Source organism: Anomaloglossus baeobatrachus, chromosome 8 (genome assembly GCF_048569485.1).
Source record: "Anomaloglossus baeobatrachus isolate aAnoBae1 chromosome 8, aAnoBae1.hap1, whole genome shotgun sequence".
Taxonomy (NCBI): domain Eukaryota; kingdom Metazoa; phylum Chordata; class Amphibia; order Anura; family Aromobatidae; genus Anomaloglossus; species Anomaloglossus baeobatrachus.
In genome coordinates this window covers 151,899,012-152,187,369 of record NC_134360.1, presented here as the reverse complement: position 1 = coordinate 152,187,369, position 288,358 = coordinate 151,899,012, and the positions used below count along the sequence as shown (strand labels likewise).

The window sequence follows — 288,358 nt, the reverse complement described above, 5'->3', positions numbered from 1 at the left end:
GGAATCGAAGATTTTTAGCCAGACCCTCACTGGTGGCTTCAGATGATACAATTTCCTTCGGATGGCATAAAAGGTTTTGCAGGCCTTGTTTTTCAGGGTCTCTATGGCTTGTTTGAAGCTCCCTGACTGGTGAATTTCCATGCCCAAGTAGGTGTATTTGTCTAATCCTGTTAGAGTGCAGCCGTTTAGGACAAATGAAGGATGCTGGTCAAATCTTCTTTTTCTCTTCTGGAACACCATGATGTTGATTTTCTTTAGATTGATCGGTAGTGCCCATGTGGAGCTGAATTTCTCCAAAATTTGTAGGTTGTCTTGGAGACCTTTCTCGGTTGGTGACACCAGCAGTAGGTCATCTGCATAGAGCAAGAATTTCACCTGGGCGTCATGAAGTGTGAGACCTGGAGCAGTTGAAGATTCTAGAGCAGTAGCCAGCTCATTGATGTAAATATTGAAGAGTGTTGGACTTAGGCTGCAGCCCTGTCTGACTCCTCGGCTCTGCTGGAAATAAGCCATTCTTCTACCGTTAACACTCATGCTGCAGAGGTTCTCGGTGTAGGAGCGTTTGATGACATTGTCGGTCTTTCCTCCTATTCCGCTTTCCAGCAGTTTCAAGAACAAGCCCGGGTGGCACACTGAGTCAAAGGCCTTTTTAAAGTCTACAAAGCAGGCGTATATCTTCCCATGCTTTGTATTGTGGACGTGGCTCGGAATGAGACTGTGCAGGGTGTAGATGTGGTCCATGGTGCGGTGGTTTGGCACGAACCCTGCTTGGCTTTTGCTCAGGACATTGTGCTCGATAAGGAAACTGAGGATCCTTTTGTTTAGGATGCTGTTGAACAGTTTTCCCAAGTTACTGCTGACACATATGCCTCTGTAGTTGGCAGGGTCATACCTTGGTTCCAGGTACGAGGGAAGTAGCCAGCACTCAGCACAATGTTGAACAGTTTAACCATTGCAGCTTGAATTTCTGGTGGGCTGTACTTCAACATCTCTGGGGGGATTCCATCCAGACCACTAGATTTTTTACACTTTATGGAAGTGATTTTCTCTGCAACTTCCTGTAATGTAATTGGTGTGTCCGTGGGTTTTGGAAGTTTTTGATTTTCTCTTCCATTGCCTTTAGTTTTGATGTTATGTTTTCCTGCTCTTGGCTTAGTCCTTCTTTTGGGATGTCTTTGTAGAGGTCTCTGAAGTACTGGAGCCAGATGTTGCCATTTTGGATATGGGTGTCATTCTTTTTCTTGCTCTTTGTGTCCATGTGGTTCCATATTTCCCAGAAGGAGTTGTCTTGGAGGGCGTCTTGGAGTTGGCTAAGTTTGGTAGAGATGTAGCTCTGCTTCTTCCTCCTGAGGATGGTTTTGTACTGCTTTTGTATGGTGTCATAGGCTTCCCTCAGGTCTGTGTTGTTGGGGTCTCTGTGTTTATTGTTTGAGGCTGTTCTCAGGGTCTTTCGAACGGCTTTACACTCTTTGTCAAACCAACCATTGATCTGCTTTTCTTTTGGCCTCTTGTAGTTGACTTGTTTGAGGTCGGACAATTTGGCCATGGTGTGGAATATTTATCTATCTATCTATCTAGGATTCTATCTATCTTTCTATCTGTCTAGGATTTTATTTATCTATCTATCCCTCTATCTATCTATCCCTCTATCTATCTATGATTCTATCTATCTATCATGTGTCGCGGGCGGAGGAGGTGACGCTGCGCTCTCCCACTGCTCGGGTCCGGCTGCTGCGGCTGCTCGGTGGTGGCTCGAGCGGTGGGCCGGATCCCGGGGACTCGAGCGGCGTTCCTCGCCCGTGAGTGAAAAGGGAATTGATTGTGGGGATTGGATATATTGTCCGTGACGCCACCCACGGTTGTGGTGATTTTGTGGACACCACCGCTGCTCTGAACGGGGATCCCGGGAGCGGTGACAGGGAGTAGTTTGGTTGGAAGTTCTCCCCTCTGTGGGTAGGGGGGTTGGTTGTCCCGGGGCCCGGTGATGGGGTAGAGATGGATGATGGCAGGCGGGCTGCGGGGCCTGGCGAGGTGCAGGGTCGCAGGGGCAGCGCTGTGCCGCATGGCACGGGGTACTCACTCAGCCAGAAACCAGGACACAGTTCTCGGTAAACACTCGGCTGGATGGACGGGTTCCCCCAGACGGCTGTGGTTGTTTCTTCCCAGTAGGTTAGTGATGACTGTCTCTCCCTGCACCTAAGTTCAGTGTTGGTTGCGATGGGTTCCCACCGGTAACCCACTCCCCGACTTGGATATGGGCCGGAGGAGCCCCTTTTGCCCGCATGTGCTGGCCCTGGGAAACGGTTGCCCTTGGCGGTGGCGGTGTCTCCCCTTCACGGTTGGACGGTTGCCTTCTGTCGGGACTTGGTTGTTTGGAAACCCAGGAGGTCCCCTTCACTGACGGATTCGGCAAATTCACGGCGACTCCACCCTTGCCGGGGTCCGAAAAGCCCCTGCCACTGGTGCTGGCTTCTCTTTGTATACCGGTCCGGTACTGCCAGGTCACCACCCGTCCACGGTCCTTACGGTAGACTCCAATCGGCCTCCACTGCAGACGGTCACCACCGTCTGCCAACCTTGCTGTTCTGTCCGGGCCACACACCCGGACTCCGTCAGTCAGTTGCTTGTTACTTTGCTCCTCACACTTACTCCTCTACCACTCAACTCCTCTCACTTCCTCCTCCAAACTGTAACTGCTTCTTTTCCCTCCTCCAGGACTGGGAACTCCTTGGTAGGTGGAGACCAACCGCCTGGCTCCACCCCCTGGTGTGGACATCAGCCCCTGGGGAAGGCAACAAGGATTTTGGTGTCTGGCTTCGGTGTGCCTAACTAGGGTGTAGGGTGTGGTGGTGTAGTTAGCTGTGGCCCCTGGCTTTTCCAGGGCGCCACATTCCCCCTTAGCAAAATGCAGACCGTCCTCGGGCTGCCTGTCCATCACCGGTTTTATTTTTCTTTTTAAACTGGAAAAGATAAGGAAAAACAATACAAGCATATTAACATCATCCCACAACGGCAGGCACTTTTACTTAAACGTTACGGTAAACGGTCACGGCTTCCGCTCTCTCCCACCCAAGCAACCTGGCCCTGATGCTGCCCCTAAGAAAACAGGCAGCATCCCTTGACCCCAGTCCTGCACCAAGTTACCCGAGCGGGATCTGTCCTTCCCCTAAAGAGGATCTCCGCCGGTTCCGGTGGCGGCTGGGCCCCAGCCTGCTCCACTGCGGGCCCATCCTCCAATCTGCCTCTCCGGAGGCGGTAACGGTGAAGCCAAAACAACATTTTTATTTACATCCCACTAGTTTGTGGTTGCCCTGAAAGTTCACGGGCTTGTCCATAAGGAGTTCCTTATGCAACTTTAGACGGTCCCCACGGGGACAATGGTGCTGGCAACGACCGGTTTCAATCAGCAGTCAATCAGATAAATCTTCGGTACTCATTTACTTATCATTTTCAAACTTTCAAACTTTTAAACTGCACACTGGTGGTCCCAACGGGGACGGTGACAACGGTGCTCCGCTGCCTACTCAGAGTCCTCTGCATCACTTTGGGGAAGGGGCGCGGTGCTCACACGGGCCTCCTGGCTGCCCCTCAGCTTCGCATCCAGCGCGAACCACCCCCTCTCCCCGCAGTGCCGGGTGTACTGCACCAGGTCTCCTGGCATCAGGTTGCGGCCTGGGTGCTCCTCTGGCAAGTGAGCATTAACATCCCACCGGGCTATGAAAACTTCGGCCTCCAGGCCCGGTTCATATATGAAACCAAAGCCCCGGCGGACATCAAATCGCCTCACCTGCCCTTCATACAGGGGGCCCCGGACTCGAAAGGTCGCCTGCCTCAGGTTCTCCTTTTCTCTGATTGTGCGGGCCACCAGCTCCGCCTTCTTCCTCTCCCTCTCCGCGATCTCCGAGCCCAACGGTGTAGGCTCCCTGTCCCAATATGGTGCTGCTGCGAGCTCCGGCGCACGGGTCGGGCCCCGCGAGACCTTCTGGACAATGCCCACTGCTGGTGATCTGGGCGGAAGGTCCCGCGGTGACTTGGCCTGGGACGCCGCCTTGCAGCGACAACCCGGCGCAACCTCAGCCGAGGTGTGGGGGATGGGCACAGGGGCTTTCCTCTGCTGGGCCTTCGGCACGGAGCGGGCTGTTGGCTCCGGCTCGGGGAATCTCTCGGGGGGTGCCTCCGGTTCAGGCTTCGGGGCTTTCCACGGCAGCACCTCCGGTCGACTACGGGCTCTGGCCACAGGTCGGTCCGCCGGGGCGGACATGTTGGGTATCGCTACCGGTTGCGGTGGTAGCGGGCCTAGTGGTGGGGTCACGGCATCCGAAACAGGTGGCGAGGGAGGTAGCTGGGCGAACGGGTTTGGACCGGGCCCCGCAGCCTCGATGACCGACCCACTAAGGGTACCGGGGTGTGGATCACTCACCCTCCCTGCCGCTACTTCCTCCTCGTGTCTCCGCACGGTCGCTATGACTTCTGCCATGTCGATCTCCCACTCCTCCATGAGGAGCTGCATCTTGACCTGCAGCCTTTGGTAGAGCTGCGCGGTCCGGATCTCCACCCACGCCACGGTTCCAGGCTCAGGGGCTACGGTGCTTCGGGACGGCATGTACATCTTGCTGGCGGCCACTCAGAGGAACAAGATGGCCGCAGGGTCCTGGCGTCCCTGCTTTTAAAGCCACGCTCACATGCGGCCAGCCGCCATTCCGTCTCTCTTAGCCTCTTTCCGGCTCCTCCTCTATAGGGGCGGGGTTTTGGCCTTGGCGCCTCCACTACTCGAGGAGACGCTCGAGCGGGAATTCTTCGCGCCCAAGATGGCGGCTTTTCGAAATTTTAGGCCGGACACCTCCGGCGGTTACAAGGCGCACCTCTACCAGACGGCAGAGCAGTAAGATCCTGTTCGTGACGCCAAGTTGTCGCGGGCGGAGAAGGTGACGCTGCGCTCTCCCACTGCTCGGGTCCGGCTGCTGCGGCTGCTCGGTGGTGGCTCGAGCGGTGGGCCGGATCCCGGGGACTCGAGTGGCGTTCCTCGTCCGTGAGTGAAAAGGGAATTGATTGTGGGGATTGGATATATTGTCCGTGACGCCACCCACGGTTGTGGTGATTTTGTGGACACCACCGCTGCTCTGAACGGGTATCCCGGGAGCGGTGACAGGGAGCAGCTTGGTTGGTAGTTCTCCCCTCCGTGGGTAGGGGGGTTGGTTGTCCCGGGGCCCGGTGATGGGGTAGGGATGGATGATGGCAGGCGGGCTGCGGGGCCTGGCGAGGTGCAGGGTCGCAGGGGCAGCGCTGTGCCGCACGGCACGGGGTACTCACTTAGCCAGAAACCAGGACACAGTTCTCGGTAAACACTCGGCTGGATGGACGGGTTCCCCCAGACGGCTGCGGTTGTTTCTTCCCGGTAGGTTAGTGATGACTGTCTCTACTTGCACCTAAGTTCAGTGTTGGTTGCGATGGGTTCCCACCGGTAACCCGCTCCCCGACTTGGATATGGGCCGGAGGAGCCCCTTTTGCCCGCAGGCGCTAGCCCTGGGAAACGGTTGCCCTTGGCGGTGGCGGTGTCTCCCCTTCACGGTTGGACGGTTGCCTTCTGTCGGGACTTGGTTGTTTGGAAACCCAGGAGGTCCCCTACACTGACGGATTCGGCAAATCCACGGCGACTCCAAGCCTTGCTGGGGTCCGAAAAGCCCCTGCCACTGGTGCTGGCTTCTCTTTGTATACCAGTCCGGTACCGCCGGGTCACCACCCGTCCACGATCCTTACGGTAGACTCCAATCGGCCTCCACTGCAGACGGTCACCACCGTCTGCCAACCTTGCTGTTCTGTCCGGGCCACACACCCGGACTCCGTCAGTCAGTTGCTTGCTACTTTGCTCCTCACACTTGCTCCTCTACCACTCAACTCCTCTCACTTCCCTAGCTTAACTGCCTGTTTTCCCTCCTCCAGGACTGGGAACTCCTTGGTAGGTGGAGACCAACCGCCTGGCTCCACCCCCTGGTGTGGACATCAGCCCCTGGGGAAGGCAACAAGGATTTTGGTGTCTGGCTTTGGTGTGCCTAATCAGGGTGTAGGGTGTGGTGGTGTAGTTACCTGTGGCCCCTGGCTTGTCCAGGGCACCACACATGCATGTATCTATTATCTGTCATGTACCTATATATCCCTCTATCATCCATCCCTCTATCATCCATCCATCCCACTATCATCCATTCATCCCTCTATCATACATCCATCCCTCCCTCTATCCATCCATTCATCCCTCCATCATCCATCCATCCCTCCCTCTATCCCTCCCTCTATCCCTCCATTCACCCTTCCATTCATCCCTCTATCATCCATCCATCCATCCCTCCCTCTATCCCTCCATTCATCCCTTCATTCATCCCTCTATCATCCATCCATCCCTCCCTCTATCCCTCCATTCATCCCTCCATTCATCCATCCATCCCTCCATCCATCTTTGCAGCTGAATAATCTGCCTCTGGTGTCTCACCTGCAGTATAGAGGTCAAGATAACAAAATCTTCCTATGGATTTCAATACAGGCAGTAGTGGTAGAGCTGCTGCCTTTGAAACCATAAACTCACAGTTCCACAGGTTCGAGTCCCGGCTGCCCCGAAAATCCAGCGCTTCTGATAATTTAATTTATTCACTGCACTGAGCGGAGGAGCCGGGACATCAGCTGTGAGTCGCGGGGCTGCGGGACACACCTCTAAAATCATGGCATCCCGCAGAATCCGGGACGGTTGGGAGGTATGCGACTGGTAGGGCATGTTCGCACACAAACAATTACTCCTGCTTTCCAGAGGGATTACCAGGTATTAGGCAACTGTTTAGACCATGGGTCCCCAATTCCAGTCCTCAAGGGCCGCCAACAGTGCAGGTTTTCAGGATTTCCTTAGTATTGCACAGGTGATAATTTAATCACCTGCACAGTTGATGATTCCAACACCCATGCAATGCTAAGGAAATCCTGAAAACATGCACTGTTGGCGGCCCTCGAGGACTGGAGTTGGGGAACCCTGGTTTAGACCATGGGTGGGCAATTAATTTTCTCTTGGGCCGCATGAGAAATTGGGATGGTTTTAGAGGGCCGGACTAATATAATTAACTCAGTTCTACCCAATATTGTATGTAGTATATTTACTATCCCTTCATAAACAAACAGTAAGTTAAACAATACAAAAATGCAATGAAAATCACTCATGAAGATCATTCGCCACAATTGATTAATAACTACAACTACTACTTTTTTTAACGTAATGTTCAAAGTGTTGCTGACACTGTGCTTATCCTGCAGAAGATGGCCTCTGGCTTGAAGTGTTGTAGAGAGAATGTAGGTGAAGCTGGGTCCCACCCTGACGTATGTACATGGACTGCACTTAGTGGGGTTATGGCAGCATTGGAGGAGGCAGCAATAGCAATACCCAGAGATATGTAGTAGCAGCTGGTGTATATGTACAGCTGAGTGGCTTCTTGAAGCCAGCAGAGGTGCCTGGCAAGCACTGGAACCCACCACAGATCTTCCGATGGGAGTCCCGATTCTCTGCCCAAGTGTCACAAGCACAGACCGCTAGTAGCTGCTGTGATCCCTTCCCTGGAGTCAGGCAATAGACGGGAGCAGGACAACGTATGACGCGCCGCCGGTCTCTGTAAAAGCGGACAGGGGCAATGATTCAGGGGCGGACACTGAAAACATGGGGCCCCTGTGTAAGAAATTGTACCTGGGCCCCCCATTCTATGGTGATAAAGCTGCATATACTCATATAGCTATCACTAAATCCCCATATACTACATCACTACATCCCCCATATATTACACCTGTAATATACTACATCCCCATATACTACATCACTGCACCACCCATATATTACACCTGTAATTTACTACATCACTACATCCCCTTATACTACACCTGTAATATAATACATCCCCATATACTACATCACTGCAGCCCCCATATACTATACCTGTAACATACTACATCACTACATCTCCATATACTACACTTGTAATAAACTACATCACTACATCTCCATACAGTACACTTATCATAAGCTAAATTACTGCACCCCCCATTTACTACACCTGTAATATACTACATCTCCATATACTACATCATTTCTCCCCCAAAATCTACACCTGTAATATACTACATCTCCATATATTACATCATTACATCCCCATATACTACACCTGTAAAATTACATCACTAGAACCCTATATACTACACCTGTAATATACTACATCACTACACCCCCCATATACTACACCTGTAACAAACTACACCACTATACCCCCATATACACCACTATACTCCTATATACTACATCACTACACCCCTGTATACTACATCCCTATATACTACACCACTATATACTACACCTGTAATATACTACATAACTTCACCCCCATATACTATACCTGTAATAAACTACATCACTACACCCCCATATACTACACCTGTAATAAACTACACCACTACACCCCATATGCTACACCACTATATACTACGCTACTACACCAATATATATTACATCACTACACCCCCCATATACTACACCACTACACCCCGATATGCTACATCACTACACCACCCATATACTGCACCTGTCATAAACTACATTACTACACCCCAATATACTACACCACTATATACTACACCTCCATATAAAACACCACTATATACTACACCTGTAATAAACTACATCACTACACCCCCGTGTACTACTCAACTAAATACTACATCACTATATACTACATCCCATATAGTACACCACTATTTACTACACCTCCATATATTACACCACTATATATTACACCACTAAATACCAAACCCCCATATACTACACCCCTATATACTACATCTGTAAATAACTACATCACTACACCCCCATGTACACTACACCCCCCATATACTACATCACTATAAACTACACCCCCATATACTACACAGCTATATACTACACCTTAAATAAACTATACCATTACACCAGTATATACTACACCTGTAAAACTACATCACTACACCCCCATACACTACCTCACTATACCCCCAATACTAGTCACCAGTTACCCCCCATTGTCCCCTTCTCAGGTTATTAGTCATCACTCACCTCTCCCTCCTTATTGTCCCCTCCTCAGGCACTTCCGTACGGGCCCCCTGCTGATGCTGAGCTGCTTCTTCTCTTGTATGGGCCCGGGCTGCGTCACTGCTGTTCTTTTAGGAGCCCCTGCTTCTCTTCATAAAGGCCCCAGCTGGGTCCGCATTTTATCCTGCCGGGAGGGAACTTTTCAAATGACTCATGATCACACCGTACTGATGACATCAGGGCACGTGGGTGTGTCACAGAGAAAGTTGCTGCGCAGGGAACAGAGGACAGATTCCTGCGTTCCACTGCCTGCATTGTGCAGAGCTGCAGGATAGCTCCCTGCCCAACACGCAGCATGTGATGAGGGCGAGCTGGCCAGGGTTCTCCGAAGCCTGGAGCTCTGGACAGAAGGTCAGATTGCCCTCATTACTGACTGGTGAGCAATGGCCCCCTGAACCTTTGGGCCCCTGTGCAACTGCATCAGCCGAAGACAGACGGGCCGGTCACGGACAGTAGGCGGGCTGGATGCGGCCCACAGGCTGCCCCTTGCGCAGGTCTGGTTTAGACAGTCCCTTGGGTAGGCAAAGGTTGGTGAGAAGGAGAATATATATACCAGGGAGAGGACAAAAACCAGGCTGGAGAGATATATTTCAGAATGTGCCTAGGAGGAGAATATATATTCAATATATTCACCAGGAGGGACCCAGGAAGGGGACATATACAAGAAGGAGGAAATATATGCCAGGAAGGGGATAAAAACCTGGATGGGGACATTATGCCAGAATGTGCCCAGGAGAGGGAGATATATATATATATATATACATATATATATATATATATATATATATATATATATATATATATATATATATATATATATATATATATATATATATATACACTAGGAGGGGGGACATATATACCAGGAAAGGGAAAGAAACCGTGATGAGGGCATAGATAACAGAATGTGCCCAGGAGAGGGGATATACATACCAGGAGGGGCCCAGGATAGGATATACCAAGACAGGGACAAGTAAACCAAGAGGGGGACAGATGGGGATATATATACCAGGAAGAGGACGTATATACTAGGAAGAGGACAATAAATGAAGATGGGGCATACATTCCAGGAATGGCCCAGGATGGGGACATACATTCCAGGAAAGGGACACATATACCCTGGGAGGGGACACCTATACTAGGAGAAGGACATACCGTACAGACCAAAAGTTTGGACACACCTTCTCATTTCTAGATTAACTGTTAAGAGGAGACTTTGTGCTGCAGGCCTTCATGGTAAAATAGCTGCTAGGAAACCACTGCTAAGGACAGGCAACAAGCAGAAAAGACTTGTTTGGGCTAAAGAACACAAGGAATGGACATTAGACCAGTGGAAATCTGTGCTTTGGTCTGATGAGTTCAAATTTGAGATCTTTGGATCCAACCACCGTGTCTTTGTAGAAAAGGTAAACGGATGGACTCTACATGTCTGGTTCCCACCGTGAAGCATGAAAGAGGAGGTATGATGGTGTGGGGGTGCTTTGCTGGTGACACTGTTGGGGATTTATTCAAAATTGAAGGCATACAGAACCAGCATGCCTACCACAGCATCTTGCAGCGGCATGCTATTCCATCCGGTTTGCCTTTAGTTGGACTATCATTTATTTTTCAATAGGACATTGACACCCAAACACACCCCCAGGCTGTGTAAGGGCTATTTGACTAAGAAGGAGAGTGATGGGGTGCAACACCAGATGACCTGGTCTCTACAGTCACCAGACCTGAACCCAATCAAGATGGTTTGGGGTGAGCTGGACCGCAGAGTGAAGGCAAAAGGGCCAACAAGTGTTAAGCATCTCTGGGAACTCCTTCAAGACTGTTGGAAAACCATTTCCGGTGACTACCTCTTGAGGCTCATCAAGAGAATGCCAAGAGTATACAAAGCAGTAATCAAAGCAAAAGGTGGCTACTTTGAAGAACCTAGAATATAAGACATATTTGCAGTTGTTTTACGCTTTTTTAAGTATTTGATTCCACATGTTTTAATTCATAGTTTTGATGCCTTCAATGTGAATCTACAATTTTTAGAGCCCTGAAAATAAAGAAAACTCTTTGAATGAGTAGGTGTGTCCAAACTTTTGGTCTGTACTGTATATGCTAGGAAGATATTATACTGAGGGGTAATGTGTGTAGGGGGATAGTATACAGAGGGGCAGTGTGTGAGGATATAGATAAAGAGGGGAAGCTTGTGTGGGAGATAGTATACAAAAGGGAAGCGTACTTGAAGGATAGTATACAAAGGGGCAGTGTGTGAAGGGGACAGAGTAACAGTGTGGGGGATATTATACAGAGACGCAGTGTGTGTGGGGTGATATAATACAAAAGAACAGTGTGTGAAGGGGATATTATATAGTAATACTGTATCTTTTAATATGCATTATAACAATCAAAAAGAGAAAGTACTTTTTCCTCTATTTTAAGTACTTTGTCATTCTGAATTTATTTATATATTTTCTATAATAGTACTCTGTGCTCATTTCCATGCTTTCTTACCTCACCTTTCTTATTCCAAAGAACTATGAATAAGATGGTATGGATATCTCTGAGATCCTCCTAATCTTGCCTCCTATATTGGACACTGCATTGTGAAACCTCGCATTTTGATGGACTTAACTTCTTTGGGTCAATAAACAGATTTTTGTGTACTCACCGTAAAATCGTTTTCTCTTAGCCATCATTGGGGGACACAGGACCATGGGTGTTATGCTGCCTATCCATAGGAGGACACTAAGTAGATGCAAAAGCATAGCTCTTCCTCTGCAGTATACACCCCCTGGCCGGGTCAGGCAAGCTCAGTTTTAGTACACAAGCAGTAGGAGAAAAAAAAAATCAGTAAAAACTTCTCAACAGAGGAACATGAGAAAAAAGAGTCATAACCAAATAAGGTACTGAGAGAACCAAGGCCCAACAGGGCAACAGGGTGGGTGCTGTGTCCCCCAATGATGGCTAAGAGAAAACGATTTTATGGTGAGTACACAAAAATCCATTTTTCTCTGACGCCTCATTGGGGGACACAGGACCATGGGAAGTCCTAAAGCAGTCCATGGGTGGGAAACATAAAAGAAGACAACACAACCCAAGGACTAGGAACCAGTCCCGGACAGCCTGGAGCGCCTACTGAGAGAGGTGCTCTACTGCCATTTGCAGAATTTTCCTACCCAGATTTGCCTCAGTTGAAGCCTGGGTATGGACTCTGTAATGCATTGAAAACGTATGTAGGCTAGACCAGGTCGCAGCCTTACACACCTGTTCCACTGAAGTCTGATGCCGAATGGCCCACGAAGCGCCAACTGCTAGCGTGGAATGAGCCCGCAACCCACTAGGAATGGGCTTGAGTTGCAAGCGGTAGACTTCCTGGATCGCAGAGCGAATCCAGCGATCCAGCGTCGCCTTTGAAGCTGCCTGTCCCTTCTTAGGCCCCTCAGGAATGACGAACAAAGAGTCCGTTTTCCTAAAGGGGGCTGTCCTGGATATGTAATATCTGAGAGCTCTGACGAGGTCTAACGAATGCAGAGACCTTTCCACCCTATGAACTGGGTGTGGACAAAAGGAAGGCAGGACAATGTCCTCGTTCAAATGAAACGGGGTAAGAACCTTTGGAAGGAAATCAGGGAGAGGGTGCAGAACCAATTTGTCCTTGTGAAAGATCAGAAAAGTCTCGCGGCAAGAGAGTGCTGCCAGCTCCGAAACCCGTCTGATGGACGTAATTGCCACTAAGAATGTTACCTTCCAGGACAGAAGAGCAAGGGAGGATTCCTTGAGAGGTTCAAAGAGAGACCTCTGGAGACCGTCCAGAATGAGGTTGAGGTCCCATGGTTCCAGCGGCCGTTTGTACGGGGGAACTAGATGGGAAACGCCCTGGAGGAAGGTCTTGACTTGTGGTTTTTGAGCCAGGCAGCATTGGTAGAAGATTGAGAGCGCTGAGACCTGCCCTTTAAGTGAACTGAGAGCCAACCCCGCTTGCAAGCCAGACTGTAGAAAATCGAGAATTCTGGGGATGGCCAGAGGCATAGGCTGGACGTTAGTTTCCCTGCACCATGAAAGAAAGATATTGCACGTACGGTGGTAAATGCGGGATGAAGCAGGTTTCGGGCGCTGATCATGGTAGCAATAACCGCGGGGGAGAATCCCGCTCTTGTTAAAAAGCCAGGTCTCAATGGCCATGCCGTCAGCTTCAGGGCTCTGGAGTTCTGATGGGAAATGGGCCCTTGGGTCAGCAAGTCTGGGATGTCTGGAAGGCGCCACGGTGCGTCTGTGAGCATTTGCACTAATTTGGCGTACCAGGCACGCCTGGGCCAGTCCGGTGCTATCAGTATTACCGGGACTCCCTCTGCCTTGATCTTCCTGATTACCCGCGGCAGCAGGGGTAGAGGTGGAAATATGTAAGGCAGGCGGAAGTGGTGCCAGGAGCAGACTAGAGCATCCGCGCGAATGGACTGCGGGTCGCGTGACCTGGCTATGAACGCGGGTACCTTTGCACAACACAAACCCATGGGAAAGTGACAAGGACATATACTCATGCGAAAACAAAAGAGCTGGACAAGGAAAAAGAGGAGGAGACACAGATATATGAGTATGTGCAAGGAAACATCGATGCCATTACTGTGCAACTTGAGCCCTGCTCATTTTAGGCTTCCTATCTGGATAAATTGCCTGAGCTTGCCACGTACGCCTTGGGGATCTTGTCGTGTCCTGCAGCCAGCATTCTCTCGGAACCTGTCTTCAGTGCTGCTGGGGGTCTGCTGGCAGATAAGCACACGTGTCTGTCCACTGACAATGTGGACATGGCTCTCAGAGGACTTTTCTTCCCCTGAGTCATCCAGGGGACGGGAAAGGCACGCGTATTTTTGAGAGTGCTTCATGCCAAGCATCTTTTTCTTTTTCAAAAGGGGGGTCAACTGATGCCAGTCAAGTGGGGTGTGTGTGGCCCAATTAGTGGCAACGAGGGAAACTGTGGTTGGAGTCCCCTCGCTTTTGAAAAAAGAACCAAGATGAACAAGTCATGGCTCTCAGAGGACTTTTCTTCCCCTGGGTCATCCAGGGGACGGGAAAGGCACACGTATTTTTGAGAGTGCTTCATGCCAAGCATCTTTTTCTTTTTCAAAAGGGGGGTCAACTGATGCCAGTCAAGTGGGGTGTGTGTGGCCCAATTAGTGGCAACGAGGGAGACTGTGGTTGGAGTCCCCTCGCTGTGTTTCTAAAAGAACCAAGATGAACAAGTCATGGCTCTCAGAGGACTTTTCTTCCCCTGGGTCATCCAGGGGACGGGAAAGGCACGCATATTTCTGAGAGTGCTTCATGCCAAGCATCTTTTTCTTTTTCAAAAGGGGGGCCAACTGATGCCAGTCAAGTGGGGTGTGTGTGGCCCAATTAGTGGCAACGAGGGAGACTGTTGTTGGAGTCCCCTCCCTGTGTTTCTAAAAGAACCTCTCAGAGGACTTTTCTTCCCCTGGGTCATCCAGGGGACGGGAAAGGCACGCGTATTTTTGAGAGTGCTTCATGCCAAGCATCTTTTTCTTTTTCAAAAGGGGGGTCAACTGATGCCAGTCAAGTGGGGTGTGTGTGGCCCAATTAGTGGCAACGAGGGAAACTGTGGTTGGAGTCCCCTCGCTTTTGAAAAAAGAACCAAGATGAACAAGTCATGGCTCTCAGAGGACTTTTCTTCCCCTGGGTCATCCAGGGGACGGGAAAGGCACGCGTATTTTTGAGAGTGCTTCATGCCAAGCATCTTTTTCTTTTTCAAAAGGGGGGTCAACTGATGCCAGTCAAGTGGGGTGTGTGTGGCCCAATTAGTGGCAACGAGGGAGACTGTGGTTGGAGTCCCCTCGCTGTGTTTCTAAAAGAAGCAAGATGAACAAGTCATGGCTCTCAGAGGACTTTTCTTCCCCTGGGTCATCCAGGGGACGGGAAAGGCACGCGTATTTTTCAAAGTGCTTCATGCCAAGCATCTTTTTCTTTTTCAAAAGGGGGGTCAACTGATGCCAGTCAAGTGGGGTGTGTGTGGCCCAATTAGTGGCAACGAGGGAGACTGTGGTTGGAGTCCCCTCGCTGTGTTTCTAAAAGAACCAAGATGAACAAGTCATGGCTCTCAGAGGACTTTTCTTCCCCTGGGTCATCCAGGGGACGGGAAAGGCACGCGTATTTTTGAGAGTGCTTCATGCCAAGCATCATTTTCTTTTTCAAAAGGGGGGTCAACTGATGCCAGTCAAGTGGGGTGTGTGTGGCCCAATTAGTGGCAACGAGGGAGACTGTGGTTGGAGTCCCCTCGCTGTGTTTCTAAAAGAACCAAGATGAACAAGTCATGGCTCTCAGAGGTCTTTTCTTCCCCTGGGTCATCCAGGGGACGGGAAAGGCACGCGTATTTTTGAGAGTGCTTCATGCCAAGCATCTTTTTCTTTTTCAAAAGGGGGGTCAACTGATGCCAGTCAAGTGGGGTGTGTGTGGCCCAATTAGTGGCAACGAGGGAGACTGTGGTTGGAGTCTCCTCGCTGTGTTTCTAAAAGAACCAAGATGAACAAGTCATAGCTCTCAGAGGACTTTTCTTCCCCTGGGTCATCCAGGAGACGGGAAAGGCACGCGTATTTTTGAGAGTGCTTCATGCAAAGCATCTTTTTCATTTTGAAAAGGGGGGTCAAGTGATGCCAGTCAAGTGGGGTGTGTGTGGCCCAATTAGTGGCAACGAGGGAGACTGTGGTTGGAGTCCCCTCGCTGTGTTTTACATGATTTTCGAAGGGCATGACATGCCTAAGAGGTTGAGTTTCATCATCTGCAACTTGTTGGCAACAGAAAGGCTGCCTTTACACCCTTTTGAGAAAGAGGATTTTCGAGACCTTATGCCCATTGCAGTGCCCCAAGAGCCGATGGCCAGTCGTCACTCCTTCTCCAAGAAAGGCGTGCCCGCGCTACTACAGCAGGTCGCACACAACCTCACCGATTCCTTGAGAAACTCTGTGTGTGACAGGGTGCATTTCACCACAGATACTTGGACCAGTAAGCATGGACAGGAGAGTTACATGTTGCTGACTGGGCACTGGGTAACTATGGTGAGAGATGGAGAAGGGTTTGCTGTACAAGTCTTGCCGTCCCCACGACTTGTGTGTCAATCCTTCCTCTGTATGTACAAATTCCTCCACTGCTTCTGCCTCCTTAACCTCGTGTGGGTCCTCCACCTCGGCCCAAACCCTGTGTGGTCAGGCCACCCTTCCTTGTAACTGCGCCCAAGGAATCCCACACACCTCCTTACTATGCTGGCAGCAGAGCTCAAGGCCATCAGGCGGTCAAATGTTTACTTTGAAATGTAGGGGAAATGTGAGACACCGCTGAGGAATTGTGGACGGTTAGCTCTGGAGAGTGAGACCGAGTTTCATCAATGGTTGTCTACACTCAACCAGCAGTCAGGGAAGGTCGGGTGCGACAATGATGCAAACCAGTCTGCGACCCTTCTTCAGGGCAATGTGACACACGTGCCTTGTATGGCTCACGTGTTCAACCTGGTTGTCCAGCAATTTTTAAAACACTATCCTGGCCTACATGGCCTTCTGCAGAGGGCACGGTGTAATGCCTGCCTGGATCGACACACTCAGATGGGCTGTAAAGGATAGGCTAGAGGCAAGCCACTCACCAAGCTGGACACCCAGAACCCTGAAACCTTTTAACCCCTATACAGTGATTTGGAATTACACAGGGCCCAAGTTGATCAATACCTGTGGAAGGCTGCAGTTCCAGAGAATAGTAGTCATGCAGGGTCAAAAACATTAATTGAGGAAGAGGAACAGAATGGGATGGCCAGGACTTAATCACAGAACAAGCAGAGGTGAAATGCGGATCGGCCAACGAGGTACATAAACAGCAAGCAGGAAAAGTAGTCAGGTAACAAGCACACAAAATCATAAAACTGAACTGGGGGTAACAGTAACAAGAGGTTCAAAGCTTTGTCTGGCAGTGGTCTGCAGACAGGAGGGGCCTAAAAAAGGGTGTGGTGTCTTCCCATTGGTGGTAGCTGAATGATGGTACTTCATCTGTGAGATACCCACCACCTACATTCAGCGTGTGGTTCTGTATCTGTCAAGGTAACGCAACCCAGTGGGTGACCATAACCTGCGTCCACCTGCGCCGCTGGCATCAACTCCTTTCCCATCATCAGCACTATGCACGAAAGGAACACGTTGTCACCTGGCGACCGGAGTACAAATTGATTGAGTGGACTACGTTGGTGACTTAACAGCCGTGCGCGGCAATGATGCAAACCTGTCTGCGGCCCTTCGGCAGGGCAATGTGACACACGTGCCTTGTATAGCTCACGTGTTGAATCTGATTCTCCAGCAATTTTTAAAATACCATCCTGGCCTACATGGCCTTGTGCAGCGGGCACGCTGCTTTGTGCTCACTTTCATCCTTCGCACCCAGCAGCTCAACAACTTTCATCGCTCCTGAAGTCTTAGGGTCTGGCGGTTAAACGCCGGAAATGCCATGTTCCAACATGCAGGAATTGGAATCTGCACATGTTGCAGCGTGTGTGGCAGCACCGCAGAACCCTGCTGAAATACGGTATGACGTATACCCTGGGCTAACTTGATCCCGAGGTGGTACAGATCACGCTGCTGGAGTGGTGTCAGATCAAGGACCTATGCACCCTTCTACACAGTTTACAAATGTCGACGAAGATGTTTAGCACTGGCGATGCCATTCTCAGCGTGACAATTCTGGTCACCTACATGATGGAGCACACTGTAAGCATTATTCGGAGTCAGGTGTTGGTCCAAGAGGAAGGGGAGGAAGTACAGGAGGAGTCATATGCAGAAGGGATAATAAGATCTACTAGGTCCATACGTTGAGCGGCACCTAGGCGGCAGTCATGGTGGGGGATAGGGATTTACAAGGGCGCATAGTATCAGCAAAAATTGTTGAGGAAGGTGCAGGAGCCCATGAAGAAATGGAGGACGAACTTGCGATGGGCATGGAAGACTCAGCTGATGAGTGAGAGCTTGCTCACATTTCGGTTGTGCGAGGTTGGGGGCAGAGGGCAGAGGAAGGAGGCACGATTCTCACCTCTCTGCCACCAACACACCAAGCACTTGGTCCTCCTGGATGCACAAGACACATGACAGACAATAGAAAAAGTAGTTCAGCTCACCCTTCCTAAAGTCCAGGTCAGGATCGGTGTTGGTGCACGGAGCTGCCCTGGCCTCAGGCAGAACACAGACAAGGAAACTAGAGTATGATCTCCAGCACTTCAAAGAAGGTTAAAAATATTTATTGAGGTTCTATTAAAAAAGATCCATCGATCATGAAAACAGTGAGGGGGGACACATTAAGAGAAATCCAACATGTTTCAGCTAGTAGAGCCTTATTCAAGGATTGCACTTACATGTCTAATGTGCACACAGATATACTGAAAAGTCTCACTTGGAATGGAAAGGAACCTGGAAACAATTTCCAGTAATTGCTAGTAGAAAAGTCTCTATAGCAGGCACCTGAAAAAATGCATGTATGAAACACCCAAGTAAAGTGAACAGGTGCATATAGGTGCGTGCACAGATAGACAAGAAAAAGGATATATATAAGATAAAAAATGCCAAAAATTAGTACAGATAAAAACGAAACATATATATAATACAATACAAAAAATAACATTCAGTTATATTGCAAAATGAGATCCTGTCGAACATTAAGACCTAGGGGTTGGCGTGTAGCTAGTTTAAAAATCCAGTAAGATTCACGATTTAGTATAGTTCTATGATAATCTCCACCTCTGGCTGATTTGAAAACTCTTTCAATACCTTGAAATTTAAAGGCAGAAATATCACCCCTGTGTACATTAATGAAATGTCTTGATACTGCTGATACATTAACAGCTTGCAGATTACAGGCATCAGATAAATGCCTTCTGATGCGCTGTTTTAGTGGACAAATAGTACAACCTACATATTGAATGTTACATTGTATACATTGTATCAGGTAAATGACTCCTGCAGTGTTACAATTAATGTAACTTTTCATAGAAAAACTCTCTTGTGTTACACAGGAATGAAATGTTTTAGATTTGATCACATATTTACAAGAGAGACATATACTGTGTCCACAATTAAAAAAACCTATGCAATTGAGCCATGTAGGTCTTTTGGGAGAAATTTCATTTACCATGCTTGGTGCTAGTAAATTGGATAGTGTAACTGCCTTTTTGGCCACACATTTAATTGGATGAGTTTGTAAAATTTGATTCAGTTTATTGTCTTGCTGTAATAAAGGTGTGTATTTATTAATAATACCGGTTATGAATTTGTATTGTGGAGAATATGCAGTGGAGAAAACAATATTATGTGTAGTAGATGTATACTTGGATTTATCCAGTAAAAGAGTTGGTCTATCTATTTTGTCAGTAATTGCTATAGCCCTGTTCAGACTCCACTCAGGATATTTTCTTTTTCGGAGTCTATTTTTGATGTTATATGTCTCTTTAATGAAATGTGTTGCATCAGAGCAGTTTCGTTTTGCCCTTATTATCTCTCCTACTGGAATATTTCTTACTACATGGGGAGGATGACAAGATGTAGCCTCTAAAATTGAATTAGCATCAGTATTTTTTCTATATGTTGTTACCTCTATTTTCCCTTTATTGGCTGTAAAATTAATATCCAAAAAATTAATTTGGGTATTATGACTAGTGTATGTAAACTGTAGATTGGATACATTATTATTTAGATGATTAACAAATGCTTCTGCTTCTAGGACAGTGCCTTTCCAAATAAAGATACAGTCATCAATATAACGCCCAAAAAAAATTATTTTATCTTGAAAAATGTTCTGAGGATGAAAAATAAAATTCTCTTCAAATACTGCAACCACAATGTTAGCTAGGGAGGGCGAAAATTTACCTCCCATACTGACTCCTTTTCTCTGTAGGTAAAATGAATTATTGAAGCAAAAATAGTTATGTGTTAGCAAGTAGTGTACGGAAGAAATCAAAAAATTGCATAGCTCCGAAGAATATGTACTGTACCTGTGTAAAAAATATTTTAGGGATTCCAAAGCAACATGATGCGGTATGGAGGGATACAGGCTAATAATATCACAGGTAAGCCAACTGTAGTCATTTTCCCATTTGATCTCTGTAATGTCTTTAATCAGAGCTTTGGAATCTCTAATATAGCCAGGAATTTGTTTAACAAGTGGTTGCAGTAAATGATCCACCCAGGCTCCTAAACGTTCATGTAAAGAGCCCATACCTGATATAATCGGTCGAAATGGGGGAGGAAAAATACATTTGTGGATTTTGGGCATAGCATGGTAAATTGGGATGGTCGGTGTTTCCACTAGTAAATAATCAAAAATCTTTTTACTGAAAAAACCTGCTGTTAGCCCCTCTTGTAAATGTTCAAACAGTTTTTTCTTATAGAATGGCGTGGGATCTCCTTTAAGCAATAAGTAAGTATCCTGATCTTGTAGGATTTTAAGATTCTCCCTGAAATATAAACCTGAATCCAAAGCAACCACTCCCCCCCCCTTATCAGCCTGTCTGATAATCAGATCCTTATTGTCCTGTAGACATTTTAATGCTGCTTTTTCATCTTTATTTAGATTATTTTTATAGGGAGGACAATTTCTATCTAACTGCATAAGATCATTTTCTATTTTGTCCTGAAAAATGTCCAGGACTGAGGGTCTTGATTGTAGAGGGTAAAAATATGCATTTTTAGTATTGAAATTATCCATGGAAAGTGGTTCTGTATTATCGGATTCTGCTGCTAATTGTCTGAGTTGTACAATATTATTTAATTCATGAAAAGTAGGAATTTTATTAGTGGGTGTACATATGGGAGCAGTAATATCTTGGTCCATATTTTCAGAGTCTATATAATGACACTTCAATGTCAAATTCCTAGCAAGTTTGTTCACATCTAATAGTGTATTGAAGACATTAAATTTTTTGGTGGGACAATATCCGAGACCCTTGGATAAAACATTGGTTTGTGTCTCTGTAAGGATTTTTCCAGATAGGTTCCATACTGGGCAGTCTAATAATAGTTCCTCTTCTGTCGCGGGGGATTTCTTCTTGTGCCTGTGTTTCCTCCCCGCCCGCCTCGTGCGTTTTTTGAAAAAAAATTTTTTTTTTTGCTGAGAAATCACATTGTGTGAACTGCCATTGGTATCTTCATTGGATCCATCCGTTGAAGCACCCAGACTGAAAGTAGATGTGTTGGCTGTTTGCTCAGAATCTGAGTCAAAAAAACTTACTCTGGAACTTCGTCTCTCATTATTTCTCAAAATAGAATTCCTAGAGCTGGATCTATGCCAGTCATAGACTTTATTATTTTGAAAATCATGGAGATCTCTGCTGAATTTGGATTTTTTTCTTTCAGCTATCTTGTTCTCCAAAGTGTCCAAATTTTTATTCATTTTGTCCAAAAAAACTTTATATTGATTTGCATTTTTAAAATGTTCTAAGTCCTTTTCAGTTTTTTCAATATTTTCTTTAACTTTATTTAATTCACTTTGTTCATGCTCTATAATTAGTTCAATAAGTTGCACTGAACAGGCAGATAGAATAGAGTTCCACTTATTGAGGAAAGTGTCTGGATACTCAGAAAAAGTGGGTCTTTTATTCATTCTTAATCCTCTTGGAATGAGGTTTTTGTCCTTATAACTTATTAAAGATGTGGAATCCCACCAAAGCTTCATTTCTTTCGTTTTCAATTTCTCTAAGTTCATAAGATTGTTCATATCCATATTGTCACCCTCCATCACTGTATCATTATTAGTAGTTATATTAAAAATCTGATCAAATTTATTTTTCCTTAAACTCCACCGATCCATAGTAAATAATTCTTGGTGTGAACTAAGTAGCTGTACACACTTGTGGAATGGGAGCACGAATAAAGCCAAAATACAATGACAGAAAATAGAAAAAGTAGTTCAGCTCACCCTTCCTAAAGTCCAGGTCAGGATCGGTGTTGGTGCACGGAGCTGCCCTGGCCTTTCCATTCCAAGTGAGACTTTTCAGTATATCTGTGTGCACATTAGACATGTAAGTGCAATCCTTGAATAAGGCTCTACTAGCTGAAACATGTTGGATTTCTCTTAATGTGTCCCCCCTCACTGTTTTCATGATCGATGGATCTTTTTTAATAGAACCTCAATAAATAATTTTAACCTTCTTTGAAGTGCTGGAGATCATACTCTAGGCACAAGACACATGAGCGCCTTCTTGCTGCACTACCTACAACATGACCCTCGGATTGTATGAATTCGAAGTAATGCTAACTACTGGGTTGCCACACTGTTAGATCCCCGGTACAAGACAAAATTTGGCGAAATAATTCTTGCCATAGAAAGGGATGCACGTATACAGCAGTATCTGCAGAAGGTGATACGGATTCTTAGATTTGCTTTTCCAGTAAACACCAGTGCTGCACAGAGTGAATCTCAATGCTTTGTCATGGATAGGAGGAAATGGTCTTTTACTTGTCCACATCTGAGAGACCGAGGGCTGGCTGCTGTGCTGAGATGGCATTGAGTACGGTGTCCCTGCAGAGTTGCACTTTTGGTCATATACCAAATGAGTTGAAAAAGGACAAATGCTGGTGGAAAGGGGAACAGGTGTGTTGGAAAGGGGAAAAAAGTTTTTGTCCGTGGGTTTGTTGGTTAAGCAAAAGTAACATTTGATGAAGAAACACCATCTGTTACGGTGGGACTGGCAGATTTGGATAAGGTGGTATATACTATGTTACCGCTATATAACGAAAATTAATAAGAAAAGAAAGAGAAAGGTATATATCCCCATCAGCAGTCAGTGTCCACCGTTCTCCCAGATGGAAAAGGAGAGGTTGGCAACTGGAAGGTTAGGTGGAGGATACAGAGCTGTGTGGCTATGAAACTAATAGTAGCCTGAACCGAGTTAGACGCCACTCGGATCTGGAGACTGGGAGCCCTGTTAGCGTCACATGGTCCACACGCCCACCCAGCACAGGAACTCCCTGTTAACATCACAGGGGCCATTCAGTACGCTGACCGTGTGCATTGGGGCCACACCTGTGGACAGCAGGCGCATCAGCAGCAGCAGGCCTGTTAATGCCACTGGGCTGCACAAGCAGGACTTGTAGGACAGGAGCTGGTCTTAACCGTTCTGCGTTACCAACTGTGGTGGCGGCCTGCATCGACGCCCTAGCCCTGCCTACCTCTGGCCTAAAGCCGCAATGGGTTCAACACATGGAGGTGTGCTCTTTCGGAGCATAATAGAAGACTGCGCACCTCCTTGTTGGCTCCAGCCCGTTTTATAACCTGGGTCCGCCCCAAACCAGGGTGGACCACAATGCACCTCCTGGAGACAAAAGCAGAGTGACACGTCATGAGTGGCATAACTAGCGTCCTATTTGGAACCGCAACTTCAATAATGACCTCATGGCTGCCACGACACAAACAACTTACCAGTCATCGTCTGACCATCAATAATGAGGTGACAAGTCATAGGGGCGGGCCTCTGCAAGCCATTTGGGAGTGGCCTGGCCACATTGTCAGGACACCTGATGCCCTGTGGTCTATATGGGCCCCCCACATCAGGGGCAGGGCCAAAGAGTTCATTACCGGACCTAGTCTCTAAAGCAGTAAGTGCCTGAGCATGCTCAGTAGCATGAAATACAGTCTCTGAAAAAAGACTATCAGCTTTAGTGTCTAGGTACAAAACAGGACTTAGACCCGGCACGGAATGCAAGTACCTGTGCAAAGAGGCTTTTGGCACTAAGTGTGGGAGCATGCGCTGTATCCCGAAATGAAGAGTTAGCTTCAGGAATGGCACAGTCAGGCTGAGCTTACTCACTAGGCGAAACACTGTAGTTAGGCTGCAGCTGGGGTAAATCGGCACACGCATGCGCACTAGCTGCCTCTCCACACTTACACGTGGAGGAGAAATTGCTCTTCGGGTGTGGACTTGGAGATGCTGTCTATGAACAGAAGGAAAAGCTAAAGGAAGCCTCACTTTCTATCCCTCTGAATGATCAAATGCAGCAAAGAATTCCCTGAGTTTTCTATAAAATTAGCGTAGCAAAATGTGCATGAGGGTGTCATGCAGAGGTGCTGCACATAGATTTGCACCAGTGGGGCACTAATGGAGTCCAACAGCCACTTCTTGTATGCCACTAAGTTTACTCAATTTTTGGTATTATAATGTATTAGTAACAATGAGTTGGAGTGTGCAATGCAGGCAGACGTGCTGCTAATATCTTTGCACTAGTGGGACAATACAGAAGTCCAACAGCCACTTCTTGTATGCCACTAAATGGCAGCATTTTTTGCTATCATTATAGCTTATTAAAAACAGAGCAGGAGAGTGTCATGCAGAGGTGCTGCACATAGATTTGCACCAGTGGGGCACTAATGGAGTCCAACAGCCACTTCTTGTATGCCACTAAATGGCAGCATTTTTTGCTATCATTATAGCTTATTAAAAACAGAGCAGGAGGGTGTCCTGCACAGGTGCTAGAAATAGCTTGGCACCAGTGGGACAATAATGAAATACAACAGCCAGTTCTATGATGCCACTAAATGGCAGTATTTTTTGCTATCATTATAGCTTATTAAAAACAGAGCAGGAGGGTGTCCTGCACAGGTGCTAGAAATAGCTTGGCACCAGTGGGACAATAATGAAATACAACAGCCAGTTCTATGATGCCACTAAATGGCAGTATTTTTTGCTATCATTATAGCTTATTAAAAACAGAGCAGGAGGGTGTCCTGCACAGGTGCTAGAAATAGCTTGGCACCAGTGGGACAATAATGAAATACAACAGCCAGTTCTATGATGCCACTAAATGGCAGTATTTTTTGCTATCAATATAGCTTATTAAAAACAGAGCAGGAGGGTGTCATGCAGAGGTGCTGTAAATAGCTTGGCACCTGTGGGGCACAAATGGAGTACAACAGCCACTTTTTGTATGCCACTAAGTTGCAGCAGTTTTTGCTATTATTATAGCTTTTAAAAACAGAGCAGGAGGGTGTCATGCAGAGGTGCTGTAAATAGCTTGGCACCTGTGGGACACAAATGGAGTACAACAGCCACTTTTTGTATGCCACTAAGTTGCAGCAGTTTTTGCTATTATTATAGCTTTTAAAAACAGAGCAGGAGGGGGTCCTGCACAGGTGCTGCACATAGATTTGCACCAGTGGGGCACTAATGGAGTACAACAGCCACTTCTTGTATGCCACTAAGTTTACTCAATTTTTGCTATTCTAATGTCTTAGTAAGTAACAATGAGTTTGAGTGTGCAATGCTGGCAGAGGTGCTGCAAATATCTTTGCACTAGTGGGACTATACAGAATTCCAATAGCCACGTTTAGGATGCCACTAAGTTCACTCAGTGTTTGCTAGTATAATGGCTTAGTTATAATGAGTTTGAGTGTGCAATGCAGGCAGACGTGCTGCAAATATCTTTGCACTACTGGGACTATACAGAAGTCCAATAGCCACGTTTAGGATGCCACTAAGTTCACTCAGTGTTTGCTAGTATAATGGCTTAGTAACAATGAGTTGGAGTGTGCAAAGGGCAGGAGGGTAGAGTGGCAGGGTTGTGGGTCTTTGGGTAGAGGAAAAGAAGCCTGCCTTTCTATCCCTCCTAATGGGGAAATGCAGCGAGGAAATCCCTGACCTTAGCTACACAGACGCTGTCATCTTGTGTAGCTGTTAAACTCTGTTTTCAGGACCTGTCACCTATGGCTCTGACCCTGCCGGTATGAGCCCTTAAAAGGACTGATAGAAAGTGCTATCCCTATGCTGTCCAGCGCTGTGTATGGAGCGTATACAGCTGTATCGGCGATAGGAGCTGCGCCAGTGATGTCTGACACCAAGGACGCAGAAGGCAGATAATGGCGTGCTGGAGGAAAATGTCCTGTTTTATAATGCAGGGACATGTGACATGGACATCCTATCACACATGTCGTTGCTTCTCTGGCTAAAAGTCCACTTAGCTGTGTGTGTGTCTGGGATTGGCTGACATGCTGGCCCGCCCCACTACACGCGCGCGCGCGCTTAGGAAAGGAAGACAAGGAAAAAAAAAAAATGGTGATCGCCATTATCCATACAGCAGTGATCTGAATGCGCTGTTCCCGCACACTATACACTGAAATGTCATAATAGTGTGAGTCACAGAGTGACTTACACTATTACAGCGGAAAGCCAGCTAGGAATTAGCTGGGTTTTTTGCTGTTAGAACCGTTCTCGAACGTATCTAGAACTATCGAGCTTTTGCAAAAAAAGCTCGAGTTCTAAGTTCTAGTTCGATCTAGAACAGCCCCCAAAATCACTCGAGCCGCGAACTGGAGAACCACGAACCGCGAACCGCGCTCAACTCTAGCCATTAGGTCCACGTCTGGTGTGCCCTAGTGAGTGCAGATGTGTAGAAACACATCTGGGTGGAAGGACCATTCTCCGGCAGCCAGGCCTTGGCGATTCAGAAAGTCTGCTGCCCAGTTCTCTACCCCCGGTATGTGTACCGCTGATATCACTGATCCCGTCGATTCGGCCCATCTGAGGATCTTGTGGGCCTCGAGATAAGCCGCTTTGCTGCGGGTGCCCCCCTGCTGATTGATATAGGCTACAGCTGTCGCATTGTCCGATTAGACTCGAATCTGACGACCCGCAAGCAGAGGGTTGAACGCTCTGAGCGCGAGGAAGATCGCGCGGAGTTCCAGGATGTTGATGGGGAGGGAAGACTCCTGGGGCGTCCAACGTCCTTGAGCAGTGTGGTGCCGGTACACTGCTCCCCAGCCTACGAGGCTGGCGTCTGTGGTCAGGACCAGCCAGTTCACTGGGAGAAAAGATCTCCCCTTTGATAGGGATGAGGACCGAAGCCACCAGCGAAGTGCATACCTGACTGAAGGCGTCAGGTGAAGATGTCTGTCCAGGGAGAAGGGGCTCTTGTCCCAGGCAGCTAGAAGGGCTAGCTGCAGTGGGCGGAGGTGCAGTTGAGCAAATAGTACTGCTTCCATAGCCGCCACCATCCTGCCGAGCACTTTCATGCTGAATCGAAAGGAGCGAGACGGAGGACGTAGAAGGCAGCGTACCGCTCGTTGAAGAGCGAACGCCTTATCCTGAGGGAGAAGGATCAAGCCCCGATGGGTGTCCAGGGACATGCCCAGGAAGGTGATGGATCGTGATGGGATCGGGGATGATTTTTTCAGATTCACTAGCCACCCTAAGCGGGATAGGGTGTCCACAGTGATTTTTATGCTGGTTGAGCAGTCGCGGAAGGAGGGGGCCTTGATGAGGAGGTCGTCCAAGTAAGGGAGAACGACTACTCCCCTGGTGTGAAGGACGCTCATGGCGGCCGCCATGACTTTGGTGAAGACCCTTAGGAACTTTTGGTGATCTGTGGCGATGGGTATGTGCAGGTACGCGTCCTTGATGTCTATGGAGGCGAGGAATTCCCCTTTGACCATGGATGCAATAATGGACCTTAGGGACTCCATTCTGAATAGACGTACATGCACATGTTTGTTTAGGTGTTTGAGGTCCAGGATGGGTCGAACTGACCCTTCCTTTTTGGGGACCTCAAAGAGGTTGGAATAAAAACCCCCGAACTTCTCGTCGTCTGGGACAGGTATTATCACTCCTACTGTTTGGAGCGAGTGGATTGCTGAGAAAAAAGCTTTGCGTCGTTTTCGAGTCTTTGGGGGGTTTGAGAGAAAGAACCGACTCGGGGGTCGGGTCCGAAATTCTATGTGGTAACCGGAAGACACAAGGTCTCGCACCCATTTGTCGTCTGAGGTGGCAGCCCAGATGTGTTGAAAGAGCCGCAGTCGACCTCCTACAATGAGTGTGTCTTCCGGAGCGCCGAAGGAGTCATGAGAGGGGCCGAGTCTCCCTAGTCCTGGACTGTTTTGGTCTAGGCTGCCATGATGAAGTGGGTTTCGGGGAGAGCTGAGAAGGTCGGTCCCTGCGTAGTCCACGGCTGGTGGCGGGGACAGCACGGGATATCGACCAACCAAATGAGTTCCGAAAGGAGCGGAACGAGGACTGTGGACGTCTGGTGAAGGACGTCCTGGACTTCAGCTGGGGAAGGGAGGTACTCTTTCCTCCCGTGGCGTCAGAAATGAGCTTGTCCAGACGTTCGCCAAACAATCGGTCTGGAAAAAAAGGAAGGCCCGTGAGAGACTTCTTCGAGGCAGAGTCCGCTCGCCATTGTCGGAGCCAGAGAGCTCTACGGATGGCTATGGTATTTTAGGCGGCAAACGCTGCGCAGGTAACAGCGTCCATGGAGGCCTGGATGAGGTACTCCGCCGTAGCGGTAATTTGAGCTGTTACCTCTGTGAAGGTCTGAGTGAACTGGGATTCCTCAAGCGAAGTGTTAAGGGATTCTGCCCAGACCGAGATCGCCTTTGCGACCCACACAGAGGCAAAGGAGGGCGAGAGGGAGGAATCCGCAGCGTCAAAAGCAGAGCGGGCGGGGTGCTCCACCTGTCTGTCTGTCGGGTCCTTAATGGAAGAACCATCGGGTAAAGACAAGAGTGTCTTTGTGGTAAGGCAGGAGACCGGGGGGGTCGACCGAGGGCGGATCGGCCCAGCCCTTAGGGGCAGGTGAGGCAAAAGGGTAGCGGGACTCCATGAGTTTTCGGTTACCAAAGCGCCTGTCAGGCTTCTCCCTTTGCTTTGTGAGGATATCCTGAAACTCTGGGTGATCAGTGAAAACCTTTTGGGGTTTCCTTGCCCTCTTAAAGGAGACCGCATGGTCAGTGGTAGTGGATGGGGGATCCTCCACATGCAGAGTTTGGTTGATTGCTGCTATAAGGGAGTCTATTGCAGTTTGATCATCTGGGGGTGATGAAACCAAGGAATTCTCCTAGTACAAACAGCATTCTCCCTCCTCCAGCTCTTCAGAAGCCGTGGAGCGTGTGGGAGAGCCTGCCCTGTGTGCTCCCGAGGGAGAGCCCGCTGGAGACACCCGGCCGTGTGCCCTTTTCCTGATCCCTGCAACCGGTGAAGCATGTGCCCGGATTACCTCAGAAGGATCCTCCACAGGGGTATCCTCAGGTTGCGTTCCGTCCAGGGACCCAGAAGGGTGTGGAGGATGACATTGCATAGCCAGAACCAGGTTCTGAGACAGTTTTTCCATGGATTGGGACAGAAACTGTGCCCATTCTGGTGGGCTGGGGGCCCTAGGCTCTAGGCCGGTGATGGCAGGGGGGTCTTGGGGGGCTATAGGGGCACATGACTCACAGAGAGAAGAGGTGTGTTTACGTGGTAGCTCAGCGTGGCAGGCAGTGCAGGCTGAGTAATAGACTATGTGGGCCTTAGTACTCTTAGTGCCCTTAGATTTCTGCATGTTCCTAATAGGCGTATGCCAGGAGAAGGAGCAATGCTCAGCAGAGCTACAATTGATAGCAAGCACCTCACCAGAATCAGCCGATGACCCTGTCCTCAGGAAGGCTTAAGCTCTATGAAGATCTCACACGCTTCCCTGGGGGGCGGGGCTTATCGCATCCACGGGGGGGCAGGGCTTAGCGCTAAAAGAGCGGGAAGATGAGTCAGTGTGCCCCCCTTGCTGTGGGTAGTAAAAAACGGCGGGAAGGGAGCTTCTGAGTTTTCCTCCCTCTCTCTACAGTCAGCACACAGCTTGTCAGTGGTGGTTATCAGCCGTCTTTGCAAGAGCAAATAAACAGAGCAGATAATACACAGGGTGAGTCCCTGAGCCCTGGGTCCTCCCCCTGCCACCGGGAAATTATCTGCAAGACTTTCTGCAAACAGCAAAACTTCCCCCTCCTCCAGCCAGCAAGCTAGAGAAAGTTAACACTGTGTGTGCAGGATCCTTGCTCCTTGCACATAATAAATACTGTAGATGGCCTGGGAGTCTTCCCTGCAGCGTCCTTTCTCCCTATTTCTGGGAAACCAGTCAGGGGGGATCTCACCTTAACACACTGCTTTCCAGGCAGTGAAAATAGCAGAGTCAGCTTGCTGTGTCGGTGTCGTATTCAACTCAGAGCCTGCAGAGAGGGGCTGAGGAATTGGGTGCCATCTTCATCTCCGAGCCTGCAGAGAGGGGCTGAGGAATTGGGCTATAGGGCTATAGGGCACAGGCTTCTACCCTGGGCTTTAGAAAATCGGTGTCTGTGGAACCCGTCGTCCACCCCAGGATCCAGCGTCGCGGGAGGGGGTACGTGTAGGCAATGCTTCACATTCCCGCCCGTTAATGGTAGTGGGAGATCGGTCCCAAAAGGAAACCGTCGCCCTCAAAAAATAACAAACCTTGAAAGGAAGTGCCTCCTACAGACACTAAGCTAAAACGGAGCTTGCCTGGCCCGGCCAGGGGGTGTATACTGCAGAGGAGGAGCTATTCTTTTGCATCTACTTAGTGTCCTCCTATGGATAGGCAGCATAACACCCATGGTCCTGTGTCCCCCAATGAGGCGTCAGAGAAACCTGTTTGTATGTATTCTGTGACACATTATATTATTTCTGAGAGACGGAAATTGTGGCTGTGCACATGCTGCACTCCTCTCTCAGCTTCTTATGGTCTGTTGTGCATGTGCGGTAGGCAGCCATGGTAAAGCATCCTTGCCCCCGGACATGCACGCTGGCAATGTGATGCCATGACGGCGGTGGATGAATTGGTTCTCGCTAGTGTGCATGCGCCGCTATTAGAGATGAGCGAACCGGTCCCGGTTCGGCTCGAGTTCGGTTCGCCGAACGGAGGTCTCGTTCGAGTTTGGTTCGTCGAACGTTCGACAAACCGAACTCGAACCGCATAGGAAACAATGGCAGGCAATCACAAACACATAAAAACACTTAGAAAACACCCTCAAAGGTGTCCAAAAGGTGACAAACAACTCACAACACAACACAAACACATGGGAAAGTGATAAGGACATATACTCATGCGAAAACAAAAGAGCTGGACAAGGAAAAAGAGGAGGAGACATAGATATAGGCATGGCACGCCCTTCTAAAATCATGTAAAACACCGCAAGGTGACTCCAAGCGGAGTCTCCCTTTTTTCCAAAAATTGGGCCACACACACACCCACCCCTTCAGTGGCAGCACTTGTGCCCCAGTTGTACACTTCACAGCTAGATTTGCATCAAGCACATTCAAAAATACACCATACTTAACCGTCCCCAGGATGACCCCGGGGTAGGTAGCAAAGTCTTTCCTGATCCCAGCTCTGTTCATCTTGGATCATTTTTAAAAACAATGTAAGCAAGGGTTACTCCAAGCGGAGTATCCCTTTTTTTTCCAAAAATTGGGCCACACAGACACTAACCCCTTCAGTGGCAGCACTTGTGCCCTAGTTGCAAATAGGATGTTTTGATTTGCAACAAGCACATTCCAAATCCCCAAGCATTTACTCTCCCCAGGATGACACAGGGGTAGTAAATTCCTTGTGGATCCATGACTTGTTCATTTTGATGAACGTTAGTCTGTCCACATTGTCACTGGACAGACGCGTGCGCTTATCTGTCAGCACACACCCAGCAGCACTGAAGACACGTTCAGAGACAACGCTGGCAGCTGGACACGACAAAATCTCCAAGGCGTAACTGGAGAGCTCTGGCCATTTTTCAAGATTTGAAGCCCAAAAGAGCAAGGCTCCATTTGCAAAGTCATGGCATCGATGTTCATTTGGAGATACTCCTGTATCATCCTCTCCAGCCGTTGACTATGTGTCAGACATGTTGTCTCTGGTGGCCTTGCAAAGGAGGGTCTAAAAAAATTATGAAAAGATTCAATAAAATTGCTGTTACCAGCACCATATACTGGTACGGGTAGACTGTTGGAGATGACGAGACCGTCCCATGTTTGTCAAGTTACAACTGGGAGATTCACTCCCAGCACCTGCACGGTTGTTTGGTGGAAAAGCCGAGCTAAGATCTAGTAACAGCTTCTGCTGATACTCCTGCATACGTGCGTCTCTTTCTATGGCTGGAATTATGTCACAAAATTTGGACTTGTACCGGGGATCTAATAGTGTGGCAAGCCAGTAGTCATCATCACTTCTAATTTTGACAATACGAGAGTCATGTTGGAGGTAGTGTAGCAAGAAGGCACTCATGTGTCTTGCGCAGCCATGTGGACCAAGTCCACGCTGTGTTTGTGGCATAGAGGTGCTAACCGTTCTTTCTTCCTCTGACATCTCCCCCCAACCTCTTTCAACTGAAATTTGACCAAGGTCTCCCTCATCCGCTGAGTCTTCCATGTTCATGTGATGTTGTGTGCGACATGCTGGTGTAGCGCGGGCACACCTCTCTTAGAGAAGTAGTGGCGACTGGGCATCTGGTACTGGGGCACTGCGACTGACATAAGGTCTCTAAAATCCTGTGTGTCCACCAGGCGGAAAGGCAGCATTTCGGTAGCCAAGAGCTTACAGAGGGATAAAGTCAACCTCTTAGCTTTGTCATGGGTCGCAGGAAATGGCCTTTTATTTGTCCACATCTGAGGGACAGAGATCTGGCTGCTGTGTGTAGCCGGTGTTGAGTAGGGTGTCCCTGGAAAAATGCAGGTTTGTGAGGAAAGTGCAGGCGGAGAGATGATGTTGCCTTCATCCAACGTTGGTGCTATCGATGTCGGAGAGAGCTGAACACACGCACTTGGTTTCCCCTTCCAAACCAACTGACGACCTACCAAGCAAACTGCCTGTTGCGGTTACAGTGGTGGAAGTTGTGCGTGGAAAACCAGGTGTGACAGCTGTCTCCACAGTCCTAGAAGATGAAGAGCGCGCGGATGCACTGGAAGGGGCAGGCCGTGGATGGTTCGCTCCGCTAGGCCGCATTGCAGCACGGTGAGCTTCCCACTGGGACATATGATATTTGTTCATGTGACGATTCTTGGAAGAAGTTGTCGAACTGCTGAGGTTTTGCCCTCTACTAACAGAATCACGACAAATTTTACAGATCACATAATTTGGGCGATCTTTTTCTATGTCAAAAAAGGACCAGGCTAGGCAAGGCTTAGAGGGCATGCGACCTGCTGAGCCCCCCCCGACTAGTGCTCAGAGGCAGAGTGGTGGCTGAGGATGCAGTTGTAGACGTGCTACCAGTGCTCCGACTCTGTCCAGGAAGGCGCAAGGTAACTTCGTCGTCGGTTGCATCCTCCTCCACCGCCTCTGTTGACCTCCTCGAGTGCCTGACTGTGGGTTGACAGTTGGTGGGATCTAGAACTTCCTCATCAATTGTTGTGTTTGCACTCCCCTCACGCTCAGACCGAGCCTCTTCTTGCCCTGACTGAATATTTAAGTTATCATCCCAATCTGGTATCTGCGTCTCATCGTCATCAGTATGTTCTATTGCATTCATCAATTCAGTAGCTAAATTTCTCTTGATTCATATGTTCATGGCAGTAATGCAGATTCCATTTTTCACATTTTCACTCTTGCATATAGCTATTGGATTTTTCAAGTCAGTATTCACACAGCAGTTTCTGCTATTTCATGTATTCCCCTTACATAGTCACTGGTGTGCATACCTTATCTCCCCATAGTGATGTTTCTTTAGGTTTTTGCACCCAGTTCGGACTTAGAATGGTGTTCCAAACGTTATTCCTATTTGTTAGTATTTTTTCGTTCGTGAACCCTCCCCAACCACACCTATTGCCAATCCATATCATACGCATAAATAGCCTGGGTCTCAGCTTCCCATACACAGTAAGTTTTTTAACTGCATGAGAGGACACACACAAGCTAGGGACCCCAACGTAGAGAAATACTTTGGCGTAGTGTTGGGGCTCTATTGCATTGATCAATTCAGTAGCTAAATTTCTCTTGATTCATATGTTCATGGCAGTAATGCAGATTCCATTTTTCCCATTTTCACTCTTGCATATAGCTATTGGATTTTTCAAGTCAGTATTCACACAGCAGTTTCTGCTATTTCATGTATTCCCCTTACATAGTCACTGGTGTGCATACCTTATCTCCCCATAGTGACTGTGGGTTGACAGTAGGTGGGATCTAGAACTTCATCATCAATTGTTGTGTTTGCACTCCCCTCACCCTCAGACCGAGCCTCTTCTTGCCCTGACCGAATATTTAAGTTGTCATCACAATCTGGTATCTGCGTCTCATCGTCATCAGTATGTTCCTCATTGTCTATAACAACAGGTGTTACAGTTTGTGAAAAAGGGTCAACATTATGCTCAGAAACTTGGTCCTCACGGCCTGAATCAGAGTCACAAAAGTTCTGGGCATCACTGCAGACCATTTCCTGGTCTGTACTCACTGTAGCTTGGGAGCAGACCTCTGATTCCCAGGCTATAGTATGACTGAACAGCTCTGCAGACTCAGCCATCTCAGTTCCACCATACTGTGCAGGGCGGATGGAGACTTCAGAGCTGGGAGAAAGCAAGTGTGATTGTGCTGACAACCCAGAGGACTGGTGTTTTTTGGATGCGGTAGTTGAGGTGGCGGAGAGGGCACTTGTTGGACCACTTGAGATCCATTCAAGCATTTTCCTTTTTTGGCCATCAACTACCTTTGTTCCAGTTCTTCGTGTCCATAAAAAAGGGAGCACATCGGATTGTCCATGGTAAGTAGTAGACATCTTACTTTTGCTGGAAGATGTTCTATCTTCAGCAGATGTTAATGGAGCTTTGCCACCTTCCCCACGGACAAACCCTTTTTTTCCATTTCCAACATGCCTCTTCCCCTTTCCACCAGCATCTGTCATTTTGCCACTCATTTTGATTGCGACAAGATTGTGCACTTAAAATGTGGTAGTAAAAATTGAGAGGTGGTGTAGATTTCAGTGGTGGTCTAGCTTTATTAACAGCAGAATAAACAACAATAACTATCCCTGACAATGCAACTACGGCACTTAAACTGGCAGCATAAATTGCTAGTATATTAGCTTTGTAACAATGAGCTTGGATGTTCAATACAGACGTGCTGCAAATATCTTTGCACTAGTGGGACAATACAGAAGTCCAACAGCCACGTTTAGGATGCCACTAAGTTACCTCAGTGTTTGCTAGTATAATGGCTTAGTAACAATGAGTTTGAGTGTGCAATGCAGGCAGACATGCTGCAAATATCTTTGCACTAGTGGGACAAAACAGAAGTCCAACAGCCACGTTTAGGATGCCACTAAGTTACCTCAGTGTTTGCTACTATAATGGCTTAGTAACAATAAGTTTGAGTGTGCAATGCAGGCAGACGTGCTGCAAATATCTTTGCACTAGTGGGACAATACAGAAGTCCAACAGCCACGTTTAGGATGCCACTAAGTTTCCTCAGTGTTTGCTACTATAATGGCTTAGTATCAATGAGTTTGAGTGTGCAATGCAGGCAGACGTGCTGCAAATATCGTTGCACTAGTGGGACAATACAAAAGTCCAACAGCCACGTTTAGGATGCCACTAAGTTCACTCAGTGTTTGCTAGTATAATGGCTTAGTATCAATGAGTTTGAGTGTGCAATGCAGACAGACGTGCTGCAAATATCTTTGCACTAGTGGGACAATAGAGAAGTCCAACAGCCACGTTTAGGATACCACTAAGTTACCTCAGTGTTTGCTAGTATAATGGCTTAGTAACAATGAGTTTGAGTGTGCAATGCAGGCAGACGTGCTGCAAATATCTTTGCACTAGTGGGACAATACAGAAGTCCAACAGCCACGTTTAGGATGCCACTAAGTTTCCTCAGTGTTTGCTACTATAATGGCTTAGTAACAATGAGTTTGAGTGTGCAATGCAGGCAGACGTGCTGCAAATATCTTTGCACTAGTGGGACAATACAGAAGTCCAACAACCACTTTTAGGATGCCACTAAGTTCACTCAGTGTTTGCTAGTATAATGGCTTAGTAACAATGAGCTTGAGTGTGCAAAGGGCAGGAGGGTACAGTGGCAGGGTTGTGGGTCTGGGTAGAGAAAAAGAAGCCTGCCTTTCTATCCCTCCTAATGGGGAAATGCAGCGAGGAAATCCCTGACCTTAGCTACACAGACGCTGTCATCTTGTGTAGCTGTTAAAATCTGTTTTCACGGACCTGACTGTCACCTATGGCTCTGACCCTGCCGGTATTAGCCCTTAAAAGCACTAATAGAAACTTCTATCCCTATTCTGTACAGCGCTGTGTATAGAGCATACACAGCAGTATCGGAGATAGGAGCTGCGCCAGCGGTAACTGACACCAAGGACGCAGAAGGCAGATAATGGCGTGCTGGAGGAAAATGTCCATTTTTATAATGCAGGGACATGTGACATGGACATCCTATCACACATGCCGTTGCTTCTCTGGCTAAAAGTCCACTTAGCTGTGTGTGTGTCTGGGATTGGCTGACATGCTGGCCCGCCCCACTACACGCGCGCGCTTAGGGAAGGAAGACAGGGAAAAAAAAAATAGCAAAAAGCTCGAGTTCTAGTTCGATCTAGAACAGCTTCCAAAATCACTCAAGCAGCGAACTGGAGAACCTCGAACCGCGAACCGCGCTCAACTCTAGCCGCTATACTCATCATGATTGGTACCCGCGATACATGTGGCCGTGGTAACATGCTTTTAAAAAGTTCCTTTGGTGTACATACATTTACTCCCCTTGACAAAAGCAAGTATATTCATACGCTCAGCATGAGTTGGGGCATTCTTTTTCCCCCCCAGTTTCTTACTGCAGCACCTTCAGATAACCCAGTGCTATATCACTTTAGCACTCCATATAGGAACGTCCTTGGAGTGGAGCTCTGTATTCCTATTTTTTTTTTATATGAGATGTGGTGCATCGTGTTCGCTTCAAGTGCTTATCCTTTATCCATCCACTGACTGGTACTATTCTAAGAATAACTATATATTGACACTTTACTTGCTGATACTGTACATAAAATGTGGACTCACAGTATTTTCAATGTTGTTTACATGAAATTATTTACTCTTGTGTAATCCAATTGTACTTACTAAATGGGACTCTTATTTATGTCTGTGTTTTATGTGCATATTTTAATATGCACTGAATAAAGTGTATCTTTTATATGCAGTATGGCATTTGGTCCACACTGTCCTCTCTGTTATATAATATGCATATGTGGACATATGCTGTATTACCTTACTGGGATTTATGTACCCTTGTCCCACTGTAAGTATTTGAATACTGTTTTGCTGATGGAATTTGGGTGTTTATTGTAAGTCTGCGCATGTATGGGACACCCAGAAAGGGCAGAGTAAGGCCTCTTTCACACGTCCATTTAAAGCACACACTTTTTCATTTACGTGTTCGAGGTGTGTATGGCTCTCCATGTGCCATGATTCTGGCACACGTGTGTTCTCCATGTGCTATCCATGATAGCACACAGAGATCAGGAACTTTTTACTTACCTTTCCCCAGAACTGCCGTTCATGGTGCTGATGGCTCCGGCACTGCGGTCACACTTGCTTCCAGGTCCACTGCGCACTGAATATGCGATGAGCATAATGAGCGGGCCCTGAAGCAAGTGACAGCAGCACCGAAAACAATATAGCAAATCATTTATTTCAAAGACACTTGTTTTCTCCGGTACTTTTCACTCAGATCAGAGCACTGTGTGGTACATGGTACATCAGTGCTGCCAGAGAAAAACAGACTTGTTTCTATGCCGAAAACACAGACACGAGTGTGCTCCATATTGTCACAAGGTCCGTAAGAAAACACTGATGTGTACGCAGACCCATTGATTATAATGGGTCTGTGTATGTCCGTGTCTCCGGTAAGTATGAAAACACTGTCATAAGCAATAATTTTTTTTCCATTTATATAAAGAATATGCACAATGGTCATGAGATTTCTATAAAACCCATTCATTTTGCTGGAACTATAAGGCTGTGTGCACACATTGCCTTTTTGATGCATTTTTCAGTGCAGATTTATCACATTACTTGAAAGGTTTCTTGATGCCAGCATAGTACAACCCCTGGTAAAAAATTATGGACTCACCTGGCTCTGAGGATGTTCATTCATTTGTTTACTTTTGTTTAAAAAAAAAAAGCAGATCACAGACATGGCACCAAACTAAAGTAATTTCAAATGTCAACTTTCTGGCTTTAAGAAACGCTAAAAAAAATCATGAAAACATAATGTGCTAGCCAGAAAAATTATGGAATCACTCAATTCTAAGGTAAAAATGATGGAATCATGAAAAACAAACAAACAAAAGAACAGTCCAATACATCACTAGTATTTTGTTGCACTACCTCTGGCTTTTATAACAGCTTGCAGTCTCTGAGGCATGGACTTAATGAGTGACAAACAGTACTGTTCATCAATCTGGCTCCAACTTTCTCTGATTGCTGTTGCCAGATCAGCTTTACAGGTTGGAGCCTTGTCATGGACCATTTTCTTCAACTTCCACCAAAGATTTTCAATTGGATTGAGATCGGGACTATTTGCAGGCCATGACATTGACCTTATCTGTCTTCTTTCAAGCAATGTTTTAATAGTTTTTGCTCTATGGCAGGATGCATTATCATCTTGATAAATGATGTCATCATGCCCAAACCTCCTTTCAATTGATGGGACAAGAAAACACTTGACACTTTGATGTCTTTCTTGGTCTACAAGTATGTTTGCCTTTAACAACTTTCCCATGTTGTTTGTATTTTGTCCAGATTTTAGACACAGCTGACTGTGAGCAACCAACATCTTTTGTAACATTGCGTGATGATTTACCCTCTTTTAAGAGTTTGATAATCCTCTCCTTTGTTTCAATTGACATCATTACAACATTACTGGCTAGAACATTATGTTTTCATGATTTTTTTTTTAGTGTTTCTTAACCCCTTCACCCCCGGCCACTAAAACACCCTAATGACCGGGCCATTTTTTGTAATTCTGACCAGTGTCACTTTGACAGGTTATAACTCTGGAAGCTTCAACGGATCCTGGCGATTCTGAGATTGTTTTTTCGTGACATATTGTACTTCCTGACAGTGGTAAATTTAGGCCGATATTTTTTGCGTTTATTTGTGAAAATTTAGGAAATTCTGCAAAAATTTCGCAATTTTCAAACTTTGAAAATGTATGCCTATAAATCTGAGAAATATGTCACACAAAATAGTTACTAAATAACTATAAAACTATATATAACTATAAAATAAATTTTTTCGTTTGAAAGTTAGAAGGGGTCAAAGTTAATCAGCAATTTCTCATTTTTCCAACTAAATTTACAAAAGATTTTTTTTTAGGGACCACATCACATTTGAGGTAACTTTGAGAGGCCGAGGTGACAGAAAATACCCAAAAGTGACCCCATTCTAAAATCTGCACCCTTCACTCTGCTTAAAACCACATCCAAGAAGTTTATTAACCCTTTAGGTGCTTCACAGCAACCAAAGCAATGTGGAAGGAAAAAATGAAAATGTTACTTTTTAACACAAAAATGTTACTTTAGCCATAAAATTTAAATTTTCACAAGGGAGAAAAGAGAAAGTGCACTCTACAATTTATTGTGCATTTTCTCCTGAGTACACTGATACCCCATAAGTGGTAAAAATCAATTGTTTGGGCGCACGGCAGAGTTCGAAAGGGAAGGAGCACCATTTGAATTTTTGAACACAAAATTAGCTGCACTCATTAGTAGAGATGAGCGAACCGGTCCCGGTTCGGCTCAAGGTCGGTTCGCCGAACGGAGGTCCCGTTCGAGTTCGGCTCGTCGAACGTTCGACGAACCGAACTCGAACTGCTTAGGAAACAATGGAAGGCAATCACAAACACAGAAAAACACCTAGAAAACACCCTCAAAGGTGTCCAAAAGGTGACAAACAACTCACAACACATGGGAAAGTGACAAGGACAAAGGACATATACTCCTGCGAAAACAAAACAGCTGGACAAGGAAAAAGAGGAGGACACACAGATATATGAGTATATGCAAGGAAACATTGATTCCATTATTGTGCAACTTGAGCCCTGCTCATTTTAGGCTTCCAATCTGGATAAATTGCCTGAGCTCGCCACGTACGCCTTGGGGATCTTGTCATGTCCTGCAGCCAGCGTTCTCTCGGAACCTGTCTTCAGTGCTGCTGGGGGTCTGCTGGCAGATAAGCACACGCGTCTGTCCACTGACAATGTGGACATGGCTCTCAGAGGACTTTTCTTCCCCTGGGTCAGCCAGGGGAGGCGAAAGGCACGCGTATTTTTGAGAGTGCTTCATGCAAAGCATCTTTTTCATCTTGAAAATGGGGGTCAACTGATGCCAGTCAAGTGGGGTGTGTGTGGCCCAATTAGTGGAAACGAGGGAGACTGTGGTTCGAGTCCCCTCGCTGTGTTTCTAAAAGAACCAAGATGAACAAGTCATGGCTCTCAGAGGACTTTTCTTCCCCTGGGTCAGCCAGGGGACGGGAAAGGCATGCGTATTTTTGAGAGTGCTTCATGCAAAGCATCTTTTTCATTTTGAAAAGGGGCATCAACCGATGTCAGTCAAGTGGGGTGTGTGTGGCCCAATTAGTGGCAACGAGGGAGACTGTGGTTGGAGTCCCCTCGCTGTGTTTCTAAAAGAACCAAGATGAACAAGTCATGGCTCTCAGAGGACTTTTCTTCCCCTGGGTCAGCCAGGGGACGGGAAAGGCACGCGTATTTTTGAGAGTGCTTCATGCAAAGCATCTTTTTCTTTTTCAAAAGGGGGGTCAACCGATGCCAGTCAAGTGGGGTGTGTGTGGCCCAGTTAGTGGAAACGAGGGAGACTGTGGTTGGAGTCCCCTCGCTGTGTTTCTAAAAGAACCAAGATGAACAAGTCATGGCTCTCAGAGGACTTTTCTTCCCCTGGGTCAGCCAGGGGACGGGAAAGGCACGCGTATTTTTGAGAGTGCTTCATGCAAAGCATCTTTTTCTTTTTCAAAAGGGGGGTCAACCGATGCCAGTCAAGTGGGGTGTGTGCGGCCCAGTTAGTGGAAACGAGGGAGACTGTGGTTGGAGTCCCCTCGCTGTGTTTCTAAAAGAACCAAGATGAACAAGTCATGGCTCTCAGAGGACTTTTCTTCCCCTGGGTCAGCCAGGGGACGGGAAAGGCACGCGTATTTTTGAGAGTGCTTCATGCAAAGCATCTTTTTCATTTTGAAAAGGGGCATCAACCGATGTCAGTCAAGTGGGGTGTGTGTGGCCCAATTAGTGGCAACGAGGGAGACTGTGGTTGGAGTCCCCTCCCTGTGTTTCTAAAAGAACCAAGATGAACAAGTCATGGCTCTCAGAGGACTTTTCTTCCCCTGGGTCAGCCAGGGGACGGGAAAGGCACGCGTATTTTTGAGAGTGCTTCATGCAAAGCATCTTTTTCATTTTGAAAAGGGGCATCAACCGATGTCAGTCAAGTGGGGTGTGTGTGGCCCAATTAGTGGCAACGAGGGAGACTGTGGTTGGAGTCCCCTCGCTGTGTTTCTAAAAGAACCAAGATGAACAAGTCATGGCTCTCAGAGGATTTTTCTTCCCCTGGGTCAGCCAGGGGACGAGAAAGGCACGCGTATTTTTGAGAGTGCTTCATGCAAAGCATCTTTTTCTTTTTCAAAAGGGGGTCAACCGATGCCAGTCAAGTGGGGTGTGTGTGGCCCAGTTAGTGGAAACGAGGGAGACTGTGGTTGGAGTCCCCTCGCTGTGTTTCTAAAAGAACCAAGATGAACAAGTCATGGCTCTCAGAGGACTTTTCTTCCCCTGGGTCAGCCAGGGGACGGGAAAGGCACGCGTATTTTTGAGAGTGCTTCATGCAAAGCATCTTTTTCTTTTTCAAAAGGGGGTCAACCGATGCCAGTCAAGTGGGGTGTGTGTGGCCCAGTTAGTGGAAACGAGGGAGACTGTGGTTGGAGTCCCCTCGCTGTGTTTCTAAAAGAACCAAGATGAACAAGTCATGGCTCTCAGAGGACTTTTCTTCCCCTGGGTCAGCCAGGGGACGGGAAAGGCACGCGTATTTTTGAGAGTGCTTCATGCAAAGCATCTTTTTCTTTTTCAAAAGGGGGGTCAACCGATGCCAGTCAAGTGGGGTGTGTGTGGCCCAGTTAGTGGAAACGAGGGAGACTGTGGTTGGAGTCCCCTCGCTGTGTTTCTAAAAGAACCAAGATGAACAAGTCATGGCTCTCAGAGGACTTTTCTTCCCCTGGGTCAGCCAGGGGACGGGAAAGGCACGCGTATTTTTGAGAGTGCTTCATGCAAAGCATCTTTTTCTTTTTCAAAAGGGGGGTCAACCGATGCCAGTCAAGTGGGGTGTGTGTGGCCCAGTTAGTGGAAACGAGGGAGACTGTGGTTGGAGTCCCCTCGCTGTGTTTCTAAAAGAACCAAGATGAACAACTCATGACTCTCAGAGGACTTTTCTTCCCCTGGGTCAGCCAGGGGACGGGAAAGGCACGCGTATTTTTGAGAGTGCTTCATGCAAAGCATCTTTTTCATTTTGAAAAGGGGCATCAACCGATGTCAGTCAAGTGGGGTGTGTGTGGCCCAATTAGTGGCAATGAGGGAGACTGTGGTTGGAGTCCCCTCGCTGTGTTTCTAAAAGAACCAAGATGAACAAGTCATGGCTCTCAGAGGACTTTTCTTCCCCTGGGTCAGCCAGGGGACGGGAAAGGCACGCGTATTTTTGAGAGTGCTTCATGCAAAGCATCTTTTTCATTTTGAAAAGGGGCATCAACCGATGTCAGTCAAGTGGGGTGTGTGTGGCCCAATTAGTGGCAACGAGGGAGACTGTGGTTGGAGTCCCCTCGCTGTGTTTCTAAAAGAACCAAGATGAACAAGTCATGGCTCTCAGAGGACTTTTCTTCCCCTGGGTCAGCCAGGGGACGGGAAAGGCACGCGTATTTTTGAGAGTGCTTCATGCAAAGCATCTTTTTCTTTTTCAAAAGGGGGGTCAACCGATGCCAGTCAAGTGGGGTGTGTGTGGCCCAGTTAGTGGAAACGAGGGAGACTGTGGTTGGAGTCCCCTCGCTGTGTTTTACATGCTTTTAGAAGGGCATGACATGGCTTGGAGGTTGACTTTCAGCATCTGCAAACTGTTGGCTACCAAAATGCTGCCTTTCCAACACCTGTGGTTATAGACAATGAGGAACATACTGATGAAGATGAGACGCAGATACCCGATTGGGATGACAACTTAAATATTCGGTCAGGGCAAGAAGAGGCTCGGTCTGAGGGGGAGAGGAGTGCAAACACAACAATTGATGATGAAGTTCTAGATCCCACCTACTGTCAACCCACAGTCAGACACTCGAGGAGGTCAACAGAGGCGGTGGAGGAGGATGCAACCGACGGCGAAGTTACCTTGCGCCTTCCTGGACAGAGTCGGAGCACTGGTAGCACGTCTACAACTGCATCCTCAGCCACCACTCTGCCTCTGAGCATTATTCGGGGTGGATCAACAGGTCGCATGGCCTCTAAGCCTTGCCTAGCCTGGTCCTTTTTTGACATAGAAAAAGATCGCCCAAATTATGTGATCTGTAAAATTTGTCATGGTTCTCTTAGTAGAGGTCAAAACCTCAGCAGTTTGACAACTTCTTCCATGAATCGTCACATGAATAAATATCATATGGCCCGGTGGGAAGCTCACCGTGCTGCAATGCGGCCTAGCGGAGCGAACCATCCACCGCCTGCCCCTTCCAGTGCATCCGCGCGCTCGTCATCTTCTAGGACTGTGGGGACAGCTGTCACACCTGTTTTTCCACCCACAACTTCCACCACTGTAACCGCAACAGGCAGTTTGCTTGGTAGGTCGTCAGTTGGTTTGGAAGGGGAAACAAGTGAGTGTGTACAGCTCTCTCAGACATCGATAGCACCAACGTTGGATGAAGGCAACATCATGTCTCCGCCTGCACTTTACTCACAAACCTGCATTTTTCCAGGGACACCCTACTCAACACCGTCTACACACAGCAGCCAGATCTCTGTCCCTCAGATGTGGTCAAATAAAAGGCCACTTCCTGCGACCCATGACAAAGCTAAGAGGTTGACTCTATCCCTCTGTAAGCTGTTGGCTACCGAAATGCTGCCTTTCCGCCTAGTGGACACACAGGATTTTAGAGACCTTATGTCTGTCGCTGTGATCTAGTACAAGATGCCCAATCACCACTGCTTCTCCAAGAAAAGCATGCCCGCGCTACACCAGCATGTCGCACACAACATCACCACTTCCTTGAGAAACTCTGTGTGCGACAGGGTGCATTTCAACACAGATACTTGGACCAGTAAGCATAGACAGGGTCATTACATGTCACTGACTGGGCACTGGCAAACTATGGTGAGAGATGGAGAAGGGTCTGCTGTACAAGTCTTGCCGTCCCCACGAGTTGTTTCAATCCTTCTTCTGTATGTAGAAGTTAATACACTGCTTCTGCCTCTTCAACCTCATGTGGGTCCTCCACCTTGGCGCAAACCCTGTGTGGTCAGGCCACCCTTCCTTGTAACTGCGCACAAGGACTACCACACACCTCCTTACTATGCTGGCAGCAGAGCTCAATGCCATCAGGCGGTCAAAGTTTTACTTTGAAATGTATGGGAAATGTGAGTCACACCGCTGAGAAGTTGTGGACGGTTAGCTCTGGATACCGAGTTTCATCAATGGTTGTCTCCACTCAACCAGCAGCCAGGGAAGGCCGGGTGCGACAATGATGCAAACATGGGTGCGGCCCTTCGCTGTGACAATGTGACACACATGGCTTGTGTGGTTCACGTGTTGAACCTGGTTGTCCAGCAATTTTTAAAGCACTATCCTGGCCCACATGGCCTTCTGCAGAGATCACGGTGTAACGCCTTCCTTGATCCACACACTCAGATGGGCTGTTAATGATAGGCTAGAGGGAAGCCACTCACCAAGCAGGACCCCTAGAACCCTGAAACCCTTTAACCCCTATACAGGGATTAGGAATTGCACAGGGCCCAAGGTGATTAATACCTGTGGAAGGCTGCAGTTCCAGAGAATAGTAGTTAGGCAGGGTCAAAACATTAATTGAGGAACAGGAACAGAATAGGACGGCCAGGACTTAATCAGAAAACAAGCAGAGGTGAAATGCGGATCGGCCAACAAGGTACATAAACAGCAAGCAGGAAAAGTAGTCAGGTAACAAGCACACAAAATCATAAAACTGAACTGGGGGTAAAAGTAACCAGAGGTCATAGCTATGTCTGGCAGTGGTCTGCAGACAGGATGGGCATAAAAAAGGGTGTGGTGTCTTCCCATTGGTTGTAGCTGAATGATGGTATTTCATCTGTGAGATACCCACCAGCTACATTCAGCCAGAGATTCTGCATCTGTCAAGGTAATGCAGCCCAGTGGGTGAGCATAACCTGCGTCCACCTGCGCCGCTGGCATCGACTCCTCTCCCATCATCAGCACTATTCATGAAAGGAACACGTTGTCACCTGGCGACCGGAGTACAAATTGACGGAGCGGACTCCGTTGGTGACTTAACAGCCGTGTGCGGCAATGATGCAAACCTGGCTGCGGGCCATCGTCAGGGCAATGTGACACACGTGCCTTGTATGGCTCACGTGTTGAACCTAATTCTCCAGCAATTTTTAAAACACCATCACGGCCTACATGGCCTTGTGCAGCGTGCACGCTCGCTATGTGCTCACTTCCATCGTGCGCACACAGCAGCTCAACAACTTTCGTCGCTACAGAAGTCTTTAGGTCTGGTGGTTAAACGCCTGAAATGCGATGTGCCCACACGCAGGAATTTGAATCTGCACATGTTGCAGCGTTTGTGGCAGCACCGCCGAACCCTGCTGCAATACGTTATGACATATAGCCTGGGATAACTTGATCCAGAGGTGGTGCAGATCACGCTGCTGGAGTGGTGTCAGATCAAGGACCTATGCACCCTGCTACACAGTTTACAAATATTGACGAAGATGTTTAGCACTGGCAATGTCATTCTCAGCGTGACAATTCTGGTCATCTACATGATGGAGCACACTGTAATTATTATTCGGAGTCAGGTGTTGGGACAAGAGGAAGGGGAGGAAGTACAGGAGGAGTCATATGCGGAAGGGAAAACAAGATCTACGAGGTCCAGATGGTCAGCGGCACCTATGCGGCAGTCATGGTGAGTGAGAGGGATTAACAAGGGCGCATAGTATCAGCAGAAAGTGTTGAGGAAGGTGCAGGAGCCCATGAAGAAATGGAGGACGAACTGGCGATGGGCATGTAAGACTCAGCAGATGAGTGAGAGCTTGCTCACATTTCAGTTGTGCGAGGTTGTGGGGAGAGGGCAGAGGAAGGAGGCACGATTCTCACCTCTCTGCCACCAACACACCAAGGACTTGGTCCTCCTGGATGCACAAGACACATGAGCGCCTTCTTGCTGCACTACCTACAACATGACCCTCGGATTGTACGAATTCAAAGTAATCCAGAATACTGGGTTGCCACACTGTTAGATCCCCGGTACAAGACAAAATTTGGCAAAATAATTCCTGCCATAGAAATGGACACACGTATACAGGAGTATCTGCAGAATGTGGTACGCAATCTTAGATCTACTTTTCCACTAAACACCAGTGCTGCACAGAGTGAATCTCAACGCTTTGTCATGGATAGGAGGAAATGGACTTTTACTTGTCCACATCGGAGGGACCGAGGGATGGCTGCTGTGCTGAGATGGCGTTCAGTACGGTGTCCCTGCAGAGTTGCACTTTTGGTCATATACCAAAATGAGTTGAAAAAGGACAGATGCTGGTGGAAAGGGGAACAGGTGTGTTGGAAAGGGGAAAAAAGGTTTGGTCCGTGGATTTGGTGGTTAAGCAACAGTAACATTTGCTGAAGAAACACCATCTGTTACAGTGGGACTGGCAGATTTGGATAAAGTGGTATATACTATGTTACCGCTATATAACGAAAATTAATAAGAAAAGAAAGAGAAAGGTATATATCCCCATCAGCAGTCAGTGTCCACCGTGCTCCCAGTTGGAAAAGGAGAGGTTGGCAACTGGAAGGTTTGGTGGAGGATACAGAGCTGTGTGGCTATGAAACTAATAGTAGCCTGAACCGAGTTAGACGCCATTCGGATCTGGAGACTGTGAGCCCTGTTAGCGTCACAGGGTCCACATGCCCACCCAGCCCAGGAACTCCCTGTTAACAACACAGGGGCCATTGAGTACGCTGACCGTGTGCATAGGGGCACACCTGTGGACAGCAGGCGCATCAGCAGCAGCAGGCCTGTTAATGCCACTGGGCTGCACAAGCAGGACTGGTAGGACAGGAGCTGGTCTTAACCGTTCTGCGTTACCAACTGTGGTGGTGGCCTGCATCGACACCCTATCCCTGCCTACCTCTGGCCTAAAGCCGCAATGGGTTCAACACATGGAGGTGTGCTCTTTCGGAGCATAATAGAAGACTGCGCACCTCCTTGTTGGCTCCAGCCCCTTTTATAACCTGGGTCCGCCCCAAACCAGGGTGAACCACAATGCACCTCCTGGAGACAAAAGTAGAGTGACACGTCATGAGTGGCATAACTAGCGTCCTATTTGGAACCGCAACTTCAATGATGACCTCATGGCTGCCATGACCCAAACACCTCACCAGTCATCGTCTGACCATCAATAATGCGGTGAAAAGTCATAGGGGTGGGCCTCTGCAAGCCATTTGGCAGGACACCTGATGCCCTGTGGTCTATATGTGCCCCCCCACATCAGGGGCAGGGCCAAAGAGTTCATTACCGGACCTAGTCTCTGATGCAGTAAGTGCCTGAGCATGCTCAGTAGCATGAAATACAGTCTCTGAAAAAAGACTATCAGCTTTAGCATGGTGTCTAGGCACAAAACAGGACTTAGACACGGCACGGAATGCAAGCACCTGTGCAAAGAGGCTTTTCACACTTAGTGTGGGAGCATGCGCCGTATCCCGAAAAGAAGACTTAGCGTCAGGAATAACACAGTCAGGCTGAGCATACTCACTAGGCGAAACACTGTAATTAGGCTGCAGCTGGGGTAAATCGACACACGCATGCGCACTAGCTGCCTGTCCACACTTAGACGTGGAGGAGAAATTGCTCTTGGAGATGCTGTCTATGAACAGAAGGAAAAGCTAAAGGAAGCCTGGCTTTCTATCCCTCCGAATTATCAAATGCAGCAATGAATTCCATGAGTTTGCTATAACATTAGCGTAGCAAAATGTGCATGAGGGTGTCATGTAGAGGTGCTATAAATAGCTTGTCACCAGTGGGGCACTAATGGAATACAACAGCCAGTTCTATGATGCCACTAAATGGCAGTATTTTTTGCTATCATTATAGCTTATTAAAAACAGAGCAGGAGGGTGTCATGCAGAGGTGCTGCACATAGATTTGCACTAGTGTGACTAGACAAAAGTCCAGTAGCCACGTTTAGGATGCCACTAGGTACACTGACTGTTTGCTAGTATAATGGCTTAGTTAAAAAAAGTTGGAGTGTGCAATGCAGGCAGACGTGCTGCAAATATCTTTATAATAGTGTGAATAGACAAAAGTACAATAGCCACTTCTTGTATGCCACTAGGTACACTGATTGTTTGCTAGTATAATGGCTTAGTTAAAAAGAGTTTGAGTGTGCAATGCAGGCAGACGTGCTGCAAATATCTTTACAATAGTGTGAATAGACAAAATTCCAATAGCCACGTTTAGGATGCCACTAGGTACACTGACTGTTTGCTAGTATAATGGCTTAGTTAAAAAGAGTTTGAGTGTGCAATGCAGGCAGACGTGCTGCAAATATCTTTACAATAGTGTGAATAGACAAAAGTACAATAGCCACGTTTAGGATGCCACTAGGTACACTGACTGTTTGCTAGTATAATGGCTTAGTTAAAAAAAGTTGGAGTGTGCAATGCAGGCAGACGTGCTGCAAATATCTTTATAATAGTGTGAATAGACAAAAGTACAATAGCCACTTCTTGTATGCCACTAGGTACACTGACTGTTTGCTAGTATAATGGCTTAGTTAAAAAGAGTTTGAGTGTGCAATGCAGGCAGACTTGCTGCAAATATCTTTACAATAGTGTGAATAGACAAAAGTCCAATAGCCACGTTTAGGATGCCACTAGGTACACTGACTGTTTGCTAGTATAGTGGCTTAGTTAAAAAAAGTTTGAGTGTGCAATGCAGGCAGATGTGCTGCAAATATCTTTACAATAGTGTAAATAGACAAAAGTACAATAGCCACGTTTAGGATGCCACTAGGTACACTGACTGTGTGCTAGCATAATAGCTTAGTTAAAAAGAGTTTGAGTGTGCAATGCAGGCAGACGTGCTGCAAATATCTTTACAATAGTGTAAATAGACAAAAGTACAATAGCCACGTTTAGGATGCCACTAGGTACACTGACTGTTTGCTAGTATAATGGCTTAGTTAAAAAAAGTTGGAGTGTGCAATGCAGGCAGACGTGCTGCAAATATCTTTACAATAGTGTGAATAGACAAAAGTACAATAGCCACTTCTTGTATGCCACTAGGTACACTGACTGTTTGCTAGTATAATGGCTTAGTTAAAAAGAGTTTGAGTGTGCAATGCAGGCAGACGTGCTGCAAATATCTTTACAATAGTGTGAATAGACAAAAGTCCAATAGCCACGTTTAGGATGCCACTAGGTACACTGACTGTTTGCTAGTATAATGGCTTAGTTAAAAAGAGTTTGAGTGTGCAATGCAGGCAGACGTGCTGCAAATATCTTTACAATAGTGTGAATAGACAAAAGTACAATAGCCACGTTTAGGATGCCACTAGGTACACTGACTGTTTGCTAGTATAATGGCTTAGTTAAAAAAAGTTGGAGTGTGCAATGCAGGCAGACGTGCTGCAAATATCTTTATAATAGTGTGAATAGACAAAAGTACAATAGCCAGTTCTTGTATGCCACAAGGTACACTGACTGTTTGCTAGTATAATGGCTTAGTTAAAAAGAGTTTGAGTGTGCAATGCAGGCAGACTTGCTGCAAATATCTTTACAATAGTGTGAATAGACAAAAGTCCAATAGCCATGTTTAGGATGCCACTAGGTACACTGACTGTTTGCTAGTATAGTGGCTTAGTTAAAAAAAGTTTGAGTGTGCAATGCAGGCAGATGTGCTGCAAATATCTTTACAATAGTGTAAATAGACAAAAGTACAATAGCCACGTTTAGGATGCCACTAGGTACACTGACTGTTTGCTAGTATAATGGCTTAGTTAAAAAAAGTTGGAGTGTGCAATGCAGGCAGACGTGCTGCAAATATCTTTACAATAGTGTGAATAGAAAAAAGTACAATAGCCACTTCTTGTATGCCACTAGGTACACTGACTGTTTGCTAGTATAATGGCTTAGTTAAAAAGAGTTTGAGTGTGCAATGCAGGCAGACGTGCTGCAAATATCTTTACAATAGTGTGAATAGACAAAAGTCCAATAGCCACGTTTAGGATGCCACTAGGTACACTGACTGTTTGCTAGTATAATGGCTTAGTTAAAAAGAGTTTGAGTGTGCAATGCAGGCAGACGTGCTGCAAATATCTTTACAATAGTGTGAATAGACAAAAGTACAATAGCCACGTTTAGGATGCCACTAGGTACACTGACTGTTTGCTAGTATAATGGCTTAGTTAAAAAAAGTTGGAGTGTGCAATGCAGGCAGACGTGCTGCAAATATCTTTATAATAGTGTGAATAGACAAAAGTACAATAGCCACTTCTTGTATGCCACTAGGTACACTGACTGTTTGCTAGTATAATGGCTTAGTTAAAAAGAGTTTGAGTGTGCAATGCAGGCAGACGTGCTGCAAATATCTTTACAATAGTGTGAATAGACAAAATTCCAATAGCCACGTTTAGGATGCCACTAGGTACACTGACTGTTTGCTAGTATAATGGCTTAGTTAAAAAGAGTTTGAGTGTGCAATGCAGGCAGACGTGCTGCAAATATCTTTACAATAGTGTGAATAGACAAAAGTCCAATAGCCACGTTTAGGATGCCACTAGGTACACTGACTGTTTGCTAGCATAATGGCTTAGTTAAAAAGAGTTTGAGTGTGCAATGCAGGCAGACGTGCTGCAAATATCTTTACAATAGTGTGAATAGACAAAAGTACAATAGCCACGTTTAGGATGCCACTAGGTACACTGACTGTTTGCTAGTATAATGGCTTAGTTAAAAAAAAGTTGGAGTGTGCAATGCAGGCAGACGTGCTGCAAATATCTTTACAATAGTGTGAATAGACAAAAGTACAATAGCCACTTCTTGTATGCCACTAGGTACACTGACTGTTTGCTAGTATAATGGCTTAGTTAAAAAGAGTTTGAGTGTGCAATGCAGGCAGACGTGCTGCAAATATCTTTACAATAGTGTGAATAGACAAAAGTACAATAGCCACGTTTAGGATGCCACTAGGTACACTGACTGTTTGCTAGTATAATGGCTTAGTTAAAAAGAGTTTGAGTGTGCAATGCAGGCAGACGTGCTGCAAATATCTTTACAATAGTGTGAATAGACAAAAGTCCAATAGCCACGTTTAGGATGCCACTAGGTACACTGACTGTTTGCTAGTATAGTGGCTTAGTTAAAAAAAGTTTGAGTGTGCAATGCAGGCAGACGTGCTGCAAATATCTTTACAATAGTGTGAATAGACAAAAGTACAATAGCCACGTTTAGGATGCCACTAGGTACACTGACTGTTTGCTAGTATAATGGCTTAGTTAAAAAGAGTTTGAATGTGCAATGCAGGCAGACGTGCTGCAAATATCTTTACAATAGTGTGAATAGACAAAAGTCCAATAGCCACGTTTAGGATGCCACTAGGTACACTGACTGTTTGCTAGTATAATGGCTTAGTTAAAAAGAGTTTGAGTGTGCAATGCAGGCAGACGTGCTGCAAATATCTTTACAATAGTGTGAATAGACAAAAGTCCAATAGCCACGTTTAGGATGCCACTAGGTACACTGACTGTTTGCTAGTATAATGGCTTAGTTAAAAAGAGTTTGAGTGTGCAATGCAGGCAGACGTGCTGCAAATATCTTTACAATAGTGTGAATAGACAAAAGTCCAATAGCCACGTTTAGGATGCCACTAGGTACACTGACTGTTTGCTAGTATAATGGCTTAGTTAAAAAGAGTTTGAGTGTGCAATGCAGGCAGACGTGCTGCAAATATCTTTACAATAGTGTGAATAGACAAAAGTACAATAGCCACGTTTAGGATGCCACTAGGTACACTGACTGTTTGCTAGTATAATGGCTTAGTTAAAAAAAAGTTGGAGTGTGCAATGCAGGCAGACGTGCTGCAAATATCTTTATAATAGTGTGAATAGACAAAAGTACAATAGCCACTTCTTGTATGCCACTAGGTACACTGACTGTTTGCTAGTATAATGGCTTAGTTAAAAAGAGTTTGAGTGTGCAATGCAGGCAGACGTGCTGCAAATATCTTTACAATAGTGTGAATAGACAAAATTCCAATAGCCACGTTTAGGATGCCACTAGGTACACTGACTGTTTGCTAGTATATGTCAGGGCCGGGAGGACTGGTGGGCCCAGGAGGTGGATCCACTGGACCGAGTACCCCACCGGGGGGCAGAGTACACGGCAGCCGGAACACTGGCGTGGCCGGGACGGTTATAACCGGGTCACTAGGGTCACAGAGTTCTATAGGATACTGCAGGAAACAGGCACAGGTACCCGGTAGCAAAGGACAAACAGTAACAGGACACAGGACACAGCACAAGGGGACCTGAGCACCTAGCTCTAAAGACAAGCAAAAGGACACGTTGATCAGGCCCCGCCCACATGGAAAGGCAAGTCTTATATACCCAGCACAGCCCCATGTCATTACCTGCATCAGGTGTGCTGGGCCCATAAGACCAGGAGAGTGGGCGCGGCCTGGTCCTATACAGAACCATGAGGCCAATACTCAAAGTCAGACTCCTGAGACCAGGAGCAGGAGTCAGGGGAGCAGGAGCGGGAGCGGCAGCCATGACTGGTGGACACATGGAGTGGATCAGTGGGTAAGGAGTGGTGCTGGGACACTGGAAGCGTGACAGTATAATGGCTTAGTTAAAAAGAGTTTGAGTGTGCAATGCAGGCAGACGTGCTGCAAATATCTTTACAATAGTGTGAATAGACAAAAGTCCAATAGCCACGTTTAGGATGCCACTAGGTACACTGACTGTTTGCTAGCATAATGGCTTAGTTAAAAAGAGTTTGAGTGTGCAATGCAGGCAGACGTGCTGCAAATATCTTTAAAATAGTGTGAATAGACAAAAGTACAATAGCCACGTTTAGGATGCCACTAGGTACACTGACTGTTTGCTAGTATAATGGCTTAGTTAAAAAGAGTTTGAATGTACAATGCAGGCAGACGTGCTGCAAATATCTTTACAATAGTGTGAATAGACAAAAGTCCAATAGCCACGTTTAGGATGCCACTAGGTACACTGACTGTTTGCTAGTATAATGGCTTAGTTAAAAAGAGTTTGAGTGTGCAATGCAGGCAGACGTGCTGCAAATATCTTTACAATAGTGTGAATAGACAAAAGTCCAATAGCCACGTTTAGGATGCCACTAGGTACACTGACTGTTTGCTAGTATAATGGCTTAGTTAAAAAGAGTTTGAGTGTGCAATGCAGGCAGACGTGCAGCAAATATCTTTACAATAGTGTGAATAGACAAAAGTACAATAGCCACGTTTAGGATGCCACTAGGTACACTGACTGTTTGCTAGTATAATGGCTTAGTTAAAAAAAGTTGGAGTGTGCAATGCAGGCAGACGTGCTGCAAATATCTTTATAATAGTGTGAATAGACAAAAGTACAATAGCCACTTCTTGTATGCCACTAGGTACACTGACTGTTTGCTAGTATAATGGCTTAGTTAAAAAGAGTTTGAGTGTGCAATGCAGGCAGACGTGCTGCAAATATCTTTACAATAGTGTGAATAGACAAAATTCCAATAGCCACGTTTAGGATGCCACTAGGTACACTGACTGTTTGCTAGTATAATGGCTTAGTTAAAAAGAGTTTGAGTGTGCAATGCAGGCAGACGTGCTGCAAATATCTTTACAATAGTGTGAATAGACAAAAGTCCAATAGCCACGTTTAGGATGCCACTAGGTACACTGACTGTTTGCTAGCATAATGGCTTAGTTAAAAAGAGTTTGAGTGTGCAATGCAGGCAGACGTGCTGCAAATATCTTTACAATAGTGTGAATAGACAAAAGTACAATAGCCACGTTTAGGATGCCACTAGGTACACTGACTGTTTGCTAGTATAATGGCTTAGTTAAAAAAAAGTTGGAGTGTGCAATGCAGGCAGACGTGCTGCAAATATCTTTACAATAGTGTGAATAGACAAAAGTACAATAGCCACGTTTAGGATGCCACTAGGTACACTGACTGTTTGCTAGTATAATGGCTTAGTTAAAAAGAGTTTGAATGTGCAATGCAGGCAGACGTGCTGCAAATATCTTTACAATAGTGTGAATAGACAAAAGTCCAATAGCCACGTTTAGGATGCCACTAGGTACACTGACTGTTTGCTAGTATAATGGCTTAGTTAAAAAGAGTTTGAGTGTGCAATGCAGGCAGACGTGCTGCAAATATCTTTACAATAGTGTGAATAGACAAAAGTCCAATAGCCACGTTTAGGATGCCACTAGGTACACTGACTGTTTGCTAGCATAATGGCTTAGTTAAAAAGAGTTTGAGTGTGCAATGCAGGCAGACGTGCTGCAAATATCTTTACAATAGTGTGAATAGACAAAAGTACAATAGCCACGTTTAGGATGCCACTAGGTACACTGACTGTTTGCTAGTATAATGGCTTAGTTAAAAAAAAGTTGGAGTGTGCAATGCAGGCAGACGTGCTGCAAATATCTTTACAATAGTGTGAATAGACAAAAGTACAATAGCCACTTCTTGTATGCCACTAGGTACACTGACTGTTTGCTAGTATAATGGCTTAGTTAAAAAGAGTTTGAGTGTGCAATGCAGGCAGACGTGCTGCAAATATCTTTACAATAGTGTGAATAGACAAAAGTCCAATAGCCACGTTTAGGATGCCACTAGGTACACTGACTGTTTGCTAGTATAATGGCTTAGTTAAAAAGAGTTTGAGTGTGCAATGCAGGCAGACGTGCTGCAAATATCTTTACAATAGTGTGAATAGACAAAAGTCCAATAGCCACGTTTAGGATGCCACTAGGTACACTGACTGTTTGCTAGTATAGTGGCTTAGTTAAAAAAAGTTTGAGTGTGCAATGCAGGCAGACGTGCTGCAAATATCTTTACAATAGTGTGAATAGACAAAAGTACAATAGCCACGTTTAGGATGCCACTAGGTACACTGACTGTTTGCTAGTATAATGGCTTAGTTAAAAAGAGTTTGAATGTGCAATGCAGGCAGACGTGCTGCAAATATCTTTACAATAGTGTGAATAGACAAAAGTCCAATAGCCACGTTTAGGATGCCACTAGGTACACTGACTGTTTGCTAGCATAATGGCTTAGTTAAAAAGAGTTTGAGTGTGCAATGCAGGCAGACGTGCTGCAAATATCTTTACAATAGTGTGAATAGACAAAAGTACAATAGCCACGTTTAGGATGCCACTAGGTACACTGACTGTTTGCTAGTATAATGGCTTAGTTAAAAAAAACTTGGAGTGTGCAATGCAGGCAGACGTGCTGCAAATATCTTTACAATAGTGTGAATAGACAAAAGTACAATAGCCACGTTTAGGATGCCACTAGGTACACTGACTGTTTGCTAGTATAATGGCTTAGTTAAAAAAAGTTGGAGTGTGCAATGCAGGCAGACGTGCTGCAAATATCTTTACAATAGTGTGAATAGACAAAAGTACAATAGCCACTTCTTGTATGCCACTAGGTACACTGACTGTTTGCTAGTATAATGGCTTAGTTAAAAAGAGTTTGAATGTGCAATGCAGGCAGACTGCTGCAAATATCTTTACAATAGTGTGAATAGACAAAAGTACAATAGCCACGTTTAGGATGCCACTAGGTACACTGACTGTTTGCTAGTATAATGGCTTAGTTAAAAAAAACTTGGAGTGTGCAATGCAGGCAGACGTGCTGCAAATATCTTTACAATAGTGTGAATAGACAAAAGTACAATAGCCACTTCTTGTATGCCACTAGGTACACTGACTGTTTGCTAGTATAATGGCTTAGTTAAAAAGAGTTTGAGTGTGCAATGCAGGCAGACGTGCTGCCAAAATCTTTACAATAGCGTGAATAGACAAAAGTCCAATAGCCACGTTTAGGATGCCACTAGGTACACTGACTGTTTGCTAGTATAATGGCTTAGTTAAAAAGAGTTTGAGTGTGCAATGCAGGCAGACGTGCTGCAAATATCTTTACAATAGTGTGAATAGACAAAAGTACAATAGCCACGTTTAGGATGCCACTAGGTACACTGACTGTTTGCTAGTATAATGGCTTAGTTAAAAAAAGTTGGAGTGTGCAATGCAGGCAGACGTGCTGCAAATATCTTTATAATAGTGTGAATAGACAAAAGTACAATAGCCACTTCTTGTATGCCACTAGGTACACTGACTGTTTGCTAGTATAATGGCTTAGTTAAAAAGAGTTTGAGTGTGCAATGCAGGCAGACGTGCTGCAAATATCTTTACAATAGTGTGAATAGACAAAAGTCCAATAGCCACGTTTAGGATGCCACTAGGTACACTGACTGTTTGCTAGTATAATGGCTTAGTTAAAAAAAGTTGGAGTGTGCAATGCAGGCAGACGTGCTGCAAATATCTTTACAATAGTGTGAATAGACAAAAGTACAATAGCCACTTCTTGTATGCCACTAGGTACACTGACTGTTTGCTAGTATAATGGCTTAGTTAAAAAGAGTTTGAGTGTGCAATGCAGGCAGACGTGCTGCAAATATCTTTATAATAGTGTGAATAGACAAAAGTACAATAGCCACTTCTTGTATGCCACTAGGTACACTGACTGTTTGCTAGTATAATGGCTTAGTTAAAAAGAGTTTGAGTGTGCAATGCAGGCAGACGTGCTGCAAATATCTTTACAATAGTGTGAATAGACAAAATTCCAATTGCCACGTTTAGGATGCCACTAGGTACACTGACTGTTTGCTAGTATAATGGCTTAGTTAAAAAGAGTTTGAGTGTGCAATGCAGGCAGACGTGCTGCAAATATCTTTACAATAGTGTGAATAGACAAAAGTCCAATAGCCACGTTTAGGATGCCACTAGGTACACTGACTGTTTGCTAGCATAATGGCTTAGTTAAAAAGAGTTTGAGTGTGCAATGCAGGCAGACGTGCTGCAAATATCTTTACAATAGTGTGAATAGACAAAAGTACAATAGCCACGTTTAGGATGCCACTAGGTACACTGACTGTTTGCTAGTATAATGGCTTAGTTAAAAAAAAGTTGGAGTGTGCAATGCAGGCAGACGTGCTGCAAATATCTTTACAATAGTGTGAATAGACAAAAGTACAATAGCCACTTCTTGTATGCCACTAGGTACACTGACTGTTTGCTAGTATAATGGCTTAGTTAAAAAGAGTTTGAGTGTGCAATGCAGGCAGACGTGCTGCAAATATCTTTACAATAGTGTGAATAGACAAAAGTCCAATAGCCACGTTTAGGATGCCACTAGGTACACTGACTGTTTGCTAGTATAATGGCTTAGTTAAAAAGAGTTTGAGTGTGCAATGCAGGCAGACGTGCTGCAAATATCTTTACAATAGTGTGAATAGACAAAAGTACAATAGCCACGTTTAGGATGCCACTAGGTACACTGACTGTTTGCTAGTATAGTGGCTTAGTTAAAAAAAGTTTGAGTGTGCAATGCAGGCAGACGTGCTGCAAATATCTTTACAATAGTGTGAATAGACAAAAGTACAATAGCCACGTTTAGGATGCCACTAGGTACACTGACTGTTTGCTAGTATAATGGCTTAGTTAAAAAGAGTTTGAATGTGCAATGCAGGCAGACGTGCTGCAAATATCTTTACAATAGTGTGAATAGACAAAAGTCCAATAGCCACGTTTAGGATGCCACTAGGTACACTGACTGTTTGCTAGCATAATGGCTTAGTTAAAAAGAGTTTGAGTGTGCAATGCAGGCAGACGTGCTGCAAATATCTTTACAATAGTGTGAATAGACAAAAGTACAATAGCCACGTTTAGGATGCCACTAGGTACACTGACTGTTTGCTAGTATAATGGCTTAGTTAAAAAAAACTTGGAGTGTGCAATGCAGGCAGACGTGCTGCAAATATCTTTACAATAGTGTGAATAGACAAAAGTACAATAGCCACGTTTAGGATGCCACTAGGTACACTGACTGTTTGCTAGTATAATGGCTTAGTTAAAAAAAGTTGGAGTGTGCAATGCAGGCAGACGTGCTGCAAATATCTTTACAATAGTGTGAATAGACAAAAGTACAATAGCCACTTCTTGTATGCCACTAGGTACACTGACTGTTTGCTAGTATAATGGCTTAGTTAAAAAGAGTTTGAATGTGCAATGCAGGCAGACGTGCTGCAAATATCTTTACAATAGTGTGAATAGACAAAAGTCCAATAGCCTTGTTTAGGATGCCACTAGGTACACTGACTGTTTGCTAGCATAATGGCTTAGTTAAAAAGAGTTTGAGTGTGCAATGCAGGCAGACGTGCTGCAAATATCTTTACAATAGTGTGAATAGACAAAAGTACAATAGCCACTTCTTGTATGCCACTAGGTACACTGACTGTTTGCTAGTATAATGGCTTAGTTAAAAAGAGTTTGAGTGTGCAATGCAGGCAGACGTGCTGCAAATATCTTTACAATAGTGTGAATAGACAAAAGTCCAATAGCCACGTTTAGGATGCCACTAGGTACACTGACTGTTTGCTAGTATAATGGCTTAGTTAAAAAAAGTTTGAGTGTGCAATGCAGGCAGACGTGCTGCAAATATCTTTACAATAGTGTAAATAGACAAAAGTACAATAGCCACGTTTAGGATGCCACTAGGTACACTGACTGTTTGCTAGTATAATGGCTTAGTTAAAAAGAGTTTTAGTGTGCAATGCAGGCAGACGTGCTGCAAATATCTTTACAATAGTGTGAATAGACAAAAGTCAAATAGCCACGTTTAGGATGCCACTAGGTACACTGACTGTTTGCTAGTATAATGGCTTAGTTAAAAAGAGTTTGAGTGTGCAATGCAGGCAGACGTGCTGCAAATATCTTTACAATAGTGTGAATAGACAAAAGTACAATAGCCACGTTTAGGATGCCACTAGGTACACTGACTGTTTGCTAGTATAATGGCTTAGTTAAAAAAAGTTTGAGTGTGCAATGCAGGCAGACGTGCTGCAAATATCTTTACAATAGTGTAAATAGACAAAAGTACAATAGCCACGTTTAGGATGCCACTAGGTACACTGACTGTTTGCTAGTATAATGGCTTAGTTAAAAAAAGTTGGAGTGTGCAATGCAGGCAGACGTGCTGCAAATATCTTTACAATAGTGTGAATAGACAAAAGTACAATAGCCACTTCTTGTATGCCACTAGGTACACTGACTGTTTGCTAGTATAATGGCTTAGTTAAAAAGAGTTTGAATGTGCAATGCAGGCAGACGTGCTGCAAATATCTTTACAATAGTGTGAATAGACAAAAGTCCAATAGCCACGTTTAGGATGCCACTAGGTACACTGACTGTTTGCTAGCATAATGGCTTAGTTAAAAAGAGTTTGAGTGTGCAATGCAGGCAGACGTGCTGCAAATATCTTTACAATAGTGTGAATAGACAAAAGTACAATAGCCACGTTTAGGATGCCACTAGGTACACTGACTGTTTTCTAGTATAATGGCTTAGTTAAAAAAAACTTGGAGTGTGCAATGCAGGCAGACGTGCTGCAAATATCTTTACAATAGTGTGAATAGACAAAAGTACAATAGCCACTTCTTTTATGCCACTAGGTACACTGACTGTTTGCTAGTATAATGGCTTAGTTAAAAAGAGTTTGAGTGTGCAATGCAGGCAGACGTGCTGCAAATATCTTTACAATAGTGTGAATAGACAAAAGTCCAATAGCCACGTTTAGGATGCCACTAGGTACACTGACTGTTTGCTAGCATAATGGCTTAGTTAAAAAGAGGTTGAGTGTGCAATGCAGGCAGACGTGCTGCAAATATCTTTACAATAGTGTGAATAGACAAAAGTACAATAGCCACGTTTAGGATGCCACTAGGTACACTGACTGTTTGCTAGTATAATGGCTTAGTTAAAAAAAGTTGGAGTGTGCAATGCAGGCAGACGTGCTGCAAATATCTTTACAATAGTGTGAATAGACAAAAGTACAATAGCCACGTTTAGGATGCCACTAGGTACACTGACTGTTTGCTAGTATAATGGCTTAGTTAAAAAAAGTTTGAGTCTGCAATGCAGGCAGACGTGCTGCAAATATCTTTACAATAGTGTGAATAGACAAAAGTACAATAGCCACGTTTCGGATGCCACTAGGTACACTGACTGTTTGCTAGTATAATGGCTTAGTTAAAAAAAGTTTGAGTGTGCAATGCAGGCAGACGTGCTGCAAATATCTTTACAATAGTGTGAATAGACAAAAGTACAATAGCCACGTTTAGGATGCCACTAGGTACACTGACTGTTTGCTAGTATAATGGCTTAGTTAAAAAGAGTTGGAGTGTGCAATGCAGGCAGACGTGATGCAAATATCTTTGCAATAGTGTGACTAGACAAAAGTCCAATAGCCACGTTTAGGATGCCACTAGGTACACTGACTGTTTGCTAGTATAATGGCTTAGTTAAAAAGAGTTGGAGTGTGCAATGCAGGCAGACGTGCTGCAAATATCTTTGCACTACTGTGACTACACAAAAGTCCAATAGCCACGTTTAGGATGCCACTAGGTACACTGACTGTTTGCTAGTATAATGGCTTAGTTAAAAAGAGTTGGAGTGTGCAATGCAGGCAGACGTGCTGCAAATATCTTTGCAATAGTGTGACTAGACAAAAGTACAATAGCCACGTTTAGGATGCCACTAGGTACACTGACTGTTTGCTAGTATAATGGCTTAGTTAAAAAGAGTTGGAGTGTGCAATGCAGGCAGACGTGCTGCAAATATCTTTGCAATAGTGTGACTAGACAAAAGTACAATAGCCACGTTTAGGATGCCACTAGGTACACTGACTGTTTGCTAGTATAATGGCTTAGTTAAAAAGAGTTGGAGTGTGCAATGCAGGCAGACGTGCTCTGCAAATGTCTTTGCACTAGTGGGACTATAGCAAAGTCCAATAGCCACGTTTAGGATGCCACTAGGTACACTGAGTGTTGGCTAGTATAATGGCTTAGTTATAATGAGTTGGAGTGTGCAGAGGACAGGAGGGTACAGTGCCAGGATTGTGGGGCTCTGGGTAGAGGAATGGAAGCCTGCCTTTCTATTCCCTCCTAATGGTGAAATGCAGCGACGAAATCCCTGACCTTGGCTACACAGACGCTGTCTCTGTTTTCAGGACCTGTCACCTATGGCTCTCTGACCCTGCCGGTTTGAGCCCTTGAAAGGACTGATAGAAAGTGCTCTCCCTAAGCTGTCTAACGCTGTGTATGGAGCGCATACAGCTGTATCGGCGATAGGACTCAGGAGGACGGAGCTGCGACAGTGATGTCTGACACCAAAGACGCAGAAGAGATAATGGCGTCCTGGAGGAAAATGTCCGGTTTTATAATGCAGGGACATGTGACATGGACATCCTATCACACATGCCGTTGCTTCTCTGGCTAAAAGTCCACTTAGCTGTGTGTGTGTCTGGGATTGGCTGACATGCTGGCCCGCCCCACTACACGCGCGCACTTTGGGAAGGAAGACAAGGAAAAAAAAAAAAAAATGGCGATCGCCATTATAGAAACAGCAGTGATCTGAAGGCGCTGTTCACGCACACTATACACTGAAATGTCATAATAGTGTGATTCACAGAGTGACTTACACTATTACAGCGGAAACCAAGCTAGGAATTAGCTGTTTTTTTGCTGCTAGAAACGTTTTCGAACGTTTCTAGAACTATCGAGCTTTTGCAAAAAGCTCGAGTTCTAGTTCGATCTAGAACAGGCCCCAAAATCACTCGAGCCTAGAACTGGAGAACCTCGAACCACGAACCGCGCTCAACTCTACTCATTAGCAGACGCCATGTCGGGTTTGAAGACCCCCTGAGGTGCCTAAACAATTGAGCTACCCCACAAGTGACCCCATTTTGGAAACTAGAGCCCTTAATTAATTTTTCTAGATGTTTGGTGAGCACTTTGAACCTCTGGGGGCTTCACAGAAGTTTATAACGTTGAGCCGTGAAAAGAAAAAACAAATTTTTTACCACAAAACTGTTGCTTCAACTAGGTAGCTTTTTTTTTTCACAAGGGTATTAGGAAAAAATGTACCATAAAATGTATTGTGCATTTTCTCCTGAGTACGCAGATACCCCATATGTGGTGGAAATCAAATGTTTTGGCACACGGCAGGGCTCGGAAGGCAAGGAGCGCCATTTGAATTTTTGACTGCAAAATTAGCTGCACTCATTAGCGGACACCATGTCGGGTTTGAAGACCCCCTGAGGTGCCTAAACAATGGAGCTACCCCACAAGTGACCCCATTTTGGAAACTAGAGCCCTCAAATAATTTTTCTAGATGTTTGGTGAGCACTTTGAACCCCTGGGGGCTTCACAGAAGTTTATAACGTTGAGCCATGAAAAGAAAAAAAAAATTTTTTACCACAAAACTGTTGCTTCAACTAGGTAGCTTTTTTTTTCACAAGGGTATCAGTAAAAAATGCACCATAAAATGTATTGTGCATTTTCTCCTGAGTACGCAGATACCTCATATGTGGTGGAAAGTAATTGTTTGTGCGCATGGCGGGGCTCAGAAGAGAAAGAGCACCATTTGACAGCAAAATTGGTTGGAATCATTAGCTGACGTAATGTTGCATTTGGAGACCCCCTGAGGTGCCTAAACAATGGAGCTCCCCCACAAGTGACCCCATTTTGGAAACTAGACGCCTCAAGGAATTTATCTAGATGTTTAGCGAGCCCCAAGGTGCTCCACACAAGTTGATAATGTTGTGCCATGAATACAATTTTTTTTTCACCACAAAACTGTTACTTGAACCATGTAGCTTTTTTTTTCACAAGGGTATTGGGAAAAAATGTACCATAAAACGTATTGTGCAATTTCTCCTGAGTACGACGATACCTCATATGTGGTGGAAAGTAATTGTTTAGGTGCATGGCAGGGTTCAGAAGAGAAAGCGCACCATTTGACAGCAAAATTGGTTGGAATCATTAGCGGACGCCATGTCATGTTTGGAGACCCCTTATGGTGCCTAAACAGTGGAGCTCCCTCACAAGTGACCCCATTCCCTCAAGGAAATTATCTAAATGTTTGGTGAGCCCCTTGCACCCCCAGGGGCTCCACAGAAGTTGATAACATTGAACCGTGAAATTTTTTTTTTTTTACCACAAACTTTTTGCATCAACCAGGTAGCTTTTTTTTTTTTTACAAGGATATCAGGAAAAACTGCACCATAAAACGTATTGTGCAATTTTTCCTGAGTACGCAGATACCTCATATGTGGTGGAAATAAATTGTTTGGGCGCATGGTGGGGCTCAGAAGAGAACGAACGCCATTTGACTTTTCAAACGCACAGACGCGGTGCACTCACCGACCACTGCAGGACGCACATTCGTATGGGATACAAAAAGCGTCGGTGATACGGAAAAAAAAGCGTCGCGGATACGGAAAAAAGTCACGCCAAAAATTGAGCAGGGATGCTGATTTGTTATGTGCATCCCTGATCAGCGCTTGGCGAGACGCACAGATGGATGCGATACAAAATGCGTCGGGGATATGGAAAAAAGTCACGCCAAAAATTGAGCAGGGATGCCAATCCGTTATGTGCATCCCTGATCAGCGCTCGGCGAGACGCACGGACAGATGCGATACAAAAAGCGTCGCGGATACGGAAAAAAGTCACGCCAAAAATTGAGCAGGGATGTAGATCCGTTATGTGCATCCCTGATCAGCGATTGGCGGGACGCACGGACAGATGCGATACAAAACGCGTTGGGAATACGGAAAAAAAAAGTCACGCCAAAAATTGAGCAGGGATGCCGATCCGTTATGTGCATCCCTGATCAGCGCTCGGCGGGACGCACGGACAGATGCGATACAAAAAGCGTCGCGGATACGGAAAAAAGTCACGCCAAAAATTGAGCAGAGATGCAGATCCGTAATGTGCATCCCTGATCAGCGATTGGCGGGACGCACGGACAGATGCGATACAAAACGCGTTGGGGATACGGAAAAAAAAAAGTCACGCCAAAAATTGACCACGGATGCAGATCCGTTATCTGCATCCGTGATCAGTGCTCGGCGGGATGCACGGACAGATGAGGTGTAAAAATGGACAGGATACAGGGAAAAAAAAAAAAGTTATACTCACAGTACCCAGAGGAGTAGCAGGAGGAACAGAAGGCAAGCGAGATAGACATCTGTACAGGAGCAGCAGGCAGGATGTTGGACAGATTAGCAGAAGACCCAGGAAGGACCCAGAGATGGAGGCAGATGTGATCGGGCCAGTGAAGAAATTGGACGACCCGATGAAGGCAGGTAAGAGGACGTCAAGGGGAGAGGGGAGGGGGAGAGGGGAGATGGAGAGCAGAGGGGGCGCGGGAGAGCAGAGGGGGCGCGGGAGAGCAGAGGGGGGGGGCGGGGAGCAGAGGGGGGGTGGGAGAGCATAGGGGGATACCGGAGAAGCAAAGAAGGAAGGAAGGAAGCAGAATACAGATGACAGAGGAGGCAGGCAGATCGCAGGGGGAGCAGATCGGGATGTCGGGGGGCAGATCGGGGCGTGGGGGAGCAGACCGCGGGGGGCACGGGCAGGGGCCATAACGGGAGCATGCAGTGGCCATAACGGGAGCGCGCAGTGGCCATAACGGGAGCGCGCAGGGGCCATAACGGGAGCGCGCACGGGCTGCAAGGGGAGTGGAATACTCACCTGCAGCAGGCGCAGAAGCGGTGACATTAGCGGCGGCAGCGGTGGCGTGGTACCACAAGTACCAGCCACTCCACGCTGCAGACATGCTGGGGGAGGCTCCCCAGACCAGCACAGGCCTGGGGAGGGCGGCCACCTGCAGATCAGACCGCCCCACTGCACACTGATTGGAGCGATTGCTCGTCATAGCACGATCGCTCCAATCAGTGATGCAGGGGCTGGGGGCGGCATGTTTGAGATCCACCTATGATCTGCTGTAGCTGCTACGGCATCTCATAGCAGGATCTCACAGTATTGCACTAATTCGGGCATTATTTTTGCCGAAATCAGTGCGAATGATGTGGTTGGCGGTTCAGATTTGAACAGCCAATCACATCGATCGTCGATGGGGATTGGCGATGCCACCCCCCCTGGGGTCAAGGAAAGGTCCCCTGCTGTAAGAAACAGCAGGGAACATCATTTGAAAGCCGTTGCTATGGCCACGGCAATCAAATGAACTTTAGGCAGTAAAATTACGTCCCTGGTCGTAAAGTCACGTTAAAATAGGACGTAATTTTACTGCCCGCGGTCGTGAAGGGGTTAAAGCCAGAAAGTTGCCATTTGGAATGACTTTAGTTTTGTGCCATGTCTGTGATCTGCTTTTTTTTAAACAAAAGTAAACAACTGAATGAACATCCCCAGGTGAGTCTATAATTTTTGCCAGGGCTTGTAAATAAGAATCTTGCAGTGTAGTGCTCACCTTGAGTAGTTTCTCCTTCTCTCTGCAGATTTGTAGTAGATTTAAAGTGAACCTGTCATCAGAAGTTTAGCTATAAAGCTAAAAGTTCCCCCCTCTGCAGCTCCTGGGCTGCATTCTAGGAAGCTTCCTATAGTTCTTGTGGCCCCTTTTATACCAAAATAAACACTTTGTAAACTTGTACCTTTTCTTATGCAAATTTCGTAAATCTTCCATGGGGGCGGGCTGCCTGGGGTCCGTTGCTGTCCTCCTGCCGATTTACGCCGCCCCCGAACGCTGAATTTCAAAGCTCAGGACGCCGCCCCTGGGTGCCCGTGGTCCCGCGCATGCGCTGTTCCACTGTAGCAGTGCCGTGCACTGTGTGCACGTGTGACCGCTGGTGACGCTTTGCGCGGGCACGAGGTTGTGGGCGGCGCTGTGAGTGTCATCAGCAAGTGCCGCCCATAACCTCGTGACCGCACTTTCCCCTATTACTCCAGCGTTATGCGCAAGCGCTCGCTGGCCAGATGACCGGACGTCACCTGCTGCTGAGCAGGATGAGAAAGAGGTGACGTCCGGTCATCTGTCCAGCGAGCGCTTGCGCATAACGCTGGAGTATTAGGGGAAAGTGCGGTCACGAGGTTATGGGCGGCACTTGCTGATGACACTCACAGCGCCGCCCATAACCTCGTGCCCGCGCAAAGCGTCACCAGCGGTCACACGTGCATGCAGTGCACGGCACCGCTACAGTGGAATAGCGCATGCGCGGGACCATGGGCACCCAGGGGCGGCGTCCTGAGCTTTGAAATTCAGCGTTCGGGGGCGGCGTAAATCGGTAGGAGGACAGCAACGGACCCCAGGCAGCCCGCCCCCATGGAAGATTTACGAAATTTGCATAAGAAAAGGTACAAGTTTACAAAGTGTTTATTTTGGTATAAAAGGGGCCACAAGAACTATAGGAAGCTTCCTAGAATGCAGCCCAGGAGCTGCAGAGGGGGGAACTTTTAGCGTTATAGCTAAATTTCTGATGACAGGTTCCCTTTAAATCTTCAGCATGTCAATTCTTACAGCGTTTTTGCTGCAGATTTCACCCATAATAAAGAATGGGAACAATCTGAAACAAACAAGTGCGGCAAAAACACATACCGTATTTTATCCACCGCATTTCTCCGGACATGAGATACAGAAATTCCAGCACCAAATACTTAACGTGTTCTCTTAGGCTGCTTCTCACTTGCGATTTTCTCGCAGTAGTGCAATGCGAGAAATTCTCACATTGCACTCGGACATATGTTATTCAATGATTCAGCTCTCATCTGCGATTATTTTCTCACTCCAAATTGGACTGAGAAAAAAATCACAGCATGCTGCGATTTGGAGAGTTTCTCACACGAGTCTCTCCAATGCAAGTCTATGGGTGCATATGGACCATCCTAGTGACATACGTTTTTCACAATAGATTTCATGCATGTAGCAGAGAACAATGTAAATTCTTCTGTACATAACATTACATGAGTAGCAGCTGGTGAGGGTAAAAACTGATTGCACACTGACAGCACACTGACAGCACACTGACAGCACACTGATGACTAGTGAACTAAAATCGTCCGTCTTTTTTTCCTGCTACTCGGACCGATTTTACACACATAAATGTGATTCCAGCCTTACCCTAAAGGGGGCTTTACACGCTACGATATTGTTAATGTTTTATCGTCGGGGTCACGTTGTTAGTGACGCACATCTGGCGTCATTAACGATTTTGCAGCGTGTAATACTTACCAGCGACCTTAAGCGACCTCAAAAATGGTGAAAATCGTTCACCATGGAGAGGTCGTCCCAAAACCAAAAATAGGTAATGGTTGATTATCGATGTGGTTCGTCGCTCCTGCGGCAGCACACATTGCTGTGTGTGACACCGCAGGAGCAAGGAACGTCTCCTTACCTGCCGCCGGCCACAATGAGGAATGAAGGAGGTGGGCGGGATGTTACGTCCCGCTCATCTCCGCCCCTCCGTTTTGATTGGCTGCTTAATGACGTCGCGGTGACGCCGAACGTCCCTCCCCTTGAGGGAGGGATTGTTCGGCAGTCACAGTGACGCCGCCAACCAGGTAAGTGCGTGTGATGCTGCCGTAGCGATAATGTTCGCTGCGGCAGCGATCACACGATATCGCATCCACGGCGGGGGCGTGTGCTTACACGCTCGATATCGCTAGCAATTGCTAGAGATGTCGTAGCATGTAAAGCCCGCTTAAAGGGGTACTTTGCACGCTGCGACATCGCTAGCGATCTCGTTAGCGATGTGAAATGCTAGATCGCAAGTGCGATCTTTCGGGATTGCACATAGGTAATTTTACGCACTTGCGATCTAGCATTTCACATCACTAACGAGATCGCTAGCGATGTCGCAGCGTGCAAAGTACCTAGACTCTTCAGATTTGCTCAGTCTAAATGCACGCCACCACAAGCTCATTATGGAACTTAAAGAGAACCTGTCAGGACACGTTTATAATGCAAAGTAAAGATATGACTGTAATTGTGTTGTAATACTGATTAAAGTCATTTCTTTGCTGAAGAAATCCACTTTATTGTTATTCCTTAATGGCTTCCCGCAGTGGCCATTTTTCACTTTCTTATTTCCTCCCCTACTTCAAAGAGTCATAGCTATTTTATTTTTCTGTCAACCTAGCTATATGGGGGGGGGGCTTGTTTTTTTCTACTGTACTTTTGCATGTCATTCATTTTATCATGTCATGCACTGAAAAGTGAATGGAAAATTCCACAATGGGTTTTTTTTTGGAAGGAAGGGGTTATTTACCATGTTAACTATATGCTAGAACTCACTGTGTAATATGATTCTCCAGGTCAGTACAAGTACAAATATACAAAACACGTATTATTGTTTTTTTATTTAAGTAGTGAAAAATGTTTGAAATTTGTAAGAAATTTGTCTTGTTTTTGTTGCCATTTTTCGCAATCCATAACATTTGTATTTTTTGGGATCTGGGTCTGTGTCAAGGCTTATTTTTGTGCCCTGAGCTGACGATTTTACTGATACTATTGTGAGGCAGATAGAATGTTTTTTTCACCTCAAATTCAATATTATTGCAATGTTGTGGCAGTTAAAAAATGTAAACTTGGAATTTTGCTTTTGTTCTTGTTATGTTGTTTACCAATCGGATTAATTTATTTTATATCTTGGTAGATCAGACTTTTACAAATGCAGCGATACCAAATATGTGTATTTTTTTATTATTGTTACACTTTTAATGGGACAAATTTATGGAGATTTTAACTGTTGTGGGTTTTTTTCATATTTTTTAAAACTTTATTTTCTTAAATTTATTGTATTAAATCATTTCCTTGAGGGACTTAAACCTGTGATTGCTTACGCTATACACAGGAATGGATTAGCATTGCTATGTTTAGCATAAATCACGATCTCCTATGAACGCCAGCCATGGACCATCATTCACAGAAGGATCGTTATGACAGACATGATCCAGCCACAGCTGTTAGAGGTACATGATGGCTGAATAAATCAGCCTTCATCTGCAGGGAACCTTGCCGTACTAATACGTCAAAGGTTGTGAAGGGGTTAATCACAAGTTTTTTACTAATTATATTTTGCTATATGGCTGTCTGTACACTGGGTCTTCTCCTCTCTGTCTGTGATTCCCCAGCTGCTCCACCTGCCTCCAGTGTTTGAATGATATGTTATTTCTTAGATTTCAAGCAGAGGAGGCCAGTCAGTCACAGACTGGAGGGGGACAGGGCGTCCAGGGAATCACAGACAGGGAGCAAAAGACACAATGTACAGTTCAGCCCCTGTGCCCTAGAGTATAATTAGAAGAAAACTTCAAATGTTGATTAAAAAAGAGCCACAAAATAGATTTCTTCACCAAATGTATCAAGTTAATCTGTGTTACAGAATGTTACATCCATATTTTACATTACCAAATCATACTCATGGGTTTTCTGTACCTGAGAAGAAGGGCAGGGAGTTATAGCTGAGCTCACTTTGGTAATTGTGTGGGTACAATAGCAGAACCTTTGAGATGTCATTGTGAAAATACTGACAGCCATCGCCATGATGTATAATTTCATATTGGGTGGGTAGGGATTGATTTGTTTACTTTGTATGAAACCAATCTCCAAACCACAGAAATACATTACTATGAAAATCCTAAATATACAAGACAGTGTTTTTTTAATATTAGTTTTATTTCTTACACAGAAGTCACAGACACAATACACAATGAGTGACTATTTCTTCATATATGTGAGTACATGTAGAGAGAAGACTATTTGCCTATGTCATTTCAGATGCCTTCTTCACATATGATGCTATATATTGCGTGCTGTTTCTGCAATCACACTGATTATTCTAGGAAAAATGAGAAAATAGAAAACAATTAATTTTCTATATGTAATATACTCCTAAATAATGATGAAAATAAACCTCTAACCAAAGCTTGGGTTTTCACTGACCCATAGACTTCAATGGTGATTTTTATCAGTGACTAGACTCAAAATTAAAATCAGGCTTGTCACTTTTTTTCCCCCCAACACTTAGCCCACCGAAAGAATCGATGTACTGCACGATAGTCTAACCACAAACATTTTGGGGCAATTCATGAAGGTGCTTCCATCAGAAATATGGCGCTAACACCTTTGTAAGTCGCAATATTTTTTGTAGTGTTTGTTCGGCAAGGCTCGGCGAACCGAACTTTGATAGATTTGCTCATCTCTATACATGGTATAAAACAAAAGGTAGGACCCCTGCTTTGTGAAGTAAATTCCTGTTATGTCTTGGAGGGCCTTCCCACTCCAATTCTAGTGGAGCTACCTTGATTGGTGCAACATAATCCTGTGGTGGATTGGCAATCCAGGTAAATTATGGAGTGTAGAAATTACTGTCTTGATAATTGCCTGAATACTTCTATCTTTGCAGTCACTACAGTCTCTACGAAGACCTTACCAGCATTTTTGTCAGGTTTTGAGGATATATTTTCAGAAAGGGGGTGTCAAGATTTGCTTCCCCATTTTGTATATAACTGCCCCATTAATTTACTTCATGGAGAAAACTATCCAAATCCAGACTGTATAATCTTTCTGGTCCAGATAAAAAAGGCATGATAGATTGAATTGCTGATAGTTTGTAGAAGGGACATATCAGACCCTTCTCTTCACCTGTGGCAGCAGGGTTTTTCTTTGTTAAGAAGAAAAACAGGGGTTTCCGCCTTTGTTTGGATTTTTGGGAATTTGCCGTATTTTTCGCTTTATAAGACGCACATTTGTTCCCCCAAATTTTGGGGGAAAGTAGAAGGTGCATCTTATAAGCTGAATATAGGAGGGGGTGTGTGTATATATATATATATATATATATATATATACACTGCAGGGTCCGCTCTGGAGCGCTGCTGGGGGCAGGTGAAGCTGCGGGCGGCAGCATTAGATCTCCTGCTCCCGCTCATATAACATGCACAGCCGCTGTCCATCACCGTGGAGCTGAAACCGCACCGCAGTGATGGGCTGGGGCAGCGGTGCATATTATATGAGCCTGCGTCACACTATGATGGCACATGCCCCCCTGTGTTAGATATGGCCCCCATACTGCTGCTCATCCTAAAATAAAAAAGCTTTACTTACCTCCTCCAGCATTTCTCCCCGGTGTCCCTGCTTCCACTGTAATCAGGCACGCAGCGATGATCTCACTCCGATCACATGACCGACACAGAGAACCAGGAAGTGGAGGACGAGCAGAAGCACGGAGGGAGACAGGAGGGAGATCAGCGCTGGAGGAGGTAAGGAAAGAGTGTTTTATTTTACTATGGGCAGCAGCATGGGGGCGGTATCTAACACAGGGGAATGTGTGCAATCCATAGGGGGCCATAGGCAGCACAGGGGAACGTATGCAATCCATAGGGGGCCGTAGGCAGCACAGGGGAATGTGTGCAATCCATAGGGGGCCATAGGCAGCACAGGGGACTGCGTGCAAGCCATAGGGGGCCATAGGCAGCACAGGGGAATGTATGCAATCCATAGGGGGCCATAGGCAGCACAGGGGAATGTGTGCAATCCATAGGGGGCCATAGGCAGCACAGGGGACTGTGTGCAATCCATACGGGGCCATAGGCAGCACAGGGGACTGTGTGCAATCCATAGGGGGCCATAGGCAGCACAGGGGATTGTGTGCAATCCAATAGGGGGCCATAGGCAGCACAGGGGAATGTGTGCAATCCATAGGGGGCCATAGGCAGCACAGGGGAATGTATGCAATCCATAGGGGGCCATAAGCAGCACAGGGGAATGTGTACAATCCATAGGGGGCCATAGGCAGCACAGGGGAATGTGTGCAATCCATAGGGGGCCATAGGCAGCACAGGGGAACGTATGCAATCCATAGGGGGCCATAGGCAGCACAGGGGAATGTGTGCAATCCATAGGGGGCCATAGGCAGCACAGGGGAACGTATGCAATCCATAGGGGGCCATAGGCAGCACAGGGGAACGTATGCAATCCATAGGGGGCCATAGGAAGCACAGCGGAATGTGTGCAATCCATAGGGGGCCATATGCAGCACAGGGGAATGTGTGAAATCCATAGGGGGCCATAGGCAGCACAGTGGGATGTGTGCAATCCATAGGGGGCCATAGGCAGCACAGGGGAACATGTGCAATCCATAGGGGGCCATAGGCAGCTCAGGGGAACCTGTGTAATCCATAGGGGGCCATAGGCAGCACAGGGGAACCTGTGTAATCCATAGGGGGCCATAGGCAGCACAGGGGAACGTGTGCAATCCATAGGGGGCCATAGGCAGCACATAGGGACGTGTGCAATCCATAGGGGGCCATAGGCAGCACAGGGGAACGTGTGCCAGCACAAGGGGGCTATATTCAATATAAGGGGGCCATATCCAGATTAAGGGGGCTAATTTTAAGATGCGGGGCTATGAGGGACATATACCCTATAAGATTTGTTAGACGGACACTGGCATTATAAGATGGACCCCATTTAACATTAAAAAAAAAAATCTCTTTTCCTTCACCAAATTTGGGGGTGCGTCTTATAATCAGGTGCGTCTTATAAAGCGAAAAATACGGTAATCTTATTACCTCAAAAAATCGTGTAAAAAACACGTATAGGAGACTTATTCAGATTAAAATATCAAATTTTATTAATATAACCAAAAAGGTAAATTCGTTATACATACATACAGGTATGAGGTAAGTGGATTCTATATTCACCCACCCATCAATGAACCACCCAGGTCAGCCGCTGATGAAGCTTTGGCGACACGCGCGTCCGGGTTGAAGGGTATTTGCCTGTCCACCTCTGAACCACCTTTGTTTGGCTCCCTATTTTTACACCATGGGTAAGTCCATATATGGCGATTGTCTGATGTGACTATTTGTTCTATGGTGTGCCTTTACTACTTATTGCACTGGCTGTTTATCTATGGTCCTTATACTATGATGGGCTGACCTGGGTGGTTCATTGATGGGTGGGTGAATATAGAATCCACTTACCTCATACCTGTATGTATGTATAACGAATTTACCTTTTTGGTTATATTAATAAAATTTGATATTTTAATCTGAATAAGTCTCCTATACGTGTTTTTTACACGATTTTTTGAGTCAAATTTTGGAGTATATTCTATGACGTCCTTTGATTGGGGTATAATATTTAGTCCACTAGGATGAAATTATATTATGAGATTTTCCCCTATTTGTCTATGCTATATTTTGTGGTAATCTTATTACCGTCTGAGATCCATATCCTCTTTCTCTGATTTTGGATTTATTCAACTAGAGTAAGGGAGCTAAGTGATTCTCCAAATTGTACTTAAGGGGGGCTTATAATCTGGTTAGAATCGGAGAAGGGGATGAATGGAAAATGGTTTTCGATACACCTAAGGGGCATTCTGAAAGTATGGTCAAGCCATTTGGTCTCACTAATGCTCCTGCCATTTTCCAAAATTTTGTAAATAATATTTTTCACCCTTTGGTGGGCAGGTTTGTGGTGGTTTATTTAGACAATATCTTGATCTAATTAACCGATATGGAGAGACATGAGATACATGTAAAACAGGTACTACAGATATTAAGAGAAAAACTGTATGCCAAACTGGAGATGTGCATTTTCGCTGGCCAAAATGTACAAATTTTGGGGTACCTGTTGTTGTCTTCAGGTTTCGGATGGAGCCAGAAATGTACAGTACTTGACTGGAATCGTCACATACAGTACTTGACTGGAATCGTCCAGAAAACCTGAAAGTGTGTCGTCCAGGGCTATGGGGTACTCGGTCCCGGGCCGTATATGTACGGGGATGCTGTGTCACAATTGTGTAAAGGCCGATGTCCGGTTCCGTGACCCTGGGGATGCTTATTAATGGAGAATATATGCAGGGAAATTGAAAGAGTTTTTATTGTGACGCCACTTGCGAGTTGCGGTTATGGTGATGGAATCGCTGCTTTGCAGTCTGGGGTTGATGGTGGTGGCGGTCTGGATGGTAGACCCTCTGCAAGTAGGGCCGGGCCCCAGGGAGTGGATGGTGGGATTTGTTGCAGAAAGAAGGGAGACCACACGATGGGAATGCAGTGCAACTTCTGTTTTACTCATGGTACTGTTGAGCTTTAGCACTGAGGATGGCTGGTTCAGACCCCTGGTCTCTTTTGTCCCAGTGCAGGTGTAGTGACCTGGTAGTCTATTTCTCCGGCACCTCTCACTGGTTGGTGGGACCCCGTAGCCTGGAGCGTATGTGGATCCCTTACTGTCAGTCTGCAGTCTCTCGTCTGTACTGCGGGCAGTGCGAACCCTGTAGGATCGGTGTTCTGTTCCGGTCCCTGGCTCAAGCTTTACTGCTGGTGCCCCCGGATTCTTGGGTCAGTGAGGTCCGTGAAGGTCCCCTCACTGTGCAGGTGTTTGTCAGGTTGCCTGAAGATGTCTATTAATCACCAAAGTCCAGTATTATCTATACACACTTCGATCAAACTTAACAACCACCACTTGGCACCGGAGATAACCAACCAAGAAGAAGTGAACCAACACCAAATTACTAGCAAATCTTAAATATTTTATTTTTAGTAAATTCATTCAATAAATATATAAACAAGAGAGCCACCTGGGGGGCATATAGTTCCAGAGTTATCCAAATATAATATCCTGTCCATTATTCAGCATAATAGAGAAGTGACCGTACATCACATCAGTAGGGCATAATATTCCATATCACATGTCAATAAATTTCACACTGACATAAAAGTAAGGGGAAAATATTAGAACGTGGCATAAATCACCACCGTCAATTTTGACCCATCATAGCATATAACACATAAAATAGTCGTATCCTATTCAAGGTGTAAATACTGACATATATTTATTCAATGGTATATCCCTGCCACCGTTCCAGCACCTCACCCCTATATCGTAATGCTCACTGGGGTAAAATAATGACATATGTATGATGGTATTCTAAGGAATCGATTTGCAGATAATTCACGTTTTTGTTCTCAGCTCTGCAGACTAGTGTTAATAAATGCAAATCGATTACCATTGTCATAAACTATGTGTATTTAAACATCCCTTATCATCACCTGGCAATCAACCCAGTTTATCATATGTTAATACAGCAGCCTGACGTACGTTTCGCTGCTCGCTTTATCAAAAATAAATTGATAAAGCGAGCGGCGAAACGTACGTCAGGGGTTGTTGGACGCATGGCCAGGCAACTCATTTACTAATGTAAGTACTCTTGCCCTTGTGTGGTATCTTAATCATTGTATTGTTGTACTATAAAGTGACCGTGTTTTCACAGTCGGGCGGGCTGCTGTATTAACATATGACACACTAGGTTGATTGCCAGGTGGTGATAAGGGATGTTTAAATACACATAGTTTATGACAATGGTAATCGATTTGCATTTATTAACACTAGTCTGCAGAGCTGAGAACAAAAACGTGAATTATCTGCAAATCGATTCCTTAGCATACCATCATACATATGTCATTATTTTACCCCAGTGAGCATTATGATATAGGGGTGAGGTGCTGGAACGGTGGCAGGGATATACCATTGAATACATATATGTCAGTATTTATACCTTGAATAGGATACGACTATTGTATGTGTTATATTATATGCTATGATGGGTCAAAATTGACGGTGGTGATTTATGCCACGTTCTAATACTTTTCCCCTTACTTTTATGTCAGTGTGAAATTTATTGACATGTGATATGGAATATTATGCCCTACTGATGTGATGTATGGTCACTTCTGTATTATACTGAATAATGGACAGGATATTATATTTGGATAACTCTGGAACCATGTGCCCCCCAGGTGGCTCTCTTGTTTATATATTTATTGAATTAATTTACTAAAAATAAAATATTTAAGATTTGCTAGTAATTTGGTGTTGGTTCACTTCTTCTTGGTTGGTTATCTCCGGTGCCAAGTGGTGGTTGTTATGCCTGAAGATGTCGCCTGACCTAGGGCACTGTGCCCCGTCGGTGCTCTGGTTTCAGAGGTACCTGGCTGTACCCTCCCTGGAAACCACTTTCCTTTGCCACATAGGGGTCACTTTTACACGACTCCGTCCCCTTCAACTTTCACTACCGGACTCCCTGAGTGTCTGAGTCTGTGTCTGTCTGTTTGTCCCCTCCCACCGGGTTGTCGGCTAGTGGACTGGACTGGCTTCACCTCTGGGTGGCCATCCATTGGGTCCCGGACTAGACAATCATCCCTAATGAGGAGTGGGAAATTGAGAATATTATGTGTTTTAGAGGTACCGGCACTGGTCTTCCAGGTCACTGGGGGTAGGCCCTGCATCTTTGCCAGGATACAATACCTAGTAGTGCACTGAGGGGTTCAGGGGCGCTACAAAAGCATTGCAGCATGTTTTAGGGTTTACCAACTTTTCCCCAAATTTATTCAGAATTATTCAGTAATTGTGAAACCTCTCACTGACATGACAAAAAAGGGGTTGTATTTCTGTAAATGATCAAACACCACCCAGCAGGGTTTTTTCTCTTTAAAGATATGTTTTTCCACAGCATCTATGCTCATTCAGCCTTATGTTTCACAGCCTTTTATTGAGAAGGTTGATGTATTGGAGATGTTGGTTGGGGTTGTGTTGTCACAAGGTTCTCTCCTAGTAAATGACGTTCATGCGCTTTCTTTTCCAAGAAATTGTTTTCTCCGAAACTATGATGTTGGCAATAGAGGACTTTTGGTGACCAAGTTGGCTTTTGAGGCATGACATCATTGGTTGGAGGGGGCAGTCCATACCATTACCATAATCACAGACCATAAAAATCTGTTCTACCTCAAGTCTGCCAAATGTCTCAATAATAGGCAGGCTAGATGGTCTTTGTTATTCACCAAGTTTAATTTTACTGTCACTTACCATCCAGGGGTTAAAAATGTCAAGGTAGATGCTTTATCTCAGAGCTTCCCTGGTGGTAGTGATCATGTGAAACCGGTCTCTATTTTGCAGAAGGGGGTTGTCGTCTTGGACTTGTGCCCAAACCTTGAGAGGGAGGTGTAGGAACCTCTAAGGGATGCCACGGTCTCTTGCCCTCCAGGGAGGTTCTTTGTGCCACCTAATTTGCGCTGTAAAATATTTGGAGAACATATTAATACTGTACTTGTGGAACATTCTGGCAGTAAAGCAACCTTGGACCTCTTTTTCCGACATTTTTGGAACTGTCTGGTTCTCTCCTGCCATTGACTTTCCCCAGTAGACCTTGGAGGCATTTATCCATGGATTTCATTACTGCCCTAGCTTTGTCTGCAGGTAAAACTGTGGTCTTAGTGGTTGTTGATAGGTTCAGTAAGGTGGTAAATTTCACTGCGTTATCGGCACTTCCGAATGCAAAGACTCTAGGTCAGGTGTTCATCAATGAGATTGTGAAACTTCACGGGGTTACTTCCAATGTGGCCTCAGATTGGGGAACCCAGTTTGTTTCCAAGATTTGGAAAGTATTTTGTGCTCGACTGGGCGGTGCAGTTGTCTTTTTCTTCTTCCCACCACCATCAGGCAAATAGTGAGATCGAGTGCACAAATCAAAATTTCGAGACTTACCTCAGGTGTTTTGTCTCCGCGAACAAGGATAATTGGGCATCTTACTGTTGTCTGAATTTGCTATAAACAGTCGTCATCAGGACTCTACTGGCAAGTCACCTTTCTTTTGTGCATACGGTTTTCATCCACAATTTGGTACCTTTAGTGGCAGAGGGGATTCAAGAGTTCCTGGGGAGGAAAATTTTGCCTCAATGCTCTCTTCTGTATGGCAATCTGTTTAGAGTAATTTGAAGCTGATGTGAGACAGATACAAATGTATGGCTGACAAAACAAATCGCTTACCAGGTCTGGACCTAAGTGTAAATGACTGTGTGGTTGTCTACCAGGAATATCAAGTTGAATGTTCCTTCCTGGATGCTAAGACCTACATTTATTGGTCCCTATAAGGTAAACACTATCATTAACCCAGCAGCATTTTGTCTGGAGTTACTTTAGGCTCTTAGGATCCACAATGGGTTCCACAGGTCTCTGCTAAAGAAGTATGTGGTACCCTTGGAGCCGTCTCCCTTGACGCCAGCCCTAATCATGGTTGATGGCAATTTAGAGCTTCAAATAGCTAAGATTGTTGATTATCATTTTCTACGTCTTTCCCTTCAATACTTGGTGCACTGCAGGGGTTACAGACTGGAGGAGAGGATGTGGGTCCCAGCATCGGATGTGAATGCCACAAGGTTGGTTCATTTATTTTATGCTGCCCATCTGGATAAGCTTAGTCTGAGTGTCCAGAGACCAATCGTAGAAGGTGGGGTACTTGTGATGTTCGGCTATAGAAGGTCACAGCATTTGGCTATGCAAACTGTTCCCTGACCTTCTATTATTTCTGCTTGGCTTTCATCCGTTTCTCTGTAGGACCCTGTGGAATTCCACAGCCTTTCAGTTGCTTTTCATCAGCATTTCCTTTGGTGTCTTTATATACCTTCACTTCCTATTACTCTGTGTTCATTATAGCCCTTGTACCGTTAACAAATCTTTAGTGCAAGCAGCCGGCTTGTATCCATAGTTTGAATAAAATATGAGGATCCAGCTCAATACATGCGAAGTATATTTATTCCAAATCAATTACAGTGCATCAAGCAGTGAAAGCGCATATGCAGAACAGTCTATGTGTTTCAAGTGCATATAGCACTCTTAGTTTACTTGTATACATTTGGAAAAACTTTGTGGTTATTGCAGTTTCTCTACCTGAGTAATTTGAATATAAGTTTATCATTCACTTTTTCCTTGTTTGTTATCCCTGTGTCTTCTTTAGAGCTTAGTGGGGTTGACTAAGCACTCATTCCATTTGCTCCCTACCGATCTACCTAAGGCCTAGATCAGGGTCAGCCTAAGGCTAGGTATCCAGCTCGGTGTATAGGTGTGTAACCTATCTAGAGTAGTGAGGGAACCCAGGGCCATAGACTATAGAGGGAAAAGAAGTGAAGGTTCTAAGGCCAGAGACATGAGTGAGTACAGTTGCCATGATGACAGAGGAAGAAAAAGCAGCAGACACGGTTGATTTGGTGACCAGGGGTTGACGAGGCCCACTAGGCCGCATTTTAGCTCAGTAAGATTCTCAGAATAATGCATGTCAGAGTTTGGCAGCAGGATTTAACAGATTAACAATGGCAGGTGGAGCTCCACTCCATCCTTCACCCTTGATTGTTAGAAGTATGTACTAGCTATAATACAGAGTCATCATCTGCTGAGTATGGGGGTCTTTAGAAACATGCACCCACTTCCAACTTATGCCGTATATGTACTGTAAATGTTGTAAAGGATTACAATTGATATAGGCACCTTTCTCCTCTTGTCAAGGATATGCCGCAGACGGGTGCCGCCTCCGCTGCACCAACCGGGGCTGCTCGAGTGGCGCTCGGATCGGGATCATGTCCTGGGCTCGAGTGGTGACCGGATCCGGGGCTCGTGCAACCGCCCGTCCTCGCACACAGTGAAAAAGGGAGGTATTTACAGGGGAGATTGTCTGTGACGCCACCTGTGGGTTGCGGTGATGGGATGGTGGCACCGCCGCTGCCTCTCGGGGCCGGCGTCCAGGACCGATGACATGGGGGAAGTAAGGTGGTATCCCCTCCACGGGTAGGGGAGAGGTGTAGTTCCGGGGCCCAGGTGCAGGTAGGGAGCAGAGCTGGGGCGCTGTCAGCAGGTTGGACCGAATGACACCGGTGTACTCACACTTAAGAAGAAATCACACTAAGTCCGTATTGTAAACCAAGGCCGGATGCCGGTTGCCTCTGGAGGGGTGTGCTGGTCCCGCACACGGGTTTGGCAAGGTAGGGGCCCTTCCTCCTGCACTTCTGTCTTGTGGTAGATGGATTAACCCTGCGTGGAATGGGAGAAATCCGCTCCCCTGCAGCTATGGACGCAGAGGGAGCCGTTGCCCGCAGACGCTGACCCGTGGGACTTCAATGGATTCTTGGCGGACACCCTGTCCCCCGCGTTGGGCTGCCGGTCTGCTCTATCTGGGCTTCTCTCCTCGGGAACAAGGCCTTGTACCTTGTCCCGCTGGTTAATTAACAAGGGGCTTGAAGCTTGCCTCGTCCTAGGGTCCAGGTACCCTGCCTGTGCATGGCCTCCGGACGGATTCCCATTTTCAGTACCAGTGGGCTACAACCCTGCCCCAGTCCACTTCAGGTCTCCCGCGACCAGATCTCCGTCGCCTGTGGCCCTACAAAGCTGTCTGCCACCTAGTCGGTCCTCCCGTGGTCCAAGGGCTCCAACCCTGACCACCCTGCACTTCAGCTCCTCTCACCGACTCCTACTCCAACTCTAAACTGACTGGTTTCCTCCCCGTGTCACCTCAAGACCCCTAGGTGGGCGTTCCCATCCACCTGGTCCCGCCCACTGGTGTGTCCTGGCTGTCATGGGGGGTCGTTCAGTTATCTGTGACTACCTGGTTTTGCCAGGGCGTCACAGACACATCCCATGTAGACTACTGCTGGTACTAGCCCAGTCCAGCCCAGGTTAAGAAGACAACACCATAGAGAATATATAATACTAGAAGGTAGCCCGATTCTAACGCATTGGGTATTCTCCAATTTATTGTGTAGGTAATGTATGATTTTTGTTATATATATAGATGTTGTTGTGTGTCGTTACCAAGTGTTTGTGTAGGGCACTGTAAATGTTCTGGGTGTTGTCTGGGTGTGGGTTTGTGTGAGAGCGGTGTTATTTGTGTGTTGCATTGTGTGTTGCGTTGTTTGTGGAGCGCTGTGTGTCTGCAGCGTTGTGTGTGTGTGTGTGGTGCTGTGGGTGTTGCGCGGTTTGTGTGGGTGTGTGTGTTTTGGGGGGGAGGTATGTTTTGTGCAGTGTGTGTGTGTTGGAGGAGTAGTCCTGGGGAGAGAGGAGTATAATAGGAGGAGTAGTCCTGGGGAGAGAGGAGTATAATAGGAGGAGTAGTCCTGGAGGTGAGGAGTATAATAGGAGAAGTAGTCCTGGGGAGAGAGGAGTATAATAGGAGTAGTCCTGGGGGGAGAAGAGTATAATAGGAAGAGTAGTCCTGGAGGTGAGGAGTATAATAGGAGGAGTAGTCCTGGGGGGAGAGGAGGATAATAGGAGGAGTAGTCCTGGGGGGAGAGGAGTATAATAGGAGTAGTAGTCCTGGGGAGAGAGGAGTATAATAGGAGTAGTAGTCCTGGGAGAGAGGAGTATAATAGGAGGAGTAGTCCTGGGGAGAGAGGAGGATAATAGCAGGAGTAGTCCTGGGGGGAGAAGAGTATAAAAGGAGGAGTAGTCCAGGGGGGAGAGAAGGATAATAGGAGGAATAGTCCTGGGGGGAGAGGATTATAATAGAAAGAGTAGTCCTGGGGGAAGACGAGTATAATAGGAGGAGTAGTAGTCCTGGGGGGAGGGGAATATAATAGGAGTAGTCCTGGGGGGAGAATAGAATAATAGGAGGAGTAGTCCTGGGGGAGAGGAGGATAATAGGAGGAGTAGTCTTGGGGGGGAGAGGAGGATAATAGGAGGAGTAGTCCTTGGGAGAGAGGAAAATAATAGGAGGAGTAGTTCTGGGGAGAGAGGAGTATAATAGGAGGAGAAGTCCTCGGGAGGGAGGAGGATAATATGAGGAGTAGTCCTGGGGGCAGAGGAGGATAATAGGAGGAGTAGTCCTGGGGGGAGAGGAGGATAATAGGAGGAGCATTCCTAGGGGGAGAGGAGTCTAAAAGGAGGCATAATCCTGGGGGGAAAAGTCTAATAGGAGGATGAGTCCTGGGGAGGAGTCTAATAGGAGGAGTAGTCCTTGGGGGAGAGGAGTCTAATAGGAGGAGTAGTCCTGGGGGGAGAGGAGTCTAATAGGAGGAGTAATCCTGGGGGTAGGTGTCTAATAGGTGGAGTAGTCCTGGGGGGAGGTGTGTAATAGGTGGAGTAGTCCTGGGGTGGAAGTGTGTAATAGGTGGAGTAGTCCTGGGAGGGAGGTGTATAGGTGCCCAATGTGTGTGGGGGGTGTGGCCAAGTGGGCACAGTGTGCTGGGGGCATGGCCGAGCAGGCACAGTGTGCGGGGGGCGTGGCCAAGCGTGCACAGTGTGCAGGGGGCGTGGCCAAGCGTGCACAGTGTGCGGGGGGCATGGCCGCGAGCGGGCACAATGTGTGATGGGGCGTGGCTGAGCAGGCACAGTGTACGGGGGCATGGCCGAGCGGGCACAGTGTCCGGGGGTCGTGGGCGAGCGGGTACAGTCTGCGGGGGTGCATGGCCATGTCGAGCGGCCAATGCGTGCGGGGGGCGGGGCTGGGCCAAGCTGAGCGGCCAATGCGATGGTTGTCACTGTAATAACGTCATTTTGGAGCAAGACAGACAGACAGACAGACAGAATAAGGCTATGTGCCCATGGGGACAGTGTCCTGCGGATATATCCGCAGCACATTCCGCAGGTGCTCCCAGGAAACAGCACCACAACTTCTGCCTGTTTCCATGCTGTGGAATGTGCTGCGGATATAGTGCGGGTATTCTGCATTGAGGATACAGTGCCATGGCTTCGGCACTGCATCCTCAATGCAGAACAAGTGCTGCAGTGATCGGAGGAGTTCATACTTACCTCCATCATGCAGCACCTCGCTTTTCGGCAGCCGGCTCACTCTCTCAGCGTCTGCAGGAAAAGGTAGGCGGGCCTGAACTAGCTCCGGCGGTCACATGACCGGAGCTCATGCAGGCTCCGCCCACCTCTTACTTCCTGTACCTGGATTCACCGCGCTCCTGTACACCGGACGGAGAAAGTGATTCCGGTGAGGCAGGTAAGTATATGGGACCCTGCGGAGAAATCCGCAACAATAATTGACATGCTGCAGATTATTCCACACGAAAATCCGCACGATTTCCGCTGCGGAAAAATCCGCAGCATGGGCACAGCATTTCCCAAATGCCATAGAAATGGCTGGTAAGTAGCTGTGCTGCAAATTTCTGGAAAATCCGCGCATTTTCCGCAGCGTGGGCACATAGCCTAAGGCAATTATATATATAGATGCTGGCCACTCCAATATTCAAAAGATGGTACCATAACTTCAAACAATTACCAGGTACACTTCAATACTGCTCAGCAATTATGAAAAAGGACATAGTTCAAAATTACTTATGAATAGGAGAGAGAAAATTGCTCCTGTCGCGGGCAGAGGGTACGCGCTCGCCACGCTCGGGTCCGGGGCTTCTGCTGCTGCTGCTCGGTGGCTCGAGCGATGGGCTGGACCCGGGGACTCGAGCAGCGCTCCTCGCCCGTGAGTAAAAGGGGTGGTATGTTTAGGGAGATTGTTCGTGACGCCACCCACGGGACGTGATGATGATGGCACCACCGCTGCTGGTAACGGGGTTCCCGGGAGAGATGGTAGGGAGCAGCTATGATGTTGTCCCCTCCGTGGGTAGGGGGGTTGGTGATCCCGGGGCCCGGTGGTGTAATGGGGAGGCTGGACGGCTGGGGTGCAGGGACTGCGCGGCGCGGTGCCGGACGGCACTGGTGTACTCACTCAGACAATCATTGGCAGAGTCACTGGTAAACCAAAACGGCCGGATGAACGGGTCCCACAGCCGGCTGCAGTGTTGTTGTTGTGCTCTCCCCGGACAGCTGATGGTGGCTGTCTTTCCCTGCACCTGTTAGAAATGTTCTTGACTCCTGTGGTTGCCCACCGATAGTCCACTCCCCGGCGTATAGGTGCCGTAGGAGCCCGTTTTGCCCGCAGGCGCTGGCCCTTGGATCTCTAGCCTGTGGCAGTGGCTGTATATCCTCTCTGGGTGGACTGTTGCCTTCAATCGGGACTTGGTTGTTAGGAAACCCCTGGGGTTCCTGTTACATTCAGATTTGACTATTGATGGCGGCTCCAAGCCTGGTTGGGGTCCAATGGCCCTGCCTGTGTGCTTAGCTTCACTCCTTTCCACGGTCCGGTACCGGCGGGCCGACGCCCGACCCCGGTCCTTACGGCTCTGCGGAGTTCCACCAACTCCTGCAGATGGCCACCATCGTCTGCCAACCTTGCTGTCAGTGCCTGGGCTCCTACCCAGACACCTGAAGTTTACTCCTCTCACTTTCACCTCCAAAACTAAACTGACACTTTTCCCGCCTCCAGGCCTGTGAACTCTTCGGTGGGTGGGGCCAACCGCCTGTCTCCACCCCACCTGGAGTGGACATCAGACCCTGGAGGGAGGTAACAAGGGTTTTTGTCTGACTGTTGTAACTGTCTAGGGTGGGGGGTGTGTGTGTTGGTATGTATTTGACTACCTGGCTAGTCCAGGGCGTCACAGTCCCAGCATTAAAATGTAACATACCTTATTCCTTCCAAAAGCATAAAAACACAGGTACTGTTCTAGATCAAGACGAAGGGTATACCAAATACAAAATGGCTAATGTTAATACATCCCACTGTCTCTATCCTCCCCACTATGTTTTTACGGCTGATGAAGAACCTTTGTTATGTTTTAATGCAATTTTCTCTCTATTATTCATAAACTATTGCAAACTTTCTTTTCTAGTCTCTAATCTAGTCTCTAATGTCCATCAAAATGTAACCTGGGAATATAGAAGATGAGAAAGGTCGCTTTTGTGGCTTTCCTAGATTCAAAGATTCCACAAAAAATGATGTCAAGCTCCACAAATACGTAAAATGAGAATTACCTATGTGTTATGCCACCACACTGGTCACTTCATTAGGATGGGTGTTATGTTGATAACTCATTGGTAATTCTTAAAACTGCTAAAGTTTTTGAGATTTAGTTTTATTCCAGATTTCCCTTTTGCTGTTAGTGCTGAGCTATTCATTCACAGTCTGTGTTCTGTAATAAATTAGCGCATATAAAGAGCATATAATCGAGACTTACTTGCTGCAGTGCATTTTGGGTACTGTAGAATTCCCAATTTACATGTGGCTTCCAGTCCCTTTTCTGGTACCAAATCTTTATTGCACTGAAATGTGATTGTTTGTCCACGTTCCACTACTGTGCTTATATTGTAATGAACATTATTGGCAAGCATTGTGGATTGTTGTAATATACAAAAACCTGGAAAAAAAATAATTATGTTGTTACTTATATATTGTTTACTGGGTACAATGCACACTGTGTAAGAAACAGAAATGTATTATATTACTATAAGGGGCACTTTGCACACTATGATATCGCAAGCCGATGCTGTGATGCCGTGCGCGATAGTCCCCGCCCCCGTCGCAGCTGCGATATCATGGTGATCACTGCCGTAGCGAACATTATCGCTACGGCAGCTTCACATGCACTCACCTGCCCTGCGACGTCACTCTGGCCGGCGAACCGCCTCCTTATTAAGGGGGCGGGTCGTGCGGCGTCATAGCGACGTCACACGGCAGGCGGCCAATAGAAGCGGAGGGGCGGAGATGAGTGGGATGTAAACATCCCGCCCACCTCCTTCCTTCCGCGTAGCCGGCCGGGACCCAGGTAGGAGCTGTTCCTCGCTCCTGCGGCTTCACACATAGCGATGTGTGCTGCCGCAGGAACGAGGAACAACATCGTAACATCAGTCTTTCCCAATTAATGGAAATGACCGACGCTACACCAATGATACGATTACGACGCTTTTGCGCTCGTTAATCGTATCATAAAGGATTTACACACTCCGATGTCGACAGCGACACCGGATGTGCGTCACTTTCGATTTGACCCCACCGACATCGCACCTGCGATGTCGTAGTGTGCAAAGGGCCCCTTAATCTGCCACAAATTGTTGAGATGTACTCAGATGAAAAAACTGAAGGGGCCTCTTTCAAAGAACAGTATAATGGCTATTTGTGCTACAGTATTGCTTTTGTGATAGAAGCTGTCTGTGGTTTTGGATGTGGAAATGGCCCCCGTATCTTCTCGGACGCTGGGCAGCCTGCACCAATGGTATGTCCGACTATTAATAATGTACCTTATTCCGACATTTCTAATGTAATGTATGCTAAAAAAAAACAAAAAACAAAAACAGCTTATGCATAATTTTCCATTATCAATTTCAATAACTCTCAACTAGATTTCTTACTTACATACTTAGGCGGGCTTTACACGTTGCGACATTGCTATCGATATATCGTCGGGATCACGTCGTTAGTGATGCACATCCGGCGCCGGTAGCAACATTGCAAGGTGCGACGATGAACGAGTGCAAAAGCGTAAAAAATCACTAATCTGTGTCACGTCGTTCATTTCCATAATGTCGTTCCTGCTGCAGATATGATGTTTTTCCTCGTTCCTGCAGCCCCACACATCGCTGTGTGTGAAACCGCAGGAACGAAAAACATCTTACCTGCGTCCAATGCGTGCAATGCGGAAGAAAGAAGGTGAGCGGGATGTTATGTCCTGCTCATCTCCGCCCCTCCGCTTCTATTGGCTGGCCGCTTAGTGTCGTGGTGACGTCGCTGTGACGCTGAACGCACCTCCCCATTGAAGGATGGATTGTTCGGCGGTCACAGTGACGTCGCCGACCAGGTATGTGCGTTTGAAGCTGCCGTAGTGATAATATTCGCTATGGCAGCAAGCACCAGATATCGCATGTACGACGGGGGTGGGTGCTATCGCGCTCGACATCGCTAGCAAAAAGTCTGTACATTAAATGCCTCAAAACTTGGTCGGGGATCTTTTTGCATGAATTACTGCATCAATGCAGTGTGTCATGGAGGTGATCAGCTTGTGGCACTGCTGAGGTGTTATGGAAGCCCAGGTTGCTTTGATTGCAGCCTTCAGCTCATCTGCATTATTGGGTTTGGTGTCTCTCATCTTCCTCTTGACAATTCCCCATAGATTATCTATGGGGGTTAGGTCAGGTGAGTTTTCTGGCCAATCAAACACAGTGATACTGTGGTTAGTAAACCAGTTATTGGTACTGTTCGCAGCATGGACAGGTGTCAAGTCCTGCAGTAAAATGAAATTTCCATCTCCAAAAAGCTTGTCGGCAGATGGAAGCATGAAGTGCTCTGAAATTTCCTGGTAGATGACTGCGCTGACTCTGGTCTTGATAAAACACAGTGGAGCTATACCAGCAGATGACATGGCTCCTCAAATCATCACTGATTGTGGAAACTTCACACTAGACCTCAAGCAGCTTGGATTGTGGCCTCTCCACTCTTCCTCCAGACTCTGGGACCTTGATTTCCAAATGAAATAGAAAATTTAATTTAATCTAAAAGCAACACCTTGGACCACTGAGCAACAGTCCAGTTCTTTTTCTCCTTGACCCAGGTAAGACGCTTCTGTCGTTGTCTATTAGTCATGAGTGGCTTGACACAAGGAATGTGACAGTTGTAGCCCATGTCCTGGATACATCTGTGTATGGTGGCTCTTGAAGCACTGACTCCAGCAGCAGTCCACTCCTCGTGAATCTCCCTCATATTTTTGAATGGCCTTTTCTTAAGAAGCCTATCAAGGCTGCGGTTTCCGGTTGCTTGTGCACCTTTTTATACCACACTTTTTCCTTCCACTCAACTTTCCATTAATATGCTTGGATACAACACTCTGAGCAGCCAGCTTCATTAGCAATGACCTTTTGTGGCTTACACTCCTTGTGGAGTGTGTCAATGACTGCCTTCTGGACACCTGTCAAATCAGCAGTCTTCCCCAGGATTGTAGAGCCTACTGAACCAGACTAAGGGACCATTTTAAATGCTTAGGAAGACTATGCAGGTGTTTTGTGGTAATTATTCTAATTTTCTGAGATAATGACTTTTGTGTTTTTATTGGCTGTAAGCCATAATCATCAACATTAACAGAAACAAACACTTGAAATAAATCACTCTGCTTGTAATGACCCTATATAATGTTTCCCTTTTTGTATTGATTTACTGAAATAAATTAACTTTTTAATATTCTAATTTATAGAGATGCACTTGCAGATAAAAATAAGTGTTTATATAGGACGATAGTCCTATATATGCTCATTTACCGATAATTAGGGGGTGAAAACAGCCTGCCTATCACCTGATTAATGAACAATATGCTCATTTGTCGCGTGAAATGGTTTCTAAGAAGACTTTTAAGTCATTGCTCTTTGCAGCATTTCATCCTGTGTAATTTTAACCTGTACTGCAAAGAAAAATGACAGTTTATGTACACAGAAAAATCTATCGCTGATCTTTCAGTACGCATATGAACTGTGGTCTACCTGTCCAAATGTAAAGGAGCGGAGAAGCTGTTGACATCCCTCCTTAAGATCTTATATTGCTATAATGCAGTGATGTTTTTTATGTGCTTTTATCTATTTGGTTGTCTGTAATAGTTACATTGCGGACAATGGGCTCAATATTAGAGCAGAATATCAGTGCAGAGGGCACAGTCAAAGACGCAGTTCTCGATTTACTGAGCAATGACTGAACCTGTGACGACTCCACTCCCCTAACTGAAACCTGAATTCTGCCAAGAGGATTAAAATTCATTTTCTCCGTGCAGTGGGGTTCAATGTGCAAGTGCTGAGCAGATTCCAAATGCTCTTAACCATATATCTGTGTAACACTTGCCGCCGGAGATGGTGAAGCAGACCCACTGGACCACAGGAGGACCACGGGTTTACCCTAAGCGTCCACCACAAGGCAGACACCAGGTGCTACTCCCAGGTTAGAGGTTAGAACTGTGGCAGCTAACCCCCAGGGCAAGGGCGGACACAGGAGCAGACAGGCTAAATATGGTGGTATGGCCTGGGTGGACAGGCACAGTCTCTGGTATACCAAGGATTACCGGAATAGCTGAGGCTGGAGGCACGGTCGGGTTGGATAGGCATAGTTTCTGGTGTAGCAAGTCGCCACAGGGTGTTGCATCTCACTTAAGGTGCAGTACTCATCCCAGGTAAGGAAGAGGTTAACCGCTGGTGTTTATCACTTACACAACACACACTTTAGGTGCTTTCCCATTGGAACTGGGCTAGAGATAGTCACCATAGAAACGGGACTTTACTAACCACTAGTGAGTCATCAGGAAGGTGGGGGCAGCGCTGGGGATGTGAGAGAACACACAGACCTTTACCTCAGAACAGTTACAGACTCAGAAGAGTGAGAAACACGGTCACTGAAAGGAGTGCTTTATAGCGCTCTCGAGACCGGCAGTGGGGAGTGCTTTAGAGCTCCTTCTGGACCGGGGGAGCTGGTGAGACACAGGAGGAATATGGTAGCTGGAGGTAGAGCTCAATAACTCCCTCAGCACAAGCGTGAACAGGGTGCAGAGCCCTAGGGTGGTGTACACTTTACATTTCGCTAACAGAATCTGCAGGACAGGGGATTTCATGTCTCTGCCCACAACAAGTCCCGAGCCCAGCAGCATATAGAGCCAGGAGTCGTGATCATGGTCAGGCTCAACAATTAACTTGCGCTGCCTGCGGATGGGACGGGAACTAAACCCAAGGACACGGGGTCCCCAAGTAACTTCAAGTCATGGGGATCCACACAACAAAGCGCAGAAAGAAAGGTCTCACAGTCCACAACACCGGTGGTGGCCTCTGAACTACCTGGGATTGGCTGGGGTCCATTATGGCGGAAACCAGCACTCCAAGGGTGACGACCTAACAGTGAGTAAAGACTTTGAATCGCATCCACTGTGTCAGCCCATCATTGCCGGTGCCATCACCCTGAGCTCCGGCGCCAATGGCCACTACCATCCCCCACCATCCTCTCTGGGGCCTGGCTCTACCTGTGGTAAGCCGAACCATCTGAGCTGCGACACCATCTGAACCAGAGGACAGCACCCACAGCGGCAGCTAATCCCTGGCTGCACACCACAGGTGGCATCATGAGACAACTACTCTTAACATCTCCAATCCCTCCATCGTCATCCATCCCTTTTATTGACACCGACTGGGTCACAAAACCAGGCAGGGCCACCCATGACATCCATGACCCACACCGGCCCAGTGACGAGTATTCCCAAGACCCCGTGGGGCCCGTCTCAAGGACAACTGGGGCAGCTGAGGCTGGAGACATAGACGGGTTGGACAGGCTCAGTCTCTGGTATAGCAAGGGCTACCAGGGTAGCTGAGGCTGGAGGCACAGAAGAGTTGGACAGACACAGTCTCTGGCGTAGCAAGGCCTACTGGTGTAGCTGAGCCTGGAGGCATGGCTGGGTTGGACAGGCACAGTGTCTGGTATAGCAAGGACTACTGGGGCAGCTGAGGCTGGAGGTACGGCCAAGTAGGACAGGCTAAGTCTGTGCTATAGCAAAGACTACAGGGGTAGCTGAGGCTTGAGGCATGGCCGGGTTGGACAGGCACAGTCTCTGGTGTAAAATGGACTACCGGGGTAGCTGAGGCTGGAGGCACAGCCAGGTTGGAAAGGCAGACATGTAGTACACTGTAACAAAAACACAGTGGACAAGGGGACATGACAACTAGCTGGCTAGAGCACAGAATCATAACTAACTAAACACGTCGATTAGGCACCTCCCCTAGTGAGAGAGTGCCTTATGTACCCAGTAACTCTCAGCGATAGGCTGAGAAGCACTTCCTGGAAGTGATGAGGGGCCCATTTAGAAATGGGCAGTGGCACGCGCAAGTGCCCCAGGAACATTTCCGGAGGACCTGTGCCACATTCACAAGTCCTGGGAGGAGGAAGCAGGGAGTGCACAAGTGGAGGAGCGAAGAGATGCCGGGACACATGGTAAGAGCTGGCTGCGGTTGTGAGTAAGTATGAGTCCCTGTGGGGCGGAGAGCGGAGAGTACAGGGATGCCAATGCTACAATACATCTGTAACGTCCCTGTAAACGGGTTGTTACAGGGTATTAAATGTTACCACATTTTTCCCGGGCAGGAGGAAGAAGAGTCCCCACAACACACACTCACATCACACTGGCAGAAAGGAGTTAATAGCTTTTGCAGCATGAAGTTTTGAGTCCATGACTCATCCTGTCTTGTTAATGAGCAGGTGGCTGGACACAGGCAGGTCCCCATGACAACCAAGGGGAGGGGGGACTGAATAGGAGTGAGTTTAGTGCAGAACACACAGAATGTTTGTCAGAATGTCAGAGGCTGCAGCAGAGTGCAGACTTACACAGGACAGCTCCCTGCTGAGGAGATGCCACGAGATTAGGGCTGATAATACCTAGAGGTAGGGAATGGAGCTGAGGACTGGGGATCCCTGGAGAAAGTTGTACCCGGTGGCAGTTGGTGTGTGTCCGCTACTGGAAGAGAGACAGACAGAATGGCGGCGGGTCCCCAAGATGCTCCATGCCACGGGGATAGCATTATCGCACCGAAAGAGAGAGGGACCCCCAGATCACTCCACCGGCCCCTTCCTCCTACCTGCCCGGGACCGACCAAAGGCTACAGGCGGCGAGGACCAGCACCCGGGTGCTACGTGGAACAGACTTTAAATAAAGAACAACTGGAACCGCACTCCGTGACTGCTGTGAGTAATGCCGCCGCCCTGTGCCCCCGGTGTCCCTGAGGACTGTTGCCCTGGGTCTCATAAACCTCCCGGGGCTACCCCGCTCCACCCGTGGGGAGTGATTCCATCCGGCTGCCCCGGAGAGAGACTGCGCATCGGCGGCTGAATACCTGGCCGCAAACCACAGGTGGCACTGCAAGCATCCCCCGTCCCCGTCCCGTACCGTTTCCTGGGGGGAGAGTGATGGCAAGCTCTCCAGGAACCCCGTTACCCTCCTTTTACCCTGACTTTCCTTTTATTGAAACCCGCCGGGGGTCACGGAAGCTGGGTCGGGCCACTCACAGCCTGACCCCGAATACCACCGGCCCAGTGACCGTGAGAGCCCTACAAGCCCCGGCGTCGGCGTTTCACATGCCCTTATACACCCCTTCTCCAGGCCAAAAAGAGCTTTCTTCTCTGAGAAGATGTCCTCAGAATCGATGGAAGAAAAGAGAGTTGGTGAAAGGGATAGATTGGCTGGTCTTTGTTTGAAAGATTTTTTCTTAGAAACGTAAAGGCCACTTTACACACAGAGATAAATCTGCGGCAGATCTGTGGTTGCAGTGAAATTGTGGAAATCAGTGCCAGGTTTGTGGCTGTGTACAAATGGCACAATATGTCCATGATTTCACTGCAACCACAGATCTGCCAAAGATTTATATCTGCATGTAAAGTGGCCTTAACTGGTGGCCTGAACAGACATCAGAGGGTTCCAAGACACTTAGAAATTCCTCTCTCTCCTTGACAAAGTCACTGGTAGTCGTCAAACAGACAGGAGACAGGACCAAATGGCAGTATAGTACTTCAGCAGACCTGGATGGATGGGCTTTCACCAAACATTTCTCATGACATCTCTGCCCCCAATGGAGTACCACACCAGATTTCCAGTCCAGAACGGGCTCATGGGCACAGAGCCAATGTAAAACTGTAGGAGGGAAAAAAGCGCAATAGGGTCTTACCCGGTATGAGGGTGGACAGACAAACCTTAGATGCTGATTTTAAAGAACAGGTTGGGATTTTGAGGGATCGCTTCATCGAGAAGGACTTCCCCAGGTCTTTGATGAAAAAAGCTTACCTAGAGACAGCCAAATTGAAACAAACAGACATGCTGAAACCCAAAAAGACTGCATCTATCTCGGGTACAAGAGGGATTATTAATGCTGCTGGAAAGGGCGATTTTTCTGCTAACTTCATCACTACTTACAGCAGTGACAATGTAACCATTAGAAATATTTTCTCCAGACACTGGGGGATATTACTAAGTGACCCCATCCTTAGAAATATGTTACCTGCTCGCCCAGGGGTTACTTTTAGAAGGGCGCCGACCATTAAGAATATTATAGCTCCCAGCAGGTTAAAAGCACCTCTGCTGATGAAAAAAATAGCTACCATAATTGGCTCCTATAGATGCGGTCTCAAAAATTGTCTCTGTTGTAAAAGTATTTGCCACAAAAGGACCACTTTCTGCTCTCAGGGGGGCTCAGAAAATTTCCCCATCAGAAGTCGTTTAACATGCCAGTCGGACTTTGTTATATATTTAGTGGACTGTGTTTGCGCGAAACAATATGTAGGAAGGACGAGTCAGGCCCTCCACTATAGGCTAAATTCACATAGGCACAATGTGAAGATAGGCTATATGCTCCATGCACTCTCTAAGCATTGCGCTCTGAAACACAATAAGGGGATGGTTTTTAATATTACACCAATAGACCAGGTAGCCCCAAATGCCCCCAATAGAATGGAAACCCTGAGCAGAAAGGAGACCTTTTGGATCAACAAACTAAGTACGTTAAAACCCTTTGGTCTAAATGAGGTCACTGACTTGTTTTATTAATTCGTTTTTATCCCCCATTAGTTATGAAGTACCCTTTTATCAAGTTTTATATAGTGGCTTGGCCGTTGTTTTTATATCTAGTGCTAACAAACTTTTTACTCATTTATTGTGTTTTATTGAATTAATATTGTATTTATATTTATAATTTGTAAACCATGTAGTAATTTTTAAATTTATATATCTACAATAAGTATAGTCTTATTGTTTTACCATTTATTATTTATTTCTATTGCGTTTCTGTATTTCTCCCCTATGTTCCTCCATCTCTCATTAATACTCTTATTCTTCATGCAAATGACTGCTATATGCATCTGGTACATCTTTTTTTTTTTTTTGCTGTCTTTCTGCACTTTTTGCACTCTTTGCCGCTAGATTGACAAAACCTCCTCTTTGGCTTGTCTAGCGCAAGCGCATTGTATCTGGTTCGCACGGTAGTGAACTCTGGTCACCCCTCGTTTCCTTGAACTTGTATCACCTCCATCGGGCAGGTGCCCTAGTTTTTTTTTTTTTTTTCTGCACTCACTTCCTATCGGAGCATGTCTCCTTTACAAAAATAGAATGCATACTAAGCATTAGAAAGTAAAAATCCCCGGAAGTTATTTTTATATATAAATGCCCCCCTCTTTTTAGTGGTTTCCTCACTGAGCCCGCTTTTTTTGTCATTGTCAGACATTATAAAATTTTTAATCAAAATAATTTTCAATCACAGTGTCCTTGCAGTTCTATTCCTCATTCTTTATAGTTTTATATATATAAATAAATAAATATAAAAAGATTTTTTTCACGTCCCTCTGGATATTCACTCATGGTCACTGTATCCCCATATATAGTTCTATATATTTATACATATATAGTTTTTTACACATTGTTTAGAATTTTCACACGCAATCTCTGTATCCCCATGTAGAGTAGAGGACTAAACACCAGTATATTCACCTATACTCCATGGGTTTGCACACCATCTTAAACACATCCCTCACATCCCTTCCCCCTGACCTTATTAAATAACACGAGGAACAAGTGTTTTCATGTCTTTATTCATTCATTTATTTATTTTTTATTTTTTCAGTATTCCCTTTGTTGGAATTATCCATGTTTCTTGGGATCATGCTGTTTCAGACACTTTTTTCTGTTATTCACGATTGTTCCATCTTCCCTTTTTTTTTTTTTTATTTCTTCTTTTTCTTCTCTTCCTTCTTTTTTTTTTTTTTTCTTTTTACCATGTGGCTTTGAGTCATCAAGCTCTGAGTCATACAGGCAGTCCTTAATGCATACATGGCTGTTTGCTCCTTATATATAGGTCCAAGCAGCCTTGCTGTAATATGATTTCTTTTCCTGAGGAAGGAGACGGATGTCTCTGAAACACGTAGAAATTGTCCAATAAAAAGGAAATCTTTTAATTTACACGCATCAGTGGTTTTTAGCGCGGCATAAACCCGGTCTTCTCTTCTACCTGTGGGGCACAGAGCCAAGGCAGACCTAGAAGAAAAGGACAAGACAAATTGGGAAGAACAAGGAAGGAGATCTTCTCTGAATGCGTCTCTTCCACACACAGTTCCACAGACTCAAAGATGAAATGTATGGGTTCGTACAGGGGCATTCCATTCATGTACGACACCGACAAAGGACTCTGAAGGCGTCAGATGGAAATCTGGAAACACTCCACCACAGCTCGTTGAATGAAATTTCCCACAGAACAAAAGTCCAGATCAGCTGTTTCAGAGTACTATACTCATCCATACAATAAGGACACAGACAAGGCCAATGGAGAAGAGGAACTGCTTTCACTGAAGGAGACACTCCTACTGAGTCAAGGTAAGGGAGTTCAGGTCTTAGAGGACAGGCCTGCATGAAGTACTCTGCTCCTCCACAGTAGAGCACAACCCCGGCTTGGTAATGGTCTCATCGCTGTTCAACCATTTTGATATCATCCACTTGCATGGTTTCAGGAACCGGCATGGAAGCTGAAGCTCAAGGAGCCAATGGTTTTTGAAAAGTAGGAACCAAACACGTAGACCTCCTTTTTTGGGCGACTTCCTTGGATCATTCCTGGAACCTGCGATCGACCCATGTGGCTAAGGAGATAGGATCATCCAAAGAAGCGGGAATGTCACGATCGGCCAGTTTATCCTTTATCCTCCCAGATGAACCTTCCCAAAAGGTGTACACCAGAGCCTAATTATTTCATACAAGTTCAAAAGACAGGGCATGGAATTGTACCACATATTGACTTACAGTCTGGATTATTTGGCGCAGTTGTAGAAGAGAAAGACGCAGCAGACACGACATGTCCTGGTTCACCAATGACTCTTCAAAAGGCCTGCAGAAATACTGCAATATAAGCGATAATTGGGTTGTTTCTTTGCCATAGAGGATTTACCCAAGCAAGAGCTTCCCCACGAGGTACGATATCAGAAACGGCACCTTGGAATGGTCTGAAGAAAACTGGTGGGCTAACAATTGAAAGTGCAGGGTGCACTGGTTGATGAAACCTCAGCATTACTTGGGGTCACCATCAAAGGAAAGTGGGGCAGATAGACAAGGTACGGTTGCAAGCTGGGTGGGTCCTGGGGCGTTCAGGAGGACATTCATAGATCATAGATGGACCAGAATCTGATTTTGCTGTTCCGCATCTGCAACATATTTTGGTATATTTCCGACAGAGGCAAGGACTACTGGGATAGCTGAGGCTGCAGAAATGGCTGGGTAGGTCAGGCTCAGTCTCTGGTATAGAAAGTACTATTGGGGTAGCTTAGGCTGGAAGCACAGCCGGGTTGAACAGGCACAGTCTCTGGTGTAGCAAGGACTACCGGGGTAGCTGAGGCTGGAGTCACAGCCAGGTTGGACAGGCAGGGACATAGTACCCTGTAACAGAAACACAGCAGACAAGGGGATCTGATATCTAGTTGGATAGGGCAAAGAACTACTAACAAACTAAACACATTGAACAAGCACCTCCCCTAGCGGGAGAATGCCTTATGTACCCAATACCTCTCAGCGATAGGCTGAGAGGTACTTCCTGGGAGTGATGTGTTGACTCTAAGAAAAGGGCAGCAATGCACACGTGACCCAGCAACAGGCTCCGGGAGGAGGAAACAGGGAGTGCACACGTGTAGAAGCGAGGAAACAGCAAGACACATGGTGAGAGCCGGCCGCAGCGGTGAGTAAGCCCATCCCAGCACGGAGTGCACGAACGCCAAAGCTACGATCTGCAGGTTAACAGCGCTTTTCCAAGCGACAGGTTCCCTTTAAATGAACATAGATTGGCAATCATGGAGTTATCCACAGGAGCTTAACACCATCAATCCATACATACATTACCGTTCAAAAGTTTGGGGGGGTCACTCAGACAAATTTGTCTTTTCCATGAAAAATCATACTTTTATTTATCAAATGAGTTGCATAATGAATAAAAAATATAGTCCAGACATTGACTAGGTTAGAAATAATGATTTTTACTTGAAATAATTTCTCCTTCAAACTTTGCTTTTGTCAAAGAATGCTCCCTTTGCAGCAATTACAGCTGTGCAGACCTTTGGCATTCTAGCTGTTTATTTGCTGCGGTAATCTGGAGATATTTCACCCCATGCTTCTAGAAGCCCCTCCAACAAGTTAGATTGCCTTGTTGGGCACTTTTTGCATACCATATTGTCAAGCTGCTCCCAAAAAAGCTTAATAAGGTTGAGATCTGGTGACTGGGCTGGCCACTCCATTACAGATAGAATATCAGCTGCCTGATTCTTCCCTAAATAGTTCATACATTATTTCGAGGTGTGCTTTGCGTCATTGTCCTGTTTTAGGATGAAATTGGCTATAATCAAGCGTTGTCCACAGGGTATGGCATGGCGTTGCAGAATGGAGTGATAGCCTTCCTTATTCAAAATCCCTTTTTCCTTGTACAAATCTCCCACTTTACCAGCACTAAAGCAAGTCCAGACCATCACATTACCTCCACCATGCTTAACAGATGGCGTCCAGCATCTTTTCAGTTGTTCTGCATCTCACAAATGTTCTTCTGTGTGATCCAAACACCTCAAACTTCGATTCATCTGTTCATAACACTTTTTTTCCCAATCTTCCTCTGTCCAATGTCTGGGTTCTTTTGCCCATATTAATCTTTTCCTTTTATTAGCCAGTCTCAGATATGGCTTTTTCTTTGCCACTCTACCCTGAAGGCCAGCATCCCGGAGTTGCCTCTTCACTGTAGACGTTGACACTGGCGTTTTGCAGGTACTATTTAATGAAGCTGCCAGTTGAGGACCTATGAGATATCGATTTCTCAAACTAGAGACTCTAATGTACTTGTCTTGTTGCTCAGTTGTGCAGCTGGGCCTCCCACTTCTCTTTCTACTCTGGTTAGAGGTTGTTTGTGCTCTCCTCTGAAGGGAGTAGTACACACTGTTGTAGGAAATCTTCAGTTTCTTGGCAATTTCTTGCATGGAAAATCCTTCATTTCTAAGAACAAGATCAAACTGTCGAGTTTCACATGAAAGTTCTCTTCTTCTGGCCATTTTGAGAGTTTAAGGGAACCAAGAAACGTAGTGCTCCAGATTCTCAACTAGCTTAAAGGAAGGTCAGTTTTGTAGCTTTTCTAATCAGCAAAACTGTTTTCAACTGTGCTAACATACTTGCACAAGGGTTTTGAAGGGATTTCTAAACATCAATTAGCCTTCTAACACAGTTAGCAAACACAATGTACCATTAGAACACTGTGGTGGTGGTTGTTGGAAATGGGCATCTACATACCTATGTAGATATTGCCTTAAAAACTAGACGTTTGCATCTAGAATAGTCATTTACCACATTAACAATGTAGAGTGTGTATTTCTGTTTAATTTAATGTTAGCTTCATTGAAAAAAAAGTGCTTTTCTTTCAAAAATAAAGAAATATCTAAAACTGTTGAACTGTAGTGTACCTGGCCTAAATCTTTCAGCACATAAAGAATAGAGTTGAGCGCGGTTCGCGGTTCGAGGTTCTCCAGTTCGCGGCTCGAGTGATTTTGGGGGCTGTTCTAGATCGAACTAGAACTCGAGCTGTTTTGCTAAAGCTCGATAGTTCTAGATACGTTCGAGAACGGTTCTAGCAGCAAAAAAAACAGCTAATTCCTAGCTGGCTTTCCGCTGTAATAGTGTAAGTCACTCTGTGACTCACACTATTATGACATTTCAGTGTATAGTGTGGGGGAACAGCGCCTTCAGATCACTGCTGTTTGTATAAAGCGATCGCCATTTTTTTTTTTTCCTTGTCTTCCTTCCCTAAGCGCGCGCGTGTAGTGGGGCGGGCCAGCATGTCAGCCAATCCCAGACACACACACAGCTAAGTGGACTTTTAGCCAGAGAAGCAACGGCATGTGTGATAGGATGTCCATGTCACATGTCCATGCATTATAAAACTGGACATTTTCCTCCAGCACGCCATTATCTGCCTTCTGCGTCCTTGGTGTCAGACATCACTGGCGCAGCTCCTATCGCCGATACTGCTGTATACGCTCCATACACAGCGCTGGACAGCTTAGGGATAGCACTTTCTATCAGTCCTTTTAAGGGCTCATACCGGCAGGGTCAGAGCCATAGGTGACAGGTCCTGAAAACAGAGTTTAACAGCTACACAAGATGACAGCGTCTGTGTAGCTAAGGTCAGGGATTTCCTCGCTGCATTTCCCCATTAGGAGGGATAGAAAGGCTGGCTTCCTTTCCTCTACCCAGAGACCCACAAGCCTGCCACTGTACCCTCCTGCCCTTTGCACACTCCAACTCATTGTTACTAAGCCATTATACTAGCAAACACTGAGTGAACTTAGTGGCATCCTAAACGTGGCTATTGGACTTCTGTAAAGTCCCACTAGTGCAAAGATATTTGCAGCATGTCTGCCTGCATTGCACATTCAAACTCATTATAGCGAAGCCATTATACTAGCAAACACTGAGTGAACTTAGTGGCATCCTAAACGTGGCTATTGGACTTCTGTATAGTCCCTCTAGTGCAAAGATATTTGCAGCACGTCTGCCTGCATTGCACACTCAAACTCATTGTTACTAAGCCATTATACTAGCAATTTATGCTGCCAGTTTAAGGGCCGTAGTTGCATTGTCAGGGATATTTATTCTTTATTTTTCTGCTGTTAATAAAGCTAGACCACCGCTGCAATCTACACCACCTCTCAATTTTTACTACCACATTTTCAGTGCACAATCTTGTCGCAATCAACATGAGTGGCAAAATGACAGATGCTGGTGGAAAGGGGAAGAGGCGTGGTGGAAAAGGAAAAAAAGGGTTTGTCCGTGGGGAAGGTGACAAAGCTCCATTAACATCTGCTGAAGATAGACCATCTACCAGCAAAAGTAAGATGTCTACTACTTACCGTGGACAATCCGATGTGCTCCCTTTTTTACGGACACAAACAACAGGAACAAAGGTAGATGATGGCCAAAAAAGGAAAATGCTTGAATGGATCTCAAGTGGTCCAACAAGTGCCCTCTCAGCCACCTCAAGTACCGCATCCAAAAAACACCAGTCCTCTGAGTTGTCATCCCAATCAAACTTGCTTTCTCCCAGCTCTGAAGTCTCCATCAGCCCTGCACAGTATGGTGGAACTGAGATGGCTGAGTCTACAGAGCTGTTCAGTCATACTATAGCCTGGGAATCAGAGGTCTGCTCCCAAGCTACAGTGAGTACAGACCAGGTAATGGTCTACAGTGATGCCCAGAACCTTTGTGACTCTGATTCAGGCCATGAGGACCAAGTTTCTGAGCATAATGTTGACCCTTTTTCACAAACTGTAACACCTGTGGTTATAGACAATGAGGAACATACTGATGACGATGAGACGCAGATACCAGATTGGGATGACAACTTAAATATTCGGTCAGGGCAAGAAGAGGCTCGGTCTGAGGGTGAGGGGAGTGCAAACACAACAATTGATGATGAAGTTCTAGATCCCACCTAGTGTCAACCCACAGTCAGGCACTCGAGGAGGTCAACAGAGGCGGTGGAGGAGGATGCAACCAACGACAAAGTTGCCTTGCGCCTTCCTGGACAGAGTCGGAGCACTGGTAGCACGTCTACAACTGCATCGTCAGCCACCACTCTGCCTCTGAGCACTAGTCGGGGGTGCTCAGCAGGTCGCATGCCCTCTAAGCCTTGCCTAGCCTGGTCCTTTTTTGACATAGAAAAAGATCGCCCAAATTATGTGATGTGTAAAATTTGTCGTGATTCTGTTAGTAGAGGTCAAAACCTCAGCAGTTTGAAAACTTCTTCCATGAATCGTCACATGAATAAATATCATAGGTCCCAGTGGGAAGCTCACCGTGCTGCAATGCGGCCTAGAGGAGCGAACCATCCACGGCCTGCCCCTTCCAGTGCATCCGCGCGCTCTTCATCTTCTAGGACTGTGGGGACAGCTGTCACACCTGGTTTTCCACGCACAACTTCCACCACTGTAACCGCAACAGGCAGTTTGCTTGGTAGGTCGTCAGTTGGTTTGGAAGGGGAAACAAGTGCGTGTGTACAGCTCTCTCAGACATCGATAGCATCAACGTTGGATGAAGGCAACATCATGTCTCCGCCTGCACTTTCCTCACAAACCTGCATTTTTCCAGGGACACCCTACTCAACACCGTCTACACACAGCAGCCAGATCTCTGTCCCGCAGATGTGGACAAATAAAAGGCCATTTCCTGCGACCCATGACAAAGCTAAGAGGTTGACTTTATCCCTCTGTAAGCTCTTGGCTACCGAAATTCTGCCTTTCCGCCTGGTAGACACACAGGATTTTAGAGACCTTATGTCTGTCGCTGTGCCCCAGTACCAGATGCCCAGTCGCCACTACTTCTCTAAGAAAGGTGTGCCCGCGCTACACCAGCATGTCGCACACAACATCACCGCTTCCTTGAGAAACTCTGTGTGTGAACGGGTGCATTTCACCACCGATACTTGGACCAGTAAGCATGGACAGGGACGTTACATGTCGCTGACTGGGCACTGGGTAACTATGGTGATAGATGGTGAAGGGTCTGCTACACAAGTCTTGCCATCCCCACGACTTGTGTGTCAATCCTCTGTCTGTCCAAGTTCCTCCACTGCTTCTGCCTCCTCCACCTCATCTGTGTCCTCCACCGCCGCCCCAAGCCTGCCTGGTCAGGCCACCAGCGCTCTCACTGCGCAGAAGGAATCACACACCCCTCATTACTATGCTGGCAGCACAGCGCAAAGGAATCAGGCGGTCTTTAGCTTGACATGTCTTGGGAATAAGAGTCACACAGCTGAGGAGTTGTGGTCAGCTCTGCAGTCCGAGTTTAATAAATGGTTGTCTCCACTCAACCTGCAGCCTGGTAAGGCCGTGTGCGACAATGCTGCAAACCTGGGTGCGGCCCTTCGCCTGGGCAAGGTGACACACGTGCCTTGTATGGCTCACGTGTTGAACCTTGTTGTCCAGCAATTTTTAACACACTATCCCGGCTTAGATGGCCTTCTGACCAGGGCACGAAAACTGTCTGCTCACTTCTGCCGTTCAACCACCGCAGCTGAGCAACTTGCATCGCTCCAGAAGTCTTTCGGCCTGCCGGTTCATCGCCGGAAATGCGATGTGGCGACACGCTGGAATTCAACTCTCCACAGGTTACAGCGACTGTGGCAACACCGCCGAGCCCTGGTGCAATACATCATGACGTATAGCCTGGGCCAACGAGATGCAGAGGTGGGGCAGATCACCCTGATGGAGTGGTATCAGATCAAGAACCTATGCATCCTTCTGCACAGTTTCGACATGGCGACGAATATGTTTAGCGCTGACAATGCCATTATCAGCATGACAATTCCAGTCATTTACATGCTGGAGCACACGCTAAACACTATTCGGAGTCAGGGTGTGGGACAACAGGAAGGGGAGGAACTACAGGAGGATTCATATGCGCAAGGGACAACAACATCACCAAGGTCCAGACGTTCATTATCACCAACGCGGCAGGCATGGGACCATGGGGGACAGGGATCAACAAGGGCGCATGGTAGCAGGCGAAATGTTTAGGAAGGTGCAGGAGAACATGAAGAAATGGAGGACGAACTGTCCATGGACATGGAAGACTCAGCGGATGAGGGAGACCTTGGTCAAATTTCAGTTGAAAGAGGTTGGGGGGAGATGTCAGAGGAAGAAAGAACGGTTAGCACCTCTATGCCACAAACACAGCGTGGACTTGGTCCGCATGGCTGCGCAAGACACATGAGTGCCTTCTTGTTGCACTACCTCCAACATGACCCTCGTATTGTCAAAATTAGAAGTGATGATGACTACTGGCTTGCCACACTATTAGATCCCCGGTACAAGTCCCAGTTTTGTGACATAATTCCAGCTATAGAAAGGGACGCACGTATGCAGGAGTATCAGCTGAAGCTGTTACTCGATCTTAGCTCGGCTTTTCCACCAAACAGCCGTGCAGGTGCAGGGAGTGAATCTCCCAGTTGTAACTTGACAAACATGGGACGGTCTTGTCATCTCCAACAGTCTACCCGTACCAGTAGCACCGTATCTGGTGCTGGTAACAGCAATTTTATTGAATCTTTTCATAATTTTTTTAGACCCTCCTTTGCAAGGCCACCAGAGACAACAAGTCTGACACATAGTCAACGGCTGGAGAGGATGATACAGGAGTATCTCCAAATGAACATCGATGCCATGACTTTGCAAATGGAGCCTTGCTCATTTTGGGCTTCAAATCTTGAAAAATGGCCAGAGCTCTCCAGTTACGCCTTGGAGATTTTGTCGTGTCCAGCTGCCAGCGTTGTCTCTGAACGTGTCTTCAGTGCTGCTGGGTGTGTGCTGACAGATAAGCGCACGCGTCTGTCCAGTGGCAATGTGGACAGACTAACGTTCATCAAAATGAACAAGTCATGGATCCACAAGGAATTTACTACCCCTGTGTCATCCTGGGGAGAGTAAATGCTTGTGGATTTGGAATGTGCTTGATGCAAATCAAAACATCCTGTTTGCAACTAGGGCACAAGTGCTGCCACTGATGGGGTGTCTGTGGGGCACAATTTTTGGAAAAAAAGGGAGACTCCGCTTGGAGTAACCCTTACTTAGTGTTTTTAAAAATGATCCAAGATGAACAGAGCTGGGATCAGCAAAGACTTTGCTACCTACCCCGGTGTCATCCTGGTGACGGTTAAGAATGGCGTATTTTTGAATGTGGTTGATGCAAATCTAGCTGTGAAGTGTACAACTAGGGCACAAGTGCTGCCACTGAATGGGTGGGTGTGTGTGGGGTACAATTTTTGGAAAAAAGGGACACTCCGCTTGGAGTAATCCTTGCTTACATTGTTTTAAAAAATGATCCAAGATGCATACAGCTGTGATCAGGAAAGATTTTGCTACCTACCCCGGTGTCATCCTGGGGACGGTTAAGTATGGCGTATTTTTGAATGTGCTTGATACAAATCTAGCTGTGAAGTGTACAACTGGGGCACCACTGAAAACACTGAAGGGGTGGGTGTGTGTGTGGCCCAATTTTTGGAAAAAAGGGAGACTCCGCTTGGAGTAACCCTTGCTTACAGTGTTTTTAAAAAGGAGCCAAGATGAACAGAGCTGGGATCAGGAAAGACTTTGCTACCTACCCCGGTGTCATCCTGGGGACAGTTAAGAATGGCGTATTTTTGAATGTGCTTGATGCAAATCTAGCTGTGAAGTGTACAACTAGGGCACAAGTGCTGCCACTGAATGGGTGGGTGTGTGTGGGGCACAATTTTTGGAAAAAAGGGAGACTCCGCTTGGAGTAACCCTTACTTACAGTGTTTTTAAAAATGATCCAAGATGAACAGAGCTGGGATCAGCAAAGACTTTGCTACCTACCCCGGTGTCATCCTGGGGACGGTTAAGAATGGCGTATTTTTGAATGTGCTTGATGCAAATCTAGCTGTGAAGTGTACAACTAGGGCACAAGTGCTGCCACTGAATGGATGTGTGTGTGTGGGGCACAATTTTTGAAAAAAAGAGACACTCCGCTTGGAGTAATCCTTGCTTACATTGTTTTAAAAAATGATCCAAGATGCATACAGCTGGGATCAGGAAAGACTTTGCTACCTACCCCGGTGTCATCCTGGGGACGGTTAAGAATGGCGTATTTTTGAATGTGCTTGATGCAAATCTAGCTGTGAAGTGTACAACTAGGGCACAAGTGCTGCCACTGAATGGTTGGGTGTGTGTGGGGCACAATTTTTGGAAAAAAAGGGAGACTGCTTGGAGTAACCGTTGCTTGCTGTGTTTTTTAAAAGGAGCCAAGATCAACAAGTCATGGTTCAGCAAAGACTTTGCTACCTACCCCGGTGTCATCCTGGGGACGGTTAAGAATGGCGTATTTTTGAATGTGCTTGATGCAAATCTAGCTGTGAATTGTACAACTGGGGCACAACTGAAAACACTGAAGGGGTGGGTGTGTGTGTGGCCCAATTTTTGGAAAAAAGGGAGACTCCGCTTGGAGTAACCCTTACTTACAGTGTTTTTAAAAATGATCCAAGATGAACAGAGCTGGGATCAGCAAAGACTTTGCTACCTACCCCGTTGTCATCCTGGGGACGGTTAAGAATGGCGTATTTTTGAATGTGCTTGATGCAAATCTAGCTGTGAAGTGTACAACTAGGGCACAAGTGCTGCCACTGAATGGGTGGGTGTGTGTGGGGCACAATTTTTGGAAAAAAGGGACACTCCGCTTGGAGTAATCCTTGGTTACATTGTTTTAAAAAATGATCCAAGATGCATACAGCTGGGATCAGGAAAGACTTTGCTACCTACCCCGGTGTCATCCTGGGGACGGTTAAGAATGGCGTATTTTTGAATGTGCTTGATGCAAATCTAGCTGTGAAGTGTACAACTAGGGCACAAGTGCTGCCACTGAATGGTTGGGTGTGTGTGGGGCACAATTTTTGGAAAAAAAGGGAGACTGCTTGGAGTAACCGTTGCTTGCTGTGTTTTTTAAAAGGAGCCAAGATCAACAAGTCATGGTTCAGCAAAGACTTTGCTACCTACCCCGTTGTCATCCTGGGGACGGTTAAGAATGGCGTATTTTTGAATGTGCTTGATGCAAATCTAGCTGTGAAGTGTACAACTAGGGCACAAGTGCTGCCACTGAATGGGTGGGTGTGTGTGGGGCACAATTTTTGGAAAAAAGGGACACTCCGCTTGGAGTAATCCTTGGTTACATTGTTTTAAAAAATGATCCAAGATGCATACAGCTGGGATCAGGAAAGACTTTGCTACCTACCCCGGTGTCATCCTGGGAACGGTTAAGTATGGCGTATTTTTGATTGTGCTTGATGCAAATCTAGCTGTGAAGTGTACAACTGGGGCACAAGTGCTGCCACTGAAGGGGTGGGTGTGTGTGTGGCCCAATTTTTAGAAAAAAGGGAGACTCCGCTTGGAGTCACCTTGCGGTGTTTTACATGATTTTAGAAGGGCGTGCCATGCCTATATCTGTGTCTCCTCCTCTTTTTTCTTGTCCAGCTCTTTTGTTTTCGCATGAGTATATGTCCTTGTCACTTTCCCATGTGTTTGTGTTGTGAGTTGTTTGTCACCTTTTGGACACCTTTGAGGGTGTTTTCTAGGTGTTTTTATGTGTTTGTGATTGCCTGCCATTGTTTCCTATGCAGTTCGAGTTCGGCTCGTCGAACGTTCGACGAACCGAACTCGAACGGGACCTCCGTTCGGCGAACTGATCTCGAGCCGAACCGCGACCGGTTCGCTCATCTCTAATAAAGAATTGTTAGTAACCGACTGATCACAACTGGAATCCAGCAAGGAGCTCCTAAAAACATAATCCTCTTTTGTCTCCCTCATGCCATAAAACTTTAACATTCACATTCTGTTGACATTCCAAAATCAACTTATTTGTGTGTCTAAAGGCCACTTTACATCGCTAACGAGATGTTGTTGGGATCATGGAATTCGTGACACACATCCGGCCTCGTTAGCGTCGTCGTTGCGTGTGACACATACGAGCGACCGCTAACGATGCAAAATACTTACCAAATCATTGATTGTTGACACGTCGTCCATTTCCCAAATATCCTTGCTTATTTTGGACGCATGTTGTTCGTCGTTCCTGAGGCAGCCCACATCGCTACGTGTAACACCCCAGGAGTGACGAACAACACCGTACCTGCGTCCTCCGGCAACGAGATGAGCGTGACTTTCATGCGGCTGCTCTCCGCCCCTCCGCTTCTATTGGATGCCTGCCGTGTGACGTCGCTGTGACGCTACACGAACCGCCCCCTTAGAAAAGAGGCTGTTCGCCGGCCACAGCGACGTCATTAGGATTGTAAGTATGTGTGATGGCTACTAATGATTTTGTCTGCCACGGGCAGCAAATTGCCCGTGACGCACAAACGACGGAGGCGGTGCGAATGCTAGCGACATCGCTAGTGATGTCGCAGCGTGTAAAGCCCCTTTAAGAGGAAAACATTGATTGTTTTATAGATATCAAGAATTAAGTTACTTTTGGAATTAAATGTTTGAACTTGCTTATTCCTATGTTTCAAAATTTACCTTTCCTTAAGCAGATTGGATATTCCAGTTTTCCATGTTCACAAGTAATTTTCATCTGAGTGTTAGGAAGAGCTTCATATCCAAAAATGCAATCGAATTCTATTTTGTCCCCATGTGTAAGGTAAATTTTTTTCTCGCCTATAACCTTTGGCTGTATATTATTTTCATCCATGCTGTTTTCCTTTGCAGTACATGGTTCTGAAAAGATAAAATGGACATTTCCACCATGTTAATTTAAATCTTTTTAGATAAGCCAAAACAAGTTAACTATAGCTGATAAAACTATACAAAGTACATCATTAGTAATGATGGTCGCTGAATTTTTTAATTTAAATTATTTCTTCCTCCAATTGCTGATGCCAATCCATTTATTGTAAAATTGTTATGCCCCTGGAAATAGAAATGCAAATTTTCACTTCAACCAACTGGGTGCTATACTACAGAAATTCTCTGTGGAAGTTTGCTTATTCTTGTCTCACAACATCTCTTGGTAAGAATTGGAAGCCCGTTTACACAATAGATGGTCAGCTAGACCCCTTGGATCTAAAGGGCCTTAACGAGAGATGAGAGAACCTTTCAAAGTTCGGTTCGCTGAGCCTAACCGAACAAACACTACATTCTAAAAAATGTTTGTTGAACCGTTCGACGAACCTTTCGAACTTCATTGGATTCAGTGGGAGGCCAAATCAAAGGCAGACAAATCACCTTTAGGGGGTCAAAAAGCTTCCAAAACAGCAAAAATACATTTTACAGAGCGGCCCCACTGTTCTGGAATAGTCATTAGCTTCCTAGACTATTAACAGAAGAAATATAGAGGTGGATTAGAGACAGACATAGGGCTCCCTTGCCCCTGCCAGCACAGACAAGACACCACTGGGAGACCCATCTTGGAGACTTGAGATTTAAAAACCTTTCAGGCAGACAACAAGACAGTGGTATCAATTGCCCCCCCCCCCATTTCTCCATAGTGTATTTGCACAGCAGGGAACTATGGTCCATGCAGCAAAGGATGTGGCCTTGCATTTCCATTTTCAAAAGTGAGCACAAAGCGACAGTACATCAGGGCCAGCATAGTGCACTAGAAATTCCTTTGCAATGCATATATAATGTAACACAGGCATAGTGCTGTCACCAGGTTTGCACTGTTACAGCACATGTCCTTCCCTGGCTCCAGGTTTAGTGGAGACAGCCATTTATCAAACTGGGCTTGGATAGTGGTCTACAACTTTGCAGTTGTGTGACTGAGTTCTCCAATGCATTAAAATGTAAGCACTGCCTGAAATTGTCATTTTAATAATCAAGAGATGCATGAGTGACAAGCATAGGCCTCTTGCTTCCAGGCCCCTTGCAATACAGTCAAGACACAACTTGGAGACCCATCTTGCAGTATTGATATTTAAAAACATTGTGGACAGACAGCAGGACAGTGGCATCAATTGTGCCCCCCCCCCCCAATTTCCCCACATCAGGAAGGTGTGGTCCATGCAACATACAGGATGTGACCTGGCATTTAAATTTTTAAATATAAAAAGTGGGATGAGTGACAGGATTGGGCTTTTTGCTCCCACACCTCTACCATTACAGACAAGACACAACTTGGAGACCCATCTTTGAGTCTTGATATTTAAAAACATTGCAGGCACACAGCAGGAAAGTGGCATTAATTGACCCCCCTCAATTGCCCAGAGTGTGTTTGCACAAGCGCAAGGAGGTAGGATCCATGCAACATACAGGATGTGGCTACGGTGTCTCACATGGGACAAAAACACCAAGTCTGGTCACTTCTGTAACAGCTGTCGAGCTCTCACTCACCCCAACTGTAGCTGGCAAACAAGTGGAGGTTCTGTGGTTGGAGACCTGTGTGAGAATAGTTTCGACAGTGATGCAGAAGGAGGAAGAAGCTGCAGACACAGTTGATTTGGTGGCCGGTGGTTGGATAGGCCCAATAGTCTGCCTTTTAGAGCAGTAAGATTCCCACAGTAATGCATGTTGTTTGTACATGTGCCGGTTTATGCATGTAGTAGTCAAATTATTTGAATTTTTGCCTCTACTGAGTCGTTGATTACAACTTTGCTGGATAACAAAAGTTGGGTTATCTTTTGCAGTCTCAAAAAAGGCTCAGCCAAGCAACCCTTCCTGTGAACTACAGACCTGCAACTGCTGCTGGCCACAGCCAAAGTTATGGCTGAGGATGCAGTGTTTCTTATGGTTGCATCAATATGTGTTTGTGTGGGTATCGCCAATGTAACCTCCTCATCTTCCTTCTTCCCCTTCTCCTCATCTGCTAAGCTACACAGATGCATGCATATGGGTTCACACCAAGTGGTATCTACAACTTAATCGTGAGGCTCTATATTGTTCCACGCCTCCTCTTCCTGACCTGACATCACATAACAGTACAGATGCATCTCAAGTATCTGACTCTCATTATGATCACCTCCACCCCCGGGGGTTAACGTCAGTTGATGAGGGTCGGGATCCTGCTCAGAGCCTACTTCGTCTGAACCAGGATCCAACATACAAAGATATAGCACGCAGTATAAAATAACAATAACTAGAAATATGGTTGACTGCATAATTTTGAGTAAGCAATTAAAACTGCCAAGCCTTTTTTAACTACTTCGCTAGCAAATATACAGCAGGTAACACTAACACAAAAACTAGAAATGTGTTTTACTGCCTATTTTGGAGCAGGCAGTAATAAGTAGCAATACCTATTTAGATCATTCACTGGCAACTCTTTCGCAGGCACTTACAAGTAGCAATCCCTATTTCTATCATGAAATGCTGATTTGTGGCACACATCTTTCCCTACACTGCACGTCCCTATTCTATACTATTGCTCTCCTATCTATCTCAGCTAGTTATTATTAAACCTCAAGATAACATAACTCTCTAGCAGCACCAGCACCTTTCCAAATGTTTAACATTCACAAAATGGCGCCGATGCTACATGTCCGCATTTCAGATGGAGACGAACATGTGACATAGGCAGCCAATGAATCAAGCCCTTTTGTCTGAACCTTGTGGATGTTTGATGCACCGTGAGTGGCTGCAAGAACATGCGCAAGAAGGTTAAGGGGAAAAAATGGCGCCACGCGCCTCTAGATTCTCCCGAGTCTCCACCCCCTCCTCCCATTAAACACATACCCTCATACATCATACAGCACCACAATCTCTAAACAAAAGCATCATATGTTATTAGAAAAGCATTTCTTAAAACACGATCAGTGATCAAACAAAAGGAAATGTTGCAGACGTTTGGGAAAGTGCTGGGATTACTGAACTGAGCCGAACATGCTCAGGCTTGTACTAAGTTTGACACTGGCGAACCTTTATTGAACAGGTTCACTCATCTCTAGGCTTAACCACTTCACTCCCTAGCAATTTTCCATTTTTTATTTTCCTTTTTTTCCTCCCCTTCTTCCAAGAGCGATAATTTTATTTTTCTGGTAATGTAGCTATACGAGGCCTTGTTTTTTGCAGATCGAGTTGTACTTTTGAACGACACCATTCATTCTGCACCATATTGTAGTGAAAAATGGGAACAAATTCCAAGTGCTGTAAAATTGCAAAAATAACTGCACTTGCACAGTTATTATTTTTTTTTTTTAATTTATCATGTTCACTATAAGGTAAAACTGAACTTGCATTATAATTCCCCAGGTCAATATGAGTTCACAGATATCAATTGTGTATAAATTACTTTTATCTTTTGCAAAAATGTATACACTAAGTACCCTGTTATTAAGCACTTGCAATTCATTTATTTATATTCAGGGTATTTTTCATACAATTTTTCTCCTTGGTTTTTTCTAGTCTTAAGGCTGCAATTCACATGCTTAATGTTGCATGTTTACTGAACATTGTTTCAGCTCAGGTTTTTGTGTTTTTTGTATGTTTTCTTGCTTGGTTGCAAGTTGGGGGTGCAGCCCTCCTAGTACTGAGACTGAACAGCTGATTGCGTCTCACTTTGCTGTGTATTTTATCTGGGACACAGCTAACCACTTGCCACCATCCATATTGGAGTTCTGACATGACACAAGTCAGGTATTGATAATGTTTTTAACTTCAGTAGGTTAGGGACTGTCTCAGATGGGTACACCGTGACGAGGTGAGACAGCTTTTTACCTTTTTGCAAAAATGTATACACTAAGTACCCTGTTATTAAGCACTTGCAATTCATTTATTTATATTCAGGGTATTTTTCATACAATTTTTCTCCTTGGTTTTTTCTAGTCTTAAGGCTGCAATTCACATGCTTAATGTTGCATGTTTACTGAACATTGTTTCAGCTCAGGTTTTTGTGTTTTTTGTATGTTTTCTTGCTTGGTTGCAAGTTGGGGGTGCAGCCCTCCTAGTACTGAGACTGAACAGCTGATTGCGTCTCACTTTGCTGTGTATTTTATCTGGGACACAGCTAACCACTTGCCACCATCCATATTGGAGTTCTGACATGACACAAGTCAGGTATTGATAATGTTTTTAACTTCAGTAGGTTAGGGACTGTCTCAGATGGGTACACCGTGACGAGGTGAGACAGCTTTTTACCTTTTTGCAAAAATGTATACACTAAGTACCCTGTTATTAAGCACTTGCAATTCATTTATTTATATTCAGGGTATTTTTCATACAATTTTTCTCCTTGGTTTTTTCTAGTCTTAAGGCTGCAATTCACATGCTTAATGTTGCATGTTTACTGAACATTGTTTCAGCTCAGGTTTTTGTGTTTTTTGTATGTTTTCTTGCTTGGTTGCAAGTTGGGGGTGCAGCCCTCCTAGTACTGAGACTGAACAGCTGATTGCGTCTCACTTTGCTGTGTATTTTATCTGGGACACAGCTAACCACTTGCCACCATCCATATTGGAGTTCTGACATGACACAAGTCAGGTATTGATAATGTTTTTAACTTCAGTAGGTTAGGGACTGTCTCAGATGGGTACACCGTGACGAGGTGAGACAGCTTTTTACCTTTTTGCAAAAATGTATACACTAAGTACCCTGTTATTAAGCACTTGCAATTCATTTATTTATATTCAGGGTATTTTTCATACAATTTTTCTCCTTGGTTTTTTCTAGTCTTAAGGCTGCAATTCACATGCTTAATGTTGCATGTTTACTGAACATTGTTTCAGCTCAGGTTTTTGTGTTTTTTGTATGTTTTCTTGCTTGGTTGCAAGTTGGGGGTGCAGCCCTCCTAGTACTGAGACTGAACAGCTGATTGCGTCTCACTTTGCTGTGTATTTTATCTGGGACACAGCTAACCACTTGCCACCATCCATATTGGAGTTCTGACATGACACAAGTCAGGTATTGATAATGTTTTTAACTTCAGTAGGTTAGGGACTGTCTCAGATGGGTACACCGTGACGAGGTGAGACAGCTTTTTACCTTTTTGCAAAAATGTATACACTAAGTACCCTGTTATTAAGCACTTGCAATTCATTTATTTATATTCAGGGTATTTTTCATACAATTTTTCTCCTTGGTTTTTTCTAGTCTTAAGGCTGCAATTCACATGCTTAATGTTGCATGTTTACTGAACATTGTTTCAGCTCAGGTTTTTGTGTTTTTTGTATGTTTTCTTGCTTGGTTGCAAGTTGGGGGTGCAGCCCTCCTAGTACTGAGACTGAACAGCTGATTGCGTCTCACTTTGCTGTGTATTTTATCTGGGACACAGCTAACCACTTGCCACCATCCATATTGGAGTTCTGACATGACACAAGTCAGGTATTGATAATGTTTTTAACTTCAGTAGGTTAGGGACTGTCTCAGATGGGTACACCGTGACGAGGTGAGACAGCTTTTTACCTTTTTGCAAAAATGTATACACTAAGTACCCTGTTATTAAGCACTTGCAATTCATTTATTTATATTCAGGGTATTTTTCATACAATTTTTCTCCTTGGTTTTTTCTAGTCTTAAGGCTGCAATTCACATGCTTAATGTTGCATGTTTACTGAACATTGTTTCAGCTCAGGTTTTTGTGTTTTTTGTATGTTTTCTTGCTTGGTTGCAAGTTGGGGGTGCAGCCCTCCTAGTACTGAGACTGAACAGCTGATTGCGTCTCACTTTGCTGTGTATTTTATCTGGGACACAGCTAACCACTTGCCACCATCCATATTGGAGTTCTGACATGACACAAGTCAGGTATTGATAATGTTTTTAACTTCAGTAGGTTAGGGACTGTCTCAGATGGGTACACCGTGACGAGGTGAGACAGCTTTTTACCTTTTTGCAAAAATGTATACACTAAGTACCCTGTTATTAAGCACTTGCAATTCATTTATTTATATTCAGGGTATTTTTCATACAATTTTTCTCCTTGGTTTTTTCTAGTCTTAAGGCTGCAATTCACATGCTTAATGTTGCATGTTTACTGAACATTGTTTCAGCTCAGGTTTTTGTGTTTTTTGTATGTTTTCTTGCTTGGTTGCAAGTTGGGGGTGCAGCCCTCCTAGTACTGAGACTGAACAGCTGATTGCGTCTCACTTTGCTGTGTATTTTATCTGGGACACAGCTAACCACTTGCCACCATCCATATTGGAGTTCTGACATGACACAAGTCAGGTATTGATAATGTTTTTAACTTCAGTAGGTTAGGGACTGTCTCAGATGGGTACACCGTGACGAGGTGAGACAGCTTTTTACCTTTTTGCAAAAATGTATACACTAAGTACCCTGTTATTAAGCACTTGCAATTCATTTATTTATATTCAGGGTATTTTTCATACAATTTTTCTCCTTGGTTTTTTCTAGTCTTAAGGCTGCAATTCACATGCTTAATGTTGCATGTTTACTGAACATTGTTTCAGCTCAGGTTTTTGTGTTTTTTGTATGTTTTCTTGCTTGGTTGCAAGTTGGGGGTGCAGCCCTCCTAGTACTGAGACTGAACAGCTGATTGCGTCTCACTTTGCTGTGTATTTTATCTGGGACACAGCTAACCACTTGCCACCATCCATATTGGAGTTCTGACATGACACAAGTCAGGTATTGATAATGTTTTTAACTTCAGTAGGTTAGGGACTGTCTCAGATGGGTACACCGTGACGAGGTGAGACAGCTTTTTACCTTTTTGCAAAAATGTATACACTAAGTACCCTGTTATTAAGCACTTGCAATTCATTTATTTATATTCAGGGTATTTTTCATACAATTTTTCTCCTTGGTTTTTTCTAGTCTTAAGGCTGCAATTCACATGCTTAATGTTGCATGTTTACTGAACATTGTTTCAGCTCAGGTTTTTGTGTTTTTTGTATGTTTTCTTGCTTGGTTGCAAGTTGGGGGTGCAGCCCTCCTAGTACTGAGACTGAACAGCTGATTGCGTCTCACTTTGCTGTGTATTTTATCTGGGACACAGCTAACCACTTGCCACCATCCATATTGGAGTTCTGACATGACACAAGTCAGGTATTGATAATGTTTTTAACTTCAGTAGGTTAGGGACTGTCTCAGATGGGTACACCGTGACGAGGTGAGACAGCTTTTTACCTTTTTGCAAAAATGTATACACTAAGTACCCTGTTATTAAGCACTTGCAATTCATTTATTTATATTCAGGGTATTTTTCATACAATTTTTCTCCTTGGTTTTTTCTAGTCTTAAGGCTGCAATTCACATGCTTAATGTTGCATGTTTACTGAACATTGTTTCAGCTCAGGTTTTTGTGTTTTTTGTATGTTTTCTTGCTTGGTTGCAAGTTGGGGGTGCAGCCCTCCTAGTACTGAGACTGAACAGCTGATTGCGTCTCACTTTGCTGTGTATTTTATCTGGGACACAGCTAACCACTTGCCACCATCCATATTGGAGTTCTGACATGACACAAGTCAGGTATTGATAATGTTTTTAACTTCAGTAGGTTAGGGACTGTCTCAGATGGGTACACCGTGACGAGGTGAGACAGCTTTTTACCTTTTTGCAAAAATGTATACACTAAGTACCCTGTTATTAAGCACTTGCAATTCATTTATTTATATTCAGGGTATTTTTCATACAATTTTTCTCCTTGGTTTTTTCTAGTCTTAAGGCTGCAATTCACATGCTTAATGTTGCATGTTTACTGAACATTGTTTCAGCTCAGGTTTTTGTGTTTTTTGTATGTTTTCTTGCTTGGTTGCAAGTTGGGGGTGCAGCCCTCCTAGTACTGAGACTGAACAGCTGATTGCGTCTCACTTTGCTGTGTATTTTATCTGGGACACAGCTAACCACTTGCCACCATCCATATTGGAGTTCTGACATGACACAAGTCAGGTATTGATAATGTTTTTAACTTCAGTAGGTTAGGGACTGTCTCAGATGGGTACACCGTGACGAGGTGAGACAGCTTTTTACCTTTTTGCAAAAATGTATACACTAAGTACCCTGTTATTAAGCACTTGCAATTCATTTATTTATATTCAGGGTATTTTTCATACAATTTTTCTCCTTGGTTTTTTCTAGTCTTAAGGCTGCAATTCACATGCTTAATGTTGCATGTTTACTGAACATTGTTTCAGCTCAGGTTTTTGTGTTTTTTGTATGTTTTCTTGCTTGGTTGCAAGTTGGGGGTGCAGCCCTCCTAGTACTGAGACTGAACAGCTGATTGCGTCTCACTTTGCTGTGTATTTTATCTGGGACACAGCTAACCACTTGCCACCATCCATATTGGAGTTCTGACATGACACAAGTCAGGTATTGATAATGTTTTTAACTTCAGTAGGTTAGGGACTGTCTCAGATGGGTACACCGTGACGAGGTGAGACAGCTTTTTACCTTTTTGCAAAAATGTATACACTAAGTACCCTGTTATTAAGCACTTGCAATTCATTTATTTATATTCAGGGTATTTTTCATACAATTTTTCTCCTTGGTTTTTTCTAGTCTTAAGGCTGCAATTCACATGCTTAATGTTGCATGTTTACTGAACATTGTTTCAGCTCAGGTTTTTGTGTTTTTTGTATGTTTTCTTGCTTGGTTGCAAGTTGGGGGTGCAGCCCTCCTAGTACTGAGACTGAACAGCTGATTGCGTCTCACTTTGCTGTGTATTTTATCTGGGACACAGCTAACCACTTGCCACCATCCATATTGGAGTTCTGACATGACACAAGTCAGGTATTGATAATGTTTTTAACTTCAGTAGGTTAGGGACTGTCTCAGATGGGTACACCGTGACGAGGTGAGACAGCTTTTTACCTTTTTGCAAAAATGTATACACTAAGTACCCTGTTATTAAGCACTTGCAATTCATTTATTTATATTCAGGGTATTTTTCATACAATTTTTCTCCTTGGTTTTTTCAGAGCCTACTTCGTCTGAACCAGGATCCAACATACAAAGATATAGCACGCAGTATAAAATAACAATAACTAGAAATATGGTTGACTGCATAATTTTGAGTAAGCAATTAAAACTGCCAAGCCTTTTTTAACTACTTCGCTAGCAAATATACAGCAGGTAACACTAACACAAAAACTAGAAATGTGTTTTACTGCCTATTTTGGAGCAGGCAGTAATAAGTAGCAATACCTATTTAGATCATTCACTGGCAACTCTTTCGCAGGCACTTACAAGTAGCAATCCCTATTTCTATCATGAAATGCTGATTTGTGGCACACATCTTTCCCTACACTGCACGTCCCTATTCTATACTATTGCTCTCCTATCTATCTCAGCTAGTTATTATTAAACCTCAAGATAACATAACTCTCTAGCAGCACCAGCACCTTTCCAAATGTTTAACATTCACAAAATGGCGCCGATGCTACATGTCCGCATTTCAGATGGAGACGAACATGTGACATAGGCAGCCAATGAATCAAGCCCTTTTGTCTGAACCTTGTGGATGTTTGATGCACCGTGAGTGGCTGCAAGAACATGCGCAAGAAGGTTAAGGGGAAAAAATGGCGCCACGCGCCTCTAGATTCTCCCGAGTCTCCACCCCCTCCTCCCATTAAACACATACCCTCATACATCATACAGCACCACAATCTCTAAACAAAAGCATCATATGTTATTAGAAAAGCATTTCTTAAAACACGATCAGTGATCAAACAAAAGGAAATGTTGCAGACGTTTGGGAAAGTGCTGGGATTACTGAACTGAGCCGAACATGCTCAGGCTTGTACTAAGTTTGACACTGGCGAACCTTTATTGAACAGGTTCACTCATCTCTAGGCTTAACCACTTCACTCCCTAGCAATTTTCCATTTTTTATTTTCCTTTTTTTCCTCCCCTTCTTCCAAGAGCGATAATTTTATTTTTCTGGTAATGTAGCTATACGAGGCCTTGTTTTTTGCAGATCGAGTTGTACTTTTGAACGACACCATTCATTCTGCACCATATTGTAGTGAAAAATGGGAACAAATTCCAAGTGCTGTAAAATTGCAAAAATAACTGCACTTGCACAGTTATTATTTTTTTTTTTTAATTTATCATGTTCACTATAAGGTAAAACTGAACTTGCATTATAATTCCCCAGGTCAATATGAGTTCACAGATATCAATTGTGTATAAATTACTTTTATCTAAGTGGTGACAAAATTTCAGAATTTTCTAAAAAGAAAGAATTGCGCTTTTGTCGCCATTTTCCGAGACTTCTAGCTTTCTCATTTTTCAGAATGGGGCTCAGTGATGGCTTATTTTTTGAAACATGAACTGGCATTTTTAATTATCCCTTTCTGCATAGATAAAGAAGAATATTGCTGGAATACAAAAGCGCAAAAAATAGGATCTTATCAGATGATACCAGTATTAAACTGTAGAGGAGTTCACCTTTAGCAGTTGTATAAGTTACATATGACTGTAGAAACCTGAACGCAAAGGCTGCTGAGGCGCCACATGGAGGAAAAAATGATGTTAGACACGAAGAAGCTGCACTTCCATGAGTATTAAAAAGACCCAGAGGGTATTACCAGTGATTTTGGGCTGTTGCCTTCTTTCGGGTCTTGGGATGGGAAAGGACCTAAGGTCCAGACCTCAATCAGTGAATTCGATGTGGTCCAGAGGCTTCTGGGCCTCGTTCTGATTACCCCCCTTGTGCTCCGGTTTCCAGTCGGTTCCCTGGTTCGGTAGCGGCGGGCCACTACCCCGCCCCGGTCCCTTACGTTTCCACCTGGCCGTCTTTCCAGCTCCTGCAGGCCAGGCCACCGCCTGCCTCCTAGCCAAGGTACCAGGGCTACGACCCTGGCACCTGTCAGTTTCCGCTGCAGACCTGTCACCACAGGCCTGCTGCACACTCCTATACTTGACTACTCACTGACAACTAACAACAGACTGACTACTGTTTCTCCTGCCTCAGGCCCTCTGGACTCCTCAGTGGGCGTGGCCAACTGCCTGGCCCCGCCCCTTGGTGTGACCATCAAGGTCTGAGGGAGGTGACTAGGGTTTAATGTGGTTGGCTGCTGTTACCTTTTTAGGGGGACGTATGTTATGCAAGGGCCTACCTGTGACTACCTGGCTAGTCCAGGGCGTCACAGTAATACTTAACAAACATGCAATGAAATTTAAATAAAGTAAGAAGGCACACTTACAGTATACACTTTCTATATTTCCTAGATAATTTAAGTTATTTTATAGCTTGTCCTATTTTGAGGTCTATTATATTAAAAGAAAAACTTGCCCTTACTATGTATTTTTTGCCATTTATTAGATGCATAATTCCCAGGCAAAATATATTTTCCTAGTTAATTCCTCTAAATTCTACTTCTGCACTGTAGGCATCAAAAGATAGAGAACATTTAGAGCAGAACTCCCCAACCCATGTCTAGTAGGCCGCTGCTGTGTGGCTCATAGTGACCTTCTAGCTTTCTAGCTATTTATTTCAATGCTGGACAGGGGCATTGCAAGGTAATTTGATTCTGCTCTTGCTCCCTGAATCATAATTGCATTGACCTGAATCATTGCATTTTTGTCAATTTCAAGTATTTTTTTTTTATTTCACACTAGCTACTGAGCGCATGCTCATTGGCTGCTGGAGTGTGCACCTCTGCCTTGTGTACCTTCTCCCAAATAGTTATCTCCTGCTCTTTGCATCAACAGTTTCACATCCAGGAACGGTAGAATGCAGGGCATTTGCCTCGGGTGCAGCCAAAAGGGCGACGCTGTCAGGCTGCCTAATGCAGTGGTCTGATACAGGGCCGGCCTTAGGCTAAATGGCGCCCTGTGCCAAATTACCCTTTGGTGCCCCCAAACCATGTCACAGGCGACCTGCAGCCAATCAGCAGCTGGTTTACTCTCTCATCCTTTAGATAAAACTGACATCCAGAGGAAGTCATAAAACAGCAGCAGCTGGATTACAGTTTTGAAAGAGGGATAGTGAAGCAGCCGCTGATTGGCTGCAGATCACAAGACCCCGGAGACAAGGGGCAAACATTGCTAGAACGGTGCCCGGTTGTATTGCTTTTCTGCTGTGTTTGTTTTTTTCATGTACTGTAAAATAACAAAAAAGCCTCGCCCTAAGCATACTGCAATTTAGTTATTTAAAAAAGATAAAAATCATTTGCAAAAAACATCCTGAAAGTCTATATGTATGCGCCGTTGTTACTGGCTTCATTTCTGGTGACTATTCAATGACGGTATTCCGTGTCCTTTAAGTATATAGAGCGAGTGGCTTCTTCCAATTTTAGACGACCCATGAATGAGAAGGTTACTTCTTTTAGCTGTTTTATGGCTTTTGAAGCCTACAGCAGCTAAAATAATTAACCAAAGACGAAACATGTGCACAGCATAATCATTTGAAATTGCTGTGCATCATGTCCCTTTGCTATGGTGTATTTGCAGCGCTTTTTTAGGCAGGTACTCCCCGATGCTCACACGCTTTATCTGTTGCACAGAGAAACATGTCAGTTTTTTTCCGGCATCACTGATGTCCAACAGACCACACTATGGTGTGATCCGTGAAACATGTAACAGAAAAACACGGACATTGAACATAAAGTGATTTTTACATTCAACTTCTCCAGCTGTCTACGGCCTCTGCTGGCTGCTGCTTCCTGCCCGGCTAATTACTGTCATGCATATTTATTTATGCATGGCACAGCCGACCCGGAAGTACTTGCAGAGGGGAGACAGCGGCGGCCAGATGCAGCAGAGCCGGATAGTTCAGCACCACGGACAGCAGGATGGGGGGCAGGTGAGTTTATCTCCATGTGCTATCATGTATCACAGATCACGGATTGCACATTGACAACCCACGTGTGCTGTGAATCACGGCACACAGAGGGACACATGCGCTTTTAACACGTCAGTGAAAAACGTGTTATACCAGATTTATATTGTTCAGCTTCTATCACATAGTGAAAAGTTTTTCGTTGCCATATTGTGAGAACTGTAACTTTTTTCTTTTTGGAGCGAACAGGGCTGTGTGGAAGCTTATTTTTTGCGCAATAAGCTGAAGGATTTTTGGTACTATTATGGGGTACATACCAGTTCTTGATTGCTATTTATTCAGATTTTTGAGGGAAAACCAGCGATTCGCTTATTCTTTTAAATTTATTACTCAGTTCACCATGCGATAAAAGTGATGACTGATTTATTCTTCGGGTCAGAACGATTACACTATACCAGATTTATACAATTTTTTATACTTTGCGACTTTTGCACACTAAAAGCAATATTTTACAAAAATTAATTTCTTTTTGCATCGCCATATACTGAGAGCTGTAACTTTTTTAAATTTTTTGTTCAAAAGAGCTTTTAGGGCTTATTTCTTCACATATGACTTTTGTTGGCTTTTTATTCAATTTTTGTCTTTTCAGTAAGACTAAAAAACATTTTTGGAGTGATTTTTCCCAAAGTTTTTTTTTTTTTAAATTTACGGTGTTTGCGTAACAGCATTATAATTTCTTTATAATAACCTACACCTTAGGTTAGACATTTACTAAAAGAACAGCCCCTTTAAAAGGGCTGTCCACTAAATTTGACAACCCCTATTCATTCCATTTGTTGAAGCATAACCACATACACCCTTTGAAATAAAATGATGCCCCACTTCAATCCATAAAAGGGATGTCAACAACCCCTTCTCATTCCCCTTGTTTGCCCCAGAAAAATAAATAAAGCTATACTCGGCTTCGGTTCCAGCGATGTCTAAAGCTGCGTTCCATGAGGCCCCTTGACCAAACAGCGCCCAGTGTCTCTCTCTCCGCCTTCAGACATTTGAGCAAGATGTGAACGCTACACTGAATTTCTGCTGAAATGTCCAAAGGTGGGCATAAGAAAGCCGGTGCTGATTGCTTTTGGGGCTCGTGTGTCATAACAATGTCACAGATGTCCCTGGAATGCAGTTTTAGACATTGCTGGAACCGAGGCTGCACTGGAGGGGTGTATAGCTTTCTTTATTTTTCTGTAGCATACAAGGGGAATGAGAAGGGGTTGTCCAAGTAGTGGACTTCCCTTTTATGGACTGGAGTGGGGCATCATTTTATTACAAAGGGTGTATGTGGTTAGGCTTCAAGGAGGTGCCATTTTACAGTAATGGTGCATATTAATATACTACTATGTAAGGACACACACACACACACACACACACACCACCCATTGCATGAAAATGATGCCCACTCCAGGAACACAATCACATATCCTTGATGGTAACAAAAGCACATACCATATTCTTTGTTTTATAAGATGTGCCGGATTATAAGACGCATATAGAATTAGCCACTGGTAAGGTACCACATCAATTATAGGATAATCAGCCGGGGTACAGGAAATAAAACTTAACTTTTAATATATTCCTTAAAAGAAGCCGGAGATCCCAACCTCAAATAAAATGTTATCTTAAAATAGCCAGAACAACACACAGTTCCCCTCAGCATGTAGGAGGAGTTTAAACGGCCAGAAGGTCACTTCTTAGTTGATAACAATCTGGTAAGGTGACCACTGTAAATCTGTAAAAACAGGGCAGCTACCAACAGGATATGGACCACCACAGTACCACTGGGTCACAATAAATCACTGTTTTAATATGTGGAAAAAGTGGAATGGTCTCACCCAGAAATGATCCATCCACCTTTTACTCTAGAGGATCCTCATAGCACTTAGGGTGTCCCAATGGTCCTTGCATAGACTGAGCATGTGGTCCCCTTATTAGAAAATGAGGTCCTGGTGTCCCCGTTCTCCCGACGCGTTTCTTACATTAAGAATTCGTCAGGGGAGTTAACAACAAGCACCAGTCCTAAGTTCACATGGACTGGGCAGGACATGCTGAAAACAAAAAAAACAAAACAATCAAAGTACTGAAAATGAAGGATCATATTACCCAGCAAACTGCTAGGAAGATAGCTGACAAGGACTCACCAAGCGGCAGCAGCGGGCCTTTCAAAACACTGTGCACCGCTATGCTGCGCCCGCCATTTTAAAAAACCTTAATCAGCTGTCTGCATGTGGCGCTGCATATACGCCGCCCCTCTCTTCCGGGACGCACAGTGGAACGCACGCTTGAGGCGCACACGTCACTGAATGACGTTGCCGGCGCATGCGCAGATACTCACTACCACAGAGGGCACTGAAAGATGCAAATCGTCACGCCTCCTCACACAGTGCAGGAGGGCTTTAACCCATGAACGTCAGGCTAACGCAGCGCTTAATACAATATGTATTCTGCACAAAGAGCTGCATCGACTCTAATGACTTAGAGCCGAGAATGTAAGCAGGCAGAAAAACTGCCACTCACAAAAATACCAGATATATGGCGAATTATCAAGGCCCAGAGACCCACCTCTACTGTTACTGACGCCTCTGATTTTGAGGGACGTGGTGGGGCCTCTAGAGGCAAGGGAAGGAATAAGGGTAGAGGTAGGGGCAATAACCGTTTTTTAGAACAAACGGGTTATTCCCTTCGAAACAGGCAGAAACCCGGACTTGCCTCCCTCCCCCTGGCCCCTCCCAAGTAATTAACTTGTCTAAGCGTGAGTTGTCAGCTAGCGAAATGTCTGTTTTGAGTAAGCGTCTCACTTTCGTGCCAACGTCAGACTTTTGTAGCTTTGAGGGTATAAAAGACCTTAATCTTTTTGTCCGTAAGTTAAAATGGAAGAAACACTTTATCAGGGAGGATAAAAAACAGAGCATGGAATTGGGTATCTCAGAGGACATTTTGGAAGATGTGAGGTTGTTGTACAGTATTAGTGAACCTGACCCGAACCTCAGTGGCCTGGGACCTTTTACTGACCTTAAGATGAAAAGTGATAAGATGCCCCCAGTGGTTAATGATATTGGCTCCATTGACATTTTTTGTAACCTGGTCACCAGGAACTTTGAGCATCTAAACCTGGCGCATCCTTGCAATTTTAATCTCACTAAGCAAGAAATGGCGGGTTTGACATCCCTGGAAAAATCTCATGATCTGATTATAAAAAATCAGATAAAGGCGGGAATGTGGTCGTTATGGACATTGAGGATTACAAAAAAATGTGCCTTGATATTCTAAACAATGGAGGGAGTTATGGCAGACTTGTGCATAACCCTATGGAGTCTTTTATCCAGGAACTCAAAGGTATTCTATTGACCGCTAAGGCCAATGGCCTGATTGATAAGAAGGAGTTTGATTTTCTTCTCCCCAGGTTTCCTGTCACTCCCACTTTCTCCTGTTTACCGAAGGTACACAAAGGCACCAGACCGTTGAAAGGGAGACCAATTGTGTCGGGCGTTGGGAGTTTGACTCAGAACCTGGGGATCTATTTGGATAAACTCCTTAGACCGTTTGTGGTCTCTTTGTATTCCTATTTAAGAGATACCACCGATCTTTTGAAGAAGCTTGAGGGCGTGTCAGTTGAGGATTATGTCATACTTGGGAGCATCGACGTGGAATCTCTTTATTCTTCCATCAGGCACGAAGTGGGTCTGAGGGCTGTGCGGCATTTCCTCAACGGTAGAGGTAGACAGTATAGCGAGCATAATTCGTTCTTGATGAAGATTCTTGAGTTCTGTCTAACACGTAACATCTTCGTCTTTGGAGACCGACTCTACCACCAGCTCAGGGGCACTGCGATGGGCAGCCCTTGTGCGCCATCGTACGCTAATTTGCACCTGGGCTGGTGGGAGGAGACTGTGATTTTTGGAGATGAGTCTGTTATGCCCACTGATAAGATCTTAATGTGGTGCAGATACATTGACGACGTGTTTTTATTGTGGAGAGGCTCAGAATCTGACCTAGCTGCGTTTGTAGCAGGGCTCAATAAAAATGATTTTGGTCTACACTTTACATTTGAGGGTAATCCTTCTAGTCTGCCCTTTCTGGATGTCCTGATAGAAAAAATCGCAGGGGGTTATCTGGCCACTAGTACCTAAAGCAAACCAACAGCAACAAATTCACTGCTGAGATGGGAGAGTGGACACCCCCTGGCTTTGAAAAAGGGCATCCCGCGGGGACAATTTTCTAGGATTAGAAGGAATTGCTCGAGTGAAGAGAAGTGTGCCGCACAGTCCAATGATCTGAAAAATCGCTTTCATGAGAGAGGTTATCCACATAGGATTATCAGTGAGGCTCGCAGGGTGACGGACCAGGTTGAAAGGTCTACTTTACTGTATCCCCCACCTAAGGAGACTGATGAGGCAAGTGAGGTAATTCGGTTTATCACCACTTATAACAATGGAGCCGGGGCAGTGAGGAGAATACTGGAGAAATACTGGCCAATTCTCCAAATGGATGGAGATCTAGGGAATTTTATTTCAGCAAGACCTAGCATCACATTCAGGAAAGCTAGATCTCTACAAGATCGGCTTGTACACAGTCACTTTGTGGATAACAGAAAGGTCGACAATGGTTGGCTTAAGGGTGACATCAAGGGATGTTTCCGCTGTAGTGGCTGTGTCGCGTGTAAAGCGTTAAAAACTGGTCGAAAGTTCCTTAGCAATGTGACAGGGAAAGAATATGACATCCGTTGGTTCATCAACTGCCGTACCAAGGGTGTCATATATAAAGCAACATGTCGGTGTGGCCTTGAGTACATAGGGAAGACCAAAAGGGAGTTTAGGAGAAGGATTGGTGAGCACCTAAGGGATTTCAGGCTCAAAAATGACACCCCGCTGGCACGGCACGTTAATGCCACACATTGTGGAGATTTGGACTGTATGTTCTTTCAGGGCATTGACATGATCCCTCCACTTAGACGGGGTGGGGACTGGAATAAGAGGATCCTTCAGCGTGAGGCTGAATGGATCTTTAGGTTGAAAACTGTCAGCCCCCAAGGTCTAAATGAAACCCTTTCCTTCGCACCCTTTTTGTAATTTTGAGGTTAGTGGTAGTTAGGAGGGTCAGCCGCCGTACGAGCAGGGGCGCCACACACCGTCTGTCTAGGGTGCCAACCTCTGCTGTTAGGTAGGGGTTAACCTTTATCTAGCTAGGCATAGTGGTGGGGGTATTAGTAGGGCTCCTCTTCCACTACCTCTTAGTCTTTCTACCCCTTTTGTCGGGTCCCTATGGTAGGGCCTTTTCTCTAGTGTTCTCCTCCTCCTCCCTAAAAGTCTCCAAAGTACACCCCTCCCCCTCCTTTCCTAGGAATGGGTCTTTTAATGCTACCAGATGTTCTGGACTTTCTCTTTTTCTTTCTTCTTCTTCTTCTTCTTCTCATCCCCTTTTTTTCTCATCCCCTCTTTTGCTAACTATGAATATCTGTGGGTCTCTGGGCCTTGATAATTCGCCATATATCTGGTATTTTTGTGAGTGGCAGTTTTTCTGCCTGCTTACATTCTCGGCTCTAAGTCATTAGAGTCGATGCAGCTCTTTGTGCAGAATACTTATTGTATTAAGCGCTGCGTTAGCCTGACCTTCATGAGTTAAAGCCCTCCTGCACTGTGTGAGGAGGCGTAACGATTTGCATCTTTCAGTGCCCTCTGTGGTAGTGAGTATCTGTGCATGCGCCGGCAACGTCATTCAGTGACGTGTGTGCCTCAAGCGTGCGTTCCACTGTGCGTCCCGAAAGAGAGGGGCGGCGTGGATGCAGCGTCACACGCAGGCAGCTGATTAAGGTTTTTAAAAATGGCGGGCGCAGCATAGCGGTGCACAGTGTTTTGAAAGGCCCGCTACTGCTGCTTGGTGAGTCCTTGTCAGCTATCTTCCTAGCAGTTTGCTGGGTAATATGATCCTTCATTTTCAGTACTTTGACTGTTTTGTTTTTTTGTTTTCAGCATGTCCTGCCCAGTCCATGTGAACTTAGGACTGGTGCTTGTTGTTAACTCCCCTGACGAATACTTAATGTAGGAAACGCGTTGGGAGAACGGGGACACCAGGACCTCATTTCCTAATAAGGGGACCACATGCTCAGTCCATGCAAGGACCATTGGGACGCCCTAAGTGCTATGAGGATCCTCTAGAGTAAAAGGTGGATGGATCATTTCTGGGTGAGACCATTCCACTTTTTCCACATATTAAAACAGTGATTTATTGTGACCCAGTGGTACTGTGGTGGTCCATATCCTGTTGGTAGCTGCCCTGTTTTTACAGATTTACAGTGGTCAGCTTACCAGATTGTTATCAACTAAGAAGTGACCTTCTGGCCGTTTAAACTCCTCCTACATGCTGAGGGGAACTGTGTGTTGTTCTGGCTATTTTAAGATAACATTTTATTTGAGGTTGGGATCTCCGGCTTCTTTTAAGGAATATATTAAAAGTTAAGTTTTATTTCCTGTACCCCGGCTGATTATCATATTATAAGACTCACCCCAAATTTAGAAATTAAAAAAATGGGGTCCGTTTTATACTCCATTGTTGTCTTACTGGAGAGGGAGCAGAGTCACAGGAGGCAGGCACTGTGGTGGGAATGGTGTGGCGGTGCTGGCAGTGGAAGCTGTGCTGGCAGCGGAAGCTGTGCTGGCTGTGTGGAGCAGGCTGGTCCGGTGGGTGTCCCAGATGCTCTGTCAGCGGTGCGGGCTTCAAAGAAAAAGCCTCCGGAGCAGATTGAGCTCTCAGTTCAATGACAAGATCTGGAGCTAAGGGCTACATCTGCACACGCGCCGCCCCGGACACCATCATGTGAACCCAGAGCATCTGGGACATCAGCCACACTGCCCTGCTCCACACAGCCACCGCTGCCCGCAAAGACAGATATCCAGCCGGCCGGCCTCCAGCACAGAGAGGCAGTCAGCCAGCCGGCCGCCCGCAGAGAGAGGCAGCCGGTCGCCCGCAGAGAGAGGCAGCCGGTTGCCCGCAGAGAGAGGCAGCCGGTCGCCCGTAGAGAGATGCAGCCTGTCGCCCGCAGAGAGAGGCAGCCGGTCGCCCGCAGAAAGAGGCAGCCGGTCGCCCGCAGAGAGAGGCAGCCGGTCGCCCGCGCAGAGAGGCAACCGGTTGCCCGCGCAGAGAGGCAACCGGTCGCCCACACAGAGAGGCAGGTGGCTGGCCTCCCGCCCGCACAGAGAGGCAGGCGGCCGGCCTCCCGCCCGCACAGAGAGGCAGGTGGCTGGCCTCCCGCCCGCACAGGGAGGCAGGTGGCCGGCCTCCCGCCCGCACATAGAGACAGGCGGCGGCCTCCCGCCGGCACAGAGAGGCAGGCGGCCGGCCTCCCGCCCGCACAGAGAGGCAGGCGGCCGGCCTCCCGCCCGCACAGAGAGGCAGGCGGCCGCCCGCCCGCACATACAAGCAGTGTGCGCCCGCACAGAGAGGCAGGCTGCCAGCGCCTGCACAGAAAGGCAGGCGGCCGCCCGCCCGCACAGACAAGCGGCCGGCGCCTGCACAGAGAGGCAGGCGGCCGCCCGCCCGCACAGACAAGCGACCGGCGCCTGCACAGAGAGGCAGGCGGCCAGCGCCCGCACAGAGAGGCAGGCGGCCACCCGCCCGCCCGCACAGACAAGCGGCCGGCGCCTGCACAGAGAGGCAGGCAGCCGCCTGCCCACACAGACAAGCGGCCAGCGCCCGCACAGAGAGGCAGGCGGCTGCCCGCCCACCCGCACAGACAAGCGGCCGGCGCCTGCAAAGAGAGGCAGGCACCCGGCCGCCCGCACAGAGAGGCAGGCGCCCAGCCACCCGCACAGAGAGGCAGGCACCCGGCCACCCATAAAGAAAGGCTGGCACCCGGCCGTCCGCCCGCACAAAGAGGCAGGAAATTAACTTCTTACCTCTCTGCGGCACCCCCCCTGAAGCATGGCCATCGGCGCCCTGTGCGGCCGCACAAGTCGCACATGCCTAAAGCCGGCCATGGTCTGATGTCTCCCAGATTGTGGCAGTTTACTGACATCTGAAAGTAGAATTCACTCATTCTCTGAGCCCACTTTGCTTGCATATTTCAGGTGCGAGCACAATTTAAGTGAGAATGTTAGTGTGTTGCCCAGGGCTATGAGGTACTCGGTCCCGGGCCGTATATGTACGGGGATGCTGTTTCACGGTTGTATAATGGCCGATGCCCAGTTCCGTGACCCTGAGGATGCTTTTTAATGGGGAGTATATACAGGGAAATTGAAAGAGTTTGTATTGTGACGCCACTTGCGGGTTGCAGTTATGGTGATGGAACCGCCGCTCCACAGTCTATTACCTCTGGAGCTGATGGTGGCGGCAGCTGGGATGATAGGCCTTCAGCAAATAGGGCTGGGCCCCAGGGAATGAATGGAGGGTTCCGTTGCAGAAAGAAGGGAGACCACACGATGGGGATGCAGTGCAACTTCTGTTTACTCACTGTAAGGTGGAGCTGTGGCCCTGAGGACAGCTGGTTCAGACCCCTGGTCCCTTTTGTCCCAATGCCGGTGTGGTGACCTGGTAGTATCTTTCCACGGCACCTCTCTCGTGTTGGTGGGACCCTGTAGCCTTGAGCGTTTGTGGGTCCCTTACTGTCTTTTGGCATTCTCTCGTCCGTACGGCGGGCAGTGTGAACCCTGCAAGGTCGGTGTTCTGTTCCGGTCCCTGGCTCAATCTTTACTGCTGGTGCCCCTGGATTCTTGGGTCAGTGAGGTCCGGGAAGGTCCCCTCAATGTGCAGGTATTTGTCAGGTTGCCTGAAGCTGTCGCCTGACCTAGGGCCCTGTGCCCCGTCGGTGCTTTAGTTCCAGATGTACCTGGCTGTACAGTCCCTGGCAACCACTCTCCTTGCCCTCTGGGTCACCGCTACATGACCCCATCTGAAGACATGTTCGTCCCCTTCAACTGTCACTACCGGACTCCTCTGTCTGACTGTCTGTCTGTGTCTGTTTGTCCCCTCCCACCAGGCTGTTGGCTAGTGGGCTGGACTGGCTCCGCCTCTGGGTGGCCATCCATTGGGTCCTGGACTAGTCAGTCATCCCTAATGGGGAGTGGGAAACTGGGGATGTTATGTGTGTTGTTGGTTCTGGCACTGGGCTTCCAGGTTCCTGGGGGTAGGCACTGCATCTTCGTCAGGATGCAGTACCTAGTAGTGCCCTGAGAGGTTCAGGGGCGCTACATTAGTATGGGTTGACAAAAGTGTAAATAAAGAGAAAGTGTGGGGAGAAATGTGTGAGAAGATGTATGAGGGGAGAAAATTGTGAAAGGACAGCATGGTGGGGAGAGCAATGATAAAGCAATGTATATGAGGGGCAAAAAGTGTGAGGAGACAGTATAGGGAGAGAAATGTGAGTTTCAGTATGGGGGGAGAAAAGTGTATATATAATTTAAATAATGTTTGATGCACTAATGCTGAGTTAAAGTCCGAGCATAAATAAATATGTAAGGTAACCAGTGCAGATAAATATATACAAATGTATAGTACATAAAGTAAAGAAAGCAAAGAAACTGCAAACTAGTACAAGGAAATTAGTATGAATAAAATTAATCAAGTAACCAAGAGACATTTACTAATGTTTGGAGTACAAAAACAAAAAAAAAACAAATAAAAGCTAAGTGAGTACAGGGTCAATTTGTAAGTACAAACCCATGTACCAAGGATATGTAGCCCAACGCACGTTACGCTGAATGCTTTGACGAGGGAAAGTCAAACAGTGATACAATTTTATAGCCTTCATGCTGTTCCTGTATACTTTGTGATAAAGGATAACACACTATAAAGAAAAAGACATGGATCGCACATCCCAAAAATACAATGATGTAAAGCCTGTTAGGCAAAAAATGAAATAGAACATGAGGTTCTTTGTAACCATTCTGAGCAGATTGTATTAAGCAAACTGCCACGTCACGGCGAACCTCTTGAGTGGGTCCCTATTCTAAACCTTATAGTGCGGCAATGTGCACTAACCACTGCTGCAGCGACAAAGCGCCAGCAGGGCAGGTGACCTGGTGCCTCACAGCACCCATGCTGCAAGGTGAAGCCCCCGTGGCTCCAGGCCCCACCGCCCCACTGACACGACACCACCACAACAGCAGCCAGCACACAGTACCAGCACACAGTGCTGAGGAGCTGTACACTCACCTCTCACTGGCTTCCATATGTGAACTGGAAGCAAAAAAAGGCTGACCCCTCTTGCAGTCTCCTGCTGATTAAAATCACCTGTGCCAAATGGGGGGAGTGCAGATCCAAGCAAAAAGTAGAAGGGGATAGAATGTTGTATTACACACTATAAAGAAAAAGACATTTGGCACGGGTGATTTTAATCAGCAGGAGTTTGCAAGAGGGGTCAGCCTTTTTTTGCTCCCAGTTCACATATGGGAGCCAGTGGGAGGTGAGTGCGCAGCTCCTCTCACTGTGTGCTGGTACTGAGTGATGGTCGCTGTTGTGGTGTTTTCGTGTCAGTGGGGCGGTGGGGCCTGGAGCCATGGGGGCTTCGCTTCGCAGCATGGGCACTCTGAGGCACCAGGTCACCTGCCCTGCTGGCGCTTTATCGCTGTGGCAGTGATTAGTGCACAGTGCAGCGCTATAAGGTTTAGAATAGGGACCCACTCAAGAGGTTCGCCATGACGTGGCAGTGGGCTTAATACAATATGATCAGAATGGTAGCAAAGAAACTCATGTTCTATTTAATTTTTTGCCTAAAGGCTTTAGATCATTGTATTTTTTTGGGATGTGCGATCCATGTCTTTTTCTTTCTAGTGTGTTTGTGATAAAGGATAGTGAACTTACCCAGGCAAACTGGTGCTTCTCCCCAAACACCGTTCAAGCACCTCACAATTTTCTCTCCTTTGACAACATGATAACTTGGGCACTGATATTCCACAAATTCACCAGGTTCATAGCTAAATTTTCTAATTTCAATTCTGTCGCCAAACTGTATGGTGGGTGGTGGACCACATCGATTCCCGATTTCTGCAAAAGAATGACCGTTAAACAAATTATTTTGGTTTTCCATTTTCCATTTCTTTTCTATTTTTTCTTCATTGCTGCATAATTTAACACTAACATTTCATATAATAACAACACAAACTGATTTCAGTATTCTGACACTTGTGCATCTGTGCTGCATTTTAATCTCGACAGCACGTACCCTACACAGAGTCCCCTACTCTCCTGCATGTTCCCCTCTTTTTAGTCACTGATGAATGATTTCTCCCAATGCACTGTAATATGAAGACAGTCCTCAATAAGTTATTGGGGGACTGGGAGAGCACAGTCAGAACTACTTTTGCTATAAGGCGCAATGAGCATCTTGCTTCATGTGGTGGTCAGATGAGTTAATTCGATAAAACAGGTTTGCTCTGAAGACATAACATATCAAACAGGACACATAGACTGAATTGAAAGAATATGAGGGTCTGCTGATAAGTTTTTGTCTTTACCCAGAAAGAAACGAGATAGGATGATTAAACTTTACATTTATTCCACATACTCTCCACTGATGTCAACAGTCTTCTTACATTCCAAGTTCTGAAAGCCTAGCAAACAGAAGTATTTTGGTTGTACCTCAAACCAAGCATCTGCAGCAGCCATGTCATCACAAATGGTGTGAAATTTGGTACTCTTGAGCTGTTTCTTCAGGTTTAGAAATAGATGATAGTCGGAGGGAACTAGATTTGGTGAATAAGGTGGGTGGTCAACCAGTTGGGAGCCCAGCTCTGCCAGTTTTGCTGTGGTGGCTTGTGCTGTGTGAGCAGAGACCTTTTCTTCTAGGAACAAGATTCCTTTTGACAGCTTGTCATGATTTGGACTTCAGAGCTGCCTTCAATTGGTCAAAAAGTTCAATGTAATACCTTGCATTGATGGTGGAACCCTTTTCAAAGTAGTCCACTAGCAGCACACCCTCCTTATCCCAGAACACAGACGCCATCACCTTAGTTGCTGATTTTTGCGACCTGAACTTCTTTGGACGAGGAGAACCACTGTGCCTCCACTATTTTGACTGATTCTTGTTTTCAGGGTCATACAAATAAATCCAGGTCTCATCCATAGTGACCAGTTGATCCAGGAAGTTTTTATCAGTCCGGAAGCGCTGACAAATGGACCGGGAACTTTTCACTCACATGTTTCTCTGATCTGTTGTCAAACATTTGGGGACCCACATTGTAGATAGCTTTCTCATGTCCCAATGTTAATGGGGATAATGACACAAACATGTTCACGGGAAATCCCCATGATGTCTGCTGTTGCTTTAGCTAAAGTTCAGTATGAGGTAGTGCACAGCACCGACGATCTCCGGAACAACCACCACTCTCAGTCGTCCAGGACGTTCCTCATCATTAGTGCTGAAGTGGCCCGTTTTAAATTTAGCAACCCGGTTCTGAACTGAGGAATATGAACATTGATCTGCCAATGTCTGTGACATATCACCATAAATATCCTTTCCGGACTCTCTTTGCAGAAGCAAGAATTGTATCACTTCTCTGCTCTTAGTTGCTGTGAATATTGTAGTAGACTCCTCCATTTTCTTTTCCCACGTGCGTAGAACACTGCTGCCATAAGCAACAAACACAAAATTTTGAAAACATATTAGACCCATAAGGTTTTCATGTAATGTAACATTCATTACCATAGAAACAAAAAAAATTACAAAGCTATAGACTTATCAGCAGCCCCTCATACTCAATGTCAATGTCTGAATCTATAGCTACTGAATCTGCTATTACTAGATGTGAACGAATGGATCATAAAATCCTCACACATACAAGTGCATCTCAATAAATTACAATATCCTCAAAAAGTTAATTTCAGTAATTCAGTACAAAAAGTGAAACACATATATTATATAGAGTCATCACACACGGAGTGATCTATTTCTATAAATTAAATAGAGTCATTACATATAGTGGGATCTATTTCAAGTGTTTATTTCTGTTAATGTTAATGTTGATGATTATGGCTTACAGCCAATGAAAACTCAAAAGTCATTATCTCAGAAAATTAGAGTATTATAGTAGACCAACTGAAAATATAGTTTTAAACTCAGAAATGTTCGCGCCTACTGAAAAGTCTGTACAGTAAATGCACTCAATACTTGATCAGGGCTCCTTCTGCATGAATTACTGCATCAATGTGGCATGGCGTGGAGGCAATCAGCCTGTGGCACTGCTGAGGTGTTATGGAAACCCAGGTTGCTTTGATAGAAGCCTTCAGCTAATCTGCATTGTTGGGCCTGGTGTCTCTCATCTTCCACTTGACAATACTCTATAGATTCTCTATGGGGTTTAGGTCAACTGAGTTTGCTGGCCAATCAAGCACAGTGATACTGTAGGTAATAAACCAGGTATTCGTACTTTTGGCAGTGTGGACAGGTGCTAAGTCCGCTGGAAAATGAAATTTCCATCTCCAAAAGCTTGTTGGCAGAGGAAAGCATGAAGTGCTCTAAAATTTCCTCTTAGACAGCTGAGCTGACTTTCATCTTGATAACACACAGTGGACCTACACCAGCAGATGACATGGCTCCCCAAACCATCACGGATTGTGGAAACTTCACACCAGACCTCAAGCAGCTTTGATTGTGGCCTCTCCACTCTTCCTCCAGACTCTGGGACCGCGATTTCCAAATGAAACGCAAAATGTACTTTCATCTGAAAACAACACCGACCACTGAGAAGCAGTCCAGCTCTTTTTCCTCTTGGCCGTCCCAGGTAAGACGCTTCTTGCATTATCTATTGGTCATGAGTAGAGATGAGCGAACCGGTCGTGGTTCGGCTCGAGATTGGTTCGTCGAACGGAGGTCCCGTTCAAGTTCGGTTCGTCGAATGTTCGACGAACCGAGCTCGAACCGCATAGGAAACAATGGCAGGCATTCACAAACACATAAAAACACCTAGAAAACACCCTCAAAGGTGTCCAAAAGGTGACAAAAAACTCACAACACAACACAAACACATGGGAAAGTGACAAGGACATATACTCATGCAAAAACAAAAGAGCTGGACAAGGAAAAAGAGGAGGAGACACAGATATAGGCATGGCACGCCCTTCTAAAATCATGTAAAACACCGCAAGGTGACTCCAAGCAGAGTCTCCCTTTTTTCCAAAAATTGGGCCACACAGACACCCACCCCCTTCAGTGGCAGCACTTGTGCCCCAGTTGTACACTTCACAGGTACATTTGCATCAAGCACATTCAAAAATATGCCATCCTTAACCGTCCCCAGGATGACACCGGGGTAGGTAGCAAAGTCTTTCCTGATCCCAGCTCTGTTCATCTTGGCACCTTTTTAAAAACACTGTAAGCAAGGGTTACTCCAAGCGGAGTCTCCCTTTTTTCCAAAAAATGGGCCCCACACACACCCACCCCTTCAGTGGCAGCAGTTGTGCCCCAGTTGTACACTTCACAGCTAGATTTGCATCAAGCACATTCAAAAATACGCCATTCTTAACCGTCCACAGGATGACACCGGGGTAGGTAGCAAAGTCTTTCCTGATCCCAGCTCTGTTCATCTTGGCTCCTTTTTAAAAACACTGTAAGCAAGGGTTACTCCAAGCGGAGTCTCCCTTTTTTCCAAAAATTGGGCCCCACACACACCCACCCCTTCAGTGGCAGCAGTTGTACCCCAGTTGTACACTTCACAGCTAGATTTGCATCAAGCACATTCAAAAATACACCATTCTTAACCGTCCCCAGGATGACAACGGGGTAGGTAGATAAAGTCTTTGCTGAACCATGACTTGTTCATCTTGGATCATTTTTAAAAACAATGTAAGCAAGGGTTACTCCAAGCGGACTCTCCCTTTTTTTTAAAAAAACTGGCCACACAGACACCTTATCAGTGGCAGCACTTGTGCCCTAGTTGCAAACAGGATGTTTTGATTTGCATCAAGCACATTCCAAATCCACAAGCATTTACTCTCCCCAGGATGACACAGGGGTAGTAAATTCCTTGTGGATCCATGACTTGTTCATTTTGATGAACGTTAGTCTGTCCACATTGTCACTGGACAGACGCGTGCGCTTATCTGTCAGCACACACCCAGCAGCACTGAAGACACGTTCAGAGACAACGCTGGCAGCTGGACACGACAAAATCTCCAAGGCGTAAGTTGAGAGCTCTGGCCATTTTTCAAGATTTGAAGCCCAAAATGAGCAAGGCTCCATTTGCAAAGTCATGGCATCAATGTTCATTTGGAGATACTCCTGTATCATCCTCTCCAGCCGTTGACTATGTGTCAGACTTGTTGTCTCTGGTGGCCTTGCAAAGGACAGTCTAAAAAAATTATGAAAAGATTCCATAAAATTGCTGTTACCAGCACCAGATACGGTGCTACTGGTACGGGTAGACTGTTGAAGATGACGAGACCATCCTATGTTTGTCAAGTTACAACTGGGAGATTCACTTCCTGCACCTGCATGGTTGTTTGGTGGAAAAGCCGAGCTAAGATCGAGTAACAGCTTCTGCTGATACTCCTGCATACGTGCGTCCCTTTCTATGGCTGTAATTATGTCACAAAATTTGGACTTGTACCGGGGATCTAATAGTGTGGCAAGCCAGTAGTCATCATCACTTCTAATTTTGACAATACGAGGGTCATGTTGGAGGTAGTGCAGCAAGAAGGCGCTCATGTGTCTTGCGCAGCCATGTGGACCAAGTCCACGCTGTGTTTGTGGCATAGAGGTGCTAACCGTTCTTTCTTCCTCTGACATCTCCCTCCAACCTCTTTCAACTGAAATTTGACCAAGGTCTCCCTCATCCGCTGAGTCTTCCATGTCCATGGACAGTTCGTCATCCATTTCTTCATGTTCTCCTGCACCTTCCTCAACATTTCGCCTGCTACCATGCGCCCTTGTTGATCCCTGTCCCCCATAGTCCCATGCCTGCCGCGTTGGTGATTATGAACGTCTGGACCTTGGTGATGTTGTTGTCCCTTGCGCGTATGAATCCTCCTGTAGTTCCACCCCTTCCTGTTGTCCCACCCCCTGACTCCGAATAGTGTTTAGCGTGTGCTCCAGCATGTAAATGACTGGAATTGTCATGCTGATAATGGCATTGTCAGCGCTAAACATATTAGTCGCCATGTCGAAACTGTGCAGAAGGGTGCATAGGTCCTTGATCTGAGACCACTCCATCAGGGTGATCTGCCCCACCTCTGCATCTCGTTGGCCCAGGCTATACGTCTTGACGTATTGCCCCAGGGCTCTGCGGTGCTGCCACAGTCGCTGTAACATGTGGAGAGTCGAATTCCAGCGTGTCGCCATATCGCATTTCAGGCGATGAACCGGCAGGCCGAAAGACTTCTGGAGCGATGCAAGTCGCTCAGCTGCGGCGATTGAACGGCAGAAGTGAGCAGACAGTTTTCGTGCCCTGGTCAGAAGGCCATCTAGGCCGGGATAGTGTGTTAAAAATTGCTGGACAACAAGGTTCAACACGTGAGCCATACAAGGCACGTGGGTCACCTTGCCCAGGCGAAGGGCCGCACCCAGGTTTGCAGCATTGTCGCACACGGCCTTACCAGGCTGCAGGTTGAGTGGAGACAACCATTTATTAAACTCGGACCGCAGAGCTGACCACAACTCCTCAGCTGTGTGACTCTTATTCCCAAGACATGTCAAGCTAAAGACCGCCTGATGCCGTTGCGCTCTGCTGCCATCATAGTAATGAGGGGTGCGTGATTCCTTCTGCGCAGTGAGAACGCTGGTGGCGTGACCAGACAGGCTTGGGGCGGAGGTGGAGGACCCAGATGAGGTGGAGGAGGCAGAAGCAGTGGTGGAACTTGGACAGACAGAGGATTGACACACAAGTCGTGGGGACGGCAAGACTTGTGCAGCAGACCCTTCACCATCTATCACCATAGTTACTCAGTGCCCAGTCAGCGACATGTAACGTCCCTGTCCATGCTTACTGGTCCAAATATCGGTGGTGAAATGCACCCGTTGACACACAGAGTTTCTCAAGGAAGCGGTGATGTTGTGTACGACATGCAGGTGTAGTGCGGGCACACCTTTCTTAGAGAAGTAGTGGCGACTGGGCATCTGGTACTGGGGCACAGCGACAGACATAAGGTCTCTAAAATCCTGTGTGTCCACCAGGCGGAAAGGAAGCATTTCGGTAGCCAAGAGCTTACAGAGGGATAAAGTCAACCTCTTAGCTTTGTCATGGGTCACAGGAAATGGCCTTTTATTCGTCCACATCTGAGGGACAGAGATCTGGCTGCTGTGTGTAGATGGTGTTGAGTAGGGTGTCCCTGGAAAAATTCAGGTTTGTGAGGAAAGTGCAGGCGTAGACATGATGTTGCCTTCATCCAACGTTGGTGCTATCGATGTCTGAGAGAGCTGTACACACGCACTTGTTTCCCCTTCCAAACCAACTGACGACCTACCAAGCAAACTGCCTGTTGCGGTTACAGTGGTGGAAGTTGTGCGTGGAAAGCCAGGTGTGACAGCTGTCCCCACAGTCCTAGAAGATGAAGAGCGCGCGGATGCACTAGAAGGGGTAGGCGGTGGATGGTTCGCTACGCTAGGCCGCATTGCAGCACGGTGAGCTTCCCACCGGGACATATGATATCTATTCATGTGACGATTCATGGAAGAAGTTGTCAAACTGCTGAGGTTTTGACCTCTACTAACAGAATCATGACAAATTTTAAAGATCACATAATTTGAGCGATCTTTTGCTATGTCAAAAAAGGACCAGGCTAGGCAAGGCTTAGAGGGCATGCGACCTGTTGATCCACCCCGACTAGTGCTCAGAGGCAGAGTGGTGGCTGAGGATGCAGTTGTAGACGTGCTACCAGTACACCGACTCTGTCCAGGAAGGCGCAAGGTAACTTCGTCATCAGTTGCATCCTCCTTCACCACCTCTGTTGACCTCCTCGAGTGCCTGACTGTGGGTTGACAGTAGGTGAGATCTAGAACTTCATCATCAATTGTTGTGTTTGCACTCCCCTCACCCTCAGACCGAGCCTCTTCTTGCCCTGACCGAATATTTAAGTTGTCATCCCAATCTGGTATCTGCGTCTCATCGTCATCAGTATGTTCCTCATTGTCTATAACAACAGGTGTTACAGTTGGTGAAAAAGGGTCAACAATATGCTCAGAAACTTGGTCCTCACGGCCTGAATCAGAGTCACAAAGGTTCTGGGCATCACTGCAGACCATTTCCTGGTCTGTACTCACTGTAGCTTGGGAGCAGACCTCTGATTCCCAGGCTATAGTGTGACTGAACAGCTCTGCAGACTCAGCCATCTCAGTTCCACCATACTGTGCAGGGCGGATGGAGACTTCAGAGCTGGGAGAAAGCAAGTTTGATTGGGATGACAACTCAGAGGACTGGTGTTTTTTGGATGCAGTAGTTGAGGTGGCGGAGAGGGCACTTGTTGGACCACTTGAGATCCATTCAAGCATTTTCCTTTTTTGGCCATCATCTACCTTTGTTCCAGTTGTCCGTGTCCGTAAAAAAGGGAGCACATCGGATTCTCCACGGTAAGTAGTAGACATCTTACTTTTGCTGGAAGATGGTCTATCTTCAGCAGATGTTAATGGAGCTTTGCCACCTTCCCCACGGACAAACCCTTTTTTTCCTTTTCCAACACGCCTCTTACCCTTTCCACCAGCATCTGTCTATTTGCCACTCATTTTGATTGCGACAAGATTGTGCACTTAAAATGTGGTAGTAAAAATTGAGAGGTGGTGTAGATTGCAGCGGTGGTCTATCTTTATTAACAGCAGAATAAACAACAATAATTATCACTGACAATGCAACTACGGCCCTTAAACTGGCAGCAGTGTTTGCTAGTATAATGGCTTAGTAACAATGAGTTTGAGTGTGCAATGCAGGCAGAGGTGCTGCAAATATCTTTGCACTTGTGGGACGATACAGAAGTCCAACAGCCACTTTTAGGATGCCACTAAGTTCACTCAGTGTTTACTAGTATAATGGCTTAGTAACAATGAGTTTGAGTGTGCAATGCAGGCAGAAGTGCTGCAAATATCTTTGCACTTGTGGGACAATACAGAAGTCCAACAGCCACGTTTAGGATGCCACTAAGTTCACTCAGTGTTTGCTAGTATAATGGCTTAGTAACAATGAGTTTGAGTGTGCAATGCAGGCAGACGTGCTGCAAATATCTTTGCACTTGTGGGACGATACAGAAGTCCAACAGCCCCGTTTAGGATGCCACTAAGTTCACTCAGTGTTTGCTAGTATAATGGCTTAGTAACAATGAGTTTGAGTGTGCAATGCAGGCAGACATGCTGCAAATATCTTTGCACTTGTGGGACGATACAGAAGTCCAATAGCCACGTTTAGGATGCCACTAAGTTCACTCAGTGTTTGCTAGTATAATGGCTTAGTAACAATGAGTTTGAGTGTGCAGTGCAGGCAGAGGTGCTGCAAATATCTTTGCACTAGTGGGACTATACAGAAGTCCAACAGCCACGTTTAGGATGCCACTAAGTTCACTCAGTGTTTGCTAGTATAATGGCTTAGTAACAATGAGTTTGAGTGTGCAATGCAGGCAGAGGTGCTGCAAATATCTTTGCACTTGTGGGACGATACAGAAGTCCAACAGCCACGTTTAGGATGCCACTAAGTTCACTCAGTGTTTGCTAGTATAATGGCTTAGTAACAATGAGTTTGAGTGTGCAAAGGGCAGGAGGGTACAGTGGCAGGGTTGTGGGTCTCTGGGTAGAGGAAAGGAAGCCTGCCTTTCTATCCCTCCTAATGGGGAAATGCAGCGAGGAAATCCCTGACCTTAGCTACACAGACGCTGTCATCTTGTGTAGCTGTTAAACTCTGTTTACACGGACCTGTCACCTATGGCTCTGACCCTGCTGGTATGAGCCCTTAAAAAGGACTGATAGAAAGTGCTATCCCTATGCTGTACAGCGCTGTGTATGGAGCGCACACAGCAGTATCGGCGATAGGAGCTGCGCCAGTGATGACTGACACCAAGGACGCAGAAGGCAGATAATGGCGTGCTGGAGGAAAATGTCCTTTTTTATAATGCAGGGACATGTGACATGGACATCCTATCACACATGCCGTTGCTTCTCTGGCTAAAAGTCCACTTAGCTGTGTGTGTGTCTGGGATTGGCTGACATGCTGGCCCGCCCCACTACACGCGCGCGCTTAGGGAAGGAAGACAAGGAAAAAAAAAAAAAAATGGCGATCGCCATTATCCCTACAGCAGTGATCTGAAGGCGCTGTTCACGCACACTATACACTGAAATTTCATAATAGTGTGAGCCACAGAGTGACTTGCACTATTACAGCGGAAAGCCAGCTAGTAATTAGCTGGTCTTTTTGCTGCTAGAGCCGTTCTCGAATGTATCTAGAACTATCGAGCTTTAGCAAAAAGCTCGAGTTCTAGTTCTATCTAGAACAGCCCCCAAAATCACTCGAGCCACGAACTGGAGAACCTCGAACCACGAACTGCGCTCAACTCTAGTCATGAGTGACTTGATACAAGGAATGCGACAGTTGTAGCCCTTGTCCTGGATATGTCTGTGTGTGGTGGCTCTTGAAGCACTGACTCCAGCAGCAGTCCACTCATTGTGAATCTCCCTCAATTTTTTTAATGGCCTTTTCTTAACAATCCTATCAAGGCTGCAGTTATCCAGTTGCTTGTGCACCTTTTTCTACCACACTTTTTCCTTCCACTTAACTTGCTGTTAATATGCTTGGATACAGCACTCGGTGAACAGCCAGGTTCTTTAGCAATGACTTTTTGTGGTTTACCCTCCTTGTCGAGTGTGTCAATGACCGCTTTGTTGACATCTCTCAAGTCAGCAATCTTCCCCATGATTGTGTAGCCTACTGAGCCAGACTAAACACCCTGTCACACACAGAGATAAATCTGTGGCAGATCTGTGGTAGATCTGTGGTAGATCTGTGGTAGATCTGTGGTAGATCTGTGGTAGATCTGTGGTAGATCTGTGTTAGATCTGTGGTAGATCTGTTGTTGCAGTGAAATTGTGGACAATCAGTGCCAGGTTTGTGGCTGTGTACAAATGGAACAATATGTCCATGATTTCACTGCAACCACAGATCTGTCAAAGATTTATCTCTGTGTGTAACAGGGCCTTTAGGGACCATTTTAAATGCTTAGGAAGCCTTTGCAGGTGTTTTGTGGTAATTATTCTAATTTTCTGAGATAACTTTTGGGTTTAAATTGGCTGTCAGCCATAATCATCAACATTAACAGAAATAAACATTTGAAATAGATCACCCTGTGTGTAATGACTCTGTATAATATATGTGTTTCCCTTTTTGTATTGAATTACTGAAATAATTTAACTTTTTGAGGATATTCTAATTTATTGAGATGCACTTGTACACCAACTTTTATAGCACCTTTAATTTTTTTTCTACTTTGTATACTATAATAATACATATTATTCCAAAATTGTTGTGCTGGTTAAAAAGAATTTATCAATCTTGTATCCTGACAATAAATTGTCTGATATTCTTGATGTAAAATGTGTCACAGAAAATAATCTCAGAATCATTGAAGTGTTCCAGAGTTATTACCACACAAGCTGATGCTGATCAGATTTAAAAAATTGGAACTTGTCATTAAACTCAAAATTGTCTCAATCATTAAGAGGTTAAAATTAAACAATAAAAAGCAAAATTGAAATATACATAAATTAAAAAAAAAAGTAATTGTGAGATGGAGGGACTCAATCTCTCACTCCAGCTGCACCTTGGCAATGCGATCACAGGGTGCAGAAAGTAGTTATGTCTACTGGAGCTCAAATAATGACCTCCAGGTCTGACAAGTACAGCAGTAAACAGGGTCTATCAGGTGTTCAGAAACTGACAGGTCTAATACATTGCAATGCATAAGGGTATGTGCGCACGTTGCTTTTTACCTGCTTTTTACCTGCTTTTTTGCTGCTTTTTCTTCTGCGCTGTTTAATGGCAAAATGGTTGTGTTCTGCTTTTCAAGCAAAGTCTATGGGAATTTGGGTTTCTTGTCCGCACTATGCAGTTCAAACTGCAGCCTTTTTGTTGCAGAACTTTGGTCAAAAACTCAGCTTTGCAGTGCAAAACCCAAATGGCAAAAACAATTGACATGTCAATTGTTTTTGCCATTTGGGTTTTGCAGTGCAAAGCTGAGTTTTTGACCAAAGTTCTGCAACAAAAAGGCTGCAGTTTGAACTGCATAGTGCGGACAAGAAACCCAAATTCCCATAGACTTTGCTTGAAAAGCAGAACACAACCATTTTGCCATTAAACAGCGCAGAAGAAAAAGCAGCAAAAAAGCAGGTAAAAAGCAGGTAAAAAGCAGCAAAAAAGCAGGTAAAAAGCAGGTAAAAAGCAACGTGCGCACATACCCTAAGTCTTGCAGAGTATTTGGTAAGTGATCAGACAAATAAAGTCTATAGAGGGACTAAGTAAAGAATTAAAAAAATGTAAGTATAAAAAAACACAAAATAAAGATATACAATTTTAAAAAATATTACTCACATTTTTATGTAAAAACAAAAACAAAAAAGTACACATATTTCATATTGCCACATCTGGAATAACCTGATCTATAATACTATTCTATTAACCCCTTCATTACTCTGGAGGTACTTGTACGTCCAAGGCCATGTCTGTCTCTTAAGGCTATGTGCCCACGGGACAACGTACCCGCGGATTTTGCCACGGAAAACCTGCGGATTTATCTGGATTTTCTAGATAAAGGTTGACTCGCCCACCCCAGGGCTTTGGGACACCCGATTCCGGGCCGGAATAGTCCAGGGGTAGTCAGTGATGGCGGGGCCCGACTCCGTGACCCTGGCGGGGTCAACTAATATGGCTTCAGTGGTGGTGGGGATATATAATAAAGTTTTTAGGTTATTTGTGACGCTACCTGTGGTTTGCGGCTATTAAGCCGCCGCTGCTGTATGGGGCTTCCGGGGCTGGTGGAATGGCAGCTTGGATGGTCCTGCTCCCCACAGGTGGAGCGGTGCCCCGGGGCAACAGTTGGTGCTTGTAAGAGTCTATGAGGGTGTTGTAGATGGTGCAGTGCAGACGAAATAATGGAGGCAACACCAGGGGGTGCAGTTTCAAGATGTTTACTCACAGTTCCTGGGCTGCAGCACACTGGTGTCTTTGGACTGCTGGAACCCACTGTCAGGGACCTCCGCCGATCCCGGGTAGATCTGAGAATAAAAGCCGGTGCACCATTCTATTGTGTCCCTTTCTTTAGCGGTCTTCAAAGCCTTGCCTTTGCTGGATGAACCTGGCTCGGCCTCCACTATAGGTTCTGGACAAGAGGGCTTGCCTGGATGGTACTCTGCCCTCTTCCCAGGGGTTCTACGGTGGGATGTGGCCCTGGGCGCTGGCAACCACCCTGGGCCTCGGTGTTCACCTTTGGAAATGACTTCTCTTCCTCCAGTTTTAAGGGACCGTTCCCCGTGTGCAGCCTGATCCCTCCACCCGATGACTTGATGGAACAGGCCACAAGCTTGAAAGCTGTTCAGTGGCCCTGGATTCCCTTCTGTAGTTCTCTGCTGTGGTGTCACCTGGGCCTAGCTGGGCCCCAGGGTCTCCACCAGGAAGCGTCACTTTCTCTTGCTGTTCTCTGCTGAGGTAGCTACCTCCCTCTCTGTTTCACTCCTCCTTACTTCAACTCCTAACTTCAACTGACTAAACTTGACCTTCCTGTGTCTGCTCTACCCTCTGCTGGCTCCTCCCACCTACCCAGTTGCTAAGCCCCACCCTATGGGAGAAGGGATGGGTCTTATGGCCCCCCCAGCATGCAGCATGGGGGGTAGCTGCCACTAACCCCGGTCTCTGTGTGTGCCTAACAATGGGTGTAGTGCAAATTTGCCTGTGGACCGGCGTTTACCCCCTTCCTTAACCAGGATGGGACATCACACCTCTGGCTTAGGTGCAATGTCTCTGTGGCGACGGAAGCCTCAGGGGCGCTACACTCCCCCACAGCGAATCCCAGCACGTCCGCGGGCTGAAACAGATAACAGTGAAAAAACTGCAAAGTTTTTTATGTATGCATATAATACAATAACAATTTTAAAACTTTACATCCCTTTATGGGAGGTGCATTACTTGAACGTTGCAAAAATTAAAATAGTCTTTTGGGCACTCCCACCAGAATTCTGGCAGGGAGCACAACAGGTGCAACATATATACAGGGGAATATTGACCACTCATAGTCCAGTGGCCCAATTATCTTTTCAACTTTTTTACTTAGGGGCAAAAGGAAGAAACCAGCCACTAAGTCCAGTGGCCTGGTTAAACATGACATAACAGTGGACCACATTCCAGTCTAGTGGCCCAGTGACACATAAACAACAAAGGGGGTGACATCTTCGAAAAGAACGTAAGGGCAGGACATTAGGAATGGGTGTCATCTTCAAAAAGAACAATGGAGTGGGGAAATTCAGAGGAAAATCTTCAAGGACAGACAGGGGCTATATACAGTTCTGTATCTTCTTTTCTTTTTACATTTCAGTGCTAGAGTCCCGACGTGGCAGGGCCCTGGGCAGCAGGTAGTACATGGAGATCATGGTCTGCGTCTCCTGCGTAGTAGTTGTTGGCTTGTTGCAGGGTGCTGCGGCCTGTGCGCTGGCTGGAATGGGACTGCTGGTCGGCGTAGGGCTGCGGACTGGCGTGGGGCTGCTGGTTTGGTTGGGGCTGCTGGTTTGCAGAGGGTTGCCGGCGGTACGGCGCCATTCTGGCTCTTCTGGGGCTGTCTCCTCTCGCAGTATATGCACACCCAGGGCGTACCAGCCCCGGTCCCCCATCAGCCGGGTATACTCCACCAGGTCGCCAGGCTGGACGTTGTGCCCTGGGTGTCCTCTGGTCAGGTGCTTCTCGATGTCACGGCAGGCGGAAGACGAACACATCTTTGCCCAGGCCGGGCTCCCGGATGAAGCCCCAGCCCGCCGCCTGTCGGAAGTCAATCACTTGGCCCCTTCTCACTGGGCCCTGGGATCCTTTACGGGCCTACCGGATTCGAGCCTTGGAGGCCAGGTTAGACTCCTCCAGGGCCCTCAGCTTCGCCTCCCGGCGCTCCCGCTCATGCTGAAGCTGCTCAAGCTGTTTCGCACAGGCCATGTCGGCGGCCAGCGGGGTCGTGGTGGGGATGATTGGCAGGGGCAGTCTCGCGTCTTGGACCGGCGCGGCGTCCCAGTTCAACCCCGACGAGGACATTCCAGGTAAGCCAGTGGGAGGGCTCGGCAGGGGGCCCACTAGGTGCTCGGGGTCCGCGCTGCTCAGGGAATCATCCTCGCTGCCGGGGTCTGCTGCGCTCTCTATGGCCTCGGAGCTGTCAGCAGGGGTCTCCTGCAGGCCTGCAGGGGGGCTTGGCGGTGGCACCTCTCAGTTCCAGGGGCTTGGGCAGGTAGGGGCAACTTGCGGCTTACCTGGGTTCAGTACCGCGGCCTGCTCTCGGTGGCCCACGACCAAAGGTGCCGCCCGGTCCTCCTTGGCACTCGCTCGCCTTTCTTCATCCTCCACCCGCAGCTCCACCTCCTCTTGCAGGGAGCTCAACCTCCGGGTGAGGAGCTCCACTTCTCTTTAGAGGAAGGTCACCTCTGGGTCCATCTCCTTGGTCCCTGGGGTGCTTTGCTGCGGCTTCTCTGCCATGCTGCTTGCCTGGGGATTGCTCGCTGCAGAACTGCTCGAGTGCTCGACCACGCCACTCGGCTGCACCCTTTCCCCTGCTGAAGGCGGGGCCGGGGGCTGCACCAGCGCCTGGCGCCAGACTGGCACCCAGCCCACGGCCGGCATTACTCCGCCTATGATCCAGTACATTTTTGCTGTCTGCGGGTCTGGCATCTGGAATCACTCTGCCAGCCGTTCAGCTTCTTGTTATGCCATGTCACATCCTCCGCTCTACATAGCGGGCACTGCTTCGCGCTCTTTTTGCAAGACCAAGGGGGCGGGGCTTACTTTTGCGCCCTTCTCCAGGCACGCCCCTCTTCTTCCCGTGCTCAACGGTCTCAATGGCGGCAGTTTTCACACAAGTTAATCACAGTTTCTTCAGGCGCACAGTACCCGGTGGGACTGGGCATGAAATCCTGTTCACAGCACCAAGGTTGACTTGTCCACCCCAGGGCTATGGGACACCCGGTGCCGGTCCGGCCTAGTCCAGGGGTAGTCAGTGGTGGTGGGGCCCGACTCCGTGACCCTGGCGGGGTCAACTAATATGGCTTCAGTGGTGGTGGGGATATATAATAAAGTTTTTAGGTTACTCGTGACGCCACCTGTGGTTTGCGGCTGTTAAGCCGCCGCTGCTGTATGGGGCCTCCGGGGCTGGTGGAATGGCAGCTTGGATGGTCTTGCTCCCCACAGGTGGAGCGGTGCCCCAGGGCAACAGTTGGTGCTTGTAAGAGTCTATGAGGGTGTTGTAGATGGTGCAGTGCAGACGAAATAATGGAGACAACACCAGGGGGTGCAATTTCAAGATGTTTACTCACAGTTCCTGGGCTGCAGCACACTGGTGCCTTTGGACTGCTGGAACCCACTGTCAGGGACCTCCGCCGATCCCGGGTAGATCTGGGAATAAAAGCCGGTGCACCATTCTATTGTGTCCCTTTCTTTAGCTGTCTTCAAAGCCTTGCCTTTGCTGGATGAACCTGGCTCGGCCTCCACTATAGGTTCTGGACAAGAGGGCTTGCCTGGATGGTACTCTGCCCTCTTCCCAGGGGTTCTACGGTGGGATGTGGCCCTGGGCGCTTGCAACCACCCTGGGCCTTGGTGTTCACCTTTGGAAATGACTTCACTTCCTCCAGTTTTTAGGGAACATTCCCCGTGTGCAGCCTGATCCCTCCACCCGATGACTTGATGGAACAGGCCACAAGCTTGAAAGCTGTTCAGTGGCCCTGGAATCCCTTCTGTAGTTCTCTGCTGTGGTGTCACCTGGGCCTAGCTGGGCCCCAGGGTCTCCACCAGGAAGCGTCACTTTCTCTTGCTGTTCTCTGCTGATGTAGCTACCTCCTTCTCTCTGTTTCACTCCTCCTTACTTCAACTCCTAACTTCAACTGACTAAACTTGACCTTCCTGTGTCTGCTCTACCCTCTGCTGGCTCCTCCCACCTACCCAGTTGCTAAGCCCCACCCTATGGGAGAAGGGATGGGTCTTACGGCCCCCCCAGCATGCAGCATGGGGGGTAGCTGCCACTATCCCCAGTCCCTGTGTGTGCCTAACAATGGGTGTAGTGCAAATTTGCCTGTGGACCGGCGTTTACCCCCTTCCTTACCCAGGATGGGACATCACACCTCTGGCTGAGGTGCAATGTCTCTGTGGCGACGGAAGCCTCAGGGGCGCCACAAATCCAGAGGTTCTAGCAAGTACAGAAACTCCCCACATTATCCTATGGGATTTGCGGAGTGCTGTATCAATGGTGCGGTATGTGCGGCTGCGGAATATGCTGCGGATGTCCTGAAGCCGCACATAACTGCATGTCAATTATTCATGCGGAAACATCTGCGGAATTCTTGCTCCTCCACTATGGAGATACAGGGCGGGAATTCCGCAGGTAATCTGCAGGAAATCTGCACTGTTTCTGCAGGTTTACCACAATAACTCCACAGAAATACCGCAGCAATGGATGGCTGCGGATTCCGGGGAGCAACTGCGGTAAACCTGCGGACAAACCTGCGGAAAAGTCCGCCGGTACGTTGTCCCGTGGGTACATAGCCTCAATGTGGGCTCGTGCAGTGAGCTCGCATTTTTACCCACACATGTCGACCCACACAATCTAATCCGACACGTGCAGCTAAAAGGCACAGGTGGATAGTGATCTGACAGAGTGATCTAAAACGTGCCAGCGGAGAGTGTACCATTCCCGCCGCCATCGGCGACCTTGTGACTCGAACATGGTTTGCCAATGTCTTTACGGCTGAGGTCAGCTGATGATCCCTGTCACTGTCATCATGATTTGACTGCCGGCACTCACAGGAGATCAGCATTTCTGCTGTTCAGGGGATTATGAAGCATAGCTCTGAACAGCAGAAGCGATCGATCGGACAGTGCCAGTTTCAAATCCCCTAAGGAAACTAATCAATAAAAAGCGTATAAAAAAGTTTTAAAAAATGTGAAAAATAAAAAAAACACTCCCATTTTGCCCCCATTGAAAAAAAACACAAAAAAATACACATATTTTGTATTGCCATTTTCAGAAATGCCCAATCGCTCAAAATATAAAGTAAATTAACCTGATCGCTGGAGGGAATAATGAGAAAAAAAATCAAATTGTCAAAATTACAATTTTTTTTGGTCGCAACAATAAAATGTATTAAGATTGCACAGGATTTGCATACAAACATGATATAATTAAAAACAGAAGCTCAAGTTGCAAAAAATAAGCTGTTACTGAGCCCCAGATCCCGAAAAATGAGAACGCTACGGGTCACGGAAAATGGCAAAAAAAGGGCAATTTTTTTACTTTACTTTTTTTTTTTTTTTACAAATTTTTGATTATTTTTTCTACCACTTAAATAAAAATCAAACTATATATGTTTGGTATTTATTGACTCATACAGACCTGGGGAATCATATTGCCAGATCAGTTTTATCATATATTTAACATGAAAAAAATAAAAAAAACTGTTGTGGAATTGCACTTTTTTGCATTTTCACCACACTTAGAATTTTTTCCCCATTTTCTTGTACAATATGTGTCAGAATAAATGGTGTCTTTCAAAAGTACAACCCACACCATGTACCAATCAGATTAATTGATTTTATATTTTGATAGATAGTGCACTTCTGAATGCACTGATACCAAAAATGTGTATATTTTTTTAAAATTTTATTTACAATGGGGCAATATTTCTTAAAAGTTTTTTTACATTTTTTATTTATTTTACTATTCTCTCTAGTGGGCTTTATGGATCAGCAGTTTGATTTTTTTATTCATTTCTGTTGATTAGAGCTGCACAGCTCTGATCAGCAGGAATATAGCGTTCTGTCGTATCTCACAGGAAATTATAGCGACAGGGCTCATCCCATGACCCGTCGCTACCAAAGCAACCATCAGTTCTCCGAAATCCTGTCACAAGGCCTCCGATGGTGGTGGGGAACAGCGCGATCCTTGCTGCGGTCATTTAAATCACGCTGTCGCATTTTGACAGCACAATCTAATTGGCAAGCAGTTTGTTAGGCCTGTATTTCTGTTGTTCAAATCTGCAGACATTTGTGGGGATCACTGTCAGCTCACCACAGCAGCCGGTGGTGATTACCACAACATGACTGATGACGTACCAGTATGTCATCGGTCGTGAAGGGATTAACTAAACAACCAAAATGTACAAAAAATACATTTCTGATGTTTAAAATAACATCAACCACCCTTCTTTTTAATAACAGCGGTAAGCCTTCTGTCCATGGATTCTGTCAGTTTCTTAATCTGTTGATGATTAATTTTTGAGTCGCAGGAACCATAGCCTTCCAGACACTGTTCAGAGAGGTGGCATTAGTGATGTTGAGACAGCATCAATCTTCAATACCATCTAGATGCACAAATGCCAAATATGGGATGACTTATTTTTCCCAAACAGGATTCAAGTAAAAGAAGGATCCAATAATAATTATCCTGTTTTATTGTGACATCACAAATACAGAAACAGCATTTTGACCTCTATTAAAAATCCTTTTCTTTGTCTCAACTTGACCAAAACCCGTACTTATACTAGTGGTTGAAACGTTGCTGTTGTTTCTGTATTCTTTATGCTGCAATACAACAAGATTATCATCAGTGAAGCCGACTTAATTTATTTTTCAGAGAAGTGACTGTTTCCCGTCACAGTAAGTGTCAAATTTTAGAATGTCCCACAAGATTTCGATAGGGTTTAGGTCAGGTGAGGAAGTGGCTATGTCAATATTCTTTCATCTTTAAGGTCTACAGTGATTGGTGAAGTAGTAGAAACTTTGAAGCATGTGATGGAGCATTGTCCTGCATACAAATCATGGTTTTCTTGAAAGATGCTGACTTTCTCCTGTTCCAAGAGAGTGTATTCTAAAAACTGGCAGCAGGTTTGGGAGTTGACATTGAATCACCTTTCAACCCCAAAAGGTCTAACTTGTTCTTCTTTAATATTGCTTGCTGGCGTCTGTGTCGAAGTGGATGGCTGTTCCCGTTAGTTATCCAACCAATGGCCAATCCATCTTGTCCTTGAAGAGTCACTCTGAAAACAATTTTTTTAAAAGTTTTATGGATTGATGAGATATCCATAAAACTTTTGAAAAAATTGGTTTTCAGAAATTTCTACCCTCAGTTTTGGTGTTTGAACTTATGTAACTTTTCCAATGGTTGTCAGGTTTCAGCCTTTTTTTACCTCAGCCATATCTCTGCGCAGTACACATCTTCTAGGTTCTGCAGGAAGGCTGCAGTTCTGGAATATGACAGCACTGGAGGACAATGGGTTCATGGAAGCTTCATGTTTGATTATTCTAAAATCTTTTACAGTTAATGTGCAACATTTTTTCTTCAGTAAAAGACTGATGGAACATCCTACCTGTGAACAGGTGCAAACTAAACAAGAAACATAGTAAGATGTTACAAGCTCATAACAACGCAAAGAGAGGAAGGGCACCACCCAGTGGGATCTACTGCTATACAAAACACAGTATAAAATATTTACAAGAAAAAGGTATACCAAAAAAGGGATCACTACAATGTCAAAAGTTTAGAATGTCAAATTATACTTTATTACAGAAAAGAAGAACAAACCACATATCTCCACACTGGAGTGGGGCACATATAGAAACATGGTTAAAAACACTTAAAAAGCCGATGGCATTATATACCCAGCACGCCAGGAACCAATATAAATACAGCATACATATGCAATGTGAAATACCTCTCCTACCACCAGAATACAAAAAAGAAGAATAAAAATTTATACAATCAAATAATATAGATGTTGTATCTATTTCTGCAACGTAGTCAGTCAGGTCTAGCAAAGATAGAATAGATGAAGTATGGCGATGACTAGCCTTCCACTGTTAGATATAATCCAAATCCAAGCAGTATAACACAATAAATGTGGAAAAGATTAACTGATATACCACACAATACTATGCAAATACTTTTTTTACACAGATACAATACAATGGATAGTAAATTGTGCCTAGCAAGAACACCACATATAATAGTATAAGCTAGTAAAGAGCAACAATGATAGTCACAGTTGATTAATCTAGGACATATAGTACATAGTCAGGATCTTAAGCTCCTGAGTGACCACCTGCCTGCATGATTCTAGCTAACTTGATGCTATCTCACCATAACACAACCATTACAGATCGCATACAGAGGGCAGTATCCCTACTCAGAGTTTGGAGAAGCCAGATCCATACTCACTGCTATACAGATAAATAAAGTCATATGACTGAGGTGATAAGGAGAGAGAGAGGTTCCTAGCGTGGCAACGCAAAGCATTGTTGCTCTTTACTAGCTTATACTATTATATGTGGTGTTCTTGCTAGGCACAATTTACTATCCATTGTATTGTATCTGTGTAAAAAAAGTATTTGCATAGTATTGTGTGGTATATCAGTTAATCTTTTCCACATTTATTGTGTTATACTGCTTGGATTTGGATTATATCTAACAGTGGAAGGCTAGTCATCGCCATACTTCATCTATTCTATCTTTGCTAGACCTGACTGACTACGTTGCAGAAATAGATACAACATCTATATTATTTGATTGTATAAATTTTTATTCTTCTTTTTTGTATTCTGGTGGTAGGAGAGGTTTTTCACATTGCATATGTATGCTGTATTTATATTGGTTCCTGGCGTGCTGGGTATATAATGCCATCGGCTTTTTAAGTGTTTTTAACCATGTTTCTATATGTGCCCCACTCCAGTGTGGAGATATGTGGTTTGTTCTTCTTTTCTGTAATAAAGTATAATTTGACATTCTAAACGTTTGACATTGTGGTGATCCCTTTTTTGGTATACCTTTTTCTCCTAAATATTTTATGTTACGAGCTCATGCCTTCTGATTGAGCACTCAGCTTTAGTAGGAGATTTTAATTCTCCATTTGCAGGTTCCTGTCTGCCCATAAATTGTAGGTTTTTAATCCATAGAGAGGCATTAGTTTTATAGATACCCAAGAAAAAGAGGTTGCCTTGCCGTTGGCTGTTGGGCTCACAGAAAACTAGCCAGTTTTGTGTGCTAAGTATCTCAATCTTTATATGTTTTTCATAGCAGTAATGAATGTCGATATTCCCATATTAATTGTTCAAGCACTACAGAGTGCAACTGTCTCTATTTTGTTTCATGTTCAGTTTCACCTGTTCACATTACAAAGTTAGGAAGTGCCTTCAGTCTTTTTCTTAGATAACTGGTTTATGCCTTCCTATTGAGCATACCTGCTCTTCAACCTCAGTCAATTTTAATTCGCCATTTGCAGGTTACTCTCTGCTCTTAATTTGTAGGATTTTTTAACCCAAAGAGAGGCATTAATTTGATAGGGACTCACCAAAACAAGGTCACCTTGCCATTGGCTGTTGGGCTCACATAAAACTGGCCATTTTTGTGGTGTACAAAATATCTCAATTTTTACATGTTTTCATAGCAGTAATGCATGTCTATATTCCCATATTAATTGTTCCACATATCTTAGCATTACATAGTGCAACTGTTTCCTTTTTGCAACCCTGTTAACTATTTGCAAGAAAACATTTGATGGTTATGTGATCATGATCCAATATCTTAGCAATTTCAATAGTGCTGCATTCATCTATAGAACGTTCAACAAATTTTGACTTATCAGGTCAGTTAATTCTTTTTTTTTTTATCTTGTTTTCCTGAGTAAAACCAGCTGTCTAATAATTCTGTACAGCTTGAGGCCCCCTTCACACGCACGTGTCTCCGTTATGTGCTAGGCCCATGGCCGCATGTACCGGAGACACGGGCACACATAAACCCATTAAAATCAATCGGTTTATGTGCATGCACGTGTGCAGCCATTGGCCCATGCCTCCGTGTGGAGCAGACATGAGCCCGTGTGCTCCACACGGATGCATGTCCGTTTTTCTCCGGCAGCACGGGTGTCACGCACCCCCGCACACGTACCACACGTACTGTCTCTGCCGCTGCTGTCACTTTCTGCCGACCGCCGCTCATTATGCTCATTTAATATTCACTTCACTGCGGTGGAAGCGGCAGCAGCGGGGAGTCGGCAGGGCTGGAGATTGAAGATCAGCACCAGGGACAGCGATGCCAGGGAAAGGTGAGTTGAAAGTTCTCGCTCTCTGTGTGTTATCACGGATAACACACGGACAACACACGTAGTGCCATAAACACGGAACAAGGAGGGAAAAACGCACCTTTCACACGTCCGTGAAACATGTGCGTGATTTTCACGGACGTGTGAAGGGGGCCTGATAAAGAGTATTTATATTCTAAAGTGGGCTCTACACGCTACGAGATCGCTACAGCGATCTCGTTGGGGTCACAGAATTTGTGACGCACATCCGGTCACTGTAGCGATCTCGTTGTGTGTGACACCTATGAGTGATTTTGCATCGTTGCTAAAACGTGCAAAATCACTCATCAGTGACATGGGGGTCCATTCTCAAATATCGTTGCTGCAGCAGTAACGAAGTTGTTCCTCATTCCTGCGGCAGCACACATCGCTCCGTGTGACACCGCAGGAACGAGGAACCTCTCCTTACCTGCCCTCTGCCCACAATGCGGAAGGAAGGAGGTGGGCGGGATGTTCGTCCCGCTCATCTCCGCCCCTCCGCTTCTATTGGGCGGCGGTTCAGTGACGCAGCTGTGATGTCGCTGTGACGCTGAATGAACCGCCCCCTTAGAAAGGAGGCGTTTCGCCGGTCACAGCGATGTCGCAGGGAAGGTAAGTAGTGTGACGGGTCTGGGCGATGTTGTGCGCCACGGGCAGCGATTTGCACATGTCACACAACCGATGGGGGCGGGTACCCACGCTAGTGATATCGGTCACGATATCGCAGCGTGTAAAGCGGCCTTTAGGCTACACCCATCCTCAGTACACAAATACACATCCCCTGAGATGCTTAATCGAATAAGTATTCAATTTTGTAGAGCTTTTAGTTGGAAAATATGTATGAAAATTTAATGGTCAAAATACTCCATTGTCAAATAATTGTTTGCACTGTGTAGTAGACGTTTTTAGCCCATGTATATTTTCCAGAAATTTGTGCTTAACGGATGTTACAAATTTAAAATATTCAACAATATACAATTTCAGCTCTCAATATGTCATTGTAGTTATGGATGAGCGGACCTGGACTGTAAAAGTCCAAATCTGCATGGTTTCAAAGATACCTGGGTGCAGGACCCGTACCCGGAATTCTGGCTATTTGATCTGAATCTGGCACTCGAGAAATTAAAAAAAATAAATAAAGGAAAAATAAAGAAAATAAGAATGAAGCAAGCGCTTCATACTTACTGAGGCTCTACCATGGCTGTAAACCGCTCTTGTAGCCTCTACTTCACTTACTGTGCTGCTCATCATTGCTAATCACATATGCACTACTTTCCCTGCTGTCCCCTCCCACCGGCCGGCCTGGCATCTGTGATTGGTTGCAGTCAGACGTGACCCCAGCCTGTGTGACAAAGTCTACCTCTAACCAGTCATTCCAGCTCACTCATTCTCTCCCTGGAGCTCACAGCGAGCAGTCATGCTCCATGGCCACTCACTGTGACTGAGATGTAGCAGAGCTGGAATCACTACGGGACCTTGTGTGGATTACTTTGCACCTTCAGGGGTGTTTATGGGGTTAATAAAGTGGTGAAAGAGGGTGTTTTTTGTATTTTTTTTTTTTTTTGGTGTCTGTGTTCATTTACTTTCACTTACAGATTAGTGATGGGGGTTTCATAGACACCTGCCATCACTAATCTAGGGCTAAGTAGCAGCTGTGGGCTGTTATTAATCCCTTATTACCCCGATTATCACTGCACCAGGGCAATTGGAAGAGTCGGATAAAGCGCCAGACTTGTCATATCTAATGGATGCTACAATCCTGGGCAGCTGCAGGTTGCTATTTTTAGGCTGGGGGAGCGGCCAATAACCATGGCCCACCCAAATCTGAGAATACCAGCCCCCAGCTGTTGGGCTTTATCTTGGCTAACTGCAACCAATTACAGGCACTGGTGGGCGAGGAAAGCAGTGCATATTCAATGAAAGTTAATTAGCTGCTCCAGAAGTGAATGCACGACCTGGAAGCAGCTTGCCGCCATGACAGATCCTTGGTGAGTACACGGCGTGCACTCCTATCTCCCCATCCCTACGACCAACATTTTTAATCTCCAATTTCTGATCCACATAGGCTTATATAGGGGCTGGATTCCTGATTGGAACCGAATTTAAAAAAAAATGATAACAGGGACCCTCCGGCCCCAGTTTTCTGAGAGTCCGATCATCTCTAATTGTAATATATAATGTTGGTAATGTGTGTACGCAGTGTCTAATATTGTGAAAAATATAGGGGTAAATAATAAAAAAATCATAGATGTTTTGAAGAAATTTTGAATAAATTCTTTATGCACAAGTACAGTATTTTTCGCGGCAGGTGTTGACTGGTATGTCATGTATTTTCTTATCCTTCATCTCCATAATTTTATGGGCTTTGGCTTTTTGTGAGTTTCTTTTACTGTGTTCACTTTGTGGTATGAATGACATCTACCTTCTGCATATTATTACGATTACTATAGTATAAAATCTATATACAATCATGGTCGAGCTACAATTGTTGAAAAATATCAACAATCTCAATGTTACAAGTTTATCTCCAGAGATCTCGATGGGCTTTTGTTCACATTGCGCAACACAATCCATAAGTTTACAATCCATGGCTCTGTAGCTAAACATGGACGGCAGAGAAAAATTGATGAAAAGAGTTACAACGGAAGATAGTCTGGATGGTGCGTAAGATGCCCAAATTAAGTTCCAAAGAAATTAAAGCTGTCCTGCAGGCTCAGGGTGCATCAGTGTCAGCACAAACTATCCATTGACATTTGAATGAAATGAAACGCGATGGCAGGAGACTCAGGAGGACCCTACTACTGACACAGAGACATAATAAAGCTACATTGCAGTTTGCCAAAATGTATGTGAGTAAACCAAAATCCTTAAAGGAAAGCATCTTGTGGACAGATGAGACCAACATAGAGCTTTTTGGTCTGAAGATTACCAAAGCATATTGGGTTGCAATGTAGTGCCCAGTGTCAGAAAGCTGGCAGAAAGCATCCTACGTCATCCATCAGGACAATTGTTGGAAACAAAAAGCTGGAGAGTTCTGAAGTGGCCAGCAATAAGTCCTGATCTAAATTGCATTAAAGACTTTTGAAGAGATCTTAAAACTACTGTTGGGAGAAGGCACCTTCAAAAATGAGAGACCTGGAGCAGTTTGCAAAATAAGAGTGGTCCAAAATTCCAGTTAAGAAATTGTAAGAAGCTTGTAGATGGTTATAGGAAGTGATTGATTGCAGTTATTTATTATAAACGGCGTGCAGCTAAATATTAAGTTGAGAGTTCCAACAAATTTGTCAGACCCATTTTGGGAGTTCTGTGTGAAATTATGTCCAATTTGCATTTTTTTCTCTGTTATTTTGTCTTGTTTTAATACATGCAATGGAAATAAACATATACAGCACAATATGTGTAACTGCAATCGTTTTCTGGGAGAAATGCTTTGTTTTCTGGAACAATTTCAAGGGTGCCAACTGCCAACACTTTCGGCTATAACTGTAGTCTTCTTTTACACTTTGCTACTTTTGCACAATTACAATTATTTTTACTTTGCCATATTATGAAAGCCATACATTTTTACTTTTCTTTTGAGAGATTTGTGTAAGGTCTTAATTTTTTATTTTTTGGGGAGATCATTACTGGTTTAATTATTACCATTTGTCACCTTCTAGATTCTAAATAGGTAAATATATAAAATTAAAATCTATGTGTTTTTTGTTTTATTAGACCAAAAAATGTTTAGTTTCCTAAAAGAGTATACAATAATAATAATAGCAATTTAACACAGTTTACCTAAAACTCTTAGGAGTCATGAAAATTAATTAATGATAAAATAAACCAATAATGCAATCATAATACCGTAGAAGTTAAGCTTACTAAAATCAAACTCTAGCTGAAAATGTGGATGGAACCCGGCTGGTGGCTACCACCCTTATTAGTCCAATCTTAAACTCTTGTCCATGAAGAGATTCTCAAGTAGAGTTGAGCGCGGTTCGTGGTTCTACAGTTCGCGGTTAGAGTGATTTTGGGGGGTGGTCTAGATAGAACTAGAACTCGAGCTTTTTGCTAAAAGTTCGTTAGCTCGAGTTACGTTCGAGAACGGTTCTATCAGCCAAAAGCCAAGCTAATTAGTAGCTGGCTTTTCGCTGTAATAGTGTAAGTCACTCTGTGACTCACACTATTATGAAATTTCAGCGTATAGTGTGCGGGGACTGGGCGTTCAGATCACTGCTGCTGGGATAATGGCGATCGCCATTTTTTTTTTCCTTCCCTAAGCGCGCGCGTGTAGTGGGGTGGGCCAGCATGTCAGCCAATCACAGACACACACACAGCTAAGTGGACTTTTTGCCAGACAAGCAAGAGCATGTGTCATAGGCTGTCCATGTCACATGTCCCTGCATTATAAAAATGGGTATCTGCCCGTCTGGACGCCATTATCTGCCTTTTGCATCTGGGTGTCAGTCACCGCTGGTGCAGCTCCTGTCGCCGATCCTGTTGTGTACGCTCTACACACAGCGCTATACAGAATAGGGATAGAAGTTTCTTTCAGCCCTTTTAAGGGCTAATTACAGCAGGCTCAGAGCCATGGGTGACAGTCATGTCCGTGGAAACAGTTTTTAACAGCTACAGATAACAGCGTCTGTGTAGCTAAGCTCAGGGACTTCCTCGCTGCATTTCACCATTAGGAGGGATAGAAAGTGAAGCTTCCTTTCCTCTACACTGACCCACAACCTGGCCACTGTACCCTCCTGACCTTTTTAGGAAAGCCATTTTAATTGCAGAGTGCTCCCAGTTAGTGGCATCCTAAAAGTGGCTGCTGGACTTCATTAGTGTCCCACTGGTGGCAAGCAATTTGCAGCACCTCTGCATTGCACCCTGAAGCTCATTGCTACTAAGCCATTATAATAGCAAACACTGAGGAAACTTAGTGGCATCCAAAAAGTGGCTGTTGGACTTCATTAGTGTCACACTGGTGCCAAGCAATTTACAGCACCTCTGCATTGCACCCTCAAGCTCATTGTTACTAAGCCATTATAATAGCAAACACTGAGGAAACTTAGTGGCATCCAAAAAGTGGCTGTTGGACTTCATTAGTGTCCCACTGGTGCCAAGCTATTTGCAGCACCTCTGCATTGCACCCTGAAGCATATTGTTACTAAGCCATTAAAATAGCAAACACTGAGGAAACTTAGTGGCATCCAAAAAGTGGCTGTTGGACTTCATTAGTGTCCCACTGGTGCCAAGCAATTTACAACACCTCTGCATTGCACCCCGAAGCTCATTTTTACTAAGCCATTGGAATAGCTAACACTGAGGAAACTTAGTGGCATCCAAAAAGTGGCTGTTGGACTTCATTAGTGTCCCACTGGTGCAAAGCAATTTGCAGCACCTCTGCATTGCACCCTGAAGCTCATTGTTACTAAGCCATTATAATAGCAAACAATGAGGAAACTTAGTGGCATCCAAAAAGTGGCAGTTGGACTTCATTAGTGTCCCACTGGTGCAAAGCAATTTGCAGCACCTCTGCATTGCACCCTCAAGCTCATTGTTACTAAGCCATTATAATAGCAAACACTGAGGAAAGTTAGTGGCATCCTAAAAGTGGCTGTTGGACTTCATTAGTGTCCCACTGGTGCCAAGCTATTTGCAGCACCTCTGCATTGCACTGTCAAACTCATTTTTACTAAGCTATTAGAATAGCTAACTATGCTGCCAGTTTAAGGGCCATAGTTGCATTGTCGGGGATACTTATTGTTGTTTATTCTGCTGTCAATAAAGGTAGACCACCACTGCAATCTACACCACCTCTCAATTTTTACTAACACATTTTAAGTGCACAATCTTGTCGCAATCAAAATGAGTGGCAAAATGACAGATGCTGGAGGAAAGGGGAACAGGCATGTTGGAAAAGGAAAAAAAGGGTTTGTCTGTGGGGAAGGTGGCAAAGCTCCATTAACATCTGCTGAAGATAGGCCATCTTCCAGCAAAAGTAAGATGTCTACTACTTACCGTGGACAATCCGATGTGCTCCCTTTTTTACGGACACGAACAACTGGAACAAAGGTAGATGATGGCCAAAAAAAGAAAATGCTTGAATGGATCTCAAGTGGTCCAACAAGTGCCCTCTCCGCCACCTCAACTACCGCATCCAAAAAACACCAGTCCTCTGAGTTGTCATCCCAATCACACTTCCTTTCTCCCAGCTCTCAAGTCTCCATCCGCCCTGCACAGTATGGTGGAACAGAGATGGCTGAGTCTGCAGAGCTGTTCAGTCACACTATAGCCTGGGAATCAGATGTGTGCTACCAAGCTACAGTGAGTACAGACCAGGAAATGGTCTGCAGTGATGCACAGAACCTTTGTGACTCAGATTCAGGCCGTGAGGACCAAGTTTCTGAGCATAATGTTGACCCTTATTCACAAACTGTAATACCTGTTGTTATAGACAATGAGGAACATACTGATGACGATGAGACGCAGATACCAGATTGGGGTGACAACTTAAAAATTCGGTCAGGGCAGGAAGAGGCTCGGTCTGAGGGTGAGGGGAGTGCAAACACAACAATTGATGAGGAAGTTCTAGATCCCACCTACTGTCAACCCACAGTTAGGCACTCAAGGAGGTCAACAGAGGCGGTGGAGGAGGATGCAACTGACGACGAAGTTACCTTGCGCCTTCCTGGACAGAGGAGGAGTACTGGTAGCACGTCTACAACTGCATCCTCAGCCACCACTCTGCCTCTGAGCAGTAGTCGGGGTGGCTCAGCAGGTCGCATGCCCTCTAAGCCTTGCCTAGCCTGGTCCTTTTTTGACCTTGCAAAGGATCGCCCAAATCATGTGATCTGTAAAATTTGTCGTGAATCTGTTAGTAGAGGCAAAAACCTCAGCAGTTTGACAACTTTTTCCATGAATCGTCACATGACTAAATATCATATTTCCCAGTGGAAAGCTCACCGTGCTGCAATGCGGCCTAGCGGAGCGGACCATCCACCGCCTGCCCCTTCCAGTGCATCCGTGCGCTCTTCATCTTCTAGGACTGTGGGGACAGCTGTCACACCTGGTTTTCCAAGCACAACTTCCACCACTGTAACCGCAACAGGCAGTTTGCTTGGTAGGTCATCAGTTGGTTTGGAAGGGGAAACAAGTGCGTGTGTACAGCTCTCTCAGACATCGATAGCACCAACGTTGGATGAAGGCAACATCATGTCTACGCCTGCACTTTCCTCACAAACCTGCATTTTTCCAGGGACACCATACTCACCACCGTCTACACACAGCAGCCAGATCTCTGTCCCTCAGATGTGGACAAATAAAAGGCCATTTCCTGCGAACCATGACAAAGCTAAGAGGTTGATTTTATCCCTCTGTAAGCTCTTGGCTACCAAAATGCTGCCTTTCCGCCTGGTGGACACACAGGATTTTAGAGACCTTATATGTGTTGCTGTGCCCCAGTACCAGATGCCCAGTTGCCACTACTTCTCTAAGAAAGGTGTGCCTGCGCTACACCAGTATGTCGCACACAACATCACCGCTTCCTTGAGAAACTCTGTGTGTGAACGGGTGCATTTCACCACCGATACTTGGACCAGTAAGCATGGACAGGGACGTTACATGTCGCTGACTGGGCACTGGGTAACTATGGTGATAGATGGTGAAGGGTCTGCTTCACAAGTCTTGCCATCCCCCCGACGTGTGTGTCAATCCTCTGTCTGTCCAAGTTCCTCCACTGCTTCTGCCTCCTCAACCTCGTCTGGGTCTTCCACCTCCGCCCCAAGCCTGCCTGGTCAGGCCACCAGCGTTGTAACTGCGCAAAAGGAATCACGCACCCGTCATTACTATGCTGGCAGCAGAGCACAACGGTATTAGGTGGTCTTTATATTGAAAGTCTTGGAAATAAGATAAAAAAATTGTTTTAAAGAACAGAGAGTCCTCAGTGGTTGATACCTTTTAATGGCTAACTGAAAAGATGGTAATAATTGCAAGCTTTTGAGACTACTCAGGTCTCTTCATCAGGCATGGTATAACACAAAATCTGAAGAGTCACATTTTTATACACAACAGGACTTAGAATAGTGCAGTAAAAAAAAAAAGCAAGTTATATAAAACAGAACTATCACTATGGCAGGGGGGCAAACTGTTGTGGCCATAAATTTTGCTGCAGTTCAGTGTGAAAGTTTTATTGTCCTCTGATAAGTGTCTGGTCCAGGGCTGTGATACGCTCGGATGGTCAGAGGAGCACATCTTTTAACTGAGGACTCTCTGTTCTTTTAAACAATTTCTCTTTTCAGTTAGCCATTAAAAGGTATCAACCACTGAGGACTCTCTGTTCTTTTGAACAATTTTAGTTAAAAGATGGAACTACAGGAGGATTCATATGCGCAAGAGACAACAACATCAGTTAGGTCCAGACGTTCATCATCACCAAGGCGGCAGGCATGGGACCATGGGGGACAGGGATCAACAATGGCGCATGGTAGCAGGTGAAATGTTGAGGAAGGTGCAGGAGAACATGAAGAAATGGAGGACAAACTGTCCATGGACATGGAAGACTCAGCGGATGAGGGAGACCTTGGTCAAATTTCAGTTGAAAAAGGTTGGGGGGAAATGTCAGAGGAAGAAAGAACGGTTAGCACCTCTATGCCACAAACACAGTGTGGACTTGGTCCGCATGGCTGCGCAAGACACATGAGCGCCTTCTTGCTGCACTACCTCCAACATGACCCTCGTATTGTCAAAATTAGAAGTGATGATGACTACTGGCTTGCCACACTATTAGATCCCCGGTACAAGTCCAAATTTTGTGACATAATTCCAGCCATAGAAAGGGAAGCACGTATGCATGAGTATCAGCAAAAGCTGTTACTCGATCTTAACTCGGCTTTTCCACCAAACACCCATGGTGCACGGAGTGAATCTCCCAATTGTAACGTGACAAACATGGGACGGTCTCGTCATCTTCAACAGTCTACCCGTACCAGCAGCACCGTATCTGGTGCTGGTAACAGCAATTTTATTGAATCGTTTCATAATTTTTTAGACCATCCTTTGCAAGACCACCAGAGACAACAAGTCTGACACATAGTCAACAGCTGGAGAGGATGATACAGGAGTATCTCCAAATGAACATCTTTGCCATGACTTTGCAAATGGAGCCTTGCTCATTTTGGGCTTCAAATCTTGAAAAATGGCCAGAGCTCTCCACTTATGCTTTGGAGATCTAGTCGTGTCCAGCTGCCAGCATTGTCTCTGAATGTGTCTTCAGTGCTGCTGGGAGTGTGCTGACAGATAAGCGCACGCTTCTGTCCAGTGACAATGTGCACAGACTAACGTTCATCGAAATGAACAAGTCATGGATCCACAAGGAATTTACAACCCCTGTGTCATCCTGGGGAGAGTAAATGCTTGTGGATTTGGAATGTGCTTAAAGCAAATCTACCTGTGAAGTGTACAACTGGGGCACAAGTGCTGCCACTGAAGGGGTGGGTGTCTGTGTGGCCCAATTTTTGGAAAAAAGGGAGACTCCCCTTGGAGTAACCCTTGCTTACAGTGTTTCTAAAAATGATCCAAGATGAACAGATCTGGGATCAGGAAAAACTTTGCTACCTACCCCGGTGTCATCCTGGGTACAGTTAAGGATGGCGTATTTTTGAATGTGCTTGATGCAAATCTACCTGTGAAGTGTACAACTGGGGCACAAGTGCTGCCACTGAAGGGGTGGGTGTCTGTGTGGCCCAATTTTAGGAAAAAAGGGAGACTCCGCTTGGAGTAACCCTTGCTGTGTTTTTTAAAAGGAGCCAAGATGAACAAGTCATGGTTCAGCAAAACTTTGCTACCTACCCCGGTGTCATCCTGGGGACGGTTAAGGATGGCGTATTTTTGAATGTGCTTGATGCAAATCTACCTGTGAAGTGTACAACTGGGGCACAAGTGCTGCCACTGAAGGGGTGGGTGTCTGTGTGGCCCAATTTTTGGAAAAAAGGGAGACTCCCCTTGGAGTAACCCTTGCTTACAGTGTTTCTAAAAATGATCCAAGATGAACAGGTTTGGGATCAAGAAAAACTTTGCTACCTACCCCGGTGTCATCCTGGGGACGGTTAAGGATGGCGTATTTTTGAATGTGCTTGATGCAAATCTACCTGTGAGGTGTACAACTGGGGCACAAGTGCTGCCACTGAAGGGGTCGGTGTTTGTGTGGCCCAATTTTTTGAAAAAAGGGAGACTCCGCTTTGAGTCACCTTATGGTGTTTTCCATGATTTTAGAAGGGCATGCCATGCCTATATCTGTATCTCCTCCTCTTTTTCTCATCCTTCTGTTTAGTTTTCGCATGAGTATTTGTCCTTGTCACTTTCCCATGTGTTTGTGTTGTGTTGTGAGTTGTTTGTCACCTTTTGAACACCTTTGACGGTGTTTTCTAGGTGTTTTTATGTGTTTATGATTTCCTCCCATTGTTTCCTATGGGTTTGAGTGGTTCGCCGAACCAAACTAGAACCAGACCTCGGTTCGGCGAACCAAGCTCGAGCCGAACCGCGACCGGTTCGCTCATCTCTATTCTCAAGGTTTGTGATTGGCGGTTCAGGTTAAAATTGCTAGAGGCAATTCTCAATGGATAAGTACATAAATAGATAAATAGACTGTGCTGTGCCTCAGGTAATAAAGTATAGTGTTAAAAAACAGTCTTTTAAAACTATCCATATACGCCTGCTCCGCATGCTGAGGTTGTTAGAGACAATAGAGAACGTGCCCTCTCGAGTGTAAGAGGCTTGCCTGCACTCATGATTTATCGGTCAGCCAAGCCCACATCAGAGTGTAGCGGGGATAAAGGAATAAAGCAATACACTGAGCACATGTGAAGCTGAAATGAATGGTTTTATGTGTTAAAGATTTGTAAAAACAGATAGATAGATAGATAGATAGATAGATAGAAAAATAGTAGATAGATAACAGATACATAGTTACATAGCTTGTACAGCTATTTAGCCAAATAAATAATTAAATGATAAAAATGATTTAGGGTCACCCCTATTTTTGATTACCAGTGCAGCCCTCAGGGCTGCAACTCTCTGCTGTCCACTTTACCTTGGCTGGTTATCAAAAGTAAAGGGGACCCTATGACATTTTTATAATTATTTATTTAAATAATGGGAAGGGCCACAGAACCATGGACTTTCCCAGCCTGAGAATATCAGTCCCCAGCTGTCTGATTTACCTTGGCTGCTTATAAAAATGAGGGGGACCTCACATCATTTGTTTTAACTATATAGATCCCAGGAGCAACCGGAGAGTCAGAAATGCATCCAGGAATCTTTCCCATGCTGTTCCCATTACATTTGAGCATGGTTTCCATCCAATTCAGCAATTTTCTGTCCCCCAGGCCCCCTTGTTAAGGTCTTCTGGAAAAATGCTAATTTTCCTTTAATTTGTTTTATACTCGGTACCCGAGTCAAGCCCATCCAATCATCTGACTTGCTCAATTCGAGTAATGTGCACTATACAGTATATATATATATATATATATATATATATATATATACTGTGTGTATATATATATATATATATATATATATATATATACACATACACACATATACATATATACACACACATACATACACAAGGAAAACCAGTTTTTCAGCATATTTTTTATGCTGAAAAGGTCCGCCCCCCCTCAGCTTATGCTCGAGTAAGGGTCCTACAAAAAATTATTCTCACCTGTTTTCCATTCACATGGTGTCCTCTTACCTGCTTCTAGCAGACCGCAGGCACATAGAATCTTTGGTGATGGTGGCTAGTGTCGTCAGCGCTTTACTTCACTTGAATGATTATACTTTCCACAATCATCCAGGGATCTATGTGCCTGCGGTCTGCGAGAAGCAGGTAAGAGGATACCGTGGGAACGGAGAAAAGGTAAGAATAATTTTTTTGTGTGTGTGGGTGTATGTGAACAACAGCATAATAGGGGACAAGAAGGGGACCGGAAGGAGGACATTACTAAAGGATGGAAACATTACTACAGGGGACACAATATGGTCACATTACTACAAAAGACAATATAGGCACATTACTACAGGGAACTATATGGGCACACTACAGGGCACAATATGGGCACATTGCTACAGGGCACAATATGGGTACATTACTAAAGGGCACAATATGGGCACATTACTAAAGGGCACAATATGGGCACATTACTACAGAGGACAATAGGGGCACATTACTACAGGGTACAATATGGGCCAATTACTAAAGAGGACAATATGGGCACATTACTACAGAGGTCAATAGGGGCACATTACTACAGGGCACAATATGGGCACAATACTACAGACGACAATATGGGCACCTTACTACAGGACACATTATGGGCACATTACTAAAATGGACAAAATGGGCACATATAATGTAATAATATGCCCATCCTTGTGCCCTTCCTATAGTAATGTGCCCCATCCTTGTGCCCATCTTGTAATAATGTGCCCATCCTGTAGTATTGTGCTCATCCTTCTGCTCATCCTGTAGCAATATCCCCTTTCCTGATTCTCTTTTTGTAGCAATGCTCCATCCTGTAGATTTGTCCCATATTGTGCCATTGTTCACATACACGAAAAAAGACAATTTCTTCTCACTTGTCCTCCATTCCTTCGGTGTCCTGTTTCCTGCTTCTTGTAGCCCACAGCTACTTGATGATTGCGGCTGGTGCAGGGGGCTGCAGCTGATAGAGCTTTATATCAAATAATTGATTTTTGGGTGCTGTGCAGGGACGAGCTCTGTATAAAGCTACTTCAATAATCAGCTGCTGGCCTCTGATTGGTTGGTGGCTGATCATTGGCATAGCTGTATAGAGAGCTTGTATCTGCACAGCGCCTGGAAATTTGTCATCTAAAATAAAGCATTGACTGCATGGGCCTCAGCACAGGCAGCAATAATCAAGGGACCCATGAGCCTGTGGGCCGCAAGAGGAATAAGGGGCCACATGTGGCCTGCGTCTGCGTCTTTAAGACCACTGCACTATGGAATGTGTGGGAGGGTAAGGGGAACCGCGGGCGGGAACTCCGACGCACTGTACCTGCTACATTAAACAGCAGGGAGGCAACATGACGATGGCTGTGATGCCCATCAACAAAGGCAGGGCATAAGCTCCTGCCCCTGTCAACATGACACCACAGGAAGTAGCAAAATCACAGTAAGAGCAGGGGCGAGGGGCTGACAGCAGGGCAGGTAGATAGTTGCTATCTACCTACATGACCCTATGTACCCCAGTAGTGAAATAAAAAAATATGCAAAATAAGCTGGATAACACTTTTAAGTAAAAGTACTCCTTTTATTGCAAATAGACTTGCAACATAGACATTTTGAAACAGCCCCTAAAAATCCCTGAAATTATGAGTTTTTTGGGATTAAAATTAGCTGCTATGTGCTAGCATTTCTTTTTATTGTTGGAGCAGGTAATCCCAGGATGGATTAGGAGAATTGCAGGATGTTTTAAATGGGATCATTCAGTAACCTGGACTAATGTTCTTGAAGAATCTTCCATATGACATCCTTCAATATGACATCTTATTAGGTCCGGACTTATTTTGAATTAGATCTGATTGTTTCAGATCCATGGTGTTCGAAAGACCACTTTTGAGTAATTTTGATGAATATTTACATTTATAAAATGTGTTTTTATTATTTGAGCTAGAGAAATGAAATAATCATCAAGACTGCAATTTTTTCTAATTCTTTCAAATTGGTTTTGCGGGATATTTGTCAGCCAATCTCCACTTTTGAAATTATGTAACAATTTGAATACATTTTTTTTAAAAAAAGGTTTTTGATAAAATACAGTCACCCTGATTTAAAATGGTAAGATCAAAAAAATCAATATATATTTCACTGACAGTTGGAGAAAAGGGAAGACACCAGTCATTGGAAAAAATATGACACAGGAAAGAACCAGCATTATTTTCAGAGTTGTCACAAATGAAGAATAAGTCATCAATATATCTTTTATAGCATGCAATATATATTTGTTAAAAATAGAATTATAAATCTAAAAAGTTTCAAAAATGGACATGAAAAGATTTGTATGCATTGTTTCAATTTTTGAGCCCATGGCGGTACCGAGTTTTTGATGATAGGTTTAAACCATAAAAGTAAAAAAAATATGCTGAATCTGACAGTATTCTCAAAGCTTCTCTGACATAATCATTGTAATTTTGGTTAACTAGTCCACCCCCTTTTTTGGCGAATCTGATGACAATATTGACATTTTCTCATAATAATTTAGAGCTTTTTGTTTAGTGGGATTCAGACTTTTTGTGCCTTTAAAGGGAGTGGTGTAAAAAAAATTAAACTCTTGTGGACCATATCATTGAATGTACGGTATTTAAATGATGTCCATTACGGTAAAAATTGGATTTTTGCTTGACATTAGCATGTTAAAAAGGATCTGATGAAGGAGTAGAGGAAATATTTTTTCTGACCATTAGTGTGTAGTACCACTTTAATGCTAGTTTCCAGATATGGGTCTGGAGATCCATAAAGAGATCTAAATCCCTTGATTTGTATGTAGGGCAAAAGGATAGACCTTTAGAAAGTATAGAAAAATCATTGGTTAAGTATGAACAGAAAATGCTAGTGAGGTTATTTACTTCTATATAGTTTTTCCTTTTTCGTTGTTCTTTGATGCTTGCTCTACTTCCTCTGTGTGATTATTTCTTTTATTGCTTTTGGTGCCAAATAGTTTGTGATCATACCCTTTTGGGGATTGCGGTAAACAAAAGGAATAGATGGCAGTTCACAAATGGAGTTATCTGTAGTGATTATAATCTTCTAGGGAGATAGGGATGAAATGGGTTGCAGGGTGGCAGTGGGAGGATATTAATATGTGAAGAAATCCAAGAGATCAATGGATTCTTTTGTCTCATTAAGCGCTAGCACAGTTTGTGTTTGGGGTGATATTAAGGAAACAGAAAAATCTTGCATGACTTCTGCCATGAAATTGGACAACAGAATTATTTCTTTTCTAATTTTTTCTATTTTTTTTTCATGTTTTTCAGGTGTTTTTGTGTCTCATGGAATGATGAAGAATCAGTCTTCTTAACCATGGAAATTGGTTCAGAGAGCTTTTTAGAGAGATTTTCAGGGGACGTGTATTCAGATGAATTTTGGTCAAAGAAATGGCTTTAGAAAGACCATGATCAGGTTTAGATGAGGATGCATGTATAGAACAAAGGGATTTATTTTATACATTTATCTTTGAAACGTGTAGAATAAAATAGCTATCTAGAATTCTTTCTGATGTTTTTCTTTATATGGTAGCACAGTGTTAACCCTTTTTTCTCCACTGAAGGGGGTGTGAGGTTTGCTGACGTTTTGATGTGTTTTGTCATTTTGCTTTAATCTGTTTTTTCTTCATTGGCCATCTTGCTTCCTGTTCTGTTGCCCTCACATTTACCCTCAGTCAATATGGATTCCTCAGTTTCTATGTTCCCGCCCTATTCCCTGCCAATTACCTGCTTAAGCCATCTCAGCTGATGGACCAGTGCTTCTGAATCCTGTTTGCAGTTTGCCTGTAACCTGATCTACTGAAGTCTTTGGAAGAACTACTTTTGTGCCATCCTCTGTTTTGGATCCCTGGAACTCGTGTCCACACAGGAACCTTTCTGCTCTGCCATGGACGTTTACAAGTACAGTAAGAGAGACTGAGTTATACTTTGACACTTCTGCTGAACTTTGAGGATCCATTCCTGCTTAATTTGTTCCCAGCCTCTGCACCCTGCAACTGTTTAACCCTTCATGTTTTGTGCACTTACTTGTATGAAGTAATACAAGAACTGTTTAGCGAACCTGTGTCTCTGTGTTTCCCTTCTAACCTTGCACTAGACTCTATACAAACAGTATTTAACACCTTACAGGGGGGTGAATAGTTTTTAGAGTTGATCGAGTACCTAACTATTCGTACTCACTATACCCATAATGAGTACTGTCTAATACTCGCGTATTCATTCCGAATAGCATGTGCAATGCAAGTTAATGGGGAAAAACTCGCAAAGTAACGAGTAACCTGAATTCTGCACTATTCACTACTCACATGAATAGTACGGCATTCAGGTTACTCGTTACTTTGAGAGTTTTTCCCCATTGACTTGCATTGCACACGCTATTCGGAATAAATACGCGAGTAATAGACAGTACTCGTTATGATTATAGCGAGTACGAACAGTTAGATACTCCCTCAACTCTAATAGTTTTGCAAGTCACTGGAATTAAATGAGTCAGTACAACATTTGACATATATTTTATAAAATAACTATATAAATATATCTCAGAGCAAAAACTTGCCATAGCACTCTGGAGGTTGTTCCCATTTTCCTTCCGTACAACGGATTTTTGCGGAGCCGTACATCCGATATCCTCTGGTACAATTCATGGTAACTTCATCTTTGCTGTAATAAGTCTCCTTTAGATCTATGATTTCAGCATTTCTGGGATTATGCGCAAGAGGACATTTCTGTCTTTTTTCTATAAGAAAATAAAAAGAATTTATTAATAAGTAATGACGTTTAATAATATCAGACTACGATCCCACTAAATATTTCACCCTGTTGAAATGTTTTATCAGGTTAAAAAATAACATCAGATGCTTATAAGAACAACAGCATTTTTTAAAATAAATCTGTTGTATTATTTTAGAATTGGATCATTTTTTCCTGTAACTTACTCTTATTTTGACCAGTATTGTATAAATAGAAGAATCCATCAGTATCAACGTCAAAAGGACAGAAGGTTGAAGCAGTCTGTTTGTCTGATAATTTCAAGAAAAGTATTCTAATGAAAAGATGGCAAACAGAGGCCAAAAGACTCTTAACTCCTTCCCGAAAATGGATGCATTGGTACTTCCACTGTCATGTCCGTGTCTATGATGGGGCTCTTACAGCAGCTTTGAAGGTGTGCAGTCCAGGGATATTTAGTTCCAGTGATCCAAATAATTGTAAGATGGTGATGGGTTTACATATCAGTTGGGTCCTTTCTGAGGACAACTGTGCCTGCCATGATGGCGCTCCTGTGAATCATACCTCTGCATAATACACTCTCTATATATACCAATATACCACTTATCTATATTATCCTCTTTTGACCTTTCACAGCTGGCTTACTCTCCTACAAATGAAAATGGAAATACATTGGACCTGGTCGTCTCCAGTCTTTGCTCAGTATGATTTTACTAATTCTCCTCTTCCACTCTCTAACAACTACTTTTTACTACTGTGTCAAATTTGTCACTCCATTGGGGACACCTCTAAGTTCCATATACAGTATATAGAAATCTACATTTCATCAATACCAAGCAACTTAAGCATATAGAGTCATCATTGGCCCCAATATCCTTCCTCTTGTTCTGAATTGCCATTTATACACTACTAGAAGGTGGCCCGATTCTACGCATCGGGTATTCTAGAATTTACGTATTGTGTAGTTCATGTATGATTTTTGTTATATATATATATATATATATATATATATATATATATATATAGAGATGTTGTTGTGTGTAGTTACCAAGTGTTTGTGTAGGCGCTGTACATGTTCTGGGTGTTGTCTGGGTGTGGCGGGGGGTGAGAGCGGTGTTGTATGTGTGTTGCCTGTGTTGCGTTGTTTGTGGAGCGCTGTGTGTCTGTAGCGTTGTGTGTGTGTGTGTTGCGCGGTTTGTGTGTGTGTGGTGTGTTTTGGGGGGAGGTATGTTTTGTGCAATGTGTGTGTTGTGCGGTATGTGCGTATATTTGTGTGTGCCGCGGTGTTTGTGTGTTGGGTGTTGTGTGTGTGCAGCGTTGTCTGTATGTGTGGGTGTCTGTGTAGGGCAGTTGTTTGTGGTTCCCAGTGTGTGTGTGTGTGTGTGGTGTGTTGTGCAGTGCGCGCGTGTGTGTGTGTGTGTATCAGCCTCTCTTCTCTCAGCCTACCTCTCCCAGCCTCCCTCCTCCCAGCCTCCCTCAGCATCAGCCTCCCTCTCCCAGCCTCCCCAAGCATCAGCCTCCACCAGCATCAGCCTCTCTCCTTCCAGCCTCCCCCAGCATCAGCCTCCGCCAGCATCAGCCTCTCTTCTTCCAGCCTCCTCCAGCATCAGCCTCCCTCTCCCAGCCTTCCCCAGGATCAGCCTCTCTCCTCCCAGCCTCCGTCCTCCCAGCCTTTCCCAGCATCAGCTTTCCCCTCCCAGCCTCCCTCAGCATCAGCCTTCCCCAGCATCAGCCTCTCTCCTCCCAGCCTCAGCCTCTCTCCTTCCAGCCTCCCCCAGCATCAGCCTCTCTCCTCCCAGCCTCAGCCTCTCTCCTTCCAGCCTCCCCCAGCATCAGCCTCTCTCCTTCCAGCTTCCCTCAGCATCAGCCTCCCCTTCCCAGCCTTCCCCAGGATCAGCCTCTCTCCTCCCAGCCTCCTTCCTCCCAGCCTCCCCCTCCCAGCCTCCCTCAGCATCAGCCTTCCGCTCCCAGTCTCCCCCAGCATCAGCCTCCCCATGCATCAGCCTCTCTCCTTCCAGCCTCCCCCAGCATCAGCCTCCCCTTCCCAGCCTTCCCCAGGATCAGCCTCTCTCCTCCCAGCCTCCTTCCTCCCAGCCTCCCCCTCCCAGCCTCCCTCAGCATCAGCCTTCCGCTCCCAGTCTCCCCCAGCATCAGCCTCCCCAAGCATCAGCCTCCACCAGCATCAGCCTCTCTCCTTCCAGCCTCCCCCAGCATCAGCCTCTCTCCTTCCAGCCTCCCTCAGCATCAGCCTCTCGTTCCCAGCCTTCCCCAGGATCATCCTCTCTCCTCCCAGCCTCCTTCCTCCCAGCCTCCCTCAGCATCAGCCTTCCCCTCCCAGTCTCCCCCAGCATCAGCCTCCCCAAGCATCAGCCTCCACCAGCATTAGCCTCCACCAGCATTAGCCTCTCTCCTTCCAGCCTCCCCCAGCATCAGCCTCAGCCTCTCTCCTTCCAGCCTCCCCCAGCATCAGCCTCTCTCCTTCCAGCTTCCCTCAGCATCAGCCTCCCCTTCCCAGCCTTCCCCAGGATCAGCCTCTCTCCTCCCAGCCTCCTTCCTCCCAGCCTCCCCCTCCCAGCCTCCCTCAGCATCAGCCTTCCGCTCCCAGTCTCCCCCAGCATCAGCCTCCCCATGCATCAGCCTCTCTCCTTCCAGCCTCCCCCAGCATCAGCCTCCCCTTCCCAGCCTTCCCCAGGATCAGCCTCTCTCCTCCCAGCCTCCTTCCTCCCAGCCTCCCCCTCCCAGCCTCCCTCAGCATCAGCCTTCCGCTCCCAGTCTCCCCCAGCATCAGCCTCCCCAAGCATCAGCCTCCACCAGCATCAGCCTCTCTCCTTCCAGCCTCCCCCAGCATCAGCCTCTCTCCTTCCAGCCTCCCTCAGCATCAGCCTCTCGTTCCCAGCCTTCCCCAGGATCATCCTCTCTCCTCCCAGCCTCCTTCCTCCCAGCCTCCCTCAGCATCAGCCTTCCCCTCCCAGTCTCCCCCAGCATCAGCCTCCCCAAGCATCAGCCTCCACCAGCATTAGCCTCCACCAGCATTAGCCTCTCTCCTTCCAGCCTCCCCCAGCATCAGCCTCCCCAAGCATCAGCCTCCACCAGCATCAGCCTCCCTCGTCCCAGCCTCCCCCTCCCAGCCTCCCCCAGCATCAGCCTCTCTCCTCCCAGCCTTCCCCATGATCAGCCTCTCTGCTCCCAGCCTCCTCCAGCACGCCGTGCTCCTCTGCCGACACTCACACACCCGATCGCATCCACTCACACACACCCGATCGCATCCACTCACACACACCCGATCGCATCCACTCACACACACCCGATCGCATCCACTCACACACACCCGATCGCATCCACTCACACACACCCGATCGCATCCACTCACACACACAGACACTGACGATATCGCACATACGCGCTTATACTCACAACATCCGGAGGTATCACATGCTTCTGGCCATGTGATCCTCCCGCAGGTCCTGGAAGCTAACAGCACAGTACCGCCGCCGAGAAGCAAGCGATATCCCAGGATGTTGTGAGTATGTGGATGCGATGTGATGTGTGAGGTGTGTGTGAGTGTGATCTGATTTGTGTGTATGTGTGTGCTGTTATGTGTGTGTGCTGTTATGTGTCTGTATTTTCCGCCGCTGCAGGACCTTGATGTGTGGATGCGATGTGATGTGTGTGTGATGTGTGTGTGAGTGTGAGCCGGTGTACACTGGTAACTATGATACACATCGGGTAACTAAGGGACCTTAGTTACCCGATGTTTATAATGGTTACCAGCTTTCACGGCCTCCGTCAAGATCCCAGCATCGCAAGGTTATGTCTGGCGCTGCCGGGATCCTGACGGAGCCGGTGTAGAAGCAAGTGATATCCCAGCATGTTGTGATGTGGGAGGTGTGTGTGAGAGTGAGTGTGAGAGTGAGTGTGATCTGATGTGTGTGTGTACTCACCTGGGAGTCGCGGCTCCGTGTCAGTTGGGCCAGAGCGAGCGTGCATTGCGTGAGGGGGGCGGGGCCTGCAGAGAGCCGGGGAGAGAGGCCAATCCGTGTGGGGGGGCGGGGCCATGGCGAGCCCAGCGGCCAATCAGCTTTATGTCACCGAAGGACACAATTTCGGAGCATGACAGACAGACAGACAGACAGACAGACAGAATAAGGCAATTATATATATAGATAATAACACAATGGAAAGTGTCCTGATTATTTTCCATAAAATCACTGTGTCATATCTTCACTGTTTCATGAAAAGATATACGGTAATAAAAAAAATTACAAAAATGTTAGGGGTGTGATCACTTTTGTGATATAATGTCTTTATATACATATAAACTGCACAGTACAACTTCTGTTGTCCTGTATGCTGTGTAATTTTCAGTATCTGTATTATTCTGTATATGTACACTACATAGTACTATGTTTCCTCTCCTGTTGTCCGAGAGGCAATTTTGGTCTTTGGGAGGATAATTTTTGGCTTATTATTTTCTATAGTTCTTTAAGCAAATACAGTAAATCACAAAAGTAACTACCGTACGTGTCACGCTCCCCGGGTCCCGACGTCGTTCCTCACTCACCGCTCCGGTCCCCGGGTCCCCTGCCTCCAGCCACACGTCCTCATCGGCATCGCTCCCTGCTCTGGCCTCCGGCACCCGGGCGTCGCGCATGTGCATTAGGGCACGCGCGCGGTCACTGACCTCCTCTTAAAGGCCCTGCACTCCCTAACAGGATATTGCATCAGTCATGGTCAGGTATATTAGGAGCTTCCTGCCTGGAGGGCGTCGCCTGTTCGTCGAGTTCTGCAAGCTAGAAGTCCAGGTCCCTTGTGCCTTACTCGTACTAAAACTTTGTCACTTCTGTAGAGCCTGCTCTGCCTCCGTAACCGGTCCCTGAATCCAGTATTGCCAAGAGGTTCTCCAGTGTCCGTCGGCGGGGAATCCAACCACCGTTTCGGCAGCCTGTGCCTTTCTGGTATCTCCGACTTCACCCAGCTGCCTTCCCGTCACACCCAGCTAACCCGGATCCCGCCTGAGCTTCCTAAACGGCACCCGTACTGGACTCCCGTAATTGTCTCCGAGGACTCTGTGGCTCCAAAGACTCCGTTTTACCCTTTCCATGTGGGACGCTACCCCGGTTCTGCTAGTACTCCGGCTACCGTGTACCTAGGCCCTCTGGTGGGGTGACTGGACAGTCCCTGTATAGGGGTTAGCTCCAGGTTGCTTCACTGGGGGAGTCCGGTACACGGCCCAGAGGATCCACCATCACCCAGACCTAACAGAACGAACAGGCCATGGATCCCGCCGAAGCACTAGCATCCCAACTGGCCGGATTGCAGCAGGAGCTGGTACGTCAGCGAGAGACCCAATCCCGTATGTTGGCCTTCATGACGTCAGTGGACACCCGCCTGAACACACTGCAATCCACAGCCACATCCCTGTCCACTTCCGCCACATCCACGGCTCCCATAGGGACATCTTCTGTGACCTCGCAACTGAGACTAGCCTCTCCGCCTCGGTATGCCGGGGACCCCAAGAACTTCCATGGGTTCTTGAACCAGTGCTCCCTGCACTTCAAACTGCTCCCACATCTCTTCGCTTCCGACCAAGCTAACGTAGCCTCCGTCATGTCTCATCTGGAGGGTGAAGCACTGGCATGGATGAACCCCTTGTGGGAGAGGGAAGATCCAGTAACCACCAACATCCAGGACTTCCTGCACACTTTCCGCACCACGTTCGATGAACCCGGGCGTGCCTCTTCGTCCGCCTCATCCCTCCTCAGGCTACGCCAAAGGACTTTGACAGTTGGTCAGTATGCCATCCGGTTCCGCACGCTGGCATCTGAGTTGGGGTGGAACAATGAAGCCTTGACTGCCGCCTTCTGGGAGGGGCTTACCGGTCGTATCAAGGACGAGCTGGCCGGCCGAAACGTCCCCTCCACCTTGGACGCCCTGATCGCCCTCGCAACCCGGATAGACCTCCGCTTTCAAGAAAGGTCTAAGGAAATGTCCCGCGAGCGGCGCCCTGTAAGGCACTCCGCTTCTCCACAGAAGTCTATCCTCTCCTCATCCGGGCTCTCTGGCTCCTCCATCCATGAGCCCATGGAGTCCATGCAAGTGGACCGGCTACGGTCCTCCGAGCAGCGTCGAGCGGAACGAACCGCCAAGGGTCTCTGCTTCTATTGTGGAGAAGGCGCACACCAGGTGCGTGCCTGCCCAGAGAAACCGGGAAACTCCAAAGCCTAGGGTTGGTAGGAGAGGCCACCCTAGGTACTGGGAAGCTCTCTGACCCAGTGACATGGACTGTACAGGTGACAACAGGAGAAACCCGCTTCACGGCAGAGGCATATCTCGACTCCGGGGCAGCAGGTAACTTCATCCACCAGGCCACAGTGGACAAGTACCAGTTACCTGTCACCCCGCTGCAGACACCGCTTGTGATAGCCTCTGTGGATGGGGAACCCCTCTTTGACCCCGTCCTGTTCGTCACTAAACCTGTGAAACTGCATACCGGTGCGCTACACACCGAAGAAAGCGCCTTCTATGTCCTGCCACGCATGTCTCATCCGCTTCTGCTGGGTTTACCCTGGTTACGGGTACATGAACCTACAGTCAGCTGGCGTACTGGAGAAATCATCCGCTGGGGCCCGTCTTGTCATGAGAACTGCCTCCAGTCAGTCCAGCCCATCCGTCGTCCTCCGGCCCCGGACTCCTTACCTGGTCTTCCTCCAGCCTATTGGTCCTTCGCAGATGTGTTCGATAAAAAGGAGTCGGAGGTATTGCCTCCACATCGACCCTACGACTGTGCCATTGACCTGCTGCCGGGAACCACACCCCCTCGGGGACGGATATACCCTTTGTCCCCTGCTGAGACCCGGGCCATGTCTGACTACATCACCGAGAACCTGGCACGGGGGTTTATTTGAAGGTCCTCGTCCCCGGCTGGTGCGGGCTTCTTCTTCGTCAAGAAAAAAGAAGGTGACCTACGGCCATGTATCGATTACCGGGGACTGAACCAGATCACAGTGAAAAACAAATACCCCCTGCCTCTCATCCCTGAACTCTTCAATCGGCTACGAGGAGCCCGTATATTCACCAAATTGGATCTCCGTGGGGCCTACAACCTGGTTCGCATACGCTCCGGGGACGAGTGGAAGACCGCCTTCAACACCCGGGACGGGCACTATGAATATTGCGTGATGCCATTCGGCCTTTGCAATGCTCCGGCAGTCTTCCAGGAGCTGGTGAACGATGTGTTCAGGGACCTCCTCTATGTCTGTGTAGTCGTATACCTGGACGACATTTTAATCTACTCCCCAGACCTACGTGCCCACAGAGAGCACGTGCAGATCGTGCTACAGAGGCTGAGGAAGAATCGCTTATACGCCAAACACGAGAAGTGTGTGTTCGAACAATCATCCCTTCCCTTTTTGGGCTATGTAATATCGGACACCGGACTGCAGATGGATCCCGGGAAGGTCTCTGCTATCCTCGACTGGCCTCCTCCTTCGGGACTAAAAGCCATCCAACGTTTCCTCGGTTTTGCTAACTACTATCGCCAGTTCGTCCCTCACTTCTTGACCCTAACTGCTCCGCTCTACGCCCTGACCAAGAAGGGGGCCAATCCGAAGGCTTGGACACCCGAAACCGAAGCCGCCTTCTGCTCTCTGAAGCGGTCCTTAGCTTCTTTTCCCGTCCTTCACCGTCCTGAGTTGAACCGCCAATTCACCCTGGAGGTTGACGCCTCCTCTGCAGGGGCAGGAGCCGTACTTATGCAGAATTCCGCCACCGGGAAGATGGTCACCTGCGGCTTCTTCTCCAAGATCTTCTCAGCCCCAGAACGCAATTATACCATTGGTGATCGAGAGCTCCTGGCCGTTAAGATGGCGTTGGAGGAATGGTGATACCTCTTGGAGGGAGCGGTTTACCCGGTGATCATCTATACTGACCACAAAAACCTGGAGTATATACGCTCCGTTCAAAGGCTGAATCCGCGCCAAGCACGTTGGTCTCTCTTCTTCGCCAGGTTTGACTTTCAGTTACACTACCGGCCCGCGGACAAGAACGTACGGGCGGATGCCCTGTCTCGGTCCTTCGTTCTGGTAGACCAAGAGGAGGAGCCAAACCAGCCCATCATCTGTCCTAGCAAGGTCATCCCGGTGGCTCCCGTCTCTCTGGCACAGATCCCTCCTGGGAAGACTTACGTCACGGAGACCGACCGACTCAAGGTCCTCCAATGGGGACACTCCTCGAAAGTGGCCGGACACGCCGGCCAGAAGAAAACCTGGGGCGTCATCGCCCGTCACTATTGGTGGCCGTCTCTTCGTACGGATGTCACCGCCTTCGTCTCTGCATGTTCCTCCTGTGCCCGGAACAAGACGCCTAAGCACCTGCCCTTTGGTCCTCTTCTCCCTCTGCCGACTCCTTCCATTCCATGGCAACACATAGCCATGGACTTTGTCACGGACTTGCCCTTGTCCTCTGGTCATACGGTCATCTGGGTCGTGGTGGACCGGTTCTCGAAAATGGCTCATTTTGTTCCTATGGCCGGATTGCCCTCTGCTCAAGAGCTCGCGGACGCCTTCATACAGCACATCTTCCGGCTGCATGGCTTTCCTGCCCATATCGTGTCCGACAGAGGAACCCAATTCACCTCACGCTTCTGGAGGGCTCTCTGTGAACACCTGGGGGTGTCTCTGGACTTTTCCTCTGCCTACCACCCTCAGTCAAACGGACAAGTGGAACGAGTCAACCAGATCATGACCACCTTCCTTCGTCACTACGTCAACGTCCACCAGGACAACTGGTCCACGCTCCTTCCTTGGGCTGAATTCTCTCATAACCACCAGGTCAGCGAATCCACCTCCAGTTCTCCCTTCCATGTTGTCTATGGTCTCCAGCCTTCTGTGCCGTTACCAGTCTCTCCAGCTTCTGATGTACCTGCAGCAGATGCCCTAGCCAGAGACTTCTCCGCTATATGGGCCTCAGTCAAGACCTCCCTGGGACATACTGCTGCACGAATGAAGAAACATGCGGACAAGAGACGTCTTGATCCTCCTCGCTTCTCTCCTGGGGACTTGGTCTGGCTTGCCTCCAAGTACGTCCGACTCAAAATTCCATCGTACAAGCTGGGTCCGCGGTACATCGGTCCCTTCAAGGTCCTCAGGAAGATCAATGAGGTATCCTACAAGTTGCAGCTTCCTCCCTCCATGCGGATACCCAACTCCTTCCATGTGTCCTTGCTGAAACCTGTTGTCTTCGGTCCCTTCTCCTCTGATGCCTGTCCTCCTCCTCCCATAGCCGATGATGACATCTATGCGGTAAGAGATATCGTGGCCATGAAGACCGTCAGGGGACGGCAGTACTTCCTGGTCAACTGGGCAGGTTATGGTCCCGAGGATAGGTCCTGGGAACCCCGGGAGAACGTGGGTACTCCTCTGATTCGTGCCTTCATGTCCCGGTTGCGGGGAGGGGGGCCTGGGAGGGGGGGGTACTGTCACGCTCCCCAGGTCCCGACGTCGTTCCTCACTCACCGCTCCGGTCCCCGGGCCCCCTGCCTCCAGCCACACGTCCTCATCGGCACCGCTCCCTGCTCTGGCCTCAGGCACCCGGGCGTCGCGCATGTGCATTAGGGCACGCGCGCGGTCACTGACCTCCTCTTAAAGGCCCTGCACTCCCTAACAGGATATTGCATCAGTCAGGGTCAGGTATATTAGGAGCTTCCTGCCTGGAGGGCGTCGCCTGTTCGTCGAGTTCTGCAAGCTAGAAGTCCAGGTCCCTTGTGCCTTACTCGTACTAAAACTTTGTCTCTTCTGTAGAGCCTGCTCTGCCTCCGTAACCGGTCTCTGAATCCAGTATTGCCAAGAGGTTCTCCGGTGTCCGTCGGCGGGGAATCCAACCACCGTTTCGGCAGCCTGTGCCTTTCTGGTATCTCCGACTTCACCCAGCTGCCTTCCCGTCACACCCAGCTAACCCGGATCCCGCCTGAGCTTCCTAACCGGCACCTGTACTGGACTCCCGTAATTGTCTCCGAGGACTCTGTGGCTCCAAAGACTCCGTTTTACCCTTTCCCTGTGGGACGCTACCCCGGTTCCGCTAGTACTCCGGCTACCATGTACCTAGGCCCTCTGGTGGGGTGACTGGACAGTCCCTGTATAGGGGTTAGCTCCAGGTTGCTTCACTGGGGGAGTCCGGTACACGGCCCAGAGGATCCACCATCACCCGGACCTAACAGTACGTCTCACTTTTTTGTAAATATTTTATTATATCTTTTATTATATCTGTGACAACACTCAATATATTACACTTTGATGCAATGTAACATAGTCAGTGTTCAGCTTGTTTAACAGTGTAAATATGGTGTGTGCTCTAAATAACTCAACACACAGCCATTAATGTCAAAACCACTGGGAAAAAAATTACCAGATTGTGCCCAATTCGCCATTTGCTTCCCCTGTGTCATATGACTCATTAGTGATTCAAGGTCTCAGGTGTGAATGGTGATAAGATGTGTTACATTTGGTGTTATCGCTCACACACTCTCTCATACTGGTCACTGGAGGTGTAAGATGGCAAATCATAGCAAAGAATTGTATGACGATCTGAAAAAATGATAACAGAGAGTAATAGAGGAAGGGTCTAAAATCCGCGCCAAGGACTCAAGGGATCCAATGAAGAGATTAATGCTTCTTTTAATATCATGCACAGGTCTACGCATTTCAGGAGTCGCAGCTCCCTTCTTCAGGACAACAGGCAGAAAATCATCAAATCTGTTACAATGGGGAATTGTGTGGTTTAACACTAGAACTACTGGACTCGTAACACCTATATAGAAATACATAGTGCAAAGTAGTCAAAATGACTACCTCAGTAGTTCTAGTGTTAAAAGCATGTATTGACGTCATGGGACCACCCATCCCAGAAAAAAAAACAAATTGCAGGCGGGATCTTGATATCAGCTTTCCTTGGGGTTGCTGCCTGGACCCGCATTCTTACATGCTTATATAGTGGTTGTGACTGGCACAACCATCAAAGGTGAGTGTGATACTCCTTTTTACCCCTTTCCATTGTTGGGGTAAGACCCTATTGCGCTTTGTTTTTCCACAGTTTCCTATCCGATCTGAAAAAATATGAGAGGCTGCTGATAAGTCTTTGGCTTTGTGACCTTTTTTTGTTTCTATGGTAACAAATGTTACATCACATGAATGCCTTATGTGTCTAATATATGTTTTCAAAATTTTGTGTTTGTTCCTTATGGCAACAGTGTTCTACACACGCTGGAAAACAAAATGACGGAGTCTAATGTGGTATTCAAAGCAACCGAGAGCAGAGAGGTGATAAAATTCTCATTTCTGCAAGGAAAGTCCGCGAAGGAGATTCATGGTGATATGTCACAGACATTGGGGGATCAATGCCCTTCAGAGTCCACAGTTAAGAACTGGGTTGCCAAATTTCAAATGGGCCACTTCAGCACCAATGATTAGTGGGATCTGAGCAGAAAACACAAATATCGTGTATACTCTTGTTTGGTTGGGAAGGGATGCACATTAATACAACTTCAAAACTTTACTTTTTGGGTGACTAAAGCCCGCTTTACACGTTGCAATTTCGCATACGACAGCGTATGCGATTTGTAACGCCCCCATCGTACGTGCGGCACGTTCAATTTGTTGAACGTGCCGCACACACGATTTAACCCCGTCACACGTACTTACCCGTCCATACGACCTCGCTGTGGGTCGGCGAACGTCCACTTCCTGGAATGGGAGGGACGTTCGGCGTCACAGCGACGTCTCGCGGCAGCAGCCAATAAAAGCGGAGGGGCGGAGCTGGGCGGGACGTAAACATCCCGCCCACCTCCTTCCTTCCGCATTATCAGCGGCAGCCATGGGAGGCAGGTAAGTTCTGTTCAATGTTCCCGGGGTGTCACACGCTGCAATGTGTGCTGCCACGGGAACATTGAACAACCACACGTTCAATTCTAGAGACAGATACGATGTATATGTGATGAACGTTTTAATGTTCAATCGCAATCGCACGTACCTGTCACACACTGCAATGTACCTTACAATGCCGGATGTGCGTCACTTACGACGTGACCCCGCCGACACATTGTAAGATATATTGCAGCGTGTAAAGCGGGCTTAAGTTTGCTTGATGTCATCTGGTGGGGTGGCAAAGTCTGGGGAAATAAATTTCCTGTTTAATTTCATAAGTCAGCATGTCTGCATTTTCCAGTGACAGGTGGATGCGTTTATCTATTATCGTGGCCCCAGCTGCACTACAAAATATTTTGTGACAACAGGTAATGTAATGTAATGTAACCCTGCCTAAATTGCTTTTTTTAAACACTTTGTAGCCCTAATTCAGAAACTCTCCCTGCACTATGAAGGACAGAGAGCAGAGGTATTAGAATTATTTCAAGGATCCAGCTCACCCATGTCTGACCTCACCGCACCTCAGTCACGGAAGACCGGCCCTGCCGTGGCCGCACAGCAATAAATCAAAAGAGGACTCCAGCTGAAGGTCCACGGTGGTTTATTCAGTGCAATACAGACAATGCATAGACGTTAACGCGTTTCTGGCTAAGCGCCCTTAATCAAAACCATTAAGAATAAGATGGACCTTCAGCTGCATTCCTCTTTGATGTATTAGAATTATCCCTTTAAATTGGCAGTTTGTTTGGTGTTGCAGCAAGTAATGTAACGCAATCAACTCTGGTTAAATGCCTTTTTAAACACTCTGCGGCCCTACTCCAGATAGCAGAGGTCCTGGAATTTCCCTTTAAAATGGCAGTTTGTTTGATTTTGCAACAGTTGATGTATCATCATCAACCCTGCCTAAATGGCATTTTATAAACACTCTATAGCCCTAATACAGAAATTCTCCCAGCATTACCAAGGACAGATACCAGATATACTGGCATTATCCCATTAAATGGTGGTTTTGGTTTGTTTGGTCTTATAGCAGGTAATGTAATGCAATCAACACTGCCTAAATAGCTTTTTTAAAAAGCCTTAAGGCTGCTTTACACACAGTGACATCGCTAGCGATGTCACTCGTGAAAGCACCCACCCCCGTCATTTGTGCATCACGAGCAAATCGCTGCCTGTGGTGCACAATATCACTAGGAGCCGTCACACATACTTAACTTCCTAGCGATGTCGCTGTGGCCGGCGAACAGCCTCTTTTCTAAGGGGGCGTTTCATGCTGCGTCACAGCGATGTCACACAGCAGGCGTCTAATAGAAGCGGAGGGGCGGAGAGCAGCCGCATGGAATTCACGGTCAGGTACGGTGTTGTTCGCCGTTCCTGGGGTGTCACATTTAGCGATGTGTGCTGCCTCAGGAATGACGAACAACCTGCATCCAGAACAAGGAACAACATTTGGGAAATAGACGACTGTCAACAATCAACGATTTGGTAAGTATTTTGCATCGTTAGCGGTTAGCGCTCGTACGTGTCACACGCAACGACGACGCTAACGAGGCCGGATGTGCGTCATGAATTCTGTGACCCTAATGACATCTCGTTAGCTATGTCGTTGCGTGTAAAGCCCCCTTAAATCAAGAAACTCTCTCTGCACTATCTAAGACAGGCTAGACTGATTAATGCCAAGGTGGGGGGTATAATATAGTGTATTTTTAAAAACTATCACTATATATAAATATATTAAATACACCCCAACTCCAATAAATAGGCTATTCATATAGATATAAAACCGACAAGAAAAACATCCAAAATCCAATAAAATATATATTCCTTTATTAATAATGTAATTAAAACAGCAATTTATATGCAAGGTTAATGATGACAGGAGGGACCCACAACACAGTACAATTATATATATAAAAAAAAATAAGAAGTGTAATTACATGAAATAATTACACGTGTAGGGATCCTCCAACCCACCCTACACGTGTTTCGGCGTACCTTCGTCAGGGGAATGTGTCAATGTGACACATTCCCCTGACGAAGGTATGCCGAAACACGTGTAGGGTGGGTTGGAGGCTCCCTATACACGGTCCACATGGCTTCAGGTACATCCATCTAATTAAATGTATTTACATTTGTTTGCTTGCACATTGCACTTTTATATAGTCCAACTTTGACTAAGCATTGTGGATCTACCCCAGGTGGTTATCTTGATGCTCTTTGCATGTGACCTCACATGGAATTGTCTGCCATAGTATTACTAATTATAGTGCACTTTTTCACTATTATACACTTTATTATTACTGTTGTGCACTTTATGTATAATTCATAGCATTTGCACTTTATATATATATATATATTTATTTATTCTGTGGCAGCTTTCCATTTGTGCTCGCCTGTTTTGGGCTCTTGCTGCCATCTGGTGGCCTTTTCATGTAATTACACTTCTTATTTATTTTTATATATAATTGTACTGTGCTGTGGGTCCCTCCTGTCATCATTAACCTTGCATATAAATTGCTGTTTTAATTACATTATTAATAAAGGAATATACATTTTATTGGATTTTGGCTGTTTTTCTTGTCGGTTTTATACTACCCAAGACAGATGGCAGAGTTATTGAAATTAAGCTTTTGAAATGCTGGGTTGTTTGGTCTTGCAGCAGGTGATGTAACACAATCAACCCTGCTTAAATGGCTTTTTTAAAAACTCTGTACCCCTACTCCAGAAACTTTCCCTGCACTATGCAGAGCTATCAGTGCTCTTGTGATTTAGCCCTGAAAAGGGCTGTTTGTTTAATCTTGCAGCAAGTACTGGACTACAGTAACACACTGTCCCTTTTTCAAAAGCAACTCTCCCCACACTCCAGATAAAGTGCACCTAGGGGTCAGGCAGATTGGTGGGAGGAAGTCAGGGAGAGGAAGTGGAGAGCAGAGCAGAGTCAGTTAAGTAGTAGCTCCAAAAGAGTGAGGAGCTGGGAGTTGGAGCTCCCTGGGGACTTTTGGCTAGGTTGCAGGCAGTGGTCTGTGACCGAAGGAGTCAGAGACCCAATAGCAGGGTATTGGAGAAGGGTGCCCGGTTTAGTTTTGGAGAACATATAGGTAAGGATGGTTGACCTTTAGGGAGATCAACATCCAGCACCGCGGAGCACCATCATGTGTTTTCTCAACGCAGTGATTCTAGAGCAATGCCCCCTGGGAAATATGCAAAAATGTTTTTTCCTTCCCGGTGAAAGACCTGGCTAGTTACCTGCCAGCGTTGAGAAACATGTGAGGGTGTCTCCGCGGCTTCCATGCTTTGCATATTTCCCAGGGGGCATTGCTCTAGAATCACTGCATTGAGAAAACACGTGATGGTGCTCCGCGGTGCTGGATGTTGATCTCCCTAAGGTCAACCATCCTTACCTATATAGTCTTCTACTAGGCATTGCTCCCACTAGCCAGTTTCCTACTCCACACTGATGAGGGGCAAATACCCCGAAACAGCTGTCTGTTGATAGATACCATGTTTTGGCATAGGTGGTTTCCTTGACTAGAGACTGTCCTTGCCGTGGTTTTTCCTTCCCGGTGAAAGACCTGGCTAGTTACCTGCCAGAGTTGAGAAACATGTGATTGTGTCTCCGCGGCTTCCTTGTTTTGCATAGTTTTGGAGAACGGCTGGCACCAGAGTACCTAGTAACCGAACCGGTACCGAAGACGGCAGGGTACTGGACCCTAGATCAGGGAGTAGCTTCACGCAACCTGATAATTAACCTGTGGAGGATAGTCTCTTTATGAACTTTCCCCAAGAGCTCAGAGATCGAAGGAATCAACACAAAGAGGGGGATAGGGCTCTCCAGCTTATGCGGCGCACTGAAATCCCAAGTGTCAGCCATTGAGAGCACAGCTCCCCTACTTAACAGTAGGGAGCGGGACCTCAACAGCTTCAAGCAGAGGGGTCATTCAGAACATCTAAAATACAGTGCATGGAGGCAAGGTACAGTCCACCAGCAATACCAACGGGACCGGACTAACGGATGGGCTCCACTGAAGCGTCAGCAGATCACAGAGACTTGGTTTACTACTGTAATGAAATGAAAAAGCTCCTGTGTGGAACCTTAAAAGCACAAGATTTAAGGGGTGTGCGATACACACTCACCTGATAGTGTTGTACAGCAGGTACAACACTGTATGATGCTGAAGGGGGAATCCTGGTTGACCGCTTCTCATTAGCGGGGATCCCGTCCTCTATGACACGCAGGAATCTGCTCACACGATCGGAACTTCCACGTGTAGTGTGAAGCCGCCGGACCGGCGTCTCACAGCAGCTCCTCCTCCGAGACGGATGGTCCCGTGATCCCGGTAGCAGTGATTCACCAGCCCCTTGCATACACATGAAATGGATCTCAGGATTTTGATCTGGCTGCAGCAGCCCCGTGAGCTCCCAGAGGGAGATAATTTAGTGGAGAGCAAGAAAAAAAAAAAAAGGGGGAAAATACCACGGTATCGGCCGCGCTGCTCAGAAGAAGGTAGTGATAAGATTATTGATGAAGATTTATTAAGGATATACACATCAAATGGATCGCAGGATCCTAATCTGACTGCAGCAGCCCCGTGAGCTCCCAGAGGGAGATAATTTAGTGGAAAGCAAAAAAAAAAGGGAAAAATGGGAAAATACCACGGTATCGTCCGCGCCGCTCAGAAGAGATCTTCAACAATAATCTTATCACTACCTTCTTCTGAGCAGCGCGGCCGATAACGTGGTATTTTCCCCTTTTTTTTTTTTTTGCTCTCCACTGGTTTACTACTGTGTCAGAGTCTGCTTTCTGGTTGCATCCATACCAACATGGCCTGAGTAAGTACGCTGTCCTCCCCTACCTCCAATCTGCACCACGCTCCCCAACACCTCCCCATCACCAGTCCCGAGGCCTCCCCTACCCATGGAGGGAAAGTCATCTGACTGCCCCACTCTATTTGTGCTGCCCCGTGGCCCCGTTACCTTCAGGTCGTCTTCGGGTCTTCAGGAACGGCGCGTCCTGGGTCCTACTGGTCACAGGTAAGTTGACTTCTTTAGGATTCGTGACGCCACTCTCGGTATTGCGGTCAGGGCGACCGCCACTGCAGATTAGGGGATGCCTAGGGCTGATGTTGAATGTAGCTAGATGTGGTGGCCTCCCGAGAGTGAGGCTAGCCCCAGGGCCCAGTTTGGGTGTGTGGAACCACAGGTCTCAGAATGACTCACACGCACAACCAGAATGTCTTTCAGGGTTTTTACTCACGTCAGGTGGCAGGGTGAGTAACCCGGGCGTAGCTGTGATGCACAAAGCAGGAACCAGGCTCCTTCAGGCTGACTTATGAGGGTGACTACCAACTTGCCTTCCTAGTCCTTGTGTTTTTGGAGTGACCCCCGACCTGAAGTCCTGCTGGGGTCACCCAGGGAAGTTGCTTCTGCCTGTTCTCCCCTCGTTCAGCCCGTCTGCTTGTAGCCTGGACCAGGTCACTCCGGCTGCTTGCCTCCTGTGAACTATAGGCCCTCTCGTTGCTACGTGGCTCCGGACTCTGTGGTGTTATGGTGGAGGGTATGAAGTACCCCCACCTGCAGGTTGAGCAGGCTAACTGAATGGGCCCCTGCTCTGGGGACATGTAACCCCGTGCGGGCCTGGTCCTCGCCTGGCAGTCCCCGTACTCAGCCACCCCTTTGCACTCCAGCCTTGGGTGGATTTCGGGTGGCACTACCAGGTGACCGTTTTCCCCCATCAGTAGCCACTGCACCTGCGGTGTCTGACTAGTGACAGCCTCAAGGTTTCCTCCTTGTGACCACTCTGCCTGAGCTTCACTGACTGACTGGTTCACTACTCCCTCCCCTCTGTGCCTGCCTCCGCAACTTAGCAACCAGGCTCTCTACCACACCCCTTGAGTGGAGATGGAGGCCACGCCCCCTCCTGGGTTCTCCAGGGGTCCCTTCAAATGTCAATGTGGGAGACCGGATTACTATGGGCCTATGTAACCACACCTCAGTCAGACTTCTGGATTACCTGTGTTGTACTGCCCCCAGCATGGGTGCAGTACTCAGTGGTTCCTGACCAGGTCAGGGGCACCACATATCTCCCCAGGGTACTCCCATCGGCAGTGATGGAACTCCCATTACCGCGAACCACGGGTGGCATCACAAACTCTTATCCCCTGTAAATAGCCCCCTTTTCATTTGAAGTGGCCGCTAGCCCCCGAGTCCGGAGACCCTCGAGCCACGGTAACCCCCGAATCCGAGCAGTGAGACTGCTGCATGGGCGGCACACTATCATGCTAATGAATGTGCAGCGTCACATAATGATCTCACTCACCTCTTCGCTGCTATCGCGTCCGACGGGGGATTTTGGCTCAGTGCACATGAGCCCGGAGTTTGAAGCCGACTGTACGCATCCTGGCTTCAAACTGAAGTAGTGCACATGACCCAAATTCCTGGGTCATGTGTGACGCCTTGGCAAAACCAGGTAGTCACACATAGGCACCCGCATAACACCTCCCCTCACCTAGGTGACATACAGCTGACCTGAAACCCTAGTCACCCCCCCTTTGGGGAAAGACCGGCACACCAGTGGGCGGGACAAGGCGGTTAGGGAATGCCCACATAGCGGTCTAGACAGCCCGGGGCATGAAAACAAGCAGTTAAGCTTCAGTTCAGTTTTGGAGTTCTAGTGGAGAGGAGTGTGGGCTGGAGCTAGGTGTAGCTCCAGCAGAGGAAGTTCAAGTTGAACGGTGCCAGGGTCAGAGCCCTGGTACCTTGGCTAGGTGACAGACGGTGGTCTCTGTCAGCAGGAGACGGGAAGACGGCTCGGCAGATCCGAGGAGGACCAGAGTAGGGTTGGAGCCCACTGGTACCGACACCGGAGACCTGACCGGAAACCGTGCACAGAGGGGGTATTCGGACCCTGAAGCCAGGACCGAAACCAGCGGCCTAGCTAATTAACCAATTGAGGGCAGGATTACAGGTCCTGTCCCAACCAAAGTCCCAAAAGCAGACAATCACCCACAGATAGGGATAGGGCAACCACCAGGGCCCATAGATCCCACGGGTCAGTGTCAGCGGGCACGGCTCCTTAGGCATACAGAAAGCTGGGAGCAGACTCCTGAGTTCCAAAACAGGCAGCCCACAATATACAAAAAGAGTGCAGATGAAAGAACAGAGACCATCAGCCCGGGTGAGTGGACCAGAGTACAACTGGCCGTGGCGGCCAGCCACCAGCACCTTGGTTTACCAAAAGACTCATATTATTCATTCAATTGTGAGTAACCAACTATCCCCTGGTTCACCTGGGCGTGCAAGGCCCTGCCGTCACCATACCCTGCACAGAGACACTGGGCCCCGGGGCAACCATCCCTACCCTCAGAGGGTTAACATCCGGCTGCCATTACATCTCCCCCGGTTATCCCACAACAGCAGCGGTGGTGTCCCACTTCACTACACACCGTGGGTGGCGTCACAGACATTCTACAATCAATCCCGTACAAATGCGTCCACCTTTTATTCGGAGTGTCCGCCCGGCCACCGGGTCCGGAGAACCCCTCGAGCCGTACCGTAGGCCCCGGATCCAAGCAGCGCTGACTGCTGGCACGGGTGCGGCACACCCCGAAACCTGGCATCACGAACAGGACTCAAACCCATCCACCTACCTGGTGGAAGTGCGCCTTGAATTGGACAGTCAGCAGGGATCCGTTGAGAAATTTTCAGAAGTCGCCATTTTTACCAACATTTTTAGGCGCGAAAAACTGCAGCCCAGTGTATTCTCCCCCGAGAAAGGGCGTGAAGCTGAAGCCCCGCCCCCTGGGAACATGGCCAGAAGGTAAACCCCGAGATCGTAAAACGAAACTAATCAGCCGCACAAGGGAGTACTTACAAAAGACGAGGGGGGGCGGGTGAAGGATCTGCAGCATGTGACCTGAGCAGGGCAGAGACGCCAGGACTCTGCCACGTTTTTATTCCTGGATCCCGACAGAGGAAGATGGCCGAGCAGTCTGGCAAGCCCATCATGGAGAGATTTGTGCTCGGAACAGCCGACTGGGTGGATACCCAGACAGCGCGGATGTGCCACAGGATACAGGCTCAGGCCAATGTTCTATTAAGGCAATGGACGGCCGAGATGGCTGTGCTGGCTGCAGCCATTCAGGCTCGCGAAGTGGAGGCGACCTCAGAGGAGCGGGCAAGCGACCCACGTCTCTATGTCCCACCGGGACTGGTCCACCAGGCTGAGGGGCCCGATCTGCCCCCTTCCGCCACGCTGCCTCCCTCGCTGCCTGCACCTGCAGCCGACACCCCGCTCAGTCCGCTGCCACACGCAACGGCAGCGGTACCCATCCCATCTGCCTGTGAGGACCCACCAGCGGAATCCTCAGGCCGCGAGCACTCCACCAATCCAGCACCCTCACCAGCTCCAAGCCAGACCACGTCCCGGCAGATGTCCCATCCGGTCCCGAGCCAGGCCGCAGCCCTGATAGCATCACCCCCGGTACTGGAGACGGCAGCCCCCATGATGACGACGGCCCTGGCAGTCCGCCCCAGCCGCAGCAGAGGCAGCCCCCGACCGGAAGCCAGCACCGCCAGAGACGCTGACTGCTCCAAAGTTCCCTGCCTCAGCTGAGGCATAGCGGGGATGCACCTGCAGGGCAGCAGAGCGGGCCATGACACAGCGGGGTCCTCCAATGCTAGTAGTGTCGGTCGTAGCCAGCACGGAGGGACTCCGGCTGGGCCCAGCCACCGCGCAGGTGGAAGCCGAGCATGAAGCAAGTGCTCCGTATTGGGAACGACAGTGGTGCCAGCTGAGCAAAGAGATAGCGGCCCGGGAGAAGAGGAAGGCGGAGGTACTGTCCCGGACGTACACGGAAAAGGACCATCTCCGAAATGCCATTTTCCGGGTCCGGGGCCCAACACACCAGGGCCAGGTCCAGCACTTCAACTCCCAGAGAGCCTGGGGTTTCATATATGAGCCGGGCCTGGAAGCCAAGATCTTTGTATCCTGGAGGGATGTGGCCACTCATCTGCCCGTTGGCCACCCAGACCGAGACCTGGAGCCCGGAGAGTTGGTCTCGTATACCCGGCACTGCGGACAGAGGGGGAAGTTTGCCCATAATGTGAGGAAGTGGGCGAAAATGGGCGCCCAGCTGCACACCCACCCCTCTTCGCCATCTTCACCTGATTGAATGTTAAGGTAGCGGTTCCCGGCTACCCCAGTTATGCAAGTCCCCGTTGGGACCTTTTACAGTTAAAGTCCAGTTTACAGTTCATGGACCGTGGCTTTGGACTGGAGAGATAACCCAAAAACTTTTGGGCATTGTAAATAGTCCCTGACCAACCTTCTCACCTGCCGCAGTCTCTGGAGAGGCTGATTGGAGGAAGGGCCTGCGGTAGAGTCGGCCGAGGACCAGTCACCACCAAAACCGGTGACTACCCTCCGGGTCAGGGGTCCCCTGAACGTGGGGCCCCATGAAAAGGACTGCCAGGTAAGGAACTTTTTACCTGGCCCGTAAGGGCAACACCCGGACCTAACCTGGACTTGGGCAAGGGGTGCCAACCTGTGTTTTAAAGGTGGCATCAGGGCTAGGTTGTTTTGGGTGGGTGAGGTGAGAAGGACCCGGTCCGTCCAGGATTTAAATGTGCAACATTTAGGAAAAGTGCCTCCCGTAAGAGAAGAATGAGAATATACTTTGATGTACATATGTTATTATAATTGTAATGTTTTCTACCTTTTTCTACAGTTCCTGTTAAATAAATGTTGGTGCTCGGACAGCCCGCTGACGGTCTGTATTAAACCAAAGGGGAATGTGACGCCCTGGCAAAACCAGGTAGTCACACATAGGCCCCCGCATAACACCTTCCCTCACCTAGGTGACATACAGCTGACCTGAAACCCTAGTCACCCCCCCTTAGGGCAAGACAGGCACACCAGTGGGCGGGACCAGGCGGTTAGGGAACGCCCACATAGGGGTCTAGACAGCCCGGTGCGGGAAAACAAGCAATTAGGCTTCAGTTCAGTTTTGGAGTTCTAGTGGAGAGGAGTGTGGGCTGGAGCTAGGTGTAGCTCCAGCAGATGAAGTTCAAGTTGAACGGTGCTACAGTCTGAGCCCTGGTACATTGGCTAGGTGGCAGATGGTGGTCTCCGTCAGCAGGAGACGGGAAGACGGCTTGGCAGATCCGAGGAGGACCGGAGAAGGGTTGGAGCTCACTGGTACTGACACCGGAGACCCGACCGGAAACCGTGCACATAGGGGGTATTCGGACCCTGAAGCCAGGACAGAAACCAGCGGACTAGCTAATTCACCGATTGAAGGCAGTATTACAGGTCCTGTCCCAACCAAAGTCCCAAAAGCAGACAACCACCCACAGATAGGGATAGGGCAACCACCTGGGTCCATAGATCCCATGGGTCAGCGTCAGCGGGCACGGCTCCTTAGGCACCCAGAAAGCCGGGAGCGGACTCCTGAGTTCCAAACCAGGCAGCCCACAAAACACAAAACAGTGCGGAGGAAAGGACAGAGACCACCAGCCTGGGTGAGCAGACCAGAGTGCAACCGGCCGCGGCGGCCAGCCACCAGCACCTTGGTTTACCAAAAGACTCATATGATTCATTCAATTGTGAGTAACCAACTATCCCCTGGTTCACCTGGGCGTGCAAGGCCCTGCCATCACTATACCCTGCACAGAGACACTGGGCCCCGGGGCAACCACCCTACCCATGAAGGGGTTAACATCCGGCTGCCATTACAACTCCCCCGGGTATCCCACAACAGCAGCGGTCGTGTGCCACCTCACCACATACCGTGGGTGGCGTCACAGACATTCTACAATCAATCCCGTACAAATACGTCCCCCTTTTGTTCGGAGTGTCCGCGTGACCCCTTGGTCCGGGGAACCCCTTGAGCCGTACCGTAGACCCTGGATCCGAGCAGCGCCGGCTGCTGGCACGGGGGTGGCACACATGCACACTGAGCCGAAATCCCGCATCGGGCGGCAGAGAGGTGAGTGAGATCATCCTGTGACACTGCGCATTCATTAGCATGTTAGCACGCCCACAGAGGTGTGCCAACATGCAAATGTGGGCGAATGGCCGAGGAACTAGTGCCCTCGTTCATTAGCATATGGTAAAAGATCTTTAGAAATACTTTTTCTAAAGATCTCTTTATCTATGCTAGTGTATGTATACAGGGACTGTTAGGCAGGGATTAGTAATATGCACTCAGGACTGCTCGTGGTTCTGGGTGCATATTGTACCTGACAGGCTCCCTTTAAAGAGCGTCATTTTTATTTCATTTTTTCACAAATCAACAGTACAGAAATTTGCTTCTTTCTCTGCTAGAATTGATCAGTCATTATCAAAATTCTCAATTCAGTGAAGACTTTCCCATTACTGAGAAAGGAGATGACCGTTATTACAGATGAGATTCTATGTAGATAGTAGATAGAATAAGGGAAGGTGGTGGTGCTCTGCATTTAGCACCTCCCTCTGCCTCTAGCGCCTCTCTCTGCTTCCTCCGTCTGTCTTTTGCTCCTCCCTCTGCCTCTAGCTCCGCCCTACTCCAACGTCCTAGAATCAGTAACAGTAAAGTCTTCATTAAATAAAGATTTTTCTTCAGAATTAAGAATTTTGATAAATACTGATCAATTCTTGCAGAGAAAGAAGCAGATTTGTCTGATGAACTATTTTAAAAGTTGCCTATTTTCAATACAGACCATTGTTGTGCTTTTAATTTCCCTAAGGGCTGCACACTCAGTCTTTGTTGGGTAAGATTGCTATGAAGCGACCTCAGACAGCTCCGAGCCAAGATGTTCCTCAAACTGGGCATTCATCTGAAAGTAATTTGTGATTATGCAGGAACGAAAAGATCAAGTATGGGATCTTTCCAGATAATATTCCAATGTTTTTGTAGCACCTTCCTTAGAGGGAGGGGAGCAGAATTGAAGGTGGTGATAAACTTAATGGAAAAAAAAAATCATGTTTTTTTTTCATTTGGTCATAGGGTTTCGGCTCCAGACATTGTTATTGTGTAATCTGATTTGTCCTCTGATAAGCACGTTTAATAATTAGTGATGAGCGGGTACTAAAAAGCTCGGGTGCTCGAGGCTCGGGCCGAGCATCCCAAGATACTCATGTACTCGGCCCGAGCACCGAGCCCAATGTTATCCTATGGGAGACCCGAGTATTTTTATGAAATGACCCCCCGGCAGCATGTAGAAACCCTAAAAATGTCACAAAAGTCTCAGAAGAGTGCTCAAATGACAAGGCAACAGCATGGGGAAGACCCCTTGAAGCATTTATCACTCAAAAGTCACAGCTGTGAACAATTTTGTCTGCGTTTTACGCCATTTTTACGGACTCACCCGAAAACCTTCAAAAATGACACCAAAATGAATTTTCATGGCGGAAATGTTAAGGGCACATACCCAATAGTGAGATAGAGCTGGTGTATGTTACTTTTGGAGATTACATGAAAGATTTTACGTGAAAACATTGTGTGGCACTCCGATGTCTCTGAGAAGAGACGTACATGAAGGCCTCTTAAGTCTAATGTGCCCATTTTGAGGAAGTGAGTCTTTGTAGTATTTTCCTTTGCCAGGGCAGTCCAAAATTGTGAGGTTCACCAATGCCCCTGCATACAGACATGCATGAAGGCCTGTAAACCTGAAGTGCCCATTGTAAGGAAGTGGGTCTATTGTAGTATAGCCCTTAGGCAGGGCAGCCAAAAATTGGGAGGCTCCACGTTGTCCCTGGATAGAGACGTGCATGATGGCCTGTAAACCTGAAGTGCCCATTGTAAGGAAGTGGGTCTATTGTAGTATAGCCCTTAAGCAGGGCAGCCAAAAATTGGGAGACTCCACATTGTCCCTGGATAGAGACGTGCATGAGGGCCTGTAAACCTGAAGTGCCCATTGTAAGGAAGTAGGTCTATTGTAGTATAGCCCTTTGGCAGGGCAGCCAAAAATTGGGAGGCTCCACATTGTCCCTGGATAGAGACGTGCATGATGGCCTGTAAACCAGAAGTGCCCATTGTAAGGAAGTGGATCTATTTTAGTATAGCCCTTTGGCAGGGCAGCCAAAAATTGGGAGGCTCCACATTGTCTCTGGATAGAGACGTGCATGATGGCCTGTAAACCAGAAGTGCCCATTGTAAGGAAGTGGGTCAATTGTAGTATAGCCCTTTGGCAGGGCAGCCAAAAATTGGGAGGCTCCACATTGTCCCTGGATAGAGACGTGCATGATGGCCTGTAAACCAGAAGTGCCCATTGTAAGGAAGTGGGACTATTGTAGTATAGCCCTTTGGCAGGGCAGCCAAAAATTGGGAGGCTCCACATTGTCCCTGGATAGAGACCTGTTAGGTTCTTAGTGCGACCTTGCTTGCATTTAAAAACCGCACGTGTGTGCCTGTTGGTGGCAGCGTTCAGGTGCACTTGTGTGCGTTTTGCACAAACTTGGATATAACGCACAAGTCTAGTGAATACACATCAGCACAGCATTGCAAAATGCGCAAGGGCGTTGGCAACGAACAAGGAAGTGGACGTGATGGTGGTGCAGGCAGAGACCGAGGTCGTGTGCAAGCTCTAATTTTGCCACAACAAAGGGCCACATCTACTCGCTCGCACATCCTGTCCCAAATTCTTGGGGACCGCAGCAGTACACCGCTCTTGAACCAAGACCAGTGTCAACAGATTGTTAGTTGGATAGCGGATAATGCTTCCAGTCAGATTGGCACCACCACAAACACTCTGTCTTCAACACGGTCAAGTGTTAGTAGCCGTGATACTGCACCGCACATTTCAGAACCTGATCCTCCTTCCTACCACCAGGCCGAGTACACGTCCACGGACACTCGGAAGAGCTGTTCACGTTTCCATTCACACATTCTGGCCTCTCGCCAGCTCCTGTTGAAGTGGGTCATGACGAGATTGTATGTACAGATGCCCAAATATTTGAGCAGCCACGTTCTCACAAAGTTGGCAATGTGTCTCAACAAGGGGTGAACGATGATGAGACACAATTGTCAGGAAGTCAGGAGGAGGAGCAGGGTGCGGAAGAGGAAGACGACGTGGTGGATGATCCAGTAACTGACCCAACCTGGCAGGAGGATATGCAGAGCGAGGACAGCAGTGCACAGGGGGAGGGAGGCGTAGCATCCCAACAGGCAGTAAGAAGCAGGGTGGTGGCCCCAGGCAGAAGTCAGGCAACCGTTCCCCGGAACAAAAACACGTCACAAGGTGCCTGTACAAATGTTAGATCTTCCCGGGTCTGGCAGTTTTTTAAGTTGGCTCCAGTTGATTCTAAAAAGGCCATTTGCAACACCTGCCGTGCCAGCATTAGCAGGGGTACCAAAACTAGCAGCCTGACCACCACCAGCATGATCAGGCACATGTCAGCCAAGCACCCGACTTTGTGGGATGTACAACAGAGTCGAGAAGCAGTGCTTGCTGATGTCACTGCTGCGTCTTCGCTTGTTGTGCATGCGAGCCAATCCCCTGTCCATGCTGCCCGCGAACAAGCCTCCTCCGGCCCTGCACCTGCAGTTACCCACGCAGAAATAACACCATCATCAAGCATGTCCTTGTCACAGCGCAGCGTTCAGTTATCCATTCAGCAAACCTTTGAACGCAGGCGCAAATACACTGCCAACGCCCCACATGCCACACTTCTAAATGCTAACATTTCGCGACTGCTTGCGCTGGAAATGTTGCCTTTTAGGCTGGTGGAGACAGAAGCATTCTGCGACCTGATGGCGGCAGCTGTCCCACGTTACTCGGTCCCCAGCCGCCACTATTTCTCCCGGTGTGCCGTCCCCACATTGCATAACCACGTGTCACAAAACATCACACGTGCCCTGAACAATGCTGTTTCAGCCAAAGTCCACCTAACCACAGACACGTGGACAAGTGCTTGTGGGCAAGGCCGCTACATCTCATTGACGGCACACTGGGTTAATATTGTGGAAGCTGGGACCCAGTCTGAGCGAGGGACGGAACACGTCCTTCCCACACCAAGGTTTGCAGGCCCTACCTCAGTCAGGGTTTCACCTACACTCTACAGCTCCGGAATGTCATGCTCCTCAGCCTCCTCCTCCTCCTGCGCATCCTCATCCACTTTACCCTCCACACCAGTCCCAAGCTGGAAGCACTGCAGCACTGCCTCGGCGAAGCGGCAACAGGCTGTGCTGAAGCTAATCTGCATAGGTGACAAACCCCACAATGCAGAAGAGGTGTGGACAGCTCTGAAACAGCAGGCAGATCACTGGCTCACACCTCTGAACCTAAAGCCAGGAAAGGTCATGTGTGACAATGGCCGGAACCTGGTGGCGGCTTTGAGGCGAGGCCAGTTGACACATGTTCCATGTGTGGCCCATGTGCTCAACCTCGTGGTTCAGCGGTTTCTAAAGTCATACCCAGAGCTGTCTGATCTACTGGTAAAAGTTCGCCACCTGTCTGCACATTTTCGAAAGTCACCTACTGCTTCAGCTGGCCTTGCCGGCTTCCAGCGCCATTTGAATCTTCCGGCTCACAGACTGGTGTGTGATGTCCCCACGCATTGGAATTCAACTCTGCACATGTTGGTCAGGATATGTGAGCAGAAGAGGGCAGTTGTTGAGTACCTGCATCACCTAAGCCGTCGGGAAATGGGTCAAACTCCACACATAACACCTGAGGAGTGGAGATGGATGTCCGACCTATGTACCATCCGCCAAAACTTTGAGGACTCCACCAAGATGGTGAGCGGCGATGACGCCATTATTAGCGTCACCATACCGCTTCTCTGCCTTCTAAAATGGTCTCTGCTCAAAAACAAACATGATGCATTGCAGGCGGAGCGCGATGAGTATGAGCAAGAAACAGTAGTGGGTGTGGGTGATAACACACAGCCCAGCCTCGTCTCATCACAACGTGCAGTGGAGGACTATGACGAGGAGGAGGATAAAGACATGGAGCAACTCTCCGGCCAAATTGAGGATATGACATGCAGTCATATCCTCGGTTCAGCGTGGCTGGCCAGAGGACAGGGTAGATGATGAGGAGGAGGAGGACAGCATGTTCAGTCATCATGTTGGTCAGGATACTGAAGTGATGGCTGTTAAGAGTCTGGCGCACATGGCTGACTTTATGGTAAGCTGCCTGTCTCGTGACCCTCGCGTTAAGAACATCTTGGCCGACAATCATTAGTGGTTGGTAACACAGGTAGACCCACGCTAAAAGAACTTTATGTCTCTTATTCCCGAGGCGAAGAGGTCAGGCAAAGTGCAGCAGTTCCACTGCCATAGTCACGGAAGTAGGCAAAGCATTCCCCTCACAAAACGCTAGCAGCATAGGTCAAGAATCAGTGGACAACCAAGGCGTACAGCCGAGAGGGGCACAAGTCCAATCCGCCAGAGGTAGGGGAACAGTCTTTAAGATGTGGGACAGTTTTCTCAGCCCCTCACATACCACAGCCCCTGAGGTGTGGGGTAGTGCCACAAGAAATTCTAAGTTTGCCCAGATGCTCAAGGAGTACCTTGCAGATCGAACAACTGTACTCCGACATTCCTCTGTGCCTTACAATTATTGGGTATCCAAGCTGGACACGTGGCATGAATTGGCTCTCTACGTTTTGGAAGTCCTGGCCTGCCCTGCCACTAGCGTTTTGTCAGAGCGTGTTTTTAGTGCCGCAGGTGGAATCATTACAGATAAACGCACCCACCTGTCAACTGAAAATGCTGACAGGCTGACTCTGATCAAGATGAACAAGGGTTGGATTGGGCCAGACTTCACCAGCAAATGACAGCGGAATTTAAAGTTTGTAACGGGAATTTGCCATGTACCTCCACTCACCCATGGGTACACACTTCTGGACTTTGGCTAATCGTTGGACTGCTCCTCCTTCTCCTCATGCGCCACCATGATGACCGTTACAATAGTTAGGCCGTTGTTTCAGGTATACCCCCAGTGGTAAATTTTTTTGCCCATTCTTTCAGAATGGGCATTACAACGACAGAAGACCCGCTCCTTTGCAATGGGAACAATGTTTTGAGGCCCTCATGCACGTCTCTATCCAGGGACAATGTGGAGCCTCCCAATTTTTGGCTGCCCTGCCAAAGGGCTATACTACAATAGACCCACTTCCTTACAATGGGCACTTCAGGTTTACAGGCCCTCATGCATGTCTCTATCCAGGGACAACGTGGAGCCTCCAAATTTTTGGCTGCCCTTCCTAAGGGCTATACTACAATAGACCCACTTCCTTACAATGGGCATTTCAGGTTTAAAGGCCCTCATGCATGTCTCTATCCAGGGACAATGTGGAGCCTGACGCTGCCACCGACTGCCACACACGTGCGGTTTTTAAATGCAAGCACGGACGCAATAAGAACCTAACAGGTTTTTAGGAGCGACAATTACTGAGAAGTTTGACACTATCAGACACTGCTGACGTGTATTATTCACTAGACTTGTGCGTTATATACTAGTTTGTGCAAAACGCACACAAGTGCACCTGTACGCTGCCACCGACTGCCACACACGTGCGGTTTTTAAATGCAAGCACAGACGCACTAAGTACCTAACAGGTTTTTAGGAGCGACAATTACTGAGAAGTCTGACACTATCAGGATTGTTTTAGACTGTGTACACCAGCCCCAGATATGATGAAGGCTGGTATACGGTCACCACTAGGAATGGCTATATACCCTGCCTGCCTGCCTGTATACAGCTACAATAGTCCTGAGAAGGACTCTTCTGGTCACTAGCCTGTATTCCGACCTGGCTATACCCTGCCTGCCCTGCCTGTATACAGCAACAATAGTCCTGAGAAGGACTCTGCTCCTGTACTCCGACCTGGCTATACCCTGCCTGCCTGTATACAACTACAATAGTCCTGAGAAGGACTTCTGGTCACACTGTTTGCAGCCCTGCTACGGAAATAACTATAAAGGGCCGCAAACCTTTCCCTGAAGCAGCAACACTCTCCCTGCACTGACTGTCTGGATGGCTGTGTGCAGAGCACAGCGCGCCCGCCGGTATAAAGGCTCGGTCTCGCTGTGCAGGCTGGCCAATCAATGCAATTCCACAACTAACAGGGCTGTGGCATTGCAGTGGTCTGCCAGCCAATCCCTGCATGAGGGCTGGCTGTCAAAAGAGCGCCAACATGCAGGGATGAAGACCACGAGTACAGCACGAGTATCGCGAGATTACTCGGTCCCCGCCGAGTAGCCCGAGTACAGTGATACTCGTGCGAGTACCGAGTAGTGACAAGCATACTCGCTCAACACTATTAATAATGTTTTCAGGGTAACAGTGCTTGGTAAACTGTTCACTAGTGTAGTTAATTTCATCCTCGGGTATTAATTATACAGCATATTTGTTAGCCATTTGCGTTAATGGATACTAGAAAAGTGGATGCAGCCATTCCTGTTTGCATCTTTTTTAGTGACAATAGTGTTCTCCTGATGGGAGATATTCAAGTCTAAAGGCCCCGTCACATGCTACGATATATCTAACGATATGTCGTCGGGGTCACGGAATTTGTGACGCACATCCGGCATCGTTAGAGATGTCGTAGCGTGTGACACCTTCGAACGACTGTTAACGAGCAAAAATACTCACCTTATCGTTGCTCATTGACACGTTGTTCATTTTCATAATGTCGTTCCTCCTTCTGCGCGCCGGTTGTTCGTCATTCCTCAGGCAGCACACATCGCTACGTGTGACACCCCGGTAACGACGAACACAGCTTACCTATGACCCGCCGGCAATGAGGAAGGAGGTGAGCAGGGTGCTCCGGCCGCTCATCGCCGCCCCTCCGCTTCTATTGGGCGGCCGCTGTGTGACGTTGCTGTGACACCGAACGTCCTACCCCTTTCAGGAAGAGGATGTTCGCCGCCCACAGCGACGTCGTTAGGGAGGTAAGTAAATGTGACAGGGGTTAACGACATTGTGCGACATGGGCAACGAATTGCCCATGACGCACAAACGACGGGGGCGGGTGCGATCGCTCATGCATGTTATATCGTAGCGTGTAACACCGCCATAAAAAAATAATAGCTGCCTTGCTAACAGTCAGGTTGAGTGACATAACCTAACTGTTGGAATGAAGTTCTTACGCAAAATTAGTAATTACATTATTATTGCCTTTCCATATGAAAATGGCATCATCAATGTATAATCTCCAGTCTGTTAAGTTGAAGGGTTTTACCTTTCTAATTATTGAGATGGACACAGTGGAAATGATTTTTCAACATCCAAAAGAAAAACTAACAAAGTAAATTTACTATGTAATGGCAGCTAAAAAAGTAACTTTGCAATACGATCAGTTCTTATTGGGTTTGCTGTGTCTGCTTACAAGTTGGTTCTTATGAAGCATTTTTCTTGCATATGGTAACCAATTATGTCAACAGCATTAAGGTTCCATACCACTTCATAAGGGTTACACAAGTCGAAAAAAAGGAATTGTGATGGTTCCATCAGCTTAGAAAACTGAAAAAATGATTTTATATAGTCATCTCATATATTTCACGGTTTACCAACAGAACACACTCTATTCCTAACTAAAATGGTTTTGTTTTTATCAGAATATTGGAAAAGCTAAAATCTGCATTAATATTACACTGCGTTTCATTCTCCAAGTTGCCATGAAGCAATGTCAGATCAATTATATTATTGTGGTTTCCTAAATGGGTATAATTTGGTCAATTTTGGCTTATGTATTAATATTGGATTGAAAACTGAGATAAATAACCTACCTTCCTTTTCTTCGATATCTGGTGGTGGAATAATGGCATCGGGCTGATCAGGTTTCAGGTCTAAAATACAGAAACACAAAAAATAAAATTACAATAGTATTAATAATACAAAAATCTATGCTATGGAGGGTTTAAGAAATGCATCTCTGTAATGAGTAATGTTATAATTACTTTCGTTATATAAATAGTATTTTATAGCTTTAAAAACACCTGTACAGTCCTTTCTCATGAGATCCAAAATTTGTAAATAGCAAACTCCAATGTAATGAGTGAAAAAGAAGTAAAACCATAAGATTCCAATCATCCTGGATACAACGTGACCGTCCTGGTTTTGGGATTCTGCATCGCTGTCTCAGTTGGTCCCCTGATTGTAGTGCACTGCAACCGCTTTCTCCCCACTCTGACATATTTCGCCATCACTGGTACACCACTATGCAATATGAGGATAGGATTGACCTGTGAGCTTAAACTTTGCAATGTGCATACAGATGGCATATAGCTAGTCTGATTACCCCAATCCTTCCTGCTGCATTCTTTTGCTTCTCTTGTGTCAGCTACATTGAGCCAATATGGGCTATTTAAAGGGGTGGTTCACTACTCAGCATAGTGGCCACATATTGATGCAAAGCTCATAAGGAAGGATTTTCTCAAATACCTTGTGTAGTCAATTGTGCCTCTGAGTGGCGCTATTGCAGTCCACTCATTCCCATCACACGACCCCCAGGCTCTGTGAACTCTGAAATACGGTGATGTCATGTCAACTTCCAGTTGACTCAACATCACCGAGGCTATCCCCAGTCTTCGTGAGTGACTTGGATGTGGGCGGAGTTTCACCACTCGTCACAGCCCAGCATCGCTTCTGCTAGTGGCACTCTGCAGCGAAGGAAACTCCGCCCACAGCCCAGGCACTCAGGAAGACTGAGGCCTCAGTGATGTCGGGTTAATTGGAAGTTGACGTCACCTCACTGGATCTCAGAGGTCACGGAGACAACTGGTCAGGCGATGGGGATAAGCAGATCACAATAGCGCTGCTCAGAGGCACAATTAGCTACACATGATATTTGAGAAAAGCCTTCTTTATGAACTTTACATCGATTTGTGGCCACTATGCTGATTAGTGAACCACCGCTTTAATAAAAAGAAGCATGGGCATTTCCAACGCTTTTGTTAGCACAGCGATCACGTAATGACTGAATGTATTCTTGACATAGCATAATTGGCTGTAGAAATTTTGTGGAAATACATGAAGTGAGCAGCTCATGGGAGAAAACAAAGTTGAAGCTGTTTTGTAGAGAGGAATTGGCTAAAACTCCTTCCAGCAGATGTACAGGACTAATTAACAATCACATTAAATGTTTAGATGCAGCAGTGGGCCACAAGGGTTCACAACACATTCTGAAATCAAATCCACCCACAGAAGAGGGATATTGGATCATTTCCCTCAAAAAGTATGACAAAGTATAATAGTATAATAGATTCCAATCATTTGTTTGCTTCCTTTATCTACTTTAGGGCTTTCATTAAAAGCCTAAATTTAATGTCACACTGTAAGTAAAATTTATCCAGAAATAAAAAAAGTTCTGAAAGGTAAAAAAAATCTGTAAAAAAAATGTAAAACCATACATTACAAAAAATGAAACACCCCACCTACCAAATATTTTTCTCAGACGCACATTATTTATAGATTAAATTGCAAACTAACTACAAATTACTGTGTATCCACATGAACCCAAGAACATGTAGAATTCACTTAATAGGTTATTTGAAAGGACAAAAATTGTTTTTCACATTATTTATTGAAGGTAAGGTAATAATGTATATGTCCTACAAAGCAGTGTCAAAAGATAATACTCTTCCCAACGTGTAGCAACGCAAAAAGATACAAAAAAAAATGGCCAGTCAATAAAAGTTTTTTCCACTTTCCGCTTGCTATAGACCGTAAGCGTAAAACAAAAAAAAAACAAAAAACTTTTTTTCCCCTGAGGAAGCCACTGGGTAAGTGGCGATACGCGTGGGGTCTGTGCATGCCGTCCAAACCCCATTCTGTCATCATTACTCTCCCCCCTTTACCCTCCCTCCCCAGGCAGGCCTGCCATTTTCATTTATAGTGCATATCAGTTTATCTCTCCTTCCATCTCCAGCTGATTAGCAGTTAGCATACTGTTTGGTACAGGTCTAGATCCTTCACAAAACCTTAGAAACTGTTGGTTTCTCAAAAGATTTTTTCTTTTTTTATCTAAACTAGCAGACTATAATTAGTAGTGAAATTTATATTTAACCCTTTACTGTAGTGTGTGATCGATCAGTACTTTTTGATTACTCAGTCATGAGAATTGGTATCTAACTTTATATTGTTAGGGTACCTTCACACTTAGCGATGCAGCAGCGATCCGACCAGCGATCTGACCTGGTCAGGATCGCTGCTGCATCGCTACATGGTCGCTGGTGAGCTGTCAAACAGGCAGATCTCACCAGCGACCAGTGAACAGCCCCCAGCCAGCAGCGACGTGCAAGCGACGCTGCGCTTGCACGGAGCCGCCGTCTGGAAGCTGCGGAGACTGGTAACTAAGGTAAACATCGGGTATGGTTACCCGATGTTTACATTAGTTACCAGCGCACACCGCTTAACTGTGTGTGCAGGGAGCAGGGAGCCGCGCACACTGAGCGCTGGCTCCTTGCTCTCCTAGCTACAGTACACATCGGGTTAATTAACCCGATGTGTAATGCAGCTACATGTGCAGAGAGCAGGGAGCCGCGCACACTGCTTAGCGCTGGCTCCTTGCTCTCCTAGCTGCTGTACACATCGGGTTAATTAACCCGATGTGTACAGCACCTACATGTGCAGAGAGCCGGAGCCGGCAGCACAGGCAGCGTGAGAGCTGCAGAGGCTGGTAACTAAGGTAAATATCGGGTAACCACCTTGGTTACCCGATGTTTATCTTGGTTACAAGCTTACCTCAGCTGTCAGACGCCGGCTCCTGCTCCCTGCTCGCTTCATTTGTCGCTCTCTCGCTGTCACACACAATGATCTGTGTGTCACAGCGGGAGAGCGCCTTTGAAGAAAACGAACCAGGGCTGTGTGTAACGAGCAGCGATCTCACAGCAGGGGCCAGATCGCTGCTCAGTGTCACACACAGCGAGATCGCTAATGAGGTCACTGCTGCGTCACAAAAAGCGTGACTCAGCAGCGATCTCGGCAGTGAGCTCGCTGTGTGTGAAGCACCCCTTACAGGTGACCATGTGACATTGTGGTCCTTCTATCTAATACACTATTTGAGTCGCCCCCTGTCTCAATATACAGTGGTGGTACTCATACTTATCTATTTACTACTAAGGTACCTATATTCCCACTCTAATGGGTAGCTGATACTAGGTCTATATACAATAACATCTATTACTGAGTAGGCAACAGATACTAGGGGGTTGTGTGTATGTACCATTTGGGCTTATTCGCATAAATCTATAATACACATTGTCTAGTAGTTAAAAAAAACTACCTTTATAATGATGTGAGTTATTGATAAAAGGCACTTATTTTTGTCTTATATACCACACTTGTATTCTGTTGGGGGACGGTGTGTTTTGGGGACATAAACCGTGATTGTTTTTTTAGTGTTTTTAATGTCGATTTGTTGTGTGTCTTGATTGCTCTCTGAGCCAGACAAATGTGTGTTCTTGATATGTCATCACAATAAAGTTTTTTTGTATTTTTCTATATAATGACTCATTGGTGATCCCTGTTGAGTATAGTTCTTTTTTTTCTTTTTGTTTCATGTGGTTATATGTATACTGGGAGATCCCAATGGGTGGTGCCCTTTGTTCAACTTAATTCAGACCATAAGCGTACTAATATTAACAATAAAGATTCTAATCTGCTTTCCTTCTGTTGCTTTTGCCCTACACCCTCTCCTAAGGCTCCTGGTGATTGTTTACAGGCTATAGTGGTGACATCACTATAATGTATTGGACTGTAGCCAACCACTGGAATTATGCCATCTACACTGGCCCCACGGCAAAACCCAGTAATTGTGGTCCAATCACATACACTGTAGTCATAACGCCACCAGATCTGCTGACATCTGCACAGTACCTGTCATCAGGAGAGTCATTTCTGTTTCCTTATATATCCTTCAACCAAGAAGATTGATTCATATGATAAGTATGTATAGCAAATGTTGGACCAGTTAAAAAAATGAATACGTCACCATGAATTAAGTACATGTCAGGACCAGATAAATATGTTATTTAACCCCTTACCGCCAAAAGCCTGTTTTCATCTTCTTGATCATGAAAAATGTATTAATTCTTACCAATGTCACTTTATATGGTAATAACTGTGAAATGCTTCATTATAAACCGGTGAGTCTGAGATTATTTTTTGTGATTCATTGTGTTGATTTACGAACAAATTAGAAAGTTGATGAAAGATTCTTAATTTTCGAAATGTCAATTTGTATGCCCTTAAAGCAGATAGTCACACATTAAATAGTTAATAATTAACACTATACACATGCCTATTTTACATAAGCAGAATTTTTTTAACAAATTATTTGTTTGAAATGTAGAAAGATTAAAGGTTAAGTAGCACTTTTAAATTTTCCAGTTAAATTTACAAAACATATTTTATTAGGGACTAGAGATGAGCAAACTTCCCGCGGTTCAGTTCCCGAACCGAACCGAACAAGGAGTACCTACACAAACCTTTATCGATCCGAACTTTGAACCTTTATCAAACCTTTTCGAACCCCATTGAATTCAATGGAAGGCCAAATGTGAGGCATAGAAAACACCTTTGTGGGGGGTCAAAAAGCTTCCAAAACAGCAAAAATATATTTTTACAGTGTAGCACCACTGTTTTGGCACAACTATTAGCTTCCTAGGCTATTGACAGAAGAAACATAGACGTGGATGAGAGACAGGTGTAGGGATAGTGCTCCCATACCCCTGGCAGTACAGGCACAAGACAACTCGGAGACGCATCTAGTAGTTTCAACATTCAAAATCCTTCATTCAGACAGCAGTATAATAGCATCAATTGCCCCCCTCCCCATAGGGCATTAAAAGAGCTGGGATGTACAGTCCGTGCAAAACACAGGCTGTGGTCCAGCATTTGAATTTGCAAAATGAAGACATGCCTGATTAGCAGATATAAACCTGTTCCTCCCAGAAGCCTGGCACTACCCACAAGACAAAACTTTGAGACACATTTTGGAGTCTTTACATTCAAAATCCTTTCAGGCACAAAGCAGTATAATAGCAGTAAATTACCCTCCTCCACATAGGGCATTAAAAGTGCTGGGATGTACAGCCCATGCAACACACAGGCTGTGGGCCAGCATTTGAATTTTAAAAATGAAGACAGACCTGAGTGGTAGGTGTAGGCCTGTTCCTCCCAGAAGCCTGGCACTACCCACAAGACATAACATTGAGATCCATGTTGGAATCTTGACATTCAAAATCCTTTCAGGCAGGCCTATACCCTGAACTGAATGCAAGGTAGAGAAAGCCAAGTAACAAAAATAAACCATGGATAATCTGCTATGTGTGGACCAAGCAAAGCCAAATGATAGTGAATGTCACAGTCCACTGGGCTTGTTTGAGATATTCAAGGTGGAGATCCCTCTGGATACAGCATCTTATCCAGATCCTGACATACAGATAGTATCAGTATCTCTGTACACATGGGAATCCAAATAATCTATGGTGACTGCTAATTTTCAAAATGTCAATGTGTCCACCATTAAGAAAAGCACCTTATTGCAGAGAATGCGCTGGGTGGTGAATACAGGCTACGATGTGAAAATATAGCGGATGATGATTATTGTGTGCCTCCCTGTCAAAACCAGGGTGTCACAGAGGTCTGCGTCCATCTTTTTGGTGCAGATCTCACTCTCCCTTGAGGAGTTTCCAACACAGTTACACACAACACCAGTGGGTGGAGCAGAGGGGTCTGAAGTGTCTGGGAGGGAACTATATAGGGAGTTTGCAGTGAGCAGTCTGCAGGAGGTGTGGAGTCTGGAAGGAGCTCCGGTGTGGAGCTTGGGGAGAGGGGCAGTGAGGGCCAGAGGAATAGGCCAGCCGCTTGCGTGGAATCTGAGGTGGACCGGGGCAGGGTAGTGGCCCGCCGGCCCGCCAGTGACGACTGTCGGGACCCGGTCCAGACCCGTGCATGGAGCAGACACAGACATCAGGCAGGAGAAAAGCACCTGTATTACACACCTTGGTGAGGGGGCCCGTCCAAACAGCATTCGAGGGCACCAGTTACCAACAACTTGGTTAATTCCTGGACTCGTGTCAGTTATTGCCTTATATCGTGAGCACTCCTGCACCACCTGCTCTGCACCCGTCACTCCCAATCCATTACACCAGGGTCCCAGGACATCAACAACCTACCCGTGGAGGGAAAATCGCCATCTTGCTGCCCACCACCACCCCCGGGATCCTCTGATCGGCAGCGGTGGTGCTCCATTACCTCACCGCACACCACGGGTGGCGTCACGGATCATAAACTTACATATTACCCTTTACATAATCTCCTTTTGTTGTGGAGCCTGGGATCACAGACTGGGTCACACCACCGTGGTACCTCTAGAAGCGACTCCTTGGTCTGGTTCTGAGTACCCCTAACCTATCCCTGGGCGACACAATTTCATTCTGTTGGGATCCTGAAATGTAGATTCCAAGGAGGTGGAGATATTGGATGAGTTACAGCAACCTTCTACCCAGACAGCATTGGATCTTCAGATATTGGTACAGGATGTATCCAATGATGATAATGTCCTGATTTGCATAGAAACACAATTTATAGACCTGAAAGTCAAAAATATGTTTCCTGCAAGCTGGTGATTCCATACCCTGGCAATACAGACAAAAGCCAACTTGGAGACCCTACTTGAAGTCTCTGCAAATCCAAAAATTAAGGTCAGGCAACAGGAAAAGTGGCAACAATTGGCACACACTACAAATAGCCCAACAAAGTAACGTGGCAGCATAAGACTGGCCCAGTAACAAGGCTTAAACCATCATTTCTACCTTCACCAGAGACAGAAAGATAAAAGACAGGCGTAGGGCTGGTGCTCCCATAACCATGGCACTACAGAAAAAAGCCATCACAGACAGCAAGATGACGCACTACCTACAAGACTCAACTTGGAGACCCATCTTAGAGTCTCAACATTTAAATACCTTTTAGGCAGACAGTAGTACAGTAGCATCAATTGCCCCCCTCCCCATAGGGTGTTAAAACAGCAGGGCGGTATTGTCTATGCAACACACTGGATGTTGCCTGGCATTTAGAGTTTATAAACCATGAGATACATGACAGACGTGTTAGCCTCTTCCTCACAGAAGCCTAGCAGTACACTATTGCCCAGTCTGCACAGTCTGTTACTGGGGTGGCAAAGTCATTGGACATTCACGACTTGATCATCTTTATGAACGTTAGGTGGTCTATGCTTTAAGTGGACAGCCGGATGCGCTTTTCTGTCAAGATACTGCCAGCAGCGCTGAAGATGTGTTCTGAGAGAACGCTGGATGCCGGGCAGGCCAAAACTTCCAAGGTGTGACTGGCAAGCTCAGGCCACTCTTCCATTTTTGAAGACTAAAATGCAAAAGGGTCCTATTTCCCCCTTATGGCATCGATGTTCAGCTCTAGATACTCCTACACCAGCCTCTCTAGTTGTTCACAATGTGTCAGACTTCTACTCTGTTCCACTGGTGCATACAATGGTGTAAAAAATGTATGCCATAAATCACAGAAATTGCTTCTCCCACTTGAACTGCTGCTGCTGCTAATGTTGCTCATTTGACGACTCAACAACCCCTTGGTTGTAATTCTAGAACTGTGATGCACGCTGTGTGCCTCACTGCTGTCTTGTGGAAAACTACTGTTAGGCTATGTGCCCACGTAGCATATTTTCATGCAGTTACGCTGCGTTCTGCGTCCACAACACAATCTATGAAGATTGTGCCTAATCCATGCCCACGTGGCGTATTAGAACGCAGCGCTTCGGCTGCTGTCGAAGCGCTGCGTTCTAAAAATGAACATGTCCCTTCTTTCATGCGCTTTGGATGCAGGTGTCGCGGGCGGCGGGGCGCTGCGCTCGCTAACGCTCGGGTCCGGCACTGCTGCTGCTGCTCGGTGGCTCGAGCGGTGGGCCGGATCCGGGGACTCGAGCGGCGCTCCTCGCCCGTGAGTGAAAAGGGGATGGTTTGTTTGGGGATTTAGTCCGTGACGCCACCCACGGGTTATGGTGAAGATGGGCACCACCGCTGCTGGTGACGGGGATCTCGGGAGCGATGGTAGGGAACAGCTGGGATGTTGTTCCGTGGGTAGGGGTTGGTGGTCCCGGGGCCCGGCAGTGTGACGGGGAGGCAGGGTTGGTGAGGTGCAGGGTTGCAGGGACAGCGCGGCGCAGTGCCGGATGGCACTGGTGTACTCACTCAGCAACAGATGCACCAAGGCTCCGGTAAACCAAACGGCTGGATGGACGGGTCCCGCAGCCGGCTGCAGTGTCTCTCCCCGGACAGGTGATGGTGGCTGTCTTTCCCTGCACCTTTGTGTACTGTGTTGACTCCGATGGCTTCCCAATGGTAGTCCGCTCCCCGGCGTATAGGTGCCGGAGGAGCCCGTTTTGCCCGCAGGCGCTGGCCCTTGGATCTCTAGCCTGTGGCGGTGGCTGTATATCCTCACGGTGCGGACGGTTGCCTTCTGACGGAACTTGGGTAGTTAGGAAACCCCTGGGGTTCCTGTCACACTCGGATTTGACTATTGTCGGCGGCTCCAAGCCTGGTTGGGGTCCGATGGCCCTGCCTGTGTGCTTAGCTTCACTCCGCTCCCTGGTTTGGTACCGGTGGGCCACCGCCCAGCCCCGGTCCTTACGGCTTTGCAGAGTTCCACCAACTCCTGCAGACGGCCACCACCGTCTGCTAACCTTGCTGTCAGTGCCTGGGCTCCTACCCAGGCACACGCAGTTCGTGACCTCTCACTTTCACTTCCTCTTCCTAAACTGAACTACTGCCTTTCCCGCCCCAAGGCCTGTGAACTCCTCGGTGGGTGGGGCCAACCGCCTGGCTCCACCCCACCTGGTGTGGACATCAGACCCTGAAGGGAGGCAACAAGGGTTTTTGTCTGACTAATGTAACTGTCTGGGGTGTGGGGGTGTGTGTGTTGGTATGTCTGTGACTACCTGGCTAGTCCAGGGCGTCACACAGGTCCCGCTCTGTCTATGGGAGAGGCTGCATCCAGAGCGCATGAAATCAGCTTGTTTCTGCAGCGATTTGAAGCGCATGTGTGCTGTTCAAATTGCTGAAGAAATTTCTGCAGGGACAGAACGCAACGTGGGCACATAGCCTTAAGATGGTCTACAAGCTTGTTTCGATACTCCAGCATCCACATGTCCCTTTCCAGGGGTGGAAGCATCTTGCTAAATTGACTCTTGTACTGTTGATCTAACAGAGTGGCAACCCAGTAATCTGTACTATTTCTAATAGTAACTATAAGTTCATCACGTTGTAAAGCAAGAAGGCGCTCATTTGTCGTATGCTTCCATGCGGTCCATGTCCATGTTTTATTGGTGGCGGGGTAATGCTCAAATTTACCTTCTCCGTCCTCTCCCACCAACCACAGACAAAAGAGACGGAATCAATGTCTTTTTCGTTTCCGGAGTTGTCTATGCTCGTCATCTCTTCCTCTACCATTTGTTCCTCTGGCTCCTGCACCTTCACTACCATTTTGTCTGTTACCATGAGGCCACCACAATCGATGGACTCTACCCTCCTGTGACACCCGCCTGTGCGACGACTGTCTGGACCTTACAGGAAATGGTGCGCCTTACTCATTTTCCTCTGCTTCTTCATCTTCCTCTGTGACCCCCAACTCCTCCTGCAGACTATTGAAAGTGTACTCCAACATATAGATGAGTGGAATAATGATGCTGATGATGGCATCGTTAGTGCTAACCATCTTCATAGCCATTTTAAAACTGTGCAGGGGGGGGCAGAGGTCCTTTATTTGTGTCCACTTTGCATTCGTGATTTGCCCCACATCCGTACAGTTTGTCCAAGTTTATGCATCATGGCATAGTGCACCAGGGCTTGCCACTGCTGCCAAAGTCGCTGCAATATGTGCAGAATGGAATTCTAACGTGTCGGCACATCGCATATCAACCGGTTAACCGTAGGCTGAAAGTCCTTTGTAGCATTGCAAGTCGATTAGCCATGGGATGTGAATGGCAGAGGTGAGTACACACTGACCATGCCTTGTGCAGCAGCACATCCAGCCCGGGATAGGGGGCTAGAAATTACTGTACAATCAGGTTCAGTACGTGAGCTATGCAAGGCACATGTGCGATGTCACCCAGGCATAGGGCCACTAAACGGTTTGCACCATCGTCGCATATGGCATTCCCTGGTTCTAGGCTATGTGGAGACAGCCATTGATCAAACTCGGCCCGGATAGCGGTCCACAACTCTGCAGCTCTGTGAGTGCGTTCTCCGATGCAGATTAATTTCAGCACTGCCTAATTGTGTTGAGCTGTATGGAGGGGAGAGGGATTCTCTCTGCACTCTCTGAATGCATGTTACATTAAGGGAGAGGTTGAGGGAGCAGGTGGAGGCCCTAGCGGAGGTTGAGGAAGCAGAAGAGGAAGCGGTAGATCCGGAAGTTTGTCCCAAAAGCTTTGGGGGTTTCAACACTTAGAAGCAGCCCCTTCCCCACCTGCCCCCACAGCCAACAGAATAACCCAGTGCCCAGTCAGCAAGATGTAACGTATCAGGCCATGCTTGCTCTTCTAGGTGTCAGGGATTAAATGCACCCTGAGAGACAGGGTTTTTCAAGGAAAAGGTAATCTGGGCTGCAACATGATGGTGTAGTGCAGGCACAGCTTTATTAGAGACATAATGGTGACTGGGCAACTGGTACTGGGGGTCTGCCACGGCCATCTGGTTTCGGAAACCCTCTGTATCCATCAAACGGAAAAGCAGCATTTCCGTGGCCAACAGATTTGATATAATGAAGTTCAAGCTCTTCACTTTTACATATATGGGAGGAAATGGTCTTTTACATGACCAAAATTGTATGACCGAGGGCTAGCTGCTGTGCTGAGAGAGGGTGGGAGTCGTTAAACTTGTCAAAAAGTTGGATATTGACTAAAAGGGCCACTTAATATGGTGGTAATGGTGGTCTCCTAAAAAGAGCCACCCCTTGGCTGGGTCCTTCCCGGAGGGATATCTGGCTGGTTTCTGTGTTGAGACTCCTAACAGAGGCTCCACAGACTTTTTTGATTTGCATATTTCCCAGGGGGCAATGTACCTAGGATTTCACTGTCTTGAGCGCCCTCGCTGGCTGCCGGCAGTGTTTTCTCTGGCTGGTCTCCCCAAGATCAGTGATTGTTTTGTCTTGAGAGAGGGTGGTCTAAGGTGTACACGACAGAGCGGTGGACTGGGAGGAAGATGTAATGGGAGATGTAATGCTGAGTAGAGAAACATGGTGTGCTCAGTGTCTCTCATGGATCAAAAACACTAGGCACCGTCACTTCCATAACACCCGACAAGCCCTCACATACCCCTACTGTAGCGGGTACAGAAGAGGAAGTTCTGCGGTCAGAGATCTGTGTTATAATAGTTTCGCCGTTCAGGAGGAGGAAGAAGTGTGGCGCCACAGGATCTGGTTGCCACAACAGTGTTGCCCCTCCAAAGGGTTAATACTGAGCCTGGAGGTAATTGGGGAAGTCTATTGGCCAGTAAGTACCAACAATCAACACCGTTTCTCCCTCAGGCCAGCAGAGGGAGCTCTAAACCTGGAGTTCCAGGGAGCACTCCCTTAAGCCTGACCTGACGGAGGAGTTAGGTAGTCAGTCTAGGGAAGTTCAAGGAGAGAGGAGCTGAGTAGTGCTGTCCTGCGAGCGGGGGCCTGGAGCTCAGATAGCTCAGCCCAGAAAAGCAGGATTTGCAGAGAGGCACGTAGAGAAGATTCTAAATTAGACATCGGAGTCTGTGGTTGCCAGGGTGTTAGATCCCCCAGTAACTGAATCCGAAGGGCAGGAGGACTGTAGGTCTCCTGGCCCCCCAAACAACCCGAAGGTACAGCTGCATCACCAGGGCCCGGTGTGGACTCCAGGAGAGAAGCATCAGAGAGGGCCTGCGCAGCCTATCCTATGAGAAAGGGACGTACCACAAGTCCCAGCAGCAAGAGGGCCATTGCTAAACCCCCAGAGTGCAGGGTCCTGTAGAAGCAAAGGAAGAACAGGGAGTAGGCCTCAATACTCGTCTGGCCAAGGAGATCACCCCAGTTACTTCCAGGCCGACCGGATCCCCTTCACCACCTGTGACGGTCTCCCAGGACTGAACTGTTCCAAACTAAAAGAAAATAAGGTAAAGAGACTGTTGTTTGTGTCGGTTCTTTACACTACCTGATTAGCCCTGCACCATTTCCAAAGTCCCATAGACTTTCATAAACACAAACGGTTGCCCCGGGGTACCGCTCCACCTGTGAGGAGCAGAACCATCCCAGCTGCTAATCCATCAGCCCCGGAGGTCCCATCCAGCAGCGGCGGCTCTATAGCCGCAATCCACAGGTGGCATCACGAATAATTCTACAAACTTCAATTATAATTACCACCCCCACAACTGCCATATTAGTTGACCCCGCCAGGGTCACGGAGTCGGGCCCCGCCACCACTGCCTACCCCTGGACTAGTCCGGCCCGGCACCGGGTGTCCCATAGCCCTGGGGTGGGCGAGTCAGAAGCAGCAGATGATGTTGATTTGGCGGTGGTTGGGTAGGCCCATTAGTCTGCATTTTAGCGCAGTGAGATTTCCACAGTAATGCATGTTGGAATTAATAAACAGGAGAAACTGAGTAATTAGTGTATCTAAATATATATTAAAGATTATTCACAACACAAAGTGGTGGTGATCATATAAAAATGACAACTGTGATTTAAAAATGCATGAATGGAACAATACACCAGTATCCATGGTCAAAAAGTTTAAATGCTCCTTTAGAACATCAAATGTAGTGGGCAACCAAATACTGTTTATATAATGGTAATATCCCTTTAAATTACATGTGTCCTGGGCCGTAAAGGGACAGAAAAATACATAAACACCTTTGTGGTATCCTGAATAGTGGGCAACAACTTGCATTTGTACGGGATACAAAAACAATACAATTACTACTAAAAATATTATCCATTCATGTTGCCAACGACCGATGGCAAAACACACACATATAGCGAGAGTATCCCTTGAAATTCTGTATGTTTTTAAAACTCATAAGGACATTTAAATAAGGATGATGTGGGTACTAAAAAGCAGAATTGGAACATGATGGTGTATCCTATTACAGCTGCCTCATACATACCAAATTTAAAGTGTCCAGAGTAGCTACTATCCCTCCCTGAAGAAGCCATTTGGATTGAGAATCATTCTTCTCTGGCAAATCACATGTCGGGGGTTAGGGACTATTTCTCCATGGGGACAGCCAGCCTTCTCTGGACTGACCTGCAGCACACTTTGCACTGGGCACTTTAAATTTGGTATGTGTAAGGCAGCTTTAAGGGATATTCTCGCTATATATGTGTTTTGCCATCGTTCGTTGGCTTCTGAAAGTCACTTCAAATGTGGTCCCTAAAAATTTTTTTTTTACAAATTTAGTTGAACAAATGAGATATTGCTGGTGAACCTTGAACCCTTGTAACTTCCTAACAAAACAAAAAAAAATTGTTTCAAAAATTGCGCTTACGTAAAGAAGAGATGTGTGAAATGTTATTTAGTAAGTATTTTGTGTGACATAACACTCGGATTAAGGGCATTAAGATTCAAAGTTTAAAAATTGCAAAATTTTCAACACTTTTGCTAAATTTCCGATATTTTCGCAAATAAAAACAAAAAATATCAGTCTAAATTTACCACTCTCCATAAAGTACAATATGTCATGAAAAAAACTATCTCAGAATTACTGGGATTCGTAGAAGTATTCCAGAGTTATAACTAGAGATGAGCCACCCCCTGGAGTTCGAGTTCGGTTCGGTTCGTCGAACGGTGCCCCATTCGACGAGCCGTTGATCGAACTCTCGAACTCCATAGGAAACAATTGGAGGCAATCACAAACACATAAAAACACCTGGAAAACACCCTCAAAGTTGTCCAAAAGGTGACAAACAACTCCCAAGACAACACAAACAGATGGGAAAGTGACAAGGACAAATACTCAAGCAAAAACTAAACAGCTGGACGAGGAAAAAGAGGAGGAGACACAGATATAGGCATGGCATGCCCTTCTAAAATCATGTAAAACACAGCAATGGAACTCCAAGCAGACTCTCCCTTTTTTCTAAAAATTGGGCCTCACAGACACCACTTCAGTGGCAGCACTTGTGCCCCAGTTGCAAATTGAACAGGTACATTTGCATCAAGCACATTCAAAAATACGCAAGCCTTAACTGTCCCCAGGATGACACCGGGGTGGGTAGCAAAGTCTTTGCTGAACCATGACTTGTTAATCTTGGCTCCTTTTTAAAAACACCGCAAGGGTTACTCCAAGCAGAGTCTCCCTTTTTTCCAAAAATTGGGCCACACAGACACCCCTTCAGTGGCAGCACTTGTGCCCCAGTTGCACACTTCACAGGTAGATTTGCATCACCTTTTTCTTCCTTTTTTTCTCCTTTCCCTCTTTTCTCTTTTATTCACATTAATTATAACAGAGAAATTTATTTCCACCCACTCCTACCCAGAATAGCCGAACACTTTTAAAAAAACATAATTAATTTGATTACTATCAGTAAGAATAACATCGCCTGAGCTTCTTTGATTTTTTGAGGAGCACTAGAGACGGGTCTTATGACACTTAACATATTGTTTACCATCCAGTCATGATGGATATATGTGTATGTATATATATATTCTTTGTTCGCTGAGATCAGTTCTATAGCCGCAAATATCAATCCTTTGAGCTAAATTTAACTCTGTGAGAAGGAAATTGGGTGTCAATTTAGCGAGCTTCGGAGTCTTATGTTTATATATATATATATCTATATCAACCCTTACAATATATGGTTAATCTTTAACCCTCATTTACCGGATTTTAATCGCAGCTCTAAACATGGGAAGTTAATTAACATCCAAACATCCACCTGTCCCCCCTTCCCCTCCTCTGTTTTTTCCAGAGTTATTAGCATACCCTCCCCCCTCCCCCCCTCCCCACCTAAATGCTTAGTCTATTTCAGTAGCTCTTTTGGCTTCATGAAGCACTTATGATTAAGGACTTGTTTTGTTTTTATATTATTAGTCCGAAACGCGTTAAGCCTTCATGATCTGTACTGACATCATCTGAATGAATTTTTTGGTCTTCACGATGTGTTTTTTAAATATGTCCAAATAAAGACTTGAATATTTTAACTTAAGGAGGATTTGTGCCGGATCGCCCTCTCTTTTTTCTTCCCACGTTCCGAGATTTGCATCAAGCACATTCCAAATACACAAGCATTTACTCTCCCCAGGATGACACAGGGGCAGTAAAGTCCTTGCAGATCCATGACTTGTTCATTTTGATGAACGTTAGTCTGTCCACATTGTCACTGGACAGACGCGTGCGCTTATCTGTCAGCACACACCCAGCAGCACTGAAGACACGTTCAGAGACAACGCTGGCAGCTGGACAGGACAAGATCTCCAAGGCGTAAGTGGTGAGCTCAGGCCATTTTTCAAGATTTGAAGCCCAAAATGAGCAAGGCTCCAGTTGCAAAGTCATGGCATCGATGTTCATTTGGAGATACTCCTGTATCATCCTCTCCAGCCGTTGACTATGTGTCAGTCTCTGGTGGTCTTGCAAAGGATGGTCTAAAAAAATTCTGAAACGATTCAATAAAATTGCTGTTACCAGCACCAGATACGGTGCTGCTGGTACGGTTAGACTGTTGATGACGAGACCGTCCCATGTTTGTCAAGTTACAACTGGGAGATTCACTCCGTGCACCACTGGGGTTTGGTGGAAAAGCCGAGCTAAGATTGCATAACAGCTTCTGCTGATACTCCTGCATACGTGCAACCCTTTCTATGGCTGGAATTATTTCACAAAATTTGGACTTGTACCGGGGATCTAATAGTGTGGCAACCCATTAGTCATCATCACTTCTAATTTTGACAATCCGAGGGTCATGTTGTAGGTAGTGCAGCAAGAAGGCGCTCATGTGTCTTGCGCCTCCATGTGGACCAAGTCCTTGCTGTGTTTGTGGCATAGAGGTGCTAACCGTTCTTTCTTCCTCTGACATCTCCCCCCAACCTCTTTCAACTGAAATGTGACCAAGGTCTCCCTCATCTGCTGAGTCTTACATGTCCATGGACAGTTCGTCCTCCATTTCTTCATGTCCTGCACCTTCCTCAACATTTTGCCTGCTACCATGCGCCCTTGTTAATCCCTCTCCCCCACCGTCCCATGCCAGCCGCCTTGGTGATGATGAACGTCTGGACCTTGGTGATGTTGTTATCCCTTGCGCATATGAATCCTCATGTACTTCCTCCCCTTCCTGTAGAACCAACCCCTGATTCCGAATAGTGTTTAGCGTGTGCTCCAGCATGAAAATGACTGGAATTGTCATGCTGATAATGGCATTGTCAGCGCTAAACATATTCATCGCCATGTCGAAACTGTGCTGTAGGGTGCATAGGTCCTTGATCTGAGACCACTCCATCAGAGTGATCTGCCCCACCTCTGCATCTCGTTGGCTCAGGCTATACGTCATGACGTATTGCACCAGTGCTCGGCGGTGCTGCGACAGTCGCTGTAACATGTGGACAGTCGAATTCCAGTGTGTCGGCACATCGCATTTCAGGCAATGAACCGGCAGGCCGAAAGACTTCTGGAGCAATGCAAGTTGCTCAGCTACGGCGGTTGAATGGCGGAAGTGAGCAGACAGTTTTCGTGCCCTGTTCAGAAACCCATCTAGGCGGGGATAGTGTGTTAAAAATTGCTGGACAACAAGGTTCAACACATGAGCCATACAAGACACGTGTGTCACCTTGCCCAGGCGAAGGGCCGCACCCAGGTTTGCAGCATTGTCGCACACGGCCTTACCTGGCTGCAGGTTGAGTGGAAACAACCATTTATGAAACTCGGAGAGCAGAGCTGCCCACAACTCAGCCGCTGTGTGACTCTTATTTCCAAGACATTTCAAGCTAAAGACCTCCTGATGCCGTTGCGCTCTGCTGCCAGCATAGTAAGGAGGTGTGCGTGATTCCTTGTGCGCAGTTACAATGCTGGTGGCCTGACCAGGCAGGCTTGGGGTGGAGGTGGAAGACCTAGACGAGGTTGAAGAGGCAGTAGCCTTGGAGGAACTTATACATACAGAGGATTGACGCACAAGTCGTGGGGACGGCAAGACTTGTTCAGCAGACCTTTCTCCATCTATCACCATAGTTACCCAGTGCCCAGTCAGCGACATGTAGCGCCCCTGTCTATGCTTACTGGTCCAAGTATCGGTGGTGAAATGCACCCGTTCACACACAGAGTTTCTCAAGGAAGCAGTGATGTTGTGTGCGACATGCTGGTGTAGTGCAGGCACACCTTTCTTGGAGAAGTAGTGGTAACTGGGCATCTGGTACTGGGGCACTGCGACGGACATAAGGTCTCTAAAATCCTGTGTCTCCACCAGGTGGAAAGGCAGCATTCTGGTAGCCAAGAGCTTACAGAGGGATAAAGTCTACCTTTTAGCTTTGTCATGGGTCGGAGGAAATGGCCTTTTTTTTGTCCACATCTGAGGGACAGAGATCTGGCTACTGTGTGTAGACGGTGGTGAGTAGGGTGTCCCTGGAAAAATGAAGGTTTGTGAGGAAAGTGCAGGCGGAGACATGATGTTGCCTTCATCCAACGTTGGTGCTATCGATGTCTGAGAGAGCTGTACACACGCACTTGTTTCCCCTTCCAAACCAACTGACGACCTAACAAGCAAACTGCCTTTTGCGGTTACAGTGGTGGAAGGTGTGCGTGAAAAACCAGGTGTGACAGCTGTCCCCCCAGTAATAGAAGATGAAGAGCGCGCGGATGCACTGGAAGGGGCAGGCAGTGGTTGGGCCGCTACGCTAGGCCGCATTGCAGCACAGTGAGCTTCCCACTGGGAATTATCCTTGATATTCATGTGACGATTCATGGAAGAAGTTGTCAAACTGGTGAGCTTTTTGCCTCTACTTTTAGATTCACGACAAATTTTACAGATCACATGATTTGGGAGATCCTTTTCAAGGTCAAAAAAAGACCAGACTAGGCAAGGCTTAGAGGACATGCGACCTGCAGAGCCACCCCGACTTGTGTTCAGAGGCAGAGTGGTGGCTGACGATGCAGTTGTAGATGTGCTACCAGTACTCTGACTCTGTCCAGGAAGGCGCAAGGTTAATTCGTCGTCAGTTGCATCCTCCTCCAGTGCCTCTGTTGACCTCCTCAAGTGCCTGACTGTGGGTTGACAGTAAGTGGGATCTAGAACTTCATCATTAAGCGTTGTGTTTGCACTTCCCTCGCCCTCAGACCTAGCCTCTTCCTGCACTGACCGAATATTTAAGTTGTCATCCCAATCTGGTATCTGCGTCTCATTGTCATCAGTATGTTCCTCATTGTCTCCACCAACAGGTGTTACAGTTTGGGAATGAGGGTCAACATTATTCTCAGAAAGTTGGTCATCACGGCCTGAATCTGAGTCACAAAGGTTCTGGACATCACTGCAGACCATTTCCTGGTTTGTACTCACTGTAGCTTGGGAGCAGACCTCTGATTCCCAGGCTATAGTGTGACTGAACAGCTCTGAAGACTCAGCCAGCTCTGGTACACCATACTGTGCAGGGCGGGTGGAGACTTGAGGGCTGGGAGAAAGCAATTGTGATTGGGATGACAACTCAGAGGGCTGTTTTTTTATGTGGTAGTTGAGGTGGAGGAGAGGGCACTTGTTGGAGCACTTGAGATCCATTCAAGCATGTTCTTTTTTTGCGCATCGTCTACCTTTCTTACAGTTTTTCGGGTCCATAAAAAAGTGAGCACGGAGCATCGGATTGTCCACGGAAAGTAGTAGACATCTTACTTTTGCTGGAAGATGGATTATCTTCAGCAGATGTTAATGTAGCTTTGACACCTTCCCCACGGACACAAACTTTTTTTCCTTTTCCAACACGCCTGTTCCCCTTTCCAACAGCATCTGTCCTTTTGCCACTCATTTTGTTAGCGACAAGATTAGTCAATTACAATGTGATGGCAAAAATTGAGAGGTGGTGTAGATTTCAGAGGTGGTGTAACTTTATTGACAGCTGAAGAACCAACACTGACTATCCCTGACAATGCAACTATGGCCCTAAAACTGGCAGCACTTTTTGCTATAAAAATAGCGTAGCAAAATGTGCATGAGGGTAGAATGCAGAGGTGGTGGGACTTGCTTGGCACAAGTGGGACACACAATTAGTATAGCAGACACTTTTTTTGATGCCACTTATGTCCAGCACTGTTTGCTTTAAAAATAGCGTAAAAAAAATGTGCATGAGGGTTTAATGCAGAGGTGGTGGAAAATGCTTTGCACCGGTGGGACACAAAATTAGTATAGCAGCCTCTGCTTGGATGCCACTTATATTCAGCACTGTTTGCTATAAAAATAGCATAGCAAAATGTGCATTAGGGTTTAATGCAGATGTGCTGGTAAATGCTTGGCACCGGTGGGACACAAAATTAGTATAGCAGCCACCTTTTTGGATGACACTTATGTCCAGCACTGTTTGCTATAAAAATATCTTGGCAAAAGTGGGCAGGTGGGTACAGTGGCCAGGTTCTCTGGGTCAGTGGACAGGAAAGGAAGCCTCACTTTCTATCCCTCCTAATGGTGAAATGCAGCAAGGAATTCCCTGAGCTTAGGTACACAGACGCTGTTATCTGAAGCTGTATACAGCGTTTCCATGGACCTGACTGTCCCCTATGGCTCTGAGCCTGAGAAAATTAGCCCTGAAAAGGGCTGAAATAAACTTCTGTCCCTAATCTGTAGAGTGCTGTGTGTGTAGCGTAGACAGCGGAGCGGCGCCAGGAGCTGCGTGAGCGGTGACTGTCACCTACACGCAGAAAGCAGAAAATGGCGCCGTGAGAGAAAATGCCCGTATTTATAATGCAAGGACATGTGACATGGACAGCCTATGACACATGCCCTTGCTTGTCTGGCAAAAAAGACCACTTAGCTGTGTGTGTGTCTGGGATTGGCTGACATGCTGGCCCGCCCCACTGCACGCGCACTTAGGGGAAAAAAAAAAAATGGTTATCGCCATGATCCCAGCAGCACTGATCTACACACGCCGCCCCCACACACTATACGCTGAAATTAGATAATAGTGTGAATCACAGAGTGACTCACACTATTACAGTGAAAAGCCAGCTAGTAACTAGCTAGGCTTTTTGCTGATCGAACCGTTCTCGAACGTAACTCGAGCTATCGAGCTTTTAGCATAAAGCTTGTGTTCGTGTTCGATCTCGAGCACCCCCAAAATCACTCGAACATGAAATTGGCGAACCTCGAACATCGCTCAACTCTAGTTATAACTTGTCAAAATGGCTCTGGTCAGGAGGGTGAACACCAGGATTAGGGGGAAAGGGGTCAAAGCCTTGTTACCTCTAATTAATGGAGCAGCCAGAGGTAAATAGTATATTAATGTGTCGACGACTCCTAGGCCATTGTTGAGTCCTTGTCTCCCGGGCTAAAATTGCCAGTTTGTATATATACAGTATAAAGCCATAGATTGAGACACTGACATAATGAGAAATGAAACAGGAAGTCAATTCCATCGATTATTGAAACAATACAAACTATATGGAGAATATGGCATTGAAAATATGGGGAAGTCAAAGTCAGTCATCATTATTCTAAAGTAAGAGTCAAAAAAGCAGACAATTAGCCAGAACTCTATAACTAATTTCAGGGCATATTTTTTAACATCACTAATGCACTTCCTTTTCAGAATCATAGACTTACCTTCACAAATAATTGATGGACCCCAGCCATAATTAAAACACTGCACAAGATTGTATTTCGGCTTTTGCCCACGAGGACATGTGTAGCTAATAACATCCTTATCTTTGTATACGGAAGACCCATATTCACAGGTAATAGCTGTAAAAAATAAACAGATAAATTGCTTATTATTTATTGTAATTATTGATATTACATCCAAAGAGGTGCCATAGAAATGACCCAGTGATCAAATGACCATTTCTGTGTGTTAACAGCTTTTATCACTCAGTCCTGTGGATGTAAAGAAAGATAGATGTTTCCTAGATGACCACTCAATACTACAGAAATTATCTTATGGAATGGTTCTGTTAAAGAACCATTCTAATGTTCTTCTAATGTTCTAATGTAATTCTACTGTTCATCAGGTGATCAATGAGGTTGTTTTTAGAAAGCTTTCACTGTACAGAGAGAGATAGCTTGATTCATGAATTAATATTAGAGATGCCTGAATCACTGTTAATCAACTTTGAGTCAAATTTGCTGCAAATACCATTTTGAAAGTCCCAGTGAATTTGAATAACTTGCGTAGATCCTCCCCAAAAAAGTATGCCTGCAGCAAATTCACACATTGATGAAAAGAGAACATGGTGTGGGTGCACGGACTTCTTATAACACCTTGCAACTTATGCCATCACGTGATCTAGCACATCTAATCATGAGTAACTATAAAAGATGTGGGCAGGGTAATTAATGGCCATTTTAAGGTTTCCCAGCCTAGGGATAGGATGTCAGGACTCACAGTTCATGATTACATATACGTGTTGCGGGCGAGGGCGCAGGCTATGGCCAGGGGGGAGCTACTCGAGACGCTCAGATATGAGATCGTGGCTGTGGCTCGAGTGGCAGCCGGATCCGGGGCTCGTGCAGCGGCCCGCCGCCCACAACTGTATAAAAGGGGTTATTTACAGGGGAGAGTTTGTCAGTGACGCCACCCGTGGGTTGCGGTGATGATTGGTGACACCGCCGCTGCCTTGTTATGGGCCACCCGGGGCTGATGGAGCGGGGCAACAGGATAGTATCCACTCCATGGGTAGGGGAGGTTTTGTCCCAGGGCCCAGGTGTAGGTAGAGTGCAGGGACGCAGTCTGCAGGGCTGGACTGGATGACACCGGTGTACTCACAGTTTTCAAATAAGTCACACAAAGTCCAAGTAGTAAACCAAGTGCTGGATACTGGTAGCCTCTGGAAGGGTGTGCTCGGGTCCCGCACACCGGTGAACAGAACAGGGGCCCTTCCTCCTGCACTCTAGTTTTGTGTCTCGTGTGTTGACTAGTCCGCATGGAACGGGAAGAGTCCACTCCTGGTGTCTTTGCTGTGGGAGCTGTTGCCCGCGAGATCTGACCCTTGGGATTTTTGCAGGCACTTGCAGACGCCCTATCCCCCGCGTTGGACTTTCATCTCGTTCTATCTGGGCTACTTGTGGGACAAGATCTGGAACCTTGTCCCCTGCTGGCTAATTGACAAGGTGCTTGCAGCTGTCCTCGCCCTGGACGCCCAGGTACCCTGACTGTTCACGGCCTCCGGACCGGATTTCCAGTGTTGGCACCAGCGGGATACAACCCTGCCCTGGTCCACTTAAGGTCTCCCGTGACCGGAACTCCGTTGTCTGTAGCCCTGCTCTGCCGTCTGCCACCTAGTCAGCTCAGGTAGTCCGGTAGTCCGGGAGCTACTATCCTCGACTACCACTTCACTCCTCTCACTTCCTCTGTCTACTCAGTTCTGTGTCTCAGCTCTCACTGACGTGTTCCCTCCCCTGACACCTCAGGACCCCTAGATGGGCGTCACCATCTGCCTGGCCCCCTCCACTGGTGTGTCCCTATTGTCCTGGGGGGTGACTAGGCTTTGTGGCTGGTGTTTGTACCTGTGTGTGGGATTGTGTTGCTAGGCTAAGGAGGAGAGAGTCCTTCATCTGAAAGATGGATGCAGTCTCCTGTGACAACCTGATTTTGTCAGGGCGTCACATAAGGATAGAAAAGTCCACAATACCGGGTTTGCTTGAAAATAAAATTTACCCAAAAAACAAGCACAAGCATAATTTTACAGGATTTTTGGAGTATGCTGGAAATATAAGCCCTACTCCAAAAACAATCCCTAGGAACAGTCAAGATTGTCCTATGGGGGTCCTGGTGAATTGCTTAGGCCCCCACTATTTTAGGGGTTTCAGCATTTCCATTCTGAAGTTAAAACCTGTTAAGAACCTTGGGTGACATTATGGTCATGTAACCATGGATGTCACCAAAGGTTCTTTGGCTGCACGAGTCTAGAGGAATTGAAGAGGGGACAGGCTGGCATGCATATCTAGCATTAGGTGGAATGTAGGGCAAATTGGGTAATTTTTCAGGGTCCACACTTTCTTAGGGATTCCCAGTATTGCTATTCTAAAGGTTAAGACTGCTTAGGGACCTTTGGAGACATCAAAGTCATGTGGCCATGATGTCACCAAAGTCCTTTAAATGCAGGAGTCTACAGTAACCGAAAAGAGACTGCTTGCTATGTACAGTATGTGCAGTGTGTGTATATTTACGTTTGTATGTGCAGAGTGTGAGAACGTGATTATATTTGATCTAGAAATAGGCCCGATGCTATCGCATCGGGAGTGCGGTGAGATGAACATCTGTCTATGCTTAGTGGTGCTGACAGGAGCAGTGGTGAGTGGGGCTGGGTCATACAGATTTGGTGGAGGCTGTATGCATACAGATATGGAGATGGGGGCTGTGGGCATACAGTTCTGCTAAGGGGGGCTGCTGGCATACAGATCTGGGGAAGGGGGCTGGAGGCATACAGATCTGGTGGGGGGGCTGGAGGCACACCATTCTCATGAAGGGGGCTGGAGGCATACATATCTGGTGAGGGGGTCTGGAAGCATACAGATCTGGTGAGGGGGTCTGGAGGCATACAATTCTTGTGAGGGGGGCTGGGGGCATACATATCTGGTGAGGGGGGCTGGGGGCATACAGATCTGGTGAAGGGGGGCTGGAGGCATACAGATCTGGTGAAGGGTGGGCTGGGGTATACATATCTGGCGGGGGGCTGGAGACAAAGATCAGGGGGGGGCTGGAGGCATACAGTTCTGGTGAGGGGGGCTGGAGGCATAAAAATCTGGTGAGGGGGGCTGGGGGCATACATATCTGGTGAGGAAGGCTGGGGGCATACGGATCTAGTGGGAGGGCTAGGGGCATACAGATCTGGTGGGGGGCTTGGGCATACAGATCTGGTGAGGGGGCTGGGGGCATACAGATCTGGTGAGGGGGGCTGAAGGCATACAGATCTGGTGGGGGGGGCAGGAGGCATACAGATCTAGTGGGCAGCGATATGGGTATACAAAACTGGTGGGGGGGCTGGGGGCATACAGATCTGGTGGGAGGCTAAGGGCATACAGATCTGGTGGGGTGGCTGGAGGCATACAGATCTGGTGGGGGGGTGCTGGAGGTATACAGATCTGGTGAGGGGGCTGGGCGAATACAGATCTGATGAGGTGGGCTGGGAGCAAACAGATCTGGTGAGGGTGGGCTGGGGGAATACAGATCTGGTGAGGGGGGGCTGGGAGCATACAAACCTGGTGGGGGGGCTAAAGGCATACAGATCTGGTGGGGGGCTGGAGGCATACAGATCTGGTGAGGGGGGCTGGTGGCATGCAGATCTGGTGGGGGGGAGCTGGGGGCATACAGATCTGGTGGGGGGGCTGGTGGCATACAGATCTTTTCGGGGGGCTGGGGGCATACAGATCTGGTGGGGGGGCTGGGGGCATACAGATCTGGTGGGGGGGCTGGGGGCATACAGATCTGGTGAGGGGGGCTGGGCGAATACAGATCTGATGAGGGGGACTGGGGGCAAACAGATCTGGTGAGGGTGGGCTGGGGGAATACAGATCTGGTGAGGGGGGGGCTGGGAGCATACAAACCTGGCGGGGGGGCTAAAGGCATACAGATCTGGTGGAGGGCTGGGGGCATACAGATCTGGTGGAGGGGCTGGGGGCATACAGATCTGGTGGGGGGCAAACAGTTCTGGTGAGGGGGGCTGGAGGCATACAGATCTGGTGAGGGGGCGGAGGCATACTGATCTGGTGGGCGGGGCTAGGGGTATACAGAACTGGTGGAGGGTCTGGGGGCATACAGATCTGGTGGGGGGGCCTGGAGCATACAAATCTGATGAGGGGGGCTAGGGGCATACAGATGTGGTGGGGGGCGACTGGGGGTATACAGATCTGGTGGGGGGGGCTGATGTCACCTGCAATTATGAGCGCATTGTTTATTAATGTGTTACTTCTGGTTTCCTTCTGTCCCCTATTATGCCATGTCTCACCTGTCCTCCTTGCCCACAGTGCCTCCAGCTGCAGCACACAGACTGTGGGAGAGCGACGAGCAAAAAATGAAGCAGGACATTCAGCAACGAGCGGCGACCTCACAGAAAGGGCCAGCTCATTGCTGGATGTCACACACAGCGACAGCGACAGGACGTCGCTGACACGTCACAGAAAATGGTGACGTAGCAGCGATGTCGTTGTCGCCATCACTGTGTGTGACACCACCTTTAAAGGGGACACACCTGATGATATTGTGAAGGGGAAACAATCTACATCCTAGCAAATAGGTCATAAGAAGAAGATATCCCCTGACATACATCTCTTTACTGCTTGTCTCAGGAAGCCTGGTGGTCATTGAACATACCCCCTGAGACACTAGGGGGTATACATACACCAGAACCAAGCACCTAACTTAAACAGACAAGCAGGTACTGGGTATAAGATGAATGTAATAAATTAATCTCTCTGGTACCAGGGAGAACCCCAGTGTCAACCTACAGACGAACAGGATAAAACATGGTAAAGTTCGGTCAAATATCTGCATCAACAGAGGTATACCATGCATCCAAGCCCCACAAAAAAGAGATGGACAAATTCGTTAACAAGCAACAGAAAAATAAACAACAACAAGAGCAGAGCAAAGGAGGGCAACGTACACCTGACCACAATTCAGATGTCTCTGACACAGAAGCGGAAATGTTTGATAGCCCAGACAAACTAATTTCCACCGCATTTATTACCAGAACACTCAAAACAGCCTTAGCACCTCTGGCAAAAGATCTATCTGACATTAAAAGAGACATTCACCAACTTGCCCACAAAGTGGAGGACCTGGAGCAGTCACAGACTGCCATCATATCCCATGCCCAAGAACTGGAAGCCAACCCTCAGATACATGATGACCACATCTACAAATTATATGCCGCAATGGAGGACCTGGAAAACCAGAATAGACACAACAATCTCCGGATACGGGGTCTTCCGGAAACGGTAATCACATAGGACATCTCTAAAACACTAACTACCCTCTTCTCAAACTATTTGGATGCTGAAGAAAAATACCAGTAAGTCATAGAGAGGGCACACAGAGAACTACGCCCAAAACCCAATCCCAATGATCCTCCCAGAGATGTTATCTGATGAATTCTAGATTCGCTTTAAGGTCAAAATCTTCCATAAAGCCAGATCAAACCCTAACATCCAACATGAAAGATCTAACATTGTAATCTTCCAAGACATAGCCCCTCTACATTGGCCAAGAGGCGCATCCTTAAACCTCTCACGGACAAACTGAGGAAACAACAATTCCAAATCCGTTGGCTGTTCCCCTTCAGTATTTTGGTCTTGGCTAAGGGAAAGAAGTTCACTGCAAGATCTCCCAAGGACTTCTCTAACCTTTGCGTGGAACTGGACATCCCGCCAGGATCAATGCCAGATCTGAATCTCCTCCAACCTTCTCTACATCTTCCACTACTCCCCACACAGCATCCATGGGAAACCGTGGAATATCCAAAAAGTCAACACCCCAGACGAAGACCTACCAGGCCGCCTCTGCCTGAAACCAGACACGACGCTGTTTGTAGGCGCTTGCTCCATCTGAATAAAGACTGCATATGTGATGAGTATCTGACAAATTTGAATATTTGACCGTTGTCTCTTGTTCTCTCCCTCTTATCATCCTAAAGATTTAAAATGTTTTTCTTTTAGGTTAAACTTTTGCATATATTGTTATATTTAATTATAGGGTTCTCCCTGGCAGACCAAAATTGTCTGCTTATTTGACTGAACCACAAAAAATCCCCTATGGTTACGGTCCACAAGGACAAGACTGCTATACACACCATTCTCCTATCCTTCTATGTCCCTCCTTCCCCCCTCAATACCCCCCTCTCTTATTAATCTCTCTTTTGCCTTTCTCTGTGTATCACCTTCACATTGGCTCGGGATCCTAGGTGGGAGTGGGTTGAGCTAGGCATTCACACAGTTTAACTATGGCTAAACAACACAACCTGCTGACACTCACCTCTTACAATGTAAGAGGCCTTAACTCTCCCGTCAAGCGCTCACAAATTCTAGTCCACCTTAAAAAAGAAAAGATAGACATACTTCTGCTACAAGAAACCCTCTTAATGCTAGAGAAATCACTTAACTTTAATAAAGCATTTTACAACACATGGTTCCACTCATACTCAACTACGAAAAAAGCCAGGGGAGTAGCCATTGCCTTCTCAAAACACACACCCTTTCAATTGCTGGATACCTTTTCGGACAACATGGGCCGATTTGTATTCATCAAAGGGAAAATAGTACATACACTAGTAACAATAGAAAATATCTACGCCCCGAACACTAAGCAGGATGTCTGGATATCGAAGGTTTTTATGGAAGCTAAACATTTTATTGAGGGTACGCTCATCCTGGGAGGTGATATAAATATGGCCCTCAATCCAGAATTTGATTCCTCCACAAACTGATCCTCTATTCCTAAAAAAGGCGCTGATGCGTATACATAAATCCTTGTATTCGGCCCAACTGGTTGATGCCTGGAGACACCTCCACCCAACAGAAAGAGATTATTCTCATTACGCACCTGCACAAAATTCATATGGCCGAATCAATTGACTACATATTTTTTCCTTTCTCAGCTCTTTCCATGATTCAATATGCCAAACTTATTACTAGCGTCCATTTTGACCATTCTATCTTAAAACTGGGAATCACACTTGGGGAAAGGGCCCGTAACAGGACATGGAGATTAATTTAATCTCTCTTGTCTTAATCTCAGTATAAGACACGTGTTAGGAAAGCCCTGAATAATTACTTTGATATTAATGTCACGGGCGGGGAGGACGCCGTCGCTGCTGCGCTCTCGCTAACGCTCGGGTCCGGCGCTGCTGCGATGGCTGCTCGGTGGCTCGAGCGGTGGGCCGGATCCAGGGACTCGAGCGGCGCTCCTCGCCTGTCAGTGAAAGGGGTGGTTGGTTTGGGGGATTTAGTCTGTGATGCCACCCACGGGTCGTGGTGAAGATGGGCGCCATCGCTGCTGATGACGGGGATCCCGGGAGTGATGGTAGGGAGTAGCTGGGATGTTGTTTCCCCCCTCCGTGGGTAGGGGTCGGTGGTCCCACGGCCCGATGAGGTGACGGGGAGGCAGGGTCGGTGAGGTGCAGGGTTGCAGAGATAGCGCGGCGCGGTGCCGGATGGCACGGGTGTACTCACTCAGCAAGAAAGGTACAAAGTCCTCAGTAAACCAAATGGCTGGATGGACGGGTCCCGCAGCCGGCTGCAGTGTCTCTCCTCGGACAGGTGATGGCGTCTGTCTTTCCCTGCACCTTGATGTTCTTCTTCTGACTATTATGGATTCCCAACGGTAGTCCGCTCCCCGGTGTATGGGTACCGGAGGAGCCCGTTTGCCCGCATGCGCTGGCCCTTGGGTCTCTAGCCTTAGGCGGTAGCTGTGTACCCTCACGGTGTGGGCGGTTGCCTTCAATCGGGACTTTTGCTGTTGTGAAACCCCTGGGGTTCCAGTCACATTCGGATCTGACTATTGTCGGCGGCTCCAAGCCTGGTCGGGGTCCGATGGCCCTGCCTGTGTGTGCTGGCTTCACTTCGCTCCCCGGTCGGTACCGGTGGGCCGTTGCCCGACCCCGGTCCTACGGTTCCGCGTCGCTCCACCACTCCTGCAGACGGCCACCACCATCTGCCAACCTTGCTGTCAGTGCCTGGGCCACAAACCCAAACACCCAAGTGTTTACTCCTCTCCCTTCCAACTCCAAGACTGTTCTGTCACTTTTCCCGCCTCCAGACCTATGAACTCCTCGGTGGGTGGAGCCAACCGCTTAGCTCCGCCCCACCTGGAGTGGACATCAGACACTGGAGGAAGGCAACAAGGGTTTTGTGTTTGGCTGGTGTCCCTGTCTAGTGGGGGTGGGGTGTGTGAGTGTTATCTGTGACGACCTGGCTAGGCCAGGGCGCCACATTAACACTCCAGATACAGTCCCTTTTCCTACAGTGTGGCAAGCGCACAAGGCAGTAATATGCGGAGAGTTTATCTCCATATCCTCGTTCTTAAATAAATCCAGAAAAGATGAGGTGGCATTATTGTAATCAGATATACAAAAAATGGAACTGCAACATAAAACTTCTCATTCACCAAACATCCTCAGTCCCGTTACACAATTACGCCAAAGGCTCAGAGATATCTGAAACAAACAGTCTGCAAAGTTCTACATGAACTGGAGGCATTGCCTCTTTGTACATGGAGACAAAGTATCTAAGCTTATCGTTTCCTTGATAAAAAAAAAATGAAAGCACGTACGTACATTTATTCTTTAAAAGATTCAAATAACAAAAAACTTGTAGACACTGAACCTATTGCTGATGCCTTTAGCAAATATTTCTCCTCCTTGTATCAAATCCAAGAGCATGAGACACCAGAACAAGCAGATAAAAGACAAAGGGACAAAATCTCTTTTCTGTCAGAACTACGATTCCCGACGCTCAACACAACCCATATAACAAATCTGAACAGGCTATTTTCTATTGAGGTGCTCCAGTCGATCCTGTCGAAGTGCCCCACAGGGAAAAGCCCTGGCCTAGATGGCCTCCCTATCTCTTATTACAAGACCTTTAAAGAAACTCTACTCCCTCATCTCCTTCACCTCTTTAATGCTGTGCTAGAGGGCAGCCTTTGCCGACGACCTTCTTCTCCTGTTGACTGAACCCCTCAAAGAATTTTCAGCTATCTTAGATATCTTCGAACATTTTGGCTCTCAAATTTCAAAATTAATTTGGACAAATCGGAGGCTTTAGGTATACAGCTTACCCAAGCAACAATGGATACCTTAAGAAAGAAATACCCCTTTTAAGTGGCCCCCCAAGTTTACTACCTACCTGGGAATAAAGATATGCTCACATTGGCCTTCTTTAGTCTCTATATACTTTTTCCCATTATTAAAATCTTCGATAAAAGTAATAGCCTCATGGTCAGCCCCATTTGTCTCATGAGTGGGATGTAAAAACCTATTAAAAAGCTTTGTGTTACCAAAATTTAGTTATGGATCACAGATGTTACCAATTCAGGTACCACAGAACTTTTTCCATAAAGCTAGAACACTCTTCATCAACTATATGTGGAAAGGTAGGCGCCCGAGGTTGAATTATAATACCCTAGTACTGCCTAGGTCCAGAGGTGGGATGGGGACACCAGACCCTCAAAAATATCACACACCACAATACTATCAATGATAATAGATTGGACTTGCAAATCTCCGAACAAACTTTGGACCTTGATCGCAAACTCCACCACTCCGATGAACTTCAGACCCATCCTTCACTCGGCAAAACATTTCCTCCGAGACACAATGACGGGCAACTTAATCTTTAAGAATGTGCTTCAAACTTGGATAAAACATGCAGATTATCTTATTCCCCCATCTTCCTCGATAATCCGAATAATGGATTTTCTGGGGCTGTACTCAGAGAGCACACAATCACGCACTCATGATCAGCTACATACACTCACTACGCCAGTGGAACTAGTGTTAGAGGATAGAACATTAACACCCCTGACTCATCGTAATAAGATCATAGCCCCAAACTCACTAAACTTCCTTCAATATGAAAGACTAAAGTTAGCTGTACTGGATCACTTACCAAATGGGCTGCCCCAAAGGGACCTTTTCACCTTTGAATCTATGATTTTGCTAACCAAATGCCCTCAGAAAGTCCTGTCCAAATTCTATCAAATATTGGTCTTAAATAAACACCCGCAGAAACGGGTATTCATATCATTTTGGGAAAAAGATCTAGGCAGGAATTTTACAGAGGGAGATTTGATCCAAATTTATAAGAGATCCTTTGGCCCATCAAATTGCGTGGATGTACAGGAAAACTCATACAACTTAGTTACCAGATTGTATGTATCACCTTCTCAAACTAGCACATGGTTCCGTTCCTCTTCAGAGTCATGTTGGAGGTGCAATAGAAAGCGAGGGACATACTTCCACATTTGGTGGCAGGGCGACCAGTTGCAGCCCTTCTGGAAAAACGTGATTACCTACACCAGGCGGATCTGTAAACTGTCCTTTAATCCCCAACCCAGCCTAATCTTCCTGAATTTGGTGAGAAACCCACAAAACACTCCAAACAAAAACTCTCCTCCTGTTCCTACTAGCGGCGGCCAAACTGCTCCCCCCCCCCTTTGGCGCTCAACAAGTATACCTGCTATCCAAAATTGGATGCTCAAAATCGACCAGTAAAGGCTGCTTTACACGGTACGACCGATTGTGCAATTTCACAATCGATCGTACCCGCCCCCGTCCTTTTTGCGTCACAGGCAAATCGCTGCCCGTGGCGCACAAAGTTGGTAACCCCCCATCACACGTACTTACCTCCCGTCCAACCTCGCTGTGGGCGGTGAACGTCCACTTCCTGGAGTGGGAGGGACGTTCGGCGTCACAGCGACGTCACACAGCCGCCGGCCAATAGAAGCGGAGGGGCGGAGATGAGCGGGATGTAAACATCCCGCCCACCTCCTTCCTTCCACATAGCCGGTGAGAGCCGCGGGTTGCAGGTAAGCGATGTTCATCATTCCCGGGGTGTCACACGGAGCGGCGTGTGCTACCCCGGGAACGATGAACAATTAAATTAAACGATATTATGAAACCTAGCGAGCAGTACACGACTCACGATTTGTGAGTAATACTGCGTCGCTAGGAGGTGTCACACAGGCCAGGATCGCAAGCGATACCGGATGTGCGTCACAAAAACCGTGACCCCGACGATCTATCGCACGATAGATCTTCTGGTGTAAAGCAGCCTTTAGAGCTTGCAGCTTTAGTTTATCACTCTTAAGAGAAATTTAGACACATCTGGGCCCCCTGGTTGAAGTTGCGAGAATTTGTGGAATGTTGACCTGCTCCCACCCTCCTCCCCCGAGCCAGCCATGATATATTTCTTACCTAGATTAATCCCAACTCCCACTTCTTGTCTCTCACTATCTTCTTGAAACCATCCTTACCTTTCTTTACACCCCCCATCCTACTATTGACATGTTTTACATATGTTCATTTCATTAATATCGATTATTCACAAAAGTTTGTTGATTTCACATGGACTGCAATGGTAAACACTAGGGATGAGCGAATATATTCTCCACTATTCGCCATGTTTCAGAGTACCGAGCTGTCACTCGGAAACGCGTTCCGTTTTTTTCTACCCTGCCATGTAAATTGGATTTTATTATTATGGAAGAACCCTTTTATCTTTGTTGAATAAAGATTTTTTTTTTAATTGGAGATTGGATGCTGGATCCCTTCTTTTTCTTCAAGTTCAGTATTCTTCAATATTCGGTATCCGGCGGATAATGGGGTATTCGAGGTATTCAGTATCCGACGACTAATATGGCATTCGCTCCGATACTTTCATTTTCATTTCTGGACTTCCTGGCGCCTTTTTCTAGCCAATGAACACATCTGACGTTGCTTGCCCTCACAGTAACGCCGAAGCCATCTTTGTTGTGGTGTTACTGTGATTGGCTTGGCCGCACAGCATCATAGTGGCTACATAAGGCTGCCGCCATTTTGTGAACATGCATTAATTCCTGAGCTGCCGGTGTAGCTAGACTGTACTGTGTGCAGGACAGCGTTTATGCAGTGTTTACAGTATACAGCAAACTAATAATAGTCCTTGCAAGGGCTGAACACAGTGTCCACTAGCTGCTACCAGCTGTGTAAATCGAAGAACCAGGTATAGGGACAGTGTTAGTGCATTGCTTAGTTAGGTGAGAGCCGTTCCTGTTTTAAACCACCAAAAAAAAAAAAATCCTCTTATTAGTGCTGCATACGGTCTGTTAATGCAGTTTGTGATATAGCGAGAGCTTATTCACAGGCAGGGAGAGATTTAAAGCTGTCCTGACATCTGCTACTAATAATCAACAATCTCAGCACTGTTACATCCCTTGTGTATGTTATACTAGGAATAGGTATCACAACTTGCAAAAAAAAGACCCAAAATTGTCAAAACAACGGGTTCAGGTGTAGTATAGTACCTGTCAGCCACCATCTCAATTCATACCAGCTCAGTTGCGTCATTGTGTTGCCTTCATAGCGTACATAAACTCCATAGTACCCTACTGCTATAAAAAATAATGTAACTTTAAAAAATAAATAAAATAAAATTGCTGTCACAGCCTGTAGTTCTGCCTGAAGCCAAATATCATAATATATAGCTTCCTGGTGGTGGCATCATATCTTACACAACTTAGATAGTAAACTGCTGACACTAAGGGGTACTTTGCACACTACGACATCGCAGGTGCGATGTCGGTGGGGTTAAATCAAAAGTGACACACATTTGGTGTCGCTGTCGACATCGGAGTATGTGAATCCTTTTTACTACGATTAACGAGCGCAAAGTCGTCGAAATCGTATGATCGGTGTAGCGTTGGTCATTTCCATAATTTCGGAAGGACCGATATTACGATGTTGTTCCTCGTTCCTGCGGCAGCACACATCGCTATGTGTGAAGCCGCAGGAGCGAGGAACATCACCTTACCTGTGTACTGGCTGCAATGAGGAAGGAAGGAGGTGGGCGGGATGTTTATGTCCCGCTCATCTCCGCCCCCCTGCTTCTATTGGCCACCTGCCGTGTGATGTCGCTGTGACGCCGCATAACCCGCCCCCTTAGGAAGGAGGCGGTTTGCTGGCCAGAGCGACGTCACAAGCCAGGTAAGTGCATGTGAAGCTGCCGTAGTGATAATGTTCACTACGGCAGCTATCACAAGATATCACATGTGCGACGGGGGCGGGGACTATTGCGCTTGGCATCGCTACCATCGGCTTGCGATGTCGTAGTGTGCAAAGTACCCCTAACACTCAGTCTCAGTAATATCCAATTTTTATTAATACTCAATGGCAGTGGCACTACTTTTGCCTGAAGGCCAGTACCTACCTATCAGCAAACTAGCATAATTTTGGGGGCTTCATATTTTACAGAACATAGATAGTGACTTGCTCCTATTAAACCAATGTCTCAGTGTTACCCAATTTTTATTAATACTCGGTGTCAGTGGCACTACTTGTGCCTCAAGGCCAGTACCTTCCTATCAGCAACCTAGTGTAATTTTGGGGGCTTGATATCTTTCAGAACAAAGATAGTGGCTTGCTCCTATTAAAACAATGTCTCAGTGTTACCCAATTTTTATTAATACTCGGTGTCAGTAGCACTACTTGTGCCTCAAGGCCAGTACCTTCCTTTCAGCAACCTAGTGTAATTTTGGGAGATTCATATCTTACAGAACTTAGTGGCTTGCTCTTATTAAAACACAGTCTCAGTGTTAACAAAATTTGTATTATTACTTGGTGTCAGTGGTTAAAAATCAATTATTTACCATTCACTTAAAGGGATTGCTTAAGAAAAGTAAAATCTCCATAAATTTGCATTCAGCTAGCAAGTACACCATTTTTAAGGGACACTGATTCTTTCTAGTGCATTAACAATGAAGAAAAATAACTGTAATTTTAGTTCAAATGCAGCATAATAGATTTTATCATTGATTGGTTGGCACTGCTTCTAGCACCTCTCCTATTTCTCTATTCCTATCAATTGAATGTAATATTCTCAGGCTACTACTATCATTTTCTCCAGTGTCTGGAATTTTAGGGCTATCACTTCACATCTCTATTGCTAAGCTGTGAACTCTGTCACCCTCTTGTTATCATATATACTTCTAAAATGGCTGCTGCACTCCTACCTAGGTGTTTTGGGATTAATAAAGTAGTGAAAGAGGTGTGAGGTTGTATTCTATTCCAAATAAAGGATTTTTTGAGTGTTTGTATTTATTTACTTTCACTTACAGATTAGTGATGGGGTGTCATAGACACCTGCCATCACTAATCTAGGACTTAGTAGCAACTGTGGGCTGTTATTAATCCCTTATTACCCCGATTGCCACAGCACCAGGGTAATCAGATTGAGCCAGGTAAAAGTCCATGCTTGCCACATCTAATGGATGCAACAATCTCAGGCAGCTACAGGTTGCTATTTATAATAACCATAGGCCTCCCCAGCTGTCAGGCTTTATCATGGCTAGCAAGAAAAGCAGAGCAAATGATATAGGCAATTGTGTGATAACAAAACCATTAAAATATAGCTTTTCATATATACCACTTAAAAAATTTAAAGCACACACAACATGTATAATTAGTTGCATAGCAACCAATGTAAGGACAGTAGAATATAGAAGGGTACTTGCTACCCAATATCACAGTGACCTTTCCACAATAGGTGAAAAAAACACCAATGGTAATCAATAAACGCGGTCTTTGGTATTTATTATTATTCATAACCATTAGCGTTTATTGATTGTTACCATTGGTGTTCTTTCCACCGATTGCTGTGTTTTAATTTTCTAAGTGATATATATTAAAAGTTATATTTTAATGGTTTTGTTACCACTCAATTGCCTATACGATTTGCTCTGCTTTTCTTGCTAATTCTGGTGAGCATTATACACAATATTTTCTTTATCATTGCTGGGCATCAAAATTAGGGGGGCCGCACGTTGTGTTTTTTAGGTATTTATTTAAATAATTAAAAAAAAAAGTCGCATACGATTCCTCCTATTTTAATACATAGCCAAGATAAGTGCATGGCTTGGTGCTGCACCCTGTAGCCACATGCTTTATCTGTGCTGGGTATCAGAATATGTTTTATTTATTTTTATACCATGAAACTGACGGTAGATGTTAGAGTGTATGGGCTCCTTCCATTATAGGGGTGTGTTCAAAGTGCAGTCCGACATTTCCAGCCAGAAAAAAACATTATTTTTAAAAGTCCACGTGGGCATGAAGTTGTTTATAATAGAGGTAGGGGTTTGGGGGTAATTATGGTGGATCCCACTGTCTGAGAGTCTTACCCCCAGACCTCCACTTCTATTATAATCAACTCTATGCCCACGTGGACTTAGAAAAATAATGTTGCTTCCTCGCATCAGCTATGTTAGCGAATGCCCCGTCCCTTCTGCTCACATGGGCATGACGTCAGCAAAGGTCCTTCTAGCCACTACTGTAGCAGAGAAGATATAGTGGTTATGGACCTGGAAGCAACAGCATTGCTGGGGAAAGCCTCGCCGGTGGAAATCCAGCAGTATGTGAGCAGTGACAGGAGGTCATTGGAGTATCTAATGAACTCGGATGACCTCTTGACGACATCGCCGCGACACCAGCGCTACCGGGTGTCACAGGGTTGTCGTCAGGAGGTCATCCGAGTTAAAGGTATAAAGGCTCGGGTTTGGTTTGGGTTTGGTTTGATAAAGCCTCGCGAGCACACCCCTTGCTCGACATCTCTACTAAGGATGACTGACAGCACCGATCTTACTAGATGGTGCTATTTAATGTATCATGAGATGTCGTTAGAAACTCGGACTGTATAAGCGCTAGTATTAGATACGCGTACTGTATCACAAGCTGGAATTAGATACAGAGATTAGATGCGCAGAATGTACCACACAGAATAGGATTAGATATACAAAGTGTATGATGTGCTGGGATTAGATACAATATACAGAGTGTATTATAGACTTGAATTAGATACTCGTTTTTTGCGGGTTGCAGCACACATAATGGGATTAGATATGTAGCACCCCTGAACACCTCAGGGTGCTACAAGGTTCTGCATCCCCACCAGGATGCAGGGCCTACCCCCGTAGGTACCCAGAACTCCAGTGCCGGTACCAACAAAAACCCAGGTAATTCCAGTTTTTCCCTAACAATCCCCCATACAATGGTGCTTAGCTAGGGTGGGACCATGGATGGCCGCCTAGGGGTAGAGCCACTCCAGTCCACTAGTTGAGCAGGTGGAAGGGGTAGACTGTGGAGAGTAGTCAGAACAGTGTTGAAAGGGGAAGGGTGAAGGTGAAAGAGATGTGACACCCTGACTCGGGTTAACGGTGACCTGGTACCCAGGAGAGGTGGTTGCCGGTGGAGTACGGTGGAGAACTTTTGGAACTAGGCACCGACAGGGTACAGGACCCTAGGATAGGAAAGAGCTTCCAGCCGACCTGTTAACACCTGCACAGCAAAGGGGACCATCAGGTACCTTGCTGACCCTAAAGAATCCAAAGACTCTGTAGCAAAGGGAGAATCGGGGACTGGACCAGAGACTCCAACCCCACAGGGTTCACGCAACCATCAGGCGGATAGAGGTGGACAAACCACAAACCGGGGACCCCCAATGTTCCATACCATGGGGACACACTTACCAGAGACAGGTGCAGGGGAAGAAGGTACCAGAGAAACCAGACTGGCCCTGGGATGAAGGGGACCTGGAGGCGAAACCAGCCAGCCTCGGGCAACCAGTGCGCATCCAAAAAGTGAGTGAACCAGTTGCACTGAATACCTGTCTGGACTCCTTCTTCCGACATCTACCGCACCATACACCCGCTGGGGCAATACCCTACTTGCAGAGGGACTACCATATTAGCTGCAGTACCATCAGCTCCAGTAGAGACACTGCAGCGGCGGCTCCCTACACTTAGCCGCACCACCACAAGTGGAGTCACAAATAACTCTATTCAAGTATCCCCTGTAAATATCCCCATTACAAAAAGGACCCAGGGCATATAACTTGGTAACAGCCACCATCGTGACATTCCCAAGATAGACCCTGCACGGAACCAAGTACCCCAGATCCCTGGGTGCTACAGATACATGTAATTTTATGCTGTATCATACATGATGGGATTAGATATGTGGCACTGATGACTGCATCACACATGGTGGGATTAGATACATATACTGTATCATGTGCTGGATTTAGATACAGGGCTGCTCCTCGCAGCTGCAGAAAAAATTAATAACTAAAAAACTTATCGCATGGCATTTAATTTATAATTTTAAACAATTGATTATATAACCAATAATTATTACTACAAATATAATAAATATGTAATTACAAGTTAATCACCCCAAAGTTTCCAAAAACAGGTTTTTTAAGACACATTTCCATTCAAAGAAATATGTAATCATAAATCCTAAACAGGTATACTACAATCCAACCTATAGTTTTCATAAGGTAATATATTTTGCTTATTACCGTATTTTTCTTTTTAGTTTTTCGAATCATAGACAACACTTACCCATACACCTTGGAATTTCTGACCATTGTCCATCGAGGCACCGGGCGGTGGCCAAAAGGTTGCGTCTTTCTGTCATATAACCCTTATCACATTCATACTGCAAATATTCTCCATTTACAAACGTATTTTTAAGTAGGGTGTATTTTCCATTTAGAAGTTGGGGAGTCGTGCATGATTCTAGAAAAAAATACCAAAACATTACATGAAGTAAAAATGTCTATTTAAAAACTAATTAAAGAAAGTATCCTATAGGATTGATATAGAAGCAATAACAAACTTCACAACACTACACTAGCAAACATAAAATATAAAAATTGAGGTATAATAACTTGATAATCAAAAATAAAAATATAGAAATAATAAAAAATATGCAAAAAGCAATGAGTTAAAACATTAGTAGTTTTATGAAGGAGAATATTTACAATCATGGATCAATATAAAGTATAAAAGAAATGTAAGGCCGTAGTTATATTAATATATGAATTGAACAAATGCATTGCGCGCGGACTAATGTAAGTTAATGAGGGAGAGCAGATGTGAGTTTTTTCTCATAACAATTCGGCATGAGAGAACAATCTCTGCACGCTGTTATTGCCAGTGTGTCTCGGATCAGGCACACTCATTCCAGGCTATGGGTGCGCGTGAAACATTGGACTGCACACGGATGACATCAGTCTGATATATGCAGAGACAGGCAATGTGGAAGATGGATAGATTAATCCTAGTTTTCCTTACCTGTGCTCTGATTCTCGCATGCAAAAGTTTCGGATCACAGTCACGCTCACAGCAAAGTTTGAGCCGAGTGTCATAAGAATATAGTATCTGGTGCTCTTGCATTGGATGCTATATGCTAGTGTAAACTCCAGCAAAATTGTGAAAAATATAATTTATTGTTGCCGATTACAACCATTTTGTATGCTAACATGGAGAATGTATGTTTTTGTATAGTTAATTTTTTTTGGGGTATGTCAGATATCTTGTGTAGGTGTTTTAGGAGCCCAGTCAGATGCAGTGTAGAGAAGGACCCAGCAAAGGAGGTTGTCGTGACGTGGCACTGAGCTGGTATTACAATGGCTATTGTAATATTCTAAACACCTCTAAAAACTTTTTCATTAGTAGTTTATATATTTGCCATTATAGTGTGTGGCTGCTTTTATCTTCATGTTGTATCATGAACAAGATACGCACCTATTCACATTATGCTAAGTGCTGCCAGTCCTCTCTTTTTTCATTTTATATACACTTAACAAAATGGTTGCAGAACTGACTTAACTAACCCTACTGTAAATTAATGTTGAAAAGTCAACAATCAAGAAATGAGCATTTATTAGACATTAGTCCATCTTTTTCACCGCACTAGGAACAACAGCCAGGCCAATATCTATTGATTAGTTGACTTAATTTGCCAGCTTCCCTTTGGACTTTCAAGGAACTTGCAAGGAACCCCTGTATCACTGCGACCTTCAGATACTCATTATTATGGTAGTCTTTCAGTAAAAAAAAAAGTGCCTTTTTATTACAGTCAAATATTTATGTAAATACTTTTATGCCCCAAGAAAGAAAAAAGTATTGTAGAAGTATTGTATTGAGGTCAGGTTACCTGCGGTCACAGGTGCAGGGCTGTGGGAACCTCCAGCTGTGACCGCAAGTAACCTGAGTGACATCACCACTGATCGTGTGGCTCAGTCTCTGCCTGAAGCTCACAGTGTCCGGTCATTGTTTTATGGCCTTGTGCTGTGCCTTCAGATCTAGCAAAACTGGAATCATCATTGAACCTCATGTGGATCATGTTCGACCTGGGTCTTTTGAGGGTTAATAAATCAGTCAAAGATGTATTTTTTTGTATTTTATTTCAAACTAGCTGTAGCACCCGGCGTTGCCTGGGATAGTAACTGTCTCTCTGTCTTTCTCCCAGTCTCTGTCTCTCTCCCTCTCTGTCTGTCTCTCTCTGTCTGTCTCTCTCTTTGTCTGTCTGTCTTTCTATTTCCCGGTCTTTCTTTCTCTCTCAATCTTTGTCTATCTCTCTCTCTGTGTCTCTCTGTCTGTCTCTTTCTTAATCTATTTGTCTGTCTCTGTCTGTCTCTTTCCCTGTCTGTCTGTCTCTCGCTTTCCCTGTCTGTCTCTCGCTTTCCCTGTCTGTCTCTCGTTTTCCCTGTCTGTCTCTCGCTTTCCCTGTCTGTCTCTCGCTTTCCCTGTCTGTTTCTCACTTTCCCTGTCTGTTTCTCGCTTTCCCTGTCTGTCTCTTTCCCTCTCTGACTCTGTCTGTCTTTTTGTCGGTGTCTATAGGTGGTGTCACACACAGCGACGACGACGTCGCTGCTACGTCACCATTTTCTGTGACGTTGCAGCGACGTCCCGTCGCTGTCGCTGTGTGTGACATCCAGCAACGAGCTGGCCCCTGCTGTGAGGTCGTTGCTCGTTGCTGAATGTCCTGCTTCATTTTTTCGTCGTCGCTCTCCTGCTGTGAAGCACACATCGCTGTGTGTGACAGCGAGAGAGCAACAAAATGAAGCGAGCAGGGAGCAGGAGCCGGCATCTGGCAGCTGCGGAAAGCTATAACCACTGTAATCATCGGGTAACCAAGAGAAGACCTTTCCCTGGTTACCCGATATTTACCTTCGTTACCAGCCTCCGCCGCTCTTGCTGCTAGTGCCGGCTCCTGCTCTGTGCACATGTAGTTGCAGTACGCATCGGGTAATTAACCCGATGTGTACTGTAGCTAGGAGAGCAAGGAGCCAGCGCTAAGCAGTGTGCGCGGCTCCCTGCTCTCTGCACATGTAGCGACGTTATGATCGCTGCTGCGTCGCTGTGTTTGACAGCTAAGCAGTGATCATAACAGCGACTTACAAGGTCGCTGTTATGTCACAGAAAATGGTGACCTAACAGCGATGTCGTCGTTGTCGCTATGTGTGAACCCAGCTTATCTGTCTTTTATCCAACTGTCTGTATCTTTCCCTGTCTGTATCTTTCCTTATCTGTCTCTTTTTTTATCTGTCTCTTTTTTTATCTGTCTCTTTTTTTATCTGTCTCTTTCCTTATCTGTCTCTTTCCTTATCTGTCTCTTTCCTTATCTGCCTATCTCCTAGTCCATCTCTTGTCTTGTCTGTCTCATTCCCGGTCTGTCTCATTCCCGGTCTGTCTCATTCCCGGTCTGTCTCATTCCCGGTCTGTCTCATTCCCGGTCTGTCTCATTCCCTGGCTGCATTGTGACAGGCCAATATTCCATTCAAGGGCATGGCTGCATATTGTGCCATGCCAACATTCTTCTGAAGCTCTGGCTGCAATGTGGCTCCCAGCTCCATTGACTTTAATAAAAGCAGGTTTTTTGGCGAATAACTGTAAAGCGCGGGGTTAAATTTTCCTCTCAACACACATACACAAACACCCTCACACACACCCTCACACACACACTCACATACATACATACACTCAGCTTTGTATAATAGATAAAGGATTTTTTCAGTGTTTGTGTTTATTTGTTTTCACTTACAGATTAGTAATGGGGGGTTTCATAGATGCCCGCTCATTACTAATCTAGGGCTAGGTGGCAGCTGTGGGCTATTAACCCCTTTTTACCTCACTTGCCACCACACCAGCGCAATCGGGAAGAGCCAGGTAAAGTGCTGGGATTGTCGCATCTAACGGATGTGACAATCCTGGGTGACAGCATTCTGCTATTTTTAGGGTGGAGAGCCCAATAATCATTGGTCTCCCCAGTCTGAGAATACCAGCTCCAAACTGCCGAGCTTTTTCATGGTTCGGTATCAAAATTGGTGGGGACCACACGCCGTTTTTTTAAAAAAAATATTTATTTTTCTATTTTTTTATGTTTTTTTTTTTTTTTGTTTTGTTTTCTTCAAAAGCTGTATGCGCTTCATATTATTTTGATACACAGCCAAGATAAGCGCATGGCTGGGGACTGCAGCCTGTAGCCATGACTTTATCTGTGCTTGTGTTAATACAAGAGGGACCCTACAACTTTATTTATTACCAGCATACCGGTACAGACAGTATCTGTGATTCCAACCATCACAGACACTGTCTCAGAGGGTGGAGGCGTGGTCCAGTGGTAGTCAATCAGAGACACTGGTGGAAGGGGAAAGCAGTGAATATGGATGAGGCATAATTAGTGGACTTAGAAGTAATGCTGCAGCCATGGGAGACTTGGTAAGCATGTACTGCTTTAACTGTTTTTAATTTATTTTTCTTTTACAGCCCCCCAACACATCACTTTTGCCTCCCATTGAATTTAATGGGTTTTGCTAGTATCAACAAGCAATTGGCTAGGATCGATGATCTGATCGACGATCTCAGGCGAGATTTATAGTCATGAACATATCTGATCATTGGTAGGATCGCTCATCTCTAATTAACACTATATACAGGACTGGTTAAAGTATGATATGCTTTGTGTAGAGTCGGGGAATGAGAGGAGGGTGATGTAAAAGCTCTAAGCTAAAAATGTCTTTGTTACATTTTGCAAAGACGAATTATGGATGGGAGAAATGGTTACAGTTGTCTGGGTTGAATGGAAAAATAATGGAAATCTAAATGCTAAACTCATCAATGTCAAGAATGTCACTGGTGAGAACCTACCTGTCCCCCATTCATATTTAGGGTCTACAGAGCACTGGGGCTGAAATTATACTACCATTATATGGATACTGTACGGTGGTAATATCAGTATTCGTATGGTTTGTAATAATGATTATTTTAGTGGTAATATCTGTACGGCATATGCTTGTGATGCTTGGCTATTGTTTGGTGGTATGTGTCTATTATATTGCAATAATTATCAATGCAAAATATTATTAAATCTTTTATAGCGGTATTATTGGAATTATTCTGCAGGTCTTAGAGTTAAGCGGGCTTTACACGTTGCGATCTCGCTAGCGAGATTGCAAGCGATCGTACCCGCCCCCGTCGGTTGTGTGACTCGGGCAAATCGCTGCCCATGCCGCACAACCTCCCTTACCCCTGTCACACACACTTACCTGCCCTGCGACGTCGCTCTGGCCAGCAAACCACCTCCTTTCTAAGGGGGCGGTTCGTGCGGCATCACAGTGATGTCACACGGCAGCCGTCCAATAGAAGCGGAGGGGCGGAGATGAACGGGACGTAATATCCTGCCCACCTTCTTACTTCCGCATTGCCGGTGGAGGCAGGTAAGGAGATGTGCCGCAGGAACGACAAACAACATCGCTAATAAGCAGAAAACGATTTTGTGTTCCAGGATGACCTCTCCGCAGCAAACGATTTTGACCGTTTTTGCAATCGTTTGCGGTCGCTCATAAGTGTCACACACTGCGATATCGGTATTGACGCCAGATGTGCGTCACAAACACCGTGACCCCGACGATAATTCAATAACGATATCGTGCGTGTAAAGCCCGCTTAAATCTTGATTTTCTCAAGGTAGAGTAATATTAGTCATAGAGACCCCCCTCAACCTGGGGCTTTCCCTACCTGCGGATGGACTGACACCTAGCTGCCCCCCACCGTCAGCCCCGGTACTCCCTTTGGCAGCGGCGGTACTCCCCTTATCGCAACCCACAGGTGCTGTCACGAACATTTACCACCTGTAAATACCCCTTATATTTGAAGTGGCCGCAAGCCCAAGGGTCCGGAGACCCTCGAGCCACAGAAACCCCAGATCCGAGCAGTTTGACTGCTGCAGGGGCGGCACATTAGCGCTTTAGTGAAGCATGGAACAAACACAACACAGGTTCTGACCAAGGTTTTACAGGTTTCAAATCAAAAGGTGGGTGGATGGATGAGGGACAGGTGTAGTCCTGCTGCTTTGAAAACCCTGCCACTACAGAAAGGATACAATTGGAGACCCATCTTGGAGTTCCCACATTTCCAAAAAGTAGAGGCAGACAGCAGGACAGCAGCATCAAATGTAGCACCCCAGGGGGGGTCGGGGGAAAATACTCGTCACTGAGCCAGTGAGGATCAGGGAATGTCACGGGTGGCCCTGCCCGGTTTCGTGATCCCCAGGTGTACATGGAGGGAGAGGGGTGCTGAAGGATGATGATGGAGGTTGATTTCTTGACGCCACCTGCGGAAAGTTCCATGCTTCGTGATGGCCAACCCCTTTTGTCTACCCTAAAGCGGGCTTTACGCGCAACGACATCGCTAACGAGATGTCGTTGGGGTCACGGAATTCGTGACGCACATCCGGCCTTTTTAGCGACATCGTTGCATGTGAAAAGCACGAACGACCGTTAAATGATCAAAATTACTCACCTAATTGTTGATCGTTGACCGGTCGTTCTAACCCTAAGTCTTCCCCCAGTGGGAAGGCACATAACTGTTTGTGGTGTGTGAATGTAAGAATCACCAGCGATTAACCTCTCCTTACCCAGGATGAGTACTACATATTAAAAGAGATGTAGTACCCTGTGGCGACTGAAGCCTCAGGGGCGCCACATTCCCCCAGAGCAGAGCAAATTGCAGCACTCCCGGGCTGCAAACAAACAAAGTTAATACACAGCAATTTTTGTATGCAATAACAGGTTAACAATTTTCCCTTTATGGGAGGCAGCATCAAACATTTCAAAACTTGCAAACACTCAAACAGTTACCGGTCAACAGTATCATCAATGCAATAAAACATCAACATTTGCACATGAAAACAATTATACTTGCTTTGCTGCTGGTGGTGGTGGTGCCAGAGGGCTGCTCCCAGCCCCCTGGCTCTGAGTACTCAAAGGACATCCGCAGTCCAACCTTGTCACAGCACCAGCATATCGGCTACCCATCATAACGATCAGGAACCTGGGGCTGGGGCAGCGGGGTCCTCCCACATCGCCGCCAGGGGAGGTCATCAGCACTGGTAGCCAGTTCAATGGTTGAAGGTTGTGGAGTCCCTTGCTTCGATTGCACTGCTTTGATCAAAGTGGCCATGCTTTGAATTAGTTCCAGGACCTGGAGCCATAGTTAAAACAAGCTGTACAGTCTATCTTTGAAGTCACTCAGGTATGCGATTCTCCTCAGTGGACATGTCCTTGCAGGCACAGGGTTTCCTGCTGGTTTCTGGCATCGGGGGTCTCCTTTCCTTTTGTGTTCTTTTCAGGCTCCGCCCCCAGAAACACGCCCCCTCATTTCCCGCTCTGCGCCAGTAATGGCGACTGTCCTTTTTTCAGAGACACAGTTTAACACAGTACTGCAAGGTGCACAGTACACATTTTTAGCCTGGGCATGTTTTGCTGTTCGTGACGCAAAATGTAGCACCCCAGGGGTTGGGGGAAAATACTCGTCACCGGGCCGGGGAGGATCAGGGGATGTCACGGATGGCCCTGCCCGGTTTCGTGACCCCGAGGTATAAACGGAGGGAGTGGTGTGGTGAAGGATGATAATGGAGGTTGATTTTGTGACCTCACCTGCGGTATGCGGCCGGGGAATTAGCCACCGCTGCTGTCGCTGTCCTCTGGGGCAGATGATAGTAGCAGCCGAGGTGTTTCTGCTCCCCACAGGTGGAGTGGGCCCCAAGGAGGATGATGAGGGGAGTAGTAATGGCGGGTGCCGAGGCGTGGGGCAGCTGCGCCGGGAATGACAGACGAACACAGTCTCTGCAGACTCCAGCTGAATGCAGACTGTGTACCCCATTGCTGTCTTGGAGAAAATCACTCTTAACCCTCAACTGGTGAGGTGGGATTTTTGTCACGCAACTGGTGATGTGGGGCTTCCTATACCCCAGTGTTTAGAAATCTCTAATTTTTACAGAAAATGCAAAGATCATGTTTGTTTTAATTGTTTTCTTATTGGCGATTGATTACACATGTGTATAACAATTTTTTTATATCAACAGATATAGGAAAATGTAATACATTGATGATTCATACCAAATTTCCCTGGGGTGTAGCAAACCCCACCTCACCAGTTGAGGGTTAAGATTGTATACAAGTTTTTTTCGATACTCCAGCATGCGCACGTCCCTTTTTTAGGGGTGGAAGTGTGGCGCCCCCGTGGCTTCAGGCACAACAGGGTACTGCACCTCACCTAAGGTGCAGTATTCATCTTGGATATGGAGCAGGTCATCGCCGGCAAACAATCATCACAACACATCCAACACATAACACGGGAGCTCTGTCACTGGGACTGGGCCAGGGTAGGTGCCAGGGGTGGCCATCATGAGGTATGGGACCTCTTGCCCACTAGTTCAGCAACCTAGGAGGCGGGGCACCTGCAGGAGAAGTGAGGAGCCATCTCACACAGCATTCAGTTAGATCCGGGCACAGGAAGTGTCAGGTTAGACTCTGGAAGAGACATCGCAAGACACTACACAGAAAGGGGCTCGTGGTCAGGAGATGGAGGCTCGACCATGGTTCTTGGGAAGAAGGGGATCCCAGGGTTCGCAGAGAGTGCTGCAGGCACCCGTAACCCATTTCACGGCCCAGGAGCTGGGGTGGTGGGAAGGCCACTGGAAAGGACACACAGAAGGAGACACCGGCCTTGACCTCTGAACTATCCGGGATCGGCTGGAGCCCATCACAGCGGGAGACAGTACTCCAAAGGCAGTGTGACATCAGTGAGTAAAGAACTTGAACTGCACCCTCTGTGTCATTGTGACGCCCCTGAGGCTTCAGTCGACACAGGGTACTGCACCTCACTTAAGGTGCAGTATTTATCTCGGGTAAGGAGGGGGTTAACCACAGGTGTTTCCATGTTTCACTGTACTTATAGCTTAGGTACCTTCTCACTGGGGACTGGACTAGGGTAGGCTGGGGGGTTGCCATCACGAGGCATGGGACTTTCCCGGTCACTAGGACAACCACCTGGGGAGCGGGCACCACTTGGGGTAGAAGTAGGAGCAACCTTTACACAATCTTCAGTCAAGTCGGGACTATAGTTCTGGCAACAGGACACCACTTTCTTCCTTCTTTCTTCACAGAGCCAGAGGCTTGGAGCATGAGGCTCAGCCTGGGTTCCTCACTTCTGAAGGGGCATCCCTTAGGAAAGGACACTTTCAAACACCGGTGGCTACCTCTAACTAATCCCGGATACGCTGAAGCCCTTCACGGAGGAGACTAGCACCTCTGGGCAGCTCACAGACAGTGAGCAAAGACCTTGAACTGCAACTACTGTGTCAGCCCTTCATTGCCGGCGCCGGCGCCCCGCGCTTCAGTGCCAATGGCCACTACTACCTCCATCATCTTCCCTGGGGCCTAACTTCACCTGCGGGAAGCTGAACTATCCTAGCTGTGACACCATCCGCCCCAGAGGACAGCGACCGCAGCAGCGGCTAATCCCTGGCCACATAACGAAGGTGGCGTCACAAGACAACTACTACTGATTCCATACTTCATCCCCTTTTTGATGTACACCTCAGGGCCATGAAGACGGGCAGGGCCACCCGTGACATCCCAGACCTGAGATCACCAGCCCGACGATGAGTATTTCAACTCTGCCCCATGGGTGCTACATCGTCCCATGATTGCCGGCGCTCCCATCATCGCGCCCCTGCGCCATAGGTGACTACTGCTTCCAAAATCCTCCATGGGGTCTTGCTCTACCTGTGGAGAGCTGCAACACTAGAGACCTTCCGCAGCGGTGGCTAATACCTGGCTGCACACCACAGGTGGCGTCACAAATAAATATTCCCATCATCCCCATCCCAGTCTTTATTGAGATCGCCGGGATCACGAAACCGGGTCAGGCCGCTGTGACATCCCCGAATCGACACCGGCCAGGTGACAAGTAATCCCCTGACACCCTGTGGGCGTGTCAACTTGGCATCACAAACAGGATTTCGTGCCCGCTTCAATGGGTACTGTGCGCCCTAAAGACTGTGTAAAAAAGACTGTGCAAATGGCAGCCTTCAGAAAACAGCGTCTGCCATTAACCACGTGATGTGCGGGAAACAAAATGGTGTGCCATCGTGGGCTGGGTTGCAGCATGGCATGAAAAGCTGTGCCCTCCCCCTACAGCTACAGAAGTGAAACAAAACTTACCAAAGTGCCCAAGGGTCCTGCCTTCGCAGGAGCTGGCACAGCACGGGATGGCTGCGCAGGGGGACTCGGGATGCGCAAAGCAACCAGCACTGTCTCCTCCGACCAGGGGACATGGACTCTGGGCCTGAGCTGCGGCTTACTAGGGTGCATGGACTGCCCTGAGCTGGGAAGCCGCAGGCCTGGAGACAAGCAATAAGAATGTCTAATAGCAATTAAAGTAATGTAGAAAGTTAAAGATGTTTATTGATGGTTTTTTTTCTCTTTTTACGTGAGTTGAAGGGACAACTGGTCCACTGGAGTATGGGTGGCCAGGACTACCCTGTAGGTAATTAGAACCTGTTGTGCTCTCTGCCAAAATTAACATGACACAAAAGCTTGTCATGCATGCTGAAGAGGTGAAGCAGGGTCTGGAGTCCTCTGAGCACGCCCAGAGCCTACGATGGGGGTTCAAGGCAGGTCCTCCAAATTGTTGTTGTTGCTAAATTGATTGCACCTTGCATTACTCCGACCAAGTGCAAAGTGAAACATTTTATGCAAAGTTTATGCAAAAGTGAAAATTTTATGCCAGAGGGAATGTTTATTGCCCAAAGTGAATGTTTTATGCTGAAATTGCGTTTTATAGTGTCAAAGGTTTTGCTTGTCATAATGTGAAAGTTTGTAACTAGGGATGATCAAATACCAAAATATTTGACTTTGCGAATATCCAAAGAATAGGTCGCTGCTATTCGACTATTTGCGAATATTTGATGCACAATGTAAGTCTATGGGAAACCCAATAATTTCACGTTGGACCTAACGGCGAGCTGTGATGACTGAGGAAAAGGCTGAAATAGAGGGGAAAAGTCATAAACAGTATGAGCACAGCCTGTAGAAAATGCGTGACTGTATTTCTGGTGTTTTGGAATAACGTGGTTAGAGCAGCACGTGGCTTTTACGTAGTCGCTAGAACAGCTCTCAAACCAAAGTAAAAGTGGGAAAATTGATAAGATACAGTTTGCAGTGCCTAATCACTGTAATAAAACGTAAACTCAAGCCATGACCTCAAAAAAAACATCTTAGCATATGGTCACACATTTCGTTTTTTACATTTTTCCTTTTTCGATAAGAAAAAGCTCAAACTTATACATTATATTAGTGTCTTAATAAGCCATCGAAGAAATTGAAAGACAATGGCACATACCAACAGAGTTCCAGAAAGACGTCCTTTATTTAATCCAAAAGTGCAGGTAAAAAGCGGCAGGAGAGCTGGGTGCGGGTCCCCTCAGGACGACGGCCGTTTCGTGCCTAACAGCACTTCCACGGGTCCATACTGGCTGACAGAAAACACTCCCCTTATAAAGAGGAAAATCCGGTCTCCATCACCGCCAATAAAAGCAATCTGAGTGCAACTAATATAAAAAAATTGTACAAAAAACAGCATAGATACCGCTATATACATAACGAGTGACACAGAATGCATAGATAAAATATACACATAGAACCACTGGTATATTTCTAAAAAATTATTTTTCATAAAAAGACTGACAGATCATTCCTATCGTTGAAACCTAGGTTTCCCTGTGCCTGATACTTTTATAATTAATTTAGCCTCAGTTTGTAATAATAATTTATGCAGGTTTCCACCTTGTGGTGGGAGATTAACCCTTTCTAACCCTGCAAATTTTAATTAGTCTGGATTGCCACCATGGCATTCATGTATATAGCTAATTAGTCGAGGGGAACCAGATACGTGGATGACCTATTCATTGTGTAGGATGGTTCAGCAGAACTTTTTTTTTTAATTTGTCCATCATTTAAACCTTTCTAACACGATGAATATGTCTTTCACCCATTTATTTGGAGTTGTTCCTTTAAACTTTTTAGATGTGAATATAACGACTGAAGAAGGGAAAATACTTACAAAAGTTTACAGAAAACCTACTGCTTCCAATTCCTTACTACATTTTGATAGTGCGCACCCTTACCACTAGAGATGAGCGAACCGGTCGCGGTTCGGCTCGACTTCGGTTCTCCGAACGGAGGCTGCGTTCAAATTCGGTTCGGCGAACCGTTCGACGAACCACTCGAACCCCATAGGAAACAATGGGAGGCAATCACAAACACATAAAAACACCTAGAAAACACCCTCAAAGGTGTCCAAAAGGTGACAAACAACTCACAAGACAACACAAACACATGAGAAAGTGACAAGAACAAATTCTTATGCGAAAACAAAACAGCTTGACGAGGAAAAAGAGGACGACACACAGATATAGGCATGGCATGCCCTTCTAAAATCATGCAAAACACCGCAAGGGGACTCCAAGCGGAGTCTCCCTTTTTTCCAAAAATTGGGCCACACAGACACCCCTTCAGTGGCAGCACTTGTGCCCCAGTTGTACACTTCACAGGTACATTTGCATCAAGCACATTCAAAAATATGCCATCCTTAACTGTCCCTAGGATGGCACCGGGGTAGGTAGCAAAGTCTTTCATCTGTTCATCTTGGATCATTTTTAAAAACACTGCAAAAAGACTCCAAGCAGAGTCTCCCTTTTTTCCAAAAATTGGGCCCCACAGACACCCCTTTAGTGGCAGCACTTGTGCCCCAGTTGCAAACTTGACAGGTACATTTGCATCAAGCACATTCCAAATCCACAAGCATTTACTCTCCCCAGGATGACACTGGGGTAGTAAAGTCCTGTCGGATCCATGACTTGTTTATTTTGATGAACGTTAGTCTGTCCACATTGTCACTGGACAGACGCGTGCGCTTATCTGTCAGCACACACCCAGCAGCACTGAAGACACGTTCAGAGACAACGCTGGCAGCTGGAGATGACAATATCTCCAAGGCGTAAGTGGCGAGCTCAGGCCATTTTTCAAGATTTGAAGCCCAAAATGAGCAAGGCTCCACTTGCAAAGTCATGTCATCGATGTTCATTTGGAGATACTCCTGTATCATCCTCTGCAGCCGTTGACTATGTGTCAGACTTCTTGTCTCTGGTGGCCTTGCAAAGGATGGTCTAAAAAAAATTATGAAAAGACTCAATAAAATTGCTGTTACCAGCACCAGATACGGTGCTGCTGGTACGGTTAGACTGTTGATGACCAGACCGACCCATGTTTGTCAAGTTACAACTGGGAGATTCACTCCGTGCACCACTGGTGTTTGGTGGTAAAGCCGAGCTAAGATTGAGTAACAGCTTCTGCTGATACTCCTGCATACGTGCGTCCCTTTCTATGGCTGGAATTATTTCACAAAATTTGGACTTGTACCGAGGATCTAATAGTGTGGCAACCCAGTAGTCATCATCATTTCTAATTTTGACATTCCGAGGGTCATGTTGTAGGTAGTGCAGCAAGAAGGCGCTCATGTGTCTTGCGCATCCATGCGGACCAAGTCCTTGCTGTGTTTGTGGCATAGAGGTGCTAACCGTTCTTTCTTCCTCTGACATCTCCCCCCAACCTCTTTCAACTGAAATGTGACCAAGGTCTCCCTCATCTGCTGAGTCTTACATGTCCATGGACAGTTCGTCCTCCATTTCTTCATGTCCTGCACCTTCCTGAACATTTTGCCTGCTACCATGCGCCCTTGTTAATCCCTCTCCCCCACCGTCCCATGCCAGCCGCCTTGGTGATGATGAACGTCTGGACCTTGTAGATGTTGGTATCCCTCGCGCATATGAATCCTCCTGTACTTCCTCCCCTTCCTGTTGTCCCACCCCCTGACTCCGAATAGCGTTTAGCGTGTGCTCCAGCATGTAATTGACTGGAATTGTCATGCTGATAATGGCATTGTCAGCGCTAAACATATTCGTCGCCATGTCGAAACTGTGCAGAAGGGTGCATACAGTTAGGTCCAGAAATATTTGGACAGTGACACAATTTTCGCGAGTTGGGCTCTGCATGCCACCACATTGGATTTGAAATGAAACCTCTACAACAGAATTCAAGTGCAGATTGTAACGTTTAATTTGAAGGTTTGAACAAAAATATCTGATAGAAATTGTAGGAATTGTACACATTTCTTTACAAACACTCCACATTTTAGGAGGTCAAAAGTAATTGGACAAATAAACCAAACCCAAACAAAATATTTTTATTTTCAATATTTTGTTGCGAATCCTTTGGAGGCAATCACTGCCTTAAGTCTGGAACCCATGGACATCACCAAATGCTGGGTTTCCTCCTTCTTAATGCTTTGCCAGGCCTTTACAGCCGCAGCCTTCAGGTCTTGCTTGTTTGTGGGTCTTTCCGTCTTAAGTCTGGATTTGAGCAAGTGAAATGCATGCTCAATTGGGTTAAGATCTGGTGATTGACTTGGCCATTGCAGAATGTTCCACTTTTTTGCACTCATGAACTCCTGGGTAGCTTTGGCAGTATGCTTGGGGTCATTGTCCATCTGTACTATGAAGCGCCGTCCGATCAACTTTGCGGCATTTGGCTGAATCTGGGCTGAAAGTATATCCCGGTACACTTCAGAATTCATCCGGCTACTCTTGTCTGCTGTTATGTCATCAATAAACACAAGTGACCCAGTGCCATTGAAAGCCATGCATGCCCATGCCATCACGTTGCCTCCACCATGTTTTACAGAGGATGTGGTGTGCCTTGGATCATGTGCCGTTCCCTTTCTTCTCCAAACTTTTTTCTTCCCATCATTCTGGTACAGGTTGATCTTTGTTTCATCTGTCCATAGAATACTTTTCCAGAACTGAGCTGGCTTCATGAGGTGTTTTTCAGCAAATTTAACTCTGGCCTGTCTATTTTTGGAATTGATGAATGGTTTGCATCTAGATGTGAACCCTTTGTATTTACTTTCATGGAGTCTTCTCTTTACAGTTGACTTAGAGACAGATACACCTACTTCACTGAGAGTGTTCTGGACTTCAGTTGATGTTGTGAACGGGTTCTTCTTCACCAAAGAAAGTATGCGGCGATCATCCACCACTGTTGTCATCCATGGACGCCCAGGCCTTTTTGAGTTCCCAAGCTCACCAGTCAGTTCCTTTTTTCTCAGAATGTACCCGACTGTTGATTTTGCTACTCCAAGCATGTCTGCTATCTCTCTGATGGATTTTTTCCTTTTTTTCAGCCTCAGGATGTTCTGCTTCACCTCAATTGAGAGTTCCTTAGACCGCATGTTGTCTGGTCACAGCAACAGCTTCCAAATGCAAAACCACACACCTGTAATCAACCCCAGACCTTTTAACTACTTCATTGATTACAGGTTAACGAGGGAGACGCCTTCAGAGTTAATTGCAGCCCTTAGAGTCCCTTGTCCAATTACTTTTGGTCCCTTGAAAAAGAGGAGGCTATGCATTACAGAGCTATGATTGATTCCTAAACCCTTTCTCTGATTTGGATGTGAAAACTCTCATATTGCAGCTGGGAGTGTGCACTTTCAGCCCATATTATATATATAATTGTATTTCTGAACATGTTTTTGTAAATAGCTAAAATAACAAAACTTGTGTCACTGTCCAAATATTTCTGGACCTAACTGTAGGTCATTAATCTGAGACCACTCTATCAGGGTGATCTGCCCCACCTCTGCATCTCATTGGCCCAGGCTATACGTCATGACGTATTGCACCAGTGCTCGGTGGTGCTGCCACAGTCGCTGTAACATGTGGAGAGTCGAATTCCAGTGTGTCGGCACATCGCATTTCAGGTGATGAACCGGCAGGCCGAAAAACTTCTGGAACGATGCAAGTCGGTCAGCTGCGGTTTTCCTGCCCTGTGCAGAAGGCCATCTCGGCCAGGATAGTGTGTTAAAAATTGCTGGACAACAAGGTTCAACACATGAGCCATACAAGGCACATGTGTCACCTTGCCCAGGCGAAGGGCCGCACCCAGGTTTGCAGCATTGTCGCACACGGCCTTACCTGGCTGCAGGTTGAGAGGAGATAACCATTTACCAAACTCTGTCTCCAGAGCTGCCCACAACTCAGCCGCTGTGTGACTCTTATTTCCAAGACATTTCAAGCTAAAGACCGCCTGATGCTGTTGCGTTCTGCTGCCAGCATAGTAATGAGGTGTGCGTGATTCCTTGTGCACAGTTACAACGCTGGTGGCCTGGCGAGGCAGGCTTGGGGCGGCGGTGGAGGAACCCAAACGAGGTTGAGGAGGCAGAAGCATTGGAGGAACTTCTACATACAGAGGATTGACGCACAAGTCGTGGGGACGGCAAGACTTGTTCAGCAAATCTTCTCCATCTATCACCATAATTACCCAGTGCCCAGTCAGCGACATGTAACGTCCCTGTCCATGCTTACTGGTCCAAGTATCGGTGGTGAAATGCACCCGTTCACACACAGAGTTTCTCAAGGAAGCGGTGATGTGTGCGACATGCAGGTGTAGTGCACGCACACCTTTCTTAGAGAAGTAGTGGCGACTGGGCATCTGGGGCACTGCGATGGACATAAGGTCTCGAAAATCCGCTGTGTCCACCAGGCGTAAAGGCAGAATTTCGGTAGCCAAGAGCTTACAGAGGGATAAAGTCAACCTCTTAGCTTTGTCGTGGGTCGGAGGAAATGACCTTTTATTTGTCCACATCTGAGGGACAGAGATCTGGCTGCTGTGTGGAGACGGTGGTGAGCAGTGTGTCCCTGGAAAATGCAGGTTTGTGAGGAAAGTGCAGGCGGAGACATGATGTTACCTTCATCCTAAGTTGGTGCTATCGATGTCTGAGAGAGCTGTACACTCGCACTTGTTTCCCTTGCCAAACCAACTGACGACCTGACAAGCAAACTGCCTGTTGTGGTTAAAGAGGTGGAAGGTCTGCGTGGAAGAACAGATGTGCCAGCTATCCCCACAGTCATAGAAGATGAAAACTGTGCGGATGCACTGGAAGGGGCAGGCAGTGGTTGGCCCGCTACGCTAGGCCGCATTGCAGCTCAGTGAGCTTCCCACTGGGACTTATGATAGCTATTCATGTGACAATTCATGGAAGAAGTTGTCAAACAGCTGAGGTTTTTGACTCTACTTACAGATTCCCGACAAATTTTACAGATCACATGATTTGGACGATCCTTTGCAAGGTCAAAAAAAAGGCCAGGCTAGGCAAGGCTTAGAGGAAATGCGACCTGCTGAGCCACCCCGACTGGTTCTCAGAGGCAGAGTGGTGGCTGAGGATGCATGCAGTTGTAGACGTGCTACCAGTACTCCTCCTCTGTCCAGGAAGGCGCAAGGTAACTTCGTCGTCAGTTGCATCCTCCTCCACCACCTCCGTTGACCTCGAGTGCCTGACTGTGGGTTGACAGTAGGTGGGATCGAGAACTTCATTATTAAGCGTGTTTGCACTCCCCTCGCCCTCAGACCTAGCCTCTTCCTGCCCTGACCAAATATTTAAGTTGTCATCACAATCTGATTCCCAGCCTATAGTGTGACTGAACAGCTCTGCAGACTCAGCCATCTCTGTTACACCATACTCTGCAGGGTGGGTGGAGACTTGAGAGCTGGGAGATAGCAAGGGCGATTGGGATGACAACTCATAGGGCTGTTGTTTTTTGGATTTAGAAGTTAAGGTGGAGGAGAGGGCACTTGTTGGAGCACTTGAGATCCATTCAAGCATGTCCTTTTTTTTGTGCATCATCTACCTTTGTTCCAGTTGTTTTGTTTTGTAAAAAAGGAGCACATCGGATTGTCCACGGAAAGTAGTAGACATCTTACTTTTTCTGGAAGATGGCCTATCTTCAGCAGATGTTAATGTAGCTTTCCCACCTTCCCCACGGACACAAACTTTTTTCCTTTTACAACATGCCTGTTCCCCTTTCCACCAGCATCTGTCCTTTTGCCACTCATGTTGTTAGCAACAAGATTGGCCACTTAAAATGTGGTAGTAAAAATTGAGAGGTGGTGTAGATTGCAGACGTGGTCTACCTTTATTGACAGCTGAAGAAACAACACTGACTATCCCTGACAATGCAACTATGGCCCTACAACTGACAGCACTCTTTTTGCTATTAAAATAGCTTTGCAAAAAAGGGCATCAGGGTACAATGCAGAGGTGGTGGGACTTGCTTGGCACAAGTGAGACACTAATGGAGTACCGCAGCCACTTTTTGGATGGCACTAACTGGCAGCACTCTTTGCTATTAAAATAGCTTAGCAAAAAAGGGCAGCAGGGTACAATGCAGAGGTGGTGGGACTTGCTTGGCACAAGTGGGACACTAATGGAGTACAGCAGCCACCTTTTGGATGGCACTAACTAGCAGCACTCTTTGCTATTAAAATAGCTTTGCAAAAAAGGGCAGGAGGGCACAGTGGCCGGGTTGTGGGTGAGTGTAGAGGAATGGAAGCCTCACTTTCTATCCCTCCTAATGGTAAAATGCAGCAAGGAATTCCTTGAGCTTAGATACACAGATGCTGTTATCTGAAGCTGTATACAGCGTTTCCACGACCTGACTGTCACCTATGGCTCTGAGCCCAAGGAATTGAGCCCTGACAAGGGCTGAAATAAACTTCTGTCCCTATTCTGTAAAGCGCTGTGTGTATAGTGTACACAGCAGGACCGGCAACAGGAGCTGCGTTAGCGGGGACTGTCACCCAGACGCAGAAGGCAGATAATGGCGCCGTGAGGGAAAATGGCCGTATTTATAATGCAAGGACATGTGACATTCACAACCTATGACACATGCCGTTGCTTGTCTGGCAAAAAGTCCACTTACCTGTGTGTGTGTCTGGGATTGGCTGACAAGCTGGCCCGCCACACTACACGCGCGCTTAGGGAAGGAAAAAAAAAATATGGCGATCGGCATTCTCTCAGCAACACAGATCTAAACCCCGTCCCCCCCGCACACTATACGCTGAAATTTGATTATAGTGTGAATCACAGAGTGACTCGCACTAATCCAGTGTAAAGCCAGCTAGTAATTAGCTAGGCTTTTTGCTGATCGAACCGTTCTCGAACGTAACTCGAGCTGCCGAACTTTTAGCAAAAAGCTCGAGTTCTAGTTCAATCTAGAAGACCCCCCCAAAATCACTTGAACATGAAATTGGCGAACTTCGAACCTCGCTCAACTCTGCTTACCACACAAAAGCTGCTTTGCCATTCAGTCAATTTGGGAGATTAAAAAGAATTAATAGCAACGAAAAAAACATTTTGGAACAAGCTATGGATTTAAAATGGCGTCTAGAAGACAGAGTCTATCCACAGGCCTTATTGGATGACTCTTTGGCAAAAGCAATAGCAAGACCAAAAAAATCTTCTAATTGTGAAGAGGGTAGAAAAAAAGAACATGAAATCGCCAAAAAGCGTTATGTTTAATTTTAAATTCGATCCCCTGGATCAAAAAAATAAAAAATGCATTATACAATAATTGGCATATTCTGGAAAACGATAAAGCGTTAAATGATGTTACAAAAAGACCTTTTGGTTAAAAATAGATTTAAATGTCCCATCACATGGTTAGATAAAGCATGTGCTGTAGGTAATTTTCAATGCGGCAATTGTCGCTTTGTCAGTTAAATTTGAAATTAATCACAGCAAGTTGGGCTGCAGTGCGTACATCGCCCAGGCCAAAAACTAGTGCTCTACCAGGATACAGCTAAACCCCCACTAAGGGTATGTGCGCACGTGTGCATATTACATGCAGTTATGCTGCGTTCTGCACCGCAGTGTAACTGCATGCATCCTGCGTCCCCTGCACAATCTATGGAGATGGAGAATGCTAGATGATAAAACTGCACACTAGTGGCTTGCATAGAGCGCTGTTCACACATGCAGATAACACAGTCACAAACCCACAACCTATTATGTGATGCCCATACTATTAGATCAGGTGGGCTGCCAAGCCATACCCCACTGTGTCTATCATGCACGGACAGACACTCTACAATGCAAGGGCCAACAGAAAGGGGCCTGGCTGTATCCTGTACAAACAAAAAAATATGAGGTTTTTGTTGGTATTTATGGCCATAAAACGTAAGCCTACACCCTCGTCACGGGACCTCATGTCTGTAGGTCCCTACACTAAATATAAAAATATCAACAAAAAGAGGATAATATCCTTCAAAAATTAAGTATTACTCACAGCAAGTTGGGCTGCAGTGTGTACATCGCCCAGGCCAAAAACTAGCGCTCTACCAGGATACAGCTAAACCCCCACTAAAGTGGAAGCATCACAGGTGCAGGAGAAGCAGATCACACACACACCTCTATGGAATGGAGGGGGGCGAATGCTAGATGATAAAACTGCACACTAGTGGCTTGCATAGAGTGCTGTTCACACATGCAGATAACTCAGTCACAAACCCGCAGCCTATTAGGTGACGCCCATACTATTAGATCAGGCGGACTAGCAAGCTGTACCCCACTGTGTATCATGCACGGACAGACACTCTACAATGCAAGGCCCAACAGAAAGGGGCCTGGCTGTATTCTGTACAATCAAAAAAATATGAGGTTTTTGTTGGTATTTATGGCCATAAAACGTAAGGTGTGTGTGTGTGTGATTTGCTTCTCCTACACCTGTGATGCTTCCACTTTAGTGAGGGTTTAGCTGTATCCTGGTAGAGCACTAGTTTTTGGCCTGGGCGATGTACACACTGCAGCCCAACTTGCTGTGAGTAATACTTAATTTTTGGAGGATATTATCCTCTTTTTGTTGCTATTTTTATATGTCAGTTAAATTTGATAACTAAGCCCTTACATTTCGGACCATTATTTCATGAGGTTTAAAAATCAATTTCATGTAAAACAAAATTCGTAGTTTATGTGATTATATGTCCTTGTAATAGATTTTATATCGGCAAAACAATATGACCATTATATGTCCGATTTAAAGAACACTACAACTCCATATCCTCTAGAAAAGGCTAATTAGCCATATTCATGAATGCCATGGTGGCAATCCAGACTCATTAAAATGTGCAGGGTTAGAAAGGGTTAATCTCCCACAACAAGGTGAAAAACTTCATAAATTATTATTATAAACTGAGGCTAAATTAATTATAAAGTATCAGGCACAGGGAAACCTAGGTTTTAACAATAGGAATGATCTGTCAGTCTTTTTATGAAAAATAATTTTTTAGTAATATACTAGTGGTTCTATGTATGTATCTTATCTATGCATTCTGTGTCATTCATTATGTATATAGCGGTATCTATGCTGTTTTTTTGCACAATTTTTTGTATTGGTTGCACTCAGATTGTTTTTATTGGTGGTGATAGAGATCGGGTGTTCCTCTATAAAAGGGGAGTGTTTTCTGTCAGCCAGTATGGACCCATAGAAGTGCTGTTAGGCACGAAACGGCCATCGTCCTGAGGGGACCCGTACCCAGCTCTCCTCCCGCTTTTTACCTGCACCATTGGATTAAATAAAGGAAGTCTTTCTGGAACTCTGTTAATAAGCCATCGAAGAAATTGAAAGACAACGACACATACTCAGATTATACTCCTTTAAACAACGAGCACCCACGGCTAGTGTATCATCTGGAGCAACCTGAACAGACCAACTCCTGTTTGGCACCTGTGTGAGGCGAGGTGTAAGGTTATGCAGGACCATTTTCCCTATTATATTGGTGTCTGTCTCTCACCTTTTTTAGGACATATTAGACAGCACTTTAAGGGTATGTGCGCACGTTGCGTTCTGACGTGACAAATAAAGCTCAGCGTTTTGTCACTGCATGTGCATTACAAAATGCATCCAAAATGCTGAGTTTTGGATGCATTTTGAATGCATTTTGAATGCAGAATGGATGCATTTTTGACAGTGCGGTCCCACTCGGCTCTGCTACATCCCCATAGAGCAGTCATGGCGAACCTTTTACAGGCCGAGTGCCCAAACTGTAGTTCTAAACCCATTTTTTTTTCCGAAGTGCCAACCAATCCTATTATATAAAGAATTGATTTTAACCTTACCTTTGCAGTCTTCTCTTCTCTCCAGCAGGGGGCATCACGCTCATGCGTGCTTACCACACATGGAAGCTGAGCCCCTGCCCTTTCCAGACACAGCAGTTGGATTGATCTTTCTGGAAATAAATTGCAGCATACTAGACAGAGATTTTAGCATGGAATGCAATCAGATGTCACCCTGTAATCCACATTTCAATGTCTGAACATCTTGAAATCCCATAAAGACGTACGAGTTGCTCCCCTCCCCTTTCATTGTGTAGTTTTGTCCCCTTCCTGGCCACTTCCTGGTAAACATGTCCCCCATCCTGATATATATTTCCTACATTCTGGTATATTTGTCCACATCATGGCCCCATCCTGGTAAATGTACCCCATTCCTGGTAAATGTACCCCATCCTGGTAAATGTACCCCATCATTGTAAATGTATCCCATCATTGTAAATGTATCCCATCCTGGCATGTTCCCCCATGCTGTTAAATGACCCCATCCTGGTAAATGTACCTCATCCAGGCATGTTCCCTTATCCTGGTAAATGTACCCCATCCTGATAAATGTTCCCCATCCTGGCATTTTTCCTCATCCTGGCATGTTCATGTACCCCCATCCTGGCATGTTTCCCCCCATTCTGGTAAATGTATCCCCCTTACTAGTAAATGTATCCCCCATACTGGTAAATGTATCCCCCATACTGGTAAATGTATCCCCCATACTGGTAAATGTACCCCTTCCTGGCATGTTTACCTTCCTGCTAAATGTACTCCATCCGGGCATGTTTACCCCCATCCTTGCAGCCATGTTTCCCCCATCTTTGCAGCCATGTTTCCCCCATCTTTGCAGCCATGTATCCCCCATCTTTGCAGCCATGTATCCCCCATCTTTGCACGTTTCTCTCCATCTTTGCAGCCATGTTTTCCCCGTGCTCTCCATGTTTTCCCCGTGCTCAGTTTGCCCCGTGCTCTGTTTGTATATGCCCATGCTCCCATGTTCCCCCCCGTGCTAGCTCTGTCCCCCGTGCTCCCATGTTTGACCCATGCGCCCCATGTTTCCCCCATGTTGGCTCTGTCCCCCGTGCTTCCCATGTTTCCCCGTGCTGGCTCTGTCCCCGTGCGCTCCATGTTTCCCCTGTGCTGGCTCTGTCCCCGTGCGCTCCATGTTTCCCCCGTGCTGGCTCTGTCCCCGTGCGCCCCATGTTTCCACCGTGCGCGCCATGTTTCCCCCGTGCTCCCCATGTTTCCCCGTGCTGGCTCTGTCCCCGTGCGCTCCATGTTTCCCCCGTGCTGGCTCTGTCCCCGTGCGCTCCATGTTTCTCCCGTGCTGGCTCTGTCCCCGTGCGCTCCATGTTTCCCCCGTGCTCCCCATGTGTCCCCCGTGCGCTGCATGTTTCTCCCGTGCTCCCATGTTTCCCCCGTGCGCTCCATGTTTCCCCCGTGCTGGCTCTGTCCCCATGCGCTCCATGTTTCCCCCGTGCTCCCATGTTTCCCCCGTGCGCTCTATGTTTCCCCCGTGCGCTCTATGTTTCCCCCATGCTGGCTCTGTCCCCGTGCACTCCATGTTTCCCCCGTGCTCCCCATGTGTCCCCCGTGCGCTCCATGTTTCCCCCGTGCTCCCATGTTTCCCCCGTGCGCTCTGTTTCCCCTGTGCGCTCCATGTTTCCCCCGTGCTCCCCATGTGTCCCCCGTGCTCCCCATGTGTCCCCCGTGCGCTCCATGTTTCCCCCGTGCTGGCTCTGTCCCCGTGCGCTCCATGTTTCCCCCGTGCTCCCCATGTGTCCCCCGTGCGCTACATGTTTCCCCTGTGCGCTGCATGTTTCCCCCATGCTCTCCATGTTTCCCCCGTGCTCCCCATGTGTCCCCCGTGCGCTGCATATTTCCCCTGTGCAATGCATGTTTCCCCCGTGCTCCCCATGTGTCCCCCGTGCGCTGCATGTTTTTCCCGTGCTCCCATGTTTCCCCCGTGCTGGCTCTGTCCCCGTGCGCTCCATGTTTCCCCCGTGCTGACTCTGTCCCCGTGCGCTCCATGTTTCCCCCGTGCTGGCTCTGTCCCCGTGCGCTGCATGTTTCCCCCGTGATGGCTCTGTCCCCGTGCGCTTCATGTTTCCCCTGTGCACTCCATGTTTCCCCCGTGCTCCCCATGTGTCCCCCGTGCGCTGCATGTTTCTCCCGTGCTCCCATGTTTCCCCCGTGTGCTCCATGTTTCCCCCGTGCTGGCTCTGTCCCCGTGCGCTCCATGTGTCCCCCGTGCGCTGCATGTTTCCCCTGTGTGTTGCATGTTTCCCCTGTGCTCCCCATGTGTCCCCCGTGCGCTGCATGTTTCCTCCGTGCAGGCTCTGTCCCCCCCACATCTTGGCACAGCCGCACAGAGGCTAAAAATAAAAAAAAAACCTCACCTTCTGGCCCCCACTCCTCCACTGCTACGTCCTCAGTCACTTCAGTTCCCTCATGGCCACAAGACACCGGCACCACCTACTGACGCTCCTCCATCTCCTAGGCAACAGGCCTGCAGCCCAGGAGAGGAGGCGTGTCAGAGCGAGGTGAAATGTCTCCTCTGCTAAACACCAGTTTGAGCTGCCGGCGCGACCACACCAGCAGATCAAACTGGCGCAGAGTGGCGACACCGCGCGTGCCAGCACAAGCGGCTCTGCATGCCCTGTCTGGCATGCGTGCCATAGGTTCGCCATCACTGCCATAGAGCATGGCTGGCTGCGAGACAGACGCGCAATGAGAATGACTCGGATGAACTTCACCTGACTTCATTGTCATCACGCTGATCTGTCTCTGTGTCACGGCCTGAGTAACTGAAGTAAACCATCACTCAGGTTACCCGCGGCCACAGCTGTAGTCCTCCACCTGAGACAGTTGGATGATCCAGTGGTGGCCGTGGATAACTTGAGTGACGTAAATCGCTGAAAGCGCGACTCACTGTAGTTGCTGCGTGGAGCTCACAGAGAGTAGTCATGGTCTGTGGCCGCTCTCTGTCAGCTTCCAATGTAGCAGAGCTGAAAGCGTCGTGGGACATCGTGTAGATTACATCGGACCTGGAGGGGTGTTTGGGGATTTTAATAAAGTGGTGAAAGAGCGTGTTTTTTTTGTCTTTTATTTCAAATAAAGGATTTTTTGGGTGTATGTGTTTATTTTCTTTAACTTACAGGTTAATCATGGAAGGTGTCTCATAGGCGCCTGCCATGATTAACCTAGAACTTAATGGCAGCTATAGGCTGCCATTAACTCCTTATTACCCAGATTGCCACCGCACCAGGACAATTCAGGATGAGCTGGGTAGTGTCACGGGACTGTCATGTGACGCCCCTGACCTATTCAGGGTGTCACAGAGGACTGCACCCCTGCCCTTATGGTGCAGGATGCAACCCCCCATGGTTCTGGGATCACAAAAGTTGGTATTGCTCCATCAGCATCCAAATCCCTTTTCACACTTCACACCACACCCTGTCAGGCACACCAGTGGGTTGTCCAGCTGGAACAGGGCCACTTGCCTAGGGGTCAGGCAGACTGGTGGGAGGGAGGAAGTCAGTGAGAGGAAGTGGAGAGCAGAGCAGAGCTTAGAGTCAGTTCAGTAGTAGCTCCCAGAGAGTGAGGAGTAACCAAACTGGTACCGAGCACGGTGGCGTACTGGACCCTAGATCAGGGCGAAGCTTGAAGCAACCTAATAATTAACCTGTGGAGGATAGTCTCTTAATGAACTTTCCCCAAGAGCTCTGAGATCGAAGGCACCAACACAAAGAGGGGGCTAGGGCTTTCCAGTTTATGCGGCCCACTGAAATCCCAAATGTTAGCCATCGGGAGCACAGCTCCCCTACTTAACAGTAGGGAGTGGGACCCCGACAACTTCAAGCAGACTGGTCACACAGAACATGTACAATACAGTGCATGGAGGCAAGGTACAGACCATCAGCAATACCAACGGGAGCGGACTCCCGGACGAGCTCCCCTGAAGTGGCAACGGCACCCAGAGAATTGTTTCTCTTCTGTGTCAGAGTCTGCTTTATGGTCGCATCAACACCAAAACGGCCTGAGTGAGTACGATGTCATCCCGTGCTTCACATCTGCACCACGCTCCCCATCACCTCCATCATCCAGAGTCCCGGGGCCTCTCCTACCCGTAGAGGGAACGTCATCTGGCTGACCCACTCCATCTTCCCCGGGTACTCCCATCGGCAGCAATGGTACTCCCCTTACCGCGAACCACGGGTGGCGTCACGAACTCTCACTCTCCTGTAAATACCCCCCTTTACATTTGAAGTGGTCGCGAGCCCCCGGGTCTGGAGATCCTCGAGCCACAGCAACTCCCGGATCCAAGCGGTTTGACCGCTGCAGGGGCAGCACACCCCAAATATCTGGCGTCACGAACAGGATTTGGACTGGGCGCACTAACCTGGGTGACGTGCGCCTTGAAAATCCAAGCTACGGTGTCAAAATCCCATTCCTGCCATTTTCCGCCATTTTTGGCACCTAAATGTGCCACCCCCATGTCAACAGCCGGGCTGCTCGGATCTGGATCCGCGGTGGCTTGAGGGACGTCCGAACCAGGGGAGCGGGTCTCGCGGCCACTCGAATTAAGGGGGTTTATTTCCAAGGGATTATATTTAGAGTTCGTGACACCACCCGTGGTGTGTGGTAAGGTGGAGTACCACCGCTGCAGCTGGGAGTACCCGGTGGCGATGGAGTGAGCAGCCAGGTGTTTAACCCCTCCATGGGTAAGGGGGAAAGTGCACCAGGACTTGGTGATGGTGACAGGGATGTGCCATTGGGGAGGTAAGGGTCACTTGCGTACTCACTCAGTCCAATAACTCTGACACTGACAACTTTAGTAAACCAAAGTTCTGGACACCGCTGCCACTGAGGGGTTGCATATTTGGATCCCGTTTCTGCTGGTGTTGCCTGTTGATCTGTGACCTTTCCCTTGGCACCTTGTTTCCTTCTAGTTGGTCCCTGTTGCTTGAAACTAGTCGGGTCCCGCTCCCCAGTGTGGCTAACTGAGGGAGCTTGCTCTCAGGCTTCACGCTTGGGATTTCTTGGACTGTATGTGTGGAAAGTCCTAGCCCTCTCATTGCACTAGTACCCCGATTTTGGAGCGGGTGGAAAGCGGATCTTGAAGGCTCCATTCTCGTCAAGCGAATTGTCAGGTTGCCTGAAGCTACTCCCTGACATAAGGTCCACGTACCCCATTGTGCCCTGGTCCCAGCCTGGTGATGGTACAAGGCCACCGGCTGTCCTCCACGACAATGCCGTGCCCCTTGTTACGATGCCCTGCGACCTGGGGTCCAACTCCTACCAGGCCCAGACGAATGTCTGCTACCTAGTAGTTTCAAGGAGCCCAGCTCCTCACCTCCTCTCACTTTCTTCTCCAACTCTACACTCTCTCTTTCTCTGACTGACTGACTGACTCCTGATACTCCTGACCTCCCCTTAATCAACCCCCCAAGTGGGCGACCCTATTCCACTCAGGCCATCCACTGGTGTGTCTGGTGGGTGTGGTGCAGAGTGTTCCTAGGATTTTGATTAGCTGGTTTTTGCAACACCAATTGTTAGGGACCCGCAACCAAGGAGGAGGTGGATATTGCACAGAAGGGCAGATTGTTATGATCTGGAACCATGAAAGACCACCATAAATCATTAGTAAAAGGTGACAAGAGCATTGGCAACTAATCTGGCCGCCATCCCCTTACTAACCATCAACACTAGAAGTAGCCGAGGGGTGAACTAACATCCTGTGCGCCGCGAACCCGGCTGGAGAATTAGCTATCCTAAAGGAAGGAAAGATGAATAACTCTCTGCCTCAGAAAATAGATAAAGAAAAGCAAGCCCCCCACATTTAAAGACTGCGGTGATATAGGAAAACACAATACACAGATAGATGATAGGATTAGCAAAAAGGTGAGGCCCTACTGACTAAATAGGACAGGATAGGAAAGGGACTGATGGTAGCCAGAGAAAAACCCTGCAAAAATCCAAAAACCTAATAGTACAAAAAGCCCTCAGATCGCTAGATATGAACTCCGTCCTATACCAGGCGCTCTTGTCATACTGTCACGCTTCCCGGTCCCCGGGCCCCGCTCTCCGGTCCCCGTGCCCCGCACTCCGGTCCCCGTGGACCGCTCCCCGGTTCACGCCGGCGTCCCCTGCTCACCACCCCGGTCCCGGTTCCGTCCTCCTTGCCTGCACCCTCCTTGTGTCCTGCTCCCCGCTCCCGGCGCTCCTCTGCGACTTGGGACACACAGCCGGGCGCTCCTGCTTCCTTCTCACCGCTTCCTGGACTGGCTTCTGGCACACGGGCCTCGCGCATGCGCATTAGGGCGCGCGCGCGGTCATTGACCCTCTCTTAAAGGGCCAGCACCCAGAAACAGGAAATTGCATAGACAGGTACAGGGTATATTAGGTTTCTCTTTCCTGGTGGGCGGGGCCTGTTCTACGTGTTTAGCAAGCTAGTGTTCAGGTCCCCGTATTGCTTTACCCTGTGCCTTGCCCTGTGTTAACCCTGTCTGTCTCGCAGAGCCTGTCCTGCCACGCCAGCTGCTCCGAACCAAGTCCATCCCTGGACCCTGACGGTGACTTCGGCGGATGTTCCACCACCTCTGCAGCTCCGCCAGTCTCCAGTCCCTGGCTCCGTGCGGTGACCCGCCCCATCGCTCAGCAGGTTCCGGATTCCGCCTGACCATACAACCCGGCCTCGGACCCTGAGCCTCGTCACCCGGACTACCGTCCAGAACTCCATGTGTTCAGCAACATCCACCTTTCCTACTCCTCTACGGACTGTCTGACTACCAATAGTGCTTCGGCTGCCGTGCATCAGGACCCTCTGGCGGGGTGACCGGCCTGGCTGCCTCCTCAGGGGCAATCGGTGTACGGTCCAGTGCTTCCACCATCCGGACGTAACAGCTAGAACAGGCCATGGATCCCGCCGAAGCACTAGCGGCCTTGCAGCAGGAACTCGTACGACAGCGTGAGACCCAGACCCACATGCTGACCTTCATATCTTCTGTGGATACCCGCCTGAACACGCTGCAAGCAACGGCCACGTCCTTGGCATCTCAGGTTTCCACTGTGCAATCCACGGCCGCAGCTCCCGTGGCAGCCTCCTCGGATACTTCCAAACTTCGTTTGGCCTCACCACCCCGGTACGCCGGAGATCCCAAGACATACAGGGGATTCATAAATCAGTGCTCACTTTCATTTCAAGCTGCTGCCGCACCTTTTTGCCTCTGACCAAGCCAAGGTCGCGTTCATGATGTCCCATCTAGAGGGAGAGGCACTGGCCTGGATGAACCCATTGTGGGAGAAGGAGGATCCGGTAACCACCGACATCCAGGAGTTCCTGCAAGCTTTTCGTGGCACATTTGACGAGCCCGGACGCGCCTCCGCGTCTGCCTCATCCCTCCTCCGGCTACGTCAGGGGACTCTGACGGTGGGCCAATATGCTATACGTTTTCGTATACCTTGGCTTCGGAATTAGGGTGGAACAATGAGGCTCTAACCGCCGCCTTCTGGGAAGGATTCTCGGGTCGTATTAAAGATGAGCTGGCTGGTCGTGATGTGCCTTCCACCCTGGATGCCCTGATTGATCTAGCGACTCGAGTGGATCTTCGCTTTCAGGAACGAGCCAAAGAGGTGTCCCGCTAGAGGCGTCCGATAAGGCACTCCTCCCCACCACAGAAGTCCATCGCTCCCCAGTCGGTGTCACCTGGCGCGTCTACCATCGAGCCCATGCAGATTGACCGCCTGAGGCATTCTGAGCAACGCAGAGCAGAACGACTAGCCAAGGGTCTCTGCTTCTACTGCGGTGATGGCACACACCTGCTACGCTCTTGTCCCGAGAAGCCGGGAAACTCCAAAGCCTAGGCTTGGTAGGAGAGGCCACCCTAGGTGCTGGGACTCTCTCAGACTCCGTTACATGGACTGTTCAAGTCACTACAGAAGAGACCCGGTTCACGGCAGAGGCGTATCTCGATTCCGGAGCAGCAGGCAACTTCATCCAGCAGGCCACAGTGGATAAGTACCAAGTGCCTGTCCTCCCACTAGAGAAACCGCTGGTGATCGCCTCTGTAGATGGGAGACCCCTCTCTGACACCGTCTCACTGATCACCATGCCTGTGGACTTACGGATCGGTGCCCTGCACACCGAGAAGATCACCTTCTATGTCCTCCCGCGCATGTCTCATCAGATCCTGATGGGTCTCCCATGGTTACGGGCACACGAACCGTCGGTCAGCTGGAGTACAGGTGAAATTACCCGATGGGGCTCCTCGTGTCACGAGAGATGCCTGAAATCCATCCAGCCCATCCGACGACCTCCGGTTCCAGAGTCTCTACAAGGACTGCCTTCTGCCTACTGGTCCTTCTCGGACGTGTTTGATAAAAAGGAGTCGGAGGTACTACCGCCTCATCGTCCCTACGACTGTGCCATCGATCTATTGCCAGGAACTACGCCTCCTAGAGGAAGAATATACCCCTTGTCCCCTGCTGAAACACGGGCCATGTCTGCCTACATCACCGAGAGCCTGGCTAAGGGCTTCATTCGGAGATCCTCGTCCCCTGCCGGAGCAGGGTTTTTCTTTGTCAAGAAGGAGGGTGATCTGCGCCCTTGCATCGACTACCGGGGATTAAACCAGATCACCGTAAAAAACAAATACCCTCTGCCTCTCATCCCCGAACTATTCGATCGGCTCCGAGGAGCTCGTGTATTTACCAAGTTGGACCTCCGTGGGGCCTATAACCTGGTTCGCATTCGCTCTGGAGACGAATGGAAGACCGCATTCAACACTCGGGACGGGCACTATGAGTATTGTGTCGTGCCCTTTGGTTTGTGTAATGCTCCGGCAGTCTCCCAAGAATTGGTAAACGACGTGTTCAGAGATCTCCTCTATGTCTGTGTCGTGGTATATCTGGATGACATCCTGGTCTTCTCTCCGGATCTACAAACCCACAGAGAGAACGTGCAGCTAGTACTCCAAAGGCTTAGAGAGAACCGTCTGTACGCCAAATACGAGAAGTGCGTCCTTGAAAAGTCGTCTCTTCCCTTCCTGGGTTATGTAATCTCGGACACTGGCCTGCAGATGGACCCCGAGAAAGTGTCTTCCATCCTCAACTGGCCTCCTCCATCCGGACTGAAGGCTATCCAACGCTTCCTTGGCTTTGCTAACTATTATCGGCAATTCATCCCGCACTTCTCTGCCCTGACTGCGCCTCTCTCTGCCTTGACTAAGAAAGGAGCTAATCCTAAGGACTGGCCCCCGGCGGCCGATGCCGCGTTCTGCTCCTTAAAACAGGCGTTTGCTTCTTCCCCGGTTCTCCATCGCCCTGAATTGAACCGACAGTTCACCTTAGAGGTGGATGCCTCCTCCTCAGGGGCCGGGGCAGTGTTGATGCAGAAATCCTGCTCCGGGAAGATGGTTACATGCGGATTCTTCTCCAAGAGCTTCTTGGCACCCGAACGCAACTACACCATCGGTGATCGGGAGCTACTGGCCGTCAAGCTGGCCTTGGAGGAATGGCGCTACCTCTTGGAGGGAGCTGTATATCCTGTGATTATCTACACGGACCACAAGAATCTGGAGTACCTGCGGTCAGCCCAAAGACTGAACCCACGACAAGCCCGCTGGTCCTTGTTTTTCGCTCGTTTTGATTTCCAACTCCATTTTCGGCCCGCGGACAAGAACGTGCGAGCAGACGCCTTGTCTAGGTCCTTCGTGCCCATAGAGCTGGAGGAGGAGACGTTCCAGCCCATCATCAGCCCCAGTAAAGTCATTCCGGTGGCTCCTGTCGCTCTGACTCAGATACCCCCTGGGAAAACCTATGTCTCCGATACTGACAGACACAGAGTCCTGCAATGGGGCCATGCCTCAAAGATCGCCGGCCACGCTGGTCAGAAGAAGACGTGGAGTACGATTGTCCGTCACTATTGGTGGCCGTCTCTCCGTAAAGACGTCGCAACCTTCGTCTCAGCCTGTTCGTCCTGTGCCTGGAACAAGACACCCAAGCACCTACCATATGGACGTCTTCTGCCTCTGCCCATTCCTTCCGTTCCGTGGCAACATATTGCAATGGACTTCATTACGGACTTACCCTTATCCTCCGGACACACAGTCATATGGGTTGTGGTGGACCGTTTCTCAAAAATGGCTCACTTCATTCCCATGGCCGGGCTGCCCTCTGCCCAGGAACTAGCTGACTCCTTCATACAACATATATTCCGATTGCATGGCTTTCCCGCACACATTGTGTCCGACAGAGGAACTCAGTTTACCTCGCGCTTCTGGAGGGCCCTCTGCAAACATCTGGGAGTATCTCTGGACTTCTCTTCAGCCTACCATCCTCAGTCGAATGGGCAAGTGGAACGGGTCAATCAGATCCTGACCTCCTTCCTGCGCCACTATGTTAATGCCCATCACGATGACTGGTCCACGCTTCTTCCTTGGGCTGAGTTCTCCCACAACCACCACATCAGCGAGTCCACTTCCTGCTCTCCCTTCCGAGTCATTTACGGACTTCAGCCTTCTGTCCCGCTGCCAGTATCCTCGGCTTCCGACGTCCCCGCAGCAGATGCTCTGGTCCAAGACTTCTCAGCCATATGGAGCTCTGTCAAGACTTCCCTAGAGCGTGCTTCTTTGCGGATGAAGAGACATGTGAACAAAAGGCGCCTGGATCCCCCCTGTTTCTCCCCTGGTGATTTGGTCTGGCTTGCATCCAAATATGTCCGATTGAAGTTGCCATCGTACAAGTTGGGTCCTCGTTACATCGGGCCGTTTAAAGTCATCAGCAGGATTAATGCAGTCTCCTACAAGCTGCAGCTCCCGGCCACGATGCGGATACCCAACTCCTTTCATGTCTCCTTGCTCAAGCCTGTTGTCCTTGGTCCCTTCTCCGCTGATGCCGGTACTGCTCCTCCTCCCATCGCTGACGATGACATCTATGCGGTAAGGGATATCGTGGCCATGAAGACCGTGCGAGGTTGGCAATACTTCCTGGTGAACTGGGCGGGGTATGGTCCCGAGGATAGGTCCTGGGAGCCCCGGGAGAATGTTGGCACTCCTCTGATACGTGCCTTCCTGTCCCGGTTGCGGGGAGGGGGCGTGGGGGAGGGGGTACTGTCACGCTTCTCGGTCCCCGGGCCCCACTCTCCGGTCCCCGTGCCCCGCACTCCGGTCCCCGTGGCCCGCTCCCCGGTTCACGCTGGCGTCCCCTGCTCACCACCCCGTTCCCGGTTCCGTCCTCCTTGCCTGCACCCTCCTTGTGTCCTGCTCCCCGCTCCCGGCGCTCCTCTGCGACTTGGGACACACAGCCGGGCGCTCCTGCTTCCTCCTCACCGCTTCCTGGACTGGCTTCTGGCACACGGGCCTCGCGCATGCGCATTAGGGCGCGCGCGCGGTCATTGACCCTCTCTTAAAGGGCCAGCACCCAGAAACAGGAAATTGCATAGACAGGTACAGGGTATATTAGGTTTCTCTTTCCTGGTGGGCGGGACCTGTTCTACGTGTTTAGCAAGCTAGTGTTCAGGTCCCCGTATTGCTTTACCCTGTGCCTTGCCCTGTGTTATCCCTGTCTGTCTCGCAGAGCCTGTCCTGCCACGCCAGCCGCTCCGAACCAAGTCCATCCCTGGACCCTGATGGTGACTTCGGCGGATGTTCCACCACCTCTGCAGCTCCACCAGTCTCCAGTCCCTGGCTCCGTGCGGTGACCCGCCCCATCGCTCAGCAGGTTCCGGATTCCGCCTGACCCTACAACCCGGCCTCGGACCCTGAGCCTCGTCACCTGGACTACCGTCCAGAACTCCGTGTGTTCAGCAACATCCACCTTTCCTACTCCTCTACGGACTGTCTGGCTACCAATAGTGCTTTGGCTGCCGTGCATCAGGACCCTCTGGCGGGGTGACCGGCCTGGCTGCCTCCTCAGGGAAAGTCGGTGTACGGTCCAGTGCTTCCACTTTCCGGACATAACACATACCAATGAACAGAAAGCAGGAACCATTACAAATTCAAGAAGCAATAAACACATGGACTAATAGGAGCAATACTCCAAACATAGCTGCAGGGAGCTTCCCAGCCAAGCAACCGAGAGGGAAGATCCCTGCATGCAAATAAACTGACAAGAACCACAGCAAATGACAAACTCAGATAAGTGCAAAAAGAACCAAACAACAAATAAAGAGCCAAGCACTTATCTGGGGTAGATGTGGTCTGGAGCAGGATGAAGCAGGCTGGTGAACAAATAACAACTGACATCCGGCATAGCCTGCTAGCAGACCAGGGTTTAAATAGGCAGAGAGTTAGCAATAGAAACGTCCATTGTTCAACACACCTGGTCTCTGTCCAAACCATTCCTGGCCACAAGAGGGAGCCTCACAGCAGCAAAAGGATAACTGACATTCACAACAGTACCCCCCACCTTAGGAGGGGTCACCAAAACCTCACCAACGCCACCGACTCGCTCAGGATGAGCATGATGGAAGGCGCGAACCAACCTGTCCGCATGAATGTCAGAAGCCACAACCCAAGAATTATCCTCCTGCCCATAAACCTTCAATTTCACAAGGTACTGAAGCTGTCGCCTACTGGAACGGGAATCCAGAATTTTTTCAACCTCATACTCCAGATCCCCTTGTACCAAAACAGGGTCAGGAGGCGCTGCTGCAGGAACTGTAGGCTCCACATGTCTCTTCAACAAGGACTTATGGAAGACATTGTGAATCTTAAATTACACAGGCAGAGTCAAACGGAAAGATACAGTGTTGATGATCTCCGAAATCTTATAAGGTCCATAAATCTGGGCTTAAATTTAGGAGATGGAACTCTCATAGGAATATTTTTAGAGGACAACCACACCATGTCCCCCACTTTAAACCGGGGACCAGCAGTCCGACGCCGGTTGGCAAATTTCTGGGCAGATTCTTGGGATTGAAACAATCCACTACCTGCCCCCAATTCTGCTGCTGCATTCTGTTTACCACCGAATCCACCCCTGGACAGCTGCCCCGAGAGGAAACTGGGGTGGTACCCAAAATTGCAGAAAAACGGGGACACCAATGTGGTAGAGCTAGCTCTATTGTTAAGGGCGAATTCAGCCAAAGGCAAAAACAAAACCCAGTCATCCTGATCCGCAGAAACAAAACACCGTAAATAGGTCTCCAGGGTCTGGTTAGCCCTTTCAGTCTGACCATTGGTCTGAAGATGAAACGCCGAGGAGAAAGACAGCTGAACACCCAATATGGAAAAAAAATCCTCAAAAATCTGGATACAAACTGCACCCCTTTGTCAGAAACAATGTTTTCGGGAATACCATGCAAACAAACAACATGTTGGAAAAACAAAGGCAACCAAACTCTAATGAAGACGGCAACTTAGATAGGGGAACCAAGTGGACTATCTTGGAGAATCTATCACAGATCACCCAAATCACAGTCATTTTCTGAGAGAAGGGAAGCTCTGAAATAAAATCCATAGAGATGTGCATCCAAGGTCTCTTAGGTACCGGCAAAGGCTATAATAGCACACTAGAACGTGAACAACAGGGCTTGGACCCAGAACAAACTCCACACGACTGCACAAAACTACGGACATCCCGGGACAGGGAAGGCCACCAAAAAGAGCGGCTCACAAGATCCCGAGTACTAAAAATGCCAGGATGACCCGCCAAAACAGAGCAATGAACCTCAGAGACAACTCGGTCTCTCCATTGGTCTAGGACAAACAGTTCCCCGTAGGATATCTCTCAGGTTTATCCCCCTGGAATTCCACCAGTGCCAACCGCAGATCAGGCGATATGGCCGAGAGAACTACACCATCATTCAGGATAGTAGATGGCTCGACAACCTCCAAAGAGTAAGCACAGAAACTCCTGGAAAGGGCATCGGCCTTAACATTCTTGGTGCCTGGCAAAAAAGAGACCACAAAATTAAACCGGGTAAAAAACAAAGCCCACCTGGCCTGCTGAGGATTCAACCTCTTGGCAGATTCCAGATAGGTAAGATTCTTGTGGTCCGTAAGCATCACAACTTGATGTCTAGCCCCCTCCAACCAATGTCTCCACTCTTCAAATGCTCACTTCATAGCCAATAATTCCCGGTTCCCCACATCATAAATCCGTTCAGAAGAAGCAAACTTCCGAGAGAAAAAGGCACAGGGCTTAAGTTTACCTGAAGTAGCGTCTCGTTGAGACAGAACAGCTCCTGCTCCGATCTCTGAGGCATCGATCTCAACCTGAAATGGGCGAGACACATCAGGTTGCTGCAGGACTGGGGCAGAAGTGAATCGCCTTTTAAGCTCCTGGAAGCCCACAATAGCCTCTGGGGTCCAATGCTCAGCATCAGCTCCCTTCTTGGTCAAATCTGTCAGAGGTTTGACAATGGCAGAAAAATTGGCTATTAATTTACGGTAAAAATTAGCAAACCCCAAAAACTGCTGCAGGGATTTTAGAGAAGTCGGTTGCACCCAGTCGTAAATAGCCTGAACCTTAACCGGGTCCATTTAGATCGCGGAGGGAGACAAGATGAACCCCAAAAAGGAAATCCTTTGCACCCCAAAGAGGCACTTTGACCCCTTAACGTACAGTGCATTACCCTTAAGTATCTGAAAAACAGTCCGTAGTTGCCCAACATGAGAGTCCCAATCATCAGAAAAAATCAAGATGTCATCCAAATAGACAATAAAAAATTTACTAATAAGGTCCCGAAAAATATCATTCATGAAGGCCTGGAAGACCGAGGGGGCATTAGTGAGCCCAAAAGGCATCACTAGGTACTCAAAATGCCCCTCAGGAGTATTAAAAGCCATCTTCCATTCATCACCCTCCTTAATACGGATGAGATTATACGCACCCTTAAGATCCAGTTTCGTAAATCATTTGGCACTCTTCACTCTAGAGAAAAGATCAGACATCAGAGGCAAAGGGTACTGATATTGGATCGTAATTTTATTAAGAACACGGTAATCAATACAAGGTCTCAATTACCCATCTTTCTTAGCAACAAAGAAAAAGCCAGCACCCAAAGGAGAAGAAGAGGGCCGAATGTGCCCCTTCTCCAATGATTCCCTGATGTATGACCGCATGGCATCATGTTCGGGCACAGACAAGTTGAAAATCCACCCCTTGGGAAATTTACAACCCGGCACCAGCTCAATGGCAAAGTCACAGTCCCGGTGTAAGGGTAGAGAATCAGATTCCTGGTCATTAAATACATCACGGAAATCAGACAGGAAGGCCTGAACATCAACTGCCTGAGCAGACGTGGACAACATGGAAAGGTCCTGATGCACACCTTGACAACCCCAACTAACTACCGACAAGGATCTCCAGTCAAGAACTGGATTATGGGTCTGCAACCACGGAAATCCCAGTACCAAGGTATCCTGTAGATTATGCAATACTAAAAATTTACAAGTTTCCTGATGCGCTGGTGCAACTCTCATAGGCACCTGGGTCCAAAATTGGGGTTTATTTTCTGCCAAAGGGGTAGCATCAATGCCCCTTAAAGGAATAGGAGTTTGCAAAGGAACCATGGGGAAACCACAATCCCTAGTAAACTCAAAATCCATCAAATTGAGCACTGCCCCTGAGTCCACAAAGGCCAATGCAGAAAAGGAAGACAATGAGCAAATCAATGTAAACTTGGGACTACAGATCAGGAGAAGGACTTGGGTATTCTCATTACAAATAAGCTGAGCAGTAGCACTCAATGTCAAGCAGCAGCTGCAAAAGCAATCAAGATTCTAGGGTGTATAAAAAGAGAGATTAGATCCCGTGATCCCAACGTATTGTTACCCCTCTATAAATCACTTGTAAGGCCACATCTGGAATATGGGATCCAGTTTTGGGCTCCACATTTTAAAAAGGACATTCAGAAGTTAGAGTCAGTTCAAAGGCAGGCAACAAGGGATGGAAGGCCTCCCATATGATGACAGGTTGAAAAAATTAGATATGTTTAGCTTAGAAAAAAAGACGTCTCAGAGGAGATCTCATTTATATGTATAAATACATGTGTGGTCAATATAAAGGACTGGCACATGACTTATTTCTTCCAAAGACAATACTATAGACCAGGGGACACTCACTGCGAGTGGAAGAAAAGCGATTCCGACAGCTAAATAGGAAAGGGTTCTTTACAGTTAGTGCAGTCAGACTGTGGAATGCCTACCACAAGAGGTAGTAATGGCTGATACTATAACAGCTTTTAAAAAAAGGCTGGATGATTTCCTCAGTACACAAAACATTGTTGGTTATAAATGACTTGGTGACCAGGTGTAGAACTGGTGGAGGAAGGTTGAACTAGATGGACCTAGGTCTTTTTTCAACCTTAGTAACTATGTAACTTTGTAATGTGACAGACAAAAGAAACTTTGGTTGCAAAGAACCCACAGTAACAGAAGTAGCCAATCTCCTTTCATGTTTAGGGCAGACAGAGATATTATGAGAAGCGTCTCCACAATAGAAGCACAATCTATTCTTCCGTCGGAATCCCTGCTGACTAGCATTAGAAAGGACACTATCACACTCCATAGGCTCCAAAGGTTGTTCCACAGGCACAAAACAAGCAGGTATCTTCCTGCGCTCACGTAACCGCCTATCAATCTGAATGGCTAAGGTCATAGAGGCATCAAGACCAGAAGGGACGGGGAATCCCACCATTACATCCTTCACAGTATCAGCAATACCCTTCCGAAAAAGAGCCGCAAGCGCGTCATCATTCCATTTAGTAAGGACCGCCCACTTTTAAAATTTCTGACAAAGTTTCTGCAGAATCCAAACCCTGAGTTAAGGATAACAAGGCCTTCTCTGCTTGGTCCACAATATTGGGTTCGTCATATAATAATCCCAATGCCTGAAAAAAGGAATCCACATCACTGAGAATCGGATCCTCAGACGCCAACGAGAAGGCCCAGTCCTGAGGGTCACCACGCAGCAGAGAGATGACAATCTTGACCTGCTGTATGGGATTCCCTGAGGACTTAGGGCGCAGGTCAAAAAATAATTTACAAATATTTTTGAAGCTCAAAAATCTCGACCTATCTCCCGAAAAAAATTCAGGAACGGGAATCTTAGGCTCTGCAAGGGGAGTCTGTGCAAGAAAAGACTCTATACGACGAACCTTAGTATCAAGATGAGCAAAACACTCACCCAATTCATCCATGCTAGAAAAGAGAAATCTTCCACAGAACCCAAAGAAAAAGAGGAAAAACACACAAGAAAAATCTTTCAGCAGACTTTTTTTTTTTCTTTTTTTTTTCCCTTCTTAAGAGTACCCTTTAAATTTGTTGGCCGAATGTACTGTTATGATCCGGAACCATGGAAGACCACCATAAATCATTGGTAAAAGGTGACAAGAGCATTGGCAACTAATCTGGCCGCCATCTCCTTACTAACCATCAACACTAGAAGTAGCCGAGGGGTGAACTAACATCCTGTGCACCGCGAACCCAGCCAGAGAACTAGCTATCCTAAAGGAAGGAAAGATGAATAACTCTCTGCCTCAGAAAATAGATAAAGAATAGCAAGCCCCCCACATTCAAAGACTGCGGGGATGAATACACAATACACAGATAGATGATAGGATTAGCAAAAGGTGAAGCCCTAATGACTAAATAGGACAGGATAGGAAAGGGACTGATGGTGGCCAGAGAAAAACCCTACAAAATTCCAAAAACCTGATAGTACAAAATGCCCTCAGATCACTAGATCTGAACTCCGTCCTATACCAAGCGCTCTTGTCATACCAATGAACAGAAAGCAGGAACCATTACAAATTCAAGAAGCAACAAACACATGGACTTATAGGAGCAATACTCCAAACATAGCTGCAGGGAGCTTCCCAGCTAAGCAACTGAGAGGGAAGATCCCTGCATGCAAATAAACTGACAAGAACCACAGCAAATGACAAACTCAGATAAGTGCAAAAAGAACCAAACAACAAATAAAGAGCCAAGCACTTATCTGGGGTAGATGTGGTCTGGAGCAGGATGAAGCAGGCTGGTGAACAAATAACAACTGACATCCGGCATAGCCTGCTAGCAGACCAGGGTTTAAATAGGCAGAGAGTTAGCAATAGAAACGCCCATTGCTCAACACACCTGGTCTCTTTCCAAACCATTCCTCTCCACAAGAGGGAGCCTCACAGCAGCAAAAGCATAACTGACATTCACAACAATGTGGTATGGGTAGTACAATGTTAGACTGGGAACAGAATTGTGCTTACTCAGCCCACAATTGGGTTCCGTCTGCACTGGTGTCCATGTTTACCATGGCTATGATGTGGGTGCGAAGTGCAGCTGCGCAGTGCATTGTGGGATACGGTTACATCCGCAACTGGCAATTATGTATGTAGATGTATATATGTGTGTATATGGCTGTACACTGTGTATAAGTGGCGTCTGTGTTTATGTGTGTGTATATGGCTGTATACTGTAGGTGGCATCTGTGTATTTGTGTGCGTATATTGCTGTACGATTTGTGTAGGCGGCATCTGTGTATATGTGTGTGTATATGACTGTACACTGTGTAGGTGGTGTCTGTGTATATGGGTGTGTATATGGCTGTACGCTGTGTGTAGGTGGCATCTATGTTTATGTGTGTGTATATGGCTGTATGTAGGTTGCGTCTGTGTACGTGTGTGTGTATGGCTGTACGCTGTGTGTAGGTGGCGTCTGTTTATATGTGTGTGCATATGGCTGTACGCTGTGTGTAGGTGGTGTTTATGTATATTTGACGCCCTGGCCTTTCAGGCCCTCATAGGGTATTATGCAATCTGCCCTTCTGCACAGTATCCACCCTCCTTGGTGATGGATCCTGGTCCTTTGGTGTTGCTAACAGCTTAGCCAATCAAAATCCTAGGAACACTTTCCACTTTAACCTACCAGACACACCATTGGGGGGCCTGAAGGTAATAGGGCTGCCAACATGGCGGGTTGGTAAGGGGAGAGTGAGGAAAGTGACAGTTGAGCAGTGGAGTTCGAGGAGGAGAGGTGGAGAGTGGTGACCCTTGTGAGCAGATGTCATGGAGCAGAGCTCCTGTGTACTAGGTGGCAGACGTTAGTCTGGGCCTGGTAGGAGCTGGAACCCGTTCGCAGGGGACAGTGTCAAGGGGCACAGACTACCGAGGAGGGCGGTCGGTGGCCTTGAGCTATCACCGGGCAGAGGCCAGGGCACGACAGGGTATGTGGACCCCAGGCCGGAAAGCAGCTTCATGCGTTCCGGTAATTTACCCAACGGGGGTGAAGACTTGAAGTGTTATCCTTAACCCGCTCCAAAATTGGGGTACTGGCGCACCGATGGGATAGGACTTTCCCACTACAGTCCAAAGAAATCCTACGCGTGAACCCTGAGAGCAAGCTCACTCCATTAGCCATACGGGTGAGCGGGAGTTTTATACCCACGGGTCCAACAGAGACGAAGGTGCCAAGGACAGGGCCACAGGCTAACAGCAACACCAAGGGCACAGATCCAAGCGTGCTCCCTGCAAGCTGCAGTGGTGCTCAGAATTCTGGTTTACAAGCTGTCGGTGTAGTTATTCCAGGACTCAGTGAGTACATTTAAAACCCCTGTTCCTACCCCCAATGGCACCCAAACACCATCACAGCAGCAACAGGCCCCGGGACACGAACCTCCTACCCATGGAGGGGTTAAACATCAGGTTGCCACACCATCGTCACCGGGCTCCCCAACGGCAGCGTTGGTCCCTCACATTACCACGCATCGTGGGTGGCATCACGAACTTTCCAAAAAACCCCTGTACATATCCCCCCTCTTTTAATCGAGTGGCCGCACGACCGGCTGCTGGCACGGGGGCGGTATATATATGTGTGTGTGTATTCTCTCTCATTCTCTTCCCCCCTCCTCCCAGAGAAATCATACGTATGTCTTTATTTACCTGTATCCAGGGTTGTTTTCTTCAGCTCTGCTGCCTCCCGCTCCTGACTGCCGCTCATCATACTTACTGAATATTTAGGCCACTGAGGAGCTGGAAGCAGGAGCAGCACTGAGGACTTCAGTGCCAGGGACCGCATCGCTGGGACAGGTGAGTATCCAGGTGTGTGTGTGTTCAGTGTATACATGCATGTGCGCTATGTGTGTGTGTGTGCTCGATGTATCCATGTGTGTTTGCGTACAGGCTGCTACTGTACGTGTGTGGGAAGAGCGGTGACGTCACCGCTATTTGCGCACGTGTAGTTCGCGCCTAGAAGCTGCGGTGATGTGTATGCCCAGAATAGGTGCATGCCAGAATAGGGTGACAGACAAATCTGCCAATTACGTATGTAGATTACTTTAGACCACTAATTACAAAATCTTGAGGTTATAACTTTGGTACATTTCCATTTATTTTTTAAGATATTGCACAATAATATTGTTGCCAATAATTTTGAGCCACACAGTATAGACAAGTAATTGTACTTACTAGCACATTTTGCTGCAGTAAATTCTCCATTAGGAAGACATGTTCTAACTCCACTCCTCTGGCTATCTGGTGTATGGAAATTAGGTAGACAAGTATACTTCACTTGTTCTCCTTCCAGATATACTGCTTGTAGATTATCATTTATAGCATTTTCAACAAAAGTCTTCCGGTAGGAACATCTTCCTGTAAGAGACAAAGACATTATATATGAGTCTCTCTTTTTTTTTTTTTTTAATCTTTATATGACGGTAATCACACCCTGTGTTCCGTCCAGCATTATCAGATATTCAGTATATTTGTTGCAGAAATCTTTGCAGCTGTCACATTCATCTGAATATTGATTGCAGAATCCAAGCACAAGCGGCCATATAAAAGCTAGTGAAATACAGTTGTAACCAGAAGTTTACATACACTATCTAAAAAGACACACCTGCATGTTTTTCTCACTATCTGACATGAAATCAGAATAAACCTTTTCTGTTTTAGGTTAATTAGGAACCAAAATTATTTATATTTGCCAAATGCCAGAATAATGAGAGAGAGAGAGAGAGAGAAGATGTTTAAAAGCATTTTATAACTTTCTGCAAAGTCCAAAGTTTACATACACTGAGAGTATTAGCAGGAAAAAGGCCATAATAAAGTGTAAGCTTAAGGGACCACTCAGTAGTGTCCCATAAGGAGTTGCCTACTCCATATACCATAAAAGACTGGAGAAGAAAAGGAGATGAGGCAAAGAACATGTGTGAAAAATTCCATTTTATTCATAAAAATTGTAACATATATAAGTTTATACTATGACAATATATGGTCAAAAGGACAAGGATCGAACAGATAGGTGGGGAAGAATGGATTGGGAGTGTGGGAGCAGCCTGCCTCTCAAAATCAACCAAGGTAAGAAGTTCAAGTGACTAAGTTGCCATCAACTGCAAGGCCAACCTATATTAAGCTGGTGGTGAAATGGGACCACAAGAGGGAATGGGGGTATATATCATGTAAACCACATGAGATATGCAACCAATCAGCAAGTCGATATACATGCATGTAATGAGCCCATCTGAAAATTATGAGATCACAATGACAGTAAGGCTACGTGACTGCGCGTGGCCACAAGTGAGGACCAAGTGATTCCTCAATATACACGCACATCTAAATGTTTACGTACACATATATATGTGCACAACACATACACAAGTACAGTAAGTCTAAACCAAGTGCGCCGCGCAACCAAGGAGCCAAAGAATACAGAAAGGTTTCTCAATTTTGTAAGAGAGGGGCTACTGATTTTACATGCAGAATTGTCACCGGCTGAAGGTAGCACACATGTGAGTTCCCATTGTATACACCACAAGCGCATAAGGGTTAATGCTGGTGCTGCACGGAGCTAAGGGGAGGGTTCATAGCAATGCAAGGAGCGCATGTGGCTGTGCTATTATGAAACCCATCCAAATCACCGTGCAGCCAGAGGAGGCAAGACAGTGGAAGGCGACAAAAATAAGTATACCTGGTGGTTGAAAGAGAGGGGCAGGAGAACCAGCCTCCTGACAGCTGTTTCGCAGTGTTGCTTTTTCGAAGGAGGTATGGATAGAATGGGCATGCCAAACTTTATTGAGACTAAACCGGGTGTATACAATTAACCCCGATTGCGATCTTTCACTGCGCATGCGCCGGCACCCAAGTAAGGGAAGCAGAAGGGAGCAAAACACCGCCGTGTGCGGTGCACGCGCGGGACCACGGGACGCGTCACCATGGTACCCGTGCGTGCGCACCAGTGATCCCGCTCCAAACCCCCGCCCGCAGTCAGAGCGCCGAAGGACGCGCAAAACCACAGGTAAATGGAAACATTACAATAATTATACATGTTATTAAATGGTATAGAAATAGATTATAAACATAATCCGGATAACGACAAGGGGCCAAAAGTGAATTGGAGGAATCCCAGAAAGAAGCTGTGATAAAACCTGAAGGACAAAAAACAAAAAAATGAGCAAATAATACAATAAAGTAATAATTTAATTATTTAGTAATAATAAGTTGTATTATTTGCTCATTTTTTTGTTTAACCGCAATCAGGGTTAATTGTATACACCCGGTTTAGTCTCAATAAAGCTTGGCATGCTCATTCTATCCATACCTCCTTCGAAAAAGCAACGCTGCGAAACAGCTGTCAGGAGGCTGGTTCTCCTGCCCCTCTCTTTCAACCACCAGGTATACTTATTTTTGTCACCCTCCACTGTCTTGCCTCCTCTGGCTGCACGGTGATTTGGACGGCTTTCATAATAGCACAGCCACATGCGCTCCTTGCATTGCTATGAACCCTCCCCTTAGCGCTTGTGGTGTATACAATGGGAACTCACATGTGTGCTACCTTCAGCCGGTGACAATTCTGCATGTAAAATCAGTAGCCCCTCTCTTACAAAATTGAGAAACCTTTCTGTATTCTCTGGCTCCTTGGTTGCGCGGCACACTTGGTTTAGACTTACTGTCCTTGTGTATGTGTTGTGCACATATATATGTGTTCGTAAACATATAGATGTGTGTGTATATTGAGGAATCATTTGGTCCTCACTTGTGGCCCCGCGCAGTCACGTAGCCTTACTGTCATTGTGATCTCATAATTTTCAGATGGGCTCATTACATGCATGTATATCGACTTGCTGATTGGTTGCATATCTCATGTGGTTTACATGATATATACCCCCATTCCCTCTTGTGGTCCCATTTCACCACCAGCTTAATATAGGTTGGCCTTGCAGTTGATGGCAACTTAGTCACTTGAACTTCTTACCTTGGTTGGTTTTGAGAGGCAGGCTGCTCCCACACTCCCAATCCATTCTTCCCCACCTCTCTGTTCGATCCTTGTCCTTTTGATCATATATTGTCATGGTATAAACTTATATATGTTACAATTTTTATGAATAAAATGGAATTTTTCACACATGTTCTTTGACTCATCTCCTTTTCTTCTCCAGTCTTTTATACACTGAGAGTACTATGCCTTTAAACAATATAGGACAGCCCATCATATGATGATGTCGTATCTTTGGAGGATTCTTAGTTCTTGAGCATAAAAAAAACATGTACAAACAATAGCAAGATATTGCACATACCCATATTCTGTCATGTAAACATTCGAACACGTGGTTGCTAGACAAGAGGAAGGAGAGGAAGTACAGGAGTATTAATATGCGGAAGGGATACCAAGATCTACAAGGTCCAGATGGTGAGCAGCACCAAGGCGGCAGGCATGGGACGGTGGGGGAGAGGGATTAACAAGGGCGCATGGTAACAGCCAAACTGTTGAGGAAGGTGCAGGAGCCCAGGAAGAAAAGGAGGACGAACTGGCGATGGGCATGGAAGACTCAGCAGATGAGGGAGACCTTGCTCACATTTCTGATGTGCGAGGTTGGGGGTAGAGGGCAGAGGAAGGAAGCATGATTCTCACCTCGCCACCACCAACACAGCAAGGACTTGGTCCTCCTGGATGTGCAAAACACGTGAGCGCCTTCTTGCTGCACTACCTACAACATGACCCTCTGATTGTCAGAATTAGAAGTAATGCTGACTACTGGGTTGCCACACTATTAGATCTCCGGTACAAGTCAAAATTTGGCAAAATAATTCCTGCCATAGAAAGGGACGCATGTATGCAGGAGCATCAGCAGAAGCTGTTACACAATATGAGATTGGCTTTTCCACTAAACACCAGTGGTGCACGGAGAGAATCTCACAGTTCTAACTTGCCAACCATGAGACTGTTGAGTCATCATCAGTCAAACCATACCAGCAACACCGTATCTGGTGGTAACAGCAATTTTATGGAATCGTTTCATGAATTTTTTAGACCATCCTTTGCAAGGCCACAATACACAAGAAGTCTGACACATAGTCAACGCCTGGAGAGTATGATACAGGAGTATCTCCAAGTGAATATCGATGCCATGACTCTGCAACTGGAGCCTTGCTCATTTTAGGCTTCCAATCTGGAAAAGTGGCCTGAGCTCGCCACTTATGCCTTAAAGATCTTGTCGTGTCCCGCAGCCAGCGTTCTCTCGAAATGTGTCTTCAGTGCTGCTGGGTGTGTGCTGACAGATAAGCGCACGCGTCTGTCCAGTGACAATGTGGACAGATTAACGTTCATCAAGATGAACAAGTCATGGATCCGCAAGGACTTTTCTACCCCTGTGTCATCCTGGGGAGAGTAAAGGCTTGTGTATTTTTGACTGTGCTCATGCAAAGCAACATGTTAAGTTTGCAACTTTGGGACAATTGATGCCACTTAAGTGGTGTCTGTGGCCCAATTTTTTTAAAAAATGGAGACTCTTGTTGGAGTCTACTTGCTGTGTTTTACATGATTTTTGAAGGGCATGACATGCCTATATCTGTGTCTTCTCCTCCTTTTACTCGTCCAGCTCTTTTCTTTCAGCATGAATATATGTACTTGTCACTTTTCCATGTGTTTGTGGTGTCTTCTGAGTTGTTTGTCACCTTTTGGACACCTTAGAAGGTGTTTTCTATGTGTTTGTATGTGTCTGTGTTTGCCTGCTATTGTTTTCAATGGGGTTCGAAGGTGTTCGTCGAACGTTCAACGAAGACACCCGCCGTTCGACGAACCGAACAGAACTCGAACACTAGGGCGTGGCTCATCTCTACATAAGACATGCTGCAAACAAAGATACAAAAGGGTTGAGTGCTTTTTCCTACTTTATTAAAAAGACTGTGCTAGCATAAAAGATTCCATTCTCACCTTCAAAGGCTCATATTTAACTTCGCATAAGTTTTGCCACTTTGTTTTCTCATGAAAATAGTGAGTGATAGAGAATGTGCTTATTATACAACCAAGATTCCTTGCATCCAGCCTGTCATTCATTCTATCAACAGTTATCTGCTGTCTATAATAGGAGACTAATTGAAGTTGTCATAAAAAATATTATTTGTACACCATTGTTATTGACAAGGAACTGGATCCTACTCAATATAGGAGCTCCTGTATTGACAGTCATGATTACTCATTGTGGACCTTTATCTTCTGAGATTGATAAGCAGAATAGAGAGCATAAGAAGAGAGATTACATTTGGCCCTTTTATTTTAGGTTTGGGGGACCCAAGAAAGTCCAGTGCAAGAAGTGATTTTTTTTTTATATCAGATCAGCACAGCTTTCAAGAAGTGTAACTTTTAACAAGCATAGGAGTCCCTGAAACCTCAGCTCCATCTGTGCTTAGGAGATCTGCACTTAATAGAATAATATTGTGCCTGCACTTATTTTGAAAGAGACTTTCGATATATCTTAGGGGACCTTTCATACCCCTGAGGATTGATTAAGGGACTTCATTTTTTATATTGGAAAATGTGAAGAATACCCCCATAATACTCCTTATTGGATATTTATATGCTTTACCTTTTAGCCAATATGGCATTACCTCAACGTAAAAGCACTGACAAAGAATACCTGATAGAAATGTTGTAGACATAGCAGTGGGCATAGCACACAAGCTTACTTTGACTTTGAGACCAAAAAATGTGCCTATAATTGCACTTGAACCTGCCAAATGTACAAAATAGCAGAAACGTTTTACAAAAAAAGAAAAAGACTGAAAAAATGACAAAGAAAGTGGTGTATGTGTGACGCTCTGACCTATCAGGTCGTCACAGGGTATTGTGCAATCTGCCCTTCTGCACAGTATCCAAATACTCCTTGGTTACAGATCCCTGGCCTTCGGTATTGCTAAGAGCAGAGCCAATCAAAACCCTAGGAACACTCTGCACCACACCCACCAGACACACCATTGGGGACCTGAAGGGAATAGGGCCACCCCCTTGGGGGGTAGGGGAGAGTCAGAGGTGTTAGGTGCAGGAGAGTGTGCGGTGACTCTCGAGAGGAGAGGTCACAAATAGTTGGAGGTGGCCAGGAGCAGGGCTCTCTGTAGAATACTAGGTGACAGACGTTTGTCTGGGCCTGGTAGGAGCTGGAACCCTGGTCGCAGGGGATCATGTCAAGGGGCAAGGATCTGCCAAGGAGGGCAGCCGGCGGCCTTGATCCATCTCCGAGAAGGCGCCAGGGCATGACGGGGTACGTGGACCCTAGCCGGGAAGTAGCTTCATGCATCCTGTTAATTTACCCGACGAGGGTGAAGTCTTCAAGATTCATCCTCCACCTGCTCCAAAATCGGGGTACTAGCGCAACGAGGGGTTAGGACTTTCCCAATACATAGTCCAGAA

General features: G+C 46.7%; 1 protein-coding gene across 1 annotated transcript; it reads right to left on the bottom strand.

Annotated features, from left to right (window-relative positions):
- Positions 1–70,047: 70,047 nt before the first annotated feature.
- Positions 70,048–285,023, bottom strand: LOC142250053 (complement factor H-related protein 1-like). Its single transcript, XM_075322115.1, has 10 exons — positions 284,927–285,023; positions 282,142–282,324; positions 239,952–240,128; positions 222,473–222,610; positions 201,490–201,549; positions 169,690–169,869; positions 130,937–131,119; positions 107,011–107,208; positions 85,118–85,297; positions 70,048–70,119 (listed from the first exon to the last, which is right to left on the bottom strand). Exons 1-10 carry the CDS (start codon positions 285,021–285,023, stop codon positions 70,115–70,117), a joined length of 1,401 nt encoding a protein of 466 aa, XP_075178230.1. The 3' UTR covers positions 70,048–70,114.
- Between the last annotated feature and the right edge of the window lie 3,335 nt (positions 285,024–288,358).

Bases quoted from the DNA above. Each gene is read 5' to 3' on its own strand.
- LOC142250053 (XM_075322115.1), bottom strand. From the start codon at position 285,023: ATGACAATATATGATCAAAAGGACAAGGATCGAACAGAGAGGTGGGGA. The intron at 282,325-284,926 runs GTAAGAAGTTCA...TGTCTCTTACAG, and splicing joins GCCTCTCAAAACCAACCAAG to GAAGATGTTCCTACCGGAAG. The intron at 107,209-130,936 runs GTAAGTTCACTA...TTATCTTTTCAG, and splicing joins AGAAGCACCAGTTTGCCTGG to AACCATGTACTGCAAAGGAA.